Source organism: Acipenser ruthenus, chromosome 7 (genome assembly GCF_902713425.1).
Source record: "Acipenser ruthenus chromosome 7, fAciRut3.2 maternal haplotype, whole genome shotgun sequence".
Lineage (NCBI taxonomy): Eukaryota > Metazoa > Chordata > Actinopteri > Acipenseriformes > Acipenseridae > Acipenser > Acipenser ruthenus.
In genome coordinates this window covers 61,029,690-61,283,964 of record NC_081195.1, presented here as the reverse complement: position 1 = coordinate 61,283,964, position 254,275 = coordinate 61,029,690, and the positions used below count along the sequence as shown (strand labels likewise).

General features: G+C 37.0%; 3 protein-coding genes across 5 annotated transcripts; 2 read left to right on the top strand and 1 right to left on the bottom strand.

The window, feature by feature from the left end:
* Window positions 1–8,619: 8,619 nt before the first annotated feature.
* LOC117416173 (transmembrane protein 117-like) lies at window positions 8,620–74,910 on the bottom strand. Of its 3 annotated transcripts, none has more exons than XM_034027248.3 (8): window positions 74,588–74,910; window positions 71,624–71,930; window positions 42,723–42,855; window positions 28,838–28,937; window positions 23,088–23,185; window positions 18,707–18,866; window positions 13,775–13,904; window positions 8,620–12,189 (listed from the first exon to the last, which is right to left on the bottom strand). In XM_034027248.3, exons 2-8 carry the CDS (start codon window positions 71,901–71,903, stop codon window positions 11,534–11,536), a joined length of 1,557 nt encoding a protein of 518 aa, XP_033883139.3. In that variant the 5' UTR covers window positions 71,904–71,930; window positions 74,588–74,910; the 3' UTR covers window positions 8,620–11,533. The 3 variants fall into 3 exon arrangements, with proteins under 3 accessions (XP_033883139.3, XP_058883488.1, XP_058883489.1); XM_059027505.1 differs by lacking the exon at window positions 74,588–74,910 and adding an exon at window positions 72,443–72,564; XM_059027506.1 differs by lacking the exons at window positions 42,723–42,855; window positions 74,588–74,910 and having other exon boundaries at window positions 71,624–71,723.
* On the top strand, window positions 74,219–87,261 carry LOC117416174 (twinfilin-1-like). Its single transcript, XM_034027249.3, has 10 exons — window positions 74,219–74,330; window positions 76,395–76,573; window positions 77,604–77,681; window positions 78,281–78,459; window positions 79,789–79,884; window positions 80,349–80,453; window positions 81,934–82,059; window positions 83,880–84,030; window positions 84,319–84,440; window positions 85,614–87,261. The coding sequence occupies exons 2-10, from the start codon at window positions 76,549–76,551 to the stop codon at window positions 85,782–85,784; spliced, it is 1,053 nt and encodes a 350-aa protein (XP_033883140.3). The 5' UTR covers window positions 74,219–74,330; window positions 76,395–76,548; the 3' UTR covers window positions 85,785–87,261.
* Window positions 87,262–131,766: 44,505 nt separating this feature from the next.
* Window positions 131,767–235,796, top strand: LOC117415778 (A disintegrin and metalloproteinase with thrombospondin motifs 20-like). The gene is made up of 39 exons (XM_034026569.3): window positions 131,767–132,243; window positions 132,605–132,963; window positions 141,538–141,703; window positions 161,583–161,842; window positions 163,767–163,850; window positions 163,960–164,084; window positions 164,529–164,569; window positions 165,022–165,127; window positions 170,351–170,497; window positions 173,454–173,595; window positions 174,596–174,700; window positions 185,844–185,989; window positions 188,525–188,706; window positions 189,098–189,234; window positions 189,362–189,479; window positions 191,647–191,742; window positions 193,473–193,639; window positions 194,983–195,112; window positions 195,796–195,922; window positions 196,262–196,472; window positions 196,926–197,090; window positions 197,601–197,765; window positions 199,091–199,210; window positions 200,068–200,175; window positions 201,048–201,212; window positions 203,988–204,284; window positions 204,557–204,718; window positions 206,035–206,211; window positions 221,323–221,490; window positions 224,303–224,476; window positions 225,157–225,327; window positions 226,798–226,998; window positions 227,544–227,673; window positions 227,898–227,992; window positions 228,303–228,397; window positions 228,926–229,059; window positions 231,909–232,000; window positions 232,812–232,916; window positions 233,868–235,796. The coding sequence occupies exons 1-39, from the start codon at window positions 132,153–132,155 to the stop codon at window positions 233,955–233,957; spliced, it is 5,754 nt and encodes a 1,917-aa protein (XP_033882460.2). The 5' UTR covers window positions 131,767–132,152; the 3' UTR covers window positions 233,958–235,796.
* Window positions 235,797–254,275: the final 18,479 nt, after the last annotated feature.

The following is a 254,275-nucleotide window of genomic DNA, read 5'->3' as shown; positions in this document are numbered from 1 at the left end:
TATCTCCATTTCATGCATTTGCTAATGTTTTTTAGAGCTGTTTCTGGGCCTTCGGTGCATTCAGAACTCAATTTGGGAGTTGGGACTAGGTATTAATAAATAAATAGATAAATAAATAAATAATGTCCCAATCATAAAATTCTGGGTGATGCAAATCTTTTGGCCAAAGCTGTATTACTTTGTACAAGGCAATACGGAGTGTGTCCCTTCCAACAGGTAAGCTGGATATAGAGAAGTGCATTCTTCATTCTCGCTGCATTTTATTAATATCAGCGTTTTGTAAACAGTGCTGTTTGTTTTAAATGATACACAGTATGCTAAGTAACATAATGTATTTGTGGTGCAGTATGTCACAATGAAAACCCTTTTTTTCATGAAATAACATAAACATAACTCATGGAGATGTATACAGGTTACATGTATCAGGTTTACAGTAAACTCGAAGGCTTTTCAGCAGTGTCAACAGGCTGCAACAGAAAATGCAACATCAACATAATTTGGATTTCATAATGCTCAGAAGACACGTTTGAGAAACAGTGATTCACATCCTGGGGCTCAGCAAGGCGGGGTGAATATAATGACAATATGTGGATTAGTTACTTAGCCTCCGGGCTGATATACTGAAATTCCACTTTACTACTGTTCTTTCCAGCAGCTGAAGGCATGTTAGCTTGCATTGCAGGTCCCACAATGTAGCTTTGGCTGCAAATTAAATCCTGCTGATGGAATCCAACAGTCCGGTATAGTATTTTCTACATTTAAAAAAAGAATGATCTGAATCCTGTCAAATACATTTAAAAAAACATTCCTGTTGCACCTTGTTTTCTTTATCTTAAAAGCATGTCACAAACTGGTCTCATGGGTAGCTTGTGCTACTTTTTATATTGTTGACTTTTATAAGCAGGATATATAATTAACTTTTTTGACAATCTTCAGTTGTGGTGCAAGTCAGTGCTCAAATAGAGCAGCACTTACCGACAGATTAGCAGATCTAGGTTTGGGTTAACATTGAATAAACTCCCAGCTGTCTGGCTCTATATTTTGACTTCTAAGTACTGCTGCACACAGTCTGATTTCAATTAAACTTTATAGCCATTAATCAAGTTCCTAAGCAGGTATTTACCATTTCTCTTGGCTGGTCTCCTTCTGACCTGGTGCATGACCCATACGAATCTGTGGGAGTTCACTTCATTTTCACTTGCTTTGGTCAGTGAGCCAAATAAGTAAACTCAATTAAAACCTCTAATTCTTATAAACACTCCTGTTGTCAGGTAAACAGTCCACAGGGCAGCAGTTAATAAAATGCCTTGATAAAATACCCTGGGGGGGGTGGGGAGGTGATGGGGTGCAATACATGAAGGTAACTAAGACATCCAGTACAATTGATTAATGATAAAACACATTAACAGCCAAGGAGACTTTACAGAACGACTTGAAAAAAATGAAATCGAAATGCTGTTTTCACATGACTTGTTACTTTTAACTAAATGGCTTTCACAAAGTTCTGAACTGATTGTCTACTGTTTTTTAAGAGTCACTTTATCACCAATAAATAATGCTGCAACGACGCCAGCATTTCGGAAAACGAACAGTTTTTGAGATACAGTATTTACTGTACATGTTAGGTATCTTCAACGAGATTCAGAGCTTTATTAACCCTTTCTTGTGCAACCTGAAATAACCGGCCCGGCAGATGACCAGTGGTGTCTAATTGCTGAATTATCTGCAAATACTGTCAGAATTTTTTTTTCTTCTATGCTGTCATTCAGGCATATTGATATAGTCTTTAAAATGTATGTTACATTGTATTACACAGGTAGCTCGTGTAGCCCATGTTGATTATACACAGTAGTTTAATAATTTGGTTTTATCAGAAGTTTTTTTTGTGTGTAAATCTCCTCATGAGTTAATAATACTGACATCAGCATAAGATACATACTTGCCTCTCGACTCCACAGCTTGCTCTTTATTTGAATGGTAAGAAGGTTAGTGGTTCACATTTAGCCCTTGCCTTTCCATTCAATTCAGTGTGCTGAGGTGGCATTCATTACAGTGGCGCCATATGGGAAAGAATCCTGACCCTGTGATTGAACAAGTAATTGAATTACTTTGTTCTTTGTATTATAGCTATAGCAAACCCGTCCTTGAAACTCCTTGAGTCTACATGGACAAGCTTTGATTAAGCACAGGGATAATGTAATAGATCTACTTCTAGTAGTTCATGTGTTGATAATACTGACATCAGTGTAAGACATGTACTTACCTCTCGACTACAGAGCTTGCTCTAAACGTCTGTCTTTAAACAGAATGGTTTGTGGTTAGCATCCAGCCCTTTTCATTTTACAAGATAATGAAAATCACACATCTAACAATGCATGTGAGTTACTTCAGTTAATTTCAATCTGTAAAAATATATAAAATGTTATGGAGAGTCATATTTGGGGATTTAAAGGACAGCAGTATTTAACGTTTGTAAGCTAATAGTTAATAAACTAAATAAAAAATACAATAAAAAAATGCCTGACAAAAATATACAGCATTGAGTACATGAATTAAAATAAAAAATAAAAACATCAAACTTGGTATTATGGCTTTGCTTATTCTGGGGGGAAGTTAAGACTGCCTATTCTTCTAAACACTAACAAGGAGCCTCTGCTTTTAAATATTTGATATTCTGCTGTCTAGCCCAGAGTTCAGTGATGTTTGTGAGCAGCTTTCCTGCTGTGCCTGTCTGCTGCTGTGTTGTGTTACTCCCCTAGAAAGACTACACAGTGTAAGCCTGTCACTTTATCCAGCACATTGTATTGACTGCCTGACTGTCAAGACTTCCTTACTGCTTACCATGCTGCCGTACCACTTCCCCTTTGATTAAACACTTAAGGGCACCAGATTTCTCTGTGTGCTTTTTATAGCTGAGCTATTGTAAGTGAAGTAGCTCCTCCCAGTGTGTCTATGTGAAGTCTGCCCCACCTAACCCTGTGCTTTCTATGTGAAGTCTGCCCCACCTAACCCTCTGCTTTCTGATATGTGTGGTCGACAGCCAATTTGTCAAAAAAATCATTAGCTGCTGACCAGGCATTCTCATGAGATTAGCTGGATGGGGAACTTTTAACCCCTTCTATGCTGTAAAACAACAATAACAAAATATTATTTTAAAACAAACACAAAACAGTACATTTAACTAATAATACCAAAAACAACACAAATAAACACACCGTCACACTGGGCCACAGCTGTTTTGTAATTCCCTTAAATAATATTCTAATGCTAATCATGCTGTGGCCTTACATAATGAATACCTAATTAATTAGTCGAGGCAGGTAAAATTTGTCTCAGGCAAGATTCTTCCTCGTTTCAAACCTGCGTTGGAATCTTTCCAGAGCACCACAACCAACACCAAGTGTCCTATGAAACTAGAAAAGAGAAGAGCAAACTTGTAATGCTTATTAAATGCTAAGGCACTTCACTGTTATTCCATTTGCTGCTTAAACAAGAACACAAAGATATAGATCCTGTCAGGCTCCCAATGTACAGTAATGTTTTGTTTTTTTCTTTATGGCTGACATTATTTCCCAGAACTGTTGCTTCAGTAGTTTTCCTTCACAGATTGCATAGTGAAGAAAAATCAATATCTAATTTCTCACATTAATGAGAGTGATAATTCTGGCAAAGGCTTCGTCAGGGGTCTACATCGTTTTGACAGGAAAACACGTGTTTCCCATCTCAGGACCACCACTTTACAAATACCTATGTATGGTTTGGCAGTACTTTTTCCTGGTTATATCCATCATTTTAAGGTTTTAGGCCTAGCTGAATCTGACATTACCCTATCTCTAAAAAACAATGCCAAGTGAAAAAGTAAATCTTTCCAGTCACTGCTGCCTTGTGATCCGTGAGCAAACCAGGATCCAGCACACCACATGAGGTAGAAAGCTTGAGACTTCACCTCATGGCATGCTGACCTCCATTAGGAATCTTTAAATACAGCCAGGCATGACAAATAGTGCCTGTAAAACACCAGTGAGATTGGGCCCTATTCACAAAACTTTAAGGCATATTTTTTCAGGACTGTTTTTAAAGAGAGTTTATAAACATTCTGTAAGGTTAAGAATTGCATTGAAAAATAAGATTAAACTTCTAAAAAGGTCTCATGAACTGCAAACTTGATTTAAATAATTAAAACCGGGCTTAAAAACAAAACCCTATTTTTCCAGATGAATAGGAAGACCTGAATAAATTATTGCTTTGTTTGAAAATCAGAATGTGCCACCTATTTGACTTTTAAAATGTACACATATCTGGTTTTAAAATCTCGCAACCTAATTTTTTTCATTATTTATTTTTTCCCTTTTGCAGTAAATATATTTGAAAGAAAAATGTCTTTGTAGCAGGCACAATATCATGTAGAGAATTGGGGCAGCTACAAACTACACATCTAAAATACCAATGGTAAACGCTACAGTAGAGCAATAATCCAATGTTAATGACCATTTCAATGTTAAAAACCAGGAAAGAGGGTTGAAAATTAATTATAATAAATACATCCGCTAAACAAAATTTATGTAGCTTTTAATTGCCCTTATCTTTTTGTGTGATGTTTTTGCTGAGATGTTTCATTATCCAATATCTTTAATCATAAATGTAGTTACTAATTCAATATTACCGGTATAACATAAGTGTTCCAAATTACAACCTACACTATATGGCCAGTAAAATGTACTTTCCATTGCATTACTTTCCCACTTTACTGCTGAACTTCATTAATGACCTTTGCATTACAGTGCAGACTCTCATTTCTTATAGAATTAAGTGGGAGTCCGATGGCATTGCCATAAATAATACAGCAAAAGAGCTTCAAGCTGAGCTGTGTTACAGGTGTCGTTTAAGGTCCCCTTACCAATCTTGTCCACTTATATTTCTAGAGATCATCTTGAATGAATTGTTGCAGCAGTAAAGATACAGAAGCAGAGCACTTTCTGGGGTTAACGATTGTCCTATCCTGCTCGGCAATGCAAAAGCATTTAAATGCATATGAGTTTTAGATTTACAGATTAACAAGAGAAAACACAGGAGTCACCAGTCAAGGGCTTACACTTCCGCTGAGCAGTGAGTTACTAATGGTGTTAGAAAATCCAAATATGGCAAGATGTGGCCCGATAGATTTTATTGTTCTGCTGGCGAATATCCTGCGTAATTGCAGTATCTTGTGCAGAAATTGGACTAAGATGAATTCAGATTGAAAATATGGTAAATGTGTTTAATTAAATCATGCAGTTTAGATTTTTCAGAATGTCAACGAAAACTATGCTTGAAATGTTCTTCTTTAAAATTATGAACTATTTGTTGCCTTCTTATCTCTGTATCACTATATGCAATATATCACATCAAGATATTGATGTGATACAGCCATGTGGAATTTCTTTGTATCAGATGGAAATGACGTCACATTAAATTGAACTATACAGCGATAATAGATATCAGTTTGTATTGTTCAGCACCCAACAATGAACAATGAATGAATTAAAAAAGTTGTTAAGGCACTGTTAGACCTTTTATGAGTTATTTAATACATTGTGATAGCTGTTGAGAGAAGCAGGTAAACCCTGTTTAGATTTCACATGTGATTATTACTAGTCAAGTGACTGCTCAGGGGATAACATTGTGCGTTGTTGGTTTTGGAATCATGGCTTCTAATGATGCCAGGTGGTGGCAGACAACATTTTTGAATGAAGTCCAGACTGCCAGAGCTGTTCAAATGCTGGAATCTGGTAATAGACAAAGACATGTAGCTTATCAATTCAGTGTGACCCCTTCTGTTCTTTCCAGATTGTGGGCACATGTAACCACAGGTTTGTACACTAGACAAAGTGTTAGAAGGTCAATCACACCACGCAATGGCCAATATCTACAAAATATAGCACTTAGGAATAACCATTCCATTGCACATGGGCTCAATATCCACTTCGGGACATTAATTGGAGTCACCATAAGCAACCAAACTGTGTGAAACAGATTGTGTGTCTGGTCCAGCTACAGCTCCTCAAATGACCCCACAGAGACTGAAGAGACCCCTCGATTTACTGCCTCGTGAGTTTGAAATGTGAAACGTAGCTATGCATGAGAAACTAACAATTGTTCAAATTATATCAAACCTATACACACTGTACATATTATGTTGACTCAGATCAAATATCCAAGGCTTTCATAAAAAGACTAGATTTATCGTATTGCAATATAAACTTTGAATGTTAAAGTTACAGAAGGCTATAGGGTCTATTTCCCCATCAATAGATTCCCTATTTATACCTTCTTTGCGGGTGATCACACTGAGACAGAGGGGGACCACCTGGGCCACATCCTGTCTTAGCTCCAGTCTTGTGAATGATGATTTATTGATTCTCTTTAGTAAACCTACTAAAGGTGATACATTTAAGATGGAAAAAGGTTAGATTCTGTTTATTTCTTTATGGTATAAAGGGTGGAAGTGATTTGCTACTGTTAGATCATTATAATAGAACTCACAACTTACTTTTTACTTTATCCATTAATGCTGCATTTCCAGAAAATAGTGCAACAGTTCATTTCAACTACAGTGCAATTAGAATGCAATTATATTTTGTACAGAATGATACAATGTGTGCCAGGTGATCTTTATAAATTAGCTGATTACAATAAAGTCTTCTGATTTATACAGAGAGCTAATTAGTGCATATAGCTATTGAAATGTGTGCAGGCAGGGTGACTGTTGTCGTATTTAAAGGTCATTGTTCAAACATGTTCAGGGTTTTTGATATCAGTAAAACCTGAACAGGAAAATAACTCAATTTCTTAGGAAGTAATTTCAGAAATGTAAGTTATCAACAGCTGAAACCTACACGTAATTACAAGTCTACAGTGAAATGCAATTTTTTAAATTTAATTCACAAAATCTAGCTGTGTGCATGTTCGCAATAAGAAAGTCTAATCAGGTCTACTTAAGAAGTTAGCAAAACTTTACATTTGTTTTTGGTTTTTTTCCACCTATTACTTTATCCAATCACAACAAAGCTATTTATTAATTTAATTCATACAATGCTTATTGGCTAATAAGCATGAGGGTCTTGGGGCTGAAGAAACCATTTATCCCTCATCGGAAAAAAAATGTGTATATGAACACTTTATTTTGCTTTTCCTTTACTTCTAGCCATCGTTTGGTATAATGTGTTTTTTATGCAATGCAAAATGGATAAGATGCCTATTGCGCACAGCTGTCTCCTAGCAAGTGAAGGCACCACTGTATTCTGGACGCTGTAGTTTATACTAGGAACATGTCACATGAGATATCAGTGGAAAGCCCAAAGCCTCCTCTTTCATTTGGTATATTAACTGTTCCTACCTCTTTCCGTTTTTGAGTTACAGGCACATGAACACACCTACTGATTTGCTGCATGTCAAGCACTGAATGAGGTGGTGGTAGAAAGAACACATCTGGGCATGCCTGACATCAATGGAAAGTGCAAAGCCTGTGCTTTTAAATGACATTGAAACCGGAACGCTATCTGAGTAATAGGCAACAAACAAAACTTAGGAGCTGACTCATGTCACATGACTCAAACCTTAGTTTCGGTTTACTGTAGTTTCACTTAGGAACGTCTGTTCAGGACATACGATACATTATTGGAAAGCTCTAATTCTGTACTTTCAAAAAAGAAACCAGGAAGGTAGCTATTACGGTGCCTGAAACCTAAAACAATTTGAGAACTTCAACCAGGCTATCTGGACTAGAATTATCATTTGCATAGTGTAACAGGATGGGTGCCTGACAACTACCTAAAAGGAAGCAAAAATCAAGTCACTAGATCCACATAATTACTGATACTGAAGCACTGTGGTGTCCGAATGGACCCCAGGTTACCTTATGAGGGTTAAACCAGCCCAGATACTTAAGCAATTGTATTGTTGTCAATGTGCTACAAGCCTCCAGACCCAATTTCCCGTCCCTTTTGTGCACATTTCCTCAACTATTACATTTAAATAAAACACTGTGTGCAAAAGAAAATGGGACCCCAGTGTTCACAAAGACTAAACAGTAATAGATGTTGCAATTAGCTGTCAGAATTGATTATGGGTTGTCATAATCAACTTTTCATATTTTGAGCATCTGAAGGTTAACAGTTGAGGGAACTGTAATTTATGCCAAATCTTCACTGTACTTGGGATTTAATATGCAGAAGCCTTGTACAGTCTTGTGTTAGCCTAAATCCATTGTGCAGATTCATCATTTTGTGTTACACTTGACACATTTTCTAAAATATGTATATATATATATATATATATATATATATATATATATATATATATATATATATATATATATATATATTGAACCTTTCATGTTTTTTTTGGTTTTGTTTTTCTGCACAGTAATGGGAACTGAAAATGATAGTATGCTTAGAGAATGATAAAATGTATCTATATACAACAAATATACGTAGACTATAATATCCTACCAAAACATTTTACAAAAATGACTAAGTAATATTAAAATGGTCAACCAGACAAAAATTACGTTTAAAAAAAAATAAATGTAAGTTACAAAAATGGATCAGGCAATAAAGATTTCTCACTTTTTGACTTTGATATATGGATTTATTTTTCATTTAGGAGTAAATAGCTTCAAATGTTACTTATTTGTACACCTTCCCCTTACCTTTATGTTTGAGAATGGGCACAAATAAATAACTTCACCAAATACAAGGAAGTTGAGGACAGAGCTACATTACAGTGCTAGGGTATTTTGTAAACATCTTTCTGTCTTTCCTACTTTCACCTGAAGAGACATTTGAGGTCTTGAAAGCCTATGATTAATTATTGTTTAGTCCAATAAAAGGTATCACATTGCCTTCTCTTTGTCTAGCATGTGTTTCTGAAACAGTAGTTGAAATACTATAGTTTACAATCATTCTGCGTGGTTCTGAGTTCTGTTGTTCTAATACTGAATTTGAATCATTTTCTTTGACAGAATCCACCCCGTATTATCCGAGCACATGGAATCCTGGATCCCTTTGATAACTTTCTGATTCCAAAGAATGAATGAGTAAAGTATTTCCATTATGTATTTTTTTCTTTTAAGTAGCTCATGATAAATTCGGTTAAAAGCTTAGTTTTGAAAGATGATATATGCTGTTTTGTGTAATTGGCTTTGCGGCTGTTTTAGCAAATTTTGTGCATTTGCTTTCAATATATTATGCGCATACCTTCTTTGTTAAAGTAGCCACAAAATAATAATGGCTATGTTTACAACAACTATTAGCACGCCAGAATGGTACATTATCTTCCCACAATGCTCTATTCCATGCACTTAAAGGGTATATAATTTTTATTTTACTTCCTCCTGCTCACTGGTAAATCCATCTTAGTTACATATGTGAGCAGTAGGATTATGGGAAATGTATTTTGAGTGGTCCATGTGAAGCCATCTTGAAGGCAGTAAAACAATACACACACCTTACATAAACAGTTGTAGCAACACATGGGAACATGTAACACAATAACATAAAAATGTCCTTATATACCCTTTAATTTATTTATTATGAAGTGTGTGATAAAAATTGGTACGATGCGGTTCCTGGCCGTTTTGGCTTGATAAACAGTGTGTCGTATCATTTACTTTGTCATATGGTAGGGATAACAAGAACACATACATTTTCATATAACTGTGACAAAACCACCAACAGTCTCATTCCTCAAAATCCCCAACTTGTCTTAAGGTGCAGGCACACATTTTTCAAAATGTTTTGTTGTGCCTGACAGGGTGATTTTTAGTTTTATGTATTTAAAATACATTTGTAGTTTTATACACTCTGTTACAAGAACAGGTTTACATTAAAAAAAAAAGTTTGTAATTATAACTGTATATTTTTAAATCTAAAATCTATACAGTTAATTATGTGCTGATCTACTGTTGCCTTAAATGCAAAAATATACCACTATGGTGTTGCCAGATTTCTATTACAAATATAGCCAATGACATGATATAGCACTGATGATCACATGCTAACATTTTGAAATGATGGTCTCTTAATACCTCCACTCATAAAACATAAACCTGTTTTAATGCAAACCTCTTTCCTCTATATGTTTTATTGTATTTATTAATATCAATAAAGGGGCTAACAAATCACTAAGGGGAGTTATAGGGTGGTGGTATTTAGATCATCAAAATAGACAGCTACATATTATTATTTTTGTTAAATAAAAATAAATTAATAACATATTAACTTCCAGTATGTGCCTGAGTTTATTGAACTGATCTATATTATTTTATTGTTTAGGACACAGTAATTATGACATAGCAGCAATTAGACATGTGTGTGATTTGAGGTGCAATTTGAAAGTGGTATGCACAAGCAACGTTTTTCTTTCACCATGTAAACATTTATTAATTGCAGTCGGTCACTACCTTGTAAAATGGTAATATTTAAAATGCACATACACTGGAGCACTATAAGCACTGTACAGTACATCTGGTCCATGTAAAATGTTTTCACAAATGTAAGCAGTGTTGCATTGTATTTAGTCTGACATCATTCCACCCATGGTCCTGAATGACCTTGTCCAGATGACAATCACGTAAAACTAATGGCCCAGGCTTGGCAACAGTTAACCTTCATTTCACGAGGCAAAGGACTGGGGTTTTTGATAAAGCCCTGCCATATATATCTAATTATAAGGAAAGCACATTTAGCCATTAGCTCTCATAATCACTGTTGTATAAAGCCCCATTTTCACAAGTAGTGGCCCGTGGAGAAGTTCCTACGTCAATGCCTTCTGCTTCACTATTTTCAATTCACTAGCAGACAGCCTACAGCACTTAAAGATAATCACCACACTTGCATCCTAAAGCCGTCCAGCTGTCTATTCCAACTTCATCGCAGAACTGTTTTTTTCTGCATCATTGACAATATCAATGGAAAAGACCATTGTTCTAGTGCAAAATAAAATGTTTTGTTCTCACCAGAAGATAATTCTTTATAAGCCCGAGGGAATAACTGTAAAATAGTTTACAGGACTTAAGCAAGCAAGGCACCTCTTTTATACCTGTATGTAGTATAATAATAACAAATACGATAATTACAATTGTTACGATAACTTTAGTGTAGGCACAAACATATACTGTAATAAACATAGAAAATTCGGCCTGCTATACAGTATAGTATTAAGCACCAACAAGACTGTGAAGTCTGTGTACATAGTTATAACACAATTATCATTGAGAAGTGTTACAATTGTTCTGAAAAAAGTCAATTAAATCATGGGCCCAATTAAGTTACAAAAAAGGTAAAAAAAAAAAATGTAGACGAATAAATGTGCTGCTATAGTAGGAATCTAGCAGTAGTTACAACATATTTGTTTCTCATAATAACTTTAAGATACCATTTAAGATGCACAAATATTGAGCTGTCTTGTAATTATAAAGGCAAAATAAAATGACAAGAACTTGGGAACAGTGGAGGTTGTCAGAAAGGTATTCTTTAGTCAAAATGTGTCTGAATTAGGTTGAAGGGTTAGAGACATCATTGGAGACAACTGTCTCTGTTGGCGTTACACCTTCAGAGGCAACAGTAGGCTGAGACTCCTGTGTTTCTGTTGATGAAGGGGAGATAGACCTACTAGATCCAATAACGTGAGTCTCCACAGAAAGTAACATGGGTGTATTCCTTTTTAATCCATCATTCATTGTAACATGGGCCTCCTCTGGAGTCGTGCCCATGTCTTTGCTATACTCTGATGGAGACTTTCTTTTTATCCTTTCGTAGGTTTTATCCTTGTTCTCCATGCCCTGGTCACTCTTCTGAAATCGCCCCAAGAGCCAAATGAAGAATCCAAATAGGACAAAAGCTGCCAGGCTAGGAATAAAAGCTAGACATTTGACATCAAGGCTGGCTCCTGTATACCTGCTGTGCAAAAACATATCGTTTTGACTGTAGATCTTGTTGTTTTTCAGATCAATGTTGGTGGATCTCCATGCCCAAGTCAGAGTGGTCTCATTAAACTCTTTCAAGGTGTCAGGGTCTTCAACGATAAAGATTTTCTCACCAGGACCAACATACTGACCATATTCATAAGGCTTGTAAAATATCTGATTTTTCCACATATTTAAATCCAAAATCAAGACAAGGAAGATTATTCCATAATTAAACCATTTCCCTGTTAAGGAACAAACAAAACACTTTTTAAAGTCATCACCTTTTTGTAAAATAGTTAAAGAATTACTTTAAAGTACACATTTATAATCTAAAGAGAAGGTTACTCTTCGATACATAGAGAGTGAGGGTATGGGTTAATACACCCAGCCATGCCTTTAATACTGATACTCTGTTTTGAGATCAACTGCTAACTAGGAACTAGACAAGCCCTCCTCCGATTTATAAAATGTATTTTCTTCTGACCTGCCATTTCTTACCTGATTAACAATATTATCCCTTTTATGGTTGTTCATTGTGTTTTTTTTAATGTATTATCCCAGCTGTGATACAGTATTATGGAGATGGCTGTACAGATTGTTACACTTCAAGTGTTATATAGCATACTGTAGAGAACTGATTGCTAAGGACAATCTTCAGCACAAAATATTGAATACATCAGAATCTGGGAGAATTGCTTGATTTATTATTATTTTTCATATGTTTTACTACTGTAAAAGCTGCAATTTACTCCCGAAAGTAATTTTACTGTTATACAGTCAGGAAAGGAACAACTTTAATAGAGCATCTTCAAATAGCTACAGCGCTGTCAGATGTTTTTAACCCTTCAAAAAAATGGGAGTAAATTACAGGCTGGACTGAATCATTTAGAAAAAAAAAATTCGCAAATGCCAGTCAGTTAAAAAAAAAAAAACCTGTAGATTAACTATTTGTAGGTCAAATACTATTTCATTAAAAAAGCTGTTTTCTTTCCAGTTAATTTTATCTGTAAGCTTCTATAAATGTTACTCATGTTTTTAAAAAGCCAACTTATTTAAGTTTACTTTGTTGTGAATTTGATTAAATAGGACATTAAAACACGATAGCCGTTGTCCTCATGTTTTGCAAAAAGGTAAGTTAAAGGGTCTCTGGGATTTACTGTGAACAGGAAATTCAGTATTCAAGCTAAATAATGCAAGTTATTCAATATACTTAAAAGAAGATTGTCGCCAATAAGCTTCTTACCAATGGCAGTGTATTATGCTCTCATTAGGCCGTGATCTTATATAATAATATTCTATTAGCAACCTAATGCGAACCTTTTCAAAATACTAGTACTGTTTCCATTGTATCATTCCATCATCATTTAAATACAATTTTATTATAAAAAGCACAAATGTAAATGGTCACACAAGTAAATCAATGTAAAATAATGCAAAAAGGGAAAGCCTAATTGGGGCTTTGTAAGATGAATTATTAAAAATACCTGAAATGCTTGCCTGTACTTGTTATAGCTGTCCCATGACTGCTGTAATGCATTTAGTGTATGGGAGAACTCGCACTACAACGTCATTTTCTAGTAGCAGTCTGGGAAGGAGAAACAACCTGTTCTTATTCGTGTACGCAAACTGAAAACGCAGGAGGTGTATGAAGAAAAATGCATAGCTAACTAGAGACGCAGATTTCAGATAAACACCGTCTACAAAAGACTTCCACTTTAAACATGCACAGTATCTGACTTGGAAGGGTAAGGTACAATGTTGGTATGTGGGATCAGTGTTATACAGCAGTTTTGTTTTCTTTAAATATCATATTTCATTCATACATACCTGTAATGTGTATATGATATTCTTCTTTGAAAATACATTTACAGACAGGCAGCTTCAGCTTTACTTGGGTGGTAGACATTCCAGGCAGGTTCACATCCAAATCCCCCATGAAGTGAGGAAACTCCCAGTCCTAGTTAAAAAAAGAGAACTGCTCTTCAGATAAATCTTTTATTTATGTATCAATTGATTCTATTTGACACTATCCACGAGAAAATATGTTTATCCATTTAGATTAATAATAAGTGCTGAGTTTCCACCCTATTTTGTAAAATAGAAATGTTAATGCTAATGTTCCAGGCTTACAAGAAACAACTAAGGTGCACATAGGAGCTTTTTAACATAAATCTTTGTTTTCTTTTTAAAATGGTGATACATGCTTTGCGAATTTGGCCCCTGGGTTGCTATAGAAATGTTTTTTTTTTTCGCTAGGTCTTGATAAAAAGCTCCCTTTTTCAGTGGTGAACTATGAAAGATGGATTTCAATGTATGCTTTTTTTTTGTCAAGAATGACTGGTCAAAAAGTCTGGTCTATACAGCAAGTATAATTTTGTATTTATTTTTTGTATTCAATAAACAAAATAACAAGACTGTTTGCCCAATACAGGATTGCCCTTTGCTAACAAACCATTTCCCCACCTTAACTTTATGCTCCTTGAGTTTTAGCATGTAGTAGTTACAACTTCACTACTGAACCAAAGAATCATTAACCATTCATGTATTACAATAAGTATAATACATTAGTTCATACTGTACCTCCTGTTCTGAATTTTACTATAAGTAATTTTTAAAATGAAAGATTATACAAATCAATTAAAGGCATCTTTCTGAACTTGAGGTATGGACTGAGTGTTCTTGAGAAAGTTTTGGCCTTGTTGCTCTCAAGAGAGCTGTAATGTAGATTAACTTGCTTCAAAATTACTTAAACTACTGAATTAGGATATATACTCCCATACACTTGGTTCAACACCTTGTAGTTGTTTTGGGAATAGAAAATAGAACTGAATTTCAAAGGTTGACCATCCATCCATTCAGACAAACAAAATTACACATCAGCCTTAGTCACCCATAATTGTATTGCTGTCAACCTCTTTGGGACATTATAAAATTAACTGTTCTTGACATTTTGCTCTGTAATTGGGCAACTTTGCTGGCAAAGCACTTGGGGTGTATAATAACTAGATTATCCTAGGCTTATATATTGATCTTATACTTACATTTCATATGGCAATAATACCAGTGGAACTGATATTTCCCTATACAATCCTGTGCTTAATTCTCTGACTACCGGCTTCTACTGACATCAATATTAGCCTGCAATCACTATTATGGCGACAGATCACGCCTGATATTTAGGATTACAGTAATATACACAGTATGTACTTGCATCATAAATTGTGGTAGTTCAAATTTGATAATAGTAGTGGTAGTGTATTGCTACAAGTCTGCTACTCAACTAACTTATCATACGGTAAAAATACACAGAACAGTTTCTACAACCTCTACTAATGAAAAACAGTGTTTTGAAACAACTACAGCTGTTGCAACAATGTTGTATTTATTTAGTACATTGTTGTTCTCATGATTCTCATGAGACTTAACTCTCCCCTTCAAATGTACTGCGTCTCATTTCTGCACAGAGCAACCTAATGTATGTATAGCAAGAATAATTAAAAAAGATATAGGGTCTATATATACAATAGGTACAATAAAAACAGCAGAAAAAGATGAAGGATCACAACAGCCGATTTCATGTTGGAAATGTAAAATCATTTCCATTGTGTGATATAGCACTGGCACTTCTACTCCATATTTCAAATTGACCCCATAAATCTCCATGTTTATGCTGGTTGAATACCGTCATTGAATATAAATATATTATGATATATGATATATGATATATATGATGACCGCCTGCCTATTGTGTGTATATATGGTGTATTTATTTTAGTAAACCACCCAATTACCAACTACAGTACTTATAAAGACAACATCTTATTGGGCAATTGTTATCAGTTTGGTTGAATTCACAAATATTCAAAATGTTGTCCATTTTCTTTCTGGCATACTGTACATGTCCATTTTATGTCCAGCACAGCAGCCAAGTTGGAGAATGGCGAGTGGCTGTGAGGCACAAGATCTGCAAAGCCCTGCTAATGATAGTTTACAGGCTTCTTAAACAGCCTTCATAATCTAAATCAGAAGGACCAAGCCATACACAAAACAGAGTGCGGTTTATTGAACAAAATGACTAAAATCTGCTCTGCTGACAACGCCTCAGCTTTCACAAACATTACATTTAGAACTAACAACATAAACAAGGAAAGAGGAGACATTGACTGAATCATGTTGCCTGGGATCTGTTCATCAGCTCCTGTGATGTCATATTAATATTTTATTTAACAAACACCTACGTAAAGTGCACAGACTAACCGAGTGACTGCACTATACTTTAACCAAGAAAAAAAAAATCAATTACAGCTTTTATTGCAAAGCAATGGCCAACCCATGTTTTCTCTTTAACTAAAAGCCTTTTAATGTTCTGAATACACAGGGGAGAAGTCCGGCAAATGTGTACCGTGGCGAATCCAAATATTGTAGAAATAAATAAAGCAATCCTTCACTAAACCCCTTTACCGCCTTACCAATAAACATTTACAAAGTCTAGATACAATCTGATTGAGGTTTTTTCATTATACGGTTTTAAAAAAAAAAACATCATAAATCAAGCATACTATGGAAAAACTGGGATGGGCAGTAATGAAGGTCACTGGCTCTTAATTAGAACACATTGTTGCAATTGCTGAAGGCACACAAAAGGACTGATTGCTGCACTGTGTATAAATTCAAAACAAACAACATTGGACTAAATTGTTAATGCGTGAATAATATAAATCAATCAAATAAGTGATGTTTTGGATGCTGCAAAGAAATTGCCATTTGTCGTTTTTAAATGTTCTTCAGAGTTAAAGGGAATTTAATAGAAGACATGAACCTGCATTATCAGGCACTGCTGTTTTAAAGGTAAGCCAACAAAGCAGTAGCACTAAGCGCCTGCAGAACATATACATAGGACTTTAATGTATGCTGCTTTAGGTTTTGTTTACCTTTTAAAAGATCAAGGTTGCTTAGCCATGTGTAAGCAGCCTTGACATATTGGTAGTTCAGTATTCAGTACATTCAATTTGCCCAGAGCACTTGTTTTCCACTTTTATCCAATTAATCGTTTCAAAGCCTCATGTGTGGGAAGTAAAAAAGCTGGCTGATCTGTGATAGAAGAATGATAGAATAATCGCACGAAGGGTTCTAATCTAATATGTTTGGGTGATCTCTGTGATTTGTATAACCTGAATAATGATATTATATGAAGTTTGATGTTAACAAAGTATTAGATTTACAATGTTGAACTAACACACTGGAATGTGGCCAAGGGTCAGCAGCCCTGTTTTCAGAGAAGTGCATGAGTCAGCGACATGAGAATAGGACACTGTCTCAAATGATAATATTTTGAGACAGCGATAATTCCTCTTTTCTCCCCAGTCACTTAGCTAATATTCTTGTATTGGGGGAATCAACTTTGTGGGACCTGATAGACACTCTTTCCCTAGCAACTAGAAAAATCAACCAATCAGAAAAGTCGGTAGGCAACAGTATCAAGAATACCACAAGGTTGGTTTGAGCTGACTAAGGAAGATAAGAATTACCACAAGTCATGAACTCTGTGCAAAAACTGATTATATAAGGAACTGTTTGACTTAGTGTTTTTTGAGCTTTCTTTGCGGTTGCTTGCAGAGTCTGTGACACTCTGTTGAATGCTCCAGTTTGCAGACTAATAAAGTGTGAGTTGCTCCAACTTGTCTCTGCTCTATTGTTTTCAGTACAGGACCGGTGTCTGCAACATTGTATGCAGAAAATTCCACCACAGATCTCAGTGAAAAAATTAAACAAAAGAAAAATACAATGGGGAAAGAAAGGATTGAGCCTGCAGATGACCTATATTCTGAAAGACTACCCTAGGTCATTAACCTAAACATGAAATTCACCTATGATATCAACAGTAGCTGTGGCTACCAAGAATACTCTTTTCCATGAAACAGCTACTGTATATCGATATCCCACGGATGAAACAAAGCAGTAGGTTTTAATGCCTTTCAGTAATTGTTTTTGAACAGAATCAACAACAGAATAAAGCAAGTGTATTTATAACACACACCCAGCACTGTACATCCTGCTCATGGTGAATCGTTGTGTAACTTAGTTTGGATTATATATATATATATATATATATATATATATATATATATATATATATATATATATATATATATATTCCAATTTAATTACTTGAAGACTTTATACAATTATTATGTCACAGTAGTTCAATTACATGTGGTGGCAATTTGCCATGGATACATTTAAATTTTCTCCCTAGGTCCTGGCAATTTCATTTAAAACACAACACAAAACTCTTCGTGATTATCGTACATAAATCTAGTAGCAATAGTTAATAGGCTGCTAATTATTAAGAGCACATATGCCTGTAATAAATACAGTTTAGGGCAGTGTTATCCTCCTGATAAGCACTATTCAGCTACTAAAAAAAATGAACTTATTATTAAAATTAACCAAAGATTTTCTAATTATGACATATAGTAATTATATAATTGAGTACTAAATCTAACCTCAACATTTTACGAAACACAGGATTATCAGACCAAATGCCTGTTGCCAAAGAAGTTCTGAATAAATCATGTGTGTGTGTGTGTGTGTGTGTGTGTGTGTGTGTGTGTGTGTGTGTGTGTGTGCGTGTGTGTGTGTCTTGCAGACACTTATGCATTATGTGTATCTCAACACTCTATGTGATTTTTTTTCAATCTGCAGGATATAGGGTTTATGACACTCTGAGAGGGCTGGTGCAAGTATTTTTTAATTAACCTGCATGACGATAAGGAGGTCAAACACCAGGATGAAAGAAGCGAGGAATGCCCTGGAGACCTCATCACTTGGCAGAAATCCTCGGTTTAAATGGTCCCAGCTGATCCAGTCAGTGCTGATGACGAGAACCACTACGGATGTCAGAGAAAACAGTACCGTCCTGAAAAACAGAACATACAGGAGTGCACGTCAGCATTTTTGGTAGAATCCTGAACACAATGCTGTAAGTATTATACAATATGTTGGGTATTTGACCAATTGTAATATTAAAAGCGACAGCTCCGGATACATGTTAGCTGTCTAGTGATTCACAAGACAAAAGACAATTACTAACAGCGACAAACGAACAAAACACTCACAAACACTTTTTCTCCTTTCTGGGTTTCTCCCGGTCCTTCCAGTTTCCATTTAAAAACCAAGCGAAGGATTAGATTGCGATTCTCTGTCCCCTTTTATGCTATCACGCTTGACCCCTTGGTAAACAAGTGCAGCTATCTCTACAATCTGCAGCTGCTACTTCGTTTCCCTTCCGGGTCAATATGTTCCTGCAACTGACTAACCGACTTCCCGGCCCTGGGAAAGAACTGTCAGGCCAGTCCGTCCAAAGAACTCTACTTTCACTGCTTAGCACCCCCACAGGCCGGGAGGGAGATTTACAACCAAGATTCATTATATTTCTGTCACAGTGTCCTTTAGCCCCTTTCCCTCTGTAGAGACTGTTTAGATGCATGTTGTGGAACACCAGCTACAATTTATAATGGGGTATTTCTTAACAAGTCTGACTCTATTAAGTGTAACCCTAATGTTGTGCTGTCTGCTGTAGCTCTTGCCTTATCTACCAAAGATGATGAATAAAAATAGTAACGGTCATTGTACAACTGTCAATCAATGTTCAACACAAGAGCCCTGGTGCACTCTGAAATGTTTTAGGCTGTCACGCATCAACACACCAAATGGCAAATAATAAATTAAAGAGAAAATATAAGTTGCAAGTTGATGCGTTTGAACTTCAATGAAAAAAAAAAAAAAATCTTCATACATATTTAATTGCTCTATTGTGATTGTGAACCATTTTGGAGGCGTTACAGGCATTATTTCCATTCCATTACTAGGCTTACAGTACGTGTCTCCCTAACCTAAAATGATTGAATCCATACAATAAATGTCTTTCTACTTATTGACCTGAACACCAATTGACGTTGTGCGGAGATTAAAACAAATTGTGTGTTCTCTCTTGCCCCAAAAAAACAAAAGCACATGCTTAATGCAAATGATAAGACATGCCAAGAAATGCAGGAGGCCACTGTGAATGCATTTTTCAACACACACAAAAGTATATACAATATATTATTGAGTAATTGAAAACTAGTACGTTGCAGCTATAGGATGTCCTGAAATATCTAACAGCCTGTTATAAACTTGTGGGTGGATCATTTGACTCTTCTTTGTTCTTGCAATTTAATTTGTTTTGGGAGATTGTATACATTTTTAAAACTGTGTTAAGAATTGCTTTAATAGCTTACACAGAGATGAACAAAAAAATTGAACGTTGTGACATGGAAAGCTGACTTGTTTGTGCACTACTTTAATCTTCATAGTACCTTGAATGCATTTTGCTTTCAAGAGATGCTGGAGCATTACAAAGTGGCATGATGTCTCATCTCTCATATAAAACCAAGATGTGCACGACACTGTCAGTAGAAAGTAAAAGGGATGTGGTTCAAATGAGCAATGACCCTTTTTTGTTTATCATACCTTATCTATATTGTAATAACATCACAGTCTGTATATATGTTACACTTATTGTACATTTGACCTCATATCAAGAGAACAGCTTGACCAATTGGGATGTAACCTGTGGAATCTGCAATTATTTTTCTTATTTTCTCCCCAATTTGGTAAGCCCAATTATTGTTTATTTCAACCCGGCTCACCGCTGCCACTCCAGCGCTTACTCGGGAGGGAGAAGAAGACGGACAGACGCGTCCTCCGAAACGTGTGCTGTCAGCCGTCCACTTCTTTTCACTCTGCAGACCCACCATGCAGCCACCTCAGCTACAGTGTCGGAGTACCATGCAGCTCTGGGCAACTTGCAGGCAGGCCTGCAGGTGCCCGGCCAGTCTACAGGGGTCGCTGGTGTGCGGTGAGCCAAGGACACCCTGGCCGACCTAAGCCCCCAGCCCCCTCGCCCCCCTGGGCAGCGCTTGGCCAATTGTGCACCGCCCCCTGTAAGCATATTCTTTGGCCAAAGTTATTTAGTGTATCATATCTGCAGGTGTACCTACTGTACTGGGAAACGGCCGCTACGTCATAGATTACTTCATGATTAATGTTTTCTGTGTGGGCATCTCTACCACATGTTAAAGATACAGTCTTCAGGTGAAAGCTGTCTAATTTGCTGCTCCTTTGTGAATTAATGAATCCTACCTCTGTGGTGCTATGTGTGTGGGGACTCAAGTCTGCATAATGTGATGTTCTGCCTGCAACAAAGTTTTTAACTGGATTCTCACTCATATATGGGGGCTATGCAGAAAGCCAACCAGTTATACCACTTTTATTGACATTACCTAGTGTGTGGTATGGGCTATTGGCATGTATGTCCAAAATGACTTTAAATTAATTGATCACATTTTCGGTTTTCAATACACTTCCATATACCGTAGTGCTCAGATTATTTTACTGGGCCAGATACTCCCGGATGCTATTAATATCTACATAGCCCAGTGCTTCTGTATTGCTGTATTGTAGTGTGATATTTTATTATTTTTAATTATTCATGTTTTTTGGGTTTTTTTTTTTTTAACCACAGGTGAACATTGATTTTCTGTGTAGTTTTTGTTGACTGAATGCTCAACATATCTGACACCTGTGTTGATTTTGCCATAACTGGCTCATTGTTTTCTTTGTACTCATGCATGTGGTATGTGGAACATTATTAATAATCCAACATGTTAAGTAATGGCAACATGGTAATGATTGGGTATCTACTAATGGTTCCCACTCTAACATGGTAACTACTGGTGGAATTATTGTAAATACATGGAAATGGCCTCTGCCATTGTGTTAACATATCAGACAATGTTGTTCAAAACCATGTCCATGTAATTATACAGTAGTTACCATGTGAGAGCAGCTTTTATTACCAAATTATTAAGTAATTATATGGCTACGCATGCCCTGTAATCTCTGTGGCACTAAACATCCTACTTACAATGTATCCATCTAAAAATCATGTCTGAAGTTTGTCCTTATTTTTTACTTATTTAGATTGTATTTTTTAATTAATGTCCAAGCAATATGTTAAGCACTGGTTTGTTGTTGTATAATTTTTTAGAAAAGATTGGGAACCACAACGACTACTACAGTCTCTTCTGTGCAGTTGTATTACATAATATTGCATACTGTAATTCAAAATGCAAACGGTACTTCAATAAAAGTGTAGCTCCAGTATATTCCTGTGAAAGATTAATATTCATAGGTTGCGAAAACCGGTTTGCACCAGTGCTCATAACTCCCATTGTCATTGCCTTGTGACATGTCTGGATTCAAATGGAGGCATGAATCATCCAAGGAGATGTGTTCCATCTGCTTTGACTTGGCAGTTTAGGCATGAAATATGTATGAAATCAAAGCATGTCTTATCTTGCTTCTAACATTCCATCAGACCTTCAGGACAGACCCTCGAACAAACTGCAGGCAACCATGGCAAGTCACAGGGTCATTTCAGCCACATGTCTGTAGTCATTCCCTGTAGCCATGGAAGGCTCTGTATATTGATTCAGTGAGGCCTAATAATAAATTACGTACCACCAGAGCTTTAAAAAGCAACAACAGAAAGCACAGTCTTCATACTTTTCAAAGCTGTCAAGTACCATGTATTAGACCTTGGAGAGCTGTCAACACTAAACCTTGAGGTTAGTGGGGGATGTTCCCCAATAGATTCCATGACCTCATGTAGAAGAGACCTATCAGCTTCCTGGACAAGAATGGTCATTCTGACAGAACCGGTTTAGTTAGGTAACATGAGTGTATGTCTACTAAACCATGAGTAGATTAGGATTATATATATATATATATATATATATATATATATATATATATATATATATATATATATATATATATATATATATATATATGGATGAAGGCTATATTTGCATCCTGAGCCATTTGAAAAAAAGGCATAATACCACAGTAGTGATATCAAAATGGCATATTCCTCTTGAAGATTATATTTGACCTTCGACCCATATTTGACTCCTGTGCACCCCGAGACCACTTTCAAACACAAAATGTCTCGTGGTGTTTTTTTTTTTTTTTACAAGCTGTTTAAGTAAACAAAATGCGACTTTATGGAAAAATGACCAAATTAGAATCTTACCAGAAGAGCACAATTCTGTTGTTCCCCCTTTTCCAAAATGTTCTGGCAGCTTTTCCCCAGTCTGGATAAAGTTTATCCTGGAGCATCATATCTGTAACCTACATTAAGGGATACAAATGTTTTAAATAACCAGTCAAGCAAAAATTGCATTTGTGTACATGGTAAAAAAATACATCATTAAAGTCAGGTATTTGGTCAGGTATCTTGCCTGCCACAGCAACAGCAATACAATATTGTATAAGAATTTCAGTATCGAGAGGGAAGAACAGTCTAGAAAATGTGACATCCTCTGTTACAGTTGTTTACAACTGTAATATAACAAAGACAGCATGTTGATTATACCAATCACTCACTGAATGTGTTCATAAACACTAATTAATGTCTTCATCAGAAATACTAATTGTGAAAATCCCAATCTATTCTATCCTTCCAGACTGAGGTACTGTATATATGAGTTACCTCAAACATATAGCACTATCTATATATCCCCTTTGGAATAGACTTGTTCAATCCTACCAAGACTGTCAGGGGCTCAGTATCTGCCCTGGTGTGTATGCTTTGTTTTGGGTGACTTGACAATGGGGTGCAAGGTTGTCTTCTCCAGCCAATTATTACACTCCAGCTAATTATTACACTTCTACCTACACATTTTAATTAAATTGCATTATACAACTATAAAGTACTTTAGTTGATATAATATTCTCCTTTGGAGGATGTTACCATGGTAATGGAAAAGTACAATCTATTTTTGCTGTCTGGTGATTTCTTGCTAATTGTAATGTGGATTTCTTTCTTTTTTTTTTTTTTTTTACAAATACCAGCCAACAAGAGTTAGCCTTTCCCACCCACCAGTCAATGAATGTAGGTTGCTGTATATTTCATAAAGATATATTTAACATGTAATAATTATATGTATTAGTAATATATTCTTAAACAAATACAATTCCAGAATATGGAAACAAGACTTGAATAAATGTACACAGATATTTGTACCATTTTTCATTCAGTGGTTTTATTTTAAGACTCGTTTCAAATCGATGCTAGGTCACTTGTAGCTTGATGAGAGATGGATTCAATAAGATGGATTCAATAAAGGAAAAAAAAAACAATTACCTTTTGCTTCAGATTCACATCTCCAGGACAATAATTGTAAGTGGAAAAAGTTACTCCTTGTTGTGCTGAAACTGATTCCACTTGCATTTCGAGAGATGCATAGAATACAAACATATATTCAGACCCCCAACAAACTACAGGTGGTTTAACTGACCTGTCTTAAAGCATCACCTCATTTACACCTGGTGATCAGGAGATACAATGTTGAAGCTGCACCTGTGTCTTTACGACACACAGCTGATTATTGGCTGCATGACAGATCTAAAATATTAAAGGTTTCTAAAAAATGTAAATAAATGTTTTCTAAAATAACTTAAAGCCTATATTCCACGCCTGTGTTCAGTAATTTATTCCAGATCTTTTTGCAGTGCACCTTTTCTTTGTGTGTCAGGTTTGAAACATACACAGGTATTCGAAAGACCGACAGCAAAATAAGAAGTGCATATTCAAATTTAAAACACGTTGGACTAAACGACCTCCAGAAATTATGAAGTATGAAGTGTGGGCCTAATGTGTTTTTAAAAAAAAGTTTCATACAAATCTTTATTTTTCACAGCAGCATTAAAGTTAATTAAACCACAGTTCCCGTATACATCTCAAATAAGCTCTATATTGCAAAAGCAGGAAGTATAAAAATAAATGATGTTCAGAAATGTAATGAAACACAAAATTGATAAATTAATTTACATTTTTCGAAATACTGCATTAACAAATGGTGCTATGGTAATGAAGAGCTTTTTGCGTATCAAGATCAAAGCAAAGGCAATCACTAGGGCTATTGTTTTCTTTATTATTATTATTATTATTATTATTATTATTATTATTATTATTATTATTATTAAATAAATTTAGTAGTCATCAATTATTTTTTGTATTTGCTCCCAATTTAGAATATCCAATAATTTTTATGCTCAGCTCACCACTACCACCCCGTGCTGACTCGGGAGTGGTGAAGATGAACACCCGCTGTCCTCCGAAGCGTGTGCCATCAGCCGACCACTTCTTTACACACTGCAGACCCACCATGCAACCAATTCAGAGATAGTATGGACTTGAACCGGCGATATTCCAGACTATAGGGCGCATCCTGCACTCCGGAGCGCCACTCAGGAGCCCCATTGTTTTCTTATGTCAATTGCTTCTGATTTACCAGCAGCTTCTGACTTATTTTTCATTGGTCAGCGCTAACGGTATTCCGCCAGTGCCCAGCTCAAACTCCCTTCAAAATCACAACATGAAGGAGGCATGTTCAAATTTAAAGAACTTTACTCTAACGCTTGCGTTTTACCCCCTTTTCTCACACAATAACACCATTTAGATACAAAATGTTATTCAGTGATTCAACATGTTTTACGAGTGTAATGAATTACTTTTGCAGTTTGTAAATAGAAACCACCCTTTGTTTGCTTGTTAAAAAAAGCTATACAGTGTCAATATGCTCAGCCTCTCAAGCAAACATATTAATAATTACTCAACAGAGTCACACGGATCTAAAGGCACTTTTAAGTTAAAATTGGTGCAAGCACAATATTTGACATCTCCTAAGGGAAATACTAAAGTAATGGAGAAAAAAAATGTTCTACCAAGATCTTTCTTACATAAAACATTTGTCTAGCACTAACTTAATTTCAGCAGATAAATACAGGAATAAAGTGAACCACAATATCACCTAATTCAGAGATAAATGTGTGCCCAGCTGAAAGTCAGAGAGCAAGTAGTAACAAATAAAGGGCTACCATAAAGTGATGTAAGATTGCGTCTCTTAAATTTCTCCCTGTGAAGAAAGAGGATGGAAATACCTAAATCTGTAGAAGTCAGCTTCTCTTAGGCATTATGGTAACCTGAGACACAGTATAATAATTATAATATCCAATGCCATTTCCTCAATTGGGTTGCTTTAATAGCAAACATCATGAAAACCACTCATGCAGACAAAACCGATATAGAACTGGTTGTATAATTATCAGCAAAGCCTTAAGCAGAAGCCTACACTTAATCAACAATGAACATTGGAAAACATGATAGTTGATTATCAGGTTAAGTTTCTGGTTGAAACGTTTGTCATTGAATTTAAGTTTGTTAGTATTTCTAATATTTCAGATATATTAAAACCTAAACTAATAAGCCTAGGAAATATCATGAACATTCACATTGGGGAAGTCAAGTCTAGATAAATATTTCACAGAGGCCTTCACAGTGTAGCATATTGGCACCACAGTGTTTGCTGGGTTATATCATTGTTATACGATTGATACTGTATGTAAAAATATTAGTACATACAGTAACCATTGCAGAAATATAGCTTTATATTTGCAACTGCTATTATTCAAGATGTTTTGTTGTAGATGTGTTTTAAAGTGTATACTCCACTGAAGTACTGTACAGTGAAATCTTTAATGAGTCACTGTGACAGGGTAAGCTCAGTCTCTTATATCATTGTTTTCTGTTCTGGGCAGGACAGAGTTAATTGAAAGTGGTTGCTGCAGCATTACGGTTCTGCTACAGCAATCGCCTCATGAATGCCCTGCCTATATTAATGGCTGGTCACTGTCCAGGGTCCTGAAGGGCTTGAACATTCATGCACCACTGGTTACCGCTAGCTGATGTCTGAAAACTGAACTGGTCACCTGACGGCTGAGTACACACTGACTATGAAGAGATGGGGGTGCTGAAGACCTGGACAGATGGACAGGAGTTAAAATATGGTAACAGGTATTGAGTTACCGTTTGTAATAATAATAATTAAAAAAAAAAACACCCACATAATGGGTTTAAGACACAGACTCACATTCAAGATCTGTCTATTGTTGTTTTCTTATTGTTTGAGTCAAATATGAACAAAGCAGAATTTTCTTTCCTCAAATTCTGGTTCCCTTAGCTACAAGAATGGCTTAATGTACAACAAGGCAATTTTATCAGAATCAAGGAGGTACTCCAAAGCCAAGGTCATGGTATTAACTGATTCCACTTCTCTTAACAGCTACAGGAAAACCAGTTAAATAATTAAACTAAGTTAAGTTGTAAAAAAATTATTATTAGGGACTATTATTTTATAATCTATTTTTTTTCCCTAGTTTTATTAAATGACTGTGCCGCTGGTTTTCAGATAACCCCAAGGGAGCAAAAGGACTTCTTATTAAAATGCGGAAATGTGTCTGAATTAAATATAAATTCAGATTCAAACTGAATTCAATTCTATTTTTTTTTTAAACACATACTCCCTTCAGACTGTGCAGAATACTAATACAAGCTTGGCAAGTATCCTGCCAAGAGGTGTCAAACTACATTTTAGCAACAGAGTCTGTTAAATCCCACAAGGGTCAATCTTGTCTTTAAGTTGACAAATGAACATGAGTGCGATATCAGGGATCTGAGCCTCTCAGGCTTTACACTGCATCACAACATGCTTTTCATACACAGCTGTTTTGTTTGACCTTTGTACTTTAATTTTTCCCAAAGGGGCCTTTTTATTTTTTCAGATTCATGGTATTGCTGGAGCCTATTACTGATAAATTACATTTTGATCTAGAGACGAAGTCGGTAACCTGCATTCTTAACAGAACTAGACTTTATTGTACAGTGTGAAGACTAGTAAATCAGAATGCAAAAATAAAACAGTATTGTATATGTATACTGTACATGTATCAAATATCATTGTGGTATGATTGATACCGTATGTCAACATTTTTAGTGTTTTCTATACTACAGTGCTTAATCATTGCGATAACTTATTATTATTATTATTAGTATTATTATTTATTTCTTAGCAGACGCCCTTAACCAGGGCGACTTACAATTGTTACAAGATATCACATTATTTTTTACATACAATTACATTATTTTTACACATTATTTTTACATACAATTACCCATTTATACAGCTGGGTTTTTACTGGAGCAATGTAGGTAAAGTACCTTGCTCAAGGGTACAGCAGCAGTGTCCCCCACTTGGCATTGAACCCATGACCCTCCAGTCAAGAGTCCAGAGCCCTAACCACTACTTCACACTGCTGCCCTTAGCTTCATATCTGCCACTGCCATTATGCCATTATATAAATCGTAGATTTGTTTTAAAGTGTATACTCCCTCCACATATTGTACTGTACATGGATCAAACACCTTAGAATTGTCTATCAATCGAGACACCATTTCCTACAAAATGGAAACTGTTACAATTAGTAGTGATAACGGTAACTGTGCTAGTGTCTTGCTACATGCTGCACTATCAAAACACATCGCCATCTCACCGTGCAATCCATCTAAACCATCTGACCTGTTCTCTGTACTCACAAAAAAAAAGAATTATTTTAAAGTCAGTAAAATCCCCCCCACCCCCCATGTACCATGTGGACCTGAACTTGTAAAATCACTTTGACACCTCATCTGAGGTTTGAAACTCAATAAGGACAGAGTTGAATACAGTCTGGTGCTTCTCTGCAGCCCAGCTGCTTTCTTCATCTATTCTGTTCAGCGGTGGTTCTCAGAGTACTTGACTCCACAAAATCATGTGAATCAGAGAGGACATGTCAACATCAGCCCCAGATTACAAGGCATTTAAGGTTTCAGCAGAAACATTGTTGCATCCACAGGAAATGGAAATATACAAGCAGATTGAATTTCATTTTTCAAGTTCTCACCATCCACGCAGTGACAAAATCCCCCATCCAGGTTCCTACGGCTGCAACCTTCATGAAGCTTTCATTCCTCATTCCCATGTACTCTGTCACGATGAACGGGCTGTTGGGGTGGAAATAGAGAAAAGATAGGTTAACACTGTTAGTATTATGTTGCCAGCTGTTGGAAAGAAAGTCTCTCTCTGCTGCTGCTGCTGCATACAGTGACTGACAACACAAACACAATAAATATTTTCCACACTAGTAATAACCTACACTATGAGCCCTATTTATTCACATTAACATCAGGATAAGGTTATATCCTTGCCATAAGACCCATCCATGTATTACTGTAATTGCTCCTCCTCAACACAACACTCTTTTTTTTATACAAGTAACAGTGCAAAGAGGACCCAGTTGTTTTAATTACTGTACAGCTGTGACTGCTGGCAGTACTAGGATATTGTAGTCTAAGCCAGGGGTAACCAAACTTGGGTCTGGGAAACCATGGGGGGCTGAGAGATGTTTCTGGGTGCTTGGAGCTATTTCAAATGTGTACTTTGATGTCAGCTCTACCATTCATTGATAATCTTCATTTACAATGCCTGTGCTATACAGTACAAGGGTGATTGTAAGGAAACAGTATTTCACATTTCTGTGGGTTCACTGGATGGAGGTTTTCAGTGAGGATACCTAACGTCATGGGGGCCCGCGAGCCAAGAAAGTTTATTTTAGCCAAGCAACTTTATTTTAGTCAAGCCACTTTTGCATTGTCTGTATGCAGACTGGCAGGACGTAACATGATATTGCAAGAGGAAGGAATTAAACTTCCTAGATGAAATTGGATTTAGTCAGAATAAAAAAAACAGCCATCTGCTTCAAATGTAACAGAAAAAAAACCATCACCAGGTTATTGCAGAAATTAAAATATGAATCCTGCTGTAAAGCTTTATTTGCTACAAGTGCAGCTGCGGACAGCAGCATTGTTAATATGCAGGGGGAGGATGCTGCTGGAAGGATTACACAGTGTACAGTACAATAGCTCTAGAGGGGCTGAGTTTGTAATAACAGTGCAATAAGTTGCAATGGCATTTCACTTTGGGGGGATTATTTATGATTGGATTTATGAATCTTCTTTGATGTGTATAAATACAAAACCCTCAAAGCGGGGGACTATGAAATAGATTTTGTATATGTGATTTCAAAATCCTATCTTTTTGCTACTGCATCCAGATGTCAACTTCTTTGGCAGCTGGTGACTGTAAAATACAGATACTGTAGGTATTAAAAGCAACTAAGGCTGGGAACAAGCACTCTCAAGTTTAGTTTGTATTATACTTAGTCCTGCTACAGTCAAGATGTTTTCGGCTAAAGGAGTTTTCAATGTATTGTATCAGTTTTCTGACAGGTACTTACATTTAAAATGCATTATTTTATTGAATTATTACTCATAACTTGATTGATCAAAAGCAGGTTGTAGATTTGTCCATTACCAAATGCTCCAGGAGCATCCACACTTTAGTAGCTCCTGGAGCATTTGGTTGTATATCTGAATAGCAATTTTACAATCTGCTACCATCTTTAAGTTTAAGTTAAAGGGTTGGGTTAAACATCTTGCGATTTAAGTTTATATTTAGAAGCATGGGTGTTCTTGAGAACGTGGCTCAAGAATCTTATTACACACACACACACACATAGTGACTATAGAAAGTCTACACTCCCTTTCAAAATGTTCACCTTTTGTTGCCTTATAGCCTGAATTAAAATGCATTAAAATATTTCTACACATCCTACCCCACAACTTCCAAGTGAAAAAAATATTCTAGAAATTTGTAGAAAATTAATTAAAAATAAAATCATATATATATATATATATATATATATATATATATATATATATATATATATATATATATATATATATATATATGTATCAGTGGTACTGAAAATGCTTTTTGTGCAAAAAACCATAAAATGTTATTTAATATATATTATAAATCATACACCACCAATATTAAATTAATTTGATTATTCAGCAGGGTTTATTTAATGGCATAGTGAGGTGTCGAGTGACTGATCACTCCACCTCCCCCTAAAAAAAACCTGGATTAGAATAAGGATTTATATCAGCACTAACTCAGTTAGACACCTTGTGACTTGGACTCTGTCCAGCTTTCAAAGAGATCCCATTGGGAGTAATTTGCTTTCAGTGTAATTATACATTATAATCAATAATTCTGGGAGCTCAATCAAACTGCTGAACAGTAAATCCACAAGAATAATTCAGAAGAAAAAATCCTTGCTTAAAACGTGCTGGCTAATTAATTAGACACATTTGTGTTACAAAGGGACTTCATTTTTGTACTCTGCAAAAACAAGACAGTTCCAATGTCAGTAGTGACTTGCAGCACTCATTAAGGGCGGCTGTTTTAACTTATTCACGCCTACTGTGGAGAGACCTAATACAGATTTAAATGATTGACATGGAAGAGGATCATGTTTGATCTAAAGTGGAAAAAAATAAAATAAATATAACAAAATAATTATAAGTTATTTCAAAAGATATTGCTTTGGCATGGCATCAGAGAGTCTTCTCATAAGGACTTTAGGTGGGTAATCAGGAGACAATGGGTCATATTTTCAAAGCATTTACTCCAGTCTTTAATTAATTCCTATTTTTTGGAAGCAGGAAGCATGTAAATTATATTAAACTGAAAAGAAGCAGCTTTACTGTGTATATAAGGCCACGAATAGCAAGACAAGTGATTGGTCCTAGTTTTATAAAATCAGCAGCTTTTTTCTTTAAAGGACACAATACATAGTTAATGCCATTATCCATGTATTGGGAATGTGTGTGAGTTGGTGGTCTTCCGCACCAAATAAATAAATAATAACAATAATATATTTTGTAACAATAGCGGTAACATTAAAGTTATTACATTCTACAGAAGCTGTTATCCACATTTGTTCTTTCATTGTCTTGAATCTTTTTCAGTCCAATATATTCAATAAATTACCTTTTGTTTCTTTAAACCAAATGGCTTTGGCTGATTTCAAAATAGACATTGTACATGGGGTCATAATAACAGCTCAACAGCAGTGTAAATAGCATCAGTGACAAGCACTCTTCACTCTGATAGTCAGTAACAGCCCCCGCATCCCCATGACTATATTTAATATTAAGCTACATTCCTATTATTTTGGTAATCCCCAGCTATCTCCACACACACTTCTCAGATTCTCTGAGATTAAGAGACGCTGTGCATCAGTGTGGCACAAAGTAATTTGCATAAGCACCATGCATTCACTGATGACACTTAATATTAGAAAATAATACAGATGTGATTAATTTGAGTTGCTGTTTTAATGAACTTTTTGGTATGCCTTCAGCAGGTTTGGAATATTAACTCTTGCTTCCTGCTGAGAGGCTGACGATATTCTGCATGCATCATATCCCTGGGAGCCTGTGGGAATAGATCCTAAAGGACATCGTATGGTGCTCTATCCAAAAGCTATTGTAGCAGCTGCTTTTGTACAAACACCTGGGCAAGGTCCCCAACAGATTACATGTATCTACGTCCTTTGTATGACAGCTACAATTGGAATACGTTGACTGCTTTAATAAACAGCCACAAACACAATAAAATAAAGTGCTTTAGCTAAAGAGTCTAGGGGTCTCTCACCAGAGCTGGTGACTGACTTCTCTTTGGAGTCGTACCATTTTCTACTCACATTTTCTGCAGCGCACACTGCACCATTAATCAAGTTATTTCTATTAGTATCCAGGGGGCTGTATTCGTTGCAGCCTATATACTTGTGTTGATGGAGATTTGCATTAATGTACTGCTTAAAAAATTAGAAAATATCCCCAATATTTTACAATATATTGGTTTCAAAAGGAGCATGCAGTCACCATATTTCATTTTTAATGCCATGAAATGCAGGTTCACATTTTAAATGCGAGGTCTTTCTTTTCCTTTGGTATTTTGTCCACTTGCATTTATGTTCCATGAGGATAAACATTAATGATATTAATTCATGACCACACATTAGTGATAAATCTCTTTTATGCCCTCAAAATGTTTACTCACAGTCATTTCTCGTGTATAAGACTATGTTCTGCAGAGAAAAGAAAGGTCTGAAATGCTTATTGGATTGGATTTAGAATAAAGCAACAGAATGGATAAATCCCATCACAAATCTAACAGGAATGCTCAGCAGGAGTCACCCAAACAGTAATCTCCAAATCCTACATAGTAATGATAAAAAGACTGAGCTACTCAGTATTCAAACCTTTCAGTTTCAAATGCATTCAATTTAAATATATCAAATCATGCTGAGCTTTACTGTCACAGCTGTACAATAGCCTACATCCATACCATCTTCAGATCTCAGCAGCTAATTGGAGTTAAACATAGTCAGCCCTTGGATTGAAGAACTCCAAAGAGTACACTAGAGTTTAGTTGGGACTCAACTAATGCAATCAAATGTCTTGTACTTTGAGGTGCCACCTTACAGATGAGATCTTATACAACAAAAATAATGAAGTCCAATAAGGCTGTGCAGATACACAGGTTTTCAGAGAAGCTTAAAATGTTGTTAGGTATTCAAAATGGAATAAAACCTTAATTACAAAACACAAAAGCAAGCTTTCCCTCATGTGCCCTTGTCTAGTCAGTGCAATTTAAAAGAGAAACCAAGGTTTGGTGGTCCAGTGGTTAAAGAAAGGGGCTTGTTACCAGGAGGTTCCTGGTTCAATCCCAGCTCAGCCATTGACTCACAGTGTGTAACCCTGAGCAAGTCATTTAACCTCCTTGTGCTCTGTCCTTTAGATGAGATGAGTAAAACCTATTGTAAGTGAATCTACAGCAGCAGTTGTGATGCATAGTTCACCCGCTACTCTCTGTAAGTCACTTTGGATAAAAGCGTCTGCCATTTGACTAAATTATAATAATAACTAAACCACTCGTATTTAAGCAACTATGCAATCCACATATCAGCCACCTTACTGTGCATGGTAGGCCCCTGAAATAGTGCCCACCTTGTAGTAAGAGACTGGAATGAATCATGTACAAGTAGCTTGATGAACAATAGATAGCAGATCCACGCACCAATGCACACAAATTGCTGCTGGACCATCCAAATACCTACACGAGTTGATTGGTAGCACCAAGTTGTGCTTCCATATCCTGTATCAAGGCAAAAAAATGAGTTAAACATCCTGTCACATGCTTTTCTATATAGTGCTGAGACTTTTTGTAACTTCTGTATTTACAGTTGAACACTTTTTCTTCAACAGTAGTCTTGGATCTAATTCTGTAATATAGCTTGGGGCCTTATTAGTTCTCGATTTTACATGTTCAGCCATTACCACGCTACCAACATTTTTTTCCTTCTCATTTTGCATCCTTTGGCGTACAGATCAGAAAGGCTCTTATTGAAAGCCATAAAGCTGTCAGCGTGGTCCTGCTGCCCCATTTGGAATGCATCTGCTTGGGCAAATGAAGGGGAAACACCTATACATCATGTGTTAATACATGGAGGACATTTATATGAACACTGCTTTCCTCAATGTACAGGACTGTGAATACCACAGGTTTTCATGTTAAATGGTATCAAACTGTGTTCATAGTCATGCTGAGTTTTTTGTCAGAAACAATGCAAAGTGGAACTTTTCAAAACATATACAAATGAAATGTTCTATTTAAGATGAGATTTAAAATACAAGTCAGACTGTCAGATGATATACTATAACCCCTCTATCTATGTATCACAGTACTAGCAAATGTTAGTAATATTTGTTTTTTGACCATCCTTATGAAAACAAAAAATATTCTAACCAAAAATCCTATTGGGTATAAAAAGTAGGAAAGATGATATACGTTTTCAGCAGTTTACATTTAAATGGCATTTTATCTAAATAAACTTAAAAGGGAATAGTGTAGGTATTGTTTTCTTTGAAAGCATCTCCAGTACCAACCTTCTCTTTAATTAGTTTGTACTAACCGTCAGATATGACATACTGTGGCCCAGCTTGATGTATCTGTTATTTATCCAGGACAGCAGTAGAGAACTGAAATGATAATGGGACTAGATACAGAGCTTGACATTTACAGTATTGTGCCTAGTGATACCCCACTACTATTTGAAGTTATACTTACTGGCAGCTAAGTTGCTTATGTGAGAATGAGTTTCAGATCAGTTGAAATATTATTGCTTACTACGAAACAAACTTTCTTAAAATACTAGCAACACATCTAAAACAAAGTCCTAACAGTAAACAAAATGGTCTCTTCCAGACTGGTAGGATAAATGTGTTAATTAAGTCCTGCAGTGGAATAGACTGGGAGCCACATTTGCCTTCCCCTGGCCTACTGTAGCATGTGCACTATTAGGTCTACTTGTTTTGTGTGCTTTAATAGCACTGTATTAAACCTGTATATAACCTGGTTAAGGCTATTTACTGTTGGTTGATCATTGCTGAATAGATGTTTTTACATAGACAGAAAAAAAAGATAATTTTGGGTCTCAGAAAGTCCATTTACTTTTCCACATTTACAAACCTGTGCCGTTTGAAATCAGTTTATTTATTTCTTTTTTTTACTGATGTGGGATCCAGACAGTGTCTCGTATTATTTGAATCCAATTGATTTGAAACCTGAATACTTTGGGGCAGACTAGGCTTTGTCCAGTGCCCTGGCTCTAAGTCATTTTGTTCTGGTTTTGCACACATGCTGTTCTGCTTCAGGGCATGTTTTCATTTGTAGTACTTTTGCTTAATCCTCCACTTTTCATCCTGTCAGCACCAACACATCAAACTCTTGGTGCTGTTACCAGTTATCTCCTGCAGTAGTTCCCTGCTGCACTACCTTTTAATTGGTCTTTCTAGCTTTTTTTTGACCATTATGTTGCCTATATAGGCTCACATGTATTTTCTTTTGTAATATCCCACTTCAAAAAAGCAGTATGAAAGAAAGTTTGTGATGGCCATTTGAAGAATAATCAACAACGCATTGATAAAACATATGGATGCTGTGCAGTTTACTGCTGGTTTCACAGTGCTAACTGGGGACTGTAAAATCAGCTATTACTGTGTGTTATAATTTACAGTGAAACCTGCTTAATCTCTGTCCATGTCACCCATTCTCTTATTATCACCATAATTAAATGTTCCAGACAGCATATAATGGGAGTCAATGTGAGGGATATTAAGTCATACAACACATTTCTACCTCACTCAGTATGTTTGGAAAATAAATGCAAAACACTTAGAAAAGGTTTGTACAGTACTGAAATGTTCCAAATAAAAGGGAGGTGGAACAATATAGCCTACAGTAAACTACAACACAAACAGTTATAGACTTCTTACATTTTTTAATATAACAATGTGTTGCACATGTACAGTGTACTAGACTATATTAAGAAAACACGTTTATGTTAATAAACACTAGGTGTGTGCTAATACGTGTATCTTCTGAGTAATTCAATTTAACAAGTATTTGTCTGCAGGTATTAAATAAGTCAAAACACACCTATTTAATTAACTTCCCTGTTGAGTGTCTCAAGTGCCAATTACAAGTACATTTTTCTCTCATTTGGGGCACTGATAATTCACTTCATAGGAAGCATTTCTAAAGAAAGTAAAAAAAAAAATCATATCTAAAGGGTAAAAGAAAGGTAAGGCAGTAATTGGTTATGACATATAAATGAGTTTGTTAGTTTAACTGTGACAGGTTCTATATTAAATTACACTGTCAGATTGGTATTGAAACTCAATAATTGTATAAACAAATAAAACCGAGGGACCGCATTTCTTTTCTTCTGTTGAGTAATTAACACATTTTATTCAATTTAATTAATACCTAACAACTTCAAATTTCGTAAAGGTAATTACTCGACAAATATGAGAATCGGCACATCACTAATAAACGCTATTGTAACCAAGAAAGTAACCAGAGCCTGTACTACAATTCGGTTCCACATTTGTTGAATGAACACGTGTTGCTTATTTAGCCAGGTTGTTGGTAACTCCTGATAAAGTCAACTCCACTTATTGTCACGACCTTTGAAGTGATATTAAAAGGATGGGATTGTATGATACAGTATGTATTCAGATTTTGTAAGATATATTTAGATATATAATTGGGGATGTTTCTTTTCTTCGATTTGATTTAATCTACTATTAAATGTGCTTTACTATTTGTGTGCATTCTGATTCTGTTCCTCTACAATCTATGCAGACAGAATCTGTGCTACACCTGGATATGAGCCACAAACTCATCTAATTCAGATGCAGGCTTTTTCTAATAACTTGACATTCTACAGATAGTCTCACCTCTGACTTTTTCTAATTGAGACAAAAGAAGAGTCTGATTGACTATAAATATTTGCAAATCATGTTCATATGGAAACCACCGCAGGACAAGCTAACCAGCAGTTGCCAGCACGCTGGTGTAATCAATCGTATCTATTTTTAACATGTCACTGTGATTGATATTGTCAATTCTCCATGCAGTTTAGGAAGGGTATAACCCTGCATTATGGGTTCCTTTTTTATGCATAGCTTTTTATTTATTAAAATGATAAACTCCAATTAGATAATTCTAATGGTATAATATTAGCTGCCAGTGCTGGTAGATCGATTTTAAATGAACTTTTCTTGGTTGATTTGAAAAGAGGAATATGGCTGTGAATTCGCATGATGTTTTCTTTCAGATTTGTAGTTAGTGAGCATCCCAAGCTAACTTAAGGACCATAAGTGAAGCCCTCACACATCCATCAAGTTGTCTTAGAATATGGTTCACGCAGGTGTTAAAAGTTGTGCTAATAAATGGTCTATTTTGAAAACATAAACATATCTGTCACAGTAAATATTTTCTAATAACAATATCCACACTTTTTTTTAAATTTATCTCAATTTTCTTTTAAATTAAAATATTTTACAAGGAATTACCACTTGAGAGCATAATTAGGATACGTGTAACAGTTAAATGATTCATTCAGTTCTCTATCTTATAAACATGGATAGGAGATGTGGACAATTGTATACATTTCAGTAAGACAGTTATCTTTTAAATCCTTGAAATACTATTGTATGTATGTATGTATGTATTTATTTATTTATTTATTTATTTATGTGTACTTTTCTTAAAGTTCTCCATGTGAACAATTCAGGGTTTGCTTTTCTGCACACCAGCTGGTTTCAGTTGTTATGCTGTGACTTTGCAACACAGTGTAGTATGCACATATTAACAGAAAAAAAAAAAATGATACAGTCAATTCTAATTAAAATTGACTTGAATTAAAATAATTTTCTGATACGAAGAATTTTCTACATGGTCCTGACCAAATTTAGTAGTTGCTTATTGTAAATTACTTCTTATAATATGAATTCACTTAACACGAATTCACTGTTAGTGCGAATTATTTTGGAGCTCCCAAAAAATGTAAATAAAACCATTCCCATGAAGTATTGAAATGAAAGAAATGTGTTATCCTTGCAGACAGACGGTGGATAATGCACCACAGTACAAGAAAAAGAAAGATGTTGCTTCAGATTTTAACATTCCCACAAACCCTTTGTCAGCCATTCCTAAAAACCAGAATACAATAATACAGCCCATGAACAGCAAACTGTGGGTGCAAGTCGTCAGCATTTCTGATTTGCTCAATACCCTGATGTTGAGGACTCCTTGCTTTTGTGGTTTAAAAATGCTTGTGATCAGAATGTGCCTGTAGTCCTATCTGGGACCATTATGAAACATGAAGCTGAGAAATGAGCTCAGCAGCTGGGACACGCAGAGTTAATTTACAATATATACTTTTTTCACTTGCAACCATATTTTCAATAAAATCCACAGTGCTTTTAAATGTACAATACTTTTCATTGTACTGTATTTTAAATGTGATTCCAGTGTTTCTGTAACTAAAAACTGACAGTATGCATTTGGCTTAGACTCGTATTAATGAGAGCTGACTGTATTATGTTTACTGGCCAGAAAATGAGACACCAGTGAAAAGGTCACAGGACACACCAGTGCAAAGAGATCTGTTTATTGGTAATGCTTTAATAATAATAACTCCACAGAAAGCATTGAGATGGCAGATTCCTTCTCTATGGAGGTGTGTATGTATGATTATCAGTACAAGCACTGCAGTTTAAATTGTCCAGAAGGTATCTGTGTTCTTTTTTTATTTTTATTAAATACATTAAACAGATATGACTGGAGAAAGGGGGTTATAATGCTGGTAACTTGACATTCACAATAAAATGTCAGTGAGCGAAGACAGAATAATCAATATGAGTGCACTAGGGATTCTTGAATGGTACGATGTGTATCTGTGACCAAAACCTTAACAAGATACAATATATAACTATTATTACAGCCAAAGGTCTGCACACTACTGTATATAGGAAACTATCTGGAAATATAATGTAGGTTATGGTTGTTAACCAAAGGAACAATACATTTAAGCTACACAGGAAATGTATTTCAAGAGGCACAAAAATAAATATGCCATTTCTAATATAAAGCACATGGTAATCCATTCTGTTTGGCATAGGTTCGAATCCTAGCCTTGGTGAGTGTTGCTTTTACATTTAGATTCACTGACATAATCACGTTAATGTTTTCAAGACTACATTTTATATTACATAGATTGTTACTGCCCTCTGTGGTTTACTTGGTAAACATCCACCTTGAAACTGAGATTGCACCTACTGTACTGTAAACCTATACATGTTGTACAAAGTAGCTTATATTGAATTGCATTAGTACTGCTATCATTGATTTATAATGATTATGTTTTTTTGTCTGTTCAATGACAATGTAGTGACACTATAAGCATAATGAAATTTGTCTCCAATGAGGGACATTGACAGCACACTACAGTGGTAACATTTTTATATTTTGAAAGTATGAATTAAAACACACTCATAATCTATTGCCGTGCCATCGTCTGCTTTATCAAGATCTCCATCAGTGCCATGAAATCGGTCATTAAAATGAAATATATAGGTTTGAGGTTTGGCATTTTCCTCTAGTGTCAATTTGCATTGCGTGGTCCTCCTTAGGTCCCCACCTTCATCAAAGCAATTAATAGAAATCCCAACAGGGCTTTATCGAGCCTGATTCTAATATAACCCAGTTTGACTGTGGTTAGCAGCTGATGGAAACAAACTGATTTCAAATCGCTTTCAACTCAGTGGCAGATGAAAAGTTTAAGGGTTGAGCTGCAAGATTGTAAGATGAATCCTTCAAGTTTTTATCCTGAAGTTTGATGCCTGTGACAAATATGTACACACAGGTGAGTGTGGTTTGTACATGGAGGTTTGCAATTAAAATGGTAGCATCTACCAAGTTTAGCCACTGAACCAAAAAGCACAAACATGCACTCCTCCCAGTCATATTTTGATGAATACAAAAATAATATTGATACCGACCATTCTTTATGTAAACACACAAACAAGGCTCTTTTCAGTTTAGTGCAAAATAACCAAAGGAGTTTACATAAATGATAGTGAATAAAATGTCCCATGTATAATCAGGACTAAAGTATTATTTAATCCAGCTCAAATAGTAATATGGTCCTAGTCATCTGTTAGCTGAATCGTTATCCTCCTGGATGGAACAGTGACAAACAAGTGCATAAAGCTATGAAGCAGCTGCAACGCTCAGCATGAAACTAATCCCAGCAGAGCAACAATCTCATAGAACAGGAGGCCTCCTCTAAATTGGGCATGATTAATGAGTGGGCCATAAAATGGATGGTCTTAATTAAATAACAGTGGTTCATTAGTATGTGATGTATTCTGATAACGGCACTGAAGAGATATCAGAAAAACGCTCCATAGTCAAACATGAATACACAGGGTGGTCACGCTTTCCTGGTTTTAAACAAGCAGGTTTCATCTGGTGGTCATAGTACAATATAAATATTAAAAATCTGATAACTAACTAAAATATGTAGATTATATAGTTTAAATTCTGTTTTCTAATGTTCTTCTCAACACTTCATCAGCTGTTAAAAATAAAACACTGCTTGTTCTACAGTTTCTATCTGTTATCTCGGGTTTCTGGTGACATTGATAGATCACTTGAGTTAGCATGTTCGTGATTTGTAAGTCACCATAAACCCTCCATAAAATTACAGCCTTATTATGCACAGTTGGGTGTACATTGCACCTTATAGTATTAGTAGTAGTAGCAGTAAGCGCAGTAGTGCGTACAATCCAACTGCATCTCTTGAAATGTTCTCCAAATTGAGTTTATAATCTATGACTTTTAAAGCATTGATACACTGAAACAAAATGTGTGTGTGTGTGTGTGTGTGTATATATATATATATATATATATATATATATATATATATATATATGTATATATAAATAAAATACATGGATAAAGACTATATTTGCATCCTGAGCCATTCGAACAAAAAGGCTTAAAACCACGTAGTGACGTCAAAAAGTGACAATTCCTCTAGAGGAAAATATACTTGAACTTTGAACTTTGAACCATTCGACTCCACTTGACAACACCCACAGTACAGAAATGTTCATTAATGATCAACAAAATGAGAATATGCTAAAAATTCTTGTAAAGCTGGTACATTCATGTCTCAGAAAAACTGGAGAGGAACAGTAAATTAAAATAAGGTAAAGGCAATCATTCAAATAAAGCTGAAGCACTAACGGATAACGACATAGAATGTCTGTACAGCACTTAAACACTACATTTAAAAAAATCCAACTGTACTGCTGAACTTCGTCTTCTTTAATATTAGCATCACAAGGGTATCCATGCATTATAAAAAAAAATAATAGATGGGCCTCTTCAGTGAGTTACAAGAAAACAATTCCATCTCAGGTTTCTGTGACAGTTTATAAATTAATTATATATATATATATATATATATATATATATATATATATATATATATATATATACATATATATATATATATATATATATATATATATATATATATATATATATATATATATATATATATATTAATGTATATTAGGGTCCTGTGTTTTACGCGACGTGCTTTCTTCGACTGCACTTCATTCCTCCCACCGCAAGCTGGTCATGTAGTCTGCTTAATTAAGCCACTTCTTGATTATTAATCTCCCGATTCCTTTAATCTATTAACATGCATTGGCGCGTTGATTAGGCATCATGCATCCCTTTATTACTAATACGTCTTATTCAATATTATTTCTTAGAATGTTTAAATAAATAATTTTAATGTTTCAGTTTACTAGTAGGACCACATAATTTGTCAACAAAATATTTTTTTTAAAAAGCACTGATTCCCGGAACAATTTATATAAAATATTGAAATCATAACATCAATGCTGTAACATATACATTACAAATATAATAATCATGGCTCGTAAGTGGATCTTGAGTTGCTGCAGTTGCTGCAGAAAATAATAAGTAAAAAGTCCTGGGCTTGGCCTCTGAAGCATCTATACAAAATGTTTTGCCACAGTGCCCTCTACAGTAGCTTTGTGCATCTTAGTACTGTACAATATGTGCACTTTTTTTTACTGTATGTGGTTCAAATATTGTAGTTATGAGTTATGCATCCAGTGCTGCCCACAGAAATGTCCAGCCCCCCCCCCCCCCCCCCAACACTTGCTGTGTGAATGGGTGTGGGTACACACTGGTCATAGCAAATCTTATTAGTTGAAGACCTCTTGTTAAAGTAATTAGGATTTAGTATGTTCAATAGTGTTAATTAGGACCCTGATGCTGTATGTTGCTGTTTATTGATTCTGCCATTTCACTGGATATATTGCTCTGTTAAAAAAAAAATCCATAACAGTTCATGTATAGCCTGTATCTGGGATTAGAGCCTTTGGTTTGTTAAGATAAAAAATAGAAACTTCATTACCTACCCTGTGTTTCCTGCCATCAGGAGGAAGAGGTTGTAAATGTGAGAGAAAATGAACAGGAAGAGAATGGTGCTGAAAAACATGGTCATCCAGGAGCCATGATCCTCTCGGAACACCTTCAGCCTCAGAAACCGACCTGAGGCACAAGAAAGAAACATGAACTGGTGATATTACATATTTGAATTTCAAAAATGTAACTTTTAAAATAATGTTTTGTTGAAACAGGGTCTGTGGCAAAGTGCCCCGCCCCTGTGTGCATTTGTGTGTTCTGTGTATGTATGTATGCGTGCGTATGTTAATGTTGGTGTATAGATTGGTACACGGGATATAAACGGGTCTGTGTTTCACGTATATTTAAAAAGTGTAGATTTGTATTTAGGAACGAGGAGAGCACAAATCACTTCACGTGCTGGTTAAATATAATATGCGAGCACGGGGTTGCACAGAATTAATTCACGTGCTGGGATTCAAGTGAATAATTAATTAGTAATTGAATCCCAGCACAACAGTATAAATAGGCACATTTTTAGTCAGTCAGGGTTGGGTGTTCGGAAGAGGAGAACGGGTGAGAGAGAGAGGAGTAATTAAGATCGTAAAAGTAAAGATAAGTTTGTTTGTACTCACCGTGTCTGTCTGTCTGTCCGTGCACCGTTTGTTTAGTGTTAGTCCTTTTGTATGTCTGTTTATTTTGGCGCAAGTGCCGTGTCCTGTTTTTGTACTGTTTACAACCCTTTTATTTGTTAATAAACGCTGAGTGCAGCCATTGCACTCAGCTCATCACCATCACCGTCTGTCTGTGTTTGAATTCCTTCCTGCTTCCGGTCTGACGCCACCCACTCTGGCCGTCTTTGTGACACGTGGTGTCATCGTGGGATAGCCGCGCCTCCAAGCGTCAGACCAGGAGGGGTTTTGTTTAAAAAAAAAAATATATATATATATATATATAATGGCAGAAGACGCCATCAAACTGCGGGGCTGGTTGCTGGAGAATGCTGGGCTGGAGGCCCAGTCTCTGCCCATAGTCGTCCGGGCCCTGTGGATGATGGACAGTGAGAGATGGGAGGCCTATCAGGAGGAACACACCCCAAACACCTTGGAGGAAGGTGTGGAGTTTGTCCTCAGCTACCTGGAGGCAACCATAAATGGAACAGCAGCCCAGGTAGCAGGACCACCAGCAGAGGAGTACCTGCTGTCCCCATCTCCACCAGCAGAGGAGTACCTGCTGTCCCCATCTCCACCAGCAGAGGGTGAGTACCTGCTGTCCCCATCTCCACCAGCAGAGGGTGAGTACCTGCTGTCCCCATCTCCACCAGCAGAGGGTGAATGCCTGCTGGTTTTGCCTTCACAGCCCAAGCGGGAGGCAGAGACGGATAAAGAGGTGAAGGACAGGGAGGAGGAGTGCCGCCTAAGGGCCAGGCATCCACGGCGATGTAACAAGCCATCGCCGGGGTGCCTCCTCTGCGACCAGGATCACCTGTTCGCCCACTGCCCCTTCCGCAGCTATGGGGAGGAGCCTGAGCGTTCACAGCCCAAGCGGGAGGAGCCTGAGCGTCCACAGCCCAAATGGGAGGAGCCTGAACGTCCTACGCCTGAGTGGAAGGAGCCCGAACGTCCTACGCCTGAGTGGGAGGAGCCCGAACGTCCTACGCCTGAGTGGGGGGAGCCCGAACGTCCACAACCCAAGAGGGGGGAGTCGGTGCGTCCACAGCCCAAAAGGGAGGAGTCGGTGCGTCCACAGCCCAAAAGGGAGGAGTCGGTGCGTCCACAGCCCAAAAGGGAGGAGTCGGTGCGTCCACAGCCCAAAGGGAGGCAAGTCGGGGCTTCCACAGCCCTGGGACCCAAGCCACCAGCAGAGGGAAAATGCCTGCTGGTTCAGCCCCAAGAGCCGGAAGGGGAGGGGTTACAGGCTCAACCCCCTGAAAATTTTTGGGGGGGAGAAGGGCAGGATGCTGGTGTCCCCCAGCAGCCTCTCGCTATGCTGCTGAAGGCAGCACGGCGCGCACATGCCCAGCCGCCACAGCAGAGGGAGCCAGCACCGCCAGGAGCAGAGGAGCTGGAGCTGCCTCTGCCTCCACCACCTCCAGGAGCAGAGGAGCAGGAGCTGCCTCTGCCTCCACCACCTCCAGGAGCAGAGGAGCAGGAGCTGCCTCTGCCTCCGCCACCACCACCGCAAGGAGCAGAGGAGCAGGAGCTGCCTCTGCCTCCGCCACCACCACCGCAAGGAGCAGAGGAGCAGGAGCTGCCTCTGCCTCCACCACCGCCAGGAGCAGAGGAGCTGGAGCTGCCTCTGCCTCCACCACCGCCAGGAGCAGAGGAGCTGGAGCTGCCTCTGCCTCCGCCACCGCCCGGAGCAGAGGAGCAGGAGCTGCCTCTGCTGCCCGTACCTCCGCAGGGAGTACGGTGGCCGGAGCCCCAGAAAGGGGAGCTGCCGGCCACGAAGAAGGGGGAGGAGGTCTGGAGACCACTTTCCCCAGCAGCAGTTTCGCTGCAGGAGTTCTTGTGGCCGGAGCCCCACAGGAGGGAGCTGCCGGCTATGAAGAAGGGGGAGGTCGGGGGACCACCTGCCCCCGCAGCTTTTTCGCTGCAGGACGGGACCAGCATGCTGTCAGCCGTGCCACTACCGGCAGGGGAGCTGACAGCATTTCCAGCCATGGGCCCACTGAAGCCTCCCTTCCCAGCCCGAGACTTTGGCCTGGACTGCTGGGTATTTAAGGGGGGAGGTGGCCGTTGAGGCCATGTGTGCTGCGCACAAGGGGGGGTATATGTGGCAAAGTGCCCCGCCCCTGTGTGCATTTGTGTGTTCTGTGTATGTATGTATGCGTGCGTATGTTAATGTTGGTGTATAGATTGGTACACGGGATATAAACGGGTCTGTGTTTCACGTATATTTAAAAAGTGTAGATTTGTATTTAGGCACGAGGAGAGCACAAATCACTTCACGTGCTGGTTAAATATAATATGCGAGCACGGGGTTGCACAGAATTAATTCACATGCTGGGATTCAAGTGAATAATTAATTAGTAATTGAATCCCAGCACAACAGTATAAATAGGCACATTTTTAGTCAGTCAGGGTTGGGTGTTCGGAAGAGGAGAACGGGTGAGAGCGAGAGGAGTAATTAAGATCGTAAAAGTAAAGATAAGTTTGTTTGTACTCACCGTGTCTGTCTGTCTGTCCGTGCACCGTTTGTTTAGTGTTAGTCCTTTTGTATGTCTGTTTATTTTGGCGCAAGTGCCGTGTCCTGTTTTTGTACTGTTTACAACCCTTTTATTTGTTAATAAACGCTGAGTGCAGCCATTGCACTCAGCTCATCACCATCACCGTCTGTCTGTGTTTGAATTCCATCCTGCTTCCGGTCTGACGCCACCCACTCTGGCCGTCTTTGTGACAGGGTCATATATGTTTTTTTGAAGAGTGTTTATCAACATACGCTTCGGTTAAACGAGGCTCTGAACATAAACTAATAAACTAATAAACCCTCTAAAACAGATAAAGGTTTTGTGAACTGCAAGCGTGACTGAATGAATCAAAATGGGCTTTAAAAAACAGCTCTTAACAAAATATCCCTTAAAACAGTCCTTAAAATGAATAGGGCCCAAAGCACTAAACTTTTCTGCACAGCTTTTTAGTGTGGTATATTTAGCATGGGTAGCTGAATCCCACATGTCTACTGTGCTTAAGGCTAGCTTGCACCAGGCCAATTCTCTGTGTTGATAGTGCTAGGAGAGATTAGTGGCGTCAATTCCCTATGGCAATGAGATAAGCAAGGTCTCTCCTTGGGGAGGAGAAATAAATATCAGGAAACAGCAGATGTGTTTCTACTTTAAGAGCCAAGGCACTTTCCCAGAGCTGGGAGTCAACAGAGGCCTGCTGACTCTCCCTGCAGGTGTCACTGCTGACAAAGTCACATTCTGGATGTTGTCATTGTATTTTTTTCCCTGCATTGTTTTAGGCTCCAAAATTCAATTAAGTTCATTTTAAGGCTAACTCTTTGCACAGTAATGTGTACGTTATGCAAATTGTTAGCTTTAAAATTAACTTAATTTAACTTTGGAACCGAAAACAAGGTGAAAATATATTTTTTTTTCTTTCAGTAATAATACAGTGAATAATACAGTAATATAGGACTTCTGGAATCTATATTGTGACAATAAAAAACAAAAATAACAATGTTATTATTCTATTAAAGAGCCTTATTTACACAAATCTAAGGACTGTTTAAGAAATGCTTTTTTACAGCCATTTATATTCTTTTTTTAGTTAGTGCTCGTGCTTTGTCCTCAAACCAAACACGGTAAAGTCTCAATACAGTTTAGAGATGCGAAAATACTGTTTTCCCATGTAAAACAACACATAACAGAAATTTGAAATATCATTATTTTTATCCATCTTTAAAAGAACTCCTACCCTGTAAATGTGTGTATCTGAGCAGTGCCAGTCAAATTAGTCAAATCCCTGGCTTGTCAATATTTGTGAGCTTAGTTTTCCACACAGAAACCTGAACGTAATATTGCCAGTAATTGTATTATGTATTTAATGATTACTTCCAGGAAGTCGTGGGTAGGTAAATAATATTGTGCTAAAGAGATCTATAATAGATTCTCAAGGCAATAACATCATCATTACGTCACCATTGTCCTTGGTGTGAACAGCACAGATATATAGCAGAAATTATGCCACATTATATTTTGTAATTTGTGATTTTTTTTCAAAATCTCATTCTGTTCGGATAACGTTATGCAAAAAATTACAATGCATTCATACAAAACAACGTGTTATTTTCTATCCATCTAGACACTGATGCACAAATGCACCAGATTGCTACAGATACTATACAATGATAACACAAAGAGACAACCATCTGAGTAGATCCTATCTGGTATAACAAAGAAAGAAAAACATCATTCACTTTCCAAATGGAACGATGCAGGCTTGAAACCCATTTAACAATGGCCCTTTGCCCCACCACCCAACCCCCATTTACAATTTGCAATTGCTTTCCTTCAGCTTTCATAGGAAATTAATCTCAGTGACACTGCAGTTTAGAGGCACAGATACTCTATATATTGCTAGCTGAGTTTTCATTGTTTGATTTAAACACAATTGTTTAATTAAATGTTCTTAATTATATTGTAAAGAAGAGTGATGCTGTGAATCAAGGAACAAAATATTACAGAAATAACAAAATAAAAACGCTGAAATAAGTGCACGTAAAAAAGGTTGCAAGCAACATATAACCTGGTAGGTTTTCTTTGTAAGGAGAGGAACACAGTCCTGTAATTCTTCACATTATTCTCATGAAGTCAGACTCTAGCTAATTCTACACCTGAAATACATTAAACCACAATATTTGATGTAAGTGTGAAAGGCAGCAATCTATTCATATTGTAGCAATCTTGGTTAACGCAGGCAGGCGCATCACACAGGGCGAGGCAATCCACACACAAGCGGAGGGCGGGCACGAACCTGGGACCTCTTGCACTAAAGCATAGCACCGATACTGCCTTACAAAAGAGCCGGCTCCTTTGCAAGGAGTGTATATCAGGCTTATGACTTTGTGTGTGATTACGTCACCTACCAGCCCTGCTGCTGCCTTCCCCCATGCACGCTACACTCTCCCCCTGCCAGACTCAAGTCCGCCCCGGACTTGCTCACCAGGCTACAGTTTGACGAGTGTATGCAGGGGTACCTGTGTCCACTTCTGACACCATTGTAGCGATTTCGGTTAACACAGGCAGGCACATCACACAGGGCAAGGCAATCCACACACAGGCAGAGTGCGGGCGCGAACCTGGGACCTCTCGCACAAAGCAAAGCCCTGTGTGATGTGCCTGCCTGTGTTAACCGAGATCGCTACAATGGTGTCAGAAGTGGACGTAGGTACCCCGGCACACACTCGTCAAACTGTAAAAATATGATTTTCAACATTAACAGTGGCATTATTTCAGTGTATTTATGTAGAAAATGTCTTGGAATTCAAAATCTTGCATTTTATGACTGCTGCCAAATGTTAAACAGCTTGAACATGGCTGACAGCTATTCTACCATTTATTGAAGTTGTACTGTTAGATATGCATCAGGTCAATAATAAGTTAATATGTGATAAATCAACATGAAAATAATAAAAACTAAATTACCTTTAAAAATTGGCAGGCATATTTGAGACCAAGAATCAAACACTATATAATATATTGCGCATATAATTTACAAATGCTTCATGAAATTACAAAATGTAGTAATGTGTGCTTGCTTTAAAGGTCATGTAGTTTTAGCGGTATTGCGGAGTAGCCCATCTGTCATTTTGGAAATTAGCTAAATAGCCCTCGTAGCTGCTGTTTCTAATAATCTCTCCAATAATGCAGAAAACAGAAGAGATTACCACATTTATAGCTTCATTTAGATGATGGAGAGCAACTGCACAGATACCCTTTCCCCAGTTAGCCTCATTGCTGGAATTCTATATAAATCTTAATACAAATGGATGAGGCACATTCTGTGCACAGTATTTGCCTTTGGCTGTGTATCACAGTAAACAAATAAAAATGTGTGATTATTACCTTGCAAATGGAAAGTAGTTTATTCTAAATGTAAAGAATATGATTTTAATTCCACCTTGTACCTTTGTGATATGTAATAATTCGCCATAGGGCATTAAGGTAGTAGTATTGTATTTAAAATCCAGAAATACCACTTACCAAGTTTTGTATATTTAAAGGCTGGTAGCATAAAGATTCATAATTCATATTAGCTTTCCCAAAGCTATGGGAAGCAATTCTACAGTGATTCAGGAGTCAGGATTTGCGAGGGAGAAACTCATAACCTTGTTATTTGGAGACTTGGGGGAATATATAGTTTTAAAAAAGGACATTGCACTGCACATTTTGAGTTGTGAACTGATATCCAATAAAGAAGATAGTTCATCCTCTGTCAGAACTTTGATAAATGCCCACACACATTCGGAGTGCGAATGAGGGCTGGAAATACACATGTATAAAACAGTTCTGGTGTACTGGTTTACTTACCTATAGAGTCTTGAACACCACTGCTATACTGTACATTACTGTCATAATCATGAAGTCATTGGGATATTTTTCAACTTGTACAAAGCAAGTTACAGCATCACGACTTCATATGAGTATGTGACAGCATATTTATTATTTTATTTTGGAAACATATGAAAGGGGCTGGAGTTATATCACAGGAAATGTATGCCTGCCCTCAGGTGTAGTTCAGACTATCCAATACAGAGCTTATTGAGATGAGGACCCGTCTCATGGGGATGAGACCATCAAAACTCACACAGGCCCTAATTGAGACAGATTTAAATAGGCGCCCACAACGGCCACCACATCTGAAAGGTATTCAATCATTAACGACATGTCTGGAATTGAACGACCAATCACAAGGGAGAATGTTTCAGATTTAATTGGCAAATCCACCGATCCACCTAGCACTCACAGACACATCTAAGGAGTTAGAAACATCTGATCTGAAAAGCTTTGAATAGATTCCCAGCAGCTATTTGACTGATAGATGTTGCCTTTCAAGCCACACAGTGGTTAATGGTACTGTAATGCAATTGGAGTCATCTCCATCTAGTGGATCATGAATACAGCTTGGACTGGTAATGGCCTGATACCAGTTGGGGAAAAACATCACATGTGTACCTATTATTGTATTCAATCAAATATCACACATGCATAAGTAGTTATGATCTTTCATATAATTTAAAACATACACATCGGCAATACATATAAATGATTCTCTAAATAAAATACAATCATTTTGATACTGAAGATGTACAACCAGCCCAATGGGAAACCAATAAGCACATCTGAAAATATAGCAGTACTGACAATTGTCACAAATGCTCTGCATTTTATTTTATTTTTTGCCCTGGGACATCATCCAGGAAATACAATGCAATTATTGCACTTAATGGACCTTCATTAATCTCCCTTCAATGTAAGTCATTATTCTGGTTTGCTGTGGTTTGGCATTAGTTTTGGTGGGTCTTTGACATATTTTGGAAAATTCTCTTAACCAAAACTAATTTGTCCACCACTCAACTCTGTGACAGGCTAGATCTCATAAACGACTGTAAAACAATTTGTGTAACTGCCTGCGTACCACGCTGCACATGACCACCAGAGAATACTTAAAGCACCATGCACAGGCGGCATACAAAACAGTACAAATGAAAATAGCACTTCAATTCTATAAAATATTGTTTGATATTCTTTTTCTTTTTCTTGTTTGTAATATGTCCAGAAGGCATAGCCACTTTGAATAGCCACTGTACATTTTAAGGTTCACATAATGTTAGAAGTCAGAAAAATATATAATTTCAATTCAGAACAGGCTTTATTTCCATGTGGTAACAAAACCAACAGTCCAACACAGAGCAGTATGTACCAGGCTTAGCCTGGAATGGGTTTAGGTTGAAAGCTAGCTTGTCTGGGTAGCAAGTGTGACACAGTTGCTTGGTACTGGTGTTCTCTCTGTCTCGCTTCTACCACGCAACTCCACTGCTCCGCTCACTCCACTGGCTCCCGATCACCGCTCGCATCCTGTTCAAGACTCATATACTCGCCTACAGATGCCTTGTCTAGACTGCACCCAGCTACCTCCAGACCCTCATCTCTCCCTACACCCCACTCGACCTCTCTGCTCCTCCTGCACTAGAAGACTGACTGTACCTCCACTACGCTCCCCTGCCTCCAGAGCCCGCTCCTTCTCCACCCTCGCCCCGCAGTGGTGGAATGACCTTCCTACAGATGTCAGGACTGCCCAGTCCCTGACCACCTTCCGGCACCTCATCAAGACTCACCTCTTCAGACAGCACCTGTAGAACTCCTCTTTTCCCTCTGAACACTTTATCACTCTTCCTTAATGCACTTTACTTGCTCTTATCTGCTCCCTATTTTACTGCATTTAATCCTGTACTTTAGAGTACTGTAATCTGTCACAAGTGTTATTTAATCTGTAGTATTTTGTATTCAATTATATCCTGATGTAACCATCACTGACACTGTTATCTGCTCCATTATTGAATCGTATTTTGTCATATACTTGTACTTGCTAGAACCGAAGTCATTGTATTATATCTTGCTCTTAATTGTATTAATACTTGTACTGTGATTCTTGAAATTTATTTTTGTTTACGACTGTTGAGCATTCCAAACTGTTGAGCATTCCAGCACAGGCAGTAGGATTATCATTGTGACTTAAAAGTATGAGCAAAAAAAATAAATAAAATGTGGCTTAGAACATAATAGACAAACGCGTCTCAAAAGATGTTTTTAAATATTAGTGATTTTCAAAAGCAAACCAACTATGAATGAGATCCTGGATAACTGCTGAAAGACACTTTCTTTCTGAAGGTTTGACCTTTGAGGACAACAATCACACAGGAAAATTGATTGCTTAACCTTTTTCACTTGGTATGGCACTGTGACGAGATGTCAAGAAACTGCAGAAAAAGTTCCATCCTTGCAGCGGGAGATGTGAAAGCAGTAACAGCTTAAAATCAATACCAATCAAACTGCAGTGAGGAGCCTGACAGACGTGATCTTCTATTTGTTTCCCCCTCTGTAAAAAAAATAAAGTACTTAAAACCACTTGGTTCGGCACAAAAACAAAACAAAAAAAACGTTTCTACTCTCTAAATAAATGCACTGTGGGTTATTTGTTAGACTATAGTTGTTTCAAAAGAGTAGTGCTATTACAGTAATGCTATTATATAGCTTAAATGATAGATGCATGCCCCCCTCTCTTTGCAGAGGTAAATATTGTTCTTGCTATATTAGAAACTCTGAAATAATATATATCATTTAATTAAAGGACCTGACACACACAAAAAAAACATTGTAATCATATTCAATTACAAACAATTTGACTCTGGTTTTCAATGGCATTTTCTACATCTGAACATTAATAAACTCAGTTTCATAAGGTGAAAAATCAAAAATCATAAGCGGGGCATGATCTGAGTAAGGGTGGCATTGTAGAGGGACACCTCAGCATTGACCGAAGACAGAAGAGTACCAGTCAGAGGGAAAGAAGAGACACATTACGAGATTATTATAGGATTTAGCAGATTTTTGGGACGGATAAATAGTAGCTGAAGGTGCAGGAAGATTAATATTGGCAGTGATTAAGAAATGGTCAGAGAGAGAGATATCCGTGACTGAGAGATTGGAGATATCAAGACCCCTGGTGATGAGCAGATCCAGGGTGTGTCCACGGGTGTGAGTGGGGACGTTGACAGATTGAGAGAGTCCAAGACAGTCCAGGAGCGTGACAAAGTCGGTCACTAGATGGAAAGAAGGCAAATCAACATGGATGTTGAAATCACCTAGGAGTAGAATTTTGTCAGTTGAAGTGCAGATTAGGGATAGGAATTGCGAGAACTCAGCAATAAAAGCAGTTATTCTTTGGTGGACAATAGATAACAGCAAGGGTGAGGGACATGGAAGAGGGGAGCTTGACAGCGAGATGCTTAAATGAAGAGAATGCTGGGAAAGAGAGAGTTGAGGCAGCAAGCACAGAGTTAGAAATAACATAAGAAAGTTTACAAACGAGAGGAGGCCATTCGACCCATCTTGCTCATTTGGTTGTTAGTCGCTTATTGATCCCAGAATCTCAAAAAGCAGTTTCTTGAAGGATCCCAGGGTGTCAGCTTCAACAACATTACTGGGGAGTTGGTTCCATACCCCTACAATTCTCTGTGTAAAAAAGTGCCTTGGTCCTTGCTCCTGTCCTCGCTCTGACTGCCACAGCTCAGACTGCCCTTGGACGTGTGGCCCTTAGACTGCCACAGCTCAGACTGCCCTTGGACATGTGGCCCTTCGACTGGCTGGCGCATAGAATGGCTGGCCAATTAATACTGTCCTGCAGGTCTAGAGCTGGTCCAGTTTACACGCTATCTAAATTCACTTCAATCTACCACAGCTCTGAACACTATAGAAAATTTATTTAACTTTAACCAGCTGATGTAGTTACATCGGCAAACAAGCATTCAATTTGTCTAAACCTTTTACAGCATGTCATTTTATGACTACTGCGCAACAAGATTATCCCAACTTGCATGTGAATCACACCATATCAATTTAATATGTGAAAATGGCATATGTTTTATTATACCAGTTTTATTATACTTATTAGGCTTTATACCTTTAGATTCACTGCTGTTCATCTACACACCAGAGGAGAATCTGGTGGCAAGTTCAACTAATTCCTAAATTAGCTAAAGCTACTCTCAGAGGTAGTTTTGATACAGAATTAATTTGAAAGTAAAAAAAAAAATTGCACACACATTGTAACAACACTTGACTGTACCTATTCTTCCTGGAGATTCTGATTCAGGAACACCAGAAAACAACGTCTTTTAGAATTGGTGTCATGTTTTACCACATCTTACTGCATTTGTTTGTTACCATGCTTTTTTTTTAACAACACCATACAAAACGGTATGTAGTAAACTATTAAGATAAAGGTGCTTGACACCCTAGCCACCCATGATGTATTATGGAACAAACTTCCATAATCTATTTCTGCATGGTCATGAGGAGGAGCTTGTAGCTATTAGTGAATGATATGATAAGTGAGCAGATGTTAATTTCGAGTTTAAGCTTTCTGTAAATCACAATGAACATCAAACACAGGACAGGTTGACAAGCTGCAACATCATAAACGGAGCTGCTCACAGACCCATGAGAAAAGCCAGCTGGCTTCATGCAAAGGGAACTGTCCACTTTTTGCAGTGTTTACTACCATTATGGCCCACCAATTTTACAATGGTTCTGTTTTACTCACACAAGGTAAGAGTATTCTGTTTCCATTGCATCATACTCAAAATCTTTAAACTGAAATAATGCATCCATGCAACATTGTTTAGGGGTTGTTTTAGAATGTACGGTGAGGTTTTAAATGGAAGCAGATGAACAAATTGAAGATTTCTTTTTTATTAGCTATTACCTTTTTTATTAACCTTTTCTTATATTATGTTGTTTATCAATATTACTGTATTATTGCAGGCACCCAAAACAGACCACTAAAATATGTATCAAGAACAAATGTTTTCATCACAAACCTCAAGTCAAAACCTATTAAAATTTGATCTGGTAACAAATTGTTTATAGACACAATAAATTAACTTAAGATGATAATTCGGTTCATTAAATTAATAGTTTATATAATGTGGTAAAAACCATAAATACGCAACCCAACTCCTGATAATCAAGTAAAAGCAGTTCAAAGGGGTGTAGGTGATTGTACCAAGTTTCTTTTTGGTTAAAATTATTTTTATTCTATCATTTTTTTAGGTCATCTGCCAGAAAACATTGAAAATCTGACTCATGCACCCCTGTTCTGCAGTAGATTTGGAAACCAGATATGGTACTGCTATGTTTTTTTTAGTCTGTACACCTTTGCCTTGCCTGTAGGGATTTTGGGGAATATTGCTGCACTTCTACATTACATATGCTGCAAGAAGTCATGGACAAGCAGCAACATCTTTCTTTTCAATTTAGCCCTGTGTGACTTTGCCTGGCTCTTAACAATTCCGTTCTCAATTTATTTCAACCTCCAGCAGCCCTCTGTGTACAACGACCAGACGTTTTGTCAGTTTCAGAAAATATTCTTCAATATTAACATTTACGGCAGCATAAGTTTCCTGACGCTTATCAGCTTTGACCGCTACGCAGGAACAGTCCATCCCATCAGCTCGATAAAATGGTGGAACACAAGAAAAGCTAAGATATGTTCATTAACAGTATGGATGATTTTGTTCCTCGAATCCATCCCTGATTTCTTCTTTACATTTGCAGTTAAAAGACTGGACAACTCAACTGTTTGCCTGGACCCCATGTATGGTCCTTTCACCTATGTTAAGACCCTTTCTATTTTACGGACCCTTCTTGGATTCCTCATTCCATTTATCATCATGTTCACATGCTATATATTGACAGTAAGAGTTCTTAGAAAACGAAGCCTTAGACGCAGGTCTGACAAGCCTCTGAGGCTGATATCAGCTGCCATGGTTGTTTTTGCTGTGTCTTTCATTCCATATCACATTATGATCATGACACTTATCATTCTACGAATCAAAAACAGCATCAACCAAAGCAATTTTACTGTACTGTTTGCTACCTATGAATTTTTTAAAGCCATCTGTTGCATAAGCAGCTGCTTGGACCCAATACTTTACATGCTTGCAAGTGATAATTTTCAAAAGAACTGTAAAGAACTAAAAAGCCATCCTGAAAGAATATGTTGCCATCGCAGAACTCGAAGAGTTGGAGATCTTACTGCAGCCTGCAATTAGGTATGAATGCGTTCAATGAAAGTTTGTTTTAATGACACGTTTCACTTATTGCAGTTTTATGGATTACATTTTTGTAAAAGCAAATAATTTTTTTTAGTGAATAAGTAGAATCAGTGTAATTCTTCTTGTGCAAATGTCTTAGGAACAGAAAGATGCACTCGACACACTGGTACATATTTTTTAATTTTCCTTGTTTTTCAGAAAATGTATATTATCGATATTCATTGATGATTGTAAAAAATCTAATTTTAATAAAGTTTAATATAAGCTGAATCTAATTTCAAAGAACAGTATCTACAGTAGTTGTTTTTTTAAATGTTCCCAGTATTTTAGATGATGCTACATCACCTGATAGGCTGTTCCATGCATTTATAATTTTCTCTGTAAAAAAGTGCTTCCTACCTTCCATTCTAAACTTCCTTTTATTCAGCATGTACAGTATTTATTCCCTCTTATTTTACTCTCTGTGCTGAATTTGAAGCAGTGTCTCGGGTTAACTTTATCTACCATTTATGATTTTATAGACTTCAATCAAGTCCGCTTTCCCTTCTTTTTTTCTAGGCTGAATAAATTTAATTCTTGTAATGTTTCCTCAGAGCTCAAGTCATTGTCCTTGGATCAACCCAGTTGACCTTCTTTATACCTTCTAGAGTGCAATGATGTATTTTTGTAGTGAGGTGGCCAACACTGCACATTGTATTCTAGGTGGGGTCTAACTAGGGCATTGTATAATCTTAGCATAACCTGCCTATAATTATAGTTCACATTTTGCGATATAGCCTAACATTCTATTTGCCTTTTTAATTGCCTCACCACATTGGTGAGATATGTTTAATGATGACTCCACTAGAACCCTGAGATCCTTTTCAAAGTCTTTGTTCTCTATTTCCATCCCAATTCAATTTATACTTATGACCTAGATTTTTACCCCAATATGCACTACTTTACATTTCTTAACATTAAGGCTAGGTAACCTATTCATACCCTCACCAATCTCGATAAGAACGTATACATTTAGAGAGCATATTACAGTCAGACTCCAAAAAAAGCAGTTGCAAGTAAGCTCATAACTCATCGTCATATGATAACTGGAGAAGAACCTGTGGAAGGGTGAGGAATTCACTGACACAGGAGACAGAAATTTGTAGTGATAAACACCACTCGGGTGCACTATTTATTTATGTCCACAAGGTGGCACTGTTGTCCTGTTGTTACCAGCAATGGTATAAGGCTTCACAGAGTACCTTGGGTACACACGCATGTGCACGAAACAGAAGGCACAAAGAAAAAGAGAAAATAAAATACTGTTAACAAAACTACAAAATAAAGGTGCTGCACTCTGCAGCATTTCTCCGACCGTCGCTACCCGCACGGCCCGAGACTCCGACCTATACTCTCCAGTTCCCTCAGCTGAGTAGGTTAAAAATATACTTTCAGGGTTTGCCCAAGGTTTTCCTCGCTACTGCTATATTTCTTTTCTGATCTTGTTTTATTTTATTCTGTTTGTGGGTGGTTTCCTTTCATCTCCTGGTCTGGCCGTAAAGCTTTCGCTAGCTCGTTTACGTCCTATAGGGGCAGATCTGAGGGAACAACAGAGCATCATTTATAGGTCCAGTAATCCCCCAAGGCCCGCCTCTCAGCTACTCAGAGAGAGGGAAATCCAACACACCCTCTTCCCCACCTCTCTGTGTCATTGCCATGACTGACAGGCAGATCTTACAAGGTTGCTGCCCTCTTCCTGCAGCACCATGCATGCGCCAGACAGTCAGTACAAATCTCCCGTTACAGAACCTTAACCCTTTGCGGTCCTATGTCGGACCTGGTCCGACATTGAAATTATTTCTATCCAAAAAACGGGTTTCTAGTCGTTTTTTCTCCAGAAAAAGCCAAGAAAACCATTCAATGACCGAGTGGGAGCGACAGGAGCCGAGACAAGCCGAAAAAAAAGGGTGTATCTCATGAATAGTCATACTTGCCCCTGGCATCTGATAATGGAGGCCATAAGGAAACAAGCTGGCTGTGACTGCATCAGCGCTCAGAGAATATCACAGACATTTGCAGAGTTTTTTTCAGATGTTATAGTAATAAAATAATGACTTGGATCGCATTATTGAGGCGTTTGGTGATAAAACAAGTGATCAGGAGATGATTGATCGGTATGTACAACTATTATTATTATTATTATTTATTTCTTAGCATATGTGGAAGCTATAGCGAACGAAAGGGTGGGGCGGGGCTGGAGATGCCTAGTGAGTGCTTTGTTGATATGCAGGGCCTTTTAAACCTGTTTGACTGTGGAAAAAAAATACTTTTAAACAGCGCGTTTAAAATTAACTGCGCGTGTGAAAATCAATTGGACCTGACTTGCGCTTAATAAATTGACTGCAAAGGGTTAAACATTAGGTAGCATTAAATTGACAAACTTGTATAGCTTTATTTTATTTAGTGTAAGCCTACCTTACGTGAGTTTAAACATATCAAGATGAAATGTTCAAGTGATATGTACTGTATATATTGAATACATACAAGGCTAAAAGTCATTATTTAACATTGCAATGCAGAATGAATGTTTTAGCCCATTCAGTAAAAAAAATACTCTTCTAGAGTCCTTCTGCACTGCATTACTATTTTATATTTATTTATTTATTTAAATTTAGAATCGCCAATTGTTTTTTTACACCATTGCAATTGCACACGTGTCCTCCGAAATGTGTGCCGTCAGCAGCTCACTTCTTTTCTTTTCACTCTGCAGGCCTGCCATACAGCTACCTTCAGAGCTGCAACGTTGGAGGACCACGCAGCTCTGGGCCGCTTACCCCAGCCTACAGGGGTTGCTGGTGCATGGTGAGCCGAGGACACCCTGGTTGACATAAGCCCTCTCCACCCCGGGCAGCGCTCGGCCAATTATGTGCTCCACTCCCGGGAAACTCCCGTCCATGGTCGGCAGTGGAACAGCCTGGACCCGAAGCAGCGATCTCCAGGCTATAGGGCACATCCTGCACTCCACGCGGTGCCTTTACTGGATGCACCACTCGGGAGCCCCTGCATTTCTATTTAAAGATTAATTTGCGAGCTCCAGGTGTGATATACAATCATGTACAAGTTTTGACCTTGCTGAGATACAGCAGCACAAAGCAAACGGTACAACATATGGTGGTTTTACTTATAGAGGTATTATGTTCTCTGTCATCAGAGGAATGCATTGTTGCTTTTTGTGCAAATGTCAGGGAATTATCTCTTTTGTAGTTGGCACAATTAACAAAGTCTGCCTTTTTAAAAAAATTCGATATGGACACCAAGACCTTATCCTGTTGTCATGGACACAGTGTAAGCAGTTCCATCAGTAAAACTCTTTAGGAGACTGAGCGACTATAATTCTGAAGGTTTCCTAAAAGGCTTTAATGGAAAAATGTGCTTCCTTTGTTACTCACAGACACGATGTTACATCAAACCAATAAGTGACAATGCAGTCATACAGGCCTTTGTGCTCTATGGCCTTGACCTGTGTGAACCACACTACATGGGATCCAGAAGAGCTCAATAGGACCTGGCCATACAGTACATGACCTACAAAACTCACAACATCTCAATTGATTTAGCAGCTATTAGTCTTCACCTTCACACAATGAACATTTCAACACTATGAACATTTCAACACTGTGACCTTTTCCAAATAGCATCAGTTTAGGTGGGACTTTTACGAAATATCTGAGATGAGGTTGTATAAGGTTGAAGGTGTTTACAATTCTACTGAAGTATATACATCAACTGTAATTAATCAGTGCAATCAGGAACAATTAATAGTTAGAATTTACGTCCCAATTTACTTGAATCATCTATGGTGTTGTTTGTGAATAAACATACACATCAGAAAACGTATTTCAAAAGACTTCATAGATTCTCCTGACCTGAAATGATAAGCCTTTTGAAATAATAGTTTGACATGTTTATTTAAGAATAAAACATATGAACATTTTGAACTACTTCAAAAGACTTGAATTTGAACTTGCTACTACCTATTCAATGCAGGTAATAATATTACGTGATATGTGAGTATTCAGAAATCTCACGGTCTCAGCCAATAAGGTTCCAAGTAGTACAACCAGCATTCCATGTAATACTAACTGGCCCTAACATAAGAAAGATCCAATTACTGCTATTTCTATTTTGTTTACAATTTGTGCTGAAAGAAATAAACCATCTCACAGCTCCCTCTTGTGGCTTTTGAATAGCAGAGACTTAAGGGATGCTTCTAGAAATAGAGAAAACACTACAAAATGCAGGCACATTAACTACACTGAACTTGCACTTACATGTTACATTATTTAATACATATATATGATTTAATTTAAGAATGGTGTTTTAAGTATATGTCATAAATATTATTAAATGGTAATTACAGCAATGCATGTAGTTAATGTACCGGTACCTCCATTTTGAAAGGTATCCAAAATAGATTGCAGAGAACAGGAGCTATTGTAATGAGATTATAAATCACTATAATGCGCTTAATGGCAGAAGCTTAATACATTTTTTCAACCAATATCCTTTCTGCTGTACATAAACAGCCCAGTAAACAATAAGCTGCATAGACAAGTCAGTGGTGGCTACAGTTTTAATTAGTTTGTCTCGATCATCTTCATCAGTATCCCAGCTATTGGTGTTTATTGCTTTGTACATGCTTTGGGAGGAAAGCATTTTGGTAGTACACTCTTCACTACCTATCTTTACCACTCTATGCTAAGCAATGACACTAGATGAACCAATGAAAATTCCGAACTCGCTACGTAGTCTTCAATGCAGACGGTAGTTGTAAAACGAATCAGAAACAATCTTGCCGCTGAGTTAGACGATGGAGATCATTCACTGATTCACTATGTTGTTACACTTGAATTGAACAAGTTATTAGCCTGACAGTGTAGTTATTGGGGATATATTTTTTCATTATACCATATTAAATACTATTGTCCCACAGGCATTTCTCTCAAAGCAAACATTAAATGATATGGGCTGTCTGCATTGATGCAATTATTAAGCAGCCCTTTACACTTGCAAAAACTGACAATACTAGGTGAAATTTAGTGATGGAGGTCCATTAGATTCAGCTTGGGGTCAATATACTGAAGACCACATTAACACAAAAAGGACAATAGAGAAAAGGTTACAGTGTTATTATACACATGTTTCCTGTGTTTCTTATGCTTTACAGGCAACTCAAAATTCAAAAGAGATCATTAGAGTATCTGCAGCTTGTTTACATTATGTAGTGCATTACACTATTTAAACAATATTCAAACCTAAAACCAAAAAGGTTTTTTCCTATGTCAAACGGACAAATAAAGGACAAAAAACACTGGTTCCCAAAATAAACAAAAACAATATATTCTGACAGTACTAATGCAAATGTATCTAAGGCAAATGCAGGCAATAAAAGGCTCTTTGTTGCAATTGATGTGCAACAAACACTCTTTGATGGATGGAGGCTTTGCTCCGGATGTGTACAGTACCATGAATGAACCTGCGTTTGAAACGCATGAGTGCAGTTTGCATGTTTGTTGCAACTGGACAGGGAAAGAGGGGATCAAATAACAACATAGAGGCTTATTCCTGGAGTAATTAAACAATCAGATAAATAAATAAGTAAACCCATTCACCATCTGTTCAATAAATTGGCATGAGTGAATACCAGTTTGATTCGCAGTGTAAATACAAAGTTACTCCGGATTTCAAAGGCAATGATAATGTTTTTAAAACCAGGTTGCATTCACTAATTACTGATATGGCACAATTAAACAGGTAGGCTAATTGTGACAGGGTGCCCTCCCCTTGTCCATATTTATGAATTATTATTATTATTATTATTATTATTATTATTATTATTATTATTATTATTATTATTATTGTATTTGTATGCGGGCAGACAAGACCATCCCATTGTTGTTTGAGACCGGCTTCAAACCCGTGGGAATGTGGCTGGAGCCTTAATATGGTAATTTATTAATAGGTAATTAAGGCTCTAAATATAAAAATACCCACTCTAGGCTCATTGGGGAAGAGGAGTTTAGGAGAAAGCTATATAGAACGAGAGTGAATGCTAGCCAAAACTGTGAAAGTCAAAGGTACTCGTTGTTTGTAAAACATAATTATAGTGTGTGTTATTTTACTATGGCCCATGTGCCCTTTTGTTTATTATTGTGTTTTTTGTTTAAACTGTTTGTTTATTTTTTGTTTAATAAAAAGCTGAGTGCCACTGCGTTCAGTTTAGCCCTGTATGCTCTACTGTTTTTGGTTTCATTTCCTGGTCTGACGGCACAACTCAAGCCATCCTGTCACAGTACTGTATAACTTTGTATATATTAATTACATTAGACACAGATAAGAGACTGTATATTAAACTGTTTATTCATTTAACTATTTATGTATTGATTTGTTTATTCTTTTTTTTTTTATTATTACCAAATTCAGAACCGTTGTGAAATTTCAAGGTGCTTCCTGTTTTTTGGAAATGTTAGATTCGTTATGTGCTTGAGAATATCACTGCCAACCCTACTAATCAGATAACAATCAAGGGCAGCAGTGTGGAGTAGTGGTTAGGGCTCTGGACTCTTGACCGGAGGCTTGTGGGTTCAATCCCCAGTGGGGAACACTGCTGTTGTACCCTTGAGCAAGGTACTTTATCTAGATTGCTCCAGTAAAAACCCAACTGTATAAATGGGTAATTGTATGTAAAATAATATGATATCTGTATAATGTGATATCTTGTAATAATTGTAAGTCGCCCTGGATAAGGGCGTCTGCTAAGCAATAAATAAATAAAATAAAAAAAAAACAATCAATGGGAATGAGAATGTACAGATGGGAGCCCAGCTAACAAGATTTAAGTTTTTGCAGGCATCAGGCTTTTAAAGACTGTCATCCACACCTGTGAGCAGAAACTGACTCACTGAGAGCAGAAACTGACCCAAGACTGTCACAGCTACTGGAAGCAAGCTGATCTTTGGGAAACAAATTGAACATTTGTGAAACTGCAATAAATATTGTAATGACTGTAATGTGTTTTAAAGAATATGAAACCAGTAGAACATATTATTAGCAGATCTGTGTAAGGCCTGTGTGGAGAAGTTCATTGCTGCTGAAAGTTCCAAACTTCCCTTATCAGGCAAAAGCATCTTTTTTAATTAGATTCCGTCTCAAAACATTTTGATCCAGCGAGAGCAGAATGGCAGAATTTATGGAGCACAGTTAATATGCTAGAAGCAATCGAATTAGGTTTGGTTATCGTAAGAAAAAATAAAAGTATTTAAATAAATAAGAAACCTAATATAATAATATTAAATAAATGTATGAGCAGTCCTAAGTTTTAATATTCAAGGTTGCATTTGCTGCTAATTAAAAATTAACCTCTTGTGTATATCAATGAAGTAAAATAGAATTGCAGTTTATAAGAGATTGCTATATTGACATATCTGAATTAGAACTACATGTTATAAAATCATTTAAAGTATAAACTGTAACTAACAGTAAACTTGCTGAAGGAATGCAACTGAGGCTGTAACCTTGTTCTCACCTGCTTGTAGTAAAAGCAGTGTTGAAAATGACTCATTGGTTTTGGCGAATGTACCTGGGATTTTTTGATGGTCAGCGATTTAAAGCCAAGATCCTCTCTATAATGAGTGATCTCGTTAATATTAACGAACAGAAATACCTTTCGGATAACAGAAGATATGAGTTTATCTTACAATAATCATTTTCTATATATAACAGAAATTAATTAGAACCTGGCAGGAAGAGATGGGAATGGAAAGCGTACTACATGTTAATATGTTAAGTTAGATATTGGTTTGAAATAATGAGTATTGAAAAATGCTTACTTCATGTCTCATATTAATCACTCTATTCACTCTATTCTACTCTCCTCTCTCGCTGACCTGGGAATCTCTGGCACTGCTCTGGCCTGGTTCTCCTCCTACCTCTCCAACCACACTTACCAGGTAACCTGGCGTGGAGCAACCTGGGCCCCCTCATCGCATCCTATGGTTTCTCATACCATTTCTATGCTGATGATGCTCAGATTTTCCTCTGTATAACTCTTTTCCCTCTGGACACTTTATCACTCTTCCTTAAAGTGCTTTACTTGCACTTATCTGCTCCCTTTTTTACTGCATTTAATCCTGTACTTTACAGAGTACTGTACTGTAATCTGCTACAAGTGTTATTCAATCTGTAGTATTTTGCATTTAATCGTATCCTGATGTAAGTATCATTGACACTGTTATCTGCTCCGATATTGAATCATATTTTGTCATATACTTGTACTTACTAGAACTGAAGTCATTGTATTTTATCTTGCTCTTAACCACTTCAACTCCAAGACGTCAATTGAAACCCCACTTACAGTACCATGCCGTACGTGCGTACGTCACGTTTCCCATTCTATTCTATGATCGGTTTCTCAGTCTAGCGTTTCAGGTTTCATTCTCTAAAGCAGTGCTAGTACTGTGGAATGTGCAATGAAAGTCAGGGGAGGGTCAGCTGACATTTTTATCCAGTTACGTGTCATGTAGCAATTCCAGTCTGTAGCTGTGGGCGTTTAGAAGGCTGAGATATATTGCAGGAAGCCATTCAGCTTTTACAAGTATATATATATAGTGTTTTAAATTATTATTTTTTTTATTTATTATTAGTTTTACTTGTTTAGTTATAATTTATATAGTTTTTAGCGAAAGCTAAACATGGCAACGTACGTGGTCTTTCTATAATGAGCAATGGGAGTGAAGTTGGTTCGGAGGATTTTGATACCAGCGACAGTGATGCTGACTTATCACTCAGCGATGATGATGAAGAGGATGTGGAGCCAAGAACAATACAACCTGTACAAACAGAAGAGCATGCAGCTACTTTACAGGTAAGCCAGCTGCAAACGGGAAGCTGTTTGTTTTGAAATGGCAGTGCTGTGACGAAATACTATCAAAACACAGCGCTGGGTACAGGCAATGCGGCAGGCAGATCCATCACAATGCCTGCGCAAATTAGCTGTGTACATGCATTTGTGACTATCCCTCCAACACAAGCGAAGCAGACACCGTAAAAAAGGTACAGGGTCTGCTACGAAAATGAAAACAAAAGAAAAGACAAAAGAAAAATGTGCAGTGGTTGCGAAGGCAACCCCGGGTTCTGTTGTATTGAACATTTCAATAAATGGCACAAAGCAAGTCGAAACTGGCACAAGTTTTGATATTGTTTGATTTTTATTTGATAATTACCGTTTACTGATTGTTATTGTTATTGTCGTTATTAGCAGCGTTTTTGTTTTCATTTTTAAAAAAACAACAAAAAACAACGTTTTTATCTCTATATTGAATTAAAAAAAAACTTTTTATCTCTATATTGAATAAAAAAAACGTTTTTCTCTCTATATTGAATATGGGTATGTAGTACACAGCAGCATAAAGGGTCAATGAAAAACACAGTTTAAGTAATTTATTTGTGTTTTATTTATCATATGTTAACATTTTATAGCAATTACAGGTTTGAAAACATTATTATTATTATTTTCAAAATCTGGTACCTGGGAAGGGGTTTCATTTTTACATCTGGAGTTGAAGTGGTTAATTGTATTAATACTTGTACTGTGATTTTTGAAATGTATTTTTTGTTTACGACTGTAAGTCGCTCTACAAAATATTAACTCAAAGACAGGAACTGTCACGGCAGATTGATGATCAGATTTAATTGGAACTCCTGATGTATTCAATGGAGGGAAAAATCCTATAAAAACCAAGGTAAAACCCTAGTCAAGTATTACTGTATTAAAGTATTAATGATGTTGAACCTGTAAAGGCACTGGAAACACCCAGGCTGCCTGTCAGCTGGGATTGGAAGTAGTCTGTAACTACTCAATCCATTTTTAAACATTTAATAAACCAAAGGAGTACTGATACGACTCTGATTCGTTAAAACGTCACATTAAATGAGCATATATATATAAATAAAAAGAGTACATGTGGAAATTCTGACAAACTCAATGTTAGCCCAAAATGGCAAATTCTATAATTTTAAAGGGAAAGTATCATCGTGGGCTTATTAAGCCCAATTCATGTAGAACAGATCTAGTTGCAATTGCACATATAAAACATGTGAGATGTGAGTTGCCTGCACTTGTTAGAGCATGTTCTTGTTAGAGCATTGTCATGACTGCAAGACAATGTATGCAAAATAACATTGCAGAACAACAGAAATAAGGACATCAAGGAGATTATATAGTGGCTCCTAAAAGCTATGCGGAGACTTGAACACGAAACACATTTAGTTGGTGCTACTCAGTGTCACTGTATTGTACCTGTCTGGCAGATATCATTCAAACCTAACAGATACTTGAATGGTGTAACCATATGTACATTGTCTGATAACATTATTTGACAAACAGCAAGACTGTATTGGATTTAAACATTTAATAAAATTACATCTGACACCAACTGTGCCTACCCATGAGTAAACTTGGGTAAACTGTGTTCAGTTTACCCAAGCAAAGTAAATTGAGAAGTGCAAAACCCAAACAGATCAATAAGGCATGGAGCTGCAACAGTTTAATAGACTCATTGGGATGTAAGCTTTGTTTTATTTTCAATTTATCTCAAACGTAATTGAAAGACAGCAAATGACTGGTAACTCACATGGTCCAATTATGCATTGCACAGCACCCATTATTAATGGAAGATTTATAGTTTTAGCAAGTGGACTGACACTGGCATCTATTTTTATAGTCTTTCCCTCAGTCATATCAAGGTCAGTTGAAGAAGAACACAGCTAACTACAATGCCAACCATTTTAGGCTTAATGGGGCATAGAATAGATGTTTTAGATCTTGTTAGTGGGATGGAAATTGTGCACCATGCTGGGTAAAATGCCAACACAAAGCAATTTACTGGTTTCATTAAAATAATTATAAAACTACTTTGCATTAAATAAATGTGCCATGAATTTACTATGAACCATGATGTCTTACACTAGTGATAGAAGAGATGAGGTTGGCTTTCATTTTCCTTGATATTGTTCTGTTAATATCTTACATATTCCCTAGAAAAAGTCTAAGTCAATTGCCTACCAGGTTAATTTTGTTCAATTTCTATTAGTATTTAAATAATATATTTTTTAAAAGCTGCTTGAATCTCATTGTCTTGAGAAGTGAACAGCCCTCAAATCCTTGCCCGCTGCAATTGTTGTGAATTAATGAATTCACTGATGTGGCATTTTCCATTGAAATCAACAAAAGAACAAGTTTGCCTTGTATAGTTACATTAAGCAACAACTCTCTTTTTAACAAAAGAAACATGTGCACAGCGGAAAATGTTTAGTTGCAGTTATACCCTGCGTATACTCACCCAGTCCTTGCACCCCACCCCCACTCCCCCACCGCCACGATATTAGACGAGCTCAGGCACCATTTACTTCATGAAAACTGACAAATTCATTTAAGTAAGTTATAGAAAACATGAATTTTTGAATAGTTTGTTTTCTCAGATTATTACTGATTGGTTTTTATGACATAAAAGTAGGAAGTAGGATTAAGAGCTTGTTAGGTACAATTGTAGGCCTACTGCATTATTCAGAGCCACATTCCCTTCCCCCGCACCTCTTTGCCAATGCACACACAGGCTCACACTCACACGCTTACTTTATACTGCTTAAAAACTGCTTTAAATTCAACACAAGAGATTACCACGTTCCCAAAGCCATCAGGCCTAGACTTCTAAGAACTGCATCACAGTGCCACAGCAGCTTGGCAACAGCTAGTTAATTTAAGCTACAGGTTTAATCATTTATTTGGCTGATCTGAACAATGTAATGCAACTTCACAGCAGATTCAACATGGCATTTATATTAATCCTTTGTTTCTTACCACAAAGTGGGCAAACAATTATAAGAAAAAATACAATATATAATGCCTATATATTATTGCTATAAAATCGTATTTAATTCAGCTTAAAATAAGAAGAAAAAACATAATATTATCAAAGAGCATGGATACCAAGAGTAAGAAGATTACATTTAACCCAGGGATGAACAGGCATGCGTGCGCTCTAGCTTGTGCTGTAATACAAATGATTAGTGCTCCGACTGCTTCTAATCCTGTCCCTGTCAGTGCACTGCAGAAAATGAAAGACAGTTTGAATCTCATTTTTTAAAATATGACTAAGATGCTATTTTCTAGTGACATATTAAAGGCAAACGTTTGTGTATGGAGTTGTAAATTGTGGGACATGCATGTGAGCATTCAACTTAATTGCATCATATTGGGAGGGGGTTCAGACAGAGCAGTTGGCAAGGTGATAAAGAAATACCAATATATTTTATACCGGGTCCGACACAGAAATATGTAAAAATATCTATACCAGGCACCAATTCAAGTACCTTTTTAGTAGGGAAAAAAGCATTTGGTGGTCAACATCATTTATTTGAAGTAGTGTTACATTCTGAAGGTTTGAACATGCGTAGTTTGCTGTTTGCCATGTGGTCCTCTTGGAATGAGGTGGGTACTGCATCCTGTTTACATTTCCCCTACTATTTATGGTGTCTGCAATCATTATAGTGTCTCCAATACTGAGTGATTCATTTTTTTTTCTAAATCCACCTTTGCCTGGCTTTCAGCTGCTTTGAGCTGGTCTGGAGAAGAGCTGGGACTAAACCGCCTTCCTCATTCTTTAAATCAGCCCCACCTACTCTCTCTGTGTATATAAATGTAGAATAGGTGGGTCGGGCTACAAGTTCATTGACATTTGAAGCTACTTACTCTTTAAACAATTTGTACACTGTAGGTTTCCTCTTACTTTTGTACTTGCTATTCTGCTATTGGGTGTACTGAGTTGCCACCTGCCTAGTTATCCCTGGATTGTACGTGTCTCTTCCAGGGCTAAGAAAACATCTGACATCAGGCACTCAACACCATTTCCCTTTTTCATTTTGCATTGGCATAGAAGATCATAGCTGCGATATAGTTATTGTTGCTTTAACAAATCTTCATATCCATGCCATACAAGGCAAGGTTATACAAGGAAATGCAGAAGGATATTAAATACTTCTTGTCTAATAACATATGTTAAAATTGCTGCAAGCTTTTATCATTTCCATAGCAATGGTTTCTTTTCATTTTCAGTTCCCCCATTTGCATTTTCATGTGTTGCTACAAGGATAAGTGGTGTCCTTACCAAATCATGACTATTATGTTTTTTAAAACAAAACTGCATTAATCTGCATTCTCGATGTTTCACATGGGTGACTGTACAAGAGACGGGTCATTTCACAGTGAAAGTACTAAAGATGCTCTTTGCAGGCGCGCAAACGTACTCTTTTTGCTTTATCAATTTTTTGAGGAGAATACACAGATCATTTCAAAAAGTAGGTTATCGATTTATCTTTGCTGGTATTGACCCAGATGAAAAAATATGAGGTGCACAGGAAAATGAAACTGATTTAACTAGACAGATATTTAACTGTACTGTAACTGTACAATTGCTATTGTTGTGTTTTTCTACTTTTAGTAACAGTGAAAATACAGTGATCATGAAATGCATTAATGGTGCAGTTAAGTTACTTGTCCAAATTCAACGCCTATGTCAGCCCATTATAAAAGTTGATTACAGTACATTTGAACAGTAAATTTGCAGTTTTCCCATGCTTTTCCCATGCTGTACTAAGCATTAACCATAGTTTACTGTGGTATATTATGTAATATGCTTTACCAAACCTGTAGTATCTGGGCTTTACAATGCTTTCACTATGCCTTGTTATACATACTTATGCCCTTACTAAGTTGGCAATATAAAGGACAATTATGGCTGAAAGTGCAGAGAATTCTTCCTCTAGTTTAGTAAAAGAAAAACTGCCATGACACACAATTACCCGTAGGCAGAAAAACAGTAGGATAACAGCAAATACACCACATGAACAAAACGGGTTGCTGTCAATGTTTTTAAAAAGTGTTAAAGCTGCATACTTCTGGCAAATTGAAATAACCTAAATGACATTCTGTATCCCTCTAAAGCGGATAGCAACCACTTAAAGTGCATCAATATTAATATTAATATTCAAAGGAATTATACTATGCCATTAAATGGGGAACCAGGCGTTGTGTTTACTTTATAAATAAATCATACTTCAGGAAAATGACTATAATGTAATACAGAAGATCTGACCAGAAACAGATTAAGCTCAGCATGTGATTCCTTGCTGAGACATTAATTTAATTTTCCAAGCATAAATATAACCTTAAGTGTGCACTCCAACCACTGCTAAGATTGTTTTGATTTCAGTTCAGCGTGACTCAGCAGAAGCTTATACCAGAAGACGCATCCTGCTAGAATCAAGCAAGACATGCAAGACCCATGCAAGGATGTTACAAGGATCAGGAGGGTTTTGCCTTCTTGACAACAACTTGACAGCAAGGATTATGCAAGTGTTGTGGAAGGTGTGCATGAAATCCAAGTATCATACTTTCCTGCTTTAAATGCACATGCTATGGTCTTGTTCGATCCTAGCATCCTTTTTTCTTGGCATGGGAGGAAACAAGTTATCCAGACGCTTCACTTAAACCTATACAGTACAGTATAAAGTACTGTACATGATACTGGCTGTTTAAAACATACAGCAGTAAATGCACATTATAAAGTAATGTAACCAACATTAACATATGTCAGTATGTAGAGGGATCCTTAAGAATTGGTACAAATGGGAAAATAAAACTTAATTTTTTCAAACTTGACAAATATTGCAGCTAGACCGAATAAAATGTCTTACTGTTGTACATTGCACACACAGTGAAATGTAAATGGGGGTTTGTTGAGACATTAACATCTTTACAAGAATGCCCCATTGGATAATGTCAGACATACAACTCGCCAGTCCTGCAATCTTTTAGATGCACAGGCTCTAATGGTTCGCAACTGGTGAATTATATAAATATTTGTTTTACGTTTCCTCTAACAGTAAGTGAAATACTCAAAGACCCCAGAAAGGCTGAAAGGGTACAGCAAGTCTTTGTACAGACAGTCTTTGTACCGGGAGTGATTAAAAACACCACCTGTTTTTACACAAATAATTTGTTTGCGAATTTGTTTTCTAACATTTTAAAGTCAAAGTCAAAGGTAATATTAACTGGGATATATATATATATATATATATATATATATATATATATATATATACAAAGAGATAGAGAGAGAGAGAGAGAGAGAGAGAGAGAGAGAGAGATACAACAAAGACAATAGTACTTCATGTTAAAGAAGCAGATCAAAATGTTAGTGAAACTGTGTTTGCTGTTCTTCATAACAGGTAAACTAACTTGAATAGTAAACTAACTTGAAGTGTGCATAGCACCACTTACTGTTTCAGTGTTAAAAATAAAATACAATAATGAAAATATCTTCTCAATTGGAAATCAAATGCAGTTTAAACACCCAAACACAGTATACTGTATGTCCATGCTCTATTTCTTAGTACAGTGCATCTAATAAAAGAAAAACCCTGAGCTATAAACTAAGTATGTGACTATTATTTGCTGTGATTTTGATTTTAAGCTTACCAAACAGTTGTTGGTGGAAGATAAATTTCCCAGCAAACAGGCCTGTGATGATGGCAAGGAGCCATAGCAAAACCTTCAAGAAATTCCATCCTCCTCCGGGGTACTTGTTTGCAATAAAGGAGAAGCAGTTGCCCACAACAATCATATGGGCCTCAGTCTGGCTGTGCGAAATAGGATCCTCAGCGAATAACAGGAAGTTAAAGAAAGTTACAAGATAGGCCACAACTAGACGAGACCATGGGTGCTGGAAATAGTAACGAAATGTTGTAGCAATCTCCATCCTGGTGGATCTCAACCCGCAGTCGATCTATAAAAAAAAATTTAAAAAATGAAAACATTATTGTTCCTCAACGTTATGTTTTAAAAAAATATGTTTTATGGTACCATATGGTGTCCAAAGAAATGCTGTGATCCATGCTGATGTATGTTCATTTATTTTGTTTATGTAATACAAGTGACTTGTATTTGGTCCCGCTTTGGTTAGTACATGTAAATGTACATCTAAATGCTTAACCACAACTGAAAATATTTACATGAAAGCTTCCAAGCAATATGTTAGACACAAGCCGTCCAACTGTAAGCACAGTATTATATCTAGAAAAAACTGTCCAGACAGGATTACTGACCTCCCATTGATTAACATTTTCCACATCTACTCAAAGACTACTGAAAAGGCCCTGTCTTGCAAGGCATAACTGACAAGGTTTTTTTTGGGGGGGTTTTGTACATTTTCATACAACCCTTTATACAGCTAACCATGTTAGTTATTTTTTCAGAAGTATGTAATTTCTTACTATTATTATAATTATTATTTTTTACCTTTAAAATTCAGTACCCCATAAACATCCAGTTTTCATTCCTGTTTTGATCACCCTCTTTGTAATATGTTTTCTGTGCTCTGGAAAGCACAGAGTATCAAATTGCGACAACCACTATTTTGAAAGCCTGGTTGCTATCTGGCATGAGGCCATGCCTCCAAATTTGTTCATACACATTCCAGCAGCTAGAGTGCACTACAGTATCCATATATAACCACCAAATCCAAGCCCCTGCTTGCAAGCCATGAATACACAATTAAGTCATCTTAAAAATTTTTGCTCCATGATCTCAAAAGCTAAACATGGTAAAGTCTATTTTTTTCTAGGACCGGAATGGGAAGTATTGTCAGTAAGGTTATTTTACCCTGTGAACAAAAACTCACCTAATACAAGCATAACAATGTTATACAGTGTTGTTGAAGGTGCTACGAACAGGGCTGTAAATTCCAGTCTAGATTTATCTGTATAAATATTTCAAGATCAATGCATAGCTTTGATACATGAATATATTAAAGAACGTTTGGGGCTCCCAAGTGGCACATCCAGTAAAGGTGCTTCACTTGGAGTGCAGGTTGCGCCCTATAGCCTGGAGCGCAGGTTCGAATCCAGGCTATGTCATTGCCAACCGTGACCAGGGGTTCCTAGGGGGCGGCGCACAATTGGCAGAGCGCCGCCCAGGTAGGGAGGGCTTAGGTCGGCAGGGCAATCCACGGTTTACCGTGCACCAGCGACCCCTGTGACTGATAGAGCACATGCGGGTCTGCAGTGGAGCCATTCAGATCTGTGTTGTCCTCCGGCACTATAGGTCTGGTGGCTTCACTGTGGATCCGCAGTGCGAAAAATGACGGATTGGCAGGAACAGGTTTCGGAGGATGCGGGTTTCGGAGGATGTGGGTTTCAGCCTCCGTTTCCCAAGTTGCCGGGGGGTTGCAGCGGTGAACCGGGATAAAAAATAACAATTGGGGATTCCAAATTGGGGCGAAAACCGGAGAGCCACCCTCAATTGAGATGTGATGTGTCCGTCAAGAGGGTTAACCCCCGGTAAGGGGGATACAGTTACAAAGGAGGCAGTAGGGAGAAGGCGATAAAGACTTCCAGAAGAGTTTGGAAACCGTAACCTTGTTCTTTATAGGACTAGTTTGCTGATAAGATTTAGCATAAGGGGCTCAGACACAATTCCGCAGTGGAAATGAGGCATTAGTGTAGTACCAATCATGTTTTAAAATAATAATACAAAAATAACATTTGTTATAAAGTGTTTCTTTCAAAACTGCAAAAATAGTCCTTAATGTTTTGTGAATAAGGCCCATTATTACAGTAGCATTAGTCATAAATTATGCTTAGTGAATTTGGTCAAGTGTGTACAGTATATGCATGAAATCATTTTGATTGTATTTAGTTTCAAATTTGTATGTAAGTTATAAAGATATGCCTATTGGTTATGGACTTTACATAACTTCATTTTATAACAAAAAGGATTATTTTTAATATGTGTTTTGTTTTGTTTTTATGCATGTAAATCTGTGAAACTAGCTCTAGATTGAAATGATACTTAAAGTAATTCAAAAGTATGGTTCAAGAAACAAAAGATCATTCATTTTTTATTCATGTCCCCAGATAGACAAAATAGTAAAATAGCTAATGAGATTTTATAAATACATACACTGTTGAATAAAGTACAGCAGTTATTTGAAAAAAAAAGGCATACATTCTTTTTCTACACAAAAGTAATTCTGCCTGGACCACCTTAAAAAATACTGATGGGTTCAGAGGACCAATAAGAGCAGCATGGTACAAGAACAGCATCTCTTATTCCAGCCTAGCCAGGGATTGAATGGAATTCTAGCATTTTCTGGGATTTAAAGAAGATCGTGGGTGTGTTTAATCACGTAAGTATTTACATACATATTGCTTACTAATAATACATTTATGCATTTTCTAAAGTTGCACAGTCATTGTCTGTCAGTAGGCTATATTACTAATGTCACCAATGTGTTTCTCCTGATTACACTTCATTTTACATTTACCAAGGTAACACATTCTGTAACAATCTGATTACAAAGCTGACATCTGGTTGCATTTACTGCTTGGCAGCAGACGCACGCTTGTGCAATAAATAGGATATTTACATTCTAAATACACCAACCTGAAACCCACTGTTTCTTCTTTCTTCAGGCTTTGCTCCAGGGATAGAAAATCAGCTTCTAATCTGCTATTGGCAGTATCATTACACAAACTGGCAATATTTGAATAATTCTGTTAACAAAAGGAAATCATTTCTTGTACTGAGTTAACAGATTAGCCACGTGACCTGTTGTTTTTATGACAGTTGCACACCCAAATCCTTTTGGCATTGTAATTGTTTTACATGTGGCAACGAGAGGCAGACAGACACTGCCTTGTCAGCATGGCTAGGGTGGTATGCTGTTCTGTCTCAGAGAAAATAATACGTAGCTGATGAATGCACTCCCAACGGCACATACCACCAATATAGTGAACTAACACATGAAGGTTGCAAGCTCAATGTTTCATTCTGAATAAACAATTTTAGGTAAGAATGCAATTCTAATGAGAAACGTATTCTCACCATAACAGTTATTTATTTGTCAGTTTGTATTATCATGGCTATGAAGTCAATACAGCCTTGTCACTGAATAAATATAAGCAAGCTCATGAATCCCCATTAGTGTAGCATGTGCCTTTCTTTTTCTTTATAGAGGCTATTCTAATTTTAAAAGGTTTCTGTTACGATCTGACACAGAACATTGTTAAACATAAGATACAGACAGCCAGTGTAATTGATTTGTTTTATAAACAAATAAAACCTGGATTTGCCCGACGCAGCCTAAAATTTGCCCAGACTAAATTTCAGATTAATCAATATTAAGAAATATCTCAACTAATGTTTCACAACATATTCCACCATACTGATAACAATTCCTTACCAAACTAGCTAAATCACATTTTCCCTTAATGCAGATTTTTGTGTGTGTGTTGAACTTACATACCTCCCATCAATTAAATAAAATATGCCATATATATGTTCTACTTATTTAAATTTAAAAATCACTTATTGTCTCCAACCAGATTCGAAAAGGGCAGTCAGTAAACAGTGTGTTTAACACCCTATGTATTTGTTAATATTATTTGTATCTGTTTACTATACAATTATATGTGTTCTTGTCATAATGTATCACTGTTTATTCACCTCTGGATATTTGGCATGTTTTATAAAGTAACCAGAAAATGTCTTATCTATATGAGCAAGCTTGGCAGAAAATGTAATTAATGATGATTGAGAACACATGGGATAATAAACAGATAGGAAATGTAAAAAGTTAAATGCTTTTGTCCACTTTTCTGCATATACCCTATCAACAGAGGGCGAACCCTTCCATGTTTTAATTATATTGAGTTTTTTTTTAACAAATCTAGAGAGGAACTAGTTAAGCTCAAAGGAAAACCTTGAACTGTCTCAATCTACTGTTCGAGTGTTTCTTTCTGTATATTATATTAATTGCACTGTATATAATTTTTAAATATTAATTTTGTGTAAATGTAGTTAAGACTACATTTTGCTGTGTTTCATATGAAAGTTCTAATATATACATGTCGCTGTATAGCATTTCCATATGGTTTCTTTTATTTTGTGACTCATTTATTTATGTTCTATTAATTTTGCTGTACACGTCGGTACTCTTATGTAGGCCTACCTTTTCAGTTCAGCTATATACGTTGGTTAAATCTCCTATCGTTAAGTGTTAAGGCAAATTTGTGTTTTATTTGCTAAAAATATATATTTCGAATTGAGTTTCAAGGCTATATTAAAACGTATGAAATTGACACGGCAGAACAGACTAATACTACTATAAATATCTTGCTTAGTACTAAATCTTCATCCATTCATGACAGCTGGGTTATAATAATATCAACTATACTTTCATTTGGTACAGGCTCCCTGCGAATTGCAAGCACTGCCCTGTTCCACGTGACTCAGGAGCCACTGCAGAGTGATGACGCTGTTGGGTAGCCGGGTGCAGTTGCTGTAGTTTTCTTCCTTCTTCCGTGTTCTGCAACCACTATTGTGATTCTACAAAATCATTCATTATGTCTCATCAGACTGGCATCCAAGGTAAATTAGTTATTATTTATAGCGTTTTGCCTTTTGCGAAACAAAGTAAAAAAAAGATCGGAAACGAATTGTTTGGGATCAGAATTAAACAATATACGTTTGATCTAGATCTAGTCAAGTCAAGGCAATTTTAAATAAAACGATTCAATCATTTTCTCAGCAATGATGTGTTATGGTGTAAAAGTGAACGTGTTTATTTAGTTAATAAAACAACAGCCGCATGTACATACTGTAGTTCGCAGACTGCGTGCGTGCTCTGCTAGTCTTGTCTGGCACAAATGTCTTGCTATGAGTGTACTGTGCCGTGTTGAGCACAAAGATATTTGACTTGTCGTGCAGTTCCGTATCAGACAACGCCTTAATTGTAGTGCACTTAAAAGGTTGTGATTGTATTCTTGAAACTTAACACATTCCATTGGTGCATGTTGTGAGTGCAGCTTGGTTTTATAGAAGACATTAAGTACTAATCATTAAAAATTACCTTTCTGGCCAAAAGCTTCTGAAGAAGACGGCTTGTTTGTTGAAGAATTACTTTCTATGGGAACAGAATATACCATCTGATTCCATACTTCTTTTTGGTAGTGGTGATGATGCAAAGTAACAAAATAAATCATAATGCGACACGTAACATATTTCTGTATGAATGAATACAATCGGGTCCTAAACCCACTTTAACTATTAACATGTATGTATGACAAACAAGCCTACTGTACACTGTAAGGGTCCATTTGTAATACAGGCAAAACAAACCCCCCAACTGCTTCCAGCGATGATGAATGTTTTGCAGTATTTCTAATGGTCAGTCTACTTGTTTCTATTGAATTATATATACATGAATAGTTAACAACAGCAATAGATTATTGTGTCATTCTACAGACCAGTAATGTTAATCTTGTTGTAGTACTTCACCTGCCATCAAAAACAATTCATAAAAAGAAAAACAAAGTTTTAATGTAACACTTACAGTATGTGTATGGATGCTTGTGTGCATAATTAAGGGATTGTAAATGTTCTTTATGTGCAATTTCAGCTTCTACGGAAGTAATGGATATATTCTCAAGAGCCAGAAATGGTGAATATCGGCTTTTGAAGATAGTGATTGAAAATGGTCAGTATACTATATACAGTATATATATGTATTTTCTGCCGTTAATCGGCTCCATTGTCAAAAGTGTTTCATAGTTTTTTGGGTTTTTTTTTTTTTTTTTTTTTTTAAAGGAAATAATAAAGTTACTTTATTAATTAAAACATTGGTACATAAAAATATAAATCAGCTCCAGGTCCATTTGCATGTGGTGTAACAAACATGCATTTTAAAATTGCATTTATTGGGGGTTTGCCCAACAACAATTGTCACCAAAGACAAACCTACTCCACACTGTAATGGTCCATTTGTAACACAGACAGTTTGCTTACTGACAGAGAAGTTTGAAGCTGCTGGTTCCTGGTATCACTTCCTGTGCTCACTTTTATGGTCTGAAGTCCCACCTTCACTAAACCTTGGAAGTTAATCTCACTTTTATCAATAGAAGTGTTGCCTGCAGGAACATAATTCCAACCCACTTGGCTACACCCTGAACTAATTTTCCAGATTTAGCATTACGAGGCACACAGAACACCATTGCAATTTTTAACCCTCCACAAGCCATTTGCAGCAGATCTGCTCAAACCCAACAAAAACACTTTTTTATTATTATGTATTTTCAGAACAGCTTGCTGTGGGTTCATTCAAAAAGGCTGCAAAGTCTTGGGACCAGGAGTATGATTCTTATGTTCTTTCTATGTTGGAAGACATGGAACCTGCATACATTTTATACAGACTAGACTCACAAAATGCTCAGGGTTATGAGTGGATCTTTGTGGCCTGGTCACCAGACTTCTCCCCGGTGAGTATCAATTTGAATGTAACAAGGAAACCTGTCAGAAGACGTGTTGCTGTTTCTAGTATACTATATTATAAATGTTATTATACATTAAGGTTAGCATTTGAAAGTGTCCATATTTCTGTACAGAGGCCATAATTCACCAATTCAGAAATAAAAAATCCTAGGTTCCTAGAGCCTTCTTTTTGTTTTGAGGTGCAGTAACTTGTTTTTGTTAATTGGAATTGGGACTGTTAAAAGTGTTAATCTTGGCCGAAAGGGAGGGCTGTGATGCACTCAATAAAGTTAAATGTTTTGCCATTTATTCAGAAAATGCTGCAACTTCATATTGGTGTCTGTCTGCTGTTATTGCACGTGTGTTCTATATGTAGTTTTTTTTCCCGCTACTTTATGAGCTTTCATTTGTGATGTGCTCTATTACCAACAGAAGCTGAGTCACAGGGGGTCAAAGTACCTGAACCTCAGCATAGCTGCAGGGCCACCAAATCTGAACCTAAGTTTATCACCTTAGTGAATATTTAATCTAGATACGGTACAAAGATATTACATTGCCTTAAATTGACCAGGCATCAGATAAGCTGTCTGAACCTCCTTGAACAGAACAGTATATCTTTCTTTTAGACAAATAGCCACACTCTTGCTCCTAACTGCAGCATAAAGATGTTTAAAATGATGTATGTCGTCTCTGTTACTGTAACACACGCGGTTTACTGTATATATTGTCTGAATTTTTTGAATTTTTGTAACAAGTTTCTACAATAAATACCATTGGATGGTTGCCAGTACTTGCAATAATACACACTAGACAGGTTTATCAGTGATTCTAGCAGACATTTAAAACTGCAATTAAGTGTGTCAATTAAAAGCCCTCTTTGAGTAAATAAATACATACAAACGTTTTTTTCTTATTTGAAATTAATTGTTTTTTGTTTTTTTTTTATAATACCAGTAAGCGTCCAATATTAAAACTGGAGTTACTTGTAACAATCAAAGTGTTTTAAGTTGCAAATAACAAATCTACGAAGAGAAACCCTGGGTATTGCAGAGTGGCTCACCTGGAACAGGAGTTGCCAGTCTTTACTGGGGATTCGGTGTAAAAATAATTGGAGAAAAAAAAACTGTGTGCCTGTCAATGACATTTCAAATAAACGACTTTGTGTTCCTGTGTTTTCAAATAATTGCGTCCAACATATAAATATTCAAACTACATACTTAACACTTTGAGTGATAGGAAAAAAAGGGTTGAGGTAAAATCAAATATATGACCTAAATGACATTTATATTATATGGCTTCATATTTTAGCTCTAATGTAACTTTTTAATATTTGTTAGGTTCGACAGAAAATGTTATATGCAGCAACGCGGGCAACTGTGAAGAAGGAGTTTGGGGGCGGACATATCAAAGATGAAATATTTGGCACTACAAAGGTATGTTATTATTTTATCCTTAGGCCTTATGGGCCTGTTCCTAAAAAGGATATGTATCTATGTGCACTTTTATAAAAAAAAAATATATAGCGGTATATACATGTAATCTTTCTAAAATTTAGCATCAATTTTCCACTTTTTATCCCCTGCAGGGGATCCATGTCCCTGACTGCTGGTAGTAACAGCATTTGCCCGTATTCCACACATCCACAGTGTTTCCCCAACACTACAGTTGGGAGCCATAGTTAAGAGACTGTGCTATTTACTCCTAATAAACAGAGTGCTTGTGAAACATCATTATGGTGCATCTAATTTTGTATTTACAATAGTGGCTGCAGGTATATGTGCCCAACATACATACTTTTTTGTATCAATCTTAGAGCTGTTAAAATAATGGATCAGTATAAAAGAAGAAAAAAAACCCACCTGGCACGTGTTTGTTTTGCTCTTTCTTATCGCTTCAGGATGATGTGTCTCTTATTGGATATAAAAAGTACCTGACATCAGTGGCAGCTCCATGTCCTCTGACTGCAGCTGAAGAGGAGTTAAGACAAATCAAACTGAATGAGGTATGGTTACAATGCTTATAGAAAAAATCAATATGATGAAATAAACTCACTTGAACTGCTGATTACCTTATTTATTGATGTTACTTGAGGAGGGATGCTGGGAATGCGTTCTGCAAGTACTACAGTAATGCTTGCTAATGTAGCCGTCTTGAAGCTGTTGATCAAGAAAGTGAGACTGTTGCATGCTGGAGTGTATTTGTTTGGCAGGGTACAGTCAAAGGCAGACCATATAATGTCAAACAATGACAACCGAGTAGAAAACTTAAGTACAAAATCAGCAGATTTGCATGATGGTTCATTGTCCACTTTGCTCTCAAATGAAAGATGTAGCACCCATAAATATATATCACCCAGATTTGCTTCATAGGATAGAAGCCATTTAGAATTTGTTTATGCAAACTCAATGATTTTTAATCATTTGAATCTACTGTTCTTGTTATGTTGCATTGAAAGAGCTATGTATTTCTGCCATACTCTTTCTGGTGTGAACTGACCCATATTTATTTTTTAAAAAGCGATAACTTGGCGGGGGGGGGGGGGGGGGGGTTGAATATACAATGAGATACAGTACCTGTCTTTTGAGTGAATAAAAGCAGAGAATGTAGATCTGCGTGTTTATACCGTCAATTATCTCCAGGTTTGCTAGTGTTAGCTACAATCAGTTATGAGTTAGTAGAATAGAAATCCTGCATATTGTGTTTTACATGATGTGGAACACGAATACCCTGTTTATTATATGCAGCTTTGTGGGAATGTTGCTAACCTCCTCTGACCAAAAGTAAACACGTCTTCCAGATGCCATTTATCCCAAACATCTAATAAATTAAATGTGCATGTCGGTTTTCTGGAAAATTCCACCAGTATGCCACTTCGTGCAAAAGGGACTTTGCAGTATTCTGCATACTATAGCATATACCACCTTGCAAATGTGGTACAATGTACTTTTAAAAGTTGTATATGGCTCATGTCATCATAGACACAGAATGGCAAGTTTCTAATGGCCTCAGGGTGAAAGGTTTTTGCGTCTTTGAAAGAGTAGATAATTCACACGAACCACAGCTTTGTATACATTTTATGTTTACGTGAACATCTTTGCCTGTGTAAACATGTGTTATGCTTTTAGTGCCACTGTAAAGTAACTAACAATATGTGCATTTCTTGTATAATGTTGCACACACATTTTATTTAAAAAAAAAAACCATAAAATACTAAGGGAAAAAAATGTGGCCCTTGTTAAACTGAAGTCTGTTGTTCTGTAGATCTGTAAACTAAAATGTTTAGTTACTGTGAGTCATCAATCAGTGCAGATTACTGATACAATTAAAACTTGGTGTAGTAACCAAAGCTTTAATGTCCTGTAGCAAACAGCTTCTGTTTGCTATGCAATAATTTAATATGATCTCTGTGTATCATTATTACCATCCAAGATGACAAACTGTTGTTAGTCATGTACCATACAGTAAGCCTTTTTTATTTGCAGGTGAAGACAGACATTAGTGTGGACAGCAAACACCAGACTCTGCAAGGAGTTGCCTTTCCCATGAACAGGGAGTCTGTTCAAGCTCTGGAACAACTGAGGGATAACAAACTCAATTATGTCCAACTTGTAAGTAAAATGTGTAGTAAAAAAAAAAAAAATTGAGTGAAATAGCTCGCATCACTCGATTTTCAAGGTGTGGTATCCGAAGCATAATCAACAAGTACAGAGAAACATTATCTGTAATTGACAAACCCAGGACTGAAAGACCCAAAAAGCTGTCTAACAAGGATGAGCAATACTTGAAGATAATATCGTTAAGGAATAGAAAGAATTGACAACAGAACTGGCAGAAGGCACAGGTGTCGTTGTCCATCAAATCAACAGTACCAAGGTCACTCTTGAAATCAGGACTTAAAGGATGTGTTGCAGTAAGAATACCTCTGTTAAGAAAGGGGAACATAAAATATGCACAAGAACACAGAAATTGGACTATGGAACAATGGTCAAAAGGGGCTTTGGACTGTTGATGGATCAGAGTAGAAAAATGCAACATGTCCAATAGTTTTGCACAGCAGTGTGTGTGTGTATATATATATATATATATATATATATATATATATATATATATATATATATATATATATATATATTTTATTATTATTATTATTTATTTCTTAGCCGACGCCCTTATCCAGGACGACTTACAATTGTTACAAGATATCACATTATTTTTACATACAATTACCCATTTATACAGCTGGGTTTTTACTGGAGCAATCTAGGTAAAGTACCTTGCTCAAGGGTACAACAGCAGTGTCCCCACCGGGGATTGATAATAAAAGTTATTGTATTTCTTGCTCTTATTGTATTACTTGTATTGTAACACTTGAAATGTATTTGCTTACGATTGTAAGTCGCCCTGGATAAGGGCGTCTGCTAAGAAATAAATAATAATAATAATAATAATTGAACCCACGACCCTCCGGTCAAGAGTCCAGAGCCCTAACCACTACTCCACATTTATGCTGCATATATATATGTATGTATATGTATATATATGTGTGTGTGTGTGTGTGTGTGTGTGTATATATATATATATATATATATATATATATATATATATATATATATATATATATATATATATATATATATATGTGTGTACTTTTATAGCCTGAGAATCTTTCAGCAATTTGTGGTTTTGTATGCTGTACGCCACAACCCCTTACAAACCAACCCCATACATGACATGAACTGTACCACATAGTGTGGGCTGTTCTTTATTCTCAATATTGGTACAGTGCTTTAGCCGCTTAATATGAATCCCCTCTAAACATAAACACAAGAACATAGTAAAACTTGCAATGTTTTGTAAAGATTAGTAGTTGGTTTTTGCGACTTGTATATTGACAGTAAAGCAACCTATAGTTACGACAGTAACAGCATTATTTTCAAAGGGGGCAAAATAAGAATTAGGTCGCAAAGTGATTTCTAAAAGCTGATTTGGGTCACTAAGTATATGGCTTTCAAAGGGTTTAGATGAAATGAGTCGTGTCTTCACTAGTTGACGCTTTAAAAATATAAATCAAGTGATGTGGTTACATTAATCAGGCTTTAGAAATCATTTTGCGACCTAGTTCTTATTTTGCCCCTTTTGAAAATCACGCTGTAAGTGTCTGTACATGGGTTAAATATTGACTGGTGGAAAGTGAACAAGCCTCCACCTGCTCACCTCCACTTGTGCTGATTGCCTTTTTTCAAATGGAAGGTTACATGTGCAAGAGACATTATGGAGCAAACGGAGGAGCCATTGTACTTGCTGCTTTTTTCTTCCCCCAAACACGATGCTGTAAACTAACTGTGAAAAAATGTTCAAAGTGGAAATTCTGACTCTTTCTTTGACTCTGCTTGGCATCTTTGTTATTTTTGATGTTTTTAATTATCAGGAGATTGATTTCCAAAATGAAACCATTGTTTTGGCAAGCACCGCCCCCACAGAGATTAAGGATTTGCCGAAAAGAATTCCAAAAGACTCTGCTCGGTATCACTTCTTCCTCTACAAGCACTCCCACGAAGGAGACTACTTAGAATCCATAGGTACAGTAAAACATGTATTTAGACCAGCAGGGCGCAATGTATGTTCATTTAATTAAGAGCTCTTGCATAGATTTTAGTTGTTTCTTGTAAATTACATGACATCTACAATAGAAATTAGATTTCCCATTCAGTAGTCAACAAACATTAAACTACAGTAAATGCTTGAGCATCTGCTTCAAAAGGAATGTCATTTAGCAAACATTCTGTGCCATTCTGTCTTTGTTTTTCTGAATACCGGTTATTTATTCCTACACAGTAATTTAAACGTGATTTGATTTATTTCTGCAGTCTTCATTTATTCGATGCCTGGCTATACATGTAGTATCCGGGAACGAATGCTGTACTCCAGTTGCAAAAATCCTTTAATTGACATGGTGGAAAATCAATTGGAAATGGAAGTAGAGAAAAAGGTAAGGGGATAAAATAGAATTATCAGCCCGTTGTGATGGTGGTTATTTCTGGAGTTTTCCTGAATCACACAATATTTATAATGGTTGTTTTACATTTTTTTTAATTGCATTTAAATCTCACACACATGAATGGAATTACAGTATTTGTAATAGGACCTAATGGGTTGAATAATTAACCAGCGGTTTAAAATCAATTGTACTGATTGCAGCTGAACTAGTTATTAGATACCAAGAAGCAGCAGCAACATGTAATCTATAGCATTGTCTAGAGAGATCTGCATATTTTTAATTGAAGTATAAAATACAAAGCCAAGAACCAAAAGAATGAATGGGGTACCAGTAATACTATTGCCTATGCTAATTTGAAAAAAATTGGTTGGCACTCCTTGTTAGAAACTGTGCCATATGGTAAGTATATGGTGTTAAATCATTTCTAGTGAATAAATACATCTCAAATATAGGATTATCAAATTACATTTGGAATGGTCAATAGACAAATGTATACAGTACGCACACAGGGTAAAATTCAACACTGTATAATGTAAAGCAATATGTTGTAGATGATAACAGTGTTAATCATCTACAACATATTGCTGGTCTGTTATTGCTGACTGCTTTTATTCAATAACACTAATAGTTGAAGGAAAATGAATGCTTCTTAATGACAACATAATGTGTGCCAATGCTGTGAAATGCTTGTTCAAGTTTTAAATATGTAGGATTAGCAGTGAAGTGATAGAAATGTGGATGAGATTTCATGCTGCCAGATTTGTCATCTGAAAATCCAATAAATGTCATCTCGCTTACATGCATTTTTAAATGCCTAGTACTTTATGCAGAATACCAAAGTCCCTTTTGCAGTAGCATACTGGTGGAATTCTTCATTTGTATTATGGGATATCTGCCACTGCATACTTATTACTGGTTCTCAGTAGTCAAAATACTACCAAAGTTGCACACAAATGGCATATTCCATAGCCTGTAAACACAATTTATGGGAATATACATGCAGCGTACTGGAGTATGCAGAATACTAAGTGCATATAAACGTATTGAATGCTATTTCTGTGCTGTATCTGTTACAAAACCTAATTTACCAAGTATAAAATGGATTAAACCTCTGGGGAATGTTCTAAAGGAAAGAGTGAAGAGGTTTCGTTTCTTTGTTTCCAGCTCGAGATTGACGATGGAGATGAGCTGACGGCAGACTTTCTTTATGAGGAGGTTCACCCCAAACAGCATGCACACAAACAAACTTTTGCTAAACCAAAGGGTCCCACAGGCAAAAGAGGGATACGGCGGCTCATTAGAGCACCTGCAGATGGTGAATCTCCAACGGATTAACTTCTCTTTCCTTCACTTTGAATGAACACATTCCAGAGGAGTTATGCAAATTCTGATATATTTTAGCCCTGTAAGAACAGCCATAGCCTTAAAAAAAGCAATGGTTTTCTGGTGTAGTGGGCAAACACTATTTCTGTAATATTACTTTATAAAATCATTTTGTGTATTGGGAAATTTTCAAAGAAACACATTGGATTTAGTGTGGGACTGCACAATTATTTTTGTAATTGTATTAATTGAAAACTGCCAGCTGAGGTGGGCTGGTGTCTTACAAATACAAAAATTAGGTTTTTGAAAAATAAAAATTACAAAAATATGATTTCCATATGCACAATCATGAAATGCTGCTAAATGGCACACCAAGATTCATTTTACTATAATGGTATTTTTATATGATTATCCACTACAAAATTCAACCTTATTTTATTACACAAAATGTGTGGTTTATAAAACACTTGATGATTGATTTTTTTAAAGCATGTATGCAAATTTACTACCAGTAGTCCATTTTAAATTATTGGTAGTCTGACCTGAAATGGCTAGCTATCCAATAGTATAGACCTTCAGCTGTCTTTTTTTTTTCTAAATATGTAAGCCATAATAAATGTATTTGAAAACATCAGCTTTTAATCATGAAACTGAACTAATTGGCCTGCATACATAATAAATTCAGTCATTTTTCTTCACCTTTACGCGTTTCAGGCTTATAAACTGGTATGAAATTATTGCTGTGAATGATCTGCTGCACTAGACCCCAATTTATCAAATCTATTTGTACTCTGATGCCATTCCCAATTCTGTCTTCCATTCTATCAGAGGAGCAAATTGTAAACTGGAGTGAATAGGATTAATAAATAGGAGCCTGTGGGTCATTCACAAAACTTTAAGTTATGAGTTATATAAGGAAGGCCACTCCACTCCAGGTTGAACAGGCAAAATTATATAATGACTGGATGAGGGTTAATTGGTTCAATTAAACAGTTTAGAACATGATTGGAACACAGACTGGGAGTGGACGGAACAATTTTGACCACCCCTGGTAGAATGGAAACCTTTACCCTTTGACCAAATTAACCTATGTGTTATCCTTTCTATTTATAGTTGTTTACTTTTGTGCTGTTTGCTACTTTGTCATAATGTTGCGCTACACAGAGATGCACATGATGGCACTTCAGAAGGCATTCAATGCAAAGCAACATTTGTCTACAACAAGGAAAGGGATGCTATGGTTGAAACCTTGGGCCCCATCAACATAATTTTAAGGGCTTTATTCAGGGACCCTAGTCATTTGAAGGGATATTATATTTATGTTTTTGCATTTACAAAAAAATAAATGTTTTATTACATACATTTAAAATAATAATCACAGTTGTAACAATGTCCTTCAAACACATGTGATAGCGGAGTTTTTTATTTTTTCTCTACCCATGATCAATGTTTCATAGTAAAGTGGTGTCAATGATCAATGTAAGTGGTATGTACCCTGAACTTGCGTGGTTTTGTTAATTACAGTAATATGTGATCTTTAATCTATCTGCATGACCTCAGAACCGCAGACCAAGGGATTACCAAAGGAATAGGGCTCAGAATAAAAAATCCATGCATTACCAGTAGCTGTGGTTCATGGTTCTCATCAAATGGAGGAAGACCTGGAATCATTAAGCACACTGTCTTAACATATCTTCACAGTGAATCTGTAATTATTTTCAGAATTTTCAGCATTTCACGAAAGAGAATTGGGATCTGTTTGTTTTTAATTCGTGTCTCTAGATACACCCAACAGTGTCATACAGGATCTTCACATTTGGAATGTATTAAATACGAGCGATATCTTAACTAATGTAACCTGCTCATTTTGATTCACTGTATTATCCATCACATCACAACTTTTTAAAAGTCAGAAGTTTACTTACTACACCAAAACTAAAAACATCCGACAGGGGTGTGACCTCGCCTCGCGATGCCTCAGGTGCCATGTAAGCAGTTGTACCCACAACCTTTTCTGTCATTATTGTCGAGGTCAGTTTTTCTGAAGCTCGAGTGAGCCCAAAGTCTGCAATCTTTGGCACAAGCATTTTATCCAGCAAGACATTAGCGCTATGAACCAAATAAATAAATAAATAAATAAAACAGTTTACCCAAAGAACCACACAAAAACAAAACAGCTTTACAGTGACAAAGAAATTAGAAACATCTTTCCATTCAACTGATTTGCTTTCTACACAATGCTTCTGAGCTATTAGCAGGGGATGTATATAACTGACTTGCTTGTTAATGTGGCAGTATCCTCCAAACATAGGAATCCTACCTTAGATGAAATTGGTTATATCTTGGTTCCCCTGTTGGTTTAATGATATCCGCTGCAATTTTCTTCCAGTCATTTTGAGGGTCCAGATAACCTGCAAGTTTTCTAAACATTCCATGATTTATTAGGCACCGAACATAAGTCCACATTACACATTGCTCTAATAGCGAAGCATGAAAGTCTAGTTTAAATGTTCAAAGCAACTTACAAACAGATGTTTTAGTTTTCCTATTCCATATTGATATCTAACTCAAATAAAACCCTCTGCCCACTGCTCATTCATGGCTGATGTTATTTACCCAGCAGGTCAGGATATGGGCTCTCTTCTTTCTTTTCATTTATTTAATATTTCTGTTTCGTATTAGTTTTTTTTTTTTTTTTTTTTAAAGGTAGTTCTTCCAGTGCCTGGCAACAGCATAACCTATCCAGACAACAAAGTTGGATACTGGTACAAAGAAACCTTGGCCAAAGATGGGTTACAGGCCTGTAAATTCAGAGTTCATCCTCTGAAGCTAAATATACCTGGATGCTATCGACTGATGCTGGCTTACCCGAAAAACCTTACATACAAGCTACAGCATGACAGTAGAGTATTTATGAGTGAAGAAACTCCAGAGAAAATCACAAATGAGCAGAGTGAGAACCCCACTGCTTCCGCATCTTGTCTGTCTTTGTTGTTTAATCTTAACTCTTCTTGTTACGCCACAGTGTGCCTTCAGGAGATCATGAAATGTGACCCCTAAATGTACTGGATTTGATGCATATCCTCCGCGACTGGTGTATAGTAGAATCGTTCATATAAAGTAATTTTTACATATATCCAGAAAGCATGAGACTTGCTAAGAACATTCTTTAGCACAAGTTATTGAGAGTAATAGAATTTGGGGATATAGAAAGTCTGCCCTTGTGTCACTCTTATATTTGTACATACATCACTTATTCAAATGTCATGAAACTGGAAAAGGACATTATTTATCTTACATTTATATTTTAACATTTACATACTGTTTCATGATACTGATGACTCTAAGTTTTGTTTTGTTTACGCAAAGGGACTTTTTTTATTAACAACATTGATCTACAAAAGGATCAGTGGCCCTTGTATGGAAATGCAGTTCTTTAATACAGATACTTGAAGTGTAATTTTAGTTGATACTCAATTCCCTTAATTCAAGTAGATTTTTAAAAACAAATGAAAAAAGCTTTTGTTTCTTAGTCTTTTTTTTTTTTTTTTTACTGTACCATGTTTATGCAGATAATGTTTTACTGCTTGGTATTTTTGTATAATGTTTGGTCATCAAACCCTCTAGTTTATTCTTTAAATAAATAATTACAAGTGTTTGTTTTTTCATGTCACTGACCAAACAATGGCAAATTAAGTTTCCCTTTGTTGATTATGCTGAACTTCTATACGAGACTACAGTGTGGATTAAACACCCCCTGCTGGCCACAATATTACTAATTAACTCTGGTAAGTAGCTCAGTCCCCATCCATTTATTATTATTATTATTATTATTATTATTATTATTATTATTATTATTATTATTATTTATTTCTCAGCAGACGCCCTTATCCAGGACGACTTACAGTCATAAACAAAAATACATTTCAAGAATTTAAAATGTAACGCCCCTTTCACACACAAATGCCACTACTGAGACGTTTAAAAAATTATTTAAAATACCCATTCACACAGCACGAAATTGCGCCATACCGTCATAACCTTTTCAACGACACCAACAACAAAAATACCCAACATGTCCATGTGACAGAAAGACAATGATTCTTGGTGGTAAATCTCCCTCCCGACCTGTGGGCGCTAAGTAAAGGGAACAGAGTACCCTGGACTGTTTGGCCTGACACTTCATTCCTAGGGTTAAAAGGAAGTTGTCATTTAGAAAAGGGGGGGAGCTTCGGTACATTAACTCATCGACCCGGAAGGGAAATGATGTGGCAGCCGCTGATTGGAGGAGCGGCTGCAATCGTTTACCAAGGGGTCATGAGTGACGGTATAAGTAGGGGACAAAGCAACATAATCTGTTGCTTCGTTTTGGTTAGAGAAAGCAACCTGGAAGGACCTGTGTTTTGTGTAACCGTATTGTGAGTGTTTGTGTGTTTTGTCTCAAATTGTGTCTTGTTATTAGTAGACGACTAACACATTCCGGAGATGTCGCCAAGGGCCAGCACAAACCCGGAACAGCACTGCACTTGTATCACAGATAACTATTTGCACCACGAGCACTAATTCACTCACTTGTGTATGTGTTTTGTGTTTCGTGTGGGTGTATAAAGAACGGGGCTATTATTTCGGGACGAACCCGGGGATTACAATTTAAGTAATACACGGCGCTTTATTACTTAGCATCATTTATTGTTTACTGTTTGTTTTGCCATCAGGCACTGGATATACAAACCCATTAAACAACTTTGCACCTGGCTTACTGTTCATTGATCACCTGCACCTGCACACTGTTAACCACTTTGCCACAGTCCGGTATACGTGCAGTCATGTGGGATGTTGACTTTCAATCCACGGCCACTATAGCGCTTCAGTGCTGTCATAGCATTTCACGCAGGAGAAGACGGTTCAGTGCCGTCTCTGAACCACCTCACAAGATGGTTCAGAGACGGCATAAAATATTTTGGCTGTGTGACGGTATAGGCAATTCATAGATACCAAAATGCTGCATCAGTGCCGTTTCTAAGCCGTCATAACTCGCCTGTGTGAAAGGGGTATGATACAATCAAACTAATCTATTTTGGTATCTGTATTTTGTATATTTGCTAAAAGATTAGAGAGAAATCACACACTCAATGTGGGAAGTGACAAGCATAAAGGCACAGGCGTGTTGTGACAAATGGCCACCCCTGTTACTTATATGTTGTTCTTAACCAGATATTAGGTAATAGAACCAGACCCTATATTCTGACCTCGACCCTAGAAACCTTAAAGAAAATGCTAAAGTGCTGTGACAGTGTTAGCGTTAAAGTTCACAAGCGTCCTATTTTAATTTTTAAAATGTAGGTACAGGGCTTTTAAACGCAATTATATACTGTATTTCAAAAGAAACCATTTGACAACAAAGAACAAAGAGATTATCACTGACTTTGTTACATATGTTTTCACACCTGCACATTCTGCTCTTTGAAGTTTCTGTACTTAATTAGTTAGGAGCTCAGAAAAATGCAGTGGAAGCTTTCCTTGTTCACGATTTACATACAAAAGAGAACTTCAAAGAATTTAAAGTGACTCTAAATGTCACTTAAGGTGGATCTTTATTCTCCAAAAAAAAAAAAAAGAATGTAAGAAATGCATGTCTACTTTTTCTAAACTCTATAAGGTCTGGGCAAATGTGTCAGTGATAAATCAACATTTATTTAGTGGTGACTGGTACTACCATGCTGTGATTTTGTTAAAATTATAACACTGCTCTAGGCACTGTATTTCAGAGCCCCTCTGTTCATAATGAATGGTGTGAGAAAGCTGAGAACCTTCAGTGCATATTAAAATGTAGTGTATGAGGAAAGTCATAAATAACAACATTTAAAAGAAATAGCTTTCAACAGCGCTGGCACAGCAACAGAGTGCTATCTACTGTGGTTCATCCAACCATTTGTCTGAAACCCGTAAATCTTACATGATGGTGTGTGAGTGACATATCAAAAGGATACCGAATGCATGTATTTAGTTGCACTTGTCAGTATTTTATAAACTTAACTTGAAAATTGTAAAGAGATGTCATGAAACAACTCCCTGCTATTTGATGCTTGGAATCTGGACACTTGTTGTACTGTACCATTAGTATCATGTTTATGTAACGGACAGATTGGAACAGGTTTCTTCAGAATACAGTATGTGTACTCTGTACAGGCATCATTCTGAAGCTGCCTCTTTACAAGTATCACATGTCATTTGTTATATTAAAACAGGAATTGCAATGATACAGTACAGGAAAATGAGTTTTAAAATTCCAGTCTGCAGTGAATTCTCATGACAATAGATGGCAGTAGTGACATGCAGTATTTTTTTTTTTTTTTTTCTGTTACTACAGTTCAGTGCATTACAAACCTTTTTGTAGGGGTTTTCATGATAATCTGTCTGTCTAATGCATCTATTAAAATATCACCCAAACTAGAGGAATTCAGAGTCGTGGTGGTGGCTCCAACCAAGAGGAGACTAACCACCATTACAGGATTGAGCTTTTTTTTTTTGGCAAATCTGTGATTTTGACACAGCTTTTTCAAATGTTGGAATGCCATTACACAGATCTTGAACATCCCATGCAAAAACACTGTTTTATAATCTGAAGAGAAACGGGTAGTCAAATGTGGTCTGCCTTACTGTATGTCCTTGCTGAAGAAGCAACACAAGTAAATCAAGGTAGATTTTTGTGACCAAGGAAATGCACTCATTCATTAGTATATAATTACCACTAATGGCCACTAGAGGGGGGGGGGGGGGGGGGGCGGTTGGGGCAAAAATTCCAAGTAGCTTACTGAGGCTCAATGCCTAAGGTTACCATTAATTTGGGGCCTGACAAGAGGTTAAGAGTTCAAATAATATAAAGCAGTGGTTTTAATTGACTATTTCTGTTATCATTTCAAAACTACAAAATTAAAAAATGTATATAAATTAGATTTTCTCTTGGTATTCATCACCATGGCCTTCAGGGGGCATTGAGTGACTCCAACTGATTTTGTATGCCTGTATTATTGTTATTTCCACATAAAGACAGTCCATCTGAAAATGTAAAGGTCCTGGTGTAAGCAGCAGTGTGCCAGTAAAAGCTGTGGGATTATATATTTCAATGGCAAATTTAAGGTTTACATTTTTTTTCTTAATCTTTGTTTAAAAGCTTTAAAATAATAATAATTATTAAAAATAACCTAATGTCTCGTGTACAAGAAAAGTAAAAAAAAAAAAAAAAAAAAACCTAATGAAGGGATCAGCCATAATATAAATATATAAAGCATTAAGATCTACAAAAAAGAGCATGTTACAAAAACAGATAACTTCAAAATAAAGGTGCATTTATAGTACAATTTTTATAACAAGCACTTTACATAGAATTATGTGATTACCAGAGTGGAAATCCATACATTTAGTTATTTTACTGATTCATATAATTTTGTTTTAAGCACATAAATAATTAACCAGAAGTGTACCGCATAGTTACAATATAGTTAATGTATTCTGAAGTGTATCAAGATGTGATATCGAACAAAAAGAGTTGAGTCACAAATAGGGTCATAACCTTAAAGGTGTTCTATACACCTGGACATGTTAAACTTACTCTAACTGGGCAGTATCTTAACATGTGAATAGTTTAGTTCAGTTTATTAATTGCAATATATAATGCAGTGTGTTGCAGCAGTCAGTTTTATTGTGATCAGAGCAATAATAACAGTATTTTTTGAGTTGGAATGTATTCATTTTAAGCAGCATTTACAGACCAGGTTGTAGTAGGTAAGTTCACAGCCACGTGTAAACCTGCCAGTGCGGGTCTACAGGATCACAAGACTTGCTGAATTTGAGGATAATCAGTAGATTGACGAATGTAGTGCATTCCAACCATAAAGAACATTAAAAACTACAACTGATCGTACCCCTTTAGTTACTATACCGAGTCATTTTGTGTGCAATCTGGTAGCTGTTTTATATAAGTTTTCTTGTATGAACATATGGATGTTTGCTTATATGAAAGCTTGTAACTTACAGCTTTTGACCTTGTTGTATTGTGTTGCATGCCTCTTAATGGAGAATGAGAGATTATTATTGGTAGAAATGCGCAAGCACACATTGGTGTAATTTGCCATGTTCAGCAAACGTCCTTCTATTTTAATAATGCTTTTCATTGCATTCCAGTGTATTGTTATTCCACCTGTATTTAATTATTACATCGAGCCCTTGCTGCAACTAAGATGTTGACAAGACACCCACCATTTAAAAAATAATAATTCTAAATTCTGAAACGAGTACAGTAATACTGTCACATTGGTATTTGTGAACTGAAATACACTATTGTTTTTAGTTTTGTTGGATAACAACTTAAGATTTTGCTTATGTTCCTACAATATATGAGTATCTGTTCAATAGATCAGTATCTCAAGTATTGAGTAGCCAAAAGTTATAAATAATCCCTTTTATATGAAAAAAAAAAAAATCTTCCAAGATCAACTAATGTATTTTCTTGTCTGTCTACTAAAAATGCATGTAAAGTATCCCCTGGCAACCCTCAGTGAAATATACTGTTCAAAATAAAATGTAGTCACTTGGAGCTCTTTGGCCAGACCATGAAAATTGACCTTTATCACAGGAATGGTTAAGGTACCAGAAAAAAGCAAGTGGAGACATTCTTCTGCACAGCAATAACCCTTAAAAAGTTTACCATAGTAAAGGTGTAATAAAGCAGTTAAAACATGGAAACACATAAGCATTGTACAGTCCATAGAGATATGGTAAAGCCTATCACAAAACATGGCATACCATGGTAAACTATGGGGAATGCATACAGTAGCATAACTAGGGAAAACTGCGAAATGACCATGGTAGACTTTTAAAAAGGAGGGGCCAGTGAGGATTTTGCCATGGTTAGAAAGTATAAAAAGCCTAGGCTATGATGACTAACCACTGGAGTAGCAGAGCTAACTTAAAAACAGCCTTCTCCTTTGTTATAGCAGCACATGTTTCATATGCATTGGGAAGCCTTAACAACTAGAAATCACAAATAACTCTTAAGATACCACTTATAAATAACACATTGTGTTGCGGGTAAAACTTATGCATGCATTGTGATCATCTGACGTGTTTTAGCTCCCATTGTTAATGCTGTGTTTAAAATCTGACAGGATGTATACTAAAAAGTAATCCATGGGAATTTAAGGGTGCAGGTCAATGCCAACCCCTAATCACTTAAAAAGGCTCTGATCTTCTTAAGCAAATCGTTTCTGGTATCTGACCCCTGTGAATGATGCTTTTCTTCATTCAAGCCAGAGGTGAAGGAGCTAGCTTGGCCCTTTGACATCACAGCAGGCTTTCTGTAATCCTCTGGTGGCCAATACTAATCCAAACTTCTAGTATTAGAAAAGAATCCAATATACATTCAGATAAATTTTCTTATGCCAATCTTAAGACTCCCAGCTGTGGAGGAGTCATGTTTACTTTATTTTGTTGATTACTTTGGTGACCACAGTGGGATTCCATTTTCTATGGACCATAAAGGCCCTTCTCCTAAGCCCTGTTTTATTCCTCCACTTTTTATATGCATACATGCAAGAAACTCAAGGTCTTATTGCATTGGGCAAATAATATGTACCTAAAGTGATAAAGTAGTTGGCTGGTTGGTGGTCACTAAATTAAATACTAATAGTTGGCACCCTACTCGTTTCCTTTATAGACATCATTCAAATGTTCATGACAGCAGGACTTATTAAACCATTCTGTTCCATATTTAAAAAGAAAATAAAATCCTGTATAATATGAAGCATGTGCCCTTGATATGTATATAAATGGTTTATAGACACACAGGACTGGGGTATGGAAGCGCTGTAGCACACGTTTAATAATACATGAACAAAATAAAAGGTTTGAACAAATAGGAAACAAAACACTAAACACAAACAAAATGGCACATGTAAAAAGAAAACTTATAGACACGTTATTTAAACAGTTGTAGCAACACCTGGGGGCGTGTAATGCTATATTTTTCATTACCCTGCTACTTATTCTTTAAGGGTGAGTGAATCCCAAGCAGAGTCACTTACAATTATATCTCACCTGAAAGACAGAGCACAAGGAGGTTAAGTAATTTGCTCAGGGTCACACAATGAGTCAGTGGCTGGTGTGGGATTTGAACTGGGGACCTTTTGGTTATAAGCCCTTTTCTTTTAACCACTGGACCACACAGCCTCCTATCGTATACAGTTGCTGATAGGATGATTAAGGTTCTTTCATTTTAAAGTTGTTATTCTTGTATCTACGAAGTTTGTGACAAGACAAGTGTGGGTTTGTGCATTGTACTGCCCTCACAGAAGGAACAGCCCTGGTGAAGTATTAATCCACTCTCACCATTACTTACCTGTTTCCAGTCTGTTTCACATGCACATTTCAGTATCATGCAGTGCTTAAGAGATTAGTCAGACTGCTTTTTTGTACCTGCATGCATGTTGGTATAGAATTGTTAATGAGACCAGGCAAAGCTGTTCAGATTCAGAAAGCTGCTATGCTAAAAACTTTAAAACAGTTAGAAAGTATTCTGTATTGTCATTGGCTTCACAGCTCAAGAAAAATATTTTGAAGGGTTTTTTTGTATAGTACATTGGTCTATAGATTTAGGATTGGCAAGGGCACAGTGCCTTAGTGCCTGACTGATTTGTTTCATATTGAAGAGCTGTGAATATGACAGGTGTGCATCTGGTAAGATTGATCCCCTAATGTGATCATGTTTGTATACCTTAATTTTCATCACATACAGGCAGTTGGTCCAATAAAGCTGTAAGTTTTATATTAAGTGAATAGCACATTCAATTAACCAGTAATTCTATTAAGTGCTTTTCATTGTACTAAAGATAATGTCAAGTAATCCTGTATTCACTGCATGGAAATAATGTTTTTGTCAAAGCCAGCTTAGTTTGTGAGCCTACCGCAATGTCCCAGTGTGGTAATAAAGCTGCAGATGAGCGCCAGCCCACCTTGTAGCTACAAAAATCGAAATTCCAAAACTGAACAGTGTTGTACCTGATGGGAGGTCTGGGCTCAAACCCAGGGTATTTGTTTGATCTCACTTGATTGGTTACACACCAAACACAGAGCTTTTAACAACCTCAGAGAAACATGATTGCAGGATCGTTGAATTTCTTTGGGCAAGGACAGCTGGTACCTGGCTGAGAGTGTGATACTTTTTCCCAGGTCATTTGTGGCAGCTGTCCCTGTTTTGGTAGTGACAACATACTTAATGCTAAGACTGAGTTTAAACCATTACATCGTGTGTCTGCATCTTAATACAGTAAAGGATTTTTTAAACAATTGAGATTGCTTTTATTTTTTGTTGCTTTTTTTGTTTTAATGCTTGTGTGTTTTTTTCTCTGTTTTAATGCACTGCAATAAACTGAAATGTACTGTACAGTCAGAAACTTTATTTATTTCAGCTTTATCTTTGCCAACTGCAATATAGAAAGAACTTTCACTATATAAGTAAGTACTGGTTACACAGAGGACTGATGCATTGGTAAGAATTGGCACGGTACGTACTGTACAATATATATATTTTAGTTTTTTTTTTCCTTTTGTCCAGTTAATTTCCAATCAAACTAAAGTTTCAGATTGAATTGTCCTGTAGGCTGCAGGTAAAACCAGTGGCAGACCCAGTTGGATAAGGAAATACGATTGAGTTTTACACATGGTGCAGATAAAATGGTGGCATTGTTCAACTATCACACAAAAACTTTTTAAAGTATGATTTCCACATATTCAGTGACTTCTTGAGTGATATCACCAAACACTGATAAGGATTTATTTAACAGGTGCCACCTGAGTCAATATGGCCCGAAGCATTGTACATGGTTGACCGCACAGCTCTCATGGCCTTATACACTTTGTCATTATGAAAGTCTGTGTTTTAGTTAATTATTCAGTCAATTCCAGGGTTGCCAGGTGGCACGTTGGGACTCCCAGCAAACAATTATTTTAATAATGTTTCTGCATTAGTTTCTGTCCTGTGCCATGGTTCATGCTTCAATTAGAGTGAGTCAGCAGTTTGAGGCAAGGTCTCACGTGGTTGGCCTCTTTCTCTTCTATCCTCTGGATCTACAGGTAGGATAACATTGCATATGGAGTTTCTGTTTTAGTTCATTGAGAACTAGTACATTATAGCCTTCTCTTTCAACACATCTTTTAATACTTACCATTTTAAATGAAACCCTTCTTTACAAAAAATGTACTTTTACTGCAATATTTTAATTATAAGACCTGTTTTTGGGAACTAGGTTTCATTTTATGGAAATCTTACTTGGTTTTAACTAACAAATCAAGTTAACCCATTAACTGGCATTAGAAACATGTCCACCTGTGCTATTAAGGAAGCTTAATCTTCCTATTACTTAAATAAGCTTGGGGAACGCCTGAGGTGCCCTGCAGGTTTTTGGAAGGCCATCAAGGAACTGAATGGGTCTTGCGCATCAGATTTCTGTACAGAAAGTGTTTGTGAAAGGCAGTTTTACAGGGATGATTATTCCATTACTGATGGCTTGCTTAACAGTCATTTCATTACAGCCAGTCAGGTCTTGATTCAGCGGGTGCTAATGCCTGGGGCCCATTTGAACCGGATGATGCATGTTTCCACATAAAGGCTGCTGTTGCTGTGATTGAAAGGAACCATTCACAGATGGCACCTATTATTTGTTTAGATGTTCTGATCCATTTCCACATAAAGGCTGCTGTTGCTGTGATTGAAAGGAACCATTCACAGATGGCACCTATTATTTGTTTAGATGTTCTGATCCAGTAAAAATCTATTTAACCAGTTCCTGCTGAGGCCAAGAAAATCCCCGTAAAGTGCTGCCTGTGATAGCGAGGAATAACTGTGCTGTGCTCTAGCTGAACCAATAAGTACAGAGTTACTGTACTTTCTCAGTAGTGAATAATTGCATGGTGGTAATGCCGGGTGGCTTTTCCACTGGTTTAAATAAAATGATGACACAACAAAACCTGTTTTTACATTCACCTGAAGTAAATGACACAGGCTCCTTGAATAAGCTGTCAGCAGTATTAAGCAGTCACAAATGCTTTCGGTAACCAGTTTTCATCTATACTTTATTCATGACTTGTAATCCATTGTAAAAATGTAAAGCAAATTATTTCAGTGAAGCTATGTTTCCATATGCCTCAGGAACTTGGCGATTTGAAACTTGTTCATTTCCATCAGCAGCAGATTGAGGTCAAATTGATTTCAGAACTCCCCAACTCTTTCTGATGGTGAAAGTTGCCTAATGAAAGGTAGCTAGTAAATCTCTGAAAAAAAAAATATGCTGAACATGAAGGATGTTCAGAAAAATATTGGAGGTTGGTGAATTAATTTATAAATAGCAATTAGACAAAAAAAATGATGCATACAGGAGATGGCTAGAAGTAGTACTGAGTTTCAGAATGGTTACACATGAAGATAACACTGATGCATCATTTAATTGTCACACAAAACCTTTTAAAATTTGGTTTCTGCATATTCTGTGACTTCTTGAGTGACATCACCAAACTCACTGATAAGGATTTATTTAACTGGTGCCACCTGAGTCAATATGGCCCAAAGCATTGTACATGGTTGACCTCACAGCTGTTATGCACCTTATACACTTGGACCATAGACCTTTATAAGGGTTCCCTGATTATCTTGATTGAAGATCTCAGGTCCTGAATGTACTGTATCACTATTTAGGAAGGCTGCTTCTTCTATTCTCATCTCCATGTTTTATTAATGGTCCCCGTTTAATTGTATGGCAAAAGTATTGTGATAAAGCACTTGAATGTTCCTCCTGCGGAATGTAGGATCAGTGCTCCATAGGCAGAAGGTTCCAGCTGTGTTGTGCACAGTTAAATTGCTCTTGTGACTAGATTTAAGTTCGGAAGAGATCTTTATGTATAATTGCTTTGGACAGGGGTTATCATAGTGCCCATACATTGTCTTATTCTGTGCAGTTGTATACATCTGTAAACTACAATCTAAAGAAAAGATAAAGCTTATTGTGCAATACATATGATTATGTAATTGTTAACTGTCAGACATTCCATATCCATATTTGTATCTGACTTTACATTATATTGACTGTGAACCTTTATTGAACAGTGTCTGCTTTTACTGTATATGGCATAGACCCCTTTAAATTAAGCCAAAGAGCAGTTTTCTGTCATTATCTGACCAACATATCATTAGCTTTGCAAAGCTAATGTTTAAAAATCAGGTCAAAAGAACTGCGAAACTGAATAGCAGAAACACAAGAACATATTTTAACCGCAAACTATAATCCTGTGAACATTATACTTTACATTGTTTTTCATTGCTTATTCCAAAAATGTAAGACAGGATTTCTTTGGGTCTCAGTTATCAATAGTTCAAAGGGAATGAAATCCAATGAACACGCAAGAGGCTATTCTCTGGAACAAATGAAAGAATACAAAGTTATATAATTAGAGAGAGGTTCAAAAGACAGGTAGGGCTCACTTTTGACAAGAGAGCAAACCTCTACTGCTAGGGAAAAATGCACTTGCCCCTTATTTAGATGAAAAAACTTGGAGCAAACATAAGCAAACTGCCTTTTTGGTGGCATGCATGCATTATCCCGTCTATTTCCATCTGCATTAGAGCCAGTGGCTGGCTTAGCTTTCAGGGTGTGTCTGTATTTACATGTTAGGTCTGAGTAATTTCGATGACGGCGAAGCAGAGGGGGGCATGTACATTTATTTGAACCGCAGATGCAGGCTACATTACAAAAAATGAACATCAATAGCAAGTGGTGAAGGAGAAAGAGCGAGAGCGAGAGCGAGAGAGAGAGAGAGAGAGAGAGAGAGAGAGAGAGAGAGAGAGAGAGGGGGCAGAAAACATAAACAACAGAAAAAAGAAACAACATTTTTTCAAACAAGTTAAACAAGCCAACCAGCTAAAACAAGGCAATCTTTACAATTAACGTCCCTTAGTCACAAGAATACAACAATTATACAAAACACACACACACACACACACACACACACACACACACACATTTGCATTCCTATATTTGTGGAGACTTCCCATTGACTCTTACTATATTTTTATTTACTATTTCTAACTCCAGTCAGACAAAACTCCACACAGGGTGAAAGTCGACAACAAACAAAATACTTTGGCACTTTTTTTTTTTGAAGGCATATTTAGTTCTTATAAACGCATCATTTTTTCAGGAGTTACTATCTTTGTGGGGACATTTTCTCAGATTTTGTCCGCACATTGATGGGAATACCTGCCCACACTCACACACACACACACACACACACACACACATTTAAACAGTACTATACCTGCACTATACAGTAGGGTTGTCCTACTAAAGTCCTAGGAGCTAATTCTGCAAAATGAGGGTTACTCAGACTGTCATATACAAATAATATCCCCATAGTTGAAATCTAAAGACTGTAGCCTTTCGAATTATGTATTCATTGGATTAACAAATAACTAAACTTATGCAACAGCCATAACCACCATGTGTCACTCTTAAAAATGCTCAACATTATTGGCAACAAGCATGTGTATAATATACTACATTCTGTACTTATTTAAGTGACTGATACTGTGTTTGCATCTGTGGCAATTATCTCCAAATCAATCTGAACCCTTCAGAGATTTGGGTCTGTGTCACAAAGACGGCCGGAGTGGGTGGTGTCAGACCAGAGCCAGGAAGTAACACACACAGACTTGGAGTTTTGGTTAAGCTCAGCATTTAATAATTAACAGAACAGAAAATAAAAGGTTTGAAACAAAAAACAGGACACGGCACTATACGCCAAAATAAAAAAGACAAACAAAACGTACTAACACACAAACGGTGCACGGAGACAAACACGGTGAGTAAAGCCAAAACAAACGTTGCTCTCTCTCTCTCTCTCTCTCTCTCTCTCTCTCTCTCTCTCTCTCTCTCTCTCTCTCTCTCACCCGTTCTCCACTCACGAACACCCAACCCCCAGTGAGTGAAAACATGCAGCTTTTATGCAGTTGTACCGAGGCTCGATTGCTAGTCAATCACACAGGGGGTGGCACTTTGCCACAGTCTGTCATTGTATGGTAAAGTATGGTACTGTATAACATTAAATTGGTGTGTGTATAACAGAAATATAACCATAAAATGTTCACCTTTTTTCAGTCCAATGGACATTAAGCAAACAGGATAGGTATTTATGCTAACTCAGCCAGCTCTTCAAACCGTACAACACAACTCATCCATAAACCTGCTGTGGATATCTCAATTTGTCTCCCAATTCCAGTCACTTGCAAGACATGTCTATTCATTTCCTATATTTATGTATAGTGTCCCTTCAGTCTTTCCTTTCAGTTATTCTTGTAGAACTGTATTAAGGATTATCTTGTCTTTTCACAAGTGAGATCAATGCTGTATCTGCCTGGTAGTGTGTGAAAAGTTACATAGCAAACCAGCTTATCTGGTGGGTGGGGTCATTACCTGCTAGTTTCTCTAGGCTAGCAAGGCCAGGGGTCACAGGGGGAATTATATTCTTGTCTGAGTCAGACAAAACTTGAAAGATATACCTTGTCCAGCGGATAACAACCAAGAGATCAAAGGTCTCTGTTTTAAATGCATGCCTTAAGGAACATCCTCAAATCATGTATACAAGATTCTGACAACACTTAAACGGTCATTTGTTAAGGAGCTTGCATTGTTTTATTTATGTATACCGTGGGTATGTTAGGTTTAACATTATAAATATTATGATAAGGTGCAATAGTGGACAGGTGGGTGGTCTTTAAACAACCAAACTGTGGTATTACCACATCTGCTTAGATTGCCTATAAAAGAGCTCCTGCTTTGAAGATACAGTTATACACAGTGTAGCTCAGACCAGGACAACACACTGGTTTGACAGTGTGATCTAATCATGAAGAAAATATTTGTGCACACATAGATCTTTTTTTCTGTTTTGAGGATAGGCAACCTTCCTTGAAGTGGTTACAGCAAACTGAATAATTACCTAAATTGTTCCTGCTATAACACATTAGAACTCAGACATACATAGACCAAAAAGATCTGGTAAATGTCTTAAGTTTAGTTAAGGTCTATCTTACAATGATATTGTGATAGATTCATTATGAACTCAGCTGACCCAATTTTGCATAAAGATACCCATGCTGCATTAAAACTCATAATAAAACTAGTACTTCTTCAAAAGAGGCTGAATTTCCATTGTTCAGTTTGAACTTTAGGAGGTGAACAAAAAAGAAAGAAAAAAGAAAAAAGCTTGTTCTACAAGGTAGTCTAAACAAAACGTGAGTAAACCTAAAGAGACTTTGCAGTTCAGTGGACAAAGCTTTGGAACAAAACAGATATTGAAAAGACACTTGTTGTAGAGAGAAACTGAAAATGACACTTGTCAAACCATTTGTTTACTAGACTAGGCTTTTTCATTTTAACTTGAATCGTAACTAGAACAGAGCACAACAGGTTAATACTGGTATGCCACACCATGCTTACCAAACCCGCCTGAAGACAAATGGTGCAGTATACAATACATTTATGTTTTCAAGCTTCTCTGTCCTCCCCTGCTCCCCAAAACTAATGCAAAAATAAGTTTTGTGTCTATACTAGCAAAAGCTCTCAATATCATAAATGACATGACTTAAAAAACAGTTTTGCCTAATATTACAACACTGGACTCTAATCCTATAACATTCCAATCATCTGTAGTAAGGTTTCTTACTTCAATGCTAAAGCCACCTGCTTTGTGGAGCAGTCAGAAATTCTCATTTCATGTCAATTAGCTTTTCAAAATCCAACCAGATGGGTGGCTCAAAAGTTTTCAATCAGGTGGGAAGATTAAACAACAGTGCACCTTGTGTGTAGCTCACATTCTGTTGAACCCGACTATGTAACTCTACAATCGCAGTGCAGCGAGTTCAGCAGGGGTCTGTTTTATATTAAAACAATCATTGCACTGAAATTCCTGTGCTGTTACCAAAGAATGGATGGAGTAATAAGGGTTTTTCTGTGTCCCAGCCAGCCTTAAGGTCAAAGAGCCATTGCGTTAAATATGATTCAGGCGATTCCATTTGACTTACCAGGGTTCCTTTAATAATGCAATCATTATGCTAGAATTAAAGCAGCATTTATTTTAGAGCAGCTAAATCTCAGAACACGATTAGCGTTATGTATGTTCCATTGTACCTATCAGCAGGCAGATGCTTAAAAAAGTATTAATACCTGCAACTAAATTAATACCTCCAACTATATACCTTCTATTTCTGTAGTTGAAGTGAATGTTGATAGCATTTCCGTATCAAGTTTCCTGCCAAAAAAAATATTTTACTCCCTGCTGAAAACAAAAGTTCCATAAAACATCAAAATAATTTTTCTTTAAGTACAGATTGTGCGTCGGCCCCCGTCCTCTTTTTTTAATGAGTAAGCCGCTTTTTTGAGAATCATTCTGAGTAGTTCTTTTTGCAGTTGTTTATACAGTATAAAACTCTGTGTTAAGGTGACTTTGAGTTCAGGAGCTGCCCTTCAGTTCTAATTGCATGCCATTGACATGCTTAACGTAGGCTAGATCAGCCAAAATACCTTTATAGTAGTAAGAGCCAGTGCCATCCAGTGCACAGCTGTGTATTGCCAGCAAAACAAAAGGCATCTTGATCCCGGCAGCAGTGTGGAGTAGTGGTTAGGGCTCTGGACTCTTGACCGGAGGGTTGTGGGTTCAATCACCAGTGGGGGACACTGCTGTTGTACCCTTGAGCAAGGTACTTTACCTAGATTGCTCCAGTAAAAACCCAGCTGTAAAAATGGGTAATTGTATGTAAAATAATGTGATATCTGTATAATGTGAAATAATGTATAATGTGATATCTTGTAACAATTGTAAGTCGCCCTGGATAAGGGCGTCTGCTAAGAAATAAATAATAATAATCCAAAGTGGCAGATAGATTTTACTTCTATAAAGACACTTTGGGTGATCTAGCCTTCAGTACATATGTCTATTCTCTAGTTGATTTACCTTTTTGTTCAACTTTTACTCAGGAACGTTCGCCAGGAGAGAGAGATTTTTTTCTTCTTAACATCGCAGTGTGTCCAGTTCCTGCTCCTGCAACCTGACAAGTTCACAGATATGCCAGAAACATAGGAGCAATAGTAGAGTTTTACATTGTTTGGGTAATTGTGTTTCTTTGAATAAGAACATAAGAAAGGTTACAAATGAGAGGAAGCCATTCGGCCCATCTTGTTCATTTTGGTTGTTACTAGCTTAGTGATACCAGAATCTCATCAAGCAGCTTCTTGAAGGATCCCAAGGTGTCAGCTTCAACAACATTAAAAAGCATTATATAAAAAGCTTAATATAATGTCCTTTAGGTGTGCTGTGAAGTAATTTGGGGGAGAGAACATTATACAAATGGAAGTTACAGTACCTCATAAGGTCATGTGTTGTTGAAATTCCCTCATTACTTGTCCTTCCAGAGTTGGAAAGGAAAGTGTACATATCTCTAAATGTCCACTTTATTGGTGTTTTAACTTTATTTTTCTTGCACTAATACTGACTGTTAGAACTGACCTATATCTCAATCCACAAAGATATGTTAGCTGCTTGCATTGTCATTTTATTTCCTTATTCCAAAATGTGACACTATGACCCTTCAACTTTCTTAAATATCCAAGCATAATTACCTTATTTTTTTGGCTGTGACACCAGTACATTAAACTATTGATGCATATGAATTAACTCATAGTTTTTAGCCTGTGGTAATTATAAAGAATTCTGGATAGTCAGTTTTAGTAAGCTGTCAACAAAGGGCTTTCTCCTACTATGAGTAGAAATGCACTAAATCTGTGTGCCTATTAGCTCTTAACCCTAATCCTTTGCTTATTCTTCATCTAAAAAAAGCATTGTTCAAGCATTCCATTTGTAGCTGCTCTGGGTTCTCTGTGTTGTGCTAGACCCCTTTCCTGATGATTGGATGTCTCTTTCCTTTGATGATTTTAATGCCAGAGTACTGCATTATCCTTGCCTCTCATGTATCCTGGGAAACTCTTTGGTGATTACACATTCTTTTCTTTTTCTTGAAAATAAAGTAGCTCTGTTATTCACTGAATGAAGAAGCGCAGGTCAGATTGTTTTGTTCGATCATTAAATGTGTGTGTAAAAAAAAAAAGACGTGAAACAAAAAGATAAGAATGGCTAGTCTTCCATCCCCTTATACACATTTCACCTGGGTAAGTTGCAGATAAGAAAGTTAGCATAACACTTCAGAATTGTTAATGTCTGTATCCTAATGGACGACTAAGCCCCAAAAAACAATTAAATATGCGCCTAGTATTTCAAGTTGAGAGGTAAGATGCAAAAGATTGCATTTCCTCTTACAGAAAAGCAGAGATGTTATTGCTGTGGTACCACTGGATTATAGCATTGAAACTGCCCTTATCCTGAACCATTGCCTTGCCACTGCATTGCCATTGGAGATCATTTAGCAATAACACCCTCTACTTTACAAATAATTGGATACCATTTAGACTGAAATGCAAATTTCCAGTTGGCCATCCTTATAAAATGAAACACAAGGATTTAAGTCATGCAGACAGATACTACCTCAGGTGAAGGGAGTATTTGATAACAGTATTAAAAGGCATCAGGGAGTGTTTCTCAATGTCACTTGAATATTCCACAATACGGTGAAAAGGATGTAACACAACAACAGACTATAAAAAGGAAGAACTTCAGGAAATTTCAATGGGGACATGTTTTAATAGTAATAGAACCCCCCCTCCCTGTTTGTGGGTGCTTATTGTTACTGTTCCTGCTGCTACGGAACGAATTGCTTACATTTCTTTAAGAAGATTGTAGGAACAATATGTAACCACTTTGGGGATGTGTTAGTTGCCTTGCCCCTAGCTTACTCTTCACAATAGCTGTCTGAGTAGTATCTTGTGAGCTTTGCTTGTGGTAAGGATGCTGGTGCAGGTGGAGGAGCCTGTACATCTGTATGTATTGTACATGTGTCACACTTTAGAGTTTTACATATATCTAGAGAACTTGTATATTTGTGTTACTATGGTGCTGATTATTCCATATTTACATTAATAGAACTGCTTTTTACATTACCATATCGTGGATGTAGGCCATGGGGATCTCCCTTTTCTTGGTACTAATTGCTCTAATTTTGTATGTACAGCCTTGGTGGGGTTTGCATGTTTGCATGCAGTACTTGTTTATTCAACATTTGCTTATTGCCATAGAGGCAATATATAATAAAATGCATTTGTATTGTGTCCATGAAGTCGAGTTTTTGAAAATGTAGTTGGTACCATGATAGTGCTTAAACATTTAAATGCCAAATAATAATAATAATAATAATAATAATAATAATAATAATATATTGTAAATCATTTCATTTCCACCAAAATGTATGCAAAAAAATGTGGCAAACACATGAGGTAATTTCCTGACCCAAGCATCTCCTCTAGCAATTGGGTATCACAGCCTGGGAAACTTTGCTCAAAGTTATTTGGAGAAAGGCTTGAAGAGGCTGTCACCAGGAGGGAGATTGGGTAGGGGAAGCAGTGTAATAGGAGGTGAATAATCACTGTTAGCGGTGTGGAGCTATCAAGGATGGGAGGACCAGCCAAAAGATAGCTGAGGTGAGAATGTAAACAGTGGAGACAGGGGGAACAGGTCTCCATGAAGTCTTAACTCCAGCAGATAGTGAATGTGAGCTGTGTTATATTACACTGTACAGTGCCATTTCCCCTTTTATGTGAGCAGTCAGGATACCTATTTAAGGAATCAAATCTGAAATACTCTATATACCCTGCATGTAAACCCCTTTCAAGTACAGGACGCACACTCTCAAAATAAATGGGTCATTCTGCACACTTTTCCACTTCCAGCTTCCATGTAGGAATTAGTAGCCATATATTGTATCTTTGCTCTTAACAGCCCACCTCTGACGTAATTTTTCATGAAAGGTCTGCAGCACTAAAAGGTCCCAAGAAAAACATCCTTTAGTTTACCTTTTCTGCAGTTTAGAGTAAAAAAGCATTCTTCTTTTGTTAGATATATTTGGATTCACATATCTACAACTGTGGCAACAGTGCTGGATTTTATGGGAGGTTCTGTATTTGTTATGATGTTTGTTAAAAAAAATCAATACAGCTGTAGCAAACCATATGGGACCTCTCTGTAAATGAAAGACCTTGGTCTCCATCAGTAATATTTTGGTTAACTTTAAAAATAAATAAACCTTGTAATTAGGGCTTCTGTTTTTATTAATTTCCTTTTTTTGGTCCTTGTTTTGAGCTATTTTTGAGTTAAATGTAAATCTTTTTTCCCGGGGCTTTCGCTATTTATATACTGTACGAATGTATTGGTTTCGGTTACTTTAATTTTTTTCTGTCACAATATGTATAGTAACTCAACAGTACTTGAACACTTTTTCAATTGTACCTTATTTCCTTTGCTGTCTTCATGATCATGGGCATATTCTTCTGGGTTTTCAAAGTTTTTTGCAGGTTATTTTTATTTAATTTTTTCCACTGGGAAAGCGATCAAGTCAATGTGAATTGAGTAACCATTTCCAGTGTTTATTGGATATAACCGATTGCATTTTTTTGGTATTTTGTATCTGTTTTTATCGGTTAAAAACAAAAATCAGAAGCTCTACTTATAATTAGGGCTTCTGATTTGGGGTTTTAACTGATAAAACACCACGGATACAAAAAATGAAATCAGTGTATAGCCAATAAATAATGGAAAACACAGCAAAAACACTGGAAATTCACGTTGACTTCACCGCTTTCCCATTTAAAAAAAAAAAAAAAAAACTACTACAAAAAAATACCTTTCCCAGTGCAGCTGGGCAATGTCCTTCCATCCTGACTTGTATATATCATTGATTCATTCTGAATACTTAAACCCACCCCAACTACTGAGTGGCAGGAAATTCCTACATTTCTATTGGAGACTCGGCTTGAGATTTAAAACGAGATTACAATTAGGAATGGAGGTGTGTTCGCAGGATTTAAAGCTGTACAGTATAAAAGATTTTAATATTCAAAATATGATCTGGACTGGAGGAAATTAACAAAAATATAGATACACCGTGGTATATTAAGTAATGCTTTATAACCTCTAATTACATTGTTAATGCAGTTCTGTATCATTTCAAAGTGCAACCTATTTTCTACAAATTGTATATACTTTAACAAAATATGCACTTTAATTGTTTTGACAAGTGCATTGGAAACTACATCTGCAGATCAGCAGCCATTTTTCAAATAAACTGGATGCAATTGAACTAAAAGTGAACCACCAGTTCAAGTCTGGTAAAAATTGGGAATGTTAGAGGTAAAGCTAGTTAGTTGGTACAGTCAGGTGAGGCTGTTCCTTCCTGTTGGTAACTTTAGATCCAATCTTATATATACGGTTACCTCTGATATCCTGGTTCTTATAAAGATTAGGAAATTCAATTATTTCATATGCAACTATTTGCACCAGGGTGGTAAGGTCTTTCTGTCATTTTTCTTTTACTCTCCAGGTTGAAAGAACAGGCCATTGCAATCATAAAAAAAAAAAAAAAAGGTTTTGGATTTGAAATTTGGGGTTTAAATAAATTATGCTATTTTGATACATTAACAGTAAATGTATTCACTTTTGTTAATTTTAAAAGTATTTTCAATCTTTATTTATCAATCTTTATTTTATATAGCACCTTTCATAGTGGACCACCATCACAAAGCGCTTTTGTATCTAAATTTAAATTAATGTTCTGAATTTAAGTTTTTAGTATTTAGTCAGATTTGTGTTATCAGAGATTACTCAACCGAAATTACCAAAAATCAGTCCCAAAGCAAGGAGACGTTTCAGTTGAATATTTTTTCCAGCTTGAGTAACTTGTAGCCACAAATCAGTGGGTAATTGTGTTATGCATTCCAACTCTCTACAAAGTTTCTCAAAGTTATTTTATTGGACAGTGGTTTCATTGTTTTGTGTGTAACTCAGTTCTGTACAGTTAAGAATATTGTATTGCATGAATTTCAGACAATGCAGCTCAACATGATGTAAAAGTTTTAGATGCCTGGATACAATAATTCAAATTCATAAAGCACACAGCAAAAAAACATGAAGAACTTGCTGGAAATTTGCACAAACATATAAGCTGGCTACTAACAGAAAGAGTTTAGCGAAGCAGATCATTGTTTTTATCTAATAAGTAGAATATAATTTTGTATCTACTATCTTCATATCCAGGATTCTTTTCAAGTAAACTGAAAACATAACCACTTATCTGATGGAGGAGATTGGATTTCATAGGATCAATTACAATTCATTGCATATTGTTTAGACAAAACAAATAATCTGAATGCAGTAATTAAGATAGCTTAATCAATGTGCACTATCTAAAATGTACATCAGATTCAAGTGGATCAGTTAAGATATAATGGAAGTACAGCAACTAGGATGACTTCCCTTTATGTGAACCCAGTTCACATTAACAATGAACAGTGCACAACTAGTGCGGGTGTCGAATCATGATGTCATGGCACAAAGCAGCTGTCCTTTCTGTTGTTCTGGTTTAACAGCATTGCTATGCCCTGTAAAGATTTGCCAGATCTGTCTGTTCTCATCATAGCAAGACTTAAGTTCATTTGAGCTTTTGTCGTCCTTGAGTCGATTGTTCTGCTACACAGAAACTGGGTGGTATTCCGACATACGTATTGCTCTTTCTCCACAGGAGTCCAGAGTTTGAATCTGGCACTAGTGAAAGCCGTACATAGTTCACAATGCAACTAGCCTCTTTGCACAAAAAAGAAGCACAGGAGTGAATGAGCGTGAAGACTGAATAGGCCTCTTATTTCAAAGGCGAAAGATTGGTCCCTGTAAGTCATGGCTGTGGTACCCAGCAGCGTAGTTTCAATAAACTAGACCAAGCAGCTAAATCGCAAAAAGAATAGACACATGAATTGATTTGGCACTCATTAAGTTTACATTTTAGTTGTTGATATGGCAAACATATTATATATTTCTTTCACACCTTAATGCTGTGAGGTTTTCCCATGTTTGTTAATGTATTTATTTATTTATTTATTTATTTATTTATTTATTTTGTACAGATGCTGTCTGCAGGCCCATCACCTAAAGGAGCTTGAGTAAAATTTTCACTGTTGTTTTTTTTTCCCTTTCCAAAGTTTTTGTTAATGAAGAAATATGGATAATAAACATTATTATACCATCTATAAACATTTGAGTTGCTGCAGTATTTTTATAACCCATAAAAAACACAACTTTGTGTGCCATAACATACACTTACCACACAGCCTTAGACGATGGCGTGCCTCCGTCGGAGTCAATGTGGTCATCTACTAATTGCTATGAAAATGCAAATGATAAAATTCTGCTTGGCAAGAAGTATACGGATATCAATAATTACAAACAGGCACACTGAAATCAAGAAATGGAATGAAAATATTAACAATGAAAAGATGCTAAATGCGGCCTACTGTATAGGGGGGGGGCAGTTTAGAATCCTTCCTCTTTTAGGACTAACTCTCTATAAAGATAATTTTAGTCCCTTTGGTGGTTGTAATATTCCACTGTACTTTAATCTAATAAAAATTGCCAAAGTCACCCTCCTGCTATCTAGTAGCGTTCTCATAGCCTTCTAATAGTATCACTAAAAACCACCACCGCACACTCAACACCTCTGTGGTTCTGATGTGTTCCAAGAGGTTTTACTTTTACGTGAAAACTCCATTTAGCTACAGAGAGTTAACCAAGTGTGAGTTTAAAATAATTCAATTGCTTGTAATTTACTTAATTTTCATCCTGTAAACAGAAGGCTCTGAAATAACAGGCCTCCTTGTGATTTGCACGCTATATTCTTGGGTCTCTAATCCTTGAAAGTGCTGCCCAATGGCGGTACAGTTATTTGTTGTAATTATTGCTTTTCTTTGATCAAGCACTGCTTCAAATCCTTGTTAACGGTGAACCTCTCTTTGTCTTCAGTGAAAGCTGCTGTAAAATTGGGCTTTTTTTTAAGTGTCGACTTTGTTTTTTTGTTGGAAAGGTTTAAAATGTGTGAGATTGGTAGCTGAAGTCCTTAACTCTGTTATACTTTCTGAACGGTGCATGTGTTGGTATTGTTCATTGTAGACACCTGCAAGAGGGTGTCCCACAGGACGTTTAATACTTTTAAATATAAATGCCCAGAAGATAAGTGGGATAATGTTAGTATACAGTACATGACAGTGTACTAATCTAACAAGTAGAGATTTATAGACCCCATTAGAAATCATGGAACATGGGAATCTGAGAACTGTATTTACACATTTTGTCAATTGTGTTCTAGTTCACTCAGTCCAAGAGCCATATTCATAAACAACAATGTAAGTGCTGAGTTAGTTGTGCTTTCTTAATATGAGCAACCATTAGCTTGGCACTCTTAAGTGACCACTAACTTTCAAGTGTTGTTTCTGAATATGACCTCAAGGGCCATGTTTAGCAATGAGTGCAACTTAGTTGCAGCTAAGAGCAGAACAATTACTGTTCTGAGCAACTAGTTTTATACTGTTCAAGCAGTTGTACTCCTTTCAGAACACTTTCCCTTACACGTTTTTGTTAAATAGGCCCCCATACAGACAAAGTGTCAAATAAAATAAGTTGCTGTGAAATTTTTTTGTTTTTCAATTTTGACTGGAACACTCCATGAGCAATACTGGGGTGGGGGCGGGGTTACCTTTTATTGGAGGCTTATGCCTCTGTCTGCTGAAACCAGCATAATGCTTATTATGATTAATATTTTTGTTGCAGATGAAAATATGCTTTTTAAAGACCTGCTATAGAGACACCCGCAGAGCCGATAAAGATTTCCAGTCAGTCAGCTCAACAAACATCAATATTTCACCACTTTCTGAGTGTCCCACACAGGGGTTTCAAACCTGACATACTAATTAACTACATGGAGAAAAAAAGAAAATTTAATTAAAGTCCTGTGGAAGCTCTATTCAGGGAGCGAGAGACCTTGGTATATCAGATTGGTTTTGGAATGATTAAACAGCTCCAGACTGTTCCCGGGTCACACAGCACAGGTGTGGGCTCTACAAGCTGTATACTAAAGCAGTGCTGAAGCCAGAAGGAGATAAAATGACACTAAGCAATTCTATATTTACATCCTACAACATCATTCATGGTTTTGTATGCTGCCAGATTGTAGTCTTTACTGAATACGTTTGACAACCTTTAAATTAATCAACACTTGTAAAGATTGGTCTGTAAAACAGCCTTTAAAGAAGTTATTTTGTCTTCTTACGGCTCTTGACTTTAATTCATCTGGTACTTCTTATTGTGTGTTTTTTTTTTTTAAATGTCTAACTTTCCTAGTGGGCAGTTTACCGTTGGCAAATTTCATTCCATCAGACACACCTACACCTAGACTCCTGGTGCCACACAGCCAGCTCACTGCAAATTTATTTTATTATCCACCAGCCAATCAATACTTTGCACTGACGAAAGCAACCAGCCCTGTACCCTCAACTGCCGAATCAGCCAATCACAGCCTGGCAGCTCGACTGGAGCTTAGCACCTTTCAACAACAACAAATGGAGACACGGACAATTCAGTAATATTGCTCCATTCAGATATCTGGCACTGTCCGGGTTAACTATAAGCAGATCTGACACATACAATGTTATTTGTTTTATAAAGTTGTAAAATGTTATTTGTTATTATGTATGTGATCCTTGACTATGACTATTTTACTAAAACTTTTTTCAGCAGAAGGGTATTCGACGAATCATTACAAGTTCAAGGTAAATCTAGGTTTTGCAGTGTTTTTTTTAAAAGAAAATAATGGGAAAAATGATGATGGCTCTACAGTGTGGTAGTAGGCCTTGACTTTCGTTAGAGCCCTCGCCTTGGGCTCGGGATGCATAACTCCAGTCGCGGTCATCTACACAGCAGAGCTTTCATCGAAGGGCATTATCGCTTAATTATGCAACATGTGAGGTCACAGAAATCCTTCTGCTTTCCCATTTTTGTTGTTAAATAATTGCCTACAACTTTCTGATATAGGTCTAGTGGATCACATGACATGCCACATTTGCATACATTGCTGACAAGAGTATTTTCTAATTTTACTTATGTATGTAGGTATACTGTACATATTGTGGCAGCAAAAACACAGTTTCAAATGCAGGAACATACACTGCACTAGTTGATTGCAGAAAACATTCCTATATTATCTTATCGACCTTTAAGAATTCAAAAATTCTTTATTTGAACACCGATGGCCTAATTTTAGCACAGTCAAAGCTGGCACATTTATTTTCCTATTAAGGTTTTGACAGCTGGCATTAGAACATTCTGACAAAGCTTTATATCAGAGAACACTTCTTTACTGTATTCGCTGGCAGCCAACGATTCAATGTGACAGGAACCCAGTATAACCTGAAGAATGTTTAGCACTCATGAGTAGCTTATAGGGATACCCTTGAGGCTGTTTATAAGTATATTGCCTTAACTGTGGGCCTTTGGGTGACAGTGAAGAAGCCAATGTTGTGATAAGGGCCTTTGTACTCAAGGGATTTATTTGAAGATAAAAGACGCTTTCATCTTTGTTGTTATGCTGTACTGAAGATGATTAAGGGCCACTGTCAGGGTTACACTAATGTTGCAATTTTTCTTTTATTTATTGTATACAGTACAGATAAACAGAATGAACACTTGCCCTTTAATGAGCGTTGGTCACAGAGAGTAACATACAGTCATCTGAGGGGGTGTGCTCAATTACTTGTCATGGTCAGTGGGTTTATAAAGGTCTTCATTGTTCACTGGAGGCTATACATTATTACACTGTATGAATTCATGCTACAAATTTATGTTTACTGTTTAGTGGTTGCAATATAATGATTTAAATCAAATCATTTAAATTAGAGAACAAGAAAAGCATATTCAGAGTTGCTTCAAACAAGTTACATATTGAAACGTTACAGTATAATGGTACGTTTCTGTCCCATTTTTAATAAAACACATTAAGTACAGGTGGTATATTGGGTTAAATAACTTTCTGGTGGTCAACAATGTTTTTCTATGTCCAGTGTACACATTTTCAAATATGACTAAATGTTTTTTTTTTGTGAACCAGAAGATGTGCCAGGACAAAAATAAATAATCTGTTGAAATGGCATTTGTTTCTTACCAACACCATGGTAACCAATTAAATGACTGTCTCCAAGAATAAGAAAGTATTCTTAAACAGGATCTGCTGTGACTCTTATTCAGACCATGGCTGCTGCACGCTGCCATAGTGCTGGAACAAGAGCAATATCAAACCCTGACAGTAACAATACCCATAGCAAACCTCTGTGAGTCATTCAATGTTATGAATGTGCAGGTGCAAGCAATAATTGTTAAGTGGCTGGGGAAAAATAAAGGTTGGTTTAATTTCCCATGACACAATGCTGGAAGCAAAAAAGTGTGATTAAATACGACAGTAAATGCTTAGAGCAAGTAGCGTCAAATTACATTTTCTTTTTCTTTCTTTTTTTACTGCTGCTTTTTTATGATGCAATCATTCTGAGTGGTAAACATACAAAACATCATCTGAAGTGTCAAGAGCATCTAGGGAACTGCCATTTTTCATCAAGTTTTGTATTGTTTTGCAATACACTACTGAGCACTAGATGGTGCTGGCACTAGCACTAACTGATGTTTTTTACACTAACTAACTAGTCTGAAACCATACAGTAATATATTGTGGTGACAATTGTTGTGCAATATGCCTGTAATGACTGGATGAAGCTCTTAGTCATTCTTACAATGGGATGATGTCTGGAGTGCTGCCTCAGAAGGCAGCCTTTACTATATATATATAGTAATATATATATATATATATATATATATATATATATATATATATATATATATATATATAGTAATATATATATATATATATATATATATATATATATATATATATATATATATATATATATATATATATATATATCAGTCCTTAGAGATTATGGCATGTGATTGGTTAAAATCTGATCACATGACTGCCAGTAGATCCAACTATAGCCCCTGTGACTGCTTACGGTCAATAGTTTTGTACAACAAAGCAGCATGGTGGACAACAGAAAATTAATTACAAAATATACAACAAAACAAAGATGCTGCAAACACTAAAATCGTCATAAAACTTCACTTTCAGTGTTTTCTGTCTTCCTAAAATTCAAACAAATCCAACTCGACGATGTAAATAAATAAACTCAACGGACTCCTCCGAGAATTCTATGTCGCAGTGGGAAAGTCAGACGGACAGTTCTACGCCCAAAACCTTAATAACTATGCGCTATGGACTTCAAAAACATTACTTTCTTGACTGATTCATGAAACAAATATGGACTGCAGAACTCGGCTCACAGTGGGAAACTAAAGGCCCCTCAGGAAGAATTATAGTTACCTGCGGCTCAGCCCTAGTTTCCCACTATACGCCTCCTCTCCAGTCCATATTTACTATATATATATATATATATATATATATATATATATATATATATATATATATATATACAGTACTGTGCAAAAGTTTTAGGCAGGTGTGAAAAAATGCTGTAAAGTAAGAATGCTTTCAAAAATAGACATGTTAATAGATTATATTTATCAATTAAGTAAATGCAAAGTGAGTGAACAGAAGAAAAATCTAAATCAAATCCATATTTGGTGTGACCACCCTTTGCCTTCAAAACAGCATCAATTCTTCTAGGTACACTTGCACAAAGTCAGGGATTTTGTAGGCATATAGTCAGGTGTATGATTAAACAATTATACCAAACAGGTGCTAATGATCATCAATTCAATATGTAGGTTGAAACACAATCATTAACTGAAACAGAAACAGCTGTGTAGGAGGAATAACTGGGTGAGGAACAGCCAAACTCAGCTAACAAGGTGAGGTTGCTGAAGACAGTTTACTGTCAAAAGTTATACACCATGGCAAGACTGAGCACAGCAACAAGACACAAGATAGTTATACTGCATCAACAAGGTCTCTCCCAGGCAGAAATTTCAAGGCAGACAGGGGTTTCCAGATGTGCTGTCCAAGCTCTTTTGAAGAAGCACAAAGAAACGGGCAACATTGAGGACCGTAGACGCAGTGGTTGGCCAAGGAAACTTACTGCAGCAGATGAAAGACACATCATGCTTACTTCCCTTCGCAATCGGAAGATGTCCAGCAGTGCCATCAGCTGAGAATTGGCAGAAAACAGTGGGACCCTGGTACACCCATCTACTGTCCGGAGAAGTCTGGTCAGAAGTGGCCTTCATGGAAGACTTGCGGCCAAAAAGCCATACCTCTGACGTGGAAACAAGGCCAAGCGACTCAACTATGCACGAAAACACAGGAACTGGGGTGCAGAAAAATGGCAGCAGGTGCTCTGGACGAAGGGCTGGAGAGCGGTACACGAATGAGTGTCTGCAGGCAACAGTGAAGCATGGTGGAGGTTCCTTGCAAGTTTGGGGCTGCATTTCTGCAAATGGAGTTGGGGATTTGGTCAGAATTAATGGTCTCCTCAATGCTGAGAAGTACAGGCAGATACTTATCCATCATGCAATACCATCAGGAAGGCATCTGATTGGCCCCAAATTTATTCTGCAGCATGACAACGACCCCAAACATACAGTGAAAGTCATTAAGAACTATCTTCCGCGTAAAGAAGAACAAGGAGTCCTGGAAGTGATGGTATGGCCCTCACAGAGCCCTGATCTCAACATCATCGAGTCTGTCTGGGATTACATGAAGAGAGAGAAGCAACTGAGGCTGCCTAAATCCACAGAAGAACTGTGGTTAGTTCTCCAAGATGTTTGGGCCAACCTACCTGCCGAGTTCCTTCAAAAACTGTGTGCAAGTGTACCTAGAAGAATTGATGCTGTTTTGAAGGCAAAGGGTGGTCACACCAAATATTGATTTGATGTAGATTTTTCTTCTGTTCACTCACTTTGCATTTTGTTAATTGATAAATATAAACTATTTACAAAAGATTAGGGACTGCAATAGTTTTCTACTTGTGCTGGTGGACAAAACAAGCTCATATAAGACCTCCAGTACATTTAAATTAAATTAAGACGAGCTACCGTTTTTGGAATACTAATGCATATGGTGTGAGTTCTTTCATTTTGAGGGCATGTAGGCTAACAAATTCCTCAGGCCACATACCTTCTAACCTCACATGATTTTTATACCAGCCAAATAGAGTGTAATTTTGGATCTAGGATTCCACCAGCCAAAAGCAGATTCTGAGTGTGGTGATGATGGGATTGAAATTGTATTCCTTTAGAATTGTGCAGCTGCTACACTTTCCTTATGTTTCTGAATGAAACCTGATCATCTGAGATCATATAGCAAGCAACATGCTCGGTATGCATATGTACAGGGTATGGGAATAGTGCTATACATGTATTAAACTTGGACTTGTGCCATATGTGTTAAACAGGATTATTATTATTATTATTATTATTATTATTATTATTATTATTATTATTATTATTATTATTATTATTAGTGGTGGTAGTTGTGGTAGAGGTAGTAGCTGTAGTAGACTAATAATAATAATAACTAGAACTGCCATGCAGTTTTACGGCTCCCAAGCCCCAGTACCAGTACCAAACACTTAAGCAATTACTGGAAGAAGCAGGTTTAGTTCTGATATTTGACAACTTTGAAATTAGTAACTCACCAGTTCTCCAGAAGAAAATTTTGAAAGTTTTTTTCCAAAAAATGCGTCAATCAGCCATCTTAGTTCACGCATAAACACAATTTTTGACAAAGTCAATTGTACTGATACAGGCATGATGGTTTTCAGGTTTGGAGTTAATCAAGTAAACCGTTTTAAACTGAAGCAGTTTTAAATTTAAGAAGATGTAGGTCTGGCGGCCATCTTGTTTTACAAAAGATCACCATTTTGCCATATTTGAATTCCATTGTCCTCAGGATGACACCTACCAAGTTAGGAGTTTGTTGGTTAAACAGTGTGCAAACAGAAGCAGTTTGATGTTTGGGGCGCATTTTGGCGAATTTGGTGGCAGCCATTTTGATAGTAAAATTTATCGCAGCAACTTCTGCTTCGCAATCTTGAAGCGGGTTTGGTTGCTGATGACGTCAGCAATCAGATCAATCAGTTCACCACTTCCCAAGAAGAAGATTTTGAAAGTTTTTTTTCCAAAAAATGCGTCAGGCCGCCATCTTGTTTGCCGCTGGCGCGCAATATTTTTTTTTTGCATCTGAACTGTAATCTACATACGATGATACCTACCAAGTTTCATTCACCTTCACAAGTTTACACCAAGTCGAACAGGAGCAGTTTGAAGTTGATGAATAATAATAATATATAATTAGTGATGACAGAGTGATGGATTCTAATTATTAATTCAGCTATATACAGTTGCTGCTCATGCATTACTGTATTTTTCATCTTAACAGTTGATATTGTGAGATATTTAATACAAACCATAAATTCCTTTATTTTTCACAGTTAAATGTTTAGTCTCCAAGACAAATCTAGAATGTTGGATTTTTTTCCCAGATGTTTTCACGCGTAAAAATGTGTATTATTTAATTCTATTAAGCTTAATTTTATTCCTAGTGTGGAAATCTGTGATGGGAAAAGAACTGCAGCAATATTTAATTTAGGCCCTTTTGGTGCAGATGTTGAATCATGTTCTGCAAGATTTGAAAAATTGGAGTCTGTTTGTTAAACTTTAAAGTTATTCTAGCCAAGTAAGCTCCCACTAATTATAGTTTAAAACTAGTTGGTAAGTATTTACTTATTTTGTCAGATACTGTAAAACATCACATTTGTTGAGCTGTTGAAAGATGGAATCTTTCCATTTGTCCCATTGATAGTTATAATTGCAACAAGTGGTCAAAGACTATTAGTCTTCTGCAAACTAATTAGTTGTTCCCACTCTCAGTCATTTGGGAGAGTGAAACTCTGTGGTGTCAGACTTTTATTCCTCTGTAATCCTAAAGCAGATTTTTTTAGTTTGCTTGCATGTGTTCAAATGTTTGCCAGTAATCAGTAATCAAATGTAATGCACGTGAAAAAGAAGAAAAAAAAAACATGTCCTTTGCCTGTAGCTTGAGAAAACAAAATGGACAAAAGCTGAAGACCTTTAGACCTTTTGACATTGTACCGAACACTTGGTGACAGGTCTAAGAAGTGCTTTGTCAGTATGTTAATCTGTGTTCTGGCACCTCTCCAAGACACTTTGAACATTACTGACAACACTTTATTTCTGTGAATAGTAAGAGAGATCAGCTCTCAAATGGTTTGGAATTTATTGCTTCAAAAATGCCACACAGAAGTGGTATAATAGTGTAATCCTGAGTGCAAGCTGCCACAGGACCATATTGCCAGCAGTACAGAATTAGTTTGACGTATGACAGTGACTATCAAGCAACACTTCACGAGGAATCTCTAATATATTTTCCATTAGTTTCTGACAAAACACAAGGCTGCAGGCCTCTCTATAAAAAGTTGCCCTAAGCCTTGGAAAAATAGGTCCAGAACATTACAGACTAGTTCAGAAATCTTTTTCCACAATGGAAATACCTGTCAGCTCATTAATACTATGAATCCACATTATGGATGTTTAATGACCCTGATCATTTGATAATATGTTGATTTTATAGTCCTACAAAAAGGCTCACTATATGAAGATAAGCAGGCATCAAATCGTTGTTACAGCCCCTTTAAAATGACTTCCTTTTTTTTACTGACATTTCTCACTGGGGTCTTTTCAATTGGTTTAAACACAGGTGGGTCTAAACATTGCCACTGAGATAACTGAGAACGAAAGTCAAGAATATCAAACATCCAACAGTGCATGAAACTCTTCAATGTGTAAAATGCCAGAGAGGGCTGTACTTAGTGATTTAAAGGACAATGGTACTGAGATTTGCCACTGTAGATGAACTGAATAAACTCCATTATGTGTTGATTTTGAAAAGTGTTTCACACATAATTGCAATGCTTTTATAATTTCCACATTGTTTATTACCAGCAATGTTTGTTTGGGGTTATTTAAAAATATATAGGGCAATGCGTAGCTGTATTTATTTCAATTTAAAAATAAGTTCAAATATAAATATGTACATTTTGAGCAAAAAAAAAAAAAAAACAACAGAACAAAATACACACGTGTCCACTCTCAGCATTCTAATTTCAAATGCATTCAGATTTTTGTTAGAATGTCATTTATATAGTTTTGATGCAGAATTGAAAATACTGTGCTTTCTGCTTCAACAATGTAATAATATATAAACAATATGGGTGTGTTCTTTTCTATAAACAGATTGTCAAATAGTAATGATTTATTCACTTGACAACTCCTGAAGAAAAGTAAACTGGTGCTTTTTGTTTGTGGTTTGTTATTACAAATTGCTTAGGCTTAAATAATGTTGTTGTCCATACTGCATTTCATTGGGGGTCTTACACTGGAGTAATAATATGTGTGGGAACTCACTTTAAAATCTATTTATGCACATGTGATCTGTCTATGTGTACATGTGTGTGGGCAAGTTAATCCCATAGAGCCTAAACCGAACTGAGATCCTGTCACTGGCCACAATGTAAGTCATATCTTGTATCATTACAGTTCTGTCAGCAATGCATCAGTGGCATTGCTTCAGGTTATTACTAGGGGCTATGTTGCCCATCAAGGGAGTATCACCAGCAGGAGCTCTGGAATATCTACAAAAGATCAGAACTTTAGAAATGTATGTATTCCCTTGACAATACTGCAAGTAAAGTGCTGCATGTATAAAATAATACAGTATCAGAACAAAAGATTGAAAGTGTGTGTCAGTACAGCACTGGGTTAGGACCCTTTATAAGCGGTCTTTATAAGTTCATATAGTTTCCCTTACTTTTGAGGTTTTAAAAAGGTGATAAAAAAATCAAACACTGTTGAAAGACAACACTAATCGATACTAAAGTTTAAAAATGTGCAATGCTGCATTTCTAGGTGGTTTGCTTTTCAATATTGCAGCATTGTATCTCTAATAAAAGTTGGGCAGCTCATTGTAGGTGTACACTGTTGCAGCTTTAACAGCTGTGAATGATGCTACATTGTTAATTTTGTGTGCAAGTAAAACCAGGTTGCAACATAAAGCAATGTATTTTTGAAGTTTATTGCCTTATTGTGTTTCGATAATAACATGAACAGATGAGTAGACCACCATTATTCAGTGCATGATTTAAAGCATGAACACTTTGTGGAAAGCCACATTAGCAACTACAAAATCTTGTTAAATCTTAGTGCAAAACTATAATTACTGTTATTCCCCAGAGCATTTCAAAATACACCGTTTTGCACACTAAGCTATTACAAAAGTCACTAAATCTTAATTCATACCTTTCTCTCAGCAGTCTTGATAAAGTTACTGCTGCTGTTCTGAGAAACTTCTGGGTCTTGTTACAAACTGGAGGAACAGTGTCCAGTGCAGTGTACCTGGAAAAACCAGAAGGGAGCACCCTGGGTGCCCTGGGCCGCATATGGCCTGTGGGTCATATTATGAGGACCACCTATTAAATGGCATAGTTAAAAGCTAAAATGCTCTTTAGTCAGGGAGTTGTCCAGGGAACATGCTTTTGGCCAAACATTCTACAAATGTAGACCTAAGGTGCCATACTTTAGGCACTTTTGAATATGGTTCTAGATGTCATCTGAATATTGGTTTAAACTAGCTGCTGTATAAAATGCATATACACTTTTCAAAATAAAGTATAAGTACAAAGTTATAATGTGTGTAAAAAAGCATATCTTTAACAAAGGTTTAGTTTCTAATTCATTATAAATGTCAGGCAATGATTCTCTTAGACATTTTGGATTCGGCTTCCAGTTTCCAACATGCACTGCTTTTCATAGAGCAGGAGATAAATGAGCCATCGTCAAACCCAGTGGAAAATCACTTTCAGACCATGAGAATGATCTCACTTTACTTATCTGTATCAGTTATTGTTTGCAGTGCATGTTTCCCTGAAATGTGGCTTTTTTTCCAGGAGGCTTAAGAAGTTTACATTGTAGGTATGGTCTCAGGAGTGAAATGTTTACATTAAGCTTTGTACTCGATGTGTGTAATAATTTGGGAATGGATTCAGCAAACATTATTAAGGTTGCACATGTACTGTTTTTGAAATGAGCGATGAAGGAAAAAATGCAAGCCATGCACAAAGTATGCAGCTGTGGAGCAGCAACTCTTTTCTCTTTAACACACTGATTTCTGTATTGTATCTGTGATAGAACAATACAAACCTGCGAATATCAGGTAAGGGTAAATACTGGTTGGGTTTATTCTGTGGACACCTATACAGAACTCACAGACTAGTTTATTAACACCAAAACGTTTTAGGGCTGTATGTTTTTAAAAGTGTAGTCATCCTGTCTCTATCCAGTTATCTAAAGTCTGCTTCAATACCTTGTCTGTGTCAGGCCTGCAAGGCATAATTGAGTAGGTCATAATGCAGGAGAAAACATGCCAACAATGGAAAGAAATAGGGTAATTTCACCTGCATTTCTTTGAAGATACCCACAATGGAATACCAAGATGCCAATTTGTCAGATTGCTCTGTTTTGTGTTGCAGACACTGCATAATCTCTAAATGAAGATGTTCTCCTTAGAAATTTGCCAGGTTTCAACAGAAAATAGTGTCATCATGAATAATTTTTCTGTCAAAGGTATAAGGTACTTTCCAGCCTAGACTACTGCAACTCCCTCCTGGCTGGCCTCCCTGCATCTGCCACACATCCGCTCCAGCTCATCCAGAACTCCGCTGCTCACCTGGTGTTCTCTCTGCCTCACTTCTCCCACACTTCTCCACTGCTCCGCTCACTCCACTGGCTCCTGATCACCGCTCGCATCCATTTCAAGTACTAGCCTATCGATGCCTTGACCAGACTGCACCCAGCTACCTCCAGACCCTCATCTCTCCCTACATCCCCACCCGACATCTCCGCTCTGCCTGCACTAGTAGACTGGCTGTACCTCCTCTAAGCTCCCCTGCCTCCAGTGGTGGAACAACCTTCCTACGGATGTCAGGACTGCTCAGTCCCTGACCACCTTCCGGCGCCTCCTCAAGACACACCTCTTCAGACAACACCTGTAAAACTCAACTCTTCCCTTCTGGATAATATAACACTGTGCCTTTAATGCACTTTAACTTGCACTTATCTGCTCCCTATTTTACTGTATTTAATCCTGCACTTAACCCAATCTGTAGTATTTTGTATTTCACCTGCACTCGTATCTAACCCTGATGTAACTATCAACACTGTTATCTGCTCTTGAACTGCCCCGATATCATATCGTACTGTGTTTTGTATTTGCTCTTATTAGGACTGAAGTCATTGTATTTTGTACCTTGCTCTTAATTGTACTGTAATTCTTTATGTATTTTTTGTATACAACTGTAAGTCGTCCTGGGTAAGGGCGTTTGCTAATAAATAAATAAATAAATAAATAAATAAATAAATAAATAAATAATAATAATAATAATAAAAGTATTAACTAGTGAAGTATATGAAGTGTATCCAACTGAAGCCTATTTTACATAATGAAGCCTATTTTACATAACCTCCTTGAATTATATGTTCCTGTGGTTTAGTTCTGCCTAGAAAGAAACTACGGCAATATCCCCTTTGTATTCTGGCATTTGTATGACACCAGAACCACGATGAATACCCCAGTCACAAAGTGAGTGAAGCTAAATATGTATTAGAAGTTTAATGCTATAGATGCGATAGATGTTGCACCTACACTCTTTTAGTGAACCCTTACTAAAAGATTATTTGATTATTTGAGTCAGGTAAACACAGAAAGAGAAAGCCAGTATCTGAAACAAACAGACAGTAAAAACAAAAAAGTAACCTCTTTATTTGAAAAGGTGACAGAAAGCAGTGAAGCTGAAAAATGCAATACATTTTAAACTGACAGAAGCAAACAACCTTGATAATCTGGCGAAAATAAAGCTTTGTCAATTCCTGAAACTAAATGTAACAATTCCTTCAGCAAACTAATTGGGATATTACTATTTTTTGAAAAACAATACAAATGTGCTTGTCAATTTTATAAAATAAACTACTTCCCTGTTTGCTTTTTATATTTACAACAGTTCAGTAAAACTAATTTTGTGAAACTATCATGCCCTTTCAGGATGGGTCTGGACCCCAGGATGTACTCCCTAGACATTAAGACACAATAATAATAATAATAATACCTGTTGAACCAAAGATTAAATTGCTTTTAAATTTGCAAAACAAACAAACTCCTTGCCAAGCTTTTCAAGAATGAATTGTAGTCTGGCGTGAGATATCTCTCCACTGATCTCATTGCTGAATGCTGTATAATGAAGAACATCTGACTAATTTGTCATTACGTACACTGTAACTGAGTTAGAAATACTGTTGAAAAGGATAAGGAAAGGAGAAATGGTCGGAAACCTTTTGATAATAGATATATTACTCCTACACAACAATTTATGGGAATGATTGGGGGCAGTGAGATTGGCACCGAGGTAAATGTCATTTAGAACCATGCACACAACCACATCCATTTTTCTACCCTCACTTTTCTACCCAATTTGAAATGCCCTATTTGAATTCACCGCTGCAACCCACTTACCAATCAAGAGGACTGAAGGTAAACACTCCTACTATCAATCCAATCACTTGTTTTCACCCACTGAACCTAAGTAACCAGTGAAGTTTGGAGGTGTGGAAGCACAATGAGGTGAACATCACCAGCATATTCCCTCCTTTACCTTGAAGGACCAATGCAGCAGGCCAATGCAGCAGACCAATGCAGCAGGCCAATGCAACGCTGCCAACTCGGCTTGACCGGGATTTGAACCACGCTTGCAACACACCAAGAGTAGTTATGAGGACTCATTCTATTACTTAAAAGAACAATATTGTGTAAGATCACATTTTGAAGAAAATGCTGTTAAAGGGGCAAAAAGGTTTGCCAAAAAGGTTTATGTCTACAATAAATATGGGCTGGAAAGTCAAACAGCTAGACGATGTATGAGAACTACTGCTAAAACCTCATATAAATAAAGTTACTAATAGTTGGACAGGGGAAAGCTTATTGGGAAACTCTAGGTGTGAGCTAAGTGTCTTTTGGAATATGGGGTGCATGCAATCCATAAATACAGTAGTTCAAGCGCACTTGAGTTGCCCATTAAAGTGCTCTGTGTGAATCCAACATTCATAGCTACCTAAGCCCTGTATATTAAATGGTAAATGTTACCTTGAAAAATATAGAGGTATGTGCATTCGTTCTTTTTATTTTTTAATCCAAGTCAGCCAAGTTTTTTTTTTTTTTTTTTGTGGCTCTGGAGAACAGATTTTCCAAGTTCTGTTTTATATTATTTCATAGAATACAAGGGAACTTTTGCACTGAAGTTTGATGTTTCAATTATTATAATTTTTTTGTTTGTTCCCAAATAACTGGACTGGATTAATTTATAACACACAATAGTGAAACAAACTTTACATAGTTATTATAAGTACCTGTACGCAAAATGTGATTTTTGTTATAAGTAACATTAACACACAAAAATGTAGAAAGCATTTCTCACGGGATATACAATGCAGTTTCAGGAACTCAATTTGGTGATACTACATTATAATCAATAGCAGGAAGATTCCTAATCTACTGTATGTATTGGCCAGACTTCCTGACCTTTTGGGTTAACTCCTCTGTTATAGATTGAAGATTGGAATGCTGGGTGTTAGTGGCAATCCTGTGCTGTATCCGGTGCTCATGAAAAGTGACTTTCTGGGGTCGCTCAGGGCAGCTGAGCAGCATTTAACAGTAGTTTGCTAAAGTAATTGTCATGTGACCTTTAAAGACCTGACCTCCATATGTTTACAATTTTTTGAGTGCAACAGGCAAAATATATCCTAAATATTTGGCAAGTAGTACAATTAAATGACCTAAATATAATTATTTGATTGATTTCCCAACAGATTGCAGTACTTAGTATGTACAGGAGGCTGTGTGGTCCGGTGGTTAAAGAAAAGGGCTTGTATTCAGGAGGTCCCCGGTTCAAATCCTGGATCGTGCACTGTGTGACTTTGGGCAAGTAACTTAACCTTCTTGTGCTCTGTCTTTTGGGTGAGACGTTGTTGTAAGTGACTCTGCAGCTGATGCATAGTTTACACACCCTAGTCTCTATAAGTAGCCTTGGATAAAGGCGTCTGCTAAATAAATAAACAAGTACAGCTTCCACAAGTACTTTCATACTCAATATAAGGTAACACAAATAGCATGGTCTTGTAACTATGACTCTCGACTGTATTATGGTAAATGGGTATTTTTTTTTTCATGAGCTTCTTGCAGATATTCCAATGCCGCACTTGAGTTACTTGAATGCAAATAGAGACATATGAAACAGTTTTGTTAGCTCTGTGTACTTTAAATGCAGAACAAGTATATTGTGTGTGTGTGTGTGTGTGTGTGTGTGTGTGTGAGAGAGAGAGAGAGAGAGAGAAACAGAGAGATGTTCTAACTTGATCAACACATATACACAACCAGTGGAACTTTCAGATTGCAAGATTAAGCTGTAAGTGGACACAGACGACCTCTCAGGAACTTTAGTGTTCTTTTGAAACAACTGCATCATTACAGAAAATATGGACCACCTGAGCAGATGGACAGTTAATAGAACACTGGTCACCTCAGAATATCCTGTACATTAACCACAGTCTAGATAAGGAACACACACTACTATTGTCCAGAAATTTCTTACAAAAGCCTTTGAAATGTTACTAGGTACATTTGAGCCTAGAGGCTATCCTTACATAAAATTGATTTGGTACACAAGCCACCTGTTGTAATATCTAATTTAATGTCATTTTTGTGTTGTACAGTAGCTGCCAAAATGATTTGAAGATTTATTGTGCTGGGTAGAGGAAAAGTAAACAGGTTAATATTGAAAAAAAAAACATTTACATTTTCTTGTTGACAAATGTTTGCATACGTTCTGGGTGAAGGTCTTTCTGTGATGAACTCTTGCACAGCTGTGTGTATAATCAGGATTCCCCTTCCCACACTTATCTCACTTACAAGCTGTTTGCCGACCCAAATTCATTTCAAGGACATATTTGCAGTTTCGCCACAGTGGTCCCATTAATCAGAGCTTATCCAATTGTGACAGAACATTGTTAAAACATTGTTAAGTTATTCAGCGTATCGGTCTGGGGAATTTTGGAGATGCCTGTCTTTACATATGTAGGTATACGACACATTTGTGTGCAGGTCATGGTTATCAACCTTTTTGTAATACTGATATCTCTGATTTTGTATTTACAGCTGTGGCTGGGGATGTATGGCTCCAGCCTTTTTTTTTGTAACATTTACTGTTACACATTGCATTCAAGTTAAACCTGTGTTAAACTGCTTAGCATCTTCAAAGTCAACAAGATTAACATAGACTGCACACTTAACCTTCTCAAAGTCAGAACTGATATTTCTATGACTGTTCAGCTGATCTGCTTGTTATCCACTCATTCAATGGAAATATGAAGGATTATATGAAAAGAGGAATCTTTCTTTCATCTGGATTCCAAATTATGCTATCCTGCAATAACAGAACACAGAGCACATCACAACCTGCCGCTGAATAACTGATTCTGTTGAAGTCAGACTCAGAAGCGGAAGTGGCACATGACTCTTTTTTTAATTCAAAGCATTGGGTATCATTTATTCAACAGTAACATTTTCTTTTTACCCAAAATTGTAAAGACCTTGAAAATGAATGTATGTAACATTTATTTGACTATTTTAATATATTACATATTAACTGGATAAAAACTGCAATACTGCAATTGATTATTATTAATTTCTTAGCAGATGCCCTTATCCAGGGCAACTTACAATTTTTTACAAGATATCACATTATTTGTACATACAATTACATTATTTTTTATACACAATTACCCATTTATACAGTTGGGTTTTTACTGGAGCAATCTAGGTAAAGTACCTTGCTCAAGGGTACAGCAGCAGTGTCCCCCACTGGGGATTGAACCCACAACCCTCCAGTCAAGAGTCCAGAGCCCTAACCACTACTCTACACTGCTGCCCCAGGGTTAGGGTTAATATAGGCTCTATGTGTGTCAAGGTTGGGCAGCAGCGTGGAGCAGTGGTTAGGGCTCTGGACTCTTGACCCGAGAGTCGTGGGTTCAATCACCAGTCGGGGACACTGCTGCTGTACCCTTGAGCAAGGTACTTTACCTAGATTGCTCCCGTAAAAACCCAACTGTATAAATGGGTAATTGTATGTAAAAAAAATAATAATAATTGTATGTAAAAATAATGTGATATTTTGTAACAATTGTAAGTCGCCCTGGATAAGGGCGTCTGCTAAGAAAAAAAAAATAATAATAAAAGGTTATAAAAATCAAACATACTCGTACTGTGTAAATAACTCCTAAGTTTATTTTTATTGATTAAAATACACAGAGGAATGTCCTATGATAATAACTGAATGCTTTAGATTAATTTGAATAGACCCCACTATTATTTCAAATGTTTCATTATTTTATTATACATTGCTGTATATTAAGAAATAATATTTTTGAAGAATCAGATAAACCTCTTGAATATAGCTTATCTACTTTACTGAATTCAAAAGGCCATAGGTTTAAATCCTGAGGAGACTGGCATCTACTTACACAGTGAAGAGTTGAGTTTTGGCTGCCATTTCATTTGAGCCCATTGATGTATGGCAGAACATCTCATTTAAAGGACACTTTGAAACTGCAGTTCCATTCACCATTGAATAGAGGGGTAAAGATGATGGCATCATAAAGAATAATATGGCTTAGCTTTGCTGTTGTTCTGAAGGATTAACTGTGAATAAAACACTAGGGTGCTGCATAAAATAAATGACATCTTAAAATAAAAGATTCAAAACAAAATGTTCAAATGCCTTGATTTAATCCTGCCTGCATGAATACATTTTTGCACATTAGAAAGAATCCCCCTCAAGTCTGCTGATATCTTTCCATAATCATATTTTGAAAAGGCATACATAGTTGTCAGACTTGATACCTAAAAAAGGTTATTATAAACGACTTAACAAACTGCAGCTGTATAACCATATTATTATGACATACTGTACAAAAAACCCACCAAAGCAATGCCATTACCACTGGGTTTTAATGTAATGTTACTTGTTTATCGGACCTTACTGAGATGTCTATTATTTTTGCACTTATTGTTTTAAACCTTGGGCTGTTAAACACTTTATAAAACTCAACCCGGTTGTCACGCTGAGGCACTGAGGAGACCGCACTGTGGTTGATCCCTGGAGCCAGCCATCAACACCAGGCAGAAGGATATCTACATCATCAGAATGGAAGGAAGCGCAAATGGATGGAAATGCAGATGGATCACATTAGTTTACTGTAAAGCTATGTCTTAGTTGGTGCTTATCTTGGCAAGAGCCGAGTCTAAAATCAGCATGAAGTTTTAACATCTACTCTCATGTAATGGAAATCATTACTATTCTACAACTACAATGGGATACCAGTAACAACTTAGTGAGTCAGTAATACAAGCTTTAATTTTTATTTTAATCTTTTATTAAGCTATTATGCTGAATGTTTTTGCAAAACAAAATGTGATAAATAATTACATTAATGTGTGTTATTGAGGACAATACACGTGTACTGTATCTAGGACAACAATGATACATCTTTCAGGATCTCTGTACAATATTGTCTGCAACTCATTATGGTCTCTACCTAGTCCTAGCTAAAATGTTCTGGTTATTGCAATCAAATATGTGTTACATATGTTTAATATTATGTTAACTGAAATACAAATGGAGTCTAGATTTCTAGGGAAATGGGTATTTTTTGTCATTGTAATCAAGCAAAATGATAAGCGCAGTAACAGTTGGTTGTTTACAGAGCAGTATGTTAAATAATAATAATAATAATAATAATAATAATAATAATAATAATAATAATAATAATATTTTGTTCATAGAGTTGAGATATGCTTTGGAAAACCGATATTGAACCGAGTTTCTGGATGCAATTTGGAATGAATGAGCACCGAATCTAATATTTACTTTTGTACCGTACCAAATAATTAATGTAACATACTTAGGGTTTTGTATGTACTGTATGTATCCACACATTGATGTAAAGGTTGCCCTTAGAAAAGTTTACTATAGTAAAAACACTGGTGAAAGCATGGTACAGCATAAGTAAGCATTGTAAAGAATAGAGAGGTATGGTAAAGTGTATTCATACACATGACAAACAAGTGTAAACTAAGGTAAATGCACAGTATAACTATGGGAGAAGCAAAGGAAAACTGCAAAGATACTGTGCAAAAATACTTGGGTAAACTTTTATAAGTTTGTAACCTGCAGATAAAGATGGAAGTGTTCTTCTTAAACGTACATACAAACAAAAGCACTGGCACCCTACATTTAATATAAGATAATTGAAGAAAACATGTTAAATGCAAGCATTTACTTAGCATTAGACACTAATTAACATGACAAAGACCAAAATACACAATGTCTGGTAGTTTAACAAATAATCTTTATAAAATAAAAATAAATAAATAAATAAATAAAAATATAAAAAGTGAAATTGGAAATTACATTATTGATCACTTTGACACAAACCGTACACTACTTTCAGCTATTTAAAGTAAAACCACTTATGCGTAATACTAGGCATACCATCAAGGCTGCAAGAAAGTAAACTAACAGAAAGGGAGTGTCTTCGGTTTAAGTTAAAGTTACTACGACTTCTACCACTGCAACTGTAAAATCACTAGAACCCCAGCAACCGCAGTTGTGCGGTGTAAGTGGAAGAAGAAGTGTGTAGAAATAGTAGTATATAACAGGCTGAGAAAGTCGCACTTATGATTGGCGAAGCAGCCCCAGGGGCGGACCTTGTGTTTGATGTTGGTTGTGGTGTAGGGGTGTTCTATGGATGGCCAAGGAAAGTTTAGCTGGCACCGATCCCTTCTGCTTACAAGAAGTAGCTAAGCTAGCGAAGTAACTACACATCTAATCGATTTGTGGAATGCATGGTAAATCGCACGTTTTGCTGAAGATGGTGGATGTGGCTGCTTGGTAATGCGATGAAGGGATTGCACTTTCCCAGATTTGTGCTGCAGAGATCCTCCACGGACCCGACGACCTGTTGCTGCTGACAAGCCGGGAGAGTAGTTGGGGAGACGCCGGTAGATTGAGCAGGCACTTCCCTGGAGACTAAAGCCCTCGTTTCTTTGCTGAGGGAATCATGCAGTTTGCAATCTGGTTAGTTGGGCTCCTTTGTCATCTCTCAGCACTCATCTGGATTTCCATGCAATTTAGATTTCATCCCAAACAAGGTAAGCCTCTTGAGTAAGAGAGAAAAATGCACTGGTTATAGAAATATAAAGTTGAAAACGTTTGGGGATAATGGCGCTGAATAGAAAGCGCAATGTTAAAATAATGTGCAAATACTATAATTTGTAGTTGCTGAAGCAGTTACTCTGTCTGCTGTGTGGCTTGAAAAATACTGGAAATAAAACTGCATGGTATGCTAACATACAGTAATCAGCATCACTTTTGCAGGCAGTAGGTTACAGTACGCATAATATATAAATAAACCAGCTCTAGTCATGCTTCTGTATAGTCAGTATACACCACATTTTTATAATATTACTAACTAGGTGTATTAGTGTTAATATTGTTTTATTTTTGTTTTAGAAAACTTCATCAAACAGCTGTCATTTTATGAAATTATCACGCCCGTCCGTGTGAATGGTTTTGGGGAAACATTTCCAACCACGCAGCACTTCAGGAGGAAGCGGAGAAGTTTAAATTCGGACCTTTGGGGGTCAAGAACTCATTACAAAATTGATGCCTTTGGGGAGCACTTCCACCTCAACCTCAGCGCTGACTCCGGATTTATAGCACCGTCCTACATGGTTTCACATCTAGGGGCAGAACACAGCAACAGGTCGGATTTACAGGAAGATAGCTCTGAGATAAGACATTGCTTTTTTAATGGGCATGTCAATGCTAAAAGCGAATACACTGCTGTTTTCAGTATATGCACTGGCCTTGTAAGTATTATTATTATTATTATTATTATTATTATTATTATTATTATTATTATTACTACTACGACTACTAATTAAAAAAAATAAAGCACTTCTGCAATCGCTGCATTTACAAAAATATGTATTTGAAAATACCCTGCTAGTTTGCCAGGGCATTGAACTTAAATTTTGAAAGGGTGGCTATTGAGTGCTGGTGATGCAGTAAGTAAACCATATCAATTGACTTCTGATTTTACAACAAAACCTTGGTATTGTCACTAGTATGCAGTGGTACAAGATGCATTAGTTAAAATGTATTGGAAAAAGTGGAATATGGGCTGACAGCTTAAGTCACAACAAAAAGCAGCAGAGGCTTGTGAACTCCCCATTCTCCAGCTAACAAAACATCTCAAGTGTAATTGGTAATCTAAAAACTAACTGCAAGTGCAGGGGGGTTTCCACTGAAGGAGTTAATAATGTGTAAGTGGTATCAGGAGTTTAAATAGCAGAGCACATTTTCAATCTGTGCCAAATCCACAAAGCTTAACCTGGGAAATTAAAGTGCAACCTAAAACATATTACATTTTCTGTTGACTGATGTTGAAAGCACATCTGCTGTAGGACTTGTAAAAATACTTGATGGTTTAACAGGTAAGAATAAGGAAAAAGTGCTGCAGTATGTTTCCTCACAGAGACCAGGGTGCTGGAAAACAAGTTTTAGCTGAATGCTGTGCTTCCATGGACTTCTGCCATTGGCATTTAATTAGCTCATTGTAGAATGTAATGTGAGGCTGTGACCTTTCAACTCTTTTGGCCCCACCTTGTCTATAGGTAAATAATAATAAATAACATGGTGTACAGCTATTTATACATATATGGTTTCCTTATAAAGTATGAGGAGAAGCTAAGTACTGTCAGTATCTCAGCAACAGGAAAAATAGGAAAACGCTTCCTGACAGCTTCTAATGTTTGTTATCTAATCGATAGATTTATTCAGTGCCCTTTGATAGCTGTATAAAATAACAGGTATTAGATGAGTCTATAGATTTGAAAACTCTATGGACATATTAGCCTGTCAAACCCAACAGGACTAAGTCTGGTGTGATAACAGTAGCGTCACTGTACAGCATGTCTCAAAACATTTATCAAACCAGGGAAAACCTTGAGAATCAGGATCTTTAAGTAAGCTATTGGCAGCAACATCTAATTTCTCCGATAACCTTTCCAGCTTTTCAAGTTGAAATGACATGAGGTTTTGTTTTAAAAGCAGGTTATAACTGTCCACAGAGCGATTTCCGTAGCTACCACTGCCATCTATCATTGGCTGTAGGTGGGAGCATGTCACAGAAGCTGCCTGACATATGCACTCTGATGGATGAACTCAACTCTCAAATTCCTACGCTGAGGGTGTCATTAGAAGTAGGATTATATTGAGCTTAGTATCTGAACAGTAAGGTGGAGCAAGTGAAGCCCCACAACAGCACGTGATTTAGCTGACAGACAGAAATGGCCATATATCTGTATAAATATTGGTGCAATGAAACTCAGAGCAACTCTGTAAAATGGTAATGGGAGGTAAAACAAAACAAAATAAAAAATAAGTATTTGAAACCATCAACTCTTCAGATACTATCCAGTTTCCTAGTGAGGTGGAAATCATGTAGGCCAAGTGACTTCAATATTAAATAGTTTGTCATTTCTACTTTTCAGTGCTGTTGGCTGTGCCACCCATATTTACTTTATTGTACACTTGCTACAAGAACTTCAAGCACTTTTTCCATAGCACTGCATTAATGCAGCGTTTTCATACCATTTTGTATCTAATGACTGTATGCTTTACAAGCCTGTGAAGGATTTTGTAGACAGGTTTTTTTGCCCCAATGGTCCAGTTTTTTTGTTTCCACCAGGAACTAAATATTTGTTTTATTATGCATCACTTTCCAGTTGTGATATAGTACGGGAGGCACATAGGACCAAAATTATTACGGAGCCTGTGTCCATTATAAGGAAAATTCCTAGAAAGGAAACTACATCTCCCAGGAAGATCCGCGTTGGGAGTCAAAATGAGGTACACCGGGTGGCAATTATAGGATCAAAGTAAGAGAGTCTATGGGGTACCTCGGGGAGGAGTAACCAGGAGGCGTGGTTGGAGGCGACGAGAACGGAGAAAGGAAAAACAAAGAAAGAATTACAAAGTAATGGAATTGTGACGGTTTTGAGAACCCGAAAACGGATTAGCCGTTGGGTTATAGAAGTAACCCAAACAAAAAGTTTAGTCAGCACTCCTTGTTGGAGTTAGGGTTTTGTTTTGTTTATTTTGTGTTTTTGCTTTATAAATAAATATACGGGTACCGTCCTTTTTACACCCTTCTATTGTTGTGAGAAGTGTTTCTTTTACACAAAGAAGACCTGAAGGTCCTGAAAAGTGGCAAAGCAACCCCACTTTGCCACACAGTACACATAAGACATGAGTTGCATACTGCCCCTGAAACTCTAAACTGTGTGTCGCTACAGTGATTGCTAGAGTATTTGTTCATCACCAGACTGCAATGCGAATAAAATAAAATAATAATAATAATAATAATAATAATGGACCGTTGACAGTGCTTGAAGACAACAGTGGGTTCACAGTATCTTGGAACCGTATGGTAATAGCTGGGTTTATCCTGGATGATCAAGGTCTTCTGTGAACAAAAATCCCCTTTACCTAAAGTCCCCTTGACGAACTGAAAAGGGGAGGTTCTTCATAGTGATAATGCTACAAGCTGTTAAGTGTAGATATCTGTCTCCATGCAGAACAACTCTCATAAAAATGCAGATATAATTGACATTTAAATTGACCACCAAGGTAAAACTGTACAGTAGAATTTTAATTTCATGACCAGATCTCACCACAAAGCATTGCACTGGAATGACAGGTACAACCTTTGTTTCAAAATGTACACTGAGCTGAAATGTAAAAAATATTTCCTGAAGTGACACTAGAGGATAGGTTAGACAAATACTGTCTGCTTTAAATCTTAATGGATTAAATTATTGAAAGAATGCTGAAGAAATGCTACAGGGGAAAGGTGTCACAGAAAATGAAGAAAACTGAAAGACAATAGCAATGTTGAGGTAGATGTCATTGTGTTTAAGTTGCCCTTTTCCATGTCCCTGGGGGAAGCAGAAAGGCCCAATTGTTTGATTCACCTTTGAAGTGTCAGAGACAGCACACAGCAAATGATTGACTTGGAAAGCAAGACTGGTATTTATACAGCATAGGCATGCTCCAGAAACATTCTGTAGAAGAAGGTGGAAAAATGTTCTTGTTAAAATGTGTACTCTTTAGAGTGCTCTGTGGCTTCCTGTCCTCAATTGTGTGCTATGGGGCCCTATTCACAAAACCTTAAGGAATTTTAAGTAATGTTTAGATAAGCACCATTTCAATTAATTAAACCAAGTTTGCAGTTTATTTGTCTGTTTTTCAACTGTATTATACTCTATTCACACTACCTATATAATGAACAAACATCACATTTTGAAAAAGTAATTGTGAATGAAGTAAATGTCAGATACACAGTAGGTAGTGTGGGGAAGTTATTAGATAGATAGGGTTTATTCTCATTTTTCAATGCACTGTTTGGTAAGATTATGTTTATAAACACTATTCAAAAACAGGTCAGTAGTTATGGACAAGACCCAGAATTTGAGAATAGCGGTATTTCTATTGATGAGTGTGGACTGGAGTATGATACACACATGAGAGTTAAGGCCAAATGACTCATATGAACAAGGCGATAGACACCCCCGCCCCACCAAAACCAAAGGGAAATTGAAGAAAACAAAAGGGGGTTGCAATTGGGGGAGGTGGGGGATGTGAATGAATTGTTCACAAGGAGATGTAAGTGTCTGGGTTATTTATAATCTCCTGATTGATTAGTAGATGATGTAATGAGTGTGTGGTAGTCCTTCCTCCAGAACTAAAGTTTTATAAACTTTTATTCCTTAAACAAACATTCCTTAAAACAGTGTTATGTTGTGAATAATCTCAGCCAGCTTGTCTTGACTATTTCTCTCTTTTTTGTGTTAAATTGGTACACTTATAAAGTGTATCCGATACCCTGTGTCGAATTATGTTGTTCCCTCTTGGGGTACGTGTTGTGATAACGTGTTGTGTGAATTCTGCAGTGCTATGAAGTTTTCACTTTATTTGCATTCTCGGTTTGGATAAACTACACGTAGCTCTTGTGGCATTTCGTTTCCTTAGTTCATAATGATATTTTCAAAGAAATTTTAAGTACTACTTGAAAGTAAACTTGAGTGGAAGTCTTTAGTAGCCTTGGCATGTAATATGTTGTGTATAATCGTCATTATTGGTTATTTTGGTATTAATTAGTCTGTGTGAATGTACTGTAAAGACCCAAGTGTACTGTACATAGCTGGCTGGGCGCAAGAACATTATAAACAGAGGATACTCCATGAACGTTCATAGAGTGCTGCAGTTATTTCACAAACGAAGCCGAATAACCACCAAGCCCCTGAAGGGATCCGGTAATAAAAATGCTCACTTAGGACCACTGAATATGGAAATGTTGTTCGATGCTAGATGTCTCAACTCTTCTTGTATAACTGCAATTATTAAAAACAAAACAAAGAAAAAAAAAGTGAGATATGATTGGTCTGTCTTGTATTATCATATATAAGTGCAATTGTATTTTATCAAAACTATTGTTCTTGCTCTCAGCCAGTGGCATGTTAAATACATTGCCTTAATCATTAAGGTTGGTGGATTACTATAGAGACGGTACTGTTCGTTCTGTGTGTGACAGTGAGGGGTACCAGATTAGATTTTTACTTCACATCTAGATAGTACCACTTTGGTATGCTACTGTAGTTTTTGTGTACAGTACTGTGTGACTAAGGTAGTGTAAAACAATATTTGACTTTTATAGTACTGTGTAGGTATTTCAAATGAACTTTGATAAGGCGCAGAAACTATTTCTTAGAATGGATGTATTATAGGAGGCTGTGTGGTCCAGTGGTTAAAGAAATGGGCTTGTAACCAGGAGGTCCCCGGTTCAAATCCCACCTCAGCCACTGACTCATTGTGTGACCCTGAGCAAGTCACTTAACCTCCTTGTGCTCCGTTTTTCGGGTAAGATGTAGTTGTAAGTGACTCTGCAGCTGATGCACAGTTCACACACCCTAGTCTCTGTAAGTTGCCTTGGATAAAGGCGTCTGCTAAATAAACAAATAATTGTTCCAAAACACACAATGGTAATATTTACATTTAAACATAAAAATTGATTACTATTAACTTGGTGGAGCCATTGCTTTTCCTGATAAGCACTGTTGGTTCTCTAAAATAAATCCACACCGATAAAGTTTAATTGGGAGGTGGGTTCTGTCTTTGAGAAATTCATGTAAACAAAAATATGAATGGCTTAATATACATTATGGTACCTTAGATGAAAGTAAGTTTGTGTAATAATTGAAACCCTTTTTTTATTGAACTTTTTTTTTTTAACAATAATAATAATAATAATAATAATAATAATAATAATACAAAATAAAAAATAAAATGACAATATAATACCTAATTGTAGTGTTGATTATGCCTATTACTGTATTGAATTCTGTAATAGTCCTATGGTTTTGGAGGCATATTTGTGTGTGGGACCTAGTTCAGTCAAGAGCTCTTAAAACCTTTGTTTGGGGACAGGTTCATTTGTGAGCATTGCCTAGGGACATGTAAATCAACACTGAGAAGAGATTTTAACAATAATGATTGTCTAAAAAGTACTACTGTGTACACCCTTTTATTTAAAACCTGGGTACTTCTATTCAGGTGTACCAGTTTCCTCCATTTCAAATTTGCTGCTTGTGGTGATCACACCTGGCTGTCTAGTTCTTGATTTCTAAGTACTTTATGCAGGGTCAATAGTAATGACCAGTCAGTACATTTATTTATTATTATTATTATTTATTTCTTAGCAGACGCCCTTATCCAGGGCGACTTACAATTGTTACAAGATATCACATTATTTTTACATACAGTTACCCATTTATACAGTTGGGTTTTTACTGGAGCAATCTAGGTAAAGTACCTTGCTCAAGGGTACAGCAGCAGTGTCCTCCACTGGGGATTGAACCCACGACCCTCCAGAGTCCAGAGCCCTAACCACTACTCCACACTGCTGCCCCCAGTTTTAGTTCATTTAATATAGGGATAATGTGTTTTTTTTTTTTTTTTTTTTGCATGTTTCTTCCTTTAAGGAAATTCTCAATTAAATTATAGAAGGGACTCAGTTTGACATCACGTTCAGGTTTTTGCTGGTTGCCTGGCATTTCCTTTCTTTTGCATTCAGTTTTAGTTCATCCTACTTGTTCACTGGGTAAACAGGGTCAGGTGTGTCATCATTATCATGCACATGTTCAGTTGTATTTTAAATTTCAGCTTCTTCTTTTATAAATAACAGACTGTAGCCTGGTGGTTATGCTTACCTTCAAAGAGCAACATAACAACTTAACAACAGAGTACATTTACATTGGACAAATCCGCATTAGGAAACACTCCAACATGGGAAAATGGGCTTTCTGTAATTAGGGATTGAGCATTATATTTTAGACTTCAGCAGACAGAAGTTTTTATAAGTCAAATGCTCCTGTGTGATGTTTAAATACATTCTTTGGAGTCTCTTTTGTAGAGTTATGATAATGTATAACCTGCCTGGTTGTTTTAAAGGGGAGAGCTTAACAAAAGCTACACTGAACTTGGTTGGTTATTACAGAGACGTTCGTAATGGGTGTGGGTTCTTATATTGGATTCAGTTTTTATAGGAGTTCAAGCAGACTTGTTGCAACTGTAGATTGTGGTACTTCATTGATTGTTTTGATATTTTTAATGTATATACAGTATGTGATGTTGGATTGTGTTTAAATATCACAAGTACAAGTTATATTGGAGAGGTGGATATTGAGGGGGGATACCACTATATTTAGTTAGCAAGGGTAAAAAAGTCAACAAATGCCCACCCCCAGTCTTCTTTATTTATGTTGCTGCCATTGTGACTTCAAACACTGCTATATGGTGACAACTGAAGAAACATATTTTTGGGGATAAAATGAGATACAAATGCCCCAACCAGCAATTCTGCATTCCTCGAAAAACATAGGGGTAGCTTGCTCATTAAAATATTTTCCATATCTTGAAAGTGGAGTCTGTTATCAATTCGGGGCTACTAAGATTTTTAGTAAGCAAGGCATTAAAATTAAAAATGCAAGATTCTGTTTTATTTCATAAACATTTAAACTTTAGGATTAAACACACTTAACAAACATGGAATGAGAAGCCCTGCATTAGGGCCCTGTTGTGTATTTTAATACTATATTGAACAAAATCCTTTATGTGCAACTTGTATGTGTATATGGTAAATATCTTGAGTAGTTATTGAATATAAAAGCATGTCTATATTTGACATTTTTGAATTTTTTTTTTTTTTTTTTAAACAAAATCTTACCACAAGGAAACCATTAAACTATTAACATCCCTTTTTTGAGTGTTGTTTTCCATATATTTGTAGGTACCAATGCTTGTTAAAATGATGTCGTTTTCAGTGCTAACTCCTTGCTGCGGTAGGTCTGCTATGACACAGTTTGGCAGTGGCCTCTATGATGAGTTCTCAGTTGTAAAGTGGTGAAAGCACTGTTGACATGTCACCAGTCTAAAGAATGTTCACTACGCTGTCAGAGCCCACAAAGCTGATAAGTGTAGATCTGATTCCAATTTCAGGTGCTCACTTTTTGCCAGTAACCTACATTATTATTATTATTATTATTATTATTATTATTTATTTCTTAGCAGACGCCCTTATCCAGGGCGACTTACAATTGTTACAAGATATCACATTATACATTTTTTCACATTATTTTTACATACAATTACCCATTTATACAGTTGGGTTTTTACTGGAGCAATCTAGGTAAAGTACCTTGCTCAAGGGTACAACAGCAGTGTCCCCCACTGGGGATTGAACCCACAACCCTCTGGTCGAGTCCAGAGCCCTAACCACTACTCCACACTGCTGCACTACAGAGCTTTTATTCAAAGCAATGGTTCATTGTCATTCTGTGAGTCACACGAGTTTTATAATTATCATGATAACGCATAATAAGAACATGGAAGAACTGCTAGCTGATTACACAGTCCAGCCAGGTTTAACTTTACTGTTTCTGACCATGATTAATTAGTCAATTGTTTCGGAGTGATGCTCTTTTTTTCTTTTTTTTTATAAAGAAACCCAAACCATATTTCTTTTCCATAAAGATGATTTTTTTCATGTTAAACCTCCAGAAAATCAGAATTTCTGTGACCTGAATATATAAGTTGATCTTTCTTTGTGTAGTTTATCAAGTAAAACAAGTGAAATGAATTCATGTAGACAAACATGTTGGCTGAAAGACGTGTTTACTTGATCAAGGCACTTGCCGAAACAATTATTTCCTCTGCTTGACTTAGTTTCTTACAAGTTTTGCGTGCTAATCTATGATTGGTATTTTATCAGCTTTTTCAAGATCTCTGAAAAACTGAATTGATAATTTTTGCTTTTTCCATAGATTGGCACATTTAGAACCCACAATGGTGAATATTTTTTAGAACCACTCTTGAAATTGAATGGAGAAGATTATGAAGACGAACACAACAAACCTCATCTCATGTACAGACAAGAAATAAGGAAAGAAAAAACACTGGAGGAAAAAGTTAAACCATGTGCAGCTTCAGGTAAGGATGGGCATACTTCAAATCATTTGTGTTAATGTGGATAGGATTGAAGCCCTACAGACAAGAACTTCTTGAGTTTAGTTTCTTCTGTTAAATGGAAATGTGTAACTAAGGTAGTCAGTGCACAGTGTGATTCACCAGGACCTCTGTGTTAGCCTTGGGGTGTTTTGGTTTGCCCTCATTGCTTTAAAATTATGCCATTACAGACAACATAGTATGTCATCATTATGTCTTTTGTGAATTGCTGACTTCGTGCAGATCATTTATATTAGCTTGTGAGGTTTAGGATATGACACTTTGGGCTTGATATATTAAGTAAAGTAAAATGTGCCAGTGGCAGGAACATTCTGTCCAAACACTCTGCTCTATTGTGGTTACTAATGAGAGAACTTGGGCGTTTACTAATCTTCCCAGAATGAACTTGCCCCAGCAAATGTATTCAACCCTTACATTGGGGGGGGGGGGGGGGGGGGGGGAGATTATAGATGCAGAGCATGTGCTGATGATGGCTTGCAAGTCTTGACTGTAAGAAAAATAAATGAAGAACAAACTAGTCAGTTGCAGGAAATCACTTGTTAGACGAGGGGTTAAATCCCCACTGCCACAATGGGACAAGATCTTAACGCCAAAAGCAATATAAAGTTACTTTATTAGTACAGTAAAATATTGATATTACATTGCAACCTTAAATTGCCAAGGAATAGCTTGACATTTTTTTTTAAATAACTTATTTGTTACAAATATATTCCACATTTTACAAGAGGGAATACTTGCCATTTCACAGTGTTCATAACCTTTTGATGAATGCTTGTTCCCTTTTTGTCAGTATACATCATTTCATTTGTATGTGACGCATATTTGTGAGCTGGTGAGAAACACAATACTACGTAACTGCAATTTGAGACATTTCCTTTTAGTCTGTACTTCACGTGTGGTCACCAGTGATATCTGCTGGTAGAATCTGATTTTATAAAAATTTTTTTATATAGCTTTCCCCATTTAGAAGAATTCTCGACAAAAAGAAGCTTTCCCCTATAAAGTTCACTGTTGCATGAAGCACAGAGTTATCAGAAGCTGTCTTTGTAAGCGGCCTTTGTAGAGACACTATAAATTCTATATTCACAGGAGGCTGATTTGTAGGCTGCCTAAACTTGTCGTTATCTGGCAATCGTAAAAGACAGAAATACAGGAGGGAGCTGCCGGCTACGAAGAAGGGGGAGGTCGGGGGACCACCTGCCCCCGCAGCTTTTTCGCTGCAGGACGGGACCAACAGGCTGTCAGCCGTGCCACTACCGGCAGGGGTGCTGACAGCATGGCCAGCCATGGGCCCACTGAAGCCTCCCTTCCCAGCCCGAGACTTTGTCCTGGACTGCTGGGTTTTTAAGGGGGGAGGTGGCCGTTGAGGCCATGTGTGCTGCGCACAAGGGGGGGTATATGTGGCAATGCGCCCCGCCCCTGTGTGCATTTGTGTGTTTTGTGTGTATGTTGCGTGTGTAAATGTTGGTGTATAGTCATTGGTACACGGGATATAAACGGGTCTGTGTTTCACGTGTATTTAAATAGTGTATATTTGTATTTAGGCACGGGATTGCACATCACGCACGTGCATTTAAAATATAATATGTGAACACGGGGTTTCACGTAATGAATTCACGTGCTGGGATTCAAGTGAGTAATTAATTAGTAATTGAATCCCAGCACAACAGTATATATAGATGCACGTTTCTTGCACTAAGGGTTGGTGTTCAGTGAGTGGAGAACGGGATTGGAGACGGAGGTAATAATAATAAGAAGAAGAATAGTTAAGTGTTTTCACTCACCGTGTTTGTTCGTCTGTCCTGCACCGTCTGTTTAGTGTTTAGTCGTTTTGTTTGTCTCTTTATTTTGGCGTGTAGTGCCGTGTCCTGTGGTTTTGTTGTTTCAAACCTTTTATTTTCTGTCTGTTTATTAAATGCTGAACGCGATCACGCGTTCAGCCTCACCAAAACCCCATGTCTCTGTCGTTTGTGTTCCTGTTTCGGGTCTGAGGCCACCCACTCCGGCCGTCTTTGTGACACGTGGTGTCATCGTGGGATAGCCGCGCCTCCAAGCGTCAGACCAGGAGGGGTTTTGTTTAAAAAAAAAAAAAAAAAAAAAAAAAAAAAAAAAGGATTACAAATATTGTTTTTGGGGGGGAAAAAAAAAAGAAAAAAAGAGAGTCAATGGCAGAAGACGCCATCAAACTGCGGGGCTGGTTCCTGGAGAATGCTGGGCTGGAGGCCCAGTCTCTGCCCATGGTCGTCCGGGCTCTGTGGATGATGGACTGTGAGAGATGGGAGGCATATCAGGAGGAACACACCCCAAACACCTTGGAGGAAGGTGTGGAGTTTGTCCTCAGCTACCTGGAGGCAACCATAAATGGAACAGCAGCCCAGGTAGCAGGACCACCAGCAGAGGAGTACCTGCTGTCCCCATCTCCACCAGCAGAGGGTGAATGCCTGCTGGTTTTGCCTCCACAGCCCGAGCGGGAGGAGCCTGAGCGTCCACAGCCCAAGCGGGAGGAGCCTGAGCGTCCACAGCCCAAGCGGGAGGAGCCTGAGCGTCCACAGCCCAAATGGGAGGAGCCTGAGCGTCCACAGCCCAAATGGGAGGAGCCTGAGCGTCCACAGCCCAAATGGGAGGAGCCTGAGCGTCCACAGCCCAAACGGGAGGAGCCTGAGCGTCCACAGCCCAAGCGGAAGGAGCCTGAACGTCCTACGCCTGAGTGGGAGGAGCCCGAACGTCCTACGCCTGAGTGGGAGGAGCCCGAACGTCCTACGCCTGAGTGGGAGGAGCCCGAACGTCCTACGCCTGAGTGGGGGGAGCCCGAACGTCCACAGCCCAAGAGGGGGGAGTCGGTGCGTCCACAGCCCAAAAGGGAGGAGTCGGTGCGTCCACAGCCCAAAAGGGAGGAGTCGGTGCGTCCACAGCCCAAAAGGGAGGAGTCGGTGCGTCCACAGCCCAAAAGGGAGGAGTCGGTGCGTCCACAGCCCAAAGGGAGGCAAGTCGGGGCTTCCACAGCTCTGGGACCCAAGCCACCAGCAGAGGGGAAATGCCTGCTGGTTCAGCCCCAAGAGCCGGAAGGTGAGGGGTTACAGGCTCAACCCCCTGAAAATTTTTGGGGGGGAGAAGGGCAGGATGCTGGTGTCCCCCAGCAGCCTCTCGCTATGCTGCTGAAGGCAGCACGGCGTGCACATGCCCAGCCGCCACAGCAGAGGGAGCCAGCACCGCCAGGAGCAGAGGAGCTGGAGCTGCCTCTGCCTCCACCACCTCCAGGAGCAGAGGAGCAGGAGCTGCCTCTGCCTCCGCCACCACCACCGCCAGGAGCAGAGGAGCTGGAGCTGCCTCTGCCTCCACCACCTCCAGGAGCAGAGGAGCAGGAGCTGCCTCTGCCTCCGCCACCACCACCGCAAGGAGCAGAGGAGCAGGAGCTGCCTCTGCCTCCGCCACCACCACCGCAAGGAGCAGAGGAGCAGGAGCTGCCTCTGCCTCCGCCACCACCACCGCAAGGAGCAGAGGAGCAGGAGCTGCCTCTGCCTCCACCACCGCCCGGAGCAGAGGAGCAGGAGCTGCCTCTGCTGCCCGTACCTCCGCAGGGAGTACGGTGGCCGGAGCCCCAGAAAGGGGAGCTGCCGGCCACGAAGGGGGAGGAGGTCTGGAGACCACCAACCCCAGCAGCAGTTTCGCTGCCGGAGATCGTGGGGGAGGTCCGGAGACCTGCTCCCACTGCAGCTTTTTCGCTGCAGGAGTTCTTGTGGCCGGAGCCCCACAGGAGGGAGCTGCCGGCTACGAAGAAGGGGGAGGTCGGGGGACCACCTGCCCCCGCAGCTTTTTCGCTGCAGGACGGGACCAACAGGCTGTCAGCCGTGCCACTACCGGCAGGGGTGCTGACAGCATGGCCAGCCATGGGCCCACTGAAGCCTCCCTTCCCAGCCCGAGACTTTGTCCTGGACTGCTGGGTTTTTAAGGGGGGAGGTGGCCGTTGAGGCCATGTGTGCTGCGCACAAGGGGGGGTATATGTGGCAATGCGCCCCGCCCCTGTGTGCATTTGTGTGTTTTGTGTGTATGTTGCGTGTGTAAATGTTGGTGTATAGTCATTGGTACACGGGATATAAACGGGTCTGTGTTTCACGTGTATTTAAATAGTGTATATTTGTATTTAGGCACGGGATTGCACATCACGCACGTGCATTTAAAATATAATATGTGAACACGGGGTTTCACGTAATGAATTCACGTGCTGGGATTCAAGTGAGTAATTAATTAGTAATTGAATCCCAGCACAACAGTATATATAGATGCACGTTTCTTGCACTAAGGGTTGGTGTTCAGTGAGTGGAGAACGGGATTGGAGACGGAGGTAATAATAATAAGAAGAAGAATAGTTAAGTGTTTTCACTCACCGTGTTTGTTCGTCTGTCCTGCACCGTCTGTTTAGTGTTTAGTCGTTTTGTTTGTCTCTTTATTTTGGCGTGTAGTGCCGTGTCCTGTGGTTTTGTTGTTTCAAACCTTTTATTTTCTGTCTGTTTATTAAATGCTGAACGCGATCACGCGTTCAGCCTCACCAAAACCCCATGTCTCTGTCGTTTGTGTTCCTGTTTCGGGTCTGAGGCCACCCACTCCGGCCGTCTTTGTGACAAGGGGTTATAGGGTTAAAATGATCTCCTGTCCTGGATGGATTATCACATTAAGCTACCTCCCAGCATGTGGACGGAGCATCTTTGGAAATGAGTTTGTGTTGAAGGACCTAGTTGCGACTCAAAGATGTGATCATGTATAGATAGCGTCCAGTCAGTACCACATGCCCGATTTTAAGATCACTAATTATATTTCTTGGAAGGTTTTTGCCTATTTATTTTTTGTTGTGTTATTTCTGTCATCTTTATTGTTTGTAGATTGGCCAGATCCTACTGATTTCCCACTCAAAAAATCAGTTACCTCCAAGGAACAAGTTATATTTCCTGTGACTCTAACTTACGCTAATGTTGAAGATGGTTAGAATTAAGCAATAATACCACACATATTAGTCCAATTTTAATACTGCTGTGTAGTTGTACAAAGGTTTCTCTGTAAGAAAGGATGTTTGGATGAGACCAGTGGGTACCGGTGCAGTCTTTGTAACTCATTGAAGTTCTAACGATAATAATGAGACAAGAAAAAAAGACACCTGCAGCCATCATCAAAGTGCAAAATCCAGACAATCAAGCTGGATTAAAAGGGATTTAGTTGGAATAGTAGGTGCCCAAAGCTCTGGTTGCTAACGCTGTAAGATACCGTCTGTTTTCAGATATAATGATAAAGAGGCCTTTGAAGGGCTGTGCCTGTGTAGAGTACTTCTTAACCCTCAGCTATTGTGCCATTTTAGAAGTGGTTCTTTCTTCGTCTGACTTGACACAAGTGTACTCCCTCTGTTGCGTGATGTGATGTGTTGATGGATAAAAAAATTGACATGAAAAAAGCAATATACACAAGGCTAATGACATAGAGAAACTGTTGTGTGTCGCAAAGGAATCATCAATAAAGTTGCTAAATATACACAGGTCTGAAGAATGTTTACATTTCTCTTTAAGTTCACAGCTAGTGTCCTTTCCCAGGGGTAAAGTGGTCATAGGAAGCCATAAACCTGTCCATTTCCTCCCCTCAAGCACAACGTAATTAGAGGCCACAGAGCTATTAGGCTTCTAGTATGTACTGTAGGTGTATCATTGACTTTTTATGGATTCTGTGCTGCTGTGAAGCACAATCTGTCAACTGGTGTGATTTGTTACACTTTTAAAAATAATAATACATTGTGATACTGTGTCATGCTAATTTGTGTTTTGGACTTTTTTTTATCTCAAGATTAACCCCATTAAACCAAGTAGTTTCTTTTGAGAGGTCAGTGAGAAATGTTGGCTTGCAGTTCCTGAAGACACTCCAATAGCAAGTGTCTGCTAATTACTGCACCTGGTAATCAGCCAGACAGTTTTTGCTTGTGCAGAATCTTTGATTTTCCTGTCTCCTCCTGCAAACATTTCAACCCATGACTCGGTAATGTGAATCTCTGACAGGCTGATATGTGGAGAGAAAAAACAAACAATCTGAACAATATAACAAGAGGGAGAATATTGGGATACTTCTGCTGTATCCATTATGCTGGTTGTGCGGAATCATGTCAAATTATGTGAAGATTTTTTTTAATAGGAGGCTGTGTGGTCCAGTGGTTAAAGAAAAGGGCTTGTAACCAGGAGGTCCTCGGTTCAAATCTGACCTCAGCCATTGACTCATTGTGTGACCCTGAGCAAGTCACTTAACCTCCTTGTGCTCCGTCTTTCGGGTGAGACGTAATTTTAAGTGACTCTGCAGCTGATGCATAGTTCACACACCCTAGTCTCTGTAAGTCGCCTTGGATAAAGGCGTCTGCTAAATAAACAAATAATAATAATGTGAGCCGCAGTCCGTAAAAGGACCACCAAGCTCACTTTGCTTGTGAGGTTAGCCCTGCTCTATTATTATTATTGTCTGCTGGAAGAAACTTTTCATTTAATCCAATGTTGTTTATTCAAAGACACCCCAGGGTTCTTGCCAGCGCTGTTGAGCGTAACGGGCCATTACGTTGTTACCTGGAAAAATGACACTGTAATCAGGCTGTTGCGCTCTGTTTTCAGTTTCCGTAATGCCCTCAAAAAAATAATAATCCTGTGAAACATTGTTGATTATTCCTTTATGTGAGAAATTGCAGTCAGGCGGCGGCTCCGTGGAGTCAGGCGGCTATTTGTGAGTTTAATGTAAATTGTTTTTTTTCAGGGCTTTCGTTTTTGATATACTGTATAAAATCTTATAAAATTTGATATACTGTATAAAAGTCTTTTCGGGTACTTGAGCAAAAATGTTTGAGCGTTTTTTTTTGTTTTTTTTTTTCTGTCAGAATATGTATAACAGTAACTCGACAGTACTTGCACATTTAAGTTGTATCTTCTTTCCTTTACTGTCTTCCACAACGAAATCCCTATGGTGACGTGCACATTCTTCTGGGTTTTTTGTGTGTAGGCATTTTTGTACATTTTGCCACAATTCTGTTTTAAATCCTCTGCATCTTAACTGTAATGCAGCTTTAAATACTGCTAACAAGCCTCCATTTCTGACTGTAATCTCGTTTTAAATCTCGCAAGCCGATTCTCCAATAGAAATGTAGGAATGTGCCATCACTCGTTAGTTGGGGCGGGTTTAAAGTATTCAAAATGAATCAATGATAGATACAAGTCAGGAAGGTGGGACATTGCTCAGCAGCACTGGGAAATGTACAGTATTTATTATTTTTGTAGTATGTTTTATTTTTTAATGGGAAAAGGGTAAAGTCAACATGAATTGATTAACCATTTCCACAGTTTTTCTAGTGTTTTCCAGTGTTTATTGGCTATCCACCGATTTTTTGTATCGGGGGCGGTTTTATCGGTTTTTATCGGTTAAAACTACTGACAACTACTTCCACAAAGCGTAAGTATGTACATGACTTGTCCTGCCTCGCCTGCAGGGGGTTGTGAAGATCTCCGTTTCTTAACCCGCCCCCCGCTCCTCCCACCACCACACTGTGAAAAATTCCTGGTGAGAACCCTGCACCCTGATTTGGTTATACAGGTATTGAATAAGTAACAAAGTTTGATCTATTTTTACTGATACTGTCCAGATCTTCTTTTTTCCTTCAGGTCTGGTGTACAATCAAGATCCTACTTCCTTTGTGGGTGTCAATGACCAGGCACTTGACTCCCCCTGCCCCTGTGAGGCTTTAATTGCATGGAGAATGCATTCAGAAAGGCTCTGCAAAATCCCCAATCACTATTTGCAAATATCATGCAAGACTTAAGACTTACTGGTTTTGATTGCTATGGGTGCCTGCAGTAAAAACTGACTCGCTTTCCAAATTTGTATTTGAATTTCTCAGATAGACAAGAATGCCAGTACTCAACAGCCCCGGAGACCACAAACATTGATTGCACTTATTAGTTTTACTTTTTGAAACATTATTTTTCACGCTGGGGGCTGTTGTAACATACATCTGAACCACAGCGTGTTTTGAGCAAACTTGAAACCAATCAGAAATGTTGTCAAATGTATCTCCAACACCAGTGTTTGTTACAGTAAAAAACCCTACCATGAGACAAAGATTAGGCCACTATTCATTAATGTATGTCCAAAAGGATTAAACTTTGTTTTACTGCCATAAATGAAACATGCCGTAGTAGTGTTGTAACTCAAATTCCAGTTTTTGGACTCTGTGCACGTTGCTCCTCTGTGTATTTAGTAATGCCTCTGCTTTTCAGTGTTTTCTCTTGTCACATTGAGCAGAGCGTGAAAACCAACACTTAAATGCAAACACTTTTGTCTAAAAGCTTGGGCAAGCGTTTTAGGTTTGCGTCAGGTAAACTTGAAGTAATGCGTCTTTAACATGCTCCGCTGGTTTGGAAAACAATCGTTTCCACTTCAGAGTTTCTTTATTGGTTTTGAATTTAAAAAAAAAAAAATGGATCGACGATGCCTGCTTCTGTCCTCTGAGTCAGCCCTCTGTTGCTTTCTGGTATTGCTGCTGCTTGATATCTGTTTGCTTGATATCTGAACCCACCTTGGGTACAGTCTTGAATGAATATTGATAACCTACCTACCAGATCAAAAATACAATTGAGATAACTTTATACTGCTAATGTAAAACCCTTAAAACAAGCTGAATCGCTAGAGGCTACCACATCATTCCCAGCATGGGCAACACCATTTTTGGGAATTTGATAGCATTCCCAAAACTGAAGAAACATCTGATGATTGATTTTATGTTTTTATATTAAAACTTTTTTAAAATACTATTTCCAAATGGCAAAGTAGTGTATCTTTGACTCAGATTGTCAGTAAGCATCTTGCAGTACCCTGTTGTATGAATACATTGGACAAGATTTGAAGTGTAGTGCAAAGAGAAAATCTGCCAGTTGAACTGGGAGATAATAATGGGGAGTTTTCTTGGCCGGTGCTGGCTTCTTGTATCAACTTGTTGCTAAGTAACTTGAGGATGTTTGCAGTAACGTGTGATCTGCAAGAGGGCTAGCCCAGAACACATTCAGCATTAGCTGGTGCCAGCGTTATGTGACTCACCCAGGACTTGAACAGATACAATTAACAAATTTAAGTTGCATAATACAATTATTGAACTAATTTAACATCCCAGTTCAGAGAATGCAAAATGCTGTACCCTGAAAATATTAAGCGGCACTTTTAATTAGGTGTTTGTTCTGCTTAAGGTTTTTGTGACTTGGTGCAGACAGTGACTTTTTAAGTCTTCAAGTATAGTAAACACAGAAATACTTGTAATACTTTTGAGCCAAGTGGATTCAGTCCAACAATACCAATTTCATTACAGGGTCCCCCTGTAGTGACCCGTGAAGCCTTTAGCAACTCTTTTACTCAGCCATATCTCATTTTAGTAAAATAATATGGATTTTTTTTGTTGTTGTTAAACACACATTCCACTTGCATTTACTTGACTATTTGGTTTTCTGTGGTAGTTCCATGCCCCGATTTAGTATATTAAATCTATCTGCCTAATTTATTTATACACAGTAGATGCCGGTTATTAGCAACCCTGATAAAGACAACTTTCGGTTATTAACAACATCCCATCCCATAGACTTTAATATTAATGGATTTGGGATATTAGCAACTGCCCGCTGCTTAATGCCAACTTTTTTTTTACAATTTCTATGGCTACGGCACGCACACGAATACATTGCGTGCACGCATCGCAGCGTCTATTTTATGTCAGTTTTCTAATGTAGCTGTACATTTATTGAGTCTGATTTGTCGTCTGTCATCATGGCTTCAAAACGTGTAGACCTTTCTATCGCCGATAAAGCTTGGAGTCTGGAGGCACTACGTGAACCCGGTGCTAAACAAGTACGGGTAGTAGTTTGGCATCTCAAAATCTGTTGTATCTTGCATTTTGAAATTGGCTGCACGCAAAATTGAGAGTGATTTTATAGCTGGAGGTGGCGAATTGTAAAAAACAAACAACATTGGACAACTACTTATTTAAAAATTATGCTTCTGTATTAAATGCAAGTACTGTATACCAAGAGTGTTTACTGTTTTTAAGGATTTTTTTTTTTTTTTTTTTGTAACACTGTAACGAACCAAAATATGTATTTCAGTGCTATAGTATACATCGTTTTTCCATACAGATACACTTGAAAATGTGGCTTTTCGCTTAATTACAATGTTCAGTTAATAACAACTTTTTGCTGGGAACCGAGTGGTTGCTAATAAGAGGCATCTACCGTGTGTGTGCGTGTGTTTGTGCGTGTGTGTGTGGCAAAGCCTCCGGCCAACGTGGGTTTGCACCCTTGAATTAGTGACCCAGACACAAGAACTGCAGGTTTAAGCACTTTTGTGCACTTTTGTTATTTACAAAACAAAATAATTAAACAAAAACCTAACTCCACTTGGACTACTAACTAACTTTTTCCAAGTCCCTCAACTATGAGCCAGATGGCTAAGCCTTTTACCTGCCAAAAAACTTGTTTCACACACAGTTTACAAAAAGAACACACTAAGGTTCACACAGTACCTGCTTAGCCCACACAGGACTTTGGTCTTCACACACAGACAGCCTCTCCCCTCCAACACCTCTCCATGCTGAGAGCACAGGCTTCTGAGGCTTAATTGATAGACAGTTACCAATTATGCCTCAGCCACATTCCAGGAAAAGACTCGTTAAGGCAGGATACCTCTTTTCCTGCCAACCAACACCCACACTCGTGCACACACACCCTCTTCCTTCTCCATTCCCCCACCTTGCCACAATATATATATATATATATATATATATTATATATAACGTTGTTTTAATTGGGGCTACAATGAGGGAAACTACAATGCTTATATTTACGTTTGCTTGGCTTGGGAAGTTGTCGGATGGCGGACAGCGGGGTGGTGATATAACGGGTAAAAATTATGTTGGTGACATTTGTTAAGAGAGAATAGCTGGCGGTATGCAAGGGTGGTGTTATACCGCCCCCCCCTTATAACGCGGGACAACTCTGTGTGTGTGTGTGTGTGTATATATATATATATGTGTGTGTGGTTAAGTATTAGCATACTTTTTGTTACTTTAAAGTTACTGTTGTATCCTTGAATACTTCCTGTGGTGTAGGTCAAATTGACTGTAAGGGGCAGTTGCCTTAGTGTCCAAAAGCACAGGTGGTGATTAAATATGTATCAGTAGGCAGTAGTGGAGGCTACTGTTTAATAATTTCAACAGGCGTTTACCGGTAGTCTTCACCCTTTTTTAAACATTTTTTTATGCATCATCAACATTTAGAGAAGCCGGGTTATAACATATCTTCACTTTGTTTTGCCAAGAAGTCTCACTTAGATCTTTCACCACAAATCTATCTTAATAGTGGCTGGCTGTATTGAGGACGTCATCTAGAATTAGCCTGAAGTGGTGCTGAAATTGGACAGTGATATGTGTTTTGAAAGTAAATGTTTCAGTCATACAGGTTTGTTTTTCTTTTTCTAAAACCAATTTATCTTTATAGAATCTGTCATTGAGGAGTGCACCATTAGTTTTTGGTTTTACATGCAGATCACACAGATATCCCCTATAATACTTTGTCAGGGTTCTCAGCAAAGAAAAGTTACCCAAATATGTTTTGAGATCTTACATGACAGGCAATACATTTGAAATTGGATACTAAGTATGCTCATAAATGTTTTCTTTGTAACAATTCTTAAGTCTGCTCATGCCAAATAGTTTATTGGTTAACAAAGAGTAAACCAGTTAGAATTTTTTCCATAAAGGGCAAAGTACTCCCAAAAAAAAAAAAAAAAAAAAAGATTGATAGAGGTTTATTTTTTACAATTCATTGGAAGATGGAAGAGAATTAACTGGCTCTGGTCCCGTTCTCCACAGAAGACAAATACATAAAAGGCATTAGTCATGGGATTCATTTGAAGTACCTCAATTATAAATAATTTGAGAATGTATCAGAGGTGTTAATATTCCTCAATTGTACGTTGCCAGTCAATGGTTGTCACGCATCCTGGAAACATTGACTACTGTATATAAACTAACAAAATATAACACTGTCTACTTTTATACACATTTAGAAATAAATAACACCAACAATTTGGCATTGCAATTTTAGTAGGTTATATTTCACTATTAGATCATTCAATTAGGTCATGTTTACAGCATGTAAAAAGTACTATATTTTACTATGTATTCTAAGAGCTCTTTAATGTTTTCAGTATTTCATTATTTTTTGATGTGCAAGTCAGATTGTGAAATAAAGAGAGCAGTGTGTATGGATTTTATGATAATATATAGCCTTGTATTAAATGTTAGAACCAGCTACGTGTATGTAGACCAGTAGCAATGGTGCTGCTCATTCAGCCACGCAGATTGAGTAACATGCTCTCTCTGCAAAGGCATTCACTCCAGAAGGACCACACCCCTACTGGAAAATGAAAGGCCATGAAGTTCTTGGGGATATGCATTGAACACAGAACTATGAATAGCCTGCCGCACACAACTGAGGGCACTCTTGAGACCAAAGTTTAGTACATAAAACTTTGAAAGGACCACTCAACCACAGTTTGTTTATTTGTTTGCGGCCCTTTGGTTCTTTCATTTTCATCCAATTAAATGCTTGCCAATACAAACAAATTACCCAATTGAAACATTTTGTGTTACTGGGTTCTTGAATGTTTAAAAATATTACTTTTTTTTAGACATAGCCATCCTGATTTACTGCAGATATTTTAGCCTTCCTATTTACAGATTCATAACAGATTGAATACAGAATCAAAAAGTAATGAGAAGCTCTAGCCAGCTGTGATGTATCGGGATGAATACACATCTTTATTTCCAACTTGCTTTCACTGTTGGTCAAGGACATTTTGTTTGATTTCTCAAATAATTGAGTCAATTTACTCACTTTACTGGTGTGCTCAGTGGTTATCCTAATAAAGGCACTGTGCATGCTCAGTGGCTAACCTAATAAAGGCACTGTGCATGCTCAGTGGCTAACCTAATAAAGACACTGTGCATGCTCAGTGGCTAACCTAGTAAAGGCACTGTGTAATCTGGGCTGAGGACACTTTGCTCTCCCGCAGGCTGAGTAAGAAATAGGCTGGGTTTGGTTTGCTTCACCACTCCACAGTGACCCTCACTGGTGATAACTAGACTAGACCAGTCAGACTGAACTTTTGCCTCCAGGGTTCTGTAGCTTGGCAACCTCTGAAGTAGTGTGGGGCAAAACTGTGCTGATGCACTTGTATTTATTAAATCAAATAATACAAAACAAGAAGGCACAAGGGCCAAAATAAACTAACAAAAAAATAAACACAAACACAATAAACAAAACAAGTACCTTTTAAAAAATACACCAGTAGCATTCGTTTGTCTTTTCTTCTCCAAACAGCCTCCTGTGCACTGTGCTCTGTGCTCTCCACCACCCAGACAAAGGATTTCTCCTGGCTTTTATAGTATAGCTGGAGCCTAATTAATCAATAATTAACAATTACCTAATTAAGGCTCCAGCCACATTCTCACATATATTCCTGGCAGAATTTAACCCCCTCCCTGCCGATCCAAAACAAATAATAGCAAAAATAATAGAAACAAAAATATATTATATATTATATATATATATATATATATATATATATATATATATATATATATATATATATATATATACACACGTAAAAACTGAAATAAATATATACATTAATAAAGGTAGGTTAAGAAATGCAGACTGAAGCATGGTATGATTTTTTTCGTCCTCTGGTTAACCATGGTATTACTATATGGTTTGCATGGATGTTCAACATTTTATTTATTTTACTGGGGATCTGCCTTTTGGAGTTTGCAATGACCTCTTTTAATTTTGTTTGTTTTACACAAAAAAGAGCACCTTAACTACTTTAGTTTCTCTTTTTTAGATTTGGATACATCCCAGGAAAATTAATAATTTGAATGATTGACTTCACAGACTTTCAATTCAGAGTTTACACTTAGGGATTCCCAAACATTTTATGCACAGGGATCAAAGCAAGGATCATTTTCATTTTGTTTCAAAATCAACAAAGCAAAAGAGAAAAGACAGACAAGGCCTTCTGTTCAACCAATTTTTTAAAGATGTATTGTATACGTTCCTAAACTTTTCATGGCTTTAATATTAGTGTATGAAACATTATCACCAGTCCCCTTCCTCTCACTGTGATGACAACTGGTTCGTTGCTTGTTCTGTTTTCTTTGAATAGTGAAATTGCCTCTGAGCAGCACACACTTAAGCGATAGTGCCCGTCGGGGATGGCTCTACCATGTGATAGTTGACCGAGATGGGAGTTATGCGTCCCTAGTCGAAGGCGAGGGCGCTAATGAAAGTCAAGGTCAACTATCACACAGTAGAGCCATCATCGAGAGGGCACTATCGCTTAGAAAACGATTTTTAGCTTAAACTTGTATTGATTCGTCTGGTGCCTTTCCGCTGAGTAAAGACATTCTAAGAAAATAGTCCCAAACATTTTTAAAATAAAAACCAAGGATGACATACATATAAATAGAAAAACAGAAAGAGTTTTTATTTAGCAAATTGATTTTTTAAATGTTTTTATTAACTTCTTAGGGTTTTATAATCTGGACATTGCCTGAGAAATGAACAGAGCAATTACTGAACAGTCCGTAAACGAGGGAGTCTGAACTACCAATACAATCTCATTAAATACCACTCTAAAATGCCTCCTAACTCCCCATGTTTCTACTTTCAGCCTTTCTCTTCTGAATCTATATATGAATGGCTCAATATTACTGAACTTTCTGCGTCTCGCTTTGTTGTTGAAAGATCCTGTGTCTGTGCTCCAGTCGATCTGACAGTCTGTGATTGGCTCTCGGCAGATGCAGGTACTGGATTGGTTGCTTTCGTTGATGCAAAGTATTGATTAGTTGGTTCTGGTGGATAGTAAAATTAATTTTTACTGTCCAATAGATGTGAACTATGCTTAAAAATACAGCAAGTCAAAAAGAAAAAGCCAGCACTCACACAGATTGATTTTAAGTTTTATTCACAGTAGGTGCTGAGACGTTCCAGCGGGCATCTACCTTAAATTAGAGCCGCTAGAACTGGAAGCTGATTGGCTGACAGTACTGAATTGTTTTCTAATTTCAACTATATAACGTCCCAGATTAAACTATAAAAACAAGCATAAGAGCGTAAGATATTCAACACATGCTCATGCTAATAAGATATGGAAAATTGATTTTAAAACCTTGGTTATCACTCTCATAAGACTATTTAAGCTGAGAAAAGTGGCATGTGACTAATTCTGATGGAGTAGGTCACTAATAGTGACAGCAAGTCAACTGCTACATTTTGTGCAGCATTTCAACATGGGTCACTGTTGACATTGGATGGTAATGGTTGAAATGCCTAGCAAACAAACCTCCCAGCCATTTGAATTGAGCCCTACCTTCCTCTCTACTTTTTAAGCTTTGAGAATATCAGTGATTTACTGTAGGCATGAGGGCCAGTGTTAATATGTTAAAATTGTTCCTTTTGAGAACTATATCCTTGAGTGTTTCTGAATCTTTGACTAAAAGCAATCACTTTTATTTTTTTAGAACCCATTACCCTACTCAGAATTCTTGATGGTTTCATAAAAAATGAAGCTGCCAATTTTATCAGTTTGCTACTGGCAACGTTCTTTATTCATAGTAGGTTGTAATGAATGGTTAAAGAATGTTAATGAATATAATAAATAAACAGATGCCTCTTGTTTATGGTACACAAAAAAATTTCAGATATGTAACCAATAGATTAGTGTACAGAAAAGCTGGCTTTTAACACTTTTTCTACTTTACAAACTTGCTTTGAGAGAGATTTTTTTTTCTGCTTGTAGGCATCTAGCAGCTGAGCGTCAGCCTAAGCTCTGTAAGTGATTAATAGCGAGCCCTGTCAAATTAAGCTTGGTGTAAAGTGCTCCTGCAATTCGCATAGTGTTAGTAGCAGCTAATTCTTGTATGAAGAGGATTTGGAAGTAAGCAGATTTCTTAAGAGGTTTCTGGCTAAACTGGCATGATTCAAGTAATTGCATTATGGTGACGACTGAAGAGAAGCTGCGGAAACCACTGAAAGTGTTCACTTTAAAAGCTTTTAAAAAAATAACTATTCAGATTTTATAGCATTAAATCAAAGATGGCTGGTTATATGTATGTTTACTCAATGCAAGATGCAACTAAAGGTCATATTACTCAATTGTGAAAGAGCAAATGACAGTTTTTACCATTGGCTTTACACTCCTTACTTTGCTTGCCTGTTTTACTATCAGTCTGAGAAGATCGTCTGTCTGTCGCTCGAATATTTGAGTTTTATTGCTTTCCCCACCATGAGCTGGGACTGAGTGGTCAAAGAATGTAGCCATGGAAACCCCGTACCACTAGAAATCATTACAGATATTCTAAAGATAAGAGAAAGTTAAACGGAAGATTAAAATAATAATATAAAGATACTTTCTCTTTTTTTAAGGATTTTAGTCATCTTAAAACCATTATAAATGTGTTAGTACTGTATGGAGTTATTGCTAACCTTTATTAAGTCTTTGACACGTGTGGGGAAAAAAAGAGTGGGAGGGTTAACCCATAATTCACGCAGTCCATTTGTATTGCAGTATTATAAATAGCTACTGATCTGTACAATCCAGGACCCTTCACTCAGTGTAAGAAATTTCACTGGCCTGCTAGCAATCGAAGGTCTTGGGGGTGTTGTCTAACAGAAATGCTTCAGCTGTTTCTCAAGGGCACAGCATTGGTGAGAAATATGAATACATATAGTACAGTAAAGAAGCTGGACACTCATAGCTAAGGGGATGAGTTTGCTGGGCTCTGTCTGCTGTGTTTTCTGAAGAAGTAATGAATCCCATATTTCTGTATATTATAACAAGGGACACAGTACAAGCCCAAACCTGAGTCGCATTGTCTAAAGGCAGTATGGGCCATAGGGGTCATTCTTCTGTGGGTGAAACATGTTTAAGTTCAAATATAGGTGAGGTAAGGGTCCCTTATTAAAATAAGATGTTCAGCACACCTGCAAACATATATTGAAGGCCGTAATTCATTTTCAGAGTAAATAAGAATGACTCACTTGCTATTTTTTAAGGACATGCTTCAAGGTTACAGAATACACAAGTCAGCAGTTTAACCCCATACTGTTAGTCTGGCGTTGCCCACCCAAATACCAGCACATTTACACTTCCAATTAGCAGCACCTGGATCTAATTAACATGGCGTTCCCTTAGGAGCTTTGATTTGATATGAATTCTGCTATAAAAATTCTTAGAGCAGGTAGCTTCAAATTAAATAAGTATTGGTTTCAACTGAGTAGATAAATGGGATTTTAAAGTTTTGACTACATTTTGTGGAAATGTATTCCACCCAATAGTGTTTTTTTTTTATTTGAATTAGGTATCAGATTCATCTCGAATAAATTCGCAGCGGACAATAAGTCAGAGAACAAGGGCTGGCCATAACCATTTTTTTTTTCAACACACCCTCTATATCCTTCCTGTTCAGAGAACCACCACAGACTTTTGAAGAATTCTTTATGTCATTATCTTGTTGAGAGATAAAGTCATGGCGATCAGCTCAGTAAATGTCCCCAAACATTTAAAGGGTAATGGGCTTCAGTAGATACGGCACCGTCTGTAGCAGTTGCCTGAGGTGACCCATTATAGTGAAAACGATAGCTATTTCTTTGGAGTAGGCACTTGATGTAGTTCTGTTTCCTGAAAGCTGTCTGTTGTATGTACTTTTCCACTGTGGAAGCAAGTAGGGAAGGGCAACATTCAAACCCATTTGCCTCTAACAACAGTGTTGATTTATATATTGCATCCTATTAATTTATTGTTTTTGTCTAATTCAACGTACAGCAATGGTCATCCAGCAAATTGTATCAGTTAACCTAACCTAAATGGAATACATTTTTTCCATATGTTTCCCGAGTTAACCTGGTTTAAATAAGTAGCAGTATTGTTGTAGTTGTTTTTATTTTGTAGAATGAAAAGCATGTACATCAGTTTTCCTCTGACACTTAAAAGGATTACAAAGAGCAATAGCCTGCTTCTTTAATCCGATTTGCGTAGTATTGACATGTGTCACTGTCAAGGACCTATGTTCCAGACATGTAGAGTCAAGCCTAATTCCAGTTTGTAGGGTTACGTAGGGTTAAGACTTATGTTGCTGGTCTGCCATATTTAAACCAACCTAGAAATCAAACTTGTGAAGTATAAGAGAAAACTACACTACTACTGCACAGTCCAGATGTCTTATCTACAACAATTGGTTGTTCTTTTTTTTTCATTCATTTTAAAAACCTTGAATAATGAAAAAATTGTAAAACTAAGTAAAACTAGTTTGCCCTGTCTTTCAGACAATGTCTGGGGAAAATGTCTCTCTTTAATGTTGAACAAGCTTACAGTAGTTTGACAAAGTCCCACATTAAAGATTAATCCTCAAACTGAATGCAGTAGGGATTCAAGGAAATACATGCACATGGATTAGGGAGTGGTTAACATGTAGAAAACAGAAAGTACTGATTAGAGGAGAAACCTCAAAATGGAGCAACGGAACCAGTGGTATACCACAGGGATCAGTATTAGGTCCTCTGCTAATCCTAATCTACATTACTGATTTAGTTTCTGGTATAGTAAGCAAACTTGTTAAATTTGCAGATGACACAAAAATAGGAGGAGGGGCAAACACTGCTGCAGCAGCAAAGGACATTCAAAATGATCTAGACAGCATTCAGAACTGGGCAGACACATGGCAAATGACATTTAATAGAGAAAAGTGTAAGGTACTGCATGCAGGCAATAAAAATGTGCATTATAAATATCATATGGGAGATACTGAAATTGAAGATTAAATCTATGAAAAAGACCTAGGAGTTTATGTTGACTCAGAAATGTCTTCATCTAGACAATGTGGGGAAGCTATAAAGAAGGCCAACAAGATGCTTGGATATATTGTGAAAAGTGTTGAATTTAAATCAAGGGAAGTTATGTTAAAACTTTACAATGCATCAGTAAGACCTCATCTAGAATATTGTGTTCAATTCTGGTCACCTCGTTACAAAAAGGATATTGCTGCTCTAGAAAGAGTGCAAAGAAGAGCGACCAGAATTATCCCGGGTTTAAAAGGCATGTCGTATGCAGACAGGCTAAAATAACTGAATCTATTCAGTCTTGAACAAAGAATACTACGCGGTGATCTGATTCAAGCATTCAAAATTCTAAAAGGTATTGACAATGTCGACCCAGGGGACTTTTTTGACCTGAAAAAAGAAACAAGGACCAGGGGTCACAAATGGAGATTAGATAAAGGGGCATTCAGAAAAGAAAATAGGAGGCATTTTTTTACACAGAGAATTGTGAGGGTCTGGAACTAACTCCCCAGTAATGTTGTTGAAGCTGACACCCTGGGATCCTTCGAGAAGCTGCTTGATGAGATTCTGGGATCAATAAGCTACTAACAACCAAATGAGCTAGATGGGCCGAATGGCCTCCTCTCGTTTGTAAACTTTCTTATGTTCTTATGTATACACTAACACTTGAAACTCTTAACTTCCTTAAGTTGTATCTGTCAAACTTTGACACGTTTTCTGGTTTCGTATAGCATATATATTTTTTGTAACCGAATCCTTGAATCTTTTTTTTAATGTATATTCAAATACATAATTGTTTTAGTTATATTACAATATAATTCCTTATGGGTATATGTTATCCTTACTTCCTGTGATACAATTGATGTATAAATTCCATGTCACTTTTCTTTTGTTGACAGAAACGAACATCAAGAAACAAATTAAGTTTCAGAACAAGAATGGCATTGGAGAGCATCTGCATTCTATACATGAAGCCATGAATTCAGAACAGTCTTCAAGCCACGAATCCAACATGAATAATGGATCCAGTTCCCATTCACGGCACAAGAGATTTTTGTCATATCCAAGGTTTGTGGAAGTGATGGTAACGGCAGATGCCAAAATGGTACACCATCATGGGCGAAACTTGGAGCACTACATCCTAACACTTATGTCAGTAGTAAGTAAAGTCTTTCTTTTAAAAAAACAAAACAAAAAAACATAGATCTAATGTGTTTAATTTATGAGTACTGTATATACAAGCCCTGTAATATATGGGGGGCTCTGTTATACCTTATTACGCCTGTATGGAATTAAGAGGCAGATATAATGGTGCCGTGATTTAACTCTATATTATGAATACTGTTGGTGTTTTCCCTCGGTATGATGTATTGACCCCAATTAATATAATTCAGTACAATAATGTCTATAAGATGTTTGTGGTAGGTTTACATGTTTATACCTAAGTACATCTTAAGACTTTTTTCAAACAGTTGAGAGAGGCAGGAGTGGGTCAGCTTTACTCCAGTTTTGGGATATCTTGCTTATGGGATCTCAAACTCTATGGGCTTTAATCCACAAGGGAGTCACCACCCTGTGTGTCGCTGAGGAAGACGGAGCAATCAGGAACCCCTGCTGGGTCTTGAGCTTGCAACACTAGTGCCAAGGTTCAGAATACCATGGCATAGTAAAACTAGTACAAGTAACTCTGTGGACATCATAATGTATGAAAATGGAGAACAAGAAGGCAGATAGTTTGTGGTGAATTTGCATGGTCAAATATTTGAATTACTGTTTTGTTGCAACTGTTTTGTGTAGAGACAACCTTGTTGTTTTATTAATTGAGTTTTACAGTTACTGCAAATATATCTTTTTTTAAATCTAAGTGTTGCTCTTACTTACAATAGTGCATTTAGCCACTAAATGTGTGGACCACAGACATGCTTTCTTAATTAGCAAGTGCCAGTAAAGTTGGATTGATGGCTTTTGTTTAAGAGGCACCAACATGACATCTTCCAAATGCTGACCTAACAGCAGGTGTCAATTCTATTGTCTATCTACTGTAGGGTTAACCTACAACAGATCTTTTAGCCATTTGTATTGTTTACTATTTCAGCAAAACAGCTTAAAATGAAATACATTGATGTATGTTAAGCCATTCTAAACATTACTACCAATGGCATTATGATTTGTGTTGTCTTCATTTACACAAAGTGCCTTCCTGGCTGACCTTTGTAAAAGATCCCCTATGAAGGCATGACAAGCAAAATATGTATAGTCTGCTAATTAGTTCCTGTCAGGGGGGTTGAAATAGCCATGGGCAGTGAATGAATGAGTAAAACGATATCTCAACTTTGTGTGCAGTGGTTTGTCTGTTCTTGTAAACTCCAGTACTTTCTTGCTAAGATTAGTGGCAGAAAAGCACTTCATGATATTTGGCCTGTTAAATATTAGACGTATATATTTATGAATTCCTGTTTAGCCATAATAAAACTGGTGGGGGATCCATGGCCTTTCCTGAAAGGAAGGCTTCCCTTCTATTCCTGTAAAATCACTTGGTGGATAGGTTTTATTAGTGCAGGTGCATTGGGAGTTCAGCTACTGTTAAATACTTAGTTGTTCTTAAGCCAAGCCATAGTTTCACAATCAAGCACAATTATAAGACTTTCAAATATTTGTTTAAAACCTTTTTTCCTCCTGTGAGGACTTAAAGGATTAATAGCACCAAGAACCCTATGGTGCCAAACAGGCATTTTAAATCAGTCACCCCTTTGTAATATTTGAACAGTGTTTGTATGCAAAAGAGTGAAGATTAATTGTACAGTAGCCCATATACAAATGATGTTCACGCAACCCAGTTTACATACTGTAAATGAACCGAGTACTGAATGTAGAATTAATTTAACTTGACACTCCGGATTTGAATGTCAGTAATATCTAGGTAAAACCTGGATGTAAAAGCTGCTTTATACATTGTGAACACAGAACATCATCAAACATCACTCACGTTGTTGAATTTTCCTCTGTCAGTTATACTTTGTACAAGTCACCCCTTAGAAAACATAAGGTTTTTAAAGAATTATTTGTCTTTCATATTGTTCCAGGTGGCTGCAATTTACAGAGATCCAAGCGTTGGAAATCTTATAAATATTATGGTTGTGAAATTAATTGTTGTCCACCATGAACAGGTAAGGCAGAAGCCAGCAACACGGTTCAAATTCCATTAGAGTTTAAATTAATTTTGCACTGGAGATGTCTGAAGATGAATTGGAGTTCTCTTGTCTCCTTTTTGGATAGGAAGGACCTTCTGTCAGTTTCAATGCGGCAACTACCCTCCACAATTTTTGTGTGTGGCAGCAAACACAGAATGTTGTAGATGACACCCATCCTTCACACCATGACACAGCTGTTCTCCTCACCAGGTATTGTTATTTGAACTTGCAGGATAACAATAACGTTCAAAGGTGTAATATGCTGACTTCAAAACAGTTCAGTATCCAGCTGCAAACTATTTATCCACCTCACTTCTCTTCCTGCTGCTTGGTACTTTATTACAATACCTTTCCTGTCAGGTGTTTCATAACAGCTCTGTTGTGTGCACATACCCCAACCTGCTTTCATGTCAGTTTCAGAAGGTTTATTAATAGAAACAGCACAATCCATCCATTACCTTGTTACACAGGACATGCTTATAAATTGTACACAATATATCGTGCCATATTTCTCTGTCAGAAAAAAAAGTTGTACCATAATTTAAGATATATATTGTGCACCTTTTTGCATATGGAATTGGCACAATATGTGCACAAGGAAGCAAAATGTACACAGCTGCATGTGTGTTCATAATTGAGTTGTTCATATTTCAGGGAAGACATCTGCAGAGCACAGAACAAGTGTGATACCTTAGGTGAGTGGATTGCCAACTGATTTATTTTTGTTTTTTGTTACAGTTATTGATTTCTGAATTTAAAGCCTGTCAGCTTATTGATTTCTGAATTTAAAGCCTGTCAGCTGTTAGGAGACCAAATACTGAAAAAAGTCTGTTTTGACCAGCATTGCTACCTGATTGTGATTTATCTTTCTAAGGGAGTTGTGTTATTGTGTTTTGACTTGTTCCCTGCAAAGGAAGCTATGTTCTTTCTTGCATAAGACAACATAGTATAACATTGTTATTCATTTGCTGCTCTAATGACAGAGTCACTGTATACTAATATTAAAAAGTGAAACACAATACATATCCGAAGAACATCCTAAGAGTGGGCATGTTAAATATTAGTTGTGTAAGCTTTTGTTTTTGCTAACAGCAACGTACATTTTCAAGAAGATATTTGTTTAACCTGTCCTATATTCATTGCGCAGGCTTAGCTGAACTTGGTACGATGTGTGATCCCTTCCGTAGCTGCTCCCTTAGTGAAGAGAATGGTCTTAGTGCTGCATTTACCATTGCACATGAGCTGGGGCATGTGTAAGTATACCCATGGCTGTGTTAACTGCAAAACAAAAGGCTTTTATTTACAAGCATTGCATGTGCAAAAAATAATGAAAAAACTTATAACATTGCAGGCTTAATACTATTAATTGTGAAGCGCTCTGAGATGATTGCTTTTAAGGGTGCTATACAAAATAAAGTTTATTATTATTATCATATATTTTTTTTGCAGTACTGATTTTAAGCATGTTATTGAAGCAAGCACCTGTTTTTTTTTCTTTCTTTTTATAAAAAATAATAATAATAATCTTGTAAGAAAATCTCTTGTTCTTGATTTAAATCTGTTTGTACTTCTATGGGTTCTGGATGCCAGTGTTTTAATTTGTCTTTTTTGGGATTTGCGATTTTATATTTGAAACGTACAAACAAAAAGTAAAAGTCCCAGGCCCAATACACTCAGACAACACAGTTGCTAGGCTACTGACCCACTGGGACGTAGTGGATGCAGAAGGATGGCAAAAGATGTGTGCTATGGGTTACTGAAAGGGGGTTTAACAAGTAAATATAATTTGAATCAAAATAAATGTAATTTATGGGAAAAAAATAACATTTTAACATTAAATACACAGGGAGTGAGAGAGGGACTTTTACATATAGAGACATTTGAGCAATTGAAGTTCGAGATTTTTTGTTACCAGAGTGCAAAAACAGAAACCCTGTGCAGAGAGAGAATTAAATATTTAGCATTGGATACTTTAAAATGTATGGGGTTCAAATAATTTTGGCAGGATGCTAAAATGAGGCCTTCTGAAAGCACTTTTATATTAATTTCTCCTGGTCTGTCATCCTTAAGTGCAGATACATGTACCATATAGAGTAAATAAAAGGGGTCGAAAGTACTTGTTGAAATAATCATTGTCAAGTACTGTATTTTCTTTTTTTTTTTTTTTTTTTTTTTTTTAATAATTTAGTCATTGCCAATTAGTTTTTATTATTTTCTCCCCAATTTGAAATGCCCAATTATTTTTTAGGCTCAGCTCACCACTACCACCCCTGCGCTGACTCGGGAGGGGCGAAGATGAACACACGCTGTCCTCCGAAGCGTGTGCCGTCAGCCGCCCACTTCTTTACACACTGCGAAATCATCGTGCAGCCGCCTCAGAGCTACAGTGTCGGAGGACAACGCAGCTCTGGGCAGCTTACAGGCAAGCCCGCAGGCGCCCGGCCAGACTACAGGGGTCGCTGCTGCGCGGTGAGCCGAGGACACCCTGGCCGACCTAACCCTCCCTCCCCCCGGGCGACACTCGGCCAATTGAGCACCGCCCCCTGGAAGCTCCCGTCCACGGTCGGCTGTGGAATAGCCTGGACTCGAACCGGCGACGTCCAGGCTATAGAGCGCATCCTGCACTCTAGTGAGTGCTTTTACTGAATGCGCCACTCGGGAGCCCGAAGTATTGTATTTTCAATCATGATGTGTACAGGTAATGGGCCATGAAGTTCACTTCAAGTTCCAGTATTGGAATTCAATATTAACTTTACTCTGCCCAGATAAATGAATGCCTAGCCTAGCCAGGACTTAATATTGCCACACTTATTAAATGTGGGGAATGCAGACATTTCCTAAATAGTTGTTTTTTGTTTTGTTTTGTTTTGTTTTACAAACACCTGTTAAATTATAGACTCAACTACAGTAATCTTTACCACTTAAACTTGTGGCTTGTCTGTCAATTCACATTTGTAGTGTTATATAATTAAGGTTTCAAAAAGATGGAAAAACCTGACAAAATTGAAAAAGCATTTTTGATTACTGAACCTTTTGCTGTACTGCTTCTTTTAAAATATCATACTTTTGCTTAATTAGTTTAAATAAAGAAAGGCATTCTTGAACAAGAGTTATGGATAGTGTTGTGTTGTTTTTTTTTTTTTGTTTTTTTTTTTTAAATGGGGGCACGAGTCTAAAGGCCCAAAGAACCCACAGTAATCGTCAAAGACCTTGCAGTAAAATGTCCAGCAGCGTGTTGTGAAATACTGTATGTTTATTGTACAAAAGATGTTGAGACACTTTATAGTAGACATTGAGCTGACTCCCACATCTCCCAGTCCTTCTAGCTGTAAGCCTAGCCACAAACTGCTGTACATTTTCACTACAATTTTGCAATATCGAAAACTGAACTACAGTAGTCATAATGTACTGTCGGCATTGGCCTAACCATAAATTCACCATATTTGTAACTTATTATATCGTGAAAAAAGCAGGAGCTCTGTAATGTTTTATAATCACCAACAATACAAATAACATCTTGTATGGTAGTTTTGACAGGAACCACAGTAAATGCAGGATTTTCTTTTGAATGGTTTTACAACCAAAGGTTGATTTGACAAGGTATTACTTGGTTGTTAAACTTGAGGTCAATGAGTCAAATAAATAATTGAATGCATACAGTTCTGTATTGATAGTATTACTTTAATGAGCACTCATAATCCTGCTATTCAGGTTAAGTAAGAGGGATCTGTGTTTGCTTCTCAATAGATGGGAATGCCAGTCATTCTGATCTCCCACAGACTGCCTAAACATTCCTTCAGAAACCAGACTTCAACTGTAAAACTTACAACTGTGGCACAGACGCTTTTTAACCGAAGTATGTTGTTGATTAAGAAGTTCACACAACCGTTTTTTTTGGTAGTACTTTTCGAACAATTAAGGTTTACATGTATTTTTTGTTTTATGGAGAGAAATTCTCCTTCAAAATTCAAATGAGCTAATTAATATTAAAATGTGGGAGGGTATATTTAAATATTTCTGTTGGTGTTCCAATTTGACCTTGCATGACTACTAATATCGTGCAGCTTTCTTAAACTGGGTTTCCATGAAGTTTTTAGTTTGTGATGAAGCACCGCAAGTGCACCCTGCCCCATTGAGCCACCTAAAAAATGAAATAAAAAAACAGAGGGAAACGAAACAAAAACCCAGACATAGCATTGCACCAATACCAAAAACAATACCAACAATTCCATAAGAGAGCGCTTTGTCTATCCAGGTATTATTTGCTATAATATAGATACAGTATGTATATACATATTATGCACATACAGTACATATATAATATACACAAGGTTTCCTATGAGTAGGTAGCTTCAGTAATCCTTATGGTAGTCGATTGAACAGAGCTACAATCCAGCATCACAGGTGATATAGAAGTTACGTCGCAAACCGGATCGTAACGGATGAAGTCTCATGTTATGGTATGGCTTTCAAACTTGTTAGCACACAACATAGATTTTAGTCAATTTGCACAGCTTTCAAGCGTGAGGTGATTTACCCACCCTTTTTAGCCGTCCCATGTTTTGGCCATGCGCTTCCTATAGCGTGAGGAATGTGCTTGATATGAGGGTGCTATGTCACATCCTCACGACAATGGAGAGACGATCTGGAGTTTCTAAACTGCATGTTAACCAAGCCATGGATATGTCAAAAATAATTTAGTGTAATGTAGGCTATAAAAACAAAATAGTCACCCTTTCTTGAGAGGGAAACAAACCTAGGTTAGTGCTACTTATTATTGTTCTCCGCTATCGTGGATAAAGCCTAACTAAAAGTTAAATCCCTTTTTTACTTTTAGTTGAATTCCATTTGTAGTTTTCCACAGTTCAGACTGGTCAAATCTACTTTTTTTTTTTTTTTTTTTTTTTTTTCTTGCCAGGGCATTCAACAAAGAATGTGGAACTGTACAAGGCAAACGATGCATCCAGCAGGATAGAAATTAGAAAATGAAACTGTAACCCTCCTCCACTTATCAAGCCTCCCACAAGAATACCAACCCCATACGAGGCTTGAGGTTCATTCTGCTCACTGTACCCTAAAGGAGAATGAAGCACTTTGTCTTATGGTTCCAGGAATAGTGTAGTTTGTAGTAGATGCCAGATATTTCTGGAAGTCTTCAACAACGTCCAGGCAGTATTCCTTATCTTTTAACTTAAATTAGCACTTACCTATCGGTGACATTTGCCAGTAGGATCTGAGTAAGCCTCTAAATTGTTCTACTTTGGTTACGTATATATCTTGTGATTGCTGCTGTTTTAAAAGGACTGTTTTCATTAACCTTTCTGTCATTACCAGGACCCCTATGGAATTTAACATTTTCTTTTATCTTGAAGAAAAAAAAAATTAAAGTCATGTGATAAGCTACAGAAAAAAATCTAAGTACTAAAATGTTTCAAGCAAACAGACATCAAAAAGAGACCCAACTAAGAGCGACCCCAAAAAGAGGCGTGAGGACTCTCTTCTTGTATCTTACATCAAAAAAAGTCATTGCACAATAGAGAAGAGCAGCACAGACAGTTTGGAGACGACTTGCTCTTGCGCAGGTTTAGGGAGTGAAGGAATAGGGAAGTAATGACTTGAATCTAGCCCTCAGACCCACTTAAAAGAAGGTTGAGATAATACCTTGAAATATATCGGAAGCAATTACAAAGAAACTTTGAAGACATGAAGATGGGAACCAGGAAGTGACATGTTTCACAGTTACTGAACAAAAAAAAACACCCTTAAACCCTTAAGTCTCTCTGAAGCCCAGTATCACTGCTACCTACAGATAAATTAATCTGTGGTGGGGAAGGGACAAGATTCTTGGGCTGGGATGCATTTGTTTGACCTTCGATGCAGTAAATGCTCCCGTCCAACAAGTATTTGGATGATTAAATGAACAGCTTAACAACAAGGGTGTGGTGTCCCACCCGCATTCTGCGTTACGAGAAAAGAGAGAACACTTTGGAGTACGACTCCACTAGTGAGATGTCTTTTCAGTAATAACAGGATATTTAATAAAAAAAGGGGGTGAAACAGCAGAAATTGCCCCACCTGCGGTCATTCTACATTTATTAATCTGTCATCCAATGCATGTGCTTTGTAAGGCTAATATGTGTAATGTGGAAAATTCTTGTATGATTTACATGGGGCATTGTGAGAGGAGGTTCCAGACACAATATAATGAAATAGACAGTAATATCAACAACTGCATCATGGGAGTTTTAACGAAGGGTGGGAACAGTGGACTCATTAAAGAATAGCACTGTTCATAAGACTATCTCACTATTGTCTGTTTTGCCTCTCTAGTTGTGTTTATGACTTCAAGCAAAATCCACAACATATCTTCCTGTCCATCTGCATGTTTACATGGTCCTCAAATATTATGTACAGTGTTTTTACAGTAACATTGATTGTTCTAAATTACTTTTTTGTTGTTGTTGTTGTTGTTATAGGTTTAACATACCTCATGACGATAGTTTTAAATGCAAAGAAGCTGGGGTGAAACATCAATACCACGTCATGGCCCCAACACTCAACTACAACACAAGCCCATGGTCATGGTCCAAGTGTAGTCGCAAGTACATCACTGAATTTCTTGAGTAAGTTATTTACTTCACAGTCTTCTATAGGTGCCTGTGCAAAACTTGTTTTGCGTGTTAAAGTGTCTTGCTCAAACACCTTTGCTTGTTGTTCCCCTTCCTTGCTTGCCCTGTTACACAGATTTAAAAGTGGCTGGACAAACACTCATTTAGCCACAACATACTTTCCCTGTAAAATGGTAACTAGAGGCAACTAGAGTCTTTCACTTGCTATAAAGCCAAGTAGTGACCACCAGCCTCTCTGAAGAGCTTCCATTTAAGATGGGAAATGTCAGTTATAATTAGGTTTTCCCTAGACGTGACCCTTTTGATCTTTCTCCATGCTTTGGTGATTGGGAACCTTTTTACAAAAGGAAGCCTTGTTGATGAGTGAATCTTGGGGTCACTTTATTCTGAAAGCGTTTATAAGGGTTTTAATGTTATTCAGCTCTGCACGCATCTCTTTCCAGTCAATCTTGCACGGTGGTTTGATTTTAAAGTTCTGGTTTTGTCAAATATCTACAGATGAATAAAAGCAAAATTACTTTTTTGGATTCAGACCTTGGGGCTCTAGAGGAGGTAAACGTGTACATTGTTCTGGAATTCTTGAACATTTCTGACAATTGCCTTCCACGCAATGCTTGGGAATAAAACACGGACCAGTCTAACAATGGTGATATTTATAAACATTATGGTCTTTAGGAACAGAGAGTGCACAATTACAGCTTGGTGGGAAACATTTATGAAAAGAAACAGCCTATGGCTTTTGATGCATATGTTTGTCTTACAAGGGGTAGCATTGATCAAAACTGCATGCTATATTCTCAAGAGGTTATTAGGTCAAGTGCATCAGTGTTTTGGCTGCCGACACATCATCAGGATATTTATAATTCATATTTTACTAATGATAGCAGATTTATTGCTTAAACTTCTAATTGGGGTAAACTAGTGTCTATTGTTTATTACAAATTGTGTGAAACAACTACTGTGTTACTATAAACAAAACACACTTTTCATGACAGATGCAGTTAAAGAATATTTGTTTTGTTGCTGGTAGGTTTACTTGACATTTTTAAGCTTTTTGTTGTGAGGAACTACTGAAATATTTTCCGTAATTGTCCTTGGAAGTGTCTGTTTGTGTTTCCTTGGAAACTAGGTAAGAGTTGAGTTATTAAAAACTGTAACCCGTATTGTGTTATAGAAAGCCATTGTATGTAAAGTATATTTGTGAAGGCATTTTCTTTCACGTAAAATAAAATATATTATATAGGGCAGCAGTGTGGAGTAGTGGTTAGGGCTCTGGACTCTTGATCAGAAGGTTGTTTGTTCAATCCCAGGTGGGGGACACTGCTGCTTTACCCTTGAGCAAGGTACTTTACCTAGATTGCTCCAGTAAAAACCCAACTGTATAAATGGATAATTGTATGTAAAAAATAATGTGATATCTGTAAAATGTGAAATAATGTGATATCTTGTAACAATTGTAAGTCGCCCTGGATAAGGGCATCTGCTAAGAAATAAATAATAATAATAATATTCAGTTCAGAACCTTTTGAAAAACATAATCGCTCTGTTCCGGTACACAACAATTATTAAGATTGTAAATCAATATAAAATGGATTTGATTAAACCAAAGAATTTTACTGCTAAGGGTATTTTCTTTAATATACAGTGAAGGGCATTTAATAATTCATGTTATACAATGAAAACATTCAGTCACTGTCAGAAACTCAATTACGTTTTTCATCTTAATGCAACTGCTGTATATTTGTCTAAGAAATTGTCCTCATGGTATCAACATAAAAGGTTTATTTTTTATTCTGAAGTCTCTGAAAAGGGTACAATATATCTGGAATGTATGCAGTACAGGCTCATCGCATATTGTTTCCTTCCATTGAGGATGGAACATTGGGTACAAGTATTATAATAATATTTACTTCAAATGTGAAAAGAAATACAAAGGGCTGTGACAATGGTTTCTTTAGAATTCAGATTTCTAAAACTGTAAAGATGGTCTTTTGTAACTAAGTGCATTTTAAAATTTGAAACTGGTGACAGCCAGGTGCATATTTTGGAAAGTTGCCATCTTAAAGAATTTGTGTCCTGTAATGATATATGTATATTCTTCACATTGCTGAGCAGCGTGCTGCCTATAATATCTCAGCGTTGCTGTTTTTGTAGTTTCCAACCTGGTTTTAATAGCAGACTCAAACTATTATCTCCCTTTGATTAGTTAATACAATATTGCTTAAAGATTTCCTACTATGGGTTTTGTTTATCGCGTTTGTTATTGCTACAGATTTTGGTTTGATATGTAGTGTTCAAACACTTGGTTGGATTTAATGGGCTTATTGTAAGTTAAACATAACTGTGATGTAATTTTACAGAAGATCAATCTGATTTTGTTTCCCCTTTAGCAAGACATTTAGTAGAATGTCTTTATTGAAAAACAATGGGTTTTTATAAAATTGCAGACTAATATAAAGAAAACTAATTTTAGTCACAAACAAATAATCCTTTGGAATTAATATGTTGCAGGTGTCTTTTGACTTGGCACATGAACAAATTAGAAATGCTGCAGCAACTTGTCATGTAATTATACATTGTATGGCATATTGTTTGATCTTTTGTTCTCTGGTACAGAAGGCCTTTTGAACTGGAATACTTCATTTTATAAGTACCTGGTGTGGGGCAGCAGTTTTGTAACAGTAGGATAAAAATGGTCTGATATTGGGGTATTCATTCACACGAATTCTAAAATAAAAAGACCATGATGTGTACATTGAAAAGGTAAATGCGTTTCTTGTAGTTTTATCTTTTAAATCCTTTAAAATTATGAATGGTGTGCAGAATCTTCTCAAACGCTAAGGCCCTACTGGTATATGACTTTGGATTTTTCGTTTCCCTCAGTCATAACATTTTATAAAAAAAAGTTTACTTTAGTAAGTTAATTTTATTTTTTTTTCTCGGTGAACAGCACTGGATATGGAGAATGTCTCCTTGATGAGCCGGTTAGTAGAACATATGAACTTCCTTCTCAACTTCCTGGTCAGCTGTACAATGCCAACAAACAGTGTGAACTCATGTTCGGACCAGGATCACAAGTTTGTCCATACTTGGTAAGGCTTGTCTACTACTGTTGGGATGCATAACTAAAGTGGCAGTGTTTCTGTTTCGCTAAAGCCTTATTTTATTCTTAAATATTACTGAATAATAAATTGTGTCTAGTTCCAGTTCTTGTATGGTAAAAATACCATGTCATTTTTGTTCTGCCTTTTACAGAGAATGCACATTCTAGTGCAACAGCATTATGGGGGAAACTTGTGAACTGGTTCTGTGGCATAAAGGGCGCTCCTGTTTTCTATTAGATGCATAAAGGAATAATAAGAACTTGTAATATAATAAAATATACAACAACTAGTACAAAATACCCAATTTGTGTACAGTTATAAAATCATCAAGAAACCACTAATCATATCAACCGATGAGGCATGTTTTCTCCAGGTGCAGACCGAAACAAAACTGAGTCCATTGCATTGGCTCTCTGGAAATCAGTAAAAAATAAATTGCTTCTCTTTCTCCAGAACCGATTCAGTTATCATGCAGTACAATGCATGTCTTTTGACTTCTAGACTTCTTACACGAAAAGGGTATAAAGCAATGTAATGCGTAGACAAGGCTGTACGCCAACCAAATGACAGTAAGGGCCTGGTTTTTCAAATTTCTTAAAAGGGTTGGGTAATAATTAGGGCCTTTTATAACATTATGAAAAACATTGTTTCAGCAAGCTTGTAGACATTTATGTAGAGTTTTCAACAACATTCAATCTGTCAGGCAGGTCCTTAAAATATCTTTAACTTGCTCCAAGGATTTAGTATGGATAATTAAAGTGGGGCAGGCTGCCAAGCTGGCTTTAAAAGTTTGATTTCCAGTGGGCTTAAAAGCTATGTTCATAATGTATTTAAGCAAGAACATTCTATTCAAAGTTAAATACATATTATTTTTCTTAAATACTGATTAGTAAAAACATCTTGACGTCTGATTAGATTAGCGTTAATTTTGTTTTTATAGTGCTGGACAGCTCTAATCCTCTTCCCACCTGTGGTTTTCTTTTCACAGAAGCAGTGCAAGAGGCTGTGGTGCACAAGTGCAGAAGGGGTTCACAAGGGCTGTCGCACGCAGCACATGCCTCTGGCTGACGGGACTGATTGCGGACATGGGATGGTAAGTTTACTGTGGTACATCATAGTAAATTCAGGGATATAACATTTTGACACAACACTCTTGCAACTTCCATATTGCTAAAACTCAGAGCATACCTTTGTTCCCTTCATTGCTGTGCATAACAGTGTATTTTCATTAAACTAAAAACAAAAACAAGTTTATTTTTGCCCTTATTGACCAATATGTTGCTTTTTTTTAACACTGGCAAATGTGAGTTTTCTGCTGCTGCTTATGATCCAGAAATGTAAACACGTTCAGACCACAATTCTGTTTAAAAATGTCATGTAATTTGGGGGAAGAAGTACTTTTTATATTAAATACATGTTGAGTTACAATTCATAGTTTTACTATATATATATTTTTTTATATAAAATATGTGAGAGGATTACAAAAGTTATTAATAAATACCAATAATGTGTGTGTGTTTTTTTTTTTTTTTTTTATTCATAAATAAAAATGGCATATATTTTTTCCCAAGGAATAGGGTAAAGCAGCCCTTTGCCTTCAGCTGAACCTCCACCTCCACATCTTCCCAGACACTTTGGGAAATATTTATTTTGGTAACCTTCATTCATACAGACATAATAGTCTTTCATAGTAGGATAATAAACCAGCATGAAAACAGAATAGGAAATCCCAATAGGGCTGTGTGGTCCAGTGGTTAAAGAAAAGGGCTTGTAACCAGGAGGTCCCCAGTTCAAATCCCACCTCAGCCACTGACTCATTGTGTGATCCTGAGCAAGTCACTTAACCTCCTTGTGCTCCGTCTTTCAGGTGAGACGTAATTGTAAGTGACTCTGCAGCTGATGCATAGTTCACACACCCTAGTCTCTGTAAGTCGCCTTGGATAAGGCGTCTGCTAAATAAACAAATAATAATAATAATATATATTATCTGGTATATTTCAGAATGGTACTGTATCTTTTTTGTACTGTAAAATCAATATTTGGATTCAGCCTTACAATAACACATGGCTTAACATACTCTTTAGGATTATTTCCTTTTTTGTGTATTGGGAAGAACCATAATATTTGCAAACTTGGAACATTTGCCCCCCTCCCCTCTCTGAAATTAAAAAAAAAAAAAATGAAATTAAGTAACTGAATCTGGAGGAACTAAGGACATAGAGGGTATCTGATGGAAAAATAATTGGGGTTAAACTGTTTAATGTATACTATACATTATCTATTGGCATTTGGATAAAGAACTTGGTCACACTGGGTGCATTGAAAGCTCAAGGGTAGAAAATGTCAAGCTGTTAGAAATAGACTTTTCTGAGAGGAAATGCAGTCAGGGTCAAGTAGCCACCTTGTTCTGAACCCTTGACCCAAACCTATTTGAAAATCAGGGTGAGGAGGTTAGTGGTTAGCATATTGGAGTACAATGTTAAAGCCAAGTCGAGGCACACAGAAAGCTTGTACTGAAAGGATTCAGCTGCAGTCTGGTCCTCAATTGAAATCTAAAGGCTGTCAGGCACAACTCTGGCTGTATCTGTTTCATGTTGTCCCTTCTTTTATGTTTAGAAGTGTCTCAATAAAGAGCTTGTTCTACAGGCCAGAAAAGGGTTGGGAATATACTTTGTGAATGGTATAAAAGTGAAACTGAATGACTGCCATCATAACAGAGAAGCCAAAGAACTTAAGTGTGGTTTGTTGAATTATTGCCCACTCAACCACATTGCAAATGTAGCTGTCAAATTTAATATTTTAACAAATTATTATTAGACATTGCTTCACAAACATTTTGAGTAATGTCTTTCATCAGTGTTGCTTCAGAATAATATTGTGCAATAAATATATATTTAAAAATAACGGTTTTATAAATATCACAAAAGTATGAGATCATCTGGTTTGTGATTACGTGAACCATACATCTGTTGTTAGTTTTGCTTTGAAGGCAGTAAGATATATTTTCTTTTGCGATTTGATTGACTTTGTCCTGAAAGGCTTCATTTGGACCATTCTCTAAACAGACATTTAAAGCATTGAATCCTGCATGACCGTATCCTGGAAGACCAAGCATTTCAATAAAAGATTTCCTTTTAGTTATTTTAACACTGGAAAGATGTAGACAAACCGGAACCACAGTGCCTGCCAAACAAAGTTACACCATATACAGCAGTGTCCTTTCCAAGCAAGAAAAATATAAAGATCAAACAGTGCGCTCTCCAGAATATTAACGATATCTTTTTTCCTTTTTTGTTCTGTCATGTCATCTTAACTATAGTCTTTGAAGTTGAAGAAATGAAAGACAGAACTGTAAGCAATGTTTTGGCTTACCAAAATGTACAGGGAAGCATTTTATGTGGACATGGGGCGTGTGTGCTTCATTATCTTGAATGTCTGGAGCTTTTCAGATCCGTTTTTGGTTAATTGTCATATTCAGCACTCTGCAAAAAAGTCAGATGATTCCAGTGTTCTGTAATATTATATTATCAGGCTGAAATAATGGTCCTTATTATATGCTAGGTGTCCCTTTGGGGCACTGAGTAAGTTATTATTACTATCAATGAAATAAGGCAGATTAAAATCATCTTCAGCAGCCCTCACCCAATAGATGTTTCTGAAATGTAGCAGGCTTTCCTTGGGAGACCACTGTTGAGGCGATGGACCAAAACATTTTCCCCATGTCATTGAGTGGTAGACAATATGCTATTCCAGAAGTGGGATTAAATATTCCTCATGCAAATATAATATTGTCTCTTTTGTATAACATCCTTTAAACTCTTCTCTGTGGTTCTATTGAATGATTCATTGTGTCACATGGTCATCACTAACCCTGTCATCTCACATACTGAGGCTTGTTCTAATGAGTGCATCTCATTTCTTGTTGTCTGTAAATACCTCTGCCTCACTCCTTCTCCAGAGTTCAAAGCCTTTGTTATGCTTTGGGAATGGTGAAGCATGAGAAATCTGTCCTCTTTCATGCCTGTCCATTATTGCTTTTTCCATTTTTTGCCACTGAGTGGAAATGAGAGCAGGCACACAGCACACCACATCAACCACTCTACTTGATGTCTATAAATAAGAATCTGTAGACTGACCAACCCCACCTTCTCGCTCCTCCAACTTCAATATTTTTGACAGATTTATAAATTGATTTACATTCTTAATCATATCCACACATACATACCCACAGTTATATTTTGCATAAAACAGTAAATAAAATATCAAAAAGACCATTTCACTATCTGCTAAAACAAAAGTACTTAAGGCAGTATACAATAATACATCATATGCCAACAGAGCATGTGGTTAAAGAAACGGGCTTGTAACCAGAAGGTCCCCGGTTCAAATCCCACCTCAGCCACTGACTCATTGTGTGACCCTGAGCAAGTCACTTTACCTCCTTGTGCTCCGTCTTTCGGGTGAGACGTAGTTGTAAGTGACTCTGCAGCTGATGCATAGTTCACACACCCTAGTCTCTGTAAGTCGCCTTGGATAAAGGCGTCTGCTAAATAAATAAATAAATAGTAGGCGTTATATATAGTATAGTTCTTGGCTGTTATTTTTTTTCTCATCTAGATGAAACAATAATGTACAGAATAATGTCCTACAGTTCAAGAAGGTCTCATTTTTGTTTATTGTTACTGACATTGCAATTTCTTGTTTTTAGAACCTTTTCTTTAATGCTTTTATGGGTGTTTTTCCATAATATTGCAATACATGAGAGGTGTATTGTTTCTAGTTTGTTATTGTGACACATGGAGGGATGGGAGACTGACACGTTTGTTAAAACTTTATTTTGGAGGAAATCCATTCTGTGGTATTGGTTGGCAGTCTTAATAAATAAATTGTACTGATCAAAATGTATATATTTTTCCAGAATAATATACTGCTTTACAACATGCTCACTTTGAGTAACAATGCTGTTTGAGCAGGTAAACTCTTTGTTAAAGTCTAGAGTCCCGAACAATGCATACACGTGCTGCTTGATTGGCTTGATAAAGCTTGGATCTCCTCTTCACAGCAGCAATGCTCATGTTGATCCAGTATTCACTCCTGCGCCTAGACTTTTGTATCAACACTTTAGTAATCCAGTAAGGCTTGTCTTCCAGTAGTGTAAAATGAGTGGTTAAAGAGATGGCTCAGCTGTGAAATTATTCCTGTACATCAGAGAGAAAAGCCTTCCTTTGGTGTTTTGAAGTGAACCGTAACACAGTATAAATAGGTGCACATTTCTAAGCCATTCCATTTGCAGACATTTCATTTTGTTGTCATTCTGTATTGTCAACATTGCTATATAATTGCACCCATATTATACCTGACTTGCTGTTGCAGTCTTCATCGTAGTCAAAGCGTGGAAATTATTACCAGTGATGACATCAATCACAGTTTGCTTAACAAAGCTAGTCTCAGAGCTCACCCATATACACTGTGCAGTAGTGCCTTAACTAGGTAACAATCTGCCACTTCTAAACCTTCCAGTGCTTCAGGTTGACATTGTTTGAAGTTTCTCATTTAAAAACATGTAAAATTGATAACAGAACGATATCCATAACCGTCACTGCCATTATTGCAACATTTTTGCTTGTGTTAAGTCAGACATTTTAAATATCAGAACTGTACAGTAGCTATTCATAGTACTTTTGATTAAGATGGAAAGGTGTGCACATTAAAGCTAATTGATAATGCAATCTTAATACTAGTTTATTATCCTCCTGCAGTTTTATGTATGTTAATGTAGGTTCCCAGTATGTCCGTCCATATGTATATTGTACTCTTTTCGATAACATTCCCACATCTTCATATATGAGCATATATAGGCACTTGAGGGTATTAGCATCCTGATCAGGGTGACCTCATTTTTCATTTCTTTAAGATTTCCATTACACGAGAGTAGATGTTAAAACTTCATGCTGATTTGAACTCGGCTCTCGCCAAGATAAGCACCAACTAAGACGTAGCTTTATGTGTCTCCATCCATTTACGTTTCCTTCCATATGATGATGTAGATATCCTTCTGTCTGGTGTTAATGGCTGAAGTGTAATGCTGGCTCCAGGGATCAGCTTATTTTGCCTCCCTGGCGCATCAGCACACACAACGACTGCGATGCTGGCTCCGGGGATAAACCACAGTGCGGCCTCCCCAGCGCATCAGCATGACAACCGTCTGGATTGAGCTAAGTAGGGTACATCTCTGGGGTTTTCAAGTGGGCACCTTCCATCCTCAGTGTTTCGTCGACTAGCCCACGACACCTCAAGAGGGCTCGACGGTGATTCTGGCGTCCCAGCATCACCCCCCTCCGTCCCCCACTCAACTCAGCCCAGCTTACTTACCTGTACATCAGCGTTTCTTTCTTTCTATTGTGCTTGAGATCCCCAGCCAGAATCTTTCCGTCTCAACCACAGCCAGTTGCTGCTCCTCTCTGCTGCATCAGATAAGTTCTTCACTGTGCGACGCAACTCTTGAGATGGTTCTAATAATGAAGGCTATATCTTAGGAAGTGATTGTCTGAACTTTGAGTGGTCATTTCTTAATGTAGTTATTGAGTGTACTATCCATTCACCACAGGAGAAAATTGTTCATGGTGACATTTATTTTGTTGTCAGTCCATATACAGTTTTCTGGTTATTCTAAAATGTACTGCTGCTAGTAAATAGTGTGAATCCATAATATGTTTTTCATAGTAAAAAAATGACATGACTGCACAGATATTTTAAAAAGATCATACCTAAGCTGGCTGCTACGCAGTTAGGCCTTTAAGTTGACAGAAAGCAAATATCAAAGATGATAAACTCTGAATAGGTTATGACAGAGTTACAGTAACAATGTAAGCTTTCTTGCAAATTGACATCTGCTGGTGTTTGATGCAGGACTTCAGAGAATAGTGTGAAATATCTTACACCTTGTAATAACATTGGAGTTAGATCTAGCAGGTGCTGCAAACTTTTACAGTATCAGTATTAAAGTTATCTGTGATTGGTTAAAAAGTCTGTAATGGTGTAGAATTCCATATATGTGTCTGAAGAAATTGAACAGACAAAAAAACATATGTCAAGTTTTGTTTGTCAAAACACCAAATGAGAATCACATGTTGAGAACAGCTGGGGAACTTTACCCTCTCACAAAGTCTTGATACCCCAGTGCCTTTTTCATTAAAGTGGCTTTGAGGTACATAAAGCACCTTTACAATCCAGGCTTTCACTGCTTGAAGCACAACTATCAGGCAGCATTGTTTTTAGTATGGTATATGATTATATATATATATATATATATATATATATATATATATATATATATACATATGTTTCTGTATTACTGGACTGTTTTAGTCGGTTCTCTAGGCTTGATGAAGCATCATTACTGTATCATGTTAGGTTGTTGGTTTGTTGACTTTTGTTCTATTATCCAAACTAATTTGGCCCAGGGGTTCGTGAAATCGATTTAGATAATCAAATTATTACTTTAACCACCACAAATAACTGAACCGCTGAGTCTTTAAATATACTGTACACTAGATATAGTGTACAGTATATTTCTATGGCAACAGGGCAGAAGAACATTGCCCAAAACATGACGGTTAGCAGGGGACTTTTAGGATAACGGAGGTGTTTGTAAATTTGAAGTTCAGATAATCTGCTGTATCGTGTGTAGGAATGTTATCAGCAAAGTAGTTCTGGTATTCTGCGTGTGGTATAGAAACCACCAAATTCAGCAACAGATACCAGACCATGGGAATTATGTGTGTGTACAATTAAATACTGTATATTGACTATATGCAGTATTTATGTATGTGCTGTATTTGTAGAATGCATTGTAAACTATCATTTTAATTATGAGTGATGTTAAGGATGAATTAGTAGGCTAAAAAAAGTGTCCCTTTCTAGAAGTTGACAATGTAGTTGGATTAGGAGGCTTGCTTTTTAACTCGCATATAGATATAGCTAAGTGGCAGGTTTTGTGAAATTACTGCTGTGAAGCAGCTGCTATAAAAAGGTCTGTTTTTTCAATATCATTATGAGAAAACCTGGATGACAAGATAGCCATGTCACCGGTGCAACCTGTAGTGTGTGATATTTTAAACATTTTGTATCTCTTTAGTGACAGAAGGTCTTGAAGTAAATTAGAAGGCAACTGTAGGCCTACTACTAAAGAAGCTTAAATTACATGCACATTGTTGCAAGTTGTTGCTAGAATAAGAAAACATTATAATGCTAGGGCTGGGGTACTTGTTGTAGAACATTTATATATGTTTTTTTTTTTTTTCTATGATTGCACATGTTACCTTTCCACTATTAAAGGTAATATATGTCTGTGTGAGGTTAATCAAACCAAAGTAATGTTTAACATGTGGCTATCCTTTCGTACTTATAAAATGTCCTAGCAGCTCTGAGACAGGAGCAATGGAGAGTGCTGATCCACAGGCCAGGCAAGATAGAAAGATAGCATAGGAAATGGAAGTAAGTCTACTTAGAGTAGGTATGTTTTACGAAAAGTAGGGCACACAAAACTGCACATTTGCTATTTTCTCAATAGCATAGCATTTTTTGACTGTTGCTTTAAGCTGAGCTAAATGTAAGATGTGTATCCACAGTAAAGTGTTACATGACTTGCCTAACTGTGTTTTTATAGTTCTGTGCTCAGACTATTCCGTGTATATTCCCACCTCTGCAGATCCACAATCACACATATATTCAGTTCCACAGTAGTCTGTCAGCAACATACAGCTTTAAATACAGAATATAGAGTTTCCAGTAATAGAAAAAGTGTATTACAAAGACCTAAATCCACATTTTGCAGATGATCATCTAAAAAATGTGAGTGTATTTTATATATATATATATATATATATATATATATATATGGACAAATGCCTCCATATGCTGCCAGATTATGTTACTCTCAATGAGCCCTCACCAAATCCGATCCCATTTAGATAAGCAGTTCTCGAGAGACAGTAAAAAAATCCCTTATCCGAATTGGTGGAGTGCCCCTCAATATTTGCACATGTATCATCAGTTATCCTGATTCATACAGTATTTGTCTATGTCCCAGGAGCAGTTTAGCTGAAAGGGTGATTAGTGTGGCATACGTGTATCCACTATAACTCTAATGCAGGGGATATGCTTCCCCATGCAGGGTATAACAAGGATCTGGACTATCCATCAAGATTCTCCCAAAGGTCTAGGCAGCTGCCAAATGGGAATAAACTTAATTTATCCAGTTAGAAACTGCACAAAAAAATAAGAACAGACATTGGATATTGTATCATGGAACAGTGCTGTCAGTTTGGGGAGTTTATTGGCTCCATTCAAGTTTATTTTGGGAAGTTTTATAGTTCCATTGAAACTCCTAAATAGGGGTGTCGATGTGTCCTCTCCTATAATGAATGTTTTGGATTACTCCCTGGTGTCCTTGACAGTTGTCTGTAGAAAGATGGGGTTCAAGACTACTTTGAATAGGTTTGAAAAAAAAAAAAGATGTGTGATACCAATCATTTAAATGTAGGCCTCACGGTGGTACATGCAGGCAAGCGTGCTTTCACAGTTTACTGATGCATGTTAACATTCTGTTTAATTATCATTCTCACTCAGATAAAGAGCAGAACATAGTCTTAGAGAGAACCTGAAACTTTACTACAAATAAACAACTGTATAATCCAGATATCTCCAACAGGCCATTAAGTTGCCGCACAGGTATATAGGCGAGTTGTGTATTAAAAACAGAAGCGTTACCCAAGTGTACAGTATAACAGTTATAAACAAATGTAAATATATATTTGTTAAAGTTTGGTCCTGTAACAGACTACCAAAGATTATATATATATACACACATACATACATACATACATACATACATACATACATACAGTCAGTACTCTCATATCCGACCCTAAAAATTTTGACGATGCATATCTGATTTTTTTTGACTCTTGTCCATTTTTCAGGGAACACAAACATGATACAATATCAAAAATACATAACTGAAAAGACTGTTTTAAAATAAATAGGCCATTTAGATGTACTGTATTGGTTTTGTTGGTACACTACTATATTTTCAACAGAAGTATTTTAATTCAGAACGATATAATAATGAAAATATGACTTGCCCAAAGAGATGACACGTGGATTGTAATACAGTACATATTTTTAAATCTGATGCGTATTGTAGCAGTACCGGTATGTAAAATGCCCCATTAATGACCCAACAGTAAAATGAAATCAAAATGTTACCCATGCACAGAACTGCATACAACGTAAAAGGTAATGCAATTTAGCAAAAGATTAAAAAAAATAAAATTAAAAAAAAATTAAAAAAGACGCAGTTTCCATAATTAAACCAGTATCCAAAGTCAGTATTCAAAATTGCAGATTATAGTGCTCGATAAGGCCCTAATGTCACAGTTCACTTGCAAATGAAATAATAGAAGAAGAAGAAGAAGAAGAAGAAGAAGAAGAAGAAGAAGAAGAAGAAGAAGAAGAAGAAGAAGAAGAAGAAGAAGAAGAAGAAGAAGAAGAAGAAGAAGAAGAAGAAGAAGAAGAAGAAGAAGAAGAAGAAGAAGAAGAAGAAGAAGATCTAAAACTATTTAATGACTAACTTATAAGAGAGATCAGATTTCAGGGCTGAGAGAATTCTCTCCAGACCAGTGTCTCTGCTGGAAAAAGTGACATAACAAGCACCCATATACAAGTGATGCACAGTGCCAGACATACTGCCAGAGTGCAATGATTGTGGTTTGACTTTTAACCTAAACAGAACAACCTATTGTTTTATTCCTTGGTTTGACATAATGTGTTTCAGTAAATATGGACTGAAGTTCATAAAAGGGAGGGACCGTCATGATATAAAAATCAGGGAGCTGATTGGTTTCTGCTGGTGGAAACGATGGCAGCCTGACTGTGGGCACATATCAAAGTAAGATGGAGAATTTGAACATTAGACTCATTTTACACGGTTAAAATAAGTAAGGTGAGTGGGGAAACAAATGCCAAAGGACAAATGGAGAGAATCTCTTGCATAGTGTATTCTTCCATAGCTTTTGTGGTTTGGCTTATAGAACTATAAAACTACAATATCGAGATTCTTCACACATATGCTAGTAATTGTATGCTGCTGTATTGCATTTAAGCACAGCTAAAAGGGTAAGCAGACTAAATCTAATCAGCTCTGTATAAAGTGATATAATAATAAGTTGAGCATCCTTCTGCTATAAATAAATGAGTAGGCTTTGCAATGGTGTGCTGTGTGTGATCCTAACAGTACCATGTGTTCCAAATGAAGCTGTTGCAGTGACTTTGTGTTTTAAAATACCTAACTATGGGTCAGATTCACATGTTCCTGTTACGTTGGACAAAATGTTAATGTTACAAAATAAAAATTTGGTAAACCTAGCAGTCTGGCCAATGTTATGGAACTTTCAGTTTACAGCTGTGTTGGTTTTCATTTTGACCTGCATAACAGTACAGGGCTCATGTTTTAAGATTTAGTCTGGAAGCAAATACTATCATCTAGATTATCATGTTTCCTTGGTAACTTTTCTCATGGTGTGCATGGTTGATAACCAGTCACTATTGTAATGTGTGTCACAAATTAAAATAACTTACACTTCCATTTTTAAAAAAACATACACTTCCATTTTCTGCCAGTTCTGTTGTCTTTGTTGCCATCTTGAGGATAGCAATTCAAACATAGATTTACTATGGTGGCAAGGTCTTAATTGCCTTCAGGATACAGTATGTAGAACACAGGAAACCAAAGCATTTTTATAAAAAAAAAAAAACAGAAAGGAAATATTAGTCTGTTTTTAAAATACTTATATTAATACCAATACCAACAATGACATTTTGCAATAATTGTTCTGGGTTATGTTTCTGTAATAGTTATCATTTTTCTCTAATCCAAAGTGCCAGGACTGAACAGTCTTCTTCATTCCATTCAAATGATATGACAGTGTGACCTTTCAACTCTGCTAGATCCACCTACACTGTCTATATAAATGTAGAGCGTATGTGTGTGTGTATAGCAGAGTTGAAAGGTCACATGATTTGAATGGAATTAGGAGGTCTCTTCCATCCCAGCATTGGAGCAACATAACCCAGAGCAACATACACCAGTCAGGGGAATACAAAGAAGAGATTCAAATGAAGCTGCAGGTGTTAACTCTGGAATCTTCCTTCTGTTACTCCATTCCCTTCCACAGCACTGCCGACATGGACTTTGTGTGAATAAAGAAGTGGAGCTGCGCCCTGTGGATGGGGAGTGGGGGCCCTGGGGACCCTACAGCACCTGCTCCAGATCATGTGGAGGGGGGATTAGAAGTGCAGCTAGAGACTGCAATAAACCAGAGTGAGTTCCTTTTTAAAATCTCAGATTTTATTTGAATATTTCTCTTAAACTAAGTCAAGTTTGTCTATTTAGCATTAGTTAAGAGAAAACACATTGGGTGAATGTAATGGAAAGTACTGAAAAAGGTTACACAAGTCTACAGATCTGAAGGGACTAAATGTATGTGTACTGTATAGTATTTAAATATATATTGTGCACTTAAAACATTAATATATGTGATTTTTTTTTTTTTTTTTTTTTTTTTAAACATTACCCGAAAAAGATCCGGGTACCCGGGTATTTTTCACAGTGGGTACCCGGTTCCGGATTTTCTACCCGTGTCAACCTCTAATATATAAATTTCTAGAAATTTCTCGAAAACAAATAATTCTAGGTGTAGCAAAAGTTTTGCTTTTGTGGATGAGGAAAAAACGTTACAAGAAATAGATAAGTCAATATGGGAAAAAGTAAAGAGCTATCTGAAGACTTTTTATTGTCAGAAAGCTGGAGAAGGATGCAAGAAGATTTCCAAGTATTTGAATATCCCAATTTCAAGTATTGTTTCTATTATCAAGAAGTACAAGACTCATGGTACTATCACAACACTCCCTCGATCTGGAAGAAAGAAGGTTCTTTCACCAAGAACAAGTAGAAGAATGTGAGGAAGGTTAATAACAATCCGAGATTGACTGCCAAAGATATTCAAAGTGAATTGGCTGCAAGTGAGACTGGGGTTTCCGTTTCAACCATAAGTGGTTGCATGGTGAAGGTCTCAATGGTCGCAGGCCAAGGGAAAAGCCACTCTTACGAAAACGTCACAAGGACAATTGCTTAAAGTTTGCAAAACAGCATTTGAATGATGGATATGAGTTCTGGTCAAAGGTTTTGTGGAGTGATGAAACAAAAATCGAGCTATTTGGTCACGCTGATAGTCGTTACGTTTGGAGAAAGTCTGGTGAAGCATACAAAGAAATGAACACCATACCTACTGTCAAGCATGGAGGTGGTAATATTCTTTTATGGGGCTGTTTTTCCTCTAATGGCACGATAAATTTAGTTCCAATACATGGTAAAATAGATTCCATAGTATACCAAAAGATATTGGCCAATCATCTGAATCCCTCTACTACAAAACTTGGTTTAAAGCGCAACTGGATGTTCCAGCACAACAACGATCCAAAGCACACATCAAAATCTACTTCAGAATGGTTAAAGAAGAATAGAGTTAAGGTTCAGGAATGGCCTAGTCAAAGTCCCGATCTAACTCCAATTGAGAATCTTTGGTATGAGTTGAAGAAGGTTGTACACAAGAGAAGTCCTCGGAATTTGAATGAACTGGAACAATTTTGCTTTGAAGAATGGTCAAAAATCACTAAAGAATCATGCCAAAAGCGCATTGTTTAAAAGAGGTTATTATTGTTAAAGGTGCCTTAACTAGCTATTCATTTAATTTTCCTTGTCAGGGTATGAATACTTTTGAATTAGCATTTTTGGAGTTTTGCAAAAAAAATGGCTCAAATAAATAATTGTAGACATCTGTTTCTTGTAACTTTTTTTTTTCCTCATCCACAAAAGCAAAACTTGTGCTACAAAAGATTGTTCCTATAATTATTTGTTTTTGAGAAATTTCTAGAAATTATAAATTTCCATTGGGGTATGTAAACTTTTGACTGTGTGTGTGTGTGTGTGTGTGTGTGTGTGTGTGTGTGTGTGTGTGTGTGTGTGTGTGTGTATATATATACACACATATATATAAAATACACATACACATATACATATACATATACAGTGTAACACAGCAGGGAGGAGGTTAATATCCTCCCTGCAGAAAATATGTGCGTATGCACATTTTGGTTAATTGTTTTATTATTTTGCTAATTGTTTATTGTTTAATTATCACCCGCACCTGATATATATTGTAAATTAATGCCAGGTGCAGGGTATTTAAGATGTGCAGTCAGTCTGCACGGGGCTGCTGAGTAGAAGGAGGCAGACAGTGTGCTCTGTCTCCGAGCAGTCATTAAGTGCTGTGTGAAACCGGTGTGTTTTGTGTGACAGGTAAACAGCTTAGCCGTCCTGCGAGTGAGTCAGGGATTTACCTGTGTAGTTAGTGCTCCAACCGAAGCTAGCTGTTTATTTTTGTTTGTGTTCTGTTTATTAAAAATCGCGCAATCGCGCTTTAAAAACCCCATTTCTGGTGTCCTGGGTCTGCTTTCAAAGAGGCAACGAACGACCGTGAGTGCCGGCCGGTTACAACATATACATATACATACACACATTCACCACATGTGGACCCCACAAAGTGTTTGCTGTAAGCATATCTATTTAAAAACACCTGGAATTCAGTCTTAAAGAGTTTAAGACTGAATTCCTTTAAGACTCCTGGAATTCAGTCTTAAAGAGAAGATACATAAATATGCAAAATGGTAGTGCATTACATTTTCCTTACCTCTGCATATGTTTAAGTCTCCATTAACTTCTCTTGTTTTAATGCAACCCATTCTACTTCGGTTTTTAAATGTGTGAGAAATGTTCCTTAACTTCCATGTTTTATAGGCCAAAAAATGGAGGGAAATACTGTGTTGGGCGTCGAATGAAATTCCGCTCCTGCTACACTGAACCATGTCCAAAAGGCCAGAAAGATTTCCGAGAGGAGCAGTGCTCAGAATTTGATGGCAAACATTTCAATATCAACGGTCTACCTCCTACTGTACGCTGGATACCAAAATATAGTGGCAGTAAGTAGCTGGAACAGTATTAATAACACATCAATCAAAACACATGTACAATATTCCTAACAGATTACATAATCTGTCAAGAGGTATTGTTAGTTCCAGAAATATTACATTCTTCACTTTTTGCAATGTTGTGTGGACAAAGAAGCCCATCTTAAGCAGTTAATACCATAACTCTTCTAGGTGTCTGCTATGAACAGACAGTGGTGGTGGTCATAGAGTATTGTCCCACCATTTGGTGGAGTACTTGCCTAGTTTTCTTGCTTTTCTGTTAATGATTGTGCAAAGTGGCTGACTGACTTACAATATGAAGAATAACTGACTTGTATTTTTTTGTATAAATGATAGCAGGCACTGGCAGCACTAATGAGAAGGTGATCACTTGTCTCCACAGTTCTAATGAAGGATCGATGTAAACTGTTCTGCAGAGTTGCAGGAACCACTGCTTACTATCAACTTAAGGACCGTGTGGCCGACGGAACCCAGTGTGGACCAGAGACGAATGACATCTGCGTACAAGGCTTGTGCAGGGTATCCATAAATAATGACTCATATTTCGATTGATCTTCCAATTTGTTTTTAGCCTGTAAGGCCATTGCGTACCGGAAATGATCCAAATTGAGTTTTTGGTGTTGAAGGTTTCGTGCTTTCTTTATAGCAAGCTGGATGTGATCATGTGCTGAATTCCAAGGCAAGGAGAGATAAGTGTGGAGTCTGTGGCGGTGATAACTCTTCCTGTAAGACTGTGGCAGGTACTTTCAACAGTGCTCAATATGGTAGGTTGGGTTTAGGGTTACACCAACATTATTCATAGCAGTGCATTACAAGCTGTCTTGCTTATCCAAACTAATTGCTTCTAGCTCTGTACACTGTAAACATATATCCAATACACTCTACGCAATCCAAATCACTCAGTTATATAGTGTTTTGGCCCGAAGAGTAACTGATTGTCCACTGTAATACAATACATTGATTTACCCAGAATTCAATGGGTTCTCGTAGATTGAAATCCTAAAATCAAAGTAAATGCAATGGGTCTTATTTTGGGAGTAAAACAATTACATCTGAGTAAAAAAAAAAAAAAAAAACTGTAAAAATATAGCATGTGTATAGATTTTATTATTGTGTTACATGAATGAGCCACTAGTAACCTAAGCAATGACACCAGGGATAAGATGGGACTGTATGTGTTAGAACAGAACAGCACTAGTACAGCTACACATGTGCAACACAGTGGAGTGCTTTTCAAGCTACAGTATGTTTCATAACTTTGTTGGAAATACTGTACGTTGAGCTTTATATCTCTGTCTAAAGAAACACAGGAAGACTGTTAATGACAGGTGTTCAGTGCTCAATTGCTTCAGTTCCAGAGCATCAAAAGGGTTGCAGGTTAAACTGACCTGAGGGCATTGTGGTGTTAAAAAGCAAATCATTATTTAAATGGCAACAATTGAAATAGCAATGCTTTTTGTATAGTGTCAAAGCAAATTGCTTCCATATTTCAGATTTGTTTTTAAACTAATGCGCCTTACTGTTCAGAGTGACCCGGATGTTAATTTAAGTGATTCTTGGAGACTTGGGTTTTGCTTTTCACAATCCACTATTGTTCTGTGGCCTTGTTAATTGACATAAGTGGTCATGATAGGAATCTGTGTTTAGAGTCCTTCTTGAGCCTGTGCAGGATAACGCTGTAGACATAACATGTTTCTGAGGCTTTCAGTTCACTTTTTATGTGTACACTGTCCCTTCTTGTCAGTGAAAGATATTTAACATTGTACTTAACTGGTACTTTACTGGTATTTGCTGTCTGTGCTATTGCCAATGTCTGTTGCTACCCAAGCACAATTGGTCATTGGAATTTAGTTTAGATTATGCCAGAGACGGATAGGAGTGATTTGAAGAGGGCCCTGGTGGAAGCTTTGGGATACTTACTAAGATCATTATTAAAGCTCAGAAAAATGTGAAACATTTTAAGCTCAGTACTTTTGTATTGACATGTAGGTGCAGTCTTATCCTGTAGTTTAGTGATACTTTAACAAAGAGTTACTGTAATGGTATAATTGGGTTACCTTTGTAAGATTGGAGGTCTGTTATAACTTTACCTTATTTTAAATATCCTTCAAGGGTAGTTATCTGGTAATCATTGACAGAAAAAAAAAAAAAAAAAAAAACATAAAATCTACCAGTATGTGGTTTATCATTCACATGTGCAACGATTTATGTTTTATGTAGAATTTAGATATTTATAATTCTATCTTATATACTGAAAGAAACACCATTGATATGGAAGTTTAACTGTTGATTGTCAGCGTAGGTTGACCATAAAGCTGGCTGAGACTGCTATACAAGGGTTAATGAAAGGCTTTGTTTACAACCTACAGTTTGTTGAGTCATGTTGGACATTAGACAGAACCTTTACAAATACTGTCCCCTAGTGGTTGATGTAGAAATAAGTGTATTCAAAATCTGGATCTGGTCCGAACTTACTAAACACAGAGAGACAACACGGAATGTCTGCAAAACCACTGACATGTTAATGCAGTTGAGGTAAAAGTGTTTAGCTAATTTTCCTTAGAAATTGCCTGTTTGTGATTTAAGAAGTTTTGCTTAATGTGTATCCGTCCATTTGGCAGAGGCGGATTTACTTTGCCCTTCAGTTAAACGTGCAATGTGGGTTTTTATTTATTTATTTATTTATTTATTTTCCCTTCTAGCATGGAACACACACTCATTATTGAATCCATATGTGGGGGGAAAAACATAATGCTTAGGATCTTGAATAAAAACGAGTTTTAAAACTCAGTCTGTACAAACACTTACAAACTATATAATTATTGCTTACATAGTCATTAATGTCACTTTGCCTTTGTCGAGGTTGATGCAGCTGTTAGGGTATCACAATTAGTTGTTATCCTGCCTCTTAATGTGTTTGTCTTTGTTTAGGTTATAATGTTGTTGTGAGAATTCCTGCAGGGGCAACCAGCATTGACATCAGACAGCACAGTTACTCTGGGAAGCCAGAGGATGACAATTACCTCGGTGAGTCTCGTGACCGTTGGCAAAAATTTTAAAGGTTTGAATGAAAATAAAACATCCTAAACCGGAAAAGTACTGTTTTGTGTCTTGCAATGGTTTTCATTTTTTTCTCAATGTTTGTAATAGATTGATAAACTGCTATTGCATGCCTTCTGTAAAAATTCAATGCAAATATGAAATAAATACACAAGTAAAATATAAAGATGACGCTGCTTTTTTCATTGAAAAATATTTATTTTAATTGTTAAACAACTTTTTACATCGACAGTTAAATGTTTAATCTACTAAACATCCATTTACAGCCTTAGTTTCCAAGTTGCAACTTTAACCCCGTAATTCCCATTGGTGTATCAAGTACGATCGAAACCGCTGCAGCATATTGTGTTTACAGTCATGCTACTTCTAGTTACATGAATATTGTAGCTTTTCTCCATACAAAAATATCTGGACATTACATTAATACATATACAAAAGCAAAGTCAGTATACCACTACATGTCAGGTATTCAAACAAACTGTTTATTTTCTTTTCAGGTAGCACACAGATTTCAAATTCGTCTGCCAACCACCGTTTTTTGGGGGGAAATCCACCAAGATATATAAGACTAAACACTGTTCTTGCCATATCCTAAAGTCAGATATTGTCTTTGGTAGACATACATATCTGTACACTCCCTACACACCCTGCAAGAAGAGTTAAAGTCAGCCACCTTTGTCACTCCTGACATTCGGTCATAGGACTGTCTGGATGACACTTGGCAATTAATAAAATGTCTATAATCCAGATGCAGGCCCCATCGTTACCTTTTAAAATTGCTTTATCTATACACATCATACATGTTTTATTTTTCATTCATGTTTTCTGAATAACAATATTGTTTAGTGACGGTTTTATGATGTATTAACTTTTCTGTGTCAACTATAGCTGTAGCTTTTGTGCGCCTACTAGTTAATTAGAGAAATTGACAGCTTTTGATGATTCTGAGGGTTTCATGCTGCAGTAGATTCTACTGTAGAATAATCAAAATAATGTTTGTCATTCAAACCAAAAATACCAGTACATTATTTAATTGAGATCAAGTAATCCATATACACTTTTTTTCAGTCTCTTGAGAACAAAATGTGTGTGTGTGTGAGTGAGTGAGTGGGAATAGAAGAACTCATGCAGTATAGTGGGCTGAGAAGGATGGGGGCCAACTGGGTAAAAGAATGATGAGGGGTAAGATAAGTAAACGAAGAGTGAAGGAAAGAAATGAATGAAACCAAAATAGGTGATACTTGGGGGTAAACATTCCCAACAGAGATAAAAGGGAGCAGAGGAAGAAGGAGATGTATGGAGATAAGGATTGCCATGATGACATTTGTAAGCAGACTAGCCCATTCTTATGTAGCTCCCATTGGTTGGCATTGTTGAAAACATGCATAGTATTTTCAATTTGGAAAATGTATACCCACTGTAAAGCCCACTCTAAAGACAAGTCAGAATAGTAGAAAGATATGAAAATGGTTTATGTTTAAAATGTTGTTTAGCAGTTTGAATAAAGTAATGTTTCACTTGTTGTGAACGTTGCTTTACAAGATTGTTACTGCAGGGTCTCATGGGTGAGGTAAAGCAAAGCTAAGCAGTCTAAATGAAAGTGTGGAATTACCTTGAGGTAAAAGGTAAAGCTCATACAGGAAGAGGTGTATTACTGTGAATCATACTTAACTGTTTTTTTTTGTTTTTTTTCTTAGCATTATCTGACAGCAAGTCCACTTTTATTTTAAACGGGAACTTTGTGGTGAGCATGTTTAAACGGGAAATCACCTTTCAGGGGACCGTCATTGAATACAGTGGATCAGACACTAATGTGGAGCGCATTAACTGCACTGAAAAAATAGAGGAAGAGCTGGTTCTGCAGGTAATAATTTATCCTTGGCCCCTGCTTTTTGCCATGTACAACCTTAAAGGACATTAATCCTTACCCATTACCTACCACACTGCACTGATATTATTATTATTATTATTATTTATTTCTTTGCAGACGCCCTTATCCAGGGCGACTTACAATTGTTACAAGATATCACATTATTTTTACATACATTTACATTATTTTTTACACATTATTTTTTACATACAATTACCCATTTATACAGTTGGGTTTTTACTGGAGCAATCTAGGTAACGTACCTTGCTCAAGGGTACAGCAGCAGTGTCACCCAGCTGGGATTGAACCCACAGACCCTCTGGTCAGGAGTCCAGAGCCCTAACCACTACTCCATACTGCTGCCCATATTTTAAGAAGGTCTGTGATGACTTGCAGCAGCTATTGACATTAAATCCACGGTTTGATAGGTATCTTTAATTTGCAACAGTATCTGTTTGCTCGGCTGCTCAGCAAAAGGTGAGAACCATCCTAAGCAGTCAGGATCATTTTGTCCTTTCAGTATCTAACTGCCGTCCAGTGTTGTGGAAGTACTTGCACTGCACCACACTTTAATAAAGAGCTCCCCCTTTATAGTTGAGAGCCATAGTTAAGAGTCTGTGCTGTTTGTGTTCCGCTTTATAACTAGAATACTAGTGTTAGTGTAATGGCATTATGGGGCAAATGGGAGCCATGACCGTACCGCCTTATAACATGTTCTGCAGTATAAAGGACCACCTCATAAAGGGAGAGCACTGTATAAGTTATTTACATTGTATTTTTAACATGCTAAACTTTGCAGTACTTGGAAATCCATCAACAATTATGTTAATACTATACTGAAGTACTGTTTGTGGTATGATATAGGAAAGCAGGATAGTCTTAACCAAACCAATCTTAGTACATGGACTGCAAAGTACAAAGTGAATACTTTGTACAAACATGTTTAGGTACATTGTAAGAACATGCATATCCACAATATACCTTGTACTTAGTGCAATGTAATTAGAAGCTTTGGATTTTGTTGTTGTCTGACACAGCTTGATGCGAATAATGCATTTGAAGACATGTCCAGGTTACTGCCTTAGAGGGTTAGCAGCATGTATTTGTTTTGGCTTGTTTTTGCCTCTGTATGCAAAACGGTTGGCATGCAGCAGCAAGTGTCAAATCCTACCATGGTGGACATTTTATGTGCCATAAAATGATCAATTTAAGCTAAATTCAATTAACTTTTATGCAGTTCCGTTTCAGCTGATTTACATGTCTTGAAATTCGAAATGATTTTATTTTTGAGGTTTTGTATTACATTTAAAACCTCCTCCTTGTTTTGTTTCATCAAGGTCTTATGTGTGGGAAATTTGTACAACCCTGACGTGCGTTACTCTTTTAACATACCAATTGAGGACCGCAAGGAGCAGTTTGTGTGGGATTCCTATGGCTCATGGCAGGAATGTAGCAGTATGTGTCAAGGTGAAAAAGAGCTTTTATTGTGTCAGTGTGCTAGTGTAAAAACTGATTGTATGTATGTATGTATGTTTGTATCACTGCTGTTATAGCTCTGTGCATCAACTACATTCATATAATCCACTAGCAGTATTAATGAAATTTAATTACATTTTCATCAACCAAAAAAGAAAGAAACGTGTAGTAAAGTAGCATAACAATACAGAGGAAATCAGTGGTTTCTCTTTCTTGAAGACCCAGCACTTGGATAACTTCTACTGTTTGGTTATATGGCACTTTAAGGCCTTGTTACTCAAGCAACTTTGGCCAATTGCGACTGTTCGCAAATGTCATGTAATTTATGTCAATCACATATTGCCCAAACTGGTTGCTTGAAACTAGACATCAGTTTCACATTATTGACTTATATATTACGCTCATCAATTTCATCACTTCTCAGACAAGAGACAATAGTTGCTTGAATATCTTTTCAAAGCTTTTTTTTTTCAAAAAAAAAAATATATATATACACACACACACACACACACACACGCACGCGCACGCACACACACACACACACTGGTGCTACATTTGTTTTTGCTTGTACCCTACAATCTAGTGTAGCATCCACGGCCTCATGTTTCGTTCACAGTTTTCATTAGACCTCAGATACCTGTGCGTATTTAACAGCATGCTTGTTTCACATGAAGGTGAACGGAAACGGAAAGCAGTATGTGTGCGTAAGAGCGATCACCTGGTTGTGTCGGAGCAGAGATGTGAGCATTTGCCCCAGCCTGCCCTTGCCACAGAGCCCTGTAACACAGAATGTGAACAAAGGTAAATACTTTGAACATAATGTTGGAGGAAATAGAAAAGTCTGTGTGAAATAAACATTTAATATACAAAATATACACTGTGGGGAGCAGAGGGATTTCCAGTAGCGCGTTGGAGGCCATTCACATGTTTTATTTCTTTTATAGATATGTTGACTGAGTGTTATCATTTTATTTTGAAATTAACTAAGCAACTTAGTATTTATTTTTTTATATAAATGGGATAAATAGATAGAGATGTATGTGAATTAAAAAAATGAGAAAACTGTTCTCTAGTTTATACACGTGTACATGGGTTGTACATGTGAAATGCATTCATTGATAGATGACTGTTTGTTCCTAGGTGGCGTGTGGTTGGTAAAAGTGAGTGTTCTGCTAAGTGTGGACCAGGCTATAGAACTCAAGACATCCAGTGCATGAAGTACAGTGCATCCAAAGGGCAGAGTGTTCCAGTAGAAAGTAGGTTCTGCAGTGACCAGCTGAAACCTCAAGTCAGAGAGCCATGCCATGGAGACTGTCACTTGACCAGCTGGCATTACTCATCATGGTCACAGGTGAGTTCACTGAACCAATACTTTACTGATGTCGTTGTATATACTGACAAATGCTTAAAACACATCGTCCAACAATATCGTAGCTAAGTTGAAAAGTACGTACATCATTTTTTTTCTCTTATCTTATGTTTCCAATCAATCTGAATGGCTCTGAGTGCAATTACTTTATGTTTTGATTCCATGTTTCTTCTGCTCTGTGTTAAAGAACTACTGGCTTCCTTTCTATTTTATAGTGTTAACATTCAATCTTAATGATTTCTGTTTTTTTGTTTTGTTTTGTTTTTTACCCCCATGTTGAGTTATTATTATTTCTGTGCCTTTTTACGTGGCTCTGAGCTTGCTTTGAGATTGTCTGGAGCACCCTACATGCCAGGACTAAATAGCCTCCCTCATTCCATTCATAATACCTTGTGACAATGTGACCCAACCTTCTCTGTCTATGAACATTTCCAGTGTTCGAAGACCTGTGGAAGGGGCACCAGGAGTAGAGATTCTTACTGTATGAACAACCTTGGAAGACGTCTTGTTGACAGAGAGTGTAATGAACACCAGAGAGTTGTAACTCAGACCTGTAATGATATTTCCTGTCCAGAGTGGGCTACCAGTGAATGGACAGAGGTAAGAAAAAACAGTTGCTATGGTAACACTTGTTTCCTTCTGCCTTAGGTCTGGACTGTGAGCAAGAGAGGTGACTTCAAAATAACTTAACCATACATAGTAATCCTTTCTTATATGGTCAGTTCCCTATATGCACTGAATGTGTCCATGATACTGTTTTCTATTTTTCTTTTCTATTCACACAGAATAAGAAAAAAAAAAATCCATGTTAGATGTTTATGGCAGGTTTCAGAGACCCTGATTAGACTATGTAAAATATCCATGAATAGTGCAAACAGGGGTCTGTGAAGCCAGCCATAACTGTTCTTTGTAAATGTATACTGTTCACATGGATAGAACTGGAGGTTATGAGCGTGTGTTTGTTTCATAAAACTCTGCGAAGTAAATTCATGTGCACAAACTTGCATATTCTGCTTTTTAAGGCCTATTTGGAATGCAAATAGCTAATAGAAGGTCTTTCATTGTCAATGCCTGTAGGCCCTAAAATGTGTGTGCTTTGTAATGTTTCAGTGTCTTGTGACATGTGGGAAGGGTGTGAGGCATAGACAGGTATGGTGTCGCCTGAATGAAGAACGCTTGAGGGATAACCTCTGTAACGCAGACAGCAAGCCAGAGGCTGTAGGAGCTTGTGAACTTCCAGAGTGTGCCTCCTGGCAGGTTGGGGTCTGGGGAATGGTGAGTTCATAAACAAAGTCAGAGTAGCAGTGTGGATGTGAACGGGTCACTCGAGATGTGTGCCTGACTGACAGTTTCTATTCAATATGGTAAACTCTGCTGAACTACTGTATTGTGCGTGTATGATACAGCAGCCACAAAACCTATAGTCACCCTTATATGGACCATAAAACCATACACAAGTACCTGTACCTCATTGATATCCCAATTTGTCTTCAGCAAATTGCCTGTCTTTGAGTGGCATGTGGTTTACCAAAATACTCAATGAATTGTCAATTGTATAAGAGTTCATTTATTTTTGAAAATATTTGCATACATTCTGTGCTGGCTTGGCACATTTAAAACAGTTACTTCAATGACTTTAAACAGGTCTGTGCATTTTTTAAAAATATTTTAAAACGTAATGTATAATGTAATTTATATGTATTACCTGTGACTCAAAAGGTTATTCAGCTATCTGTTTTTTTTTATTCCATTTATCTATATTTAGGATAAGCACCTTTACTCATCCTTTAAATCTGCCAGCAGTTATTCAATAGGGGTTAGGATTGGAGACTTCAGGCAAGGGTCTGGGTTTCAGGTCTTTCTCATGTTGAAAGATATCTGTAGCTTCCTGACTGATGGAGTCTTCTGTTATTTCAATTAATCTGAGGTAACCTTCCTTTCAATGACAGCTCCCATCAGTCGTAACATCACATACTCCACTTGAACCCTGTTTCCCCTACTATTACTGTACTATAAAAGCCGTCTTTAATGAAGTGTTCTGTAAAATCACCTGCTAATAAGTGAAAAACAGTGACAGTCATTGCACTGCAGAAAATATTTGTTTATATATATATATATATATATATATATATATATATATATATATATATATATATATATATATATATATATATATAAAGTACTATTAAAGTCATCATTTGTCTTCAAGGAATAAGTCGAACGCATTTGCAAAAAACAAAGTATGTACCGGTAAGTATTGAAAATATATCTCTTTGCTGCCACACAGTGGTTGGAACTTAGAACACATTATATAAATAGTTAACAGGAAATTAACGTTGGTGTTCGTTATACAGGTTTATTTATTTATTTATTTATTTATTTATTTAATTAAACATTTAAACTTGGTTTAGAAAGTTCATGCTTCATGAAATGAATGGGGATTCAGCCATACAGAATCTATAGGAATCCCCTATACAGCGATATACTGGAAGTACTGTATCACAAAAACACAATCTGCTTGATTACTCCTACTGGCTCCACCAAGTGGTAATCTGTGAGTCTGTACATTTGTATTTACATTCCAATGTTCTGTCTCACAGTGTGCTGTGACCTGTGGGCATGGCTATCAGATGCGGGCTGTAAGGTGTGTAGCTGGAACACATGGGGAGGCTTTAGATGACAGAGTCTGCAATGCTGCTTCCCGACCAAGAGATAACCAAGTAAGCGCTTTTGTCTTGACAGTAAAAATGGATTAGGTTTTCTTTTCACTCACAAACCAATGTTTTTTGTCTTTTGTCAAACATTTGACGGTGTAACCTCACACAACAAAACATATTAACTGTATTCCAACAAGTTTAGAAAAAAAAAAAAAACAACTTGGTGCTTGCATTAAATAACAAGATAAAAAAACTTACTGAATTGCTTAATCGCTAAAACTTTATGTATGGCTGATGTGACGTCCACAAGTAAGCTTGTTTGGTGGGTGATAAGGAAAAAGAAAACTCTTGCAGCAGTGGTTGGATACTGGCTTGTCTCTATTAGGTTTAATTATGGGTTTAAGTTTGGTGACCAGTTTGCGAAAGACACTGCACTTTCAAGCCTACAATTCATGCCTTTAGCCTTTTGGAGGTCTGGGTTCGAAACTGGCTTCTGCGATCAAAATAATTTCCCCTTAGTCTCAAGCAAGCCGTCAGAGCGCGTTATTGTAATCCACATCCTGACACAAACACTGTTTAGAATTTTTTGAATGTTTTAAATTTCTTTCATTTTGATTTAGCTGGAAAACAAAAATATAATTTGAACTATATTGGAGTAAAATAAAGCTGGTAATCATTTGCATATCGTTTTGATACTGTCACTTATAAATTCTGTTATATGAACGAATACAAGCATGGTCATTTTTGCCACTGGATATATTTCAAGCAGTCTTTGGTTGAATGTTTGAATTTTTGTCCTAGCACTATCTAATATCACTGCACATTATTAAAATGAGGTTGTCCCACTTTCATTTGTGAAGCTATTAGGATGAGGAGCTACACCATGTTTCTAAGTAGTTTTCTTAATCTTTCCTGAACAGGAATGTGAGATGCCTGCTTGCCCTGAATCTCCCAAGGCTTTTTCTACCATCTTTCCTGGGACTCAAAGGGGATTCGTGACGCAGTGGAGATATGGATCTTGGACTCCAGTAAGTAACAGATCTGGCGGCCACAATCTTTTATAAGGTTTCAAAACAACTCAAGTACAGTATGAGATATTTCTGAGTCTTTTAACCCTTATATCCTCATTTCCAGTCTTTTCAGATGTAGGTCTAGACTATTAGCCAAGGTCACTCAGACCCCTCTTATTAGTGGATCAAGATATTTTGTACAGATGACATATTGATCCCTGAAATATATTGTCATGAACAATTACTGAAACAATTATCCATGTATTGCTTGTTAAGGAAGGCCTTGTATTGCTCTATAGTTTAATATAGTACAGTATATACTTTCTGTGCTGAAGTTCAGTTCCATGGTCTGGCCACACTTTACAAAATAATGTAAAAAAAATAAAAAAACAATCACACCAGCTAAGATATTTCTGAATTGTTATCAGGCTTTATGCACAGTAAATAATACTATCAAAGGGAGTGACTTTGGCCTTGGTTTAGTAAGCTTTGCCTCCAGATGCATCACTAATCCATTGCTGTCATCAGCTAATGACAGAGACTGCCTTATTTGGCCTTGCGTTGTCGTGGTGGTTTTCAATGAAGAAGCATTCACTGCATCTAAAGAATCTGCCCTTTTCCTTTGATCGTTTACTTACCTTGCATATTACCAACACGTTGCAATATGAGGGTGCAGACTCATAGACAGGCAGGTGAAAGGGCACAGGCTTCACAGAAACATCCCTTTTAACACCAATATATTTCAAGTTAATGAGATCTGTAACAGCCACTATCCCTTTCCATTGCCTCTTTTTTCAATACAAATACACTGGTGTACACAGTAATGAAAGTCCATCTGTCTCTTTCTTTTCTTCGGTTGTACCCGTCACTGGTGTATGTTTCAATTGCAGTGCTCAGTTACATGTGGGAAAGGGAAGCGGGCTCGCTATGTGAGTTGCAGAGATGCTCATGGAGGGGTAGCGGATGAATCGTATTGTGCACACCTGCCTCGTCCACCAGAAGTCTCCACCTGCTTCAGTCCATGTGGTCAGTGGCGCGCTGGCGAATGGTCAACTGTAAGTAGTACTTATTTTTTCTTTGTTAGATACTTAATTCAGGTTGGCAGCTGAATGTGATATTAATGCATATAAGCATACTGTTTATTCCACACCTAATGACCTGATGATTTATATTTCCGCAATAGAATTCTTTCTGTTTATGCAATGCCCAGTTTGAATAGCCCTCAAGTTATTACACAGTGTCACATTCAAGCTCAAACATTGCATGCACTACATTTCGATTTGCTAATCGAACACTAAAATAGGAACCAACTAAAAAAGGGGAGGGTTTTTAAATATATTACAAACCAAACAAGGTCATAAAAGCCAGCCAAAGCCTCAAACGCCAAACTTAATAATAATGCATAATAACATACCCAGCTTCTGCCTTAATGTGTATTAAACAATGTATCTACATTCATCTCAGATAAAACATGTTGTAAATCTGTGGAGCTGTATCTGATTTCCCTCCAGGCAATTTACACATGGTCAGCACATGGTCGCATGTACATATTCCAACAGCAACTAGGTGCCATTACTCATATTATGTGTGTGTGTGTGTATATTTGTGTGTGTTTTTCAATTGTTCTGACGCTGCTTTTAATATGCAACACCAGCTGTAACACAGTTCTACCCATTAATCAGATGACAACACAAAAAAAAATTCAATCAAAATGAATTCCATATGTGCTGAATAAACATAACACTATGTAACACAATTTTTGTTCCTGGGTAGTAAGTGTTATTTCCTAATTGCTTATGCCTCAAAAGTATAGAAAATGGCTATTATTCCCCACAAACTTTGCTTTTGTGACCAGGACAGTGATATTTTGAAATTTACCTATTTCCAATGAGAAAACGGGCGAATTTGTGTCTTTTCATTCACATAAAGTCAGAAAAAAACAACATATGAATCCAAATTAACATGTATTTATACTAAAGTAATACAAAAATGACTACAAAAGATTTAGAAGTGAGTAGTTTTTCGAGATTTACGATTATACTGTAAATCACTTTCACGAATCAGCCCCCAAATGTAGTCTCCCATCATGTTCTCGTTATACTGTCCTTGGTAGCGGCGTTCAAAGTCCAGTATATCCTGGTGGAAGCGCTCGCCTTGCTCCTCCGAGTACGCTCCCATGTTCTCCTTGAATTTATCAAGATGAGCATCAAGGATATGGACTTTGAGGGACATCCTACAGCCCATTGTGCCGTAGTTCTTCACCAGAGTCTCAACCAGCTCCACATAGTTTTCGGCCTTGTGATTGCCCAGGAAGCCCCGAACCACTGCGACAAAGCTGTTCCAAGCCGCTTTCTCCTTACTAGTGAGCTTCTTGGGGAATTCATTGCACTCCAGGATCTTCTTTATCTGTGGTCCGACGAAGACACCGGCTTTGACCTTTGCCTCAGACAGCTTAGGGAAGAAGTCTTGAAGGTACTTGAAGGCTGCCGACTCCTTATATAGAGCTCTGACAAATTGTTTCATAAGGCCCAATTTGATGTGCAGTGGTGGCATCAGCACCTTCCGGGGGTCCACCAGTGGCTCCCACTTGACGTTGTTCCTCCCCACAGAGAACTCGGTCCGCTGTGGCCAGTCCCGCCTGTGGTAGTGCGCCTTGGTGTCCCTGCTGTCCCTGCTGTCCCAAAGGCAAAGATAGCAGGGAAACTTGGTAAAACCGCCTTGGAGACCCATCAGGAATGCCACCATTTTGAAGTCTCCTATGACCTTGATGCCATCTCAGAAAAATGCAGATATGTATCCACTTAGGCAGCTGGAACTAAACTGAACTGATGGGCTTAAGGCCCCTGTATTTATACTACTATTTATATTACTGGAAAGTTCTAGAAAGTTCTAGAAGTTACTCCAAGTTTACTCAGCACTGAATCTATCTGGCATGTTCTGGAAAATAGGTAAATTTCAAAATATCACTGTCCTGGTCACAAAAGCAAAGTATGTGGGGAGTAATAGCCATTTTCTATACTTTTGAGGCATAAGCAATTAGGAAATAACACTTACTACCCAGGAACAAAAAAAAAATATATATATTTGTTACACAGTGTAATTCATGATGTTCTCGAGTGGAATACACTAAACAAACACCTATTTGAAAAGCCTGTATTTATGGACTCTGGGGGATACAGATGCCCTGTCGCCATCCTTACATTTGGAAGTTGCTAAAACTTTAGAACCACTCATTCAATTATGATGAAACTCAATAGCACGTGTTTTTTTGGGGTATCAGGAGGTCATGGTTATATCTTCGGAACTACGTGATTAAACTATGGTTTAATCACGTAGTTCCTATAAAGCTAACCTTTATAAACCCTCATGTAACACCAGCGTGCGTGCGTGCATGTTTTTTTTTTTATTATTGTTTGATGATATTCGACATGTTTTGAATGCTAGTAATAGTGACATGTGTTGTCATAGTACTGATGTTGCTGACATACCTTGTACTATCATTTGGGCTTCTTAACCAGAAATTATCATAGTAAATAAATGATTTATTATAAAATATCTAAACCAGGGGTGGCCAATCACTGTCCAGGAATGTGATTGGCCAGCCCTGATCTGAACTGGCACATCCTAACCCTAACACTTACCCTAAATGCTGCCATCCTTTGAATCACTAAACATACCTCCCTGACGATATTGTTGCAGACAGAAATGCACTAAAGAAACACACTTGCACTGCTAGTTGTTTGATTTTCCTACCATGTTATCGCAATGGAGATATCTATATCCGCTGCTGTTTAAATCTCTTTGAATGGACCCCTTTGTTGTTTTAACAGTGCTCAGTTACCTGCGGTCATGGGGGGTCAACACGGCAGGTGGTTTGTAGTAACTACCACCATCAGATTGATGAAGGCCTCTGTGATCCAGACGACCGACCACCCTCCGAACAGGAATGCATCGCAGCTCCGTGCCCTTCCCTGTATCATCTGTTTCCTAGCAACCAGCCGGCACATTTCCCCTCTGTTGACTACCAGCGCCCCCACCTGGATCACCCTCCTCAGGACAGTGCCAGCCACAATAACTGGAATGTGCCGTCTGCAGACAACCAGTGGAGAACAGGCCCTTGGGGAGCAGTAAGTTGTCGTTCTTTTAAGGGTGTAATTCAACCAAGCACTTACCATTTGAATCAACTCTCCAAGGCATATAACAACACATTTACAACATGATACTTTTAGATATTTTTGTTAAGTTTATACCGCACAGCTGTAGTGGTGTCCTGCGTTTTTGTACCATTTTAATTTGTGAATGAATGTCATTGCCTTGGATATCTTAAATGAAAATAAATATGTATATATATTTACTATACTTGGGTTTACCACCTTACCATTTATAACTATTATTTCAGTGTTCCAGCACTTGTGCTGGAGGATTCCAGCGTCGGGTTGTAGTGTGCCAGGATGGAGAAGGACGAACCACAAACTACTGTGATGAGAGAATAAAACCAGCAGAGTCGAGAAGCTGTGATTCCGGACCGTGCCCTCGCTGGAACTATGGGAACTGGGGAGAGGTATGCAGACTGAAGCTCCAATTCATAGTACCAGGCTCTACAACAGGGGTGTCAAACATACAGCCCACAAATTCTGTTTTCATCAGGCCCGCACAACCATCTACTTATTATTACTGTAGTCCGTAAGACATTGTGCTTGGACTGTCTCTATTGGTATAAGAGATGCCACGCCGCACCTCTCTTGTTCATTTGACATCTTAAGAATATTCCTCATGGCTTCCAGTGCCACATAACTGGTAAAAACAAAAATACCTTTATGCACAAGTGGATATTCACATCTAAAAAATGTACAACTTGCCAGACACTTTCAAGAACAAATTGAAAAAGCACTGCAAAGAGCAGAAGAAAAGTTAGGTAAGATACACAGTTTTAGCAGCATAACATACCTTGCATCATTGTTATTTATATTTAAACGTGAGATAACTTTATTCTGATTTTATTATTATGCTGCCTAATAAAAGCTAATACAGTAATACAACGTTTATCGTTTTACCCGTAGCTCTGTTTATTTTAATTTAGCGTGAACTGATTATTGTATTTTGATACTGCATTCAGTCTTAAACGTAAAATAGAATTGTTTCCATTTTTTTTTTTGGGCGGCAAAATTAAAGAAACATTGAGCAACTAAAAATCCTGCCAACAAGGAACAAGAACACATTTATGTTTAACGTGAGGTTGATTTGTTCCTTTTTTTACATTTGCCTCTGCATATTAAAAGCTTGCACAGGCATACAAATATTATCTCAGGTTTGTGAGAACTACAGACCAGTTGCCACAGAGCTGGCAGAGGAAGTTTGACACACCCTGCTCTACAGCATTATTTCCAGAAGTTTTGGGATATTGTAAGCACTTGGGTGACAGGTCAGTCTGTATACAGTATTGCACAAATTACTAGTGTTTCACATTGAAAAGACCTAAACGTGATGTCTCTATGGGCAATTTTGAAGACCAGGTTTTGCCTAATACATAATTGAGACATAGTCACGTATCACTTTAGCATGATTAAACAGTGTTATGGCAGGTGTTTTCATATTTTTGCCCAACCCTTGCATAAAACACTCTGAGATATGAACTGTCCTGTGTGTAAAATGAAAAGTGGAAATGGAAAGTGAACAAAAGTCATCTTTAGAAGCAGGAAAGTGACTAGTTTTGTCGTTTTTGGAAGAACTGGACGGAAGTGCCGTTTTTGAATTCTCAATGTTGACCAGTTATAAAAGTCCCACTGCTGATTTTAGCTGTCAGAAATAATCAGTGTAATACTAGATGTACTGTGCTGATTGCATGCATTTATGTTGATATACTTTTTATTTATTCAGTGCACTCAGACATGCGGAGGTGGAACAAGAACAAGACTAGTAATCTGCCAGCTGTCTAATGGTCAAAGATTAAACGATCACAACTGCGAGATTTTGGATAAACCGCCAGACAGGGAGCAGTGCAACATGCACCCTTGTCCAGGTAGTGTTTCATGGCACCGAGGACCATGGAAACTGGTACGATAGCATTCCTTTTTCTCCTTTTTTTATATTGTTTTCTTATAAAGAAATATCAGTTGTGCTTGATTGCAGGGAGATTATTTCTGCTGAACCTGGCTAATATGTTTCTGTGTATCAAGTCCTAGGTTTCATTGTAATTACAGCCCACCCAGACTGAATTTACATTTTAATCTTACACGGTGCTGGTTAAAATGGTGCTTATAATTGGAAATTATTAAAAACATATGTATCAAATTCCAAGGAAGAATCTGAAATTTAAAACCATGAATTAGTATGGTAATGCCTGTTTTATACGTTATATTTTAAAAGTGAACAAAATGAATATAATCTGGAGTATATTTATTTAATAAGTTAAACATTCTTTATATATGTTGTAATTGTTATGATTACCCTGTAATCAAAGTACACAAAATGTATATTTGTGTATATGAGTTTTAATATTTATGCCTAAAACAGTAACAAATGATGGTCATTTTTGTATATTGTATATGTAACTTTTTTTTTTCAGTTTTAACTGTTAAACCATATGATAATAATATGTTAAACTATTTTTATTGGTGCTTCCAGGCAAGTCTCAGGCTTGTCTGTATATACAATTAAAAAAACAACAACAAAAAAAAAACATATGTACAGAGGAAAATATTTTTTAAACCAGCAGCAAAACTTGAGTTTTAACATAGTTGTAAACATATATATATATATTTTTTTTAAGGAACAGTATTTTAAAATAAAATATACAGTCATTAATATGCATATCTTTCAGTGTGTGCATAATGTAATACCAGTGGCTGCTGTATCATCTGAAATAGGGTCTTCAAAGATGCAGCATCTGTTCTCAGAACATGCCTTTAAACGTACTTGGACTTGCCAGTGAATGCTCTAAGGCTAAATGTGAGGAGCTGTTTTTAAAGCTAAGAAAATCTATACGCAATTCCATACCTGCAGTACTTTATAATTGGCTGTGTGAGTTCCGGCATACGATAGCACATGTCCTGAAATAAACAGTTTTGTTTGCTGGGCCTTCTGTATTCTGTTTAAAAAAAAAAAAAAAAAAAAAAAGTGTAAGAAATCAACCAATCACAGTGGATTTATTAAAATGTACAGTACATCTTCTCCTCTGCAAAGACCATTTGCCACAACAACACTTTTTACATTTCCGAGTATGATTTTCAGATTTTTCGCTTTGCGTTTGCAAGGTGATATCTGTTATATTAGTTTGTATGATGTGCATACAGTGTTTCATATTGCAGAAGAGATGGCATCTCATGCAGTTTGGGGCAAGGAGAGGGTCTGGCTGCTTAAAGTAATTGTACCAAACAAACTAATTCTGTAAATAGAATGTGTGATTCTTTTTAGAAATCAGAATATACAACCCACACAGCTTATAATAATGAGTTTACTGTCTTAATTTTAATTAAACTTGTTTTCCTTTTAATTAACATCTATATTGAAAGGTGATCTGTAAATAAGTTGTGTGTCTACAGTGAATTTAGTTTCTTGAAAATGTGGTGCTGGGAAAGTTAGGTTTATACAGAAATAATCTAATTGTTTAGAAAGTATACATAGGTAATGGGTTATTATCTCTAAACTTGAATACATTTAAATCATTCAAGAAGAATTACAGGTAGAACCCTTACGTAGCATTGATATAAAATATTATTTTAGCAAAAGCAATAGAGTATATGAGGTATCTGACAAGAAGTTTCCGGTATTTCCAGTGCGAGGCACTGCCATTCACGCAAACATAAACGATGACCAGCACGGACATAACTGAACAGCACTAACAAAGCTTTTTAATGTGAAATGTAAGGACCAAATGCAACATATTTAGCAGTCGAACTAACTGCCGTAAAATCTCAATACGTGAAATAAAGTTTCAAGGTACGAAAATGGCAGTAGGTAGTATAGCTGCTGCATGCGTGCAAAGCAGGCCCCTGTTGAGAGGTGTTTGTACTTTTCTCATAGTTTGGTACCCATAAAATATCTTCAAAAATCAGGATACAGCTAAATGTACCATCTAAAGTGCTCTCCCTTTATAATGCAGCCCTTTATACTGGTTTAAGGAAGCATGGTTGTGGTTTAGGATTAAGTAGCATTCAAAATTCGAGTTTTAATGATTCACAGCAAACATTTCAAATGTTTAACAGAAAAAAAAAAATATTCAACCCGATGACCTATGTTGTCGCTTAAAATGGACTTATTTTACCAATAAAATAACCAGACATGATTAGCAATGGAGCTTAGGTTGTGAATGAATCTAGGCATCATGATGGTGGAATGACAGCGTAGTTTTTAATGTTTCTGTGAATCACATTAATGTCTTAATATTGAGTGTAAACTACAAGCACCAGGTTTAAAGAGACAGCTGCCTCAATACAATGCTGCTTGGTGAACCCAAGCCCGTAAATACCTCTTTTAAAGATAACATGAATTTGTTGCAGTGTCTTTAAAAAAAAAAAAAAAAGTTTTTTTTTTTTTTACCACAGATTTCTCTTACATTTAGTTTTTCAGGGATTAGTGGGGAAAAAAACATTTCCCAAGTAAAAGTTTTAACTTGTTTACAATGATAAAGATTAGCAGATGAGTTTTACAAAAAAGCACTCTGCTTTTACATAAGCCAAATGCTATAAGTCTCATTTGTTTTTTTTTTCTCAGTTCTGTCTTCTCTTTGTCAAATACCATGCCTATTTGTTAAATCCATGTTGGTGCATGTTTACTGTGGTGGTTCTGTTTTGTTACTCACTGTACATCTAATGTGTTCTGTGTTCTGTGAAGCCCTGGAGATCCTTGTGCCCAGTCTGCTTTCAGCCACCATGAATCAGCTGTAGTCCTGAAGATGCGCAGTGAAAATTGTGGAAATGCTGCTTAGTTTGAAAGAAACTTGTGTAAAATGTGTTTATTTTCACCTTTTCCAGTGGTTTTATATATTTATTAAGTGAAATAAATACATATGTTTTTAAAATACCTTTTTCAAACTGTAAAATATTAAAAGACACATAAAGGATGTACAATTTGTGTTGTTTTTAATGTACTATCAACGCCTAGTTCTCAGTTGCCAGTATAAGCAAACCAAATGCCATTTTGGCACAAACTGTGATATGCTGCTGGTAAAAAGAGTCCAATGACTATATATGACTGGAGTAAGAACTACCTGCCTTCTGTTTCAACCTCACATAATACATCTCTCCACTACTGTGTTGAGAAGGCTTATTGTGGTGTTGTCTATGCTTTAGTATGTGTTGCCAATTAGCATCTAATTCCCTATAGTTTAATCTGAAGTGTTTTAGGTGTGTCACAACTGCTGAGAAAACTGTGTAGCATGTCTTTGTCATTTTGATATTTTTAAAACCTTATTGAAAACTATAGCCCACCTTGTTCCTGCTATAAAACACAAACACCTCAGTCTAGCTTGGCAAAAACAGATTCTTTGTAATCCTCGTTTTGGGGTTAAGGGATTATAATTTGCAGATAGACTTGTTTGACAGTAACTATTGAAAAAAAAGATTCTTGTACCATGAGAAGTAGTCATGTTCCATGTTTTAGGCAAATATCAACAGCAAGTACAGCATGCGTACAGAACATTTAATTAAAAAATGTACATCAGACAATTTCTCTTTACTTTTTAAACATTCTCTGCAACGTTTTACGCTCCACCTACATTTTCCCCAGCGGTACATATCGGTACAAATGTAATTTTGGCAGTTTTAACAACTGCATTTAAAGTAATTGTTGCTAGCAAAATAGTTTACTTGAATGTTCTCTGCCATGCACATCCATTCATTATAAAGGTCTTACATGTGCAGTTTTGAAAGAAACACGTGTTTTAGCAAACATGTATTTTCATTTTAAAACATGCTATCTGATGCTACGCTAAATTAAACAAATCTCTGTTTGCAAGCCATGCTTTTAGACCGTCTTGCACTTCCTGGGTCATTTAGTGTGGATGGTGAAATCATTCCCGTCCTTCCACTGGCTTCTTTCCCGTCAATCACTTTAACGTTCTTATTATACAAAAATAATATGTGCCTGTAAAGGCTTACAGCAATTGCATTGGGGAAGGCCAAGGCTGGTTATATAATTATCTATGCAGAGACCAATTAAAAATAATCGGAATTTAGAAGAGAAACAGTATCACATGAAATATTTAAGTCTGAGGTCTGTAAGGGGCCCCCTGTACTGACTTCATCATTCACGCCTTTTAATAATTACCAGTTAATTAGTATCGCATCTCTGGCAGCCTACACCATGAAGGCTCATATTTAAACTGATTTGGCAGAGCTGTTGTAATGTTGTAGTCTTGCAATACTTTATTGTAGTTAGTTCATCTATAACTCTGAAGTAATGCTGTAGCAAACTCAAAGTCTAGTTGACAAAAGCTGAAAATGTATAATAAAATGAAACCTAATATATGATCAACATCTGATAATGCCTAATTAGGGGTCTGATGTTTACTGAACAGTTTCAACTTGTTGTATTAGTTCATGAATAGGATACCATATAAATAAATGTATCATTAAGAACAAAATGAGCACCATGTGTTATCATGTAAGCAACTTGTTAATAGATAATAAACAAAAAAATAATAATTTTGACTATACACTGCACTATACAAATGTGATTTCTGGGGTTACCTTTAAAAATACAGTACAATTAAATAAAACTACTTAATCATCAATTTGTAAATAAAGGAGACCAAGCTAGTTATGTGTTTTTAATTGTTATCATTTTTATTTAAGCTAATTGAACAGGCATACCCAGAAGAGGTTGAAATTGTAACACAGAACACTACATCTGTCGATCATTTATTAATAAGCCTCATACACCTTAACTTGTATTTACTTGGCAAGCAACTGAGAAACCATTGCTTTTACAACAGACATAATTGCTATTAATCAGTGCTGGTATATTTTAATATTCCCAGCAACAGAAAATGAAAAACGTTCAACTTGTATTGGCACAGAAAGAACTGTTTTTATTTTGGTACCTATTGTGAATTATTTCTTTTTTTTTATTCAGTACATTTTATATCCCCCAGCCATTGGAGATAGTATTCTCTTTTGTTTATTGTTGCAGTTTCATGACTTGGCATGTAGTGTTGTTAAATCATTTTCAATTCATAGTATAGGTGTCTTGCACTTACCTTTGCTTTATAATCTTTTTTTTTGTTTTGTTTTGTTTTAATGATGCAGCTGTGTCTTGCGCTTTCCTTTCTGGTTATCTGTTGACTTTACATTCGTATAAACCACTATATACATGTACCTAAATGTTCCAGCGGTGAAATCTGAGGATCCAATGTTTTTATGTTGATTGATGAACACAGTCCTGATGGGTGCACAATATTTGATTCAGCTGTAGGTGATGCAGATTTAGCTTGCTGTTTCACTTGGCTCAAATGGCTTTCCCCTCTGGAGGCATGGGTGCTGTCTCAGGTCACAAATGAAATTAGTTTGGTGGTCTCATCCTAGTTTTTGGGCATTGGCCACATCACAAAGCCTTCACACGCACGCACGCACGCACACACAATATGGAACTATTGTCAGATTTTGCTTGAGAGAGGCCCAGGAGAGCAGAGGGGGGAAGTACTGAGTTGCTCTTGCTGAGCTACAGTAAGGCTCCTCGTTGTACTTTCCAGAAATCTGTCTGATTTGATATATATATATATATATATATATATATATATATATATATATATATATATATATATATATATACACATTTCCCAACAAACTTATGCTGTATTCCCCTGCCCTGAAATATCCCAGTGGCAACCCCTGGATGTGTGCTTTTTGTATTCAGATTGATCCACCAGCATTGTTAGTAACCTGCATGCCCCAAATGCTTAACCCTTAACTCCTTGTTGGAGTTGGTATGTCAATGGTTACAGGCCCTCATGCATAATAGGCCATGCAATCTCAGTTTTCTGAAATAAAGTGCTTCTGGTGTTGCTATAGTTGAAAAAGTATAAAGCAGGAGTCGTTTTTATAAAGTAATTTTATTTTCATGGTTTTGTTTCTTGACTAATGTTCTCCCTGTCTATCAACTGCAGCTGGGGTGTTTATTATGGTTTTATATGGTGCTTGAATGTGCACTGGTACATGCATTACTGTAGAACATTACTGGGAATAAATTAAGTCTGATAAACTTCACTGAACTATAAAACTTCTGTTTCCATTACCAGGTTTTATTTCCCTCTAGAAACTGGAATTATGTTGGTGGTCTGAGTTTACGATAATTGTATTTTTTTTTTTTTTTTTTTATCACTTGTCAGGTTAGGTTATTTATTGTGTTAACGTGATCTACTTACTGTACACTGTCTGGAAAGTTTGATACAGAGTATTGTAGATCAAGCGGAATTGTTTGGCTATATATGTGACACATCTTAGTGACTGTTTCAAACTTGCGCAGTGTGTGAAAAAGATAAAATGAAACAATTATTGGTGATGTACAGTAGATCGGTTTTGACAGCTATCACAGAAGCTAGTGGTATAAATGGCCTTTCTTGAGTATTTAGAAGAAAAATAAATAAATGTGAAACCAACCTATGCAGTATTCATGAATTGCATTCTATATAATATATATTGCTACTTAATGTTATTTAACTGTTGTGAGTCTGCTGTAGATATTTACCCTCTGCTACATACGTTCTGTACGTTCAATTTGCATAAAGATCACAAATCGATGGTCCTGCAAAAAGATCAGATGGGAACGTAGCAATCAGTGTTTGGAAATTCTAGTGTGACATTTTTTTTCATTATGAGAAGCTGCAGGCCTGAAAATGTTTGTAAATGTGGCTTGTAATAGTCATATGGTTTACATAGGAGTTTATGTTGTAGACTTTGTAGAGAAGGAATAATGTGTAAAGTTCAAGTCCCCTGGTACAATCTTTTTTGGTGTTTGAGTTGTTGAAAATATAAATTATCAAGAACCTGTCAGATATTTTAAAGTCTGTTAAATCTTGTCATGAATACTGTAATTGGTGATTTTTTGAGTCATAACTTTGTAAAAACGTTCTTAAGGCGGTAACAGCCAGCATTTAATTTTTATTTTTTATTGAATGTGAAAAAAGTAAAAAAAAAAATAGGAAATGGAGCTCCAGTGAGTGCTGTAAATATATGGCAGCCTACCAATGCATGCTGTGAAAGACTGGAATTTCAACAACCCAAACTGTTCCCAAACATGTGATGCATTTGTTAAATCAGAAACACATGCAGAATATATAGACACCTATACCTGAAGCACAATTGTGCCTATGGCCATTTGAGTAAAGTTTTCAACACGTTTAATCACTTGAAGAACACATGGCCATGACATCATTGGGCTAGTGTTTCATGATCCACTCCATATGCTGGCCTCAGTTTACACTGTTGTGTAGACCACTAAATCCAGTCAACTTACCTGAAAAAAGTTATACATGTGCTTGATCAGGGTCGAATTGCCATTTCCCTGTGTTGTCTTAAACATTTTGCCTGGTATCATGGAGAGTTATTGATCTAATATAACAATATGTTATGAAGTAGCATGACAGGCAGGGCATTGAAGAAATATGAGAAGTATTGTAATAAACAAAAAATAAATACAAATGTAAGAATGAATGAACAAGCAAATGAATGTCCTGTTGAATTAACAGTTGTTTTTACTGTTAAAAAAAGTGCTGTGGAGGGCCTCCTGAGTGGCGCATCCAGTAAAAACACTTGTGTAGAGTGCTTGATGCGCCCTATAGTCTGGACGTTGCCGGTTCGAGTCCAGGCTATTCCTTTGCCGACCGAGGACAGGAGCTCCCAGGGGACGGCGCACAATTGGCACACCAGCGACCCCTGTGGCAAATGTTTGTGAATATGACACACTGTGTATCCAGTCTAGTTGTGAATACTATAGATGTCTGCTTAGAATGAATTGCAGCATACCATTCCATACCAAGTATCACTGTCTTTTATATTTACAGAAATTGTTGTGTTAATATTTGGTTACATACATCTTGTATGTGACTTTAGAAGTTTATATGCAACTGGTTTTCGCATTGAAATGTATTGATTAGTCCTCTTCTACTGATTTATCCCCAAATAACAGTTTTTTGGTAGGTTAATGAAAAAGTGGAAATAGTTAATACAATCTTTGTCAATAACAATTAAATATGAAACGGCAAAGGTATTTATCAGATAACGTACAGGCCATTTATTCTCAAAAGGAGCCAGATGATATTTTATTTATTATTTTGTTCGCTCTCCTTCCCATTTGTCTCGATCTATAGTACTGTCTCTGATCTTTCTGTACAACAGATGCAGCGTGTGTGGTCTAAATAAGAAAAAAAAACATCCTCATGCTGGTCAATGGAAAATGTTTCTTTGAGACCACTTCATTACCTGTAATAACAAAATTTCACAGAAAATATAATAGATTTGTATTTTTGAAAAAGCATTACAGTTGTGTTCTTGGTGTTCGTGTTCAGTCAAGTTCTTGTTTTAAGCTCTTTGTTTCATTCTGTGGTACCTGCTGGATCATATGCTGCTGTTTCTTTGATACCCATATACAGTAGGTGCTTATTAGTTTCTATGGAAAAGTAAAATGGGTTTTGTACTGGATAAAGTTGTCAGCAATACATATGTATATACATATCTATAGTTACAATGTTTTTAACAAACATAATTAAATTGGTGATGATCTAAAACCCATAGCCAACTGCGATTTAGAAATGAATTCAGTTTGAATGCAGTATAACAAACTTAGACTCTGAACAGTATTCATAAACTATAGCCTAAAGAAAGGTCTTGTTCACACGAGAAAATGTTTTAACAAACAGTAACAAAAAAGTATATCTGATCTTCTCCTCAGCCAGTGTTGTGAACACTGGATTCATGTTTTGCCTCAACTGATCATTTGTTTCACACTAATGTGTCAACTAAATATTTTGCTCGACAGTTTGATAGAGTAGACAAAGGCTTTGTGCGCATCAGAGGCTAGGCTTATTTTTATATTTTTTATTTAAAGTTGCATAAGGTGTATGAAAATGTACCCCTTCATTTTAATTCAAAAGAAACCTGTAAAAACTCGATAGGAGAACACAGCAAGTTCCCATACATGTAAGACGGTGACCTTTGCATGGCACCACCACTAGGCATGAATCAATAACTAAATAAACTGTGTAGCTCCCTAAGGAGAAACCAGGCCATCAGTTTAAAGGGATTCCATGGTTCGGCCCTACAGACAAAAAGTATAACACTTAGTATAGTATATGTATATCAAAAAGTATAACACTTAGTATAGTTGTATATCAAAGAAACATTACCAATGCAAAGTGACTTTTTTTTTAGTTGTTTTTTTTTATTTATTTATTTTTATAGTGGGATAAAGTTAATAGGGGTAGTATTAAAGGTCACCGTAAGTGAGTTACAATGTTTGTAATGCATATATTCAGGTTGACTTTTTGGTTGAAAAATGTAAATAAGGTCATTTTTTACTTTTAGTTTCTATTTGACTAGCTATTACATATGATGTCATTATTTATTGCATTTTAAACCTTGGTTGGTCTACTTCGGCTCTATTTTGGCTCCAGACGAGAGGAGAAGCCATTTCATGATAGTCAAAATGTGCAAAACAAGATGGCACCGGGTATTTCCAGTTGTCAACAAGAGGGGCATGGGCCAACAGTTTTAAATAGAGTGACTGCAGGCAGTGTGAGATTGCTTTTTCATAACCCCCACTGTTTATTGTTTCGGGAATTATGCAAAAGTTTTTTTATTTTTTTTTATATACTTCATTATTTTTATTATTACCATTATGTGTCTCTTTGAAGTTTCCTGTTCATTTAACCAAAGTAGAGACAACATGGTCTAGAAATGTAGAGTGACAGTTAAGAACCGTGGGGTTTGGCAGATACATTTATGGACTTGTTCAAACATTTCTGGTAATGCATCCTGTATAATGACAAGTGGTTTAGAAAACAGCAGTACTAAACACGCAACATGGATGAAAGAAGAAATACACTTATTTCATTTTCAGCTAAATAACAGTCAGCCTGCATTTTAAACAGAAATGAACCTTGCTTGAACTTAGAATGCTGAACTGTGTATATTGGGTAGTAAACAAAGACCTTGGACGTTTTGAGTATTTATTGATAGAAAACAAAACTCAGAAAACAATCCAACTTTCTAGCGGATTAAAAAAAAAAAACAGTTGCTGCTGGCATGAAGATTATGTTGGCCTTTTTTCATACTTGCATTTTCTAAATACAGCAATGCTATCGGAACCCTGAGTAGCATCTGTTAATGCAAGTTAAGTTTTTAGTGCTTGTTTTCCACTGAGTCATACAAATACATTTAAAATCCAGTGGAGCTTTACCAATTTGTGGCTTGCCATTGAGGGATACACTGATAGATTTGGAACTCGTCAACAAGGAATTAGAAAGTGTAAAGAGCGTGGAGTGGATATAAAGCCGGGCATGTCAATTTTCAAGTTTGATTCTTCCCACCCCGTTCCTTTCTACAAGAACTACCATTCCCACAGCTGGAATATGATGAATGCTGCCTAATCAGAAATGTGTATTTTTAAAGCTGTGCCAATCAAGGTTTTGAAATCCAATTATGTACCTCTTATTAGCACTACAAATATTTATAATCTGCTCCACAACCCCCCCCCACCACCACCACCACCCCCACACACACTTTTCTGTTCAAGACTTTGGTTCATTGCTTGCGTGTTATGATTTATCCTGTATGTGTTATAGTTCTAACCCCTTACACAAATGTCTGAGGTATATTTTGGCAAAAGGATAAATCTGTTTATATCAGCATTGTAGTTTAAATATTTTCATACACTGAATTAATACAAAAAAAACGAGTGAAGAACTAAAATATTATTAGCACAACAAGAGGGACATGTGAGCTTCCCTACTTGCCAGCATACAATGCCACTACTCAAAGATTAACAACAATGGTGATTTGGGACCTGTGACTTTCATTTACTAATACTAGACAGGGATTTGATCAGCGACTACCCTTATAAAAGTTTACCATGGTATTTCTGCATGATAATTGTGCAGTTTTTCTCTGCATTTCCCATGGTTATACTATGCATTTACCATAGTCTACCATGGTATGATCTTCTGTATGAACATTTGCAAAGGCCAAAAAATAATGCCTCAGCTGTACTTAAAAGGCCTTTTGTAAATCTCATGCAGTCAGATGTGTTGTGTTGGATCAGCTGCACCCAGCTAGATAGTTTAAAATGTGATACTGTTGTACGTTTTCTAGATTTTTTTCTTTTCTTCATTCCCCTCGTTCTTACCTGGGTGAGAAGCGGTGTCTGCTTCTGTTTAGCTGAAAGCTGCCCACTAGGTAAATACACTGCCAACAATACCATGTTGAATCTTATCTCTCAGAGAACAAAATATTCCATCATACTGCAAAATAATGATGACTTACCCACACCCAATCCTTGTGTGTGTATATACCACCCCTGCGACTCGGGAGCGCGCGAAGACGAACACACGCTGTCCTCCGAAGCGTGTGCCGTCAGCCGACTATTTTTTTTCACACAGCAGGCTTACCATGCAGCCACCCAAGAGCTACAGTGTTGGAGGACAATGCAACTCTCAGGCAGTTTACAGGAAAGCCCGCAGGCGCCCGGCCAGACTACAGGGGTCGCTGGTGCGCGGTGAGTCAAGGACTCGCTGGCCAACCTAAACCCTCCCCCTCCCGGGGCGGCGCTCGGCCAATTGTGCACAGTTCCCATCCATAGTCGGCTGTGGGAATATCCTGGACTAGAACCGGTGACGTCCAGGATATAGGGCACATCCTGCACTCCACGTGTAGCGCCTATCCTCGGGAGCCCATAGCCTTGTATATTTTTTTTTCAGGGGGTGCAGATTTTTTAATTGTGATGCTAGAGATCCAAAAGTTAAACTGCAGTGTCCTGGTATATATTCATTTCCTGGGTTGTTGGTGAGGTTGTCTTGCTTATAGACATTAGCCAAGGTGAACCCATAAGGCCTCATGGGGGTTACTCAATCAAGATGGCAGTTGTACATGGATATCATGGAGTTTTGCCAGGAGTGCACCTTGCCAAACAGGGATGGAAATGACCGGTGCCATGTAAGCAGTGCCTTTAACCACTGATCCAGAACAATCAGAATGATTAACTATTGTACTGTAGTTTATTGTCTTAGAAGCAATGCATTAGGCATGCATAAGCAATCCTGAATTTCTGGTTCCAAGTTCGGCATGATTCTTTTTTTTTTTTTTTTTTTTTGAGGTGTAAGGATGTAGAATATGAATATGCAAGAAGGAAAGCCTAGTTTAATTTGAATCTCTTCCTTAAACTTCCTTATCTCGCTTCCTTGAATCTGTCAAGATACCAATCCTACATAGTTTTAGGCTTTCCGCAAATATAACTTTTCTGTGCTTATTTTGGTATCTTATACTGTCACAATTTGTTGGTCCTAAAATATACAATTCCACAATGTTATTACACATTTCCAGATTCATATTTTACAAGCTGTGTTTGGTAAATTTCGATATTTGGTTATTTAAATGAATATACTGTACAGTATGTTCTTATTTTTGGCATCCTTTTGGCAAAGTATTGTTTGCCAGATTTCTTTAAAGCAAATTATTTCAAACTTGATTTTTAGGTCAATTTTTAAAATGTCGAACTTTCAAAATGTCAATCACAATAACAGATTCTCTCCTACGATCCATATTAGATGCTGTTTTACTAGGGTTGCATTTTTTAAAAAAGAAAATAGCTTTAATGTCCATGAATTTTTCTTCCTGTCTTATGTGCCTGCTATTGTTAATGTTTAAATAATCTAGCTAACTGTACCATAAAAATAAACCATACTGCCGCCTCTTTGATTTGTAATTAGCGACAAAAATCCAAGCATGTATGATGTATACAACAGTTCCCACACACAGCTTATAACCCTCCTGTTTCAGAAAATGCACAGACTCCTTTAAAAGCAAACTTTTCAGTTAACAACAAATCAGATTTGAGTATACCTTGACCTTGCATAGTCTAGATCTCGTATACTTTCTGTGCTTACACAACATATGTAACAAAAAATATGTAAAATTCAAAATACTAGATAATAGCTATAAGATGTTAGCATACCGTGCCTGTTGTTTATGTTATCTTTCATATCTGGAAAAAGTGTTTGGCTCTGTTAGTAGTCAGAGCTGTATTGCAGGCTTACCTTGCTTGCCGTTTGTCTGCTGAAACTTTTTCCCAGACACCAAACTGATGGTCAAGCCTCCTCTTGAAAATGGAGTTGTCCTTGGAGCCCCGTTTGCAGTGCCTGTTCTCTGCTCTAGGGATTAACATCTTTGATTAACTAATGGCTTTCAGATGAGTGTTTTTGGGAGAAGGAGGAGCAAGCTTTCATACCATATCTTATCCCACTGTTGGCAGCGCATGTAACCCAGTGACGTCGCCCAGGAGGTATGGTTTAGATCCTGTTAAAAGAAAAGAGTTTGACAAGGAAGAGCTGGTTTTTCTGAATCTTGTTCCTTTTCAGTTCTGTCTGTACTGAAATGACAGGAGTGTTCACGGTGTTATCATTTACCAGTTTGGAAGTTTTTTTAAGACCAGACATTATCTGTGGATTGCTTTGATGTCCCCAGTCTGTTGACCTGCAGCCCTGTGTTTAAAATGCCTCAGTAATTACAATGTTTATGAAATATATACAGGGTGTCAAATGCAGCCAAGTCCTTTATTGAAAATGCTTACACTGGATGAACTGAAGGGCATTTGTGTACTGCATCTGTTTTCAAGCTTTGTAAAACACCCTGACGTATTTGACTGACAAATATTCAGGTCCAACCTAAAAGTGAACAACAGTGGTTAACAAGGCGATGTAAAATTGTCAGTGGCTTGATTTTGATTTAAAAATGTACACTTGCAAATGAACAAGTACAGTATCTGTATGATTTGGAAATTCAGAGGCTGTCTGAAATATGTTAAGTGACTTAAACAAAGATAACTGTATACACAAGATTGTTGCATTATGTAATCATGCTGAACAAACAATGCAATATTATATTAATCAGCTGGACTGGAACATATTCTTTAACAAAACAATGCGTTAAACATAGGGGATATTTTACACAAGTAGTTCATTCTGAAGCCCCTTACTAGCTTTGACAAGGAATGCATATAGTAAATTAGTTTGTAATTACTTTAATCTTGTGCAAATTTAAAAAGACAAGCACGTTGCTTTACTAAACCCGTTCTAGAGTTCTTGTACTCAAAAGAGAAGACAAAAAAAACACCATAGTTTAAAAAGTTTCTCGGGGGATTTTCTTCTAGATTTTAGAGCTTAACTTTGCTGAGGCATTATACACATCTTATTGAGACCAGATGATGCTTAGTTTCATGCATGCATAGATAATAATGAGAGTTCCCTTTCACTCTCTTCCCGAAAGCGATACATAAAGGCTCAACTGTACTCTTTCACTTAATGGGATCTGGAGGGAATTGAAACCACATTGTATTTAACCTTGTGTGCTGTGAGAAAAGGCGTGAAAGTAATTTTTTGTAATACAGAAGGTTAATTGCTACTTGCCATACAAATATTGCTTAACTGTTTTTTTTTTTTATTTCTGATTTGGAATAACCAGGAAATTACCTCTCTTGTAACAGCATAATTTATTTTTTCTACAGGATTTGGTACAAGAATGTTTGGGTTTTATTTATTTATTTATTTTGTTACAGTACATTTTGATAAATTAAAATAGAACTGCATTTTAATCATGAACATATTTAAACATCATTTAAATATGAGTAAAATATTTGAGTATAGATACTTTAATTGCAAACATAGTATGAGAAGTTGAAAGTCTGATTGTCAACCGGTTACAAAATGTATTCGCCCATAGAATTGGGTCTGAACAGATTCCCTATGTTGTAATGAAAGGTGAGTGGAATGTTCCCAGATGCATTGAGATGAACTACATTTTACAAACCTGAGTGTCTGAGTTTCTATGTATATACTGTGCTACTGCTTACAGTGACAATGTGGAAACCACTCTGATGCTGTCACTTACTGGTAGAGATTAAAATATTTGAATGAGTGAAAACAGATGTAAACCGAAACACGCTGTGTTCATTTTCTTCCAGTGTTCGGTGAGCTGTGGAAAAGGCACCAAGCATCGGGACGTTTACTGTGCTGATAAAGATCAGGCCCAAGTGGAGGAAGAACACTGCAAACAGCTGTCAAAGCCTCGCAATCACAAGCCATGTAGGTCACGCAGATGCCCTAGCTGGAAGGCCAACGGATGGAAAGAGGTATGAATGGTTAAAGTGCACTGCAGGTATCGGAAGGCACTGGCACAGTCTTTAGTCTGACAAACAAACTCCAGATCTGTGAAAGTGTAGCAAACTTATTTACCACTGTCTTTTGAAGTGAGGCAGTCAACCCTTCCAATTGTTTTAATAAAAAATGGTTGTTGTTACCAAGAAAGTAACAAGTCAGAAATAAGTGGCAGTGAGCATTGTATAATACCTTCCCACACCATGGCGAGCTGGCGAGGGAAGGGGAACAAGTCTCTCTATAGTTGATTTTAAATACAGCTGCAGAATAAATGTCACTTCCGTAACACTGTATAAAAGAAAAACATGTCTGTCAGGAAATGTTTTTATGCTTTCACCACTTATTTAAACCTTACAGACCAAGTAGTTTATGCAGTTAACACTAAACTTCCACCACAGCAGATTCAGAGGAAATGCTGAGGCAGGCCAGTCACCCCACCCTCTGAGTTACATGAGAGATGACGTGTGGGCCCATGATTAGAGCCATTCTCCCTTACCACTTCGAGGCTGATATAATTGGTAGCAGATTGGGTGGAACTCACCTAAAGAGACATCATAGATTTTTTAGGGTCTTTTTCTTATGGGACCTGGATCTGATTTACCGTAGCAATGCCATAACTATTTCTCTGTAGTTGTACCTGTACTGTGCATATGTAGTCATGTATCCAATTGCATAGTGGTCACATACATTCATTTGGGTACTTGACCACATGTGCGTGTTAATGCAAAATTCTATGCACTTTGTTTTTCACATTCTGAATAACCCTTTACCTAAAGTCAAATACCAGATGCAGTGCACACCCCTATCAGTCACTGTAATCATTTTATGTGCTTATCACAATAGACATACTCTGAGATCAGAACTCTTAAGTAGCTTTAGTTGCATTTTCATACTTATGTTTACTGTTGCCTTAACTCTTTACGGTGCAATCATTGAGTTGTTCTTGTTGTACTTACTCAAATATTGTGTCTGCCATAGATATGTGTAAGGTTTAAAAGTTAAGGTAAACATGACATTCATTTGTTATGCTATAAGGATGAGACCAGACCATGTTTCAAGTCATTTACCATTTATTAGTTTCAAATACCAAACATTACATTGAAAGTTATTGTTTAGATACAATACGTGCCACTAGTATTAACAGAGATATGCAATTGATCAAGTTACCTCAGCCTCTGGAGGGACAGCCTCAGACTCTAGACAGATGGTCTTGATGATCTGGAGGTATTGGGAGCTTCTCTGTTTGTGTATGCCTCTATGCTTGGTATTTATGCTTGAGTAGACTCAGAGCCTACATGACTACAGTTTGGTTCTGTTATCTTACTAGTTAGAATTCTCAGCAATAGAAATGAGTTATTCATGTTATCCACTTCGGTGCAACCAAGTACAAACTACTCTCTTTTACAAGGTCACTGTGGTGAATTCTTTACCATAGGTCTCCTTTCCTGTACTTTCTAGCACATGCCTAATCACTCAGAATTCTAAGCCTAAGGCCAAGTGAGTCACTGCCTTAGCAACTCTACGTATGCCAATGTCACCTCCAGCAAACTGGTTTAAAATCACAAACACATTTTCCTTCATATGATTATCAATACATTTTCACTCTACATATGTAACTTAGGCTAGCACCAAAATGTAATTTGAAGCTACTTACTCTTAAAGTATAGGAAGGGCAGGAAGTATAATCTTTGATCCCAGGATCTTATTGTGTAACATGATTGCTTTCTTGTCTCAACAACCACAGTAGTGCAGAGTGCAATCGTGTTGATCGTTTTAAGTTAAAGACCAGAAAGGGTTCAAAGAAAAAGTCAGTGTTCTTTTCCTAAAATTTTCATTCGATTGACTGTAGATCTTGCAGCGTTTCTCTTGTTTTAACTTTGTTTTAAAAGTTGTCAAAGAAAACCCTCCATTTATCGATGTCAGTACAAAAACACTTCTTCCTTATGCAGGTGGAGATTCAAAGGCACAACAAAACTTCAAAGAGAGATCAAGATTCTGATCCTACAGCTACCATTATGAAAATTGTATTCATAAAAGAAATACATTTTTGTTTTATATTTCTGTAGCACTTGAAAGTGCTGTCTACTTGCTGGTGAGAAAGGTTTACCTCACAAAGTCTATGTATGTTTATCTGTACTCTACAAATTAGAAAAGCGTGTCAGAACTGCTCCAAGCCCTGTCACTCTGGTTTCATTCAAGCACAACATTGGTGTTTCTATAGCCAGATTCTTAACCCATAAAGCATACTATGTACAGTAAATACTTAAAGTACAGTGTTGAATATAAAGCCTTTGAAATGACTGCAGAAAGTTCCAATAGTGACAACGACTTGGATACTAGGAATGGTTCAAAACCTATATTATTATTTGTTTATTTAGCAGATGCCTTTATCCAAGGCGACTTACAGAGACTAGGGTGTGTGAACTATACATCAGTTGCAGAGTCACTTACAATTACGTCTCACCCGAAAGACAGAGCACAAGGAGGTTAAGTGACTTGCTCAGGGTCACACAATGAGTCAGTGGCTGAAGTGGGATTTGAACCGGGGACCTCCTGGTTACAAGCCCTTTTCTTTAACCACTGGACCCCACAGCCTCCTGTAATTTGTTAAGTATAGTAAGACAAACATGAGCGTGTTTAAAATCTGCAGACATGTATTGCTGAACTTGCAATTCATCCATGAATTTAATAACACCCCACCATAGGTTCTAAAGGAAATCTGTTGAGGAAACCATGTCCAGTATACAAATGTTTAAACTGGTAGTTGTACCTTGGGATGTTTTCCAGTGCTCCGTGACCTGTGGAGTGGGGATTCAGCAAAGGGAAGTCTTCTGCAGATTGAAAAGTGTAGGTCGAGTTGATGGAGTGATGTGTGATCCCCTCACCCAACCCCCCCGTACACAGCTGTGCCGGTCTCCTGACTGTCTTCACTATGAATGGATTGCAGATAAATGGCAAGACGTACGTATTGCTTGATATGGCATAGGAACAGAACTTTTGCATCTCATACATTAAACCAGTTTCCTTTGTTGGGGTTTGTCTGACTAGACTTCAAATAGCTTCCTGCCTGCAACTGTTGCCAAAACCACATAAATACTTACCACAAATAATGCTGTAGCCCAGATAACGTCCATAACATGACTTTACAAAGCCTGCTTATATCAACCAATTGCTGTGTCTACTGGTGAACCATATATAACTTTAAACACTGAAACATCAGATAGGTAGTTATACTAAAAATAAATCTGGCCAGACAAATGGGAAGCCTTTATCAATGTCTTTATATTGCCTTCAGTTCTCTGGAGACACAAATGTTGATATGGTAGAACCAAGGCCACTTTGTCCATACTTCAGTGTGATTTTAAAGGGGCAGGGGATACAGCTGGGTCTATGGGATGCGATTTCATGGGCTGAACATAGCATCTAACTACATAACTACATGTGTAATTGCAGTATAACCTAATTAGTTCCCAAGAGACATCTTTGTTCTAAATACACACATGCTGCACAAGTAGTTAACTGACAACTACAGTCTACTTGTTTGCATGAAATAAATACCACACATTTTTTGAAAAGCCCTTTTCTGTACTGGTATGATAATAATTTCCTTGATGTGTGTTCAATGTGTTATTTATTTTCAGTGCCCTGTTGCCTGTGGTGAAGGGATAAAGATACGAAAGATTGTGTGTGTTGATCAAGACAAGAAGTCTGTGGATGACAGCCATTGCAACTCTTCGTCCAAACCTCTCGCTTCACAAAAATGCAAAACAGTACCTTGTGAATATTTATGGATTACAGGAGATTGGTCACAGGTATGAATTACTTGCAGGTCTTTTTATTTATTATGTTTTCCCATATACGTTATAAACCATATAAACTTTTCTTGACAAGTTTAAAAGTGTAATTACTTTTCAGGTTTAAAATATGTATTCAACCACCAATATCTCTTAGCATTGGTTAGTTGTTCTTATTTTTCACTCTTTTATAAACGTTGGACAGAGTGTAAAAGAAATATATAACTATGTGCCATTTGCCTGTCCTGTAAAGAAAACAGGTGCGGACCAACATGAAGGAACAGCCTGTCTAAATGTAGAGATTTGCAAAGTCCATCTGCACAATAATGAGGGGCACAGTCAAAATTATACTTAAGTTAATAAAGAAAATAGAAATTGCTAACTGGCATATTATAAATGTAAATATGGTAGGTGATCACCACGGACACCAATACAGTCCTCACATACTGGAAAGGAGTGTGTCTAAGAATACCTGTATACCCATGCTTAATAAACACACCCATGGATATGGATTGCAACAGTATATATTCAGTATTGTGCCATGGAAATAAAGTACATTTATATAGTATTTATTTTTACTGAGGGACCTTTCCAGTTTTCTGGGGTTCCATTGCATCAGGTCCTGAACTGGATTAGCTCATTAAAGCATGCTTCTCAAGGCTATTTATCATTAAGTATAGGCCTTCGAACATGGAGTAGTGTAATGTGTGTGGTTACTGGAGGTTTGTTTTAATATCAGTGCACATGCAGAGGATTGAGAAAGCCCAATGATTTTACAACAACCCTCTCTGTCAATAACCTGTTGAAATTGAATCCCTCTGTGCGAGTCAGGGGGGCATATTACCAACTCACCATCCACAGCACAACTTATTGGAAGCAATAAGTGTTCCAACACTGGGTTATGCTTGCCAAAGCTGGTATGTGTGCTGTTTTTCGACCAGTTATACTGGTTCAATTGACAGTAACCCTGGTTAAACAGTGTGTGGCTCAGTATTAAGTAAGGTCATGTAAAGTAAATGTGTAAATGTAATGTCCTTTTTTTTGTTGTAAGATTCTGCCCATGCTAGGGCAATATTTAAGTCTGTAAACCTGTGCTATAGTTTTATATAAATGCTGGGTAGTGTGTCCAGAAAGAAACCAGTACACATGAGTTCCAACTCCTAAGGAAAGTTACCAAGTTGCTCAAACGTCTGTTAGGTAAATGTTAGGTAAATGTATCCGTCTGTTAGGTAAATGTATCTACAGGGTTAACATAGTGTCTTGGCCACTTTGGACGGCAATAACTTTGTTAACTGGTAATGCACAGCAACAAAATGTTTTGGGGATACATTCAAGGGGCACAAGGAAATGGATCGTGTGGTTAACAAAATAGCCACCAGTATAATCGTACTGTATATATAAAATATTAATACCATTTTTTTTGTACTTTCCGTTAAACATGCAACAAAGCAGATAATGAAGAGCGTTGTTTCTGCTGTGTATTTACAGTGCTCAAAAAGTTGTGGCTCTGGATACCAGCAAAGGATGATTTCCTGCTCTGAGGTGCACTCTATTCAAGATCATTATTCCTATGACTACCAATCTGTATCTCGTGCCAAATGCCCAAAGCCACATCCTCCAGACATCCAAAAATGTAACCTCAGGGAGTGTCCCCCTGCTGCATCCTGGAAAGTAGGCTCATGGAGTAAGGTGTGTATCCTCTCTCTTTGAATTGACATTTCTATTAAATTACAAAAAGCAATCAATGCAGTTATAGTATAAGCTTGACTAAGAGTGGTGTGGTTAAAGAAAAGGGCTTGTAACCAGGAGGTCCCCGGTTCAAATCCTGGCTTAGCCACTGACCCATTGTGTGACCCTGAGCAAGTCACTTAACCTCCCTGTGCTCCGTCTTTCGGGTGAGACGTTGTTGTAAGTGACTCTGCAGCTGATGCACAGTTCACACACCCTAGTCTGTAAATCGCCTTGGATAAAGGTGTCTGCTAAGTAAACAAATAATAAATAAGGCCTGAACTATCAGGCCTTATTCAAGCTTTAACAGTCATATTCAAAAACTCAAATACTGTTCTAAAATGTTGTTTGCTTCTTTAACCACACTGTTACGGGCTGAAAGGACTGGGAACAGGGAGGCTTGTATTATGTTTTGTATAACTGGATTCACTTAGGTTATGATTGACATTGAACAGTGCATTTTTTTTAATGCTTAAAGAGGATGTTTTAATACTTGCACATTGCAGTGTTCTATGACCTGTGGAGCCGGTGTGATGGAGAGAAAGGTGGAGTGCGTGACCTCCAAGGGTTTACATTCTGAACTGTGTCGTCCAAATGAGAAGCCAGTATCCAAGGCTGCTTGTCAGGATAAAGAGTGTGAGTAGTATGTTAGTATGTCTGGGTTTTGTTTATAGGTAGCTGTATATAAACACATACAGGTACATCAGACTCAGAAGTCGTAATACAAATGGAAGGAATGTCAATAAAGTAGTACATGAATGCCAGCGGGATCAAGTATTATTCATAAAAAGTGGTGCAAATCTGTTCAACATGAATAAAAAAAAGATTGTATAATTGTAATTATTTTATTTCCTGCACAGGTGAATTATCGACAAGCTGCAGTGATGTGCAAACTAAACAAGGACTTACAAAAGATGGTGAATACTTGCTTAGGATTAAAGGAAAAATTATTCAGGTAGGTTATGCAACACGTTTTCATATTGGTACATTATATTTAAAGCAGCAACGTTCTGTTTTACAATTCCTTGAAGTCTACTTAGTGTGGGCTTCATTGCACTGCATTACATCAGAAAGTCATTTTCAGTATTTTATTTTTTACCGTCCCCTTTTTGAAACACGATTTACTTATATTCCTACTACTTCTTGCAAAAGGAATCTATGTTATTGTTAAAACATTTTCAATATGGGCCTATAATATAACAACCTTCCTAAGTTCTTCAAATTGTTTTTTAAAAAACATTTGCATGCATTATTTTTCCCCCCAGATTTACTGTGCTGAAATGCAGTCAGAGTATGCAAAAGAGTATGTTACCTTACGCAGTGGGCAGACAGACAACTACTCTGAAGTATATGGATACAGGTATGTCTTACGGATTGAAATGTAAAGCATAATTCACTTTACACGCTCAAGCTGTGATATATTTTCAACTATCTTAGCCCCACCTACTCGGCCACCTTTAAATGCCACCATTTAATTTACTAGTAATAAAATCCATAAACTGTAAAGTAACGTTAAGCAGCACAAAAGTCTGCATCATATTATTCCTAATGCATTTTTTGTGAGGTAATGTTTAATATCCAAATTATATTGGTATTTTTTTTATTCTTGACAAGGCCCCGCCCATCGTTTAAACGGTGATGTTCCGTTTACTGCAGGTGGCTTACATGTTTACAAAAAAATCTAAACATTGCAACCTTAACACTAAAAAAGACACTAGCCGAAACTACGTTGCTTTGTTTCTTTTCAGGTGGTTACACTGGGTAGTCCAAGATTACTGATAATCAGGGACTGTGAAACCAAGTTTTACTTTGGAGTTTTGATTGAGTGTTTTGAAGTTATGGATAATACTAAGTATGGTAAAAGCTGAATTTTAAATTTTTTTTCTAGGTTACAAAATCCATATGAATGTCCGTTCAATGGAAGCAGACGACAAGACTGCTTGTGCACAAATGACTACCCTGCAGCGGGATACACGCTTTTCTATAGGGTTCGACTCGATGTCAGTTCCATGCGGATAATAAGTAAGTGTGAACCAGATTCTAAACTGGGTTCTGCATTTGCTTAATTAAACATATTTGTTATTATAGGACAGCAGTGTGGTTAGGGCTCTGGACTCTTGACCGGAGGGTCGTGAGTTCAATCCCAGGTGGGGGACACTGTTGCTGTACCCTTGAGCAAGGTACTTTACCTAGATTGCTCCAGTAAAAATTCAACTGTATAAATGGGTAATTGTATGTAAAAAATAATGTGTAAAAAATAATGTAATTGAATGTAACCAAAATGTGATATCGTGTAACAATTGTAAGTCACCCTGGATAATGGCGTCTGCTAAGAAATAAATTATAATAATAATTAATATTTACAGTTGTAACATCCTGTAAACATGTTAAGCTACATTCATGGTGTTGTAGACCAGCACACACACCAGCACACTGTTCCACCCCCACCCACAATGATCTCATCTTTTAATGCCAGAACTCAAGGCACCCTTTATTAGGAGACTGGACACACAGGATCTGTTTATCTTCATCCCAAATTGGGTGTCTTCTACATTCACTGTCAGAATTTGCCCCTACCAAGCAGCTGAATTGAATTCACAAATGGCCTCCTTTATCCCTCACAAATACCCATTGAAATTGGGATTTGGAACTTGTTACCAGGAGACATTTTAATCTTAATCTTTTTCAACCCATGTAGGCAGCTTTCAGATACAATCCTTTGTTGTGTTTGTTGATGCATGTTAATTGAATACACACTGTATTGTATTATAAACTCTGTGTTCTGTTTCTCAGCCTCCTGTGTGTCAGACACTATTTATATGTGATGAGACTGCCCGACCAATCATATAAGCAAAGCCAGAAATCCAAGACTGCACAGAATAACCGTATTGACAGTGTTATGGCAGGTCCAATTTCCCCTATAAATACTGTATATTATAGACTGCTGAGGATCTTCTAGCCAGTCAGAGCTCACATTATGCTTGCTGTATGCCATGACACATCATGGAGAAACCCAATTCATGAAATCACCTGAACCATTTTGAGTTTTTGTGGTGCTGTATTGTCTATCGGTTCTATTGATGTCGTCCGTTTAAAAAAAAAAAAAAAAATCATACCTTAGTCCATTCAACTCTACTGGTGCCAATATTACCCACATATACAGACCTATAGCCCTATAACAACATTATGTTAAGTCCTTCTGTTAAACAATGTAGCATTTTGAAATTAAGGTACAGTTGTGTACCTGGAAGTCTATCAACTGGTACCAATAGTATGTGTGTATATATATATATATATATATATATATATATATATATATATATATATATATATATATATATATATATATATATAGTACATTATTGTCTGTGTTGGGTGTTAATGTTGGTTTTGCAGGCTACACAGATGTTTGTGCCTTTGAAGTAGACAGTTCGGTGCTTTCAGTAGTTTTTAATCTTGCAAAGAGTCCTTGTTAATCTTTTGGTGTGGGTCAATTACAATATACTACGAAACTTGGTTAGAATCTGGGGGAATATAGAGGCATCAACATTTTATTTGTCATTAACTTTTTAACTAACCTTTTTACAGAGTGCATGTTGAACCACTTTTTTCACATTACTGATAACTGATTTTGTATTTATAGTTGTGGCAGGATATGGTTGTCACCAACATGCTTGTTTTGTATTATAGAGGTACTGCCCAGTCCTATTTTTTTCTTAGTGCTAACATTTCCTATAGAGAGCTATTTGAATGATCTCATTTACAGTTTCATATTGTAGTAACACACTCCAAGTCTGGGAACGATCAACCTTCTACAAAAGAGAGAACAATCCTATCGCTTCATTTTTCAATGCCATTTAAAAAAGAATAATATTTTGACATAATTGTATTGGTTTTAGTGGGGCTCTTTCCACATGCACACACATTATATCATGTTACAGAACATGTTATCCACAGTGGTGATCCTTTCCCCGCATACTAAATGCATATATAACAACACTGTGCCCCATACCATATGTCAAACCGAGACAGCACATGTTTGCAGCAAGGAGCCACTCAGACAGTATGTTACTCATTTGTTATACTCTCTTTTTTCTCTGTAAAAAAGAATAATGAGTTCAAGATGACTTGAAGATTATATAGTTAAACAGTTCCAGGAAAACTGGAGAACACTGTAATTTACTTGAGGGGCATTCTAGTTACATCTTAAAAAAATAAACCTGAAGCTTTTCCTGAAAAATGGACAACAAGAATTATTTTATATCTGGCCAAATTAGAAATTATTTATAAGAAACTACATTTAATGTTATCCTGTACCTGAATTTATATTTAGCAACATTGATAAATAATATTGAAACAGAAAAAAAATAATTGCTTATTCTTCTAAACAAAATGAACCACTTTATGTAATAACTAAAATCAATATTACAACGGGACTTCCATAACATTAACAACATAATAGTCCTTTATTATTCATAATAAAAAAAATGGACTACAGAAACCGACAGTACTGTATATTCACAGATGTATTGACTATGTTCATAATTTTTATTAGTTTTTATTTTGTCCTATGTCTGCTACTATGTCATATTGCCCTTTCACTGTAAAAGGCTACAAATGGGATCCTCCCATTAACTTATTCCACAGCTCACATTAAAACCTGAAATGTCTCAAAGCAGATATGCAAGTGAGTCTTCTTTACATACATGTTCTGAGGTTCATTGATATAGATAAAATGAAACAAATATACAGTATTTTTTCAGTGGTTAAGAAACTTCATAAATATAAGGGTATATGCTCTCAGAAGCTAAGCACAGTAGCAGGTTCCTAAAGGGCAGTACAGTGACTGTGTGTGTTTGTCTGTCCCACAGCTACAGATCTGTTTTTCACTGAGACGCTGCTTGGGAGAGCAGTTCCTTTTGCCACTGCAGGAGACTGTTACAGTGCAGCCAAGTGCCCACAGGTACGAAACTGAGACAGCATCTTCTAATGTGATCTTTTACATTGAGCTTTATGGTGTATTTGTATAATTTTTCAAGTATTTTCCATTATAAATCTGAAGTTGTAGACAAAACTTTAATGAGCGTAGCAGGGAATCGGCAAAGAAATCTGTTTCTAATGTATCATTAAAGAATCTGGTATTCACAATACTAGCCTGTGTATTTGAAAACTGAATTCACTACCTTGACAGTTACAGCCTGCTGTTTTGTTAAAAGTATTGATACTTGGCCTCTATGATAAATACTGTACTGAACTTTTAAAAACAAATGTGCATTGTTAAATAAAACACCTCAGCACATTTTTTTTTTTTTCAGTTTAGATGTACTATATTAATAAATATTAATACATTGGTTTAATAAACCAACACTATTTTCTCAATATTGGCAGTTACAATTCAAAAAGTGTTTCCTCCATATTAAATGAACATCATATATTAGCAGCTTCCATGGATCATGTGATAAACTGTCAAAGTGAGCTTGTTTCTGGCTGCATCAAGATGAGGTGGTTAATGAAGAGCCTTACACGAATGTACAGACGGTTTATAAATTGGATTCATGACATAATACAGTAATATTAATTTAGCTTTTTTTTGTTTGTTTACTAAAATATTTGAGTATTTATTACAGAAAGCTGGGTTTAAATCTGAGATAATAAGAATATTACATTCTGGGCTTGATCTCAGTTTGTTTGAACCTGCTACTGTACATTTTAGTACCATTTGCTTATGCACAGTCCTTAAATAACCATGTATTATCTGCTATCTATTTCTATAGGGACAGTTCAGCATCAATCTGACAGGTACTGGACTGAGAGTATCTGAATCAACTAAATGGATAGCGCAGGGTAACTATGCGACAGTCAAAGTACACAGGTCTCATGTAAGTGAAGTGCACTTGTTTTTAAGCCCATACATTTCTGTTTTATGCAAACAGTTAGTGTGACAGAACTGGGAAACATTTTCAGAGAGTTAAATATACTTTTTTTTTTCTTATATACAGTTATGTTCAATTTTAAAATGTATTAAAAAAAATAAACTTGATGAAATAAATAAACACATTATTCAGACAGTTTAGACGGCATATCAAAATGGGTAATATAGTAATTAATGCCAAGAATAGTCGATCTAGCTATTTTATAAGGCAAGTTTTAAGTGTAACTGCATGCAAGCAATAGTAACATGATGGGGATAGTGACTGCCAAGATGTCACATTCTACATGGTGAACATGATAACTGCCTTCAGTTTTCACCAGTATTCGGCCCAATGTTCTCATCAGCTTGTGATCTACTTTGTGGATTGCATCGAGTATACGCTGATAAAGTGGCGACTGGCGTGTACTGGTCTACTATCCTATTGAGAGTTGTTTTGGCAAACAAAGCATTGTTTGAAAAAACATGGTACATTTAATAACTACAATCTGTATGTAATTGCCAGTGATATTTTGATTATGATTTTTATGCGGTGGGCTGTATTCCATTAATCATGTAGATGATGCTGATAATGCATTTTGACAACCAGTGACACACTATTTAAATTAAGGTGAAATGGTGGATTTATTTATGTATTTATTTATTTAAAACTTGGTTATTACCCAAGGTAGAAATAATTTTGAGTCAATAAATAAAAGGGTCAAGCACTCATAGAAAGAGGATTAACAAAAAAAGGTAATGGACTAAAAACCAAACCACTAAGCAGCATTAACTGTATGTATTGTCAGGTAGATCAAATGCATAGAAAGCTCATCATGCTGATAAAGTGTATAGCAATCTCTGGAGTAATACAACTGTTTGTGTCTGTAACTGCTCATTAAATACTTTTAATCTTTTGTAGGATGGTACAAGAATCTATGGACGATGTGGAGGCTACTGTGGGAAGTGCATTCCTCAAACTAACTCTGGGCTTCAAGTCCAAGTTCTGTAAAGAAGAAATTAGGATTTTGAAGTACTAGGAATCAAAAATGAAAAGCATATCTGTCCGGAATGTATCTTATGTTGTGTGTAAAGACAAAAATATTTACTGCTTATATAACTTTGCATATTATTTATCTATTTTGGCAGCTATAGCAAAAAGTGATCCAACTGACTGTAATGGCCACTCAACATAAAACAAATTAATATGAAGATATTTATTCAATTTCTAATAGTGACAATGATGATCAAATGCACTGGTATATTAATGTAAGCTAAAACAAACATGGAGTGAAAGCAGTACAGGCTGGTTATGTTTAAATTGGTTTAAAAATGTTTTATGTCAGTCCAGCTTACTGTAAGAGACACATAGGGTCAGGTGCATAGTAAAGACACTAGGTATAACATACAAAATAAAATACAAAACGTATGGTACAGTACTGATACAGGCTTTCTCATGTGTCTTTTAAATCTTTTTCAAAATGCATAACCGATTTAAAGACAAAGAAAATGGGTGCTTCCCTGAAGATGTAATGTCCAGTTACGGTAATTTGTAGTTATTCTACCTGATTTTTCAGTACATTCCTTTAGTAATCAGTGGTACTCATTATCCAGCAACTGGTTAAATAGCAAACATTGTATTTATATTGACATTACAATCATGTTCAGTAACTGAGTGAATTACACTGGAGATGAATAATGGTCAGATAGGTCATGTCCCCAGTAATAATTATACTTCAGTGTTGCCATGCCTTACAGAAAAGACAGGCCTCTTAAAATAGCAAGAGGTAGCCTTGAAACTGCATTGAATTTCATGCTGATTTAAATACACCTGGGTCTGTTTTTGTTTTATTTTTCATTCATATTGTAACAAAAACCTCTGAAAAACCAGTGGCCCTTCTCGTTAAATTAGGAAATATAAGGCTTAAGGAGCATTGGTACCCACCTCTGGATTCTTGAGATCATCAATCAAAAACCCTTTAGTTTGTTACATTTGTTGTTTTGTAAAAGGAACAACAAACTGTTTGAAGTTACTTAGTCAGGAACTATTAAGGTGCACATAGGAGCTTCTAAACCAACCTCCAGGGGATTTACTGTGAATCTTTGTAACATCAATGCTTTTTTGTTCTCTTTTTTAGAACACAATCAATTGGTGTTTACTTAGCACTCGGGTAAATGCTTGGTGAATACAGACCTGTGTGTTTTCCTTAATGTTTTGTGTCATTTCTTTTGGGGAGATTCTTAACCCAGCTTCTTGAAAATTATGAGTTACAGTACATGAAAAACCTAATTTAGCCAGCCAGCGGACAAAATATATTATATTGCCAAGTCACTGGTGCATAAACCCTACCTCTCATAAGCATGTAAATAAGAGAGACTTGTTTTTATTAAGGTGTAAAATATTTATGTACGATTTTATATTTATTCTGTGCGGTTTTGTTCATATGTTGGATGTTGAGTACTGCCAGCTCAGAAGCCATTATTTGACTATAAGTTGCTTTTTTGTTGAATGATTGCAACCACCAGCTAAACAGAAAATAATGATTCATAATGAAGTTATTTTTATGGTGCTGTTAACCACTGAAATTACCTCTCTTTCAAAAAACAGGAGTTATGTGGTGATGTACTACTACCATCCACTCTGCTGCACGGTTTATTGGAGTAGTATTAATATTTACAAAGCTTCACACTATTTCTCTCTGATAAAAATGCAGACAGTAAATCTTGGTGCTAAAAGGTTTGGAAATCCATATAGTGTTTAGCTTCAACCAAAGTTTCCTTTTACAATGCCTGAGTTGCACAGCGCAGCTATATATGTGTAATATATATATATATATATATATATATATATATATATATATATATATATATATATATATATATATATATATATATATATATATATATATTGGAACATCCCTGTTTAAATTAAATGAGCAGCTAACTTAACTGTGGCTATCATGTTCTGTGATAGACAACTCTACCTATGAGATCTGTATCAGAAACTGTGTCGGAGTACTTGATGCACTGTGTGCCTTTACATATTTTTAGAAAGGTAAACTTGGAATACTCTGTTCCTACTTTTCAGTTTTTTTTATTTTTTTATTTTTATTTTTATTAACAGTAAAGTTTCTTGTAAATATTTATGTAAAAAAAAAAGTTTTTGTAATTGATACTTGAAGTGTATACTGTGTTATATTTTAAGAGGGCATTTTGACAAAAATGCCCTCTTATGAAATAAGATGCTTTTGCAATGTATTATCCAAAGAAACCACGTGCTTGTTCAAAAGTATTCACCCAAATGCGTGTACTGTATATTAAAGGAATCATTGTGGTGCTATAATAATATTTACTGGTTTTTTTTTTGTTTTGTTTAAGATAGTATCTGGCTGCTGTACTAACAAAGACAATTATATATTAAAGTGATGTTTTTATGTGTGTGTTTTATTAAAATGTTTTTAAACATTTACTTGGCAAACTATTATTAGTCCAGTTTTAACTCCAATAGCTTAGAAGTGAATCTAACAGGTTTACTCTTAAGTTATCATTTGTAATCAACATTTAATAACGGCAGAAAAACAATCCCAGAATAAATCTTCCATGAAAATGAGAATATGTAAAGTTTCCTAATCTTTTAGTCAACGCTTTCATGCTGCAAATCTTAATGCGGTCATAAACAGGATAAGGGTCTTATTGGGTAAACCCTAACTTGTCCAGCTAGGACTTTACAGTAGTACATCTTAAATGGATAAAGATGAGGTTTGTTACAGTAATTGTGATTTATAAAAAGTTTGATTATTAAAAATAATGTCTTAATCCTGTGCATAACAACGAGGCAAGATAGTTTACAAACTGGTTAATGTCTTTAACTTTCTAGCCAACAAATACATGGGACCCGGGCACAGGCTGAAGGCAAACATATTCCAAAGAAATGTGTATACTCTAATGTACAGAAGACAGTCTGCATTCCTGTTTAAGTTTTAGGATTGTTGGTGTCCTTGATCCAGATGCTCCAGAGACTAAACTAAATCTGTTCAGGTCCAGGGCTACAGAAAGACAAGTCAAGGTTGACTGAAAACAGAGCTACTGCCAGTTTGATGTCAGAAATGGAGGTCTCAACATTTTGTAAGAATGCACCATAAATTATTGTGATGTCACTAACAGACTAACAGAACATTTGGCTTGAAAGGAGGATCCTTGATACCAGTGTTCTATTTAACGGAAAAGTATTTCTTCAAACACGGGCGAATTAATTTCCTTAAATATTGAAGGGTATCTATCTGTTTAAGCGTACAGACAGATACATTGAAACTAAAGTGATCTATTCCACAGTATTCTAACACAGTAAGCTGTGTGGGTGCTCTTGAAAAAGGCACAGAGATTCAAGAAGAAGAAAGCTTTTTATTCAGCAGACACTTGCAGGTATAAGCAACACTCCACAGCCAATGCGCTCACTGCCCTACTTCTATACATCGCAAGCGGACCTGGTTCTAACCCCCGCAGTGCCAGGTGAGAGTCCCAAATGCGGGCTGGCACAATGCCAACTGGGGTAAAGAACAGCTGGTCCGAACTGTCACAATATTATTGTGTGATTACCTTGAATTTAAATAGTTATTTTAGCATGTTGTCAAAAGTTTATATAATAATGAATAACATGGTATAGACATAAAAAAAAGATTGTATGTAGCCTAAACAAGGGGGTGAAATAATTTAGTTGATGGATATTTCCCAGATATTGTTCTCTTTTTATTGTGTTTTTTTTTTTACTGTGTTTAAAACAGGGCCCCCTTTTTAGGGTAGTTATTCTGTTGTTATTTCATAGAACCCTAATTAGAGGGCTATACTATTTGGTAATTGACTGCGACAGGAGGGAAAGAGCTGTTCAGACAAGGTCAACCAGTACTGCCCGATTATCTTATTATTTATTCTGATTAGAAACGGTAATAAGAGCCTTTATTGTTATTTTAAACATTTTAAATCTCCAGTTAGAAGTAGCCACCGAACACTTATAAAATAATAGAAGTCATTACATCTAAATAAATAAAACCTAAAAGGTGACATTAACATATCTAATATGTTTCTATATTACCTGGTTTAAACGTTCAGAGTGCTTTGTCACTGACATTGACATTGTGAGTGCAAGAAGTACCCTCTCATGAAATTAGAAGTGCAGTCGCTGCTAATAGGTTCCAATGACTTTGTATTTTACATTTCTAGGAACCATACAAAAGTATGGTTGCTCTCATCTATGCGTGATGGAGTTGTGGGAGACTCATACTGTATTGATTTGTTTAATGTAACGATGGATAACTCTGAAAACATATAACTCCTCATAAACTTGAGTTTTGAGCAATGCTATTTTGACACTTTGATTAAAGAAGCCTGTATGTCCATGTAATCATTCAAAGTAACAGATGATTGCTGGACACAGTTTATTTTATACAGTACTGTAGAGAAGTTAAGGAATGCTGGTATCTGACTTATCCCAGGTGGAACTAGTTAGTGGTCACATATCCATATGCCCCACTGTCATGTACATTCAATCCTACTATAATGTGGTATTCAATTATAAAAATAAAAAAAAAATCAACATTAACAGCTTGCAGGTCTAATGATCAAGCACATCTGTTGTTTTTTTTTACAGTCCACCAGTGACAATAATCTGTTGTGAACTGCTTTTTGTTTTTGTTAGCAACATTAGTTTGGCAAGCTGAATACTAGAAACTCTGCTTTAGATTGTGTGTGAAAAGTAAATGAGTTCAATCTGACCAAAAGCTAGCAAAGCTTTTCTAATTGATATTGTAGTAAGTACCGGTAAGAAGAAATACGGTCTTACTTCCAGAATTATCAAACACAGGACAAGGCTTTAGGGAACTTGGGGGTGGGAATCTGCAGTCGTGATGCAGAAGCACCTGCCAACCAAGTGCTTACTCTCTATCAAAGTCAGTCAGATCTGCTGTGGTGATGTTGACAGGTATATATGTACAGGATATTACATATATGTTTCAGAATGCATGTCAGGGATTCCACCTGCTTAACAAATTATTCAGATTTGTGAAATTTTAAAATTTGAGGTACAGCCCATTTACACAAAAGTGTATGCTATATATTGCTGGTGCTTTTATTTTATTTTATTTTTATTTCTTTTTTTCTGACCACATCTTACCACAGTTTTGAAGGGGTTTAAAGGATGCTAAATCTGTTATACTGTAGTACAAGCACAAAGCACCACCTGGTGGTTGTAGAAGATAGTGTAGGCTAATGTATGTAACTGCTTCCTAACAAGTATGCATCCCCTGCCACCAGCGTAAAAATGATCAGTATCATGAAAAAGTAAATCACCATGGCCTACGTCCATGATATTCAAAAAGGTGTCTCTCCTCTTAGATTCTGATAGTTCAAATTTCAAATGTATTTATTTAACCAGGATAGAACCCTTGAGATATACATCTCATTTACAAGGGGATCCTGGCAGGAGAAGGCAATACGAAATAACACTGTAAAATCAAACGTACAGGACAAATACACTTAAAACAATCATAAAACAGTAAAACAAAATAAAACCATACAAAACAGAACAATTCCAATTTACATGGTCCTGGTCATAGTTAGTATTTACAGGATTTGCAACCCTGGTCAGATTTAAAATAAATATTTGTGAGTGATTTAAAAAGGTATACTGTTCATAAAGTGTGATGAAGAATGTTCTAACCTTTTATAGCAATGAAGAAGCAGTTATATATGTAAAACTATAAATGTGATGTACATACAGTACATACAGCCGTCTCTTCCACTGTATCCCTTTCTCTGAGAATAGGCATCCATACTGGGGGATAATAAACAGGACATTTTTGTTATTGAAAATAGGAGTTTAGTATGCCCATGTCTGCAGGAAAAAAATGACTTTGCATACATGTTTCATTTCAAAAGCTGTCCAAAAATGACCATCTAGTATCGACACGTGTTAAAATAATTTCTCCTGATTGACCAAAGGAACCCACGTCTACTTGACAATTTTATTCATAACAAAAGGAGATTTGGGGAGCTTGTGAACCACACAATAAGGCAAAATTATTCTGAGAGCTCATTCTGGAAGCTACTACAAATAGCATACACTGTATGCCAGTTACTTTATTGATATTATCCATTTAATGTGAGTACAGAATACAAATACACGAAAGGGGCATAACTCAGAAAGTGTGAGTATCTTGTACAGTACAAGAACAAAGCTCCAAACTTTGTGCTGAAGATACTGGAATGGAAGTAACACACAGGTGTGCTAATATGCATGTTGTAACCTCAACAGTTGACAAACTTGTATACAGTTCAATTCCTTGGAGAACTTCTTAAAAAGAAAATCTGACTTAAAATGTTCCAATAGAGCTTCAGATCATACTATACTGTTTCAAGGTTTTCCAGCTGTTATGTTTAAGACTATTTGAGGGGGCAGGGTGGAGGGGCTGGGGGGTGTTCACCTGGTATACCCTGGGTCCCTTGAAGACCGAAACAATGCCATCATTTACTTAAGCATTTCTGCTGAACAAGACCTAATGCTGCACCTATACCCTGATGGCGATGGCTAAAAAAGATAATGCACCCATCCAGCATGCCAGTATTGTGTGCAAATGGTTTGAGGAGCCTGACAGAGACATCTTCCATGGCCAACACAATACCTGGAACCCAATCCAATTGAGCAGGTGTGTGATGAACTGGAACAAATCCTCAGAATCCTCTGCCTACTTCTCTGCACCAATTGCATGAAATATTAATGACTGAATAGCACCTTGTGGCGTTTATGCCTCGTTGTGTCAAGGCTGTGATAGGGCAAATCGTGGCCCAACTTGATATTAGGTACATTAATTAAGAAGCCAGGCAGTGTATTCATTGTAATAATAAAGCAGAAAAAACATACATCATTGCTGTTTATGTAAGAGACCATGCTGACAGACTGTTATGGGTAAAAAGGTAACATTTTTCCATTAAAATCAAGGATTGTCAAGGATGTGAAATAATAATCTTTTCCCTTCAGGAACAGTTCTGTTTATGATGATTGATGTGTCCCCACGTGTCTGAGGGTTCTCTGTAGTTTACTTGATAAATGCTGTGTGATTGAACAGTATTTGATTAGCACGGACTTTTCAGTCTGTTTTTGTAAGTTTAGTTTTTTTCTGCCGAGACTGACAACTATTTACATTTGGTGTGGAAGCATATTTACACAGCCAAGCACAACAGATCTGTGTGTATTTATGTCTGTAGCAGCTTTAACAGCTGTGTCTGTATACAACAGATTGCAGTCAAGAAAGGAAGGTTCGGTGGCATTATTGGAGTAAGTCTTTATATATATATATAAAAGAAGAAAAGAAAATACCACATACCCCTTTACTGCATGACTTTTTTCTAAATATAAAAACATTTAGATATCCCTTTGTAAACTTATAAACATAATTTATTTGCAAAATAAGTGGAGGTAGTTGCCCTGGAAACAGATTAGCTCACTTTTTTGGAGGGGTGTTAGTATACCATTATTAAAACAGAAACACAATACTGTATTAAGTGTAAAACAGTGACAGCAGGTGACTAGAATGGAGCATCCTTTTTTTGTGCTCTATGCAGTAAAGATTATATACAACTTTTATACAATAGCAGTGCTTGTGATCTAACCGCCAAATGCTCAGCTGAGAAGTCAGAGTGCTGGTGTAACATTCAAATTCTGCCACTGCTTCCTGTGAAATAATGCTTTTTCATCAATTGTGTATGTGTCCTTTTTTCTACCTCTTTGCTACTGTCGCTATAGCAATGAATGGGAAGTATACTAGCAAATTACATTTAGGGGGTGATGTAAGGATACGCGCAAAGTGATCTGTGGGTGCAAAACCCCCATGATGCTGCCATAAATCGTGTTTAGCAGCCATAAAGTCTGATTTTAGTGTCCATTAAAAATGCAGCGTATGTAAAGAATGGTGTTCACCTGCTGTTCTGCACCCGCTATCACATTTGCACTTTATATTGAAATGCATTCAAATGAAGAAAAGAGCATGGAATTGGGTGGGATCTGGATACTAAGGGGGTGCAAACATTATAATGGGATGTAAGGATTTTGCCTTGTACTTGGGCAATTGTTGACCCTCCAAAAATTTTACACCTCTTCTTACAAGGTGCAAACCATTGTAGAAGCGAGTAACTAAGAGCTGTATAAAAGCACACAACTGCAGAGACCTGTCATTGGCTTCAGGATGGTTGCTGTGGTACAGGAGGAGAAGGGTAAGACAAAGAAAAACCTTGCATATTCAATACCAGGGTCACTTTATTTGGGATGCCGGAGGATGCGGTGCTAAAGCGTTATCGTCTCACTCCGCAGGTCATCCTAGACCTAATAGATGAACTGAGGGATGAGCTAGACCCCAGCGTCAATCTAGGGACCGCTATCCCAGCACATGTGAATGTGTTATGTTCTCTGCACTGCTTAGCCTCTGGTTCCTTTCAGAACACAGTTAGAATGTCTGGATGGGTAGCCCAATCCACCTTTTCCAGCGTGCTAGGCACATTTCTGGATGGCATGCTGAAAATGGCAGGCTAAGACATATCATTTCCTAAGGATACTAGCATAACTAATGCAGTGGCAGTGGGGGGTGCTGAAAGCCATTGAACAAAACTGTAACCCCCAGCACCCCTAGTTCCAGCGCCCCTGAACTGATGTATGATGAGGCTTTTCCAAACAACTCTGTTTCATGCTGAGTGACCTCTGCCATAAAAACTCTCAGCTCCTCAGAACACTTTCCTTTTCTTTTCTGTGCGCCAAGAGGACTTTGCTGCCCTTCCTCTGACACATTGTTTTGGTTTGTATTTTCGTGCTCCACAAATGTCATACAGCGACTACTGCATTCTTACGGCCGCTAAATAGACTGATGCACTCATTGAGACCCTCATCATCATTATTTGTGAGTGTTGAGTAATTTGCATTGCATAGGGCGCAGTGTAAAATAATAGCCTTGCTGCAATGCAATTTGACTTTTGCTCTGAAATTATTTGCACTGTGCCTATACTTACATCACCCCCTTAGTGTCTGATTTATTTACTTTATAGCTGTATATATTCACCATTATCCCCTTGGTGGTGATATAGACTAACTGTATGTGAAATATGTTTTCTCTACATCCCGCTGAGTCCCAGATGTACCATTACCTGGGGGGATTTGTTGTCTGGGGAACATTTTAAAAGGGTACTGAGTAGAAGCCAAGGTTCTGTTCTTTGTTTCTAAGCCAACGCACATGTTTTAAATTTTGTTTTTGTTTGTTTTGTTTTTTAATTGCAGCTTTTAATCTGAAGTATGTTTAAAAGTCTAGTTAAATTAATAACAAAATGAGTACCGTAACACATTTATTTATTTATTGAATTATATAAACATGAAAAATTAATTGAGATACAAAAAATGGCATCATGCATGAAAATGGTATACCGTTTCGATTAGCCTGTTTATTGTTATTTGCTTGCAAAGAAAATATCATTACCGTAAGAGTGTGTGTTAAAGAAGATCAGTTTCAAACAGTTGAATTGAAAATGTAAGAAATGGAAGAATAGGTTTAATGGCGGATCATTTGTTTTTGTCGTAGTATGACAGCGCCCTCTGCTGGATTTAGAACGCAATGTTCTAATCATTTGCTGACTGTTGGTTTTGTTTTCTGTTCTTGTGGTTTCAAGGATCACCAGCAATTAAACACATTCCTTATTTAATATCATTATCTGTTTAGATTTGTCATCCACACCATCCAGCTGTTTTTACCCATACTTCAGTCTGCACAACTGTTTACCATGCATTTTTTTTTTTACTTGTACTTGCATGATGCCCTTTTACTGTATCCTGTTGCAACACTGTATGTTCAGCACAGAAATCGAGTACAGGCTTACTTTCTGTATCCTTCTAGTGTTATACAGGCAGGATAAATGGGCTTCATTACCAATAAAAAACATTGACCTGTGGGCAGTGGAACTGAATATTGATCGCAGTGATTGACAAGAGGGTCAGCATGCAAATAGTTTTTACTGGTTGCTTAACTTTATATGATGTTTGCATTTATTGTGTGTAGTTTGTATTGCAAAGTATATACCTCTAGTGTTTTCACCTGAGTTCAGGCTCTTCAGTTCTAGTTGTATGCCGTAGATACTTGTACTAGATCAGATAACGTTTTTAAAAATAAGAGCCAGTGCCAGCTGGTGATCTTTTTGTATCTGTTTTACTGGAACTGCACTTCTGTGCTCAATACACAGCCATGCTGACGCTTACTGACATATGGACCCTTTGGTTGATCTAACCAATGTTACAAACAGTATATCTGTGGCAGGCAGCTGGAAGTGAAGAGCAGCTCCTGAACTCAAAGTCAAAGCCCCTTAACACACACTTCTCAAAAACGAAAACAAATAAATACATTGCAATAAGAACCTAACAAAAAGAACCAAACCGAACGCTAAGGGGCACAGTAACAGAAAGAAAAGAAACATTCTTACTCTTAATTCTGTTATGCTAATGGAAGGATAGAAATGGTTTTTAAAGACCAAGTTATTAACATTGTATGCACTGTATGTGAGTTCACTGTGGGACAGAACAGGCGTAACCCCTTTATCAATACAGTACTGTCACCATGTGATAACTGCTAAATAGTTTATTCACTGGGATTAGCTGCTGTTAATTAGGGGTTTAAAACATTGCAGGAGACCTATTAAAGAGAGACTTATTCCTTATATTTGAAAAGAGGTTTGTTATACAGCTGACAGACAGACCCATTACTTTGTATATTACTGTTTCTGTCAGTCATCATTATCAACACCATGTCCAATGCATAGCACAGTGCCCCTTTGTAATTGATTCAGACTAGTACAGTGGGAAGTAATGGACTGAGTGCCGATACTGCAAGTTAATCAATCAATCAAGATGAGACGTAAAACCAAGGTCCTATTTTAAGTTACTGCAGCAGCAGCTGTTGATGCATAGTTCACCCCCAAGTCTCTGTAAATCGCTTTGGATAAAAGCATCTGCTAAATGACCAATTAATAATAATAATATATAGTGCTTTTCATGGCAAGCCATCCCAATACGTTTTACAAAACAAGATAAGAGAGGATGATTGTGGTAGACAATGAACTGTGCTAAGACTCAATAGTGTGATGTCTGCCTTTTACATTATGTATAATATGACACTCTCAATTTATACATTATATTATGCAAAGAACAGTGTCATCAATGAAATAAAACAACATAAAAATGCTGTCTAGTTAAATGCTATGAAAATGGATAATTTAGTAACTTCCTGCAGTACAGTAGTCAGGATCATAAAAATACAAAATCACATGAACACCAGGTGGTGCTAAATCACCAGTTACAAATTCATACTTTATTACAGGAACTGAACATGAAGAAAGAGTATGAATATACAGGTACTATTAATTGATATGTTAAACTGACTTTTATAATAACCATATATATTATATATCATGTACTTTTGTATATCAGCATATTGTGTAGTTTGGTGAATTACAGGAGCTGTGCCATATTTTGTCAACTAGGTGTTTGTATTTCTTTATTTCTTTTTTTAGGCTTAAAAAGAAAATCAAGAAAATAAATTAAAATTCTTATTTTAACCCCTCGGACATGACTAGTCTGCATCATAACAATACTGCAGTGGTTTAGCTCCCTGAGTGTTAATCTGTCAGAACTAATAAAGATGTGCAAATGAGGACTCGCTATGAGAAATGATTTCAGGGGTAGGAACAGAGCTTCTGTTTGTAATGTATAGATGCTGGGTGGACGGCCGGCAATTAGGAACCAAAATGTAAATAGTACTGTTCTGGAGTCTCGTAATGGTAAAAGAACGTATTCATTAGGCTTAGCTCTGGGTGAAAATGTATGTTTTAAACCCTGTACTTCAAGAAAAAGTGTTGAAAATGAGCTTTGCCTGTGTGCAGGTCATTGCCCCCCTTGATTTTCTACAGTACTTCTCAAGATGTGGCCTGAAGAGCTCTCTCAGAGCTTTCATAAAGAATCTCTTGCAGTGCCTACAGGCACTGCAAGAGCTTAAGCACCAAAATTTAAAAAAAACAAAGGGGCATCAAGTCTGCCTGTGTGTTACGACTCATGTAGACCATTTTACTGACTATTGACTGGGCTGTTTTAGTTTTCTCTCATTTGGATTGTATATGTACTGGTGTTAAAGAAAAAAAGGTTTTATTTAACTTAGAAAATGGCTGCCCCCACATGATGTATATACATCATGAATTCTCTTTTATTTTCTTTCTAGGATATAAGATAACATTATTGAAAAACCATGACAAAACCACGAAGCTGTGGGTTACTGCATTTATCAAAAGATCACAGGATCAGGTCTTATTTACACATTCTGTTCACAATGACATTTTCAAAGGGCAATTTCAGCAGGTCAGTGGGTAACCCTCTCCACTGAGTGGGAACATTGCTGATGCCATGATTGTGTGTTTAGCTATTGAAGGTCCTAAACTGCAAAGGGAAAGCAGGGGGATTACTATTTCCTGTTTAGTAATGAGATTAATATCCTAATTTCTAACCCTCATTCAGAATGCTTCCCAACTATTTCCTGGAATTTTAAATTCCAGTGGTGTACGAAATGGTAGATTAGGTGCCTATTTGTAAATGACTGGGGCAGCAATCAAAGCACATATATCTACCTGTACTTTCCCAGGGGCTGAAAGGTAGGTAGTGTTAAAGAGTCCTCAACAACACATTGTGTGACTCGCCATCCACTGAGAACAATATACATGCTCAAGGACGGGGATCGTGTTTGCAGTGAGGTCAACAAGTTTCCATTTTATTGTAATTGTAACTCACATTCAAATCTTTCACATTCTTTATTTTCTTTTATTTTTCAATGAACACAGAGCAAACATCAAATCTTCAATAACTGTGATCCAAAAACATGAAAAATAATCAAATATATAAACAAATACACCCACAGACCATGTATTTTATTGATTTTAGCCATATACATTTCTATTTAAAGTGCATTAGAAACATCAGAAAACATTATAAGGAGTGGGTTCTAGAAGGTAATACAGAATGGCCTGTTTTATGGAGCTCTTTACTCAAACAATTCAGACGTACAAGAGAAGTACAAGCCTCAGACACCCACGTCTTTAGCAAGAATGACAAACTCTTATTTTAACAAACATTACAAAAAGCCTTTGAATCAAAAAGCACACACTGTACAGTATATATAGTGACTCTGGAAAATGTTATTAAAAGTCGCTGCCACAGTGTCACGTGTTGCACAAGCTGATCTAGCAGGTAGGTATGAGAGGGATGAATAGAAAAGGAGCACAAACGGCTTTCTTACTCTGTTCTTGTATCAGAACTTACACTTCAGACCTGGGCAGATTGTTTAAAACCCAGCCACAATGTTATAAGGGAGCTGCTTTGTCCCCTTACACAGCGCCCTCTTTTCATACTGCCTTTCAGCGCCCTCTTTTCATACTGCCTTTCAGCGCCCTCTTTTCTACAACCTCCCATTTTCTCCACTTATGCTGTATCAGTATGTCTAAAGCAGTTGTGGTTCAATTACTTTCCTCCAACTGATATCACTTATGGATTTTGAGATGCCCACATGCATATTTTAACGACCCTAGGCATGTACAGTATGCAGGTAGAATCTGGGTACTTAATGAAAGAGTTTACACAGTAATCTACAGGGTATGCCATAAATCAGACATCATAGGCATAATTATTAATTTTGGTTGTCTCTCTGTTCTTTTCAGGTCATCCTAATCGGCATAAAATATAATATTGCCTTTGATGCTTGACTTACGGGGCACCCTGCATTTCTGTACTTAACCAATACATTTCACTAATTTCTATCGATTCCATGTCTTCCCTTTGGTAATTAAACAGTTTAAAGTACTTAACATTTTAGAAGGGAAGATAGCTTGCTCCAGGTTTGCATGCAGGTTAGTCTCACCTGTGGCGGAGCTGTTATCCCGACACATTAAACCCACAGCACAGGTTTAGAACTGCCACTGTCAGCCCTGTCATTGAAACGTGAGTCAGGGGACCACTCACCCTGTCACGGTTGCTGTAGAACAGGGAAATAATGCATTGGCTGTATTATTATTTTTTGACTGAATCTTCACATTAGACCATAGTTTGAGCAAGTGTAGCAGTTGTACGATAACAGTGTTATTTGAGAATCATTCCATGTATTTCAGTTGCAATGACATTCTCCCTCCCTGCTTAGAATAACAACAACAGCAGAAATATAAATGAGCCAATTTAGTCCTTTCCATTTGGGGTAAGTTATGCCCTGTTTAGATCAACATTACATTAGGGAACTGTGGCAAAACGTGTAAACACAATGGATAAATTACATTTCTCAGGGAAAAAATTATTTAAAACATCATAGCAGTTGGAAGGTAAATATTGAGGCTTTATAATAGACTTTAGTACGGGCATACAGGTATTCTACTGTATATTACCAGGTTTTCAGATACAGTGTTGTTCTTTCTCAAGTGTGAGATGCAATCCAGTTGACAATATAACTTGTTTCAGTCCATTTCCTGCAGGATTCTATTTGGGGGAAGAGCTGCTTTATAAACACAAGTATTCATTCATTGCTGGTAAGGTAAACATTCAGCTGATTGGTTGTTTGGTTTGTAACTTCTCACCTCTTGCCGTGCTGTGTAACACTACCGTTGCTTGATTGCTGTGCTGAAATAAATAGGTTAGCAGCTCTCTGAGCTAAAGAAGCCTTTGTTTCAATAACATTATCACGTGACAAATAAATTCCACATAGAGGTGTGGTTTTAAATTGCAATCTCCTCTATAAATGACACCCAATACAGTACTGCACCCACATGTTTCAAAGCCTCTAACTTTTACTAAACAATACACTTGAGAAATAGATACATAATAATTGTGCGTGTTCACTTGCTATGTAAAAGTTTACCATGATACGTTTAATAATCCTTTTTACTATATTTGTTTTACTATATTTTTACCATGCTGTATCGTGCATTTACTGTGCTTATCTAAGCATTCAACACTTTGCTATTATTTTACCATGGTGGACAGCTGAAAATGTCTGTGTTTGCATTGTGTCGATCTCTTTTGGAAATGACAGCACAGATGTTTGGCCAGCCTTTAATCCTCAATAAACCTGATTGTATTCTTGTATTCTGTGTGACTAGAGAAGACTAGGATTTCAGGATTTCTCTTTTTCACATTTTATTGAAAAACAAATACTCATTTCCAATGAAATATGATATCGGATATTCCCCCGTTGTCTTTGTAGAATGTCTAAATAAGAAAAAAGAATGCGTTCTTTAGAATTATTTGAAAAAGCCTGCAGTTCAAACATTTTAAAGATCGCCCTGAAGATGTTAACGGTTCTATATGAAAGACTCCATGTTCAGTGTAAAAGAAAGTGCCAAAAGGTTTTCTGCAGAAAGAGCATACATGCTAATAATAAGGGTGGCTCTAGAAAAAAAAAAAAAAAGCAAATTATTTTTGATGTCTTTACTTTCCAACAGAGTACCCGTATCTCACCGCTTTAACATTCTGTTTTATTTCAGTTCATTGTGACACATTAAACTGTTCAATAGAATGATGGCTTTGTTCTGTTGCAATGAAACTAACAACAGACCCGCAGCCGTGGTCTGCTCAGGCTGTTAATCACAACTCCCATGCCAAGGTGATGATACAAAGAAGAACTCAGTAAACTGTCAGCTTCACCAAAGAAGAAGAATAGAACTACCTTCGAGTGCCTTACAACATGTTGTTAAAAGAAGCAATTAAGGCATGTGATGCATGAAGGGGCTGCCCTTTTCTCTTCTGTTAAGATAAAGGATATTTTACATGTTGTTTAGCAAATGGATACTTCAGCATGTTAAATATGTGTCGGGAGACAGTGGCTCTAAATATTATTCACAAAGCGGCAACAAAAGAAGCATACTGTATGTCTACATTCCAGCTTGCTTTAGATATAGGTAACATAAACTCTTTTCCTCTGTTGCATATTATATCATATAATTCTCATACAGAGAATGCATTGAACAGCTCTTCTCCAGTATGCCTTTTTATTCTGTTGCACAGAGACTTACTTTTGTACTTCTGTGCCCTTGAGAATGCAAATTCTTGCATGTGTTCTTCTCCTTGGTAACCTGTTGTTTCTCAGTGATCGAGGCTGTTAAAGAAAGGCTACCATTTTGACCGCATATTTAAAAGACCTGTCTGCTAAATGCTGATATCCACTGACTAAGCATTATCACTAATTTGTATGCAGATATGGGATGACTTCCAGTTCAACACTTAAGGTCTTGACCAAGCTGATTAACTTCACTTTCTATATGGTGACCATTCATGAGTTTCCAGAAAGCTGTACAGTTAAACACACTGTCTTCCTTGAGGCATTTAATTTAGTTTCATGTTAAACAGGTAGACTGTCTATCTGTACAGTCCTACATTTGTTATATTCACATTTACCAAAATTGACTAGAATACCCAGCGCACATATTTTATTGAATAAAAATGGGAATGGCTTTGTGCTTTAATGAATGATGACTGGGAACCAGTCCAACCACCAACCCACCTAATACATGCTACATAGTGAGATTCCCTATAAAAGGTAGAAAGGGTATTAGTCAAAGAGCACTGGAATTCGATAGGTAGAGTTGCCACATCACAGCTTCCACTGTGGCCAATAGGGAGCACTGTTGTTCTCCATTCAGAAGTTTCAATCCATATGCTAGTCAATGTGATTTCAATTTGCTTCAGTTAGAGCATCAATTTTTGCATTAATCACTCGTGACTGGTTTCACAGACACACTGATAAGCACTGACCTTGAAATAAGAAATGTCATTTTAAGTAAGGTAATCCAAGACTAACTGGGATCTGTGAAACCAGCAATTAATCATAATGATGTAGTCGTACAACTGCTAACTATTAAGACAAAATTGTTATCAATGTCCTCATCTGTTATATTGGCAGGATGTTGTAACAAATTATAGGAGTATAATTACTGCAAGGGCCTCGTGGAATTCTTGATTTCTAAAACTGCAGCAGCATTGCTCTTGTGGTATTAATGAGTGTACTGTATACAAGGCGTATTCATTGTTCCAAGGATGTTTAGCATGTTGTCTGTGCTGGACTATGAGTTGTACTATGAGTACTAAGACTGTCTTTTTTATACAGCACAGATGCTACAGTGGTTAATATACAGTAACTGTATGGGATTTGTGACACTATGGAGCACTTCAAGTCCCCAAGTGTAGATAACCACCCTGTAAAATGCAGCATTGGGTTTCTGTTAGTGAAAAGTTATATCTGAGATACTTTATGGCTGCGGTTAACTGTATAGAAAAAGACAGCTTGACTTTACTGCTTTGTATATACATTGTATTAACATCAGGTGAACATAAGGGGGCAGTGTTGTATTTATCCACACAAATTTGCCTCTGAGTAAAGTTTGTGTGGTTTTAAAGCTACAATAAATATAGGGATAATTAATAATAAGAAGGAATGGGTGGAAAACAATAAGACATCTAACTTAATTTAGGTTTGTGTACAGGTGTGTTTCCTTTATATTTATAGAAACATACAGTTTGCATATTTTACTATTTATTTTATTTTATTTTTTAAATCTATTTTTGTGTATGATTCAAAATTGCTTTTCAAGCTCTCTCTCTCTCTCTCTCTCTCTCTCTCTCTCTCTCTCTCTCTCTCTCTCTCTCTCTCTCTCTCTGCAGCAATCCATAATACTTAATTTGACAAGTTATAAATCAATCCATCATTTCTATTCACTGCTGTACAAAGCTTCCTTGATGGCTCTTTGCATTTCTAAAGTGGAAAAAGTTTCCCCATTGTCCAGGGTTGAAGAAAGTAAAAATACCAAAGTCTATCATCTTTTAATCACATGTATATTTTATTTCAACATTTCAAAAAAAAAAAAAAATTACTCACACTGAAAAAAAATGATTAGCTACTTTTTTTTTTTTTTTTACTGTTTGTGATCAGTTCATGTGCAACATGACACATTGAAGGCTATGGGACCATATTCTCAAAGTGTTTCCTCCATTCTTTAATTAATTATTTTTCAAAGGAGAAGAAAATCATGTTACTGTTACAAAATGAGAAACAAAACACCTTGGGGTGCATTGAATTATATCACTTAGTTTGGTTTTGGTTTTGTAAAATTAACAGGCGTTTTACTCCAAAACATAGTTTGTAGAACTATGTAGGCAGAAGAAAAATAAAATACAGCATGTTATCTTTCTGTGCACCCCTCCATATAAGAAGAAATTCAAAAAATGAAAATTATGTAAACACTTAGTAGTTTAAGATTGCTTTAAAAGATCAATGTTTTTTTCAGTATCTGATGTACAGTGAGGTAGGCATGGAGATTTAGGAATTTTAAAACACTGTGACAGCTGATTGAAGATGATATACAAACTATTGCTGGAGAAATCTAAAAAAACTATTATAGCGAAAGAATAATAATAACATAAACATAATGCTATTTAAAAGAAAATACAGGACACTTGGCAGCACAATGGGCAAATTCACTATCCTTTCACCACTTTCTGTCAGTCTTTGGTCCAAGTGAAATAGGTTGGGCAGTCTCAGCCTTCTGTGGACAATATCACAAAACCCCCTCACAATTTGTCACAAATGACACCTTTAACCAAGGACTGAGTAGGCCCCCTAAGAAGGTAGGTTTGAGTTATGATCTCTGGATAATGAACAGCTCACCAAAATATATAATAATGTAGCATGAACAGGCTTAAGTCTTGAACATTTCACTGAAACTAATTTCTACCTCTTGAACACTAGGTGGAAGGGTTCATGTCTGCCTTATTGTTATAAGTTGTTAGTTTAAAATGATTCAAAGAGTGTCACTCAGTGCAAAGTAGTTTCATATGAAACTAAAAATGAAAACCTTTGGTTCACCACACCCAGAACTGTCTTGTCCGGTTGTTTTGTGTCTCCAGATTTCTCACTGATGTGGTGCTTGGTGCCTAGAAACTATTTTTTCAACAGGCTGGTTTTGTGTGGCATTACACAAAAATAGCACATTCAGCACGGAGAATCTGTAATGAATGAATGATTTATTGATTGCAGTTGCAGATGATTAAATTAACTGTGATGGGCATTCAGGGCCTGAGTGAATGATGAATATGGCCGGACCCCATACCCCTCAGAACTAAATACGAACCGCTCAGCACTCAGGTAAGGAAAAAAAAACCCTACTCACATATTTTTAATTTTTGACGTAGGGGGAAACCTCAGGGAATCCGTGGCTGAAGGTAGCCCTTCCTCCAGGCTCAAGCGGTCGACTCCTGTTTCGGTTTCCCAGCGCGTGACTGAGAGGCCGAAACAAAAGAAGCGACATGGGAGAATTGGGAGTGTTGGTTAGGGCCGGATTCTCCTTGCAGAAAAGCAACCAAGTTTACAAATTTCAACCATGTCCAAAATGGCACTTAAAAGCAATACACATACACATATCTCTAACCTCTAAGTAAAATGTTGGCTCTGCTTGTCTTGACAGATTAGAACTGCTACAAGTTGAAGTATGCATTCCATAACATTCTCCAGAATGGATGCTGCACCATTCTTCCAAGGCCTACAGAGAGCTGGCCAGGGAAAAGAGCGATTTTGTGTGCAGCTGTGCAGAAATAACTCCAGCATTGTTCTTGGGGATTGATTTGAGAGATGAAAGACATGTCACGGCTACAGTCTTGGCTTCAACACCAACCAAGTTTATACCAGGTAGATTAAGCACCCCCCTTCTGAAGTTCATCAAGTCCTGGTTCTTCCCCATGCTACTATGTCAGTCTGACTAAAGTATCAATGATCCACTGTTTATACTTATACACTTCAGGTCATCTGCCATGTCACTAATAGTTAGTATTGGCTCCTCCACAATATGGGGGGGGGGGGATATTCCTTATATGAGGCAAGGCAGTAGTGCAACTGAAAATCTGAAAGACAGTTGCTGTTTGAATTAGTTTTAGTGAATACAGAAAAAAAAAACTACTTCATGCTACAACTGCTAAGTTGTAACATGTTGCAAAAATGCCTTTTAAAATAGTGGTAGCAATATAATTTGAGGGTGATTGACCACAAAATGTATGGTGTGATACATTTGCCCAAATTGTAATTTTAATGCAGGTAAAGTCACACACCTCAGTCTCCATAAAACTAAAACAGCATCATGCCGCATTTGAACCTTTATCATACAGCCTTTGTCCCATTAAGAACAAGGGTAGTTTTGCAAACATACTTTGAAAAGGAAAAATAAGAAATTATATATTCTATACAT

What these genes read in the sequence shown, in the direction of transcription:
- LOC117416173 (XM_034027248.3), bottom strand. Translation starts at nt 71,903, where the DNA reads ATGGAGATTGCTACAACATTTCGTTACTATTTCCAGCACCCATGGTCT. An exon ending in ATTTTGTCACTGCGTGGATG is followed by an intron (nt 23,186 to 28,837) that starts GTGAGAACTTGA and finishes CCCTTAATGTAG; the next exon opens with GTTACAGATATGATGCTCCA. An exon ending in ACCTCCTTATCGTCATGCAG is followed by an intron (nt 13,905 to 18,706) that starts GTTAATTAAAAA and finishes TTTTTTAACTAG; the next exon opens with GACTGGGAGTTTCCTCACTT.
- LOC117416174 (XM_034027249.3), top strand. Translation starts at nt 76,549, where the DNA reads ATGTCTCATCAGACTGGCATCCAAG. An exon ending in TCATCAGACTGGCATCCAAG is followed by an intron (nt 76,574 to 77,603) that starts GTAAATTAGTTA and finishes GTGCAATTTCAG; the next exon opens with CTTCTACGGAAGTAATGGAT. An exon ending in AAATGGAAGTAGAGAAAAAG is followed by an intron (nt 84,441 to 85,613) that starts GTAAGGGGATAA and finishes CTTTGTTTCCAG; the next exon opens with CTCGAGATTGACGATGGAGA.
- LOC117415778 (XM_034026569.3), top strand. Translation starts at nt 132,153, where the DNA reads ATGCAGTTTGCAATCTGGTTAGTTGGGCTCCTTTGTCATCTCTCAGCA. An exon ending in CTACCAGTGAATGGACAGAG is followed by an intron (nt 197,091 to 197,600) that starts GTAAGAAAAAAC and finishes GTAATGTTTCAG; the next exon opens with TGTCTTGTGACATGTGGGAA. An exon ending in TTACAGGAGATTGGTCACAG is followed by an intron (nt 225,328 to 226,797) that starts GTATGAATTACT and finishes GTGTATTTACAG; the next exon opens with TGCTCAAAAAGTTGTGGCTC.